Raw genomic sequence first — 280,541 nt, 5'->3', positions numbered from 1 at the left:
CATTTGCTCTCTCAATTGGCTCATTTTAAAATTATTGTCTTTGTTTTCAATTCATTTTATAGCCTTGCCCTTCCCTATTTCTATTATTTCCAGCTGCCCAATCCTCTGAGATATAACATTCTTCCAAGTGTGAACTCTTCATCATCCCTAAACTTAAAATGGTTTCACCATTGGTAGGCCTGCCTTCAGATTCCAGCATTATATCCAGAAATTATCTTTCTAAACCTTTCCATTTCCCTTCCATTTTGTTCCTTTTTTTAAGATATCCTTTCACACCTCTCTATTTTAACCAAGATTTTGATTATCTGCTCTAATGCTTCTGCATGTGCTCATGCTACACCCTATGCACACTCACGTTGCCGGACACAAAGCCATTTTTATGTATGCACCTCCCCACCTTTTCTTTCAACGCCATCTTTTTTCAGCATCTTGCCTGATATTATGCACACCATTAACAGAAGCATTTTAATCTTTCCATTCGAAACAGGCCGTTTCTCCCCTCAATTGGGTAATTTTAAAATTCTCATCTTTGTTTGTTGTTGTTCTTGAGCTGTGCTTGTGATAACTTTCTTTACTCAAAGAATTACATAAATACAGGGTTTTATTCCTTTCCTCCCAACTGCCTGATAACTCTTCTTCAGGATGCTGAGAGATCAGGCACTGCACAGAATGAAGGCATGATAATAGCAGCTCAGGTATGTAGAGCTATCCTGTATGAAGTTGTTTTTGTAATTGCATGCAAGCTGCATATTGGAGCAGAAATCCGTATAATGGATAATACATGTGGCCAATCTGGGAGTGATTCTATTTGTCAATGAATGTATCCCCTTATTGCAAGTGTAATTAATTACACAGTTTGCCAAACATGTCACGTGTCACTTGTTTTATACATTGATGTGCCAATGGTAAGATCCTGCAAATATTCCTTATTAAGGATTTTTGTGACTAGATTTTGATGTTGAAATACCATTCCTGCTTCCTTATCAATGCCTCAACTTCCTACAAGACATTGTACTGTTTTATTATTTTCGCTAGAAAAATCGAAGTATGTTAAGATAAAATTCTAGACTCTATTTAATGTCACACTTAATGAGCTATTAATACACTGATACTTCTCTCTGGGAGTTGCACACACACAGCCTCACACGCTTGGGTTAAATGACGATCAATGGATTGAAGGAAGCTTTCCAACACATTGTCACTTTCAACATGTTTGGCTTCCCACCAAATCCCAAACACATTTGCTAAGCAGACTTCTGATTTGGGCTTTGAGACTAATGGCAAGGTATATTTAAAAATGAATCTGCACAAATCAGTAAAACAGAATTTTTTAAATGGTGAGAGCTTGGATAATGCAGATTTTAGTTTAGTTTAGTTTAGTTTAGAGATACAGAGCAGTCCTTCGGCCCACCGAGTCTGCGCCGACCAGCAATCCCTGTACACAAGCACTATACTACACACTAGGGACAATGTACAATCTTTACCAAAGCCAATTAACCTACAAACCTGTACATCTTTGGAGTGTGGGAGGAAACCGGAGCACCCGGACAAAACCCACGGGGAGAACATACAAACTCCGTACAGACAGTACCCATAGTCAGAATCTAACCCAGGTCTTTGGCGCTGTAAGGCAACAATTCTACCACTGCGCGTCCTTGCCAGATGATCAAAGGGACATAGGAGTTCCTCTGCGTAAGTCACAGAAAACAAACATGCAAATGCAATGTATTTCGGAAGGCAAATGGTCTGTTGATCTTTATTACAAGCATGTTTATCAATGGTTCACTGGTACATACTTGTCACATGTACCTAGGTACAGGGAATTTTTGTTTTTAGCATGCAGTTCAGTAATAATCATATTCCACATAAGCACAATCATACTTAAGTACAAGAGCGTATGAATAGTAGTTTACACTGAGCCTGTGCACAAGAGTCACCACGCTTCCAGCACCATCTTGTACCCTTCAAGTTGCAAAGTTGTTAAAAATGAAATCTTAACTTGGCCATAAAGACCTGTTGTCTTGGCAGTAGCACTGGGTTGGTGTTGCAGCGGTCAGCCTGGCCAGACGATGCTGTTAAAGCAAATTTCACACCATTTCCACAAGAGATTTTTTACACATGTTATTATTTTAGCAAGTTACAAATACTTCCAGTTGGCTGTCAATGAAGTCAATACTGAAGCTCCACCAAAAACTAATATCCACTAACTTTCGTTAAGCACCAGTGTCTCACAGTGGAATAACGATACATAATGCAATTACATGGAATGTACCAGGAGTATGCTGTACAGTTTTGGTCTCCTCATTTATAAAAGGATATTGTTGCCCAAGAGTGAATGCTGCCATAGTGGGAATGCAGCAAAGAATCCTAGACTACACACTAGGGACAATGTACAATCTTTACTGATGATGAATTTGGAGAATGATGAGAAATAGAGTATAGTATACCTGTAGGAAGGAACTGCAGATGCTGGTTCAAACCGAAGATAGACACAAAATGTTGGAGTACCTCAGCGGGACAGGCAGCATCTCTGGAGAGAAGGAATGGGTGACATTTTGGGTCAAGAACCTTCTTCAGTCTGAAGAAGGGTCTCGACCCGAAACGTCATACATTTCTTCTCTCCAGAGACACTGCCTGTCCCACTGAGGTACTCCAGCATTTTGTGTCTATACTATGTAGATCAAACAGTATTGCTGATTTGATCTGTGTCTGGTTTTGCTGCTGACCTGATCCATAATCCATGTCAGGTTTACACACCATCACCTAGTGGCTTGGGGGCAGCCATTTTAGTTAGTCCAACTTACGACTCCGAGCCTACAGTAGGTATGTTACAAAACATACCTTCAGCGGCACTGCAGTTCTGCCACTGGCTGTGTGCGCGACTTTGGCACCTTTGAGAGGGGGGGGGGGGTTTAAATAGCCATTTTCTCCTGCCTGTCGAAGTCGATCTTTGTCAGGCTGTTTAGCTGCTGAAGAATAATCGATCCAACTTGCTTTTATCAAGTTTTTTTAAAACTTCGCTGGATAATTTAATTGTTGGAGTAAAATAAAAATCGATTTCTAGAGCCGTCAATGCGACAACGGGACGGATCTCACGTATGGGACAAAGCAAGGTAAGCCGTTTATTTTACATATAAACGTGCTTCTTAGGATTACTTTAATCCAAATTTTACGTTGCAAAAAGGTGATTTAAGCCCCATACGAACCGGCAGTGTTTTTCCTGCCGATATGGGGTTTAAATTCACCGCAAATGCAACGTTCCAATCGATCGCGATCCCACAAGATCCCACTCGCAAGATGATTTAAATGGCCATTAATTTAAGGGAATTAAACACTAAATTCCTTCCATTTGGCCTATAAATTCATGACAATGAGATTTAAAAATCATGTTATATTGTGAATTCTTGTGTTAATGTTATTTGACTATTTAAGACTATTAAAGACTATTTAAAAATGTTAACCTTTTCTTAAGAAAAGGATAGATGCTGAGACCTAGTAATTGAATTTTGTAATTAGCTACAATTAGGTAACTAACTAATTATATGCTTTAATTTCAGGTCATCCAAGTAAGATTGTTTCATATTTGTTTCAGAATGCTGCAATCTATAATAACTGAAAATTTCATTCAGTTCTCTTAATTTTTAAGAAAGTTATGGGCTTTTGACTGTCCTTGATCATAGCTTTTGAGTTAAGTCAATGGAAAAGCAATAGGGAACAAGATGCTAATTTCCGAGTATGAAAATGGCCACAACTTTTTTAATACTGAAGATATGAAAGAGAATTAAGTGTCAAATTAAACTTTTTTTTATGCTTTATCTGATGGGAAAAATTGCAGACTTGATTTTTAAAATCTCAAAATGTTGTAACATTGCTACCTACAGTACTAATTTTGATGGTCTCTGTATGTATTCTAATTAAAGTACTTGTTCTGATATATAATGACTGTATCAATAGTACTTTGCACATACTATACCTGTGTTCTCTAGAGTTTTGAAAAACAAGAGGACATCTGGTTGAAACTTACAGAGATCCATGAGCTAGATTTCGGGAGGATATTTCCTCTGGCTGTTGTATCTTGAACTAGAGATAACCGCTCAGAATAACAGTTGGTCACTGAGGAATGCGACTGGAACACACGGAGGCTCACTCACTGGCATCACACACACACTAACCACCCCCTTCCAACCACCCCCCTCCTCTACCCCCTACCCTCTCTCCCCTCCTCCCCTCTCCGCCCCTCCCACACATACACACACAGCGGGTCCGATCTAAGCTGTCAATGAATACAGCAATTCTTTTTTTTAAACTGTCTTTGAAATTAAAAGTTAATGTTAAGAATTTGTGATGTTAAGTGATAAATAATTCAATTCAATTCAATTCAATGAAAACCAATGGAATCTACAACCTGGCAGCTGGGGGGCCGGGACAAGCAGACAGGCTGAGGGGGCGGGGCCACCAGGCAGGTTAGGTGGGGCCAGTTGGTCCAGGAGCAAAGGCATTGTGAGGTCAGTGGGCGGGGCCACCAGGCAGGCTGGGGGGGCGGGCGGGGCCAGTTGGGCCAGGTGCCATTGTGATTAGACATCTGTGAGATGGCGCTGTGACTCATGCAGAAGTTAGATTTTAGTAGGACCCTGTGAAGGTTCCAATCTCCCTCACCTGTCCCATTGTGATGGCATATGTAAATGAGATCCATTGTGATTGCACATCTGTGAGGTGGCACTTTGGCTCATGCAGCAGTTTGATTAAAAAAAATTCTGATGTTTTGTGAACAATTTTATTCAAAATCTGGGAAAATCTAGAAGAGTGCATTTATGAAATCGTAAGTTAAATCCCTACCAAAATTGTAAAAATCTCCGCGTTTTTGCGTCCGGTTTTCGAGGAAATACGTTTTACATGCAAAATCACACACACACACACACACACACACACACACACAGTTTTAATAGATACTAGATCAAGTGCAGACCCGTTGGGTCTGTTCCCGCAACGCGCGGTTGCAAGGGGGGGCTGGGGGGGACAGCATGCGGCATCACACACACTAACTACCCCCCGCACAAACGCTAACTATTATATTAATATTATTAATTTGCTCCTTTTACCCCATAACTGCACTATCCACTGACGCATAGCCCCCAACTCGCAGGCGTGTCTAGAGAGGGGGGGGGTAGAGAGGGGGGGGGTAGAGAGTGAGTGCAGAGAGAGAAGGGGGAGGGAGGGGGGGACAGGGAGGGGGGGAAGAGGGAGGGGGGGGAAGAGGGAGGGGGGGAAGAGGGAGGGGGGAGAGGGGGAGGGGGTGGAGAGGGGGAGAGAGAGAGAGGGAGGTGAGGGAGAGAAAGAGAGAGAGGATGGGGAGGGAGAGAGAGAGGAGGGGAGAGAGGGGGGGTCGCAAGGTTTTTATCAAAGGACTTACGAGCGACGCGACTGGCAGCACGTTGGGTTTGCAGCGGGAGGGAGGGGCATGACTTGACTCACTCCCAGATGGAGTAATGGCCACCAGGGCCGCCTTCTCATCGCGTGGCCCGCACGACGATAACGGCCACCATGTTCTACCATCGGGCGAGGGAGACGGAGAGGTTTCATAAGCAAGCCGGTGACCGGCTGTAACCTGCTGTGACCTCCGGTGACCTCCCGATCTGCAGAACGCTCGTTCTTTCCAAAGATCCGATGTGCTGAAGCAAAGCAAGAATTTCATTGTCCTATCAGGGACACATGACAATAAACTCACTTGAACTTGAACAGACTGTTTAAGAAAATATACATTCAAAAGAAAATTCCACATCTGACCACATCTGAATGCAGGTGAGGTTTATATTCATTGTCGGAGAGGAATTTGCTCCAAAGATCCTTGGATCTTTGATTTGCTCGGACTGCTACTCAAAGACCTGATGCCGAAAATCCGTTTTACGTGACTAAAATCGCCTTTGACGCCTTCACCATCACGGATCGCAAGTGCAGGACAAAGCAAAAGGTATGTAGTTTATTTAACCATTTTCCCAGTCCCTACCTGGACGAGGATGTGTCCTTCCTTCGAGCGGCATCTTCGTCCCCTCCTCGCGGCCTACCATTCGGATTGGCGTGGCCTTTCCTGCTGGGACCGGCCAGAGCTTCGAGCTGCAGCTTCAGCACTGAGGTACCATCGTGGAGCGGCCCGCCGAACCTCGCCACCCCACTGGGGCTTACCCACCGGGGCCTACTCACCTCGTCGCCTCACCGTGCCCATCGAACATCGCTGCCGCACCGGGCCCATCGAACATCGCTGCCTCACCAGGCTCATCGAACATCGCTGCCTCACCGGGCCCATCGAACATCGCTGCCTCACCGGGCCCATCGAACATCGCCGATGAACCGGGCCCATCGAACATCGCTGCCTCACCGGGCCCATCGAACATCACTGCCGCACCGGGCCCATCGAACATCGCTGCCTCACCGGGCCCATCGAACATCGCTGACGAACCGGGTCCATCAAACATCGCCGCCGCACCGGGCCTGCCGAACCTCGCCGCCGCACCGGGCCTGCCGAACCTCGCCGCCTCACCGGGTCCACAGAACATCGCCGCCGCACCGGGGCCTACTTACCTCGCCACCTCACCGGGCCCACCGAATGTTGCTGCCCCACCGACCATCCGCCCACCGTCCCCTCCCACTCTTCGCCCGCTGACCCGGACTCCACTCCCTGCGGTCTTCCACCATTGTCTCGATCGACCCTCGCCACTCCACCGCTCTCCAGCACACCGCAGCCGTCGCCTTACCTGAATCCTGGACTCAGCACCGGGCCTGAAGTTTCCACCTGCAAACTCCAACTCCCCTGGGTTTGACTGCACTGGGTCCTAGTGCCAGGCCCCCCAACCCTGGTCACATCAGTGGATGATCAGCCATGATCATATTGAATGGCAGTGCAGGCTCGAAGGGCCGAATGGCCTATTCCTGCACCTATTTTCTATGTTTCCACTGGGTCTTCCCCATCCCCCTCAAACCATGTGGCCCCAGCTCTTCCCCACCCACATTAGTTCTCATACCCCGCTCCCCCCTGACCACCCACCACCCACCCACACCCCCCCCCCCCACCAGACATCGCCTCGGCCTCAGTCCACTCACCTACCTTCCTCCGGCCCCAACCCCCACCCTTGCCATGTGTTCACCATCCCCCCCATGACCTCCCCCTCTCAGATACCGAACAGTCTGTCCTCAGCAGAGGCCTCACCTTTGTCCCCCTCCATCCTCACTTCAGTTTGCGCGCCCGCCACGTTTTTTGGAGCTGTTCTTCCATCGCCTCCGCATCACTGCGTTCTTCCATGGGAAGGAGTCCTCCGCCCCCCATTGATGATCCCTTTTCCTGTCTCCAACGGACCCCCTCCTCTTGGACCCCCCCTCATGGCCATCTTCCGGCTTTAGAGCTTTTTATTTAAAAATGCCGGCGAGACATCAACCGCCTCAACTTCTCCACTCCCCTGTCTCACTCTAACCTCTCTCCACTGAACATACAGACATCCACTCACTCCGCAACAACCCAGACTAGGTTATCAAACCCGCCGACAAGGGAGATGCCATGGTAGTCTGGCCGCTGATCTCTACATGGCTGAGGCCACGCGCCAACTCTCAGACACCTCCTCCTACTTATCCTTGTACCATGACCCCACAGACTTTGAAATGCGTCTACCAATTGAAGAGAGAGGAAGCCCAGATTAATCCCTGTAACGGGTATTGAGACAATATCCGATGCCTTTGAGGTATGCAGTGAAATTTGGGATCACCATCCGACGTCGGAACGGGAGAACATTCTCAGTGGCTTGGACTTCCGAATCGGCCACTTCCTACCGGAGACCACGGCTCCCGAAGTCCACAGGCTGAGCTGGGCGGAGATTCACGCTGGCGGCCGTTAGCAAAGGGATCCCAGAGCTATGCGATGTTGAAAACAGCGCAGCCTGAGGCTGGGAGCTCTGCAAACCACAACTCCATGATGTTGAATCAGCAGGCCCAACACTCCGGAGCTTCAAACAGCGATCCAGGTAAGGCATCGCACGCACCGCGGTGAATCCAATATGTATTTTAAAACCAACTGTTTAATGACAACATACAGTAGGATCTAAAAGTATCGCACTATCACTGTCGGGTAGTCATGGTCCTCTAGTCGTGGGGGTGGGGGATTGGGAGGGGGGGGGGGGGGTGCTCACAAGTGAGATGGCCTAGGGCCTCTCTTCATCTAAATCCAGCCCTGTTGATGCCACCATGGCCCTCTCTTGGAGCAGCCTCATGAGCAGTCCCGTCAATTTGCTCCCCCTGCACCTCCACTCCCACATGATCAGGAAGGAGGAACTGAAGTACAGCCGGAAATTGAAGAGATGCCTCATGAGATAATGGAAGAGAGGAGTGCAACCTTTCGCACTCTGAACTGATGTGCAACATGGATTCCTTTGGGCCATTAAATTTGCAAGCAGCCTGGCAGTGCATGAACCCACTTACAGTTGAATGCAACAGAATCAGTCACTTCACACCCTCCCGGCCAATCTTCCGCGAGGCCGTGGATAATTTGCACTGATGGTCCACCAGTGGGATGGAGTGATGATATAAGAAGCAAAGTAAATTGGTATGAAATATCAAGGAGAATCGTAAGCACATGCGGCGTGTCATGTGTGGTTAAACTTGTTCCTTGGCCGCACATATACTGCACGCCCAAATGTCCTTGATATTTAACAGCGAATTCATATGAAATTGTAGGTTGGTATACATCAAACACTTTGTTATTTTATTTTTTAAATTATTTTTTTATCCCAGTAAATTGGTGGAGCTGTTGTCTGGCGGCTTCTATAACATGTGGGGAAAATAACTTGCACAAGTTTTTCACTGTTTCTTTTAAAGCGCCTTTTTAGTTTTTCTAAAACAAAGTTCCCAGCACAATCACACACTTTGAATCTCTCCGGGTCTTGCCCTATGCACGTCCTCTCGGTGAATCGGACCACCTTAAGGACGATTTGACAGAGTCCCCCACTGGATATTACCTAAATAGCAGTTCAGTGAGATCAGCACCCACCCTCCCACCGTCTGCGTCCGTAACTCTATGTCTCTACAGTTATGCAACAGCCTGTGTGATAATGTGCTGTTTTTCAACCTTACCCGGCACGATCTCAGCGCCCGCCCTCTCCGCGGCTGGGTTACGGCCGCATTGGCCGCTCCCTTGTGCCTAGTGTGGCTGTTCCCTTTCGCTGTGCGGACGAGCTCATTGTCAATCAGGCGCTTCCTTATTTCCCCCCACTCTCTCAGTCTTGGTTGCTCGGCGGCTGACCTACTAACACACATCTCGGGCACCATCAGCAGCAGCAGCAGCAGACGAACGAACGAGCGGCTTTTTTGTGGAGAGGCAAGGCGAGGTTTCAATGGGAAGTGGAAGAGAGAGACAGAGAGCTACAAAGTAAACGCGGGAGGACTTCCACTGCTCTCAGCCAGCTTTGCTTAGACATTTACTGATCGCCTCTGCTGGTGTTTGGCGAGGTAAGGAATAGTTTCGTCTGTTACCTTATGGTGTGGTGTGTATTAACATTGATTTAATCTCCGCCTAAAGGCACAGCGCTCCTGGGGAGGCAACGTTGCACGTCTCGCTGTGACGAGCAGCTTCTATATATAAATTATCTAATTATAATATCTATCCATAGCGGAGACACTATTATGTAACCATGGGAGCGCTGCTAGTGCCGGCAACGAGCGTCTGCATGTTCGGTGGTGTAAGCACAGAATTAGAGAGGGGTCCCACAACACATAAAAGACCGCGGTAGATGAATAATTTTGTAACAAGGAGTTGGGATGCCCTTGGTCTAGATCTTGCGTATGCATTGCCGAACAAACAGGTTGGCGCTGGGCGCTGTGCCCACAGACAAATTAGCCTTAATGTGATGAATTTCCCTTTCTACTGTATATATTTTATGACATTATTACGCTATTATTAATAGATTATTCGCCTGCCGAGCACATCCTGTGACTTGTACTTGGAGGGCTTGTTCCTGGAAACATTGCATAATATAGCCATTATAAAACGCTGGCAGCAGCGAGAAGCTGAATGGACGCTTTTGTAATCCTGCTATTAGGAAATTAAGACGCGGGTGCAATACTGTCTTGTCCTTTTCTTGTAACAAAATGGGAGTATTTTTAAATGGTGAAGCAGATATGTATAATCTGTTGGTTGGAAACGCAAAGGGTTGCCTATTTAATGTAAAAATCCGAGTGTTTCCATCACCTTGTGTTACTCGCATCGCTCAAAGGCAACACGCATTGAGCCGACTGGTTCTCCCGGCCCTTTGAAGAGAGCCTGTTAGAAAATGTTGCACAATCTAATCGGGAGTGGGGGAAACTGAAAGTCGAAAGAGACAATGTTAACCGCGTAACTATTGTAAAGCAGGGAGGTAGTATGACTTGGAAAGGGAACGAGGATTGTTTGGGGCGACCAGGAATTAATTGCTTAAAGTGAAAAACCATTTTAAATTGTTGGAATTTAACGGATCTAAATCCCTTTCCCAGTTCTTTGCTCGAAAAACATGGGTGGAATGTTGGTTTATGTGTAAAGTTTTCAGTCATATGCCGCAGCTTTTGTGTTTTCTTCCCCTCCAGTACAAAGGAGTATGTTGTAGGCGTTGGTATCGGGAACACGTGAAGGGCAGCGGCTGCATTCCTTTGTTCGGGGTGGATTGGAGTGAAGAGTAAGTCGAAGAGCTGAATGAGGATGAATCAGCCGCAGGATCAGCTTGGACGCAGCTTTAGTCACGTATTCTGACTCTCACTGTCGCAATCCAATGAGAGGGAAAAAGAAAACACACACACACACAGAAACACATACAGAGGTACATTATATTGTGAGGCAATCGCTTCTGGACTGACATATCGTTCCAGAACATTTCATCAGTGCAGCGATAAACACATTGAACGTTATCGAGACGTCTAGTGGGAGCAAGAGAGACAGAGTGGTGGTAGGGCATTGGCTGAAGCATACCATATATAAGAGGAAAGCAGCTTATTCAAGACCTTATTTTCGTGGTGGACCTGTTAGTTTAGCAAAAGTTCTCCACTCCAGTCCTCTTTGTGATAGATGGCCTCGATTCACTCGGTATGATGGTTTTATTTCCTAATGATAAATATGTGGGTTTCTTTTTCCATATCTCGTAAATTGTCAATGACTTCAGAGAAACCCCCTAACTTTAGTTTAAAAAAAAAAAGATCTATTTATTTTGTACTATGTTTATAAAAATATTCATTCAAATATTAATGTCCACGGCAGTTGAATCTGTTTAATTCAGTCTTTCGAAACAGACAAACCGATTTTCCCTTTGCATATTAGTTTTCCCAGTCAGGCTATTTTGGTTGCATTCGTTTTGTTGCTTTGTTACATTATAGCGTTTGAAATGTGTGTCACTATTATTGTTGACCTGACAGCAGGAGTCAATTGTGTATATGGCTGGCTAAGTAGGTCATTTGTATAATGGCTTTATTTTCCTGGTTCGTGGTGTTGTCATCAACAGCGTTGGAGTGGACCGCTGAGTTGCAACGCGGGTACTCGTCTCAAGAGGGCGCCACGATTATCTTCATTGCAATACCTGTGATTAAGAGCAGAATCGGGAAGTTTTTGCTCCGCTCTAACGTTTAACGTTGTGAAGAAATTAGGAGGAAAGGCGAATTGAATTATACGTACTAATCGGAACCGTGGACACTCAGACTCAGAGACCAGTGTTTTCTGATGCCAATTAAAATTTCAATTGAGGCGAAGGAGACTGCTAATGCTGGAATCTTGAGCAAAACGCAAAGCGCTTGAATAACTCAGCGGGCCAGGCAGCATCTGTGGTGGAAATAGATAGGCGACCGATCGGTTTGGGACTCTTCAGATAGATTTTGAATTGAAACCAAATTTGAATAGGTTTACCCAGCATGTGGATCAAGGATAGTCATTCTAATCCATGTGACTTTTAATATGGTGGTGCTGGTCTTTTCTCAGTATCCAATCCCTGCTAAATCCTGCCAGCGGAATTCCAGCACTTTATCAGTGTGTATTTTAATCTTAAAGCCCTGAGTTATGATAGTGTCATGATTCCCCACTGCCTATCTATCTATCTCAATGTCCATTTGAGTGAAGATGCTTTAAGGTGTCCAGAGATAGTTTGTGGAACCTCACATGGAGTATCCAGTGTGAAATATCCTCTATAACTGCTACATATATACCTGATATATCATTTATATCCTCTATACCTGCTATAGAGGGAGTGCAGCGAACATTCTCCAGGTTGGTTCCTTGGGTGGCAAGTCTGTGATGTGGAGGTGATTGAGTAGAGTATGCCATTTTATTAAAAGTTCAGAACATTGATTTCACTGTAAAATTGTCACAGAGCTCAGCAGGATAGTTGAAGGAAATACATTTCTCCTTGTTCAGGAATCTAGAGTTAGGATTCACTGTTTGCAAAATAAAATACATTTCAGACTGGAGTAAGGCAAAATTTTGTTCACTTTTGTAATTCTCCATCCATATGAGTGGAATTGAGAGATATACGGACAGTCCAGGAAAATGGTGTTATTGTAAATCAACCAAGGTTTTTTTGAATGTTGGAGCAGCTCAAGGGACTCAATGGTCTATTACTATTCCTTTCTCTTCTGTTGTTATAATCATTGTTACTGATTAAGCAGTTGCTGCACTTTTACTGCCTTTCGGACCAACAGTTCAATCCTATTATATTTCTCATTTGATTTATTGCCAGCAAGCAAACTTCACATCATGAATCTAACGTTAGAATCTTATGTGCATTTTATTGCAAGTAATATTAAATGGAAGTGGATTCTCGGTATACATATCTTCCTTTAGCAAGAAAATTGTTAACGAACCTCAATATTTACAAATATTATCTATTAAGCATTAAGAAAATTGAAGCAACGTATTAACTATAAGTATCTGAATTGTGTCAATTATTCTATTCATATGAATGTGGGGCTTTAACCATTTTCATTCTCAAAACAAACAAAGAAATGAAATGTTTGCTTTATCATCATTTCATCCTATTCTGTAAATAGAAATACAGTCATAGTTACAGTTGAGTAATACAATAAGCACAGTGTCAATGGGTACTTGTAGAACATTTTTTGTTTTTTACCGCAAGGTTTTATAGAATAAAGATAAACAAGGATTATGTTACATATATTGTTTCTAATTATGAATAAACCTTTAAAATGTAAGTCTGCTTGCTTTCTCCTTACAGATATAGAACACTTTTGTGGAAACAGGTTATATCATTGCGACCTAACAATTGTGACATGTATTTTTTATAGTTCAGTAAATGTCATAACTTGAATTTTTTTAATGAAAGTATTTACATTCAATGAATTGGTGTATGAAGAGTTTGGGGAAGTTGGGAATTGAGTTGATATTTCTGGGTGGCATAGTGGTGCAGTTAGTAAATCCTCACAGTGCCAGAGACCCAGGTTTAATCCTGACCCTGGGTTCCGTCTCTGGAGTTTGGCCATGTGGATTTTCTCTGGGTGGTCTGGTTTCCTCCTACATCCTAAAGATGTGCTGGTTGGTAGGCTAATCTTCAATCTGAAATAATGTGAGGAAAACGAAGAGAATGTGGGAGAGAATAAAAGTAAAATTAGATGGCTCATGATTGGTAGGCCAAAGTGCCCATTTCCTTTCTATATCTTTCTCTAACTCGATGATAAATAGTTAAATAAATAAACATTTGAATGCATTACTTAATTAAATTATTTTTAGCACATTTCTGTGGAGAATAAAGACCATCAATTTGTTAGGGAATTGATAATGATGTTAGATATCGGCATGTTTGAAGATAATATATTTCTAAGCTAGTGGACAAGGAATGTTATAGTTATATGTTATTGTTACCCTGACTGCAGCATTAATAAACACATTTGGACAGGATATTATTTCTCAGCCCGTCACTTTCCTTCTGACATTTAAAGTAGTTATTGAAAAACCTTAAAATTCATCATACCATTTACAACAAGAATGGGAAATGTCCCCACATAAATCATAAATTTATCAGGGAATTATTGTTGAATTATTTTTTATTATGTTTTTTTGTTCCCATTTAAGCATCGACCCTGAAGAACTGAGTTGATATTTTCATGTTTTAACAGCTGACTAGTTTATTTATTGTGAAAAGTAACTCATGATTTCAAATAATCAACCGTCTCTGGGGAACTACCTTTGCAGAAATTATTTAACAATAAAAAATAGAGAAGTGCTCTACCAAGTAGTGAAAATCCGCATTAAAATATGCAAAATCATATAGATTTGTTCGGTAAGCTATTGCTTTGAAGTTGAAAGTTAATGATAGATGAAATAGACAATTAATAATATTGTTAAATGGAAAATTGTCTTCCCATGTTAAGAGCGTTTATCCATTAGGATAATCAAGACAGTTATTTTTACATGCATCTGAATTGTAGATTACATTTTTAGAAAAGCAAATGAAGGATCTGTCAGTATCAAATTTATACTCAGCAATACTTTAAAGATGGATTTTGAAAATTGAATAAAATCTGAATCAGTTGGAAATCCTTAACTCCAATTAAATTAATTTTCATAAAGATTCTGTGAAGTTTCCTAGAATCTAGCCATTGAAATATGTGCAATTGATATTTTCTTTGTCTGGAACTGGCCATCTCCACCATGTTCTGCTAGAGGGCAAACAGATTAATAGCCAACATTTATAAATCGCCAGTCCTGTTTTAGATGTTGTAGTAGTTGGAAATGGTTATAGTTCATAAAAATGATTATAATTCTTAAAATTTGTTTTAATTTCAAAAAGCATAGAATTTGGAGAAGGCACATTTGCGCAGAAATAGGACTATCATGTTTAAATATGTATATAAATAAATATTTAATTGGAGATGGGGAAGGGGAATTTACATTGCTTCATATCTTTTCTTAACTCTGATTCATCAGCGTTGTATTTTATCAATAGTGACAGCAACCCATTACCAGGATAAATCCACCTGTTTCAGAGAACAATCAATCATCTGCGTTGCTTTTAATTTAAGAAAAGCAAAAACAATCTTTTAGTTAACCGTCACAAAAGTCAGTGTACACAGAGAACAATTATAATTAGTAAAAGCAGCTCATCTCATGGTTTAAATATTGTTTGATTCATCAGTGATGCAGGACTATTTATTTTATATTAATTAGGTATGATTACTTGGAAAACATTTTAAACAAAAGCAGTGAACCTCCTACTTTTGTTCTATACGGGCCAGTGAAGCTGCACAATACTTCCTCTATTGCGCTGTCATTATTTATAAACTTGCTCTGTTAATATGTAAAAGGTTCAGCAGTCAAATATCACTTTTCATCTGATACTGTATTTGATCATTTTTTTACACAAAGAAGACTGACTGGTTATTCTAAGAATTGCTAGCAATCATTTCCACTAGTAATCACTCCTGGGATTTAACTTGGTGGGATCCAGGCTTACTGAGTAATTTTCCAAGTTATGACTAACAAAAATAATATTTATTGAGTATGTGGTTATTTTCAGCATATATATCTTTCAAGAAACAGACTGGTAAAAATACAAATTAGTCCTTTCAGGCAAACTGACTACAGTACATGATGTAATGTAACAACATTTTTTTATCTTTTTTTAATCAGCAGTGTCGTGTTTGGTGTCCTTGTATTCTTATCTCATCTGTGTTTTGGCCTGAGTTCTTGTTGCTATGTACTTCTGACCTCTCGATATAGAGTTAGAAAGATTGTCAGTGTAATGGTTGCAGCTTCAGTTGTGGTCTATCAGTATCTATTAGTGATACAAATACAAAAAGGGCTTCCCCAATTCCTGGATGCCTTTTGGAATTCATAATCATTCTTTATTAGCCAAGTATGCTTTGCAAATTGAGGGACGGATGCTGTTAAAAAGAAACTGACAAAACCATTTGTTTGAGGAGATGACTGCAATAGAGAAGTAGTCATGCCAAAAATAATGCTGCGGTATTTTGTTTAAGAAAAGGTTTAAGACTATACTTTAAAGAAATTTAGTTCTACTGTTTAGGACGCCATTTAAAGAAATTTACATGCATCTACATAGTGGTTTTAGAATTATTGTCGAAACGAGGAACTGCAGATGCTGGTTTACAAAATAAGGCACAGAGAAGTGGAGTAGTACAGCAAACCAGGTAGCATCTCAAACTGGATCTTGAGTCTGAAGAAGGGTACCAAGCTGAACCATCCCCTATCCATGTTTTTCTGGGATGCTGTCTGATCCGCTGAGCTACTCCAGCACTCTGAGTCTTAAAAAAAATATTGTTCCCAAATAATTGTTAGAGAATATGCATGCATTGATGGAACTTGTATATATTGGGACGTATTGGCTCATATTTCTCCCTGATAATGTGGACTGTGGCACTCACTACCCACCTTGAGGAAAGCTGTCTACAAAGACCCAGCAATCCCTGTGCTGTGAATGTCGCCACTTCTGGTGCTGACAGCTCCCTGGGACCTCTGGTATCACACAACTGTGGTGTCAGCATCTGCAAGCTGGATAAATAGGCCATCTCAGTTTAAAAGAAAACTGAAGTAGAAGCCATTATTGTAATCCACATTTTATCATGAATTCTGGATGGGATGTGGTCTGCTCTTTAACCAAAACGTTTTAGTTAAAAAGCAAGTCACATAATTACAAACATGAAATCAGCTTTTTTAATCAGTAATTATATCTTTAAAATGTCTACCTCTCACAAGAGTGCAATCTTTTAAATATTATTTTTACAGCAAGAGTAGTTTGTAAATACCAGAGGTTCTTATGTTTGTGAACTTGACAATTAGGCTGGAGAAAATTGCAAATCTGCCAGTGAATCACTGTAGCAACCTGAGGATTTTCATTTAAACTCCAGGAGTTGCTGCCTGATTTCTCCCATAATAATAAAGAGCACCAATGGCTCCATGGTGTTTTCTAATTGCAGATTTTAAGTCTTAATAAAGGTGAAATAGGTCTATGAAATTGAAAATTTGATGATAATGTATGCCTGGAACTTCATGCCAGATTGGTAAAGCTAAATGCACTGTATAATTGAGTCTGTCATTGATGTCAGAGTTCTGGAGGCTATCTGTAATACACTCTCGAGAGTTTAGCACTGCCAGCAGAAAATGAAATTCTTGGCAATTCTTTAACGTGGCATTTGTTTCAAAATGATTAATTTGTTTAATTTTCTTTCTTCCAGGATGTCGATAAAATCACAGCGTAATTGAAAGACTTCTTCTATCAAGTCCAACAATAAATCTTGCAGCTGTTTTGAAATCCAACCGGTAATGAAGATCTGGGTGCAATTAAGGTTTCAGATTTCATTTGTGTTGCAAACAGTGAAGGTTTGGAAGTAGAAGCCAACTAATGGAAGAAACATTTTCAATGAGGCATATTCTAGAAAATAGTTAAGAACATTTTTGTCCCATCAGCCATACATACACGTGAGGACAAAGTTGACATAATGGAAGCACAGAGACCAGCTCTCCAGAAATATACAGGATTGGTTGGATCTTGCGTTTCTGGGGAACAAATGATGGTATTAGCTCCTGCTTTTGAAAACAGTGCAGAGACTTTTTCTGCAGATGACAGTATGATGAGTGATGACATGAGCATTGGGTCTCTCAAACAAAAGTCTTCGACTTGTCGCAGAAAGCGGGAATTCATCCCTGATGAGAAGAAAGATGAACTATACTGGGAGAAGAGAAGAAAAAATAACGAAGCGGCCAAAAGGTCACGTGAGAAGCGGCGTTTGAATGATATGGTTTTGGAGAACAAACTTATGGCATTAGGTGAGGAAAATGTAAGACTGAAGTCGGAGCTTTTAGCTTTGAAATTAAAATTCGGATTAATTACTGCGGCATTTTATGCCCAGGAAATACAGAATCTTGGAAATTCTCCAGGGCCATGTTTTCAAGACTATAAACCCTCCAACATAAATTTAGCTGCTTTCCAACCAGAACATGAACATAATTTCCTTGCAAATGGCTGTATTTCTGTCATTAAACACTCTCCACCAAGTTCATTGTCAGATGTTTCGGAAACGTCTTCAAATGCCAGGGAAAGTCCCCTTCTCCAAGTTGCATGCAAAAGCCCAACCAGTACTTTCAATGTTATAAAACAAGAACCTCTGGAATTCAAACTAGATACTGGGACCTGCTTAAGGGAACCCAGTGAGGATAATGGTTCATATATTGCAACTGTGTACAGGAACTACATTGGGAATGCTTTCAATGGAAATTATACCCATTCACCACCTTCTTTACAGATTACTAGATCATCAAGTAATTCCCCAGGAACATCAGAAGCCGATGAAGGCATCCAAGGGAAAAATACATCTGAAGAAGATGGAGAAGATGAACAGCGTGTACCAAAAGGTCCAATACCCTCTCCTGTAGAACCAAAAATTGTGAGCATTGCCACGGTTAAGTTTCACAACTCAAATTCTTCTGCACTGCCTCACAAGCTTCGCATCAAGGCTAGAGCAATGCAGATTAAAGTAGAGAATGCGGAGGCACATTATGCAACGACAGGGAAACAACCCTCTGCCAGCAATATTTCCACTGAAAAATCTTGCTCATTAGACAGTGCGACAATGTTTAAATGCAATTCTTCAAAGCCAGTACACTCTTCTCTTGCTCCTTTGTCTATTCAAGTTGCAAGCATCAATGATTGGTCTCAGAAACCAGAACTCTGGCGTCAAAAGGAGATTGAAGAGAAATTGGAAGGGGCATATAAAAATGTTCAGCCATGCTCTCCAGTTGCACTAACAAACCAATTGGTTAATTCTGGGAAGGACTCTGCTTGCAATGGCATTCACCAAGGGGCACACTTGGAATCTGAGAATTTGTACTTAAAACAAGGAATTGCAAACTTAAGTGCAGAAGTTGCATCATTGAAAAAACTGATAGAAAAGCAGCAGGTTACTGCTTCAGACACTGGCAAATGCACTACCGAGAAAAGACTTGCCAACTAAGATTCTATGAAAGATTCTAAATGAAGTAGAGTAGTACATTTTATATTATGCTAAATTTTCACTGGAACTGTTGTCATTTCACTGTAGTTAAATTGTGATTTCTTGTAAATGCTTATGTACGTTCTGAATTGTACATTATGAAATTTGTCTTTTGTGACTTTGTGATAAACATAGTCTGATGAAAACATTCACTTCTGTACATTCAAATGCCTGATTCAATGCTACAGATGAATCTTTTACCTTTTTGTTTTATCAGACATCAAAAAGCAAAATATCAGGTACAATAATTAAACTGTTGATGAATAATGAGACGCCTGATTTTTGTTGAATATGGGAAATTATGAAAAAATTGTTTGTATTTCAGTTTGCAAATATGAAGGTTCTGTTACATCCAATTGTTTAAATACCATTGCCTGGAACATAGCTGGTTGAACTCGAAATGTAAAAATAATTCCCCTGGATCTTGAGTAATTTAGTATATTTACAAAATTATAATTGAAGATCATCAGCATATTTACAAAATTAAAATTGAAGATCGGCGAATTAAAGTTGCACAACAATATTTTATTGTTAAAGTGCTATTCATGTTGAGTTTAGAGCTACAGAGCGGAAACAGGCCCTTCGGCCTACCGAGTCTGCACCGACCAGCTAATACTATCCTACACACACTCGGGAAAATTTACAATTTTACCAAGCCAATTAGCCTACGTCGTCTGTTCGTCTTTGGCGTGTGGGAGGAAACTGGAGCTCCCGGAGAAAACCCACGCAGGTCACGGGGAGAACGTACAAACTCCTCACAGACAGCACCCATAGTCAGGAATAAACCCAGGTTTATTTCAACTTGAATTTTAAAGGATTTTTTTCTTTCAGAAAATAAAATTTGGTTCCTGTTCCCAAGTGCTGAATTAAATGAGGATTTTATTCAATTTTTATAATCTAGTGTCAGCATAAAAACTTTCACAGGCCAGCTCCACATGTATAAAATCATGTTTAGATGGTAAATAAAACTCTCTTGACAATCTAAAAAATATCTTAGTCCTAGTTTTTATTATTTGCAGGATGTGGGCATTGTGGTTGGCTGACATGCATTTTGTGTTCCTATTGTATTTGAACAGAGTGGGCATTTCATTGTCCTTTTTAAAGGCAACCACAACACAGTTGATCAGCAATCAGGAGTCACTGGATTAGACTGATCACTATCCTTCCTGAAATTATACTAGCATAAGCAAAACTACTTTTTAAAAATAATTTGGGACATCCATGGTCGCCATCACTGTCACTATCTTTATATTCTATTCTGTTTAATCACTCAGATTTAAATTAATAATCTGTGTGGAATTCAGACTGACCTATCTTGGGCTATGAACACCTGACCTATAGGCAGAAACCCGGCTTCGATCCCGACTACGGGTGCTGTCTGTACGGAGTTTGTATGTTCTCCCCGTGACGGCGTAGATTTTCTCTGAGATCTTTGGTTTCCTCCCACACTCCAAAGACACCACAGGTTTGTAGTATAATTGGCTTGGTATAAATGTAAAATTGTCCCTCGTGTGTGTGTGTGTGTGTATAGAATAGTGTTAATGTGCAGGGATCACTGATCGGTGCAGATTCGGTGGGCCGAAGGGACTGTTTCCGTGCTGTATCTCTAAAAAAAAACCCACAAAAGCTGCCTGTTCCTCCAAAGCAGGTCACTTAAGAGAATTTGAAAAATGACAAGCAATCCAGCAATCCTCTTTATTTGCAATGATTCTCTATAAAAATGTAACATCCACTAATACTTAAAGCCTATCAAAACTTGCCATTGATTGTGACATCCTCATCCCCATTCTAACTAGGCAGGGGAAGAAAATAAATGTTCATATTAATTAATCTCCTTCAACATCATTCATTGCAATGCCTTGGAGGTATGGTTACTGTATCGTTATTTGTGTATTTACTGACATGGACAAAATCAATGGAAATAAAAATAGACTGAGGATACCGAAGATAGATACAAAAAGCTGGAGTAACTCAGCGGGACAGGCAGCATCTCTAGTGAGAAGGAATGGGTGTTCAAGATGTTGGTCGAGACCCTTCTTCAGACTAGTCAGGGGAAGGGAAACAAGAGATAAAGACGATGATGTAGAGAGATAATGAACAATCAATGAAATATATGCAAAAAAGTAACAAAGATAAAGGAAACAGGCCACTGTTAGCTGTATGTTGGGCGAAAACGAGAAGCTTGTGTGACTTGGGTGGAGGAGGGATGGAAACAGAGGGAATGCTGGGGTTACTTGAAGTTAGATAAATCAATATTCATACCACTGGGCTGTGAGCTGCCCAAGCAACGCATGAGATGCTGTTCCTCCAATTTGCATTTAGCCTCACTCGGACAATGGAGGAGACATAGGACAGAAAGGTCAGTGTGGGAATGGGAAAGGAAATTAAAGTGTTTAGCAACCGGGAGATTAGGTAGGTCCAGGTGGACTAAGCGAAGGTGTTCAGTGAAACGATCGCCCAATCTACGTATGGCCTCGCCGATGGATAAGAGTCCATATCTTGAACAACGGATACAGTAGATGAGGTTGGAGGAGGTGCAAGTGAACCTCTGCCTAACCTGAAAGGACTGTCGGGGTCCCCGGACAGAGTCGAGGATACCGTGTTCCACTCGTACAGGCCTGACTTCAGGCTACTAACCTGGTACATTAACCACTGTGCGTAGATCTATGATAATTTGATTTTGTGTTGCCTGCACTATTCATTCCAGTGCTTTATTTAATTTAATTGAACTGTAACTAATCTTGCTTGTATACCGATTTCACCCGGAAACTGATTGAAAGGGAAAAATATTTTTACATTCATACCTAGATTCCAGGCTAATGAGATGGAGGTGCAATACAGTCATATTTTAGTGAATTGGCCCAATTGATCAAAAGCCACGTAGTCAGTTGATCATTATGGGCAAGAACATAGATCTGATAATATTTTAACATTTCAGTTAACAGGTGAAATTCGGCTTTTGTGTGTGCTCAGTCGGTTTTGGCAAAGAACATTTGGGTTAGAAAGTTACCACAAGAAAGCCAATTGTGTGGTTAAGTTTCAAGTTTAGTAATATTTAAGGTGGTATGACTACAAGTATGCAGTAACTGCATTACACATTACTCCAGTGCTCCCTGCATTATAGCAATATTACACAAGAGTTGCAAGGAACTAACTGTCCCCTACTCATCCAGGATTGACAAGAAATTGCTGGGTTTCTATGCCTGTGTCTGGCAGGCATGGCGAGTGAGTGTATGCGGTATCATTTCTGGGGAGATGGTAGACAATGATCAAGAGTTCAAGTTCAAGATTATTTAATGACCACACAGTCAAGCTGGTGGAATTCATGTTCAGTACAGGATTTTACACAATAAGCTGATTCCAGTCATGCAGACATACAGTTTGTGGTACAGAAGAACACAGTAAGCAGAACATAACATAACATAAAACACAGACAACATACAGTATACAGTACATGCACGGGGTGGCTTTGTGATATCATAGAGTTCAGAGTTCGAATTGCATATGGGTAGAAACTTTTTGAATCGTGATGTTTTGGCAGGCAGTGAGCTGTAGCGCCTCCCTGAGGGCAGCAGGTGGAAGATGTGGTGAGCTGGGTGGGAGAGATCAGAAATGATTTTCTTCACCCTTGACACGGACCGTTTGAGATTGAGTGATTCTATTGATGGGAGGGGGGGTGCTGATGATTTTGGATGCTTTATTGACAATGCGCTGTAGTTTATTATGGGAGTGAGTGTCCAAACTGCTGTACCAAACTGTTATTGATGAAGTGAGCATGCTTTGCATGATGGCTGTGTAAAACGGATTAGGAGATGTTTCCTCACTCTGAACTTCTTGAGCTGAAGATGAAGATGAATGATGGAAGCAGACATGAGATTTAAACCTAAGCTGCCTGAGTTTTTACCCTATTGCTAAAGGAAACAAGTCCTTCATAGACCTTTTAGAATTTTACATAACTATTAAGTCTTCCATCAGCTTTCTCCACTGCAGAGAAAGCAGCCACAACCTATTTCAAAATTTCTCTATGTTGGAATTTTCAAACCCTGACACCAGCCTGAAAGATTTCCTCTATGTAAATTCCAATAACGTTGTACCCTTCTAATGTGGTGTTGGGGCTGCGAGGTACTTGAAGCTGTGTCCTGACTGGAGTAAACATTTCCAGCATAAGTTCCATGCTGGGTGGGTGAAGAAAGGAAAGCATTGCATAGCCTTTTTAACCAGCTACCTTGTTACTTGGAATCTGTGACCATATACTCCAAGATCCTTCTATTTCTCCACACTCAGTATTGTTCCATTTATTGAGGATCCCCTTGAGGTTGCTTCTCCCCAAATGAACTACCTCACATTTTTTTATTTGAATTCCAGTTGCCAATTTTCTGCTCAAGTGTCTAAATAATCTACATCTTAAGGCAGTCTAAATCTTTTTTTGCCACTGTCAACCACTATGTATTCTTAAAGGATTGGACAGGCTAGATGCAGGAAAAATGTTCCCCATGTTGGGGAGTCCAGAACCAGGGGTCACAGTTTAAGGATAAGGGGTAGGCCATTTAGGACTGAGGAAAAACATTTTCACCCAGAGAGTTGTGAATCTGTTGAACTGTCTGCCACAGAAGGCAGTGGGGGCAATTCACTGGATGTTTTCAAGAGAGAGTTACATTTAGCTCTTAGGGCTAAAGGAATCAAGGGATATGGGGGGAAAAGCAGGAATGGGGTACTGATTTTAGATGATCAGCCATGATCATATTGAATGGCTGGTGCTAGCTTGAAGGGCTGAATGGCCTACTGCTGCACCTATTTTTTTAATGTTTCCATGATTTCTATGTTTAGAGTCATAGAGCAATACAGTGTGGTTACAAGCCCTTCGGCTTCACTGAGCTAGTGCCACTTGCCTGAGCCTGGGCCATATCCCTGCAAACGTTTGCTTTGCTATAAGTGTCTATGTGATTTTTAAAATTTTAATATTATGATTGTACCTGCCTCCTCCACTTCCTCTGGCTGCTTTTTCCATTAACACATTAGAAACAGAAAATAGGTGCAGAGTAGGCCATTCGGCTCTTCGAGCCAGCACCACCATTCAATATGATCATGGCTGATCATCTAAAATCTTTGTGAAAAAAGTGCCCCTTTTTAAATGTTTCCCCAATTAGTTTATAAAGACAAAATCTTGTTTTGTAATCTTAAAAATGTTAAACAAATCTTTTACTTTTTTGTCTGTCAACACCAATTAGTTCACCACATCAAGCATTACAGTGTCAACTTATTAAAACGTTTGTCGTTTCTTTCGCATCTTGATGGGAAATATTCATGGCCTACTGGCTAGATGTTTGCATAATTTTCATTTCAATGTGTGTTTTCTGAATTTGAAATGCATAACACTGTACAGAGAATAAATACTTTGGCCATGATGTGAAAACAAATACAAAAATTCCATTTGGAATTTAATAAGTACATATCCTAAAATTAGAACTTAGAATTTTAACGCTCTCACTTCAAATATTTATATAACCGGTGGAGTATTAAATCAACACTGAAACATTTTTGCAACAAATAAGGAATTCCTCAGAATATTCCAGTACCACACTTAGAAAATACTGTTATTTGAAGAAATTATTTTTACACATTCCTCATCAAAAGAATCACAATTTAATTGATGTATATCGTGAAACTGAGTAACAATTTTAATATCTATTTAGATCCATCAAATGTTTTCTTGGGAGTTAAGATTTATTAAATTCCCAAAAATTCCAATAAATAAAGTTATAAGTTACACTGCATTGAACAAAAGAAGCATTGTGACGAGGATAAGACCAATTTCTAAATACTGAATTGTATACAGCTCAAAACAAAATCCATGAACATCTTGAAATATATTCTGAAATTTATAATTTTGTTTAGAAATATCTCTATTCATGCAGCAAATGCCAAAATTTTGTACTTGAAAGCAGCAAGCATCTCAATGATACCTTCCACAATGTTTTTGTTTTCAAACAAGAGGCTTTATTAGATTAATTGACTGTTTAAAATAAAGTGTTGTATATTTGATCTCTAGGCAAAACAAGCTCAAATAAAACATAACATTTCTATATCAATATCTGCAGCATTGGAATTTTTATTCTTTGATAATCGTTTATTCGTTGCCCATGGAATTGAGGGCTGTTATTGCCGAGCGTACTGAACATGAATCCACTCCTACATTCAACTTCCTCTTTCATAGTACGACCAGAATAAATTATAATGACATTTTAATAGAGAACTCATGTTATTTAATCGGCAATCCTCCAACATAGCAGTTACCCATAATGCAGATTATCCTCTGAAGGAAACCTCTACTTAGTAAACATAATCCTACACTGTTTCCCATGTTAAGTGGCAGGGGTCCATTCCTAACAATAAACATAAAGATAATCAATTGCTTACAACTTTTGGCAGACTCATTTGTATAAACAAGAAACCTGCTTGAACATTAATTATAAAATGGCTGTTCCAGACTGCACTTACTAAACAGAATAAGAGCAGGTGCCAACGGCTATGTATGAATAAGATACATTAATAGATATTAAAATTAATCACTTTATGGAAACATTTAAGGGTTATGAAATATCAACTGAAGTACTTTTTAGTGAATATTGTTTTTTAATTAGTCTACATTGTAATTCCTTTCTATGAAGTTAGTACCTTGTAAGATGCTCTTGCCATGAGTGTATGAACTTGTTTCCATAGGGACTTTATATCCTTTTTAAAAGCTACAGAAGCCTTGCTGAACCTCATATTATCGAATACAGTTGTGGACTAGTGATAGTAAAAATGAATCTTACATTTAGTACAAATTCTGAAATGTATCTTCATGATGTGATATGTGATACATGATAAATTGCTGGGGTCTGACTAACTGTATCCTAGGACATTGTTGGAAGACAGAGGAAATTGCAGGTGCACTTGCAGGGATATTTCATCAAAGTTTTTTCCCCATAACGACCTAACTTCACCCTATCAGAGATATTTGAGATAATCCCTTGTACTATATATCCTTTTCCCAATCTCTCTTAACTTTAAAATTAATAAATTATTTCCCTTTCCCAATTCTGACGGGAAGTCTTTGACGATGCATTACCTCTGTTTCTCTATCCGCAGATACTGTCTGGCCTGCTGAATGTATTTGCATGTTTAATTAAATTATGCCTAGCAATAGACATACTGCAAATAGTTAACAGCTCTCTTCAATCAGGCAATTTCCCAAAAGCCTTGAAAACTGCAGTTATTAAACCTCTTTTAAAAAAGCGGAGCCTAGATGCCTCTATTATTAACAACTATAGACCAATATCAAACCTATCTTTCATAAGTAAAATCATTGAGAAAGTTGTCCTCCAGCAACGTAATCACTTCCTGGCTTCAACTGGCTGCTACGACAACTTCCAGTCAGGATTTCGACCTCTTCATAGCACCGAGACTGCCCTTATTAAAGTTGTAAACGACATCCGTCTTAACACAGACTCTGGCAAAGTTTCAATATTAATGCTATTAGACCTCAGTGCTGCATTCAACACTGTTGATCACTCAATACTTTTGGACAGGTTGGAAAAATGGGTGGGGCTCTCAGGCACAGTCTTAAGTTGGTTCAGGTCATATCTACAAGATAGGAACTATTTTGTTTCCATTGGCGACTTTGTATCAGAACCAACCAACGTGACGTGTGGAGTCCCGCAAGGTTCAATCTTAGGGCCCTCTTTATTCAACATCTACATGCTCCCACTAGGGCAAATCATGCGAAATAATAATATTGACCACCACTGCTATGCCGATGACACTCAAATCTATGTAGCGCTATCACCAAATGACTATTGCCCCATAGATCTGCTGTGCCAGTGCATTGAGCAAGTCAAAGATTGGATGTGCCAAAACTTTCTCCAACTAAATAAGGACAAAACGGAGATAATTGTTTTTGGTGCTAAAAAAGAAAGGCTTAAAGTAACCCAACACCTTCACTCTCTGTCCCTGAAAACTTCAAACTAAGCCAGAAATCTTGGGGTCATTATGGATTCAGATTTAAATTTTGACAGTCTCATCAAATCAGTAACAAAATCGGCCTACTATCACCTCAAAAACGTAGCAAGATTAAGAGGACTCATGTCAGCTCAAGACTTAGAAAAACTTGTACATGCCTTTATTACTAGTAGGCTAGATTATTGTAACGGTCTCCTTGCAGGTCTTCCGAAAAAAAACTGTCAGGCAGCTACAGCTTGTTCAGAACGCTGTTGCTAGAGTTCTAACAAAGACCAAAAAAATTGAACACATTACACCAATTCTTAAATCCTTACATTGGCTCCCTGTATGTCAGAGAATTGATTTTAAAATCCTGCTGCTCACCTATAAATCACTACATGGTTTAGGACCAAAGTATATCATTGACATGCTTCCACTATATAAGCCTTCTAGACCGCTAAGATCTTCTGAAACCAATCTGTTAGTGATTCCCAGAGTAAATACAAAACATTGGAAAGCAGGATTTAGTTACTATGCAACAAATAGCTGGAATAAACTTCCTGAAGATTTAAGACTTGCCTCAACTTTGACCACTTTTAAAACAAGACTGAAAACTTTTATGTTTACTTTAGCTTTCAGCTAAATCTTAACTACATTGCACTTTTAACTTTTACACTTTTTATAATGCATTTTTAATTTTGCTTTTCTTTTCTTTTAGTTCTTCTATTTTATTTCATTTTATTATTTCATTTTATTGTATGACATGTTTTTATGTGAAGCACTTTGAGTCTGCCTCGTGTATGAAATGTGCTATATAAATAAAGTTGCCTTGCCTTGCCTTAAAGTAATTATATGCCAGCACCTTAGCATCAATCCCTTTGGTGGTTTCCAATATGTTCCAGATAGACCATTGTTTGATTTTTTTAATGCTAATTATTTATTTTTCATTAATTGTGCAAGATATAAATATATAGGCTATAATTATATACACACAGTTTCACAACAATAATTTAAGAAAGATCATGATTAGAAAACCATAAAATAACCACCATAACATTTTACATATTTTCAGACCGGGTTGTGACTGCACATAAACTTTAATAGATAATTTGTAAAAAAATGTTAAAATGAAATACTGGTCAACTGGCATTTTTGCTTGTTTATGCATAATCTATATTACTAAAAGTGATATCTTGACTGCTTTTGACTCGCTGTGATGTGATTTCCGATAGAACGCTGCCACTTATGGCTGTCATTTTTGGCCACCTCACTCAGAGCGCCCCTCTGCCGGACTGGACCAGAGGATTTTTCCCATCAATGAAGAATCAGAGAGATATTAATGTTTTAAATTTTTTCGCTATTCTCTCCTGCTGGTGGGAGGGGGGGGGGGGACCATAAAACCCGAAAGTGGTGTGCCTCGCTCAGTCTCTGCAAGATGGAGGAAGCGAGAGGGTCACGTCTCTCTGAATAACACTGAACACATGTCTACTCAACTTTGAGTGTCATTAATGTGGTTTGAAAATGAAAATATGGTTGGGTTGAAGTAAAAAGGCACTGCAAATAGTTGTTTGGGGGTTTTGGGTTGAAGTAAAAGGCATTGCAAATGGTTGTTTGGGGGTTTTGGGTTGAAGTTAAAAGGCACTGCAAATGGTTGTGAGGGGATTTTGGGTTGAAGTGAAAGACAATGCAAATGGTGTTTGTCTAAACTTGACAACTTCCTGGTTGCACTATATTGATTTTAGATAAAACGCTACCACTTACGGCTGTGATTTTTGGCCATCTTACTCAGTCCCCCTTCGCTCATCAAGTGCAGAGGATTCTTCCCATCAATGAAAAATAAAAGTGTTATTAATGTTTAAAAGAATGTTGAGAATCTCTCTCCTGTCATTCACGCCATGAAGGGCACACCTTTTCCAGTGGGAGGGGGAGGGATTATAAAACCCGGAAGGGTGGGTGTGACTCAGTCTCTGCATGATGGGGGAGGTAGAGGTCATGACTGTCTGAGCTGTGAATCAACTGAACACACTGAATGTCTACTGAACTGTGAGTGTGGTGTTTTGTGTGGTTTTATGGTGGTTTCATCCTGCTTGAAATGGTATGAAACTGCATTTGAATGTGGTGGCCTTGCACCCTGCATGAAATGGTATGAAATTGCATTTGAATTCGGTGGCCTTGCACCCTGCTTGAAGTGGTATGAAACTGCACTTGAATTTTGTGGCCTTGCACCCTGCTCTAAGAGGTAAGAAACTGCACTTGAATTTGGTGGTCTTGCACTCTGCTTGAAATGGAATTTCAAGGAATTATCATGAGTCAACTACCAGCCCACCAGCCGTGAGTGAGCTGCCAGCACATCAGGCTTGAGGGACTGAGCTGCCACCCAAAAAGTCCATTTGGCCCACAATATCCATAATATCCTCTTGAGACCAGTCATTCCTGTAGCCAACAACACTCATACCAGCGCTCCAGAACCCCCCCCCCACCCTCCCACTGGCCACCAATGTTGGAATTGGTGGAGAGGTGGAATATTGCTTCGGGGGACCAGCCCTCCCGTGTGAACATGGGACCCAATGGTTCCCACTTAGTCAAGTATTAACTGGATTTATATTTGTGCTTAAAGATCCCCAGTTGATATGAGACTTCGGGATATACACTTTAATATATACTAAATAAACACTTTAATTAGAGAACAGCACTTTAGTTGACGTAGGAAATAAATGAGCGAAATTGGAACAAATGTCCAGAAGATTTATGATTTAGATCCTATAATTTAGATCACAAATTGTCTGTTGTGCAAATGGTCTAACCTCCATTATGTCCTTGACGTCCAACAAAGGTAGTGGAAAGTTGGTGTACAATCTATTGATCATTCAAGTAATTTTTGTAAATGATGTATAGTAAGTGTTATCAGGAATCAGACTGAATTATTAGCATGACCATTATTTCAGTAAAGATTTGATACATAGTTCATTTACCATTAAGTTGCGTGAAATCTGACATACAGTAAATCTCCCCCATGAAATCACCAAAAATGAACCAATCAGCAGGACCAGGCAATGAATGCCATTCTTGCCAACAATGTCCATACATCGTGAAAGGAATAATAATTTAATTCCAAATATGTACTCAAACTAAGCAAGTGAGAGAGAGAAAATGAATATTTCAGGTCAATTACCCTTTGCCAAAGCAGGAAATATTAGGAAAAAGGCATGATTTGATTTGCAGAGAAATGGGAGGGGAGAGATAAAAAAGGAATGACAGGGTGAGGACTAGATAAAGATAAATTCCAATTTAGGTTGGCTGAAAGCGATTGGTGAAAGCTTGTTAATGGCAACCGTGGTGAGGCCTTCATCTTCCACCTCATTTGGTTATTCTGTTATTGCATTTTAATTTTTGTTTGTACTCCCTCAAATTGTACAACAGTCTTTGCACCATTCTGTTGTTCTGCATTTGTTGTATTTGTAATATTTATCATAACCATGCACCATTTCTCTAAGAGCTCTATGCCAACAAGGAAATTCATTGTCCCCTGATGTACTCTATAATAAACTAATCTGAATCTGAATCCAAATCTAATCTATCTGTGGGAAATGCATGTTGAGGGTGTGACAGAACCAAAGAAAAGCAATGCTGGAAACTTGTGATTTTGGGTACAATAGCTGGTAAAAGAGAATGTTTGAAAAGCTCAATGGGTTAGGCAAAATCTATGGAGAGAGGAAAAACTAGATGACCTTACCTCAGAACTGTCCGAAGACGGAAAAGCAGAAAAAGGCACTTACAGGCAACGTGAGAAGAACAATGATAATTCTGGAATCACTCAGTGGGCCAGGCAGCCCATCGAATCATACAGTCACACAATGTGCAAACAGGCCCTTTGGCCCAACTTGCCCACACCAACCAGCGTGTCCCATCTACGCTAGTCTCATTGCTTCTTTAACATTGCAATAGTCCCTGCCTCGCCAACTTCCTCCGACAGCTCATTCCATACACCCACTACCCTTTGCCCCTCAAAGTTACCCCTTGAATTCATATAAAATCTTTCCGACATAGTGAGAGAAACAGAGGCAACAACCCTGCTCATTGAGCTCAGCACGTCCTCCTCCAGAAAGAAAATCTACCCGAAATACTGCCATTAATACCCCATTTCCTGGATGATATTGAGTTTTTTTTAATGTTGCTGGAGTACACTCATCAATGTCGAGCTTGTAGCTGGTGGAATGGCTGCGGAATGTCAGGAAGTGTTACTCATTACAGGACCCCCAGCCTCTAACCTGCTCGTGCAGCCACTGTATGTAAAAGCTTGCTCTGTTGATTTCTGGTGAATCATAATCTCTGGTACATTTTTAGTGGACAACTCAGTAATGGTAAGCCTATTTAAATGTCAATAGGATTGTTGCAGTGTTGCCCAGCAGTTTGAGGTATGAATGATATATGCCACAAATCAGTTTAGTTAATTGACACGTGTACCGAGTAACAGCGAAAACCTTTTGTTGCGTGCTATCCAGTCAGCAGAAAGAGTATATATGATTTCAATCGAGCCATTTACAGTGTATAGATACATGATAAGGGAATACCATTTAGTGCAAGGTAAAGACAGCAAAGTCCGATCAAGGAGAGTCCAAGGGTCATCAAAGAGGTAGATAGTAGTTCAGCACTGCTCTCTGGTTGTGGTTAGATGATTCAGTTGTCTGATAACAGCTGGGAAGAAACTGTTATCAATGTCTGATTATTTTCTGGGTATTGCTGTATGCAGGTATAGAATTTTATTTTCTGAGGAGCAGTGCATAACATTGATTATTGCACAATCACCAAAAAGCACATCAAAAGGTTTCTGACTGTATGAAGAAGAAAAGCTAATTGTTTGGCTGGACATAGGCATTGCCCTGAGGAACCTTTTGAACGACCTGAGCTGCATTGATTAGTTTCTAGCAAATGCTACCAATATACTTTATGAATGGTATGAGTCCAGCCATTGACTACATCCAATTGATGACTCATTAGTCATAAGATCGTAAGATCATAAGTGATAGGAACAGAATTAGGCCATTCGACCCATCAAGTCTACTACACCATTCACTAATGGCTGATCTATCTCTCCCTCCTAACCCATTCTCCTGCCTTCTCCCCGTAACCTCTGACACCTGTACTAATCAAGAATCTATCTATCTCTGCCATTCTCTATCTCTATCTCTCTGCCTATCTCTATCTATCTAATAAATATATCCATTGACTGCCTCCAAGTCTTCTGTGACAAATAATTCCACAGGTTCACCACCTTCTGACTAAATAAATTCTTCTTCATCTCCTTCCTAACAGAACGTCCTTTAATTCTGAGGCTATGACCTCTAATCCTTGACTCTCTCACTGGTGGAAACATTGATTCCAATAGGCTTGAGGTCTCAATTAGTTGAGAGGTATGAAAAAGTCTGGAGCCAAGTAGTCCAATTGATAAGCAAACATAGCATTATTTAACAGGTTATTGGTGAGTAAATGGCACTTGATAGTACTGTTGATGACACCGTTCATCATGTTATTAGCAATCAACAGTGGATATTGGCCTCCAGTTTGGCAAGTTAGATTTGTTCTACTTTTCATGATCAGGGCAAATATGGGCAATTTTCCATTTTGCCAGGTTGATTCCTGGTTTGTCATTCCACTTTGGGAGCTTGGCGAGGTGTGCATCTATTTAGGGAGTAATAGTCTTCAGCACTTTGCGCTATCTACTCTTAGCTGAGGATGTTATCATGTGGAGTGAATGAAGAAATGGCTGAGTTTCAGTGACGGTGAGCATCACAGGAGGAAGCTGAGATCAATTCCACAGAGAAGCATGTAGTTTTCACAGCCCGTGCCATGAAAGAGTGGAGGTGCAATTTGCGAATGCAGTCCCAAAAGTTGCAGCCAAGGTCTTGATGACCTCCAGTGATTTTTGTACCAACTTCACCATTTAATTAAATCATAACTGATCTTATATCTCAGTCACTTTGCTGAAATGGATCCATACCACTTGATTCCTTAATTTCGAAAAAATAAACACCATACTCAATGTTTATTTGAATATTGAGGCCCCTGCAACCCTCGGGTTGAGTATTTAAAAAAAATGTACTACCATTTGGGTACGAAATTTCTTCTGATATTTTTTTGAAATGGATAAGCTTTTATTATAACATAGATTACAGCACAGGAGCAGGCTCTTTGGAATGGAACGGAAGACCTTATTGTCAGATGTGACTAGGCACAGTGAGATTCTTTGCTGCATACCCAATGTATACAAATAGCAGCCACCTACGGCGCTGACAAAGTTACAAAGCACGCCGGCTCTCCCTTTTGTTCTCCCTGCCACCCCCCCTCACACCTTGTCCCCAATTGTCCTTTGTTCTCCCCCCACCTCCCTCACAGCGGTCCCCCCACGACGGGTCCTCCGTTGTTCTTCCCCTCCTCCCTCACGGCAGTCCCCCCACGCATGGCCCACAATTCTGTGCTGAACATGATGCCAAATTAAACTAATACTTTCTGCCGGTACTTGATCTACAGTGCCTTCCATTATGTTTGGACAAAGACCCATTATTTATTTATTTGCCTCTGTATTCCACATTTTGAGATTTGTAATAGAAAAAAATCACGTGGTTAAAGTGCACATTGTCAGATTTTAATAAAGGCAATTTTTATACATTTTGGTTTCACCATGTCGAAATTACAGCAGTGTTTATACATAGTTCCCCCCATTTTAGGACACCATTATGTTTGGGACACATGGCTTCACAGGTGTTTGTAATAGCTGAGACGTGTTCAATTGCCTCCTTAATGCAGGTGTAAGAGAGCTCTCAGCACCTAGTCTTTCCATCATCTTTGGAAACTGTTATTGTTGATTATCAACATGACAAAGTTGTGCCAATGAAAGTCAAAGAAGACATTATGAGTGAGAAACAAGAATAAAACTGTAGAGACATCAGCCAAACCTTAGGCTTACCACAATCAACTGTTTGGAACATCATTAAGAAGAAAGAGAGCACAGGTGAGCTTACTAATCGCAAAGGACTGTAGTAGGTATGTTGCAAAGCCTACCTGAAGCGTCGCTGAAAATCTGTCGCTGCGGGTGTGCGCGATTTTGGCGCCGTTTAGAGGGGGGCGGGTTTAAAACGCGATTTTCTCTAGGCTGTTCAAATCGAAGATGTTCAGCCTAGTTAATTATTAACGAAAAATCGCTGGAAGACCCCGTCGCAAAAGCTATTATTAGTTTTAAAGGCCTCGTATAATAGCTATAGTAGTTTAAAACTCAATCTCTAAACCCGCGACCACCGGCAGCTGTCAGGGTCGCATAGAGCAAAGTATAGAAGGTAGGCTGCTTATTTTTACATTAAAAAGGGCTTCTTAAGATCCCTTTATACAAAGTTTAATATTGCGAGTAGCTCATTTTGGGCCCATTATATCCCGCAGTATTTTTCTGGGCATTTGAGGGTACAAATCCACCGCAATGTGAACGTTCTAAACCAGCGCGTTCACAGGATCCCACTAGAAAGCTGATTTAAAATGGACTTTAATTTACAGCAATTAAACACTAAATTCCTTCCATTTGGCCTATAAATTAATGTAAATGAGATTTAAAAATCATGTTTTATTGTGAATTATTTATGAATATTATTTGGACACTTAGGCTATTTAAAAATGTTAATCATTTATTAAGAAATGGATAGATGTTTAGATCTAGTAATTGAAGTTTGAAATTAGCTACACTTGGGTAACTAACTAATTATATGCTTTATTTCAGGTCATCCAAGTAAGATTATTTTATATTTGTTTCAGAATGGTTCAATCTACGATAACTGAAAATTTCATTCAGTTCTCTTAATTTTTAAGAAGGTTATGGGCTTTTGACTGTCCACGATCACAGCGTTTTTGTTATGTCCATAGAAAATCAATAGGGAACAAGATGCTAATTTCCGAGTATGAAAATGGCCATAACTTTTTAAATACTTGAGATATGAAAGTGAATTAGGTGTCAAATTAAACTTATTTTTATGCTTTATCTGATGGGATAAATTACAGACTTGATTTTTTAAATCTCAAAATTTTGTAACATTGCTACTGGTAGGCCAAGGAAGACCTCCACAGCTGATGACAGAAGAATTTGCTCTATAATAAAGAAATATCCCCAAACACCTGTCTGACAGATCAGAAATACTCTTCAGGAGTCAGGTGTGGATTTGTCAATGAGCACTGACCACAGAAGACTTCATGAACAGAAATACAGAGGCTAAACTGCAAGATGCAAACCACTGGTTAGCCGCAAAAATAGGATGGCCAGGTTACAGTTTGCCAAGAAGTACTTAAAAGAGCAACCACAGTTCTGGAAAACGGTCTTGTGGACAGATGAGACGAAGATTAAGTTATATCAGAGTGATGGCAAGAGCAAAGTATGGAGGAGAGAAGGAACTGCGCAAGATCCAAAGCATACACCTCATCTGTGAAACACGGTGGTGGGGGTCTTATGGCCTGGGCATGTATGGCTGTTGAAGGTACTGGCTCATTTATCTTCATTGATGATGCAACAGCTGATGGTGGTAGCATAATGAATTCTGAAGTGTATAGACACATCCTATCTGCTCAAGTTCAAACAATTGCCTCAAAACCTATTGGCTGGCGGTTCATTCTACATAGAACATAGAAACATAGAAAATAGGTGCAGGAGTAGGCCATTCGGCCCTTCGAGCCTGCACCGCCATTCAATATGATCATGGCTGATCATCCAACTCAGTATCCTGTACCTGCCTTCTCTCCATAACCCCTGATCCCTTTAGCCACAAGGGCCACATCTAACTCCCTCTTAAATATAGCCAATGAACTGGCCTCAACTACCTTCTGTGGCAGCCAGACAATGATCCCAAACATACTGCTAAAGCACCAAAGGAGTTTTTCACAGCTAAAAAATTGTAAATTCTTGAGTGGCCAAGTCAATCACCCGATCTGAACCCAATTGAGTATGCCTTTTATATGCTGAAGAGAAAACTGAAGGGGACTAGCCCCCAAAACAAGCATAAGCTAAAAATGGCTGCAATACAGACCTGGCAGATCATCACCAGAGAAGACACTCAGCAACTGGTGATTTCCATGAATCGCAGACTTCAAGCAGTCATTGCATGCAAAGGATATGCAACAAAATACTAAACATGACTACTTTCATTTACATTACATTGCTGTGTCCCAAACATTATGGTGCTGTGAAATGGGGGGACTATGTATAAACATTGCTGTAATTTCTACATGGTCAAACCAAAATGTATAAAAATGGCCTTTATTAAAATATGATACTTTAACTACATGTGATTTTTTTCTATTACAAATCTCAAATTGTGGAGTACAGAGGTAAATAAATAAATGATGGGTCTTTGTCCCAAACATTATGGAGGGCACTGTATGTCCCTATAGCTATCTGAAAGCCTCTTCAATGCTGCGATTTGCATGGGCTTTCAGAAGTACCAGTGGCACCAAGTTCCAGGCACCTACCACTCTCAGTGTAAAAAAGAACTTGCCCCCAACATCAAACTTTCATTTACTCCTGGCCCTTGTTACCCTGTCATTGAAAACATAATTCCTGCATCCACCCAATAAAAATCCCAATAATTTTGTGTGTTTGTTTTATTTTTAACGAGAGAGTTTATAGACCAAATGGTATTTCTAGTTTAGTATTTCTTCATGGTACAACTCCTATTCCCATAAATTAATTTAGTGAACCCATCTTGTCATAAGCATACATTTCCTTATGTTAAAAATAAATGGCATTATTTTATAACTGTTTTTATCCAGTGGTGAGGTACAAGTTTTGCACTGATGGATTGTATCGTTTGTTTTCAGTGATGATGTTTGCTTCCACTGCCATAAACTATGTACAACTTTTCAAACAAGATTAATATATATATTGCTAGATTATTTTAAGTAATAAACGTTTAATTTGGAATATGCACACCTACAAAGCAAATGAAAACGATTCCAAGGTCGCCTCAGCTCTTGCACCTCTTGAGTTGCACACCAGCCAAGCTTCACTCATTCTGCAGCCGTAGCGCAGAGGCTTCTGGGGAGTGTGGCAAGGAAGGTCGGATGGCCTCTGGCGCCCGGGTCAGAGTTGAGGCACGGTTACTATGGCGGCGCTGACAGTTGTCTGCAGGCCGCTAGCCCTGTGGCGGGTTGCCGGCGCTCTGGTTACTGCCAGCCCGGGGAGGTGCAGCTCGGCAGCCGGGAGCGGCTTCGCTGCGTTTGGGAGCCGAGGCGGGAAGCGTGAGGCAGCGGGGCCGCCTGTCGGGAGAGGTTACAGTGAAAGCGCAACGGAATCCGAGCTGCGAGTGCATCACCTGGAGGTGGAGTCGGCAGGTACGTTCACACTGCTGGGGATGGGGAGGGAGAGATAGCATAGAGTGAGGGAGGGAAAAGATAGCAAGTAAGGATAGGAGGAGAACAAGTACATGGTTGCGAATAGCAGGCACCCAGCCTACTCTAATTTGGATTTGACCTTATTGCTCTGTGGTAGATCAGAATCCAAGGTTGCCCTTGAGCGCGGATTTCATGTGTTTTTCTTAGCTGAATTCCGTATATTTGTGTCGAAGAGTTGCAGTGGATCTTCTACTTTGTTACATCAGTTTGTATTTTTTCCCCTAAGTTGTTACTTTCTACTTCTATGGTTTACTTTACTTTACTCTTGAATTTAAATAGTCAAGAGGCAAGAGTGTTTTACTGTCATGCGTCCCAGATAGAATAATTAAATTCTTATTTGCAGCAGCCCAACAGAATGTGTAAACATAGTACACTGCAAACAATATAATAAATGAGAAAGAAAAGTTCAGTGTGTGTGTATACACACACACGCCTGGGCTAGTACAGGGCTGATGGGTCGAAGGGGTTCTTAAAAATAAATCTGAGTGACATCTCAGTGAAAGGCACTTTTTCTGGACTTTTCCTGGCCTGGCACGGGCCTTTTGGGCAAAATGCTCCTCCTGGGGTAATACGGGCATTTTGGGCAAAAGGGACTGGTTTTTCGGCTAATGGGGGCCTTGTGGGCCGAAATTGTTGGTTTCAGGCAGGCCAAACAACTCATTTAATTTCATTTCCAATTGCATTGCAGTTTCAAGCACAGGGCAGGCCAAATAGCTCATTGCATTTTCATTTCACTTCCATTGCCATTACAGTTTCAAGCACAAGGCAGGCACAAGCCAAACAGCTGATTGCATTTTCACTTCATTTCCATTGCCATTGCACTTTCAAGCACAGGGCAGGCTCAAGCCAAACAGCTGATTGCATTTTCACTTCATTTCCATTGCCATTGCACTTTCAAGCACAGGGCAGGCTCAAGCCCAACAGCTCATCGCATTTTCACTTCATTTCCATTGCCATTGTACTTTCAAGCACAGGGCAGGCCAAACATAGAAACATAGAAAATAGGTGCAGGAGTAGGCCATTTGGCCCTTCGAGCCTGCACCGCCATTCAATATGATCATGGCTGATCATCCAACTCAGTATCCCGTACCTGCCTTCTCTCCATACCCCCTGATCCCTTTAGCCACAAGGGCCACATCTAACTCCCTCTTAAATATAGCCAATGAACTGGCCTCAACTACCTTCTGTGGCAGAGAGTTCCAGAGATTCACCACTCTCTGTGTGAAAAATGTTTTTCTTATCTCGGTCCTAAAGGATTTCCCCTCTATCCTTAAGCTGTGCCCCCTTGTCCTGGAGGGGCTAACAAATCATTTATTCAAGTACATTGTATAATCACAGTGTTCTGTAGTTTCAAGATGGCGCGGCCCGGGGCCAGTCGGGGTCGTGGTAACTCCGCGGAGACTGTGCGTATTTTTAACTTGCATGTTCATTTATAATTTATTTTGAAGTACTAACACTCTAACACTAACAACGTACGACTGGGAAACTCGTGCAAAACTAAACTTTAGCGTAACTGGAGACTTTTTAAACACTGTGCTCACCGATCCAGCGTGGCTGGCAGAGATCAACAGAGCGCGCCGCGGCAACAACAATGGGAGCGCGGCTCCTAGAAAAACCCGGAGAAAACATCGGGGTAAGCGGTGGGGAGATTTGGAATAGGCTGAGAGCCCAAGCCTTCCGTCCACCTCTGCCCAGCATTCTTCCTGCGAACGTCCAATCCCTGGAGAACAAGCTGGATGACCTCAGGGCGAGGATCAGATTCCAGCGGGATATAAGAGACTGCAACATCCTCTGTCTGACCGAGACATGGCTGACCTCGCTGGTGCCGGATCAGGTAATCTGCCCAACAGTCCTTCACTGTTTACCGTGCTGACAGAACAGAAGAATCTGGGAGATCCAAGGGTGGAGGAGTCTGCTTCATGACCAATAATAACTGGTGCAACCCTGGAAATATTAAGACGCTTTCTCGTTCCTGCTCGTCAGACCTGGAACATCTGACGATCTCATGCCGTCCATTCTACCTTCCCCGTGAGTTCAGCTCAGTGATCATCGCAGCCGTCTACATTCCATAGCATGCAGACACAGAAGTGGCACTATCGGCCCTACACGATGTGCTATGTCGACACCAAAACAAGAACCCTGATGTGGCGATGGTGGTGGCTGGAGATTTTAATAAATCAAATCTCAAAAAGGTCATACCTAACTTCTGCCAAAACATCACGTATACCACCAGGGGGGAAAGAACTTTGGTCCGCTGCTATACGCTATTCAGGAAAGGCTACAAGGCCGTTTCCCTCCCTCCTTTTGGAAAATCTGACCACGCTGCCATTTTCTTGCTGCCGGAGTATTAAAAAAATGATATTACGGGAAGCGGCAGTGACGAGGGACGTAAAACGGTGGTCCGACCAGTCAGAGGGCATGCTACAGAATGCACTGACCGATGTCGACAAATATGTTCCAAGCAAGTTTCAGTGAGTTCGCGGAAGCAGTCACGGGCTTCATTGCAACAATAGCCGTTAACATCGTCCCCACAGTAAGTTAAGCATCTTTCCTAATCAAAAACCATGGGTGGACAGGTCCATTCGCATTGCCTTGAATGCTCGCCATGCTGCTTACAACTCTGGCCTGGCATCTGGAAATATGGACGAATACAAGGTAGAGTCCTACCGACTGCGAAGGGCGGTGAAGGACGCAAAAAGGAGGTACAGGAACAGGATGGAGTCGCAGATGGAGCAGCAGGACACCAGACGCCTTTGGCAGGGGCTACGGACTATAACTAATTACCAGAGCAGCCCCCCCTCAACCGGAGCTGCCGGCACCTCCCTGGCTGATGACCTGAACTCTTTCTATGCACGATTCGAGACTGGCAACATCACCCCTAGCTTGCTGGCTAACGACAACACCACCAGCGTGCTGGCTAGCTAGGCTGGAGGGATGTGCTCCGCTGGGGATGTGCACACATTCTCATTGTCCGAGCACGATGTGAGGAGGGGTCTGACACGTGCAAACACAAGGAAAGCTGTAGGCCCAGATGGTATGTCTGGGCGAGTACTTAAGTCTTGTGCTACTCAGCTAGCTTCAGTGCTTACCACAATATTCAACCTCTCCCTGGCCAAGTCCGTGGCCCCTGCCTACTTCAAAAGATCCATCATTGTACCTGTACCAAAGAATGCCTCTCCAGCTTGTTTGAATGACTACCGTCCGGTGGCCCTCACCTTGGTAGTCATGAAATGCTTTGAGAGGCTGGTCAAGAACCACATCTGCGCCTTCCTCCCTCGCAACATGGACCCGCTACAGTTCGTATACCGTCCAAACAGATCCATGGACGATGCGGTTTCCCAGGTTCTACACACTGCTCTCTCTCACCTTGACAGCCAGAAGGGGGGCTATGTGAGGATGCTGTTCATTGTCCAGTTCAGCCTTCAATACGATAGTCCCCACCAGACTTGCTGAGAAGCTGCTGGAACTGGGGCTTAACACTCCCCTGTGTGCCTGGGTCCTGGACTTTCTCACTGCCAGGCCCCAGGTAGTTAAGATGGGAGGAAATACATCAGACACCCTCACCCTGAACACAGGATCCCCCCAGGGTTGCGTCCTCAGCCCCCTACTGTACTCCCTGTACACACACGTGACTGTGTGGCCAGGTTCAGCTCCAACTCTATAATCAAGTTTGCTGATTACACTGTGGTGGTGGGCCTGATCTCTGATTACAATGAGAAGGCCTACCGGGAGGAGGTGGTTGATCTGGCACTCTGGTGTCAGGACAACAGACTCCTCTTGAATGTCATAAAAGCCAAGGAGCTGATTGTGGACTTTAGAAGGGCACAACATCCGTGGACGTATACGCCACTGGAGATAAATGGGGCTACTGTGGACTGGGTGAGATGCCTTAAATGCCTGGGAGTCCACATCACAGAGAATCTGACATGGACATCACACTCTGCCGCACTGGTGAGTAAGGCAAGGCAGCGCCTTTACCACCTCAGGCAGCTGAGGAAATTCAGAGTCTCTCTGAGGATCCTTCAATGCTTCTACTCGGGGGTTGTAGAAAGCATCTTGTCCAGCAACATCACAATCTGGTTTGGGAACTGCTCTACCCAGGACAGGAAGGCTCTGCTGAGAGTAGTGCGTTCGGCCGAATGCACTATGGGAACTACACTCGCCCCCCTGTAGGACCTGTACACCAGGAGGTGCAGATCCAGCAACATAATGAAGGACCCCTACCACCCTAGCAATGGACTGTTCCAGCTGCTATGGTCAGGCAAATGCCTCCGCTGTCATGCTGTGAAAAAAGAGAGGATGAGACGGAGTTTCTTCCCACAGGCCATTAGGACTGTAAACCCTTATCTCACCAGGGACTAATTTACTGCACCAATTTACTGTTGTGTTGTGTCTTTTTAAAATTGCTGTTTTTTTTCTAATATGTAAATACTGATTCTGTTCTATTCTGTTCTGTAGTTTTTTGCAGAAATACGCAGGCATTGCCACTTTCATTGCACATCTTGTATGTGTATGTGGCAAATAAACTTGACTTGACTTTCCCAGCTTAGGCAGAGAGTCGTGACCTCTCCCTCGCCATCCTGCAGACCGAATGAGCCACGCCCACACTTCCGGGTTTTATAGTCCATCCCCCTCCCACTGGAAGGGGCGTGGCTTTCATGGCGGTGATTGACAGGAGAGAGAATCTCAAGATTTTTTAAGTCATTAACTAATAAGTCTTTTACTTTTCATTGATGGGAAAAATCCTCGGGGCCTGCGCAGAGGAGGAGGACTGAGTAAGATGGCCAAAAAATCACAGCCATATGTGGTAGCGTTTTTTCTAAAATCAAAGCACAGTGCAAACAGGAAGTGGTCAAGATGAGAATTTTAATTAATTACTAGACTAAGTGGGACCCGTTGGGTCCCAGCATCACACAGGAGGGCTGGTCATCCAACGCAATATTCCACCTCTCCACCAATTCTAATATTGGTGGCCAGTTGGGGGGGGCTTTCTGGAGCGCTAGTATGGGTGTTGTGGGCTGAAGGGACTGGTTTCCAGAGGGCTAGTATGCAAATTGTGCGCCAAATGGATTCTTGGGCTGGCGTCTCAGTCAATCAAGCCTGTTGTGCTGGCGGTGGGCTGGTAGTTGACTCACGGCTAATCCTTGAAATTCTATTTCAAGCCGGGTATAAGGCCACCAAATTCAAGTGCAGTTTCTTACCACTTCTAGCAGGGTGCAAGGCCACCAAATTCAAGTGCAGTTTCATACCATTTGAAGCAGGGTGCAAAGCCACTAAAGACAGCGAGTCGTGACCTCTCCCTCCTCCATCTTGCAGAGACTGAGCCACGCCCACACTTCTGGGTTTTATAGTCCCTTCCCCCTCAAGGGGCGTGGCCTTCATGGCGTGATTGACAGGAGCGAGAATCTCAACATTATTTTAACACTAATAACTCTTTTATTTTTAATCGATGGGGAAAATCCTCAGCACCTGATGAGCGGAGGGGGACTCTGGGTAAGGTGGCCGAAAAATCACAGACGTACGTGGTAGCGTTTTTTCTAAAATCAATATAAAGCGCAAACAGGAAGTGGTCAAGATTAGACTATTAATTATATAGGAGGCAACTTTAATTAGGCAGGGCAACTTTAATTAGGCAACACAGCTTTAGCATTTCCAAACCAAAGGCAACACAGCTTTAGCATTTCCAAACCAAAAGCAACACAGCTTTACCATTTCCAAATTATATTTTCAAACCACATTAAAGGCACTCACAGTTTAGTAGACATGTGTTCAGTGTTATTCACAGCTCAGACTGAGAGACGTGACCCTCTCGCTCCCCCATCTTGCAGAGACTGACTGAGGCACTCAACACTTCCGGGTTTTATAGTCCCTCCGGAAGGGCGTGGCCTTCAGGAGAGCGAATCTCAACATTTTTAAAACACTAATAACTCTTATATTTTTAATCAATGGGAAAAATCCCCCTGTCCTGCGCAGCGGAGGGTGACTCTGAGTAAGATGGCCAAAAATCACAGCCATAAGTGGCAGCGTTTTTTCTAAAATCAGTATACAGAACAACAGGAAGTGGTCAAGATCGGACTTAGTAATATATATACATACATAGAACATAGAACATAGAAAATAGGTGCAGGAGTAGGCCATTCGGCCCTTCGCGCCTGCACCGCCATTCAATATGATCATGGCTGATCATCCAACTCAGTATCCTGTACCTGCCTTCTCTCGATACCCCCTGAATCCTCTCTGACATGCCAATTTTCCACAATATTCTTTCCAAACACAACATTTCTCCAAAACAATGATACTTAGATTGTTGGAGCAAAAATTTTTATCGGCTTGACTGTTATGTTTTAATTCCATAATATAAATATTTGGTGCCAGCACTTTGGAAGTTAGTTTTTGAAGGCAATTTAAAACAAATTGCCTTATCGCATATAATGTTTAGTTTAGTTATGTTTAGAGATACAGCACGGAATAATAATAAACCACAAATTTTTATTTTGCAGTAAGTGTTTACATGTTCTCTCGCCATTAAACGTGGATCACATTTATGTCTCTTTCAGTGAAAATTATTTGACATTTCTCCAGAAATACAGAGTTAGAACTTCTGTCTCTCAAATAAAATTCAGTTCTAAAGCATGTAAATGAAGAGCAAAGAAGCCAGTTAGTTCCTTTATTGGAGCAATTGATGAAGGATAGTATCTTGTTTTCTATCCCAGGTAGTTTCCAAATAAGCACAGCTTTTCAATACAATCTAATGACTTGAGGATTATGCACATTGACCAAATAAGCAATAAATATTGCAACAAAGTAGTTTGTTTAATAGCCCATGTTTGTTATTCAACATTGTGTTATTTTGCATTTACAATAGTAATCTTCTATTTGTTTCCATTTGAAGCTTAAAACAATCTTTATGTGAACAGGTATCACTTCATGTAATTGATGATAATTGAGACTGATATTCTGAATGAATCACACAAATAACATATTTTATTAAACATTCTTGCAGACCCATTACTTAACTTTTTTTTTTCCAAAGACTAGTTTAATTTCAAATGATTCATTTAATAAACTCTCTAAACATTGATGTATGTTTAACTGTGAGTTTAATGTGAACAGGGCATTTCATTATTCCCTGGTGTATGGCAGTAAACTAATTAGAATCTCATATTTTTTCAGTACTCTTTCCCATATTTGACTTTTTTCATTAACTATTATTACTGCCCATACATACATTATTGTAAGTTAGCAGACTGAATTCTCAGTTAGACTCAGAACCCATCCCAGCAAATACTCATTTTCCCAACACCTTTCATTACCTACTCACTTTCTCCCAACTTTAGAAACTCTTTCTCACCCAAAACATATTACTTTGTTTATTACGCTGATTATCATAATACTTAAAATTGTTCTTTAATGCTAATGGAAATCATACAATCTCCAGGTAGTTTTACTACAACACATGTTTTCATAATGAGAATTGGATATAGTTAACGCGATAGATGAATTTTATATTATTTGGACCATATTGGTTAAAACATTATTTCTATAGGGAACAAGAGAGGTACTTAAAAGTTGCTTTGGAAATTGACAAGGGACAAAGTTTCCATTGCAAAGAAACTATTTCTATCTAACACTCTACCCTTCTCTCGCAGTAATCAAACACTATTGTTTCTTAAGAACACAATCTGTCAGTTTCACTGCAGCTGGCCATTGAAATTGACAAGCTTCACTTCCATTGACACTTAAGTATGCAACAATACTCTAAACAATGCAACATGTAGCCTTCGATATTTTTAGATTGCAGTAACAAAAATAAACTTGATAGAGTGGGTGCCAAAACACAAATCTTACTCTCAACACCAGCAAGACCAAGGAGCTGATTTTTGACTTTAGAAAGGGAAAGTCAAGGATCCATGAACCTGTCTTTATTAATGGATGAGCGGTGAGCGCGTCAACAGCTTCAACTTCCTGTGCATGCATATCTCTGAAGATTTGCCCTGGGCCCAGCACATTAATGCAATCGTTGAGAAAACTCCATTAATGCCTCTACCTTTTTAGAAGATTGAGGAGATGTGGTATGTTGACAGATACAGAATATCTTGCAGGATGTTGGAAGTCAGGCAAATTTCCAGTGCCCCTGAGGACTATACCTGTGGGAAGTACTTCAGCTGCAGCTCCTGACTGACCGCATTGGGAAACGGAGCTGCAGCTGGATGAACTCCGGATGATCCGGAAGGATGAAGGTATCATAGATAAGATTATAGTTTTTCAATTCTCCCACTGCTGTTCTGACTAAATTTAATTGGCTCCACCTTTCTGATTCTACAAAGTCTCCTTTAAGTTTCTCTGATTTTATTGTTACTCTTACCTAACATAAGGACTATTATACTTAATATTTTACTTAACTTTTGTAGAATTCGTAAACTAATAGAATATTATTGATAGTCATAGAGTGATACAATGTGCAAACAGGCCCTTCAGCCCAACTTGCCCACACCGACCAACATGTCCCAGCTACACTAGTCCCACCTGTCTTTGCTTGGTCCATATCCCTCCAAACCTGTCCTATCCATGTACCTGTCTAACTGTTTCTTAAACGTTGGGATAGTCCTAGCCTCAGCCACCTCATCTGGCAGCTTGTTCCATACATCCACCACCCTTTGTGTGAAAAAGTTACCCCTCAGATTCCTATTAAATCTTTTCCCCTTCACCTTGAACCTATGCCCTCTGGTCCTCGATTCCCCTACTCTGGGCAAGAGACTCTGTGCACCTACCCGATCTATTCTTCTCATGATTTTATACACCTCTATAAGATCACCCCTCATCCTGCTGCGCTCCAAGGAATAGAGATCCAGCCTACTCAACCTCTCCCTATAGCTCACATACTCTAGTCCTGGCAACATCCTCGTAAATCTTCTCTGAACCGTTTCAAGCTTGACAATATCTTTCCTATTGATTATTGATAGGGGATGATCAGCCATGATCACATAGAATGGCGGTGCTGGCTCGAAGGGCTGAATGGCCTCCTCCTGCACCTATTTTCTATGTTTCTATGTAACATGATGCCCAGAACTGAGCACAATATTCTAAATGTGGTCTCACCAACGTCTTATACAACTGCAACATGACATCCCAACTTCTATACTCAATAATGTGACTGATAGTTCATTATCTCTCTATTTTTACAGGTATTGTTGTATTTGGAATAAATAGACCACAGTCCAAAAATGCTATCAGCAGGAACCTTGTAGAAATGGTAAGCACAAGCACGTATGTAAATTTGTATTTTATTGGAGAGGCATAATGATACAATTAGGCAGCACAGTGGTTGGGTTGCTGACTTGCCGCGCCAGGTACCCTGGTTTGTTCCTGATTAAGGGTGCTGTCTGTACGGAGTTTGCATATTCTCCCTGTGATCTTTGGTTTTCTCCAGGTGCTATTTCCTCTCTCGAAACAGGCATGCAGGTCTGTCGGTTGTTGCTTCTGTAAATTGTCCCTAGTATGTAGGATAGAACTAGTGTACGGGTGATCGCTGGTCGGCGCGGACAAGGTAGGCTGAAGGGCCTGTTTCAAGGCTGTATCTAAAAACTAGAGAAAAACTATTGCGCATTCATAAGAATATCATTGGAAAATGGATTATGCCCAAGGACTAGGAGATGGATAATGGTATTTCTCTGTTTAAATAGGAGATGGAGAAGTCTAGGTACCTTCAAACTAATTCTTGGGAGAAAATATTATACTAAAATGGAAGAAATCCCAAAAGCTGAAGTATACAGACTAGTCACTTTGGTTTCAAAGCCATGCAGCACCAACCTTGTTCAATCCATTAAAGGTGTGAGGAAGTGTGATAGTTGTGATTTATTTGGATTGCCAAAGGGTTTAGGTGGCATATCAATAATTCATGATTAGATCCTTTGTATGTTCAGTCAGGGTACACACTGAGTAGAAGAATGGATAATTCTGGAAACTGAACAAAATTATGAAAGATAGGATTAACTTTACTTGTTGAGATTCGTGGTAGTTTAGAAATTCTACTTTGCACCATTGTTTATTTCACCATTTATATGTATAATTTGGACTTGGAAACAGAATTACAATTTCAAAATGTGCACATGTCATCGAATCGGTGGACAGTTAAGATTGAGGAGAATTGCAATGCAATACAGTCATAAATACTGTTCCAATGTGGGCATGCAATTTGAAATTTTATTTTTTATGCACATAAACAATTCAAGCTGCAATTGACAGGAGAATATTAAAAAAATATTCATTGTGGGTCAAGGAGGAAGAGGATTTCAGAAGATAAGGGTTGAGGGCAACATATTCAGAAAATTGTTAAAGTTTGATCCTTGGGATTGACTTGGGGATATGGTTTCCATATTGGTTTTCTAAAACGAGGGCCATAAAAATAAAATGAAAGTGGTTAAAGCTTAATGCCATATGGACCAGTTGAGGGCTGATGACCAGGGAGAAGCTGAGTAAATATGTTAAAAAGAAAAAGATCCGAAAGAATGGTGAGGTAGGAGAATGTTCCTTTGTAAGATAAACATGGAGACAAAAGTGCTATATATATATTGATTTGACATTGTTCTTCTGAATCTTAGATTTTATTTTTTCTCTCGTGTATAGATGGCAGCAGCAATAGAAGAAGTGAAACATGATAACAGTGTTCGGACAGTTATATTGCGCAGTGAGGTACCTGGAATATTTTGTGCAGGTGTGTCATTGGTATTACCTTTCAAATAAGTTTAAACAACATGCGTTCAGAATATAATTAATTTGATCAGACTTTCATTTCCAAAAGACAATGTGAAATATTTGCAAACGTTTATTTAGATTGTTGTGAAGTGCTACTTGCTTTGTACATATTCTAATCGGTGCATAAATGTCATTTTACTTGATACTGTTTAAATTTGAAATATGATTTTAAAATACAGATGTTTATTAACAGCCTCTTCAGTTGATAGTGGCATCTTCATGTTGCAATGAATAGTTCAGATGTCTTCTGCACTACACGAAGCGAGGTGTTTATTAATCTGGACCAGGGAGACAATGGTGCCTTGCTCGCCAAAATGTGGAGAATTACAGGAAGATCATCACACAAATTTAACACAGGATTCCAGAAAGAAATATTAATGATCAGAACCTGATTAGAAGACATTTTAAGTTGATTTAAAGGATCAAATAAACTATAGATGCAGAGGTTTATGGGCAGAATTTCAGCACTTTTAGCGATTGAGCTGCCATTGGAATATTGCAACCTTCACGTGGTCCGCCCTGTTTCGACGAACGCAAACAACCCGGCGTGCACAATCAAATAAGATCAAATAGAACAAGTTGTCCTACAACTTTAGGCTGTGCACGCCATACGCAAGTAGAAGAAGAAGAAGCTGCCATTGATGAATCAAAGCAGTTGGTAGAAGTAGAACTACAGAAGGATTTCAATAAGCGAATTCGGTATTACAAATGCTCATGTGTGAGTTTGCCAAGGTCATGGGTCATTCGGATAAACATTCTCGCCAGCTGAGCTACGATCGGTAATTGTTTTGACCTGCGTTTCATACGTATTTTCCAACTTTGCTTCTTCAAGGTAAGAAAATACTGCTTTCAAAACTATTAACTAGGTGTATTTATGGTTAATTTGTACAAAACTATGATGATTTTGGTGGTTTTATTGGCTTTTCCTTGGTCGCTTGCTGGCCTGCTTCGGTGAGTGAGCGAGATCGTGACGATGAATAACATGGGAGGGAATTAAATGAAATGTATGATTTCTATACCTATCAATAGATAATATGAAAAGTATTTGTGGTGTTTTCACCTCTACTCTTCTAGTCCACGGCCACGGGCTGTATGCACGTTTGTTGACTTCTGAATGAGTTTTGCATGTACATGTGTGAGTAAAGTTGTGTAAAGCAACGCAAACCAATGTTGACCAACATGTTGACAATGGACCAGACAAGAAGCGATTACGAGCTTTTGCTGTAGATCATGCTTATATGTACAATTGCAGCTGTCAGGAGAACTGTAATTGCACGAGATGCATCCAAAAACAGAAGGACATAAACCAACTGACCGACAAAGTTGAAATGTTGGAAGGCAAGGTAGAAGAATTGAAACTAAAACTGAAGAATGCTGCAGCTTAAAAGCATTTTTGTAGCAATAGCAAGACCAACAAAAATGTGAGAAGATTGACTTTCTTTGAAGGAAGACTTATGCCACTGTCCCACTTAGGAAATCTGAACGGAAACCTCTGGAGACTTTGCGCCCCACCCAAGGTTTCCGTGCGGTTCCCGGAGGTTGCAGGTAGTGGAAGCAGGTAGGGAGACTGACAAAAACCTCCGGGAACCGCACGGAAACCTTGGGTGGGGCACAAAGTCTCCAGAGGTTTCCGTTCAGGTTTCCTAAGTGGGGCAGAGGCATTAGACAACCTATGCATGTGAAGCATAAAGAAAATGCGATATTGCGCATTTGAAGAAAATGCGATATTGGGAAGGGAAGAAAAAAGTCGTCAGTACTAAAGTACCAAGACCATTTAAACAATTGCCAAAGAAGTCTGGACCTAGCCCAAAACTCAGCATCTAGGATGAAATGGTACTCGTGTTGATGAAACTGCGCCTTGGGCTGTCGATGGTGTTTCTCGCGAGTTTGTATGGACTCAGTGGGGGTACACGTTCTAAAGTATTCAATACTTGGATTAAATTCCTAGCCATCCAACTGAAACCCCTAATTTTCTGGCCAGATCGTGTTTGGTAAGGTCCACGCAGCCGAAACAGTTAATAAATGCCTAGCACTGAGATGCATTCTCGACTGCACAGAGATATTTATAGAACGACCACGGCATCTACAGTTGAGGGCTTTGACATAGTCCCACTATAAGAAATACAACACTGAAACTATTGGTTGGAATTTCCCCAAACGGCATGATCACATTCTTATCAAAATCGATCATCTGATACACACATTGTTGGGAAGAGTGGAATTTTGAACTTAGTTCATCCTGGGGATTGCATAATGGCGGATAGAGGATTTCCCATTCAAGAAGACTTGCTGTTTCGCCTATTTAGAGATTCCCCCTCCCAGCGGTGGTTCCAGAGGAAATGACCAGAGGAAAAAGTACAAAAAAACATTTAGGTCATAAGTTCATAAGTGATAGGAGCAGAATTAGGCCATTCGGCCCATCAAGTCTACTCCACCATTCAACCATGGCTGATCTATCTCTCCCTCCTAACCTAATTCTCCTGCCTTCTCTCCATAACCACTGACACCCGTACTAATCAAGAATCTATCTATCTCTGCCTTGAAATTATCCACTGACTTGGCCTCCACAGCCTTTTGTGGCAAAGAATTCCACAGAAGTGGGAGTTTGGGGTCCAGGAGTTTGGAGATGAGTTTGGCTGGGATTGTGGTGTTGAAGGCAGAGCTGTAGTCGATAAATAGGAGTCTAACAGGATCCTTGTTGTCTAGGTGTTCCAGAGGTGAGTTTAAAGCATGGGGGATGCCATCTGCTGTGGATTGTTACGACCATAGCAAACTACAGTAGATCAAGGCTCGCTAGGAGACTGGAGTTATTGTGCATCATCACCAGTCTTTCAAAGCACTTCCTGATTGTGGATGTCTGAGCCACCAGAAAGGCACTGTGACTTATTTATATGGAAGTGCAAAGGAGTATAGTTGGAATAACATCAAATGGTCTGGAAAATCTGCCAGTCTAGCACCACTGCAGTCAGATTAACACAATTTTACTCTAGTAGCATCATTTGTTGGATAACATCTCAGAAGCAAGATCAATGTCCAATTCTGAAAAGAATGAATAATCTTTATCAGGTATTATAGCGTGGGTCCACAAGACACGAGATTTCACAGAACTTGAATAATGAGTGAAGGTTTGCTTTAAAATTTGTAAGCGTTATCACAATTAATAATCAGTTAGATTTTCCATTCAAGATATGTTTCATAGAAACATAGAAATTAGGTGCAGGAGTAGTCCATTTGGCCCTTCGAGCCTGCACCGCCATTCAATATGATCATGGCTGATCATCCAACTCAGTATCCCGTACCTGCCTTCTCTCCATACCCTCTGATCCCCTTAGCCACAAGGGCCACATCTAACTCCCTTCATGTTGTTTCAAATCTGATGATGTGTTCAGGAGCATCAACAGATGTATTTTTATCAATCACTTTGCTTGCGAAACCAGTGGTGACCAGGAATAGACTGGTTGACAACCAAGAATAGTGTGGTGACGACTGGAGAGACAGTGGACAGCTCAGAAAGACGGCAACCAGGGCAGGGCGGGTTGGCAGCCCAAACCGCATCCTCTGAGAGGAGGAGACCCAAATTACGCTACAGGAAGGAAAACACATGGAAAAATACCCCGGGGGGGGGGGGGGGGGGGAGGATGAGCACCCCAATTTGATGGATCAAAGGCTAACGACTCTAACCACGCCAACATTCCTGCATGCTCACCGCACCTGTCGCCAAAACTGTCCCCATCTGCACCCTCATTCGCGGAGTCTCTGCCTCCCACCCCCACTAACTTTTCTGGTGCGGGAGAGGAGGGATTCGTCCGTACGCGTTCGGGTCGGATTAGTCGACCTGATAGATACGGCGAGTACGTTTAATTACGTGTGTCTAACATCTGTGTGTGTTTAACATTTACTGTTTAAATTTACCTAACAACCTTTTCTCTTTACGGGGAAGGATGTAGATTGGTTCACATGCAATAACCAATCAGAGTAGTGTAGCACCACTAACTCCACCCTACTGTATGCTTTATATTAACACCCATTTCCTACATTAGTCAGTCATGTAAGCGGTAGTGATGGACTAACAACCTACTGTACCGCTTTACTATATAATATGATTAAAGGTGATTAAACTACAGACTTGTGTCAGTTAAGTCATTTACATGGTGTCAGACAGCGTGAAGTGACCCACTGCGTCCGTATATCGGGTTTTATTTCGTTTTATCAGTTTTGTCTATATTACCATGGCTCACTCGTGCCGCAAGTCAGCACAGCTCATCTTTGACTCGGACATCGGGGAGCGATGGAGGCGCTTCGAGATCGACTGCGAACACTATATCAACATCGTCCATCGAAATGACCCAGATGAGGTCAAAGCTTCACTCCTACTAAACCTGGCGGGACCCGAGGCTCTGATGAGAGTGCAAACCTTCGACTTCGCGCAAGCCGTTCTGGACGGTAACGGCCAGGTAGTTGTACCAGCTGAGACTATGCGTAACCCCAATGTCCTGCTGCGTAAATTCCGCGAACTGTGCGACCTGCCCTCTAACCGTATCTTGGAACGAGCCAAGTTATTCGTGCGACATCAGCTTCCTGATGAACCTGTTGAACGATTTATTTCCGATTTAAAATACATGGCTCAGCAATGTCGCCTCGGGGAAATGTCTAACGAGCTAATACGGGACAAACTTGTCAGTGGCATGTCTGACCAAAAGCTCAAGACAGAACTACTACGCAACGCTGACCTGATTCTTGAACAAGCTGTGCATGCATGCCGCACGTCAGAAATCGGGGCCCCTCTGAGCGACCAGTTCGATACTCAGAAAAAGAGTATAAACCTGACAAGCTTTAATAAATGAGCCACACCAACAGCCAACGGGAGATTTATGAATGAACCGCCGCAAAGGTGCCCACAACAAAGGATGACTATTCTGCCCAGCGAACGGTAAGCTGTGCAACTATTGCAAGAAGATGAACCATTTCGCCGTTTGCTGCAGATCCCGTGGGAACAGCAATTCTAGCTCTACTTCTAATATGCACCTGCTGCAACAAGACCAAACATTTTCAGACTCTCAGGACAGGCACGAGTCTGCCTACGAGGATGATACAATTAGCTCATATGAAGAGTACACTGTTCACACCCTCCTCCACACAGCTGGTAAGCTTTTGGAACCCTCTGTGTCTATGCTAATTAATAACTATGTCTGTGAAGGCCAAATTGGATCCCGGGGCGCGCGTGAAAGTAATGTCCCTGAATGTCTACAATGAGATAAGGAATAATGAGACCTTGGCGAGAGACAGCTCTACCTTGCAAGCCTATGGGGGGGAGGTGTTGCATCCACTGGGAAGAACCAGCCTCACATGTGTATTGGAAAATACAACTAAGAATCTGACTTTTTATGTCCTGAAATCAAACTCTGTGACTCTACTTGGCATCCATCCATGCCAGGACCTTGGGCTAGTCTCTTTCGATCGCACCATCCACAAGTTACTTATGTCTGATGACCCGACTCAAAACTACCCTGATCTGTTCGATGACAAGCTGGGCAAGCTGCCTGTGACTTATAAAATTGCCGTTGACCCCACTGTTGACCCAGCTGTCCGTGCCCCCCACCAGGTGCCACACACGCCATGCGTGACAGAATCCAGACTGAACTTAAGAAAATGGTATCCATGGGTATACTCGTGGAGGTTAGTGACCCTACAAACTGGGTCTCCATCATGGTTGTCATGCAAAAGAAAGATAAAAACGAGCTCCGCGTGTGCATCAATCCAAGTAAGTAAGTAAGTAAGTTTTATTTATATAGCACGTTTTAAGTCAGCTCGCATTGACACCAAAGTGCTTTACATAAATTAATTAATAAGTTTCCATACAAACCATAGAAAAAAGGTTAAAAAAAATAAATTAAAAAAAATAAAGAAAATGGACACAACACATTATAGAGTTCAACACAAACATCCCCCCACAGCAGAATCAAAAATTTCCACTGTGGGGAAAGGCACCAGAAAGTTAAGTCCTCTTCCTCTGAAACACCCGAGGTCGGGGCCCATTTGTGGCCTTGCAGCCAGTCCGATAATTTTCAGGGCCCTCTTGCCGTGAAGATGGAACTCCAGCGTCGGGTGAAACAATTCCTCAAGCAGCTGGGAAAGTCTGGAGCGGCTGCCTCCTCCCCGGAGACCGGAGACCGGGGCACTCGTAGCCCTCAGGCCGCGCCGGTTGGAGCTCCGACCCTGGCGAACTCGATCCCAGGCTCCGCGGCGCTCTAAATCCAGCGCCGCCCGCGGCCGGACGCCCGCAGCCACAGCTCCGTGATGTTGGGAGTCGGCGGCCACTGTGCTCCGGAGCTTACCGCACGGCGACCCGGTAAGGCATCGCCTGCTCCGTGGCTCAGCTCCGTGATGGTGTCCTTGCGCTGTGCCGCCGCCGAAGCTGTAGTCCCGGCCGTTCCCGACAGGAAACGCCTCTCCATTCTCGATGGTAGGCCGCGAGGACGGGGCGAAGAAGCAGCTCGGAGGGATGCTGCCCCTCCGATCAGGTAGGTGACTAAGAATTAAAGTTTCCCCCTTCCCCACCCCCACCCACCACATAAAAGACCTCCACTAACATTTTGGACAAGACTTAAAATAAAAAAAAAAGGTGAAGAGACGGACTGCGGGCAGCCTGCCATACACAGATGGTGCCCACTCCTGCACATCCGCCATCTCTAAGGCTTAAACACTGCAATCAAGCGCCCACACTATCCGATGAGAACTGTCGAAGATGTCGCGGCCCAAATCAGTCGCGCAACAGTGTTCTCCGTACTAGACGCAAAAAGCTCATTCTGGCAAATACCTCTAGATGACGATTCCTCAAACCTCACCACGTTCGCCACGCCATTTGGCAGATTCAAATTTCTCAGAATGCCATTTGGTATCAATTCGGCCAGCGAAGTCTTTCAAAGAACCATGGAACATTTGTTCACAGGCTTCCCATGTGCCATCATCGTAGATGACATCCTGGTGTATGGTAAACACACAGCAGAACACGACCACAATCTCAAGCGGATTCTGGACTGGGCACGCGCGATTAACCTCAGGTTCAACCTCAAGAAATGCAAATTCCGCGTCCCTGAGGTCACCTATGTCGGACACTTATTCACTCGCAATGGTCTGAAGCCAGACCCGAAGAAAACTGCAGCCATCCACGAAATGCCAGCCCCTGTCGAAGTGCACAACCTCCAACGATTTCTGGGCATGGTGAACTATCTGGGAAAATTCATACCCAATCTCAGTGAACTCAGTTCACCACTGAGACAGCTCACCTACAAGGATACTGAGTGGACCTGGTACCAGCAACACCAACAGGTATTTGACTTTTTAAAACTACAGCTGACCAGCGCTTCTACCTTGACATACTTCGACCTGAAGCGACCCGTCACAATAACCTGTGATGCCTCGCAATACGGATTGGGCGCAGCCTGTCTGCAAACATCTGACGATGGCACTGTACTATCTGTATCTTATGCCTTGCACTACGACGGACACCGAATAGCGCTATGCCCAAATCGAGAAGGAGCTGCTAGCCGTGGTCTTCGCATGCTCAAAGTTTAAAGATTTCATCTTTGGGAACACTTTCACAGTTGAAACTGACCATCCACCACTTGTAACCATCCTGAACAAACCCATTCACGCAGCGCCTGCACGTTTGCAGCGCATGATGATGCAGCTCCAGCGATTCGACTTGAGAATTGTTTACAAAAAAGGAAAGGACATGCTCATTGTCGACACTCTCTCATGCGTCTTGTGCCTCCAGCGAACGACACCCTTATGAATGTGATGAACTTACTGTTCTGAAGGTCGATTTCGTTTCCACGGAGTGCCTGCATCGCCTGGCTGAACACACCGCCGCTGATGGGACTCTACAGCTCCTCCCGTCCATCATCAAAAGTAGCTGGCCAGAAAAACAGTCCAGCACACCTTTGGAGGTACAACTGTTCTTTCTGGTTCTTGACGAGTTAGTAATACAATACGGTGTCATTGTTAAGGGTCACAAAATAGTGATCCCATCATCCTTACAAGACTAATATTATAAAGAGGCACACAACAGCCACCCAGGCACCGAGGCTACGCTGGCTCATGCACAGAGCATGTTCTACTGGCCTGGGATGTCCAAGTATATACGGGACAGAATAGCATCCTGCCCCATCTGCAACAGTTTGGCACCACACCAACACAAGCAGCTTCTGCTACAACAACCCCCATTCCCACTCCCAGTGTGCACTCTCTGCCTAGCTTATTGTGCCTATATGGCGAGTAATTTGCCAGATTTATCGCCATGTATATAAAATTGACTTTTGGTTTTATGTAGCTGATTCTCAATCGGTGATACTAATAACAAAACATGGCTAAATTGAAGTTCTACTCTATTCTTATAGAGATCTAGACTAGGAGCTTTTGAATATTTTTTAATCAATTTTTTAAATCTTCTAAATCTTCTAAACCCAGGTTAGCCGGGAAGTGGTGTTAGGTAAATTGAATGGATTAAAGGCCGATAAATCCCCAGAGCCAGATAGGCTGCATCCCAGAGTACTTAAGGAAGTAGCCCCAGAAATAGTGGATGCATTAGTGATAATTTTTCAAAACACTTTAGATTCTGGAGTAGTTCCTGAGGATTGGAGGGTAGCTAATGTAACCCCACTTTTTAAAAAGGGAGGGAGAGAGAAAGTGGGGAATTACAGACCAGTTAGTCTAACATCGGTAGTGGGGAAACTGCTAGAGTCAGTTATTAAAGATGGGATAGCAGCACATTTGGAAAGTGGTGAAATCATTGAACAAAGTCAGCATGGATTTATGAAAGGTAAATCATGTCTGACGAATCATAGAATTTTTCGAGGATGTAACTAGTAGAGTGGATAAGGGAGAACCAGTGGATGTGTTATATCTGGACTTTCAGAAGGCAAGGTCCCACATAAGAGATTAGTATACAAACTTAAAGCACACGGTATTGGGGGTTCAGTATTGATGTGGATGGCAGACAGGAAGCAAAGAGTAGGAGTAAACGGGTCCTTTTCAGAATGGCAGGCAGTGACTAGTGGGGTACCGCAAGGCTCAGTGCTGGGACCCCGGCTATTTACAATATATATTAATGATTTGGACGAGGGAATTGAACACAACATCTCCAAGTTTGCGAATGACACGACGCTGGGGGGCAGTGTTAGCTGTGAGGAGGATGCTAGGAGGCTGCAAGGTGACTTGGATAGGCTGGGTGAGTGGGCAAATGCATGGCAGATGCAGTATAATGTGGATAAATGTGAGGTTATCCACTTTGATGGCGAGAACAGGAAAGTAGACTATTATCTGAATGGTGGCCGATTAGGAAAAGGGGAGATGCAACGAGACCTGGGTATCATGGTACACCAGTCATTAAAAGTAGGCATGCAGGTGCAGCACGCAGTGAAGAAAGCGAGTGGTATGTTAGCATTCATAGCAAAGGGATTTGAGTACAGGAGCAGGGAGGTTCTACTGCAGTTGTACAGGGTCTTGGTGAGACCACACCTGGAGTATTGCGTACAGTTTTGGTCTCCTAATCTGAGGAAAGACATTCTTGCCATAGAGGGAGTACAGATAAGGTTCACCAGACTGATTCCTGTGATGTCAGGACTTTCATATGAAGAAAGACTGGATAGACTCGGCTTGTACTCACTAGAATTTAGAAGATTGAGGGGGGAATCTTATAGAAACTTACAAAATTCTTAAGGGGTTGGACAGGCTAGATGCAGGAAGATTGTTCCCGATGTTGGGGAAGTCAAGAACAAGGGGTGACAGTTTAAGGATAAGGGGGAAATCTTTTAGGACCGAGATGTGAAAAACATTTTTCACACAGAGAGTGGTGAATCTCTGGAATTCTCTGCCACAGAAGGTAGTTGAGGCCAGTTCATTGGCTATATTTAAGAGGGAGTTAGATGTGGTCCTTGTGGCTAAAGGTATCAGGGGGTATGGAGAAAAGGTAGGTACAGGATACTGAGTTGGATGATCAGCCATGATCATATTGAATGGCGGTGCAGGCTCGAAGGGCTGAATGGCCTACTCCTGCACCTATTTTCTATGTTTCTATGTTGCTATCTCATCAGCCAATATACATATTTCATTTTGAGTTTGTTTTTTAATCCAGCGGAGTATGAAATAATTTGTCCACGAATATATGCCTTAAAAGCATCCCAGACTACTCCATTGCATATTTCTTCAGTAGAGTTTGTTAAGAAGAAAAAAGCAATCTGATCTTTAATAAAATTAACAAAATTTAGATCTTGAAGCAGAGTAGTATTAAATCGCCATTGTTTAACACTAAACTTGGAATCAGGTAGTTTACAGTGGCATGCAAAAGTATTCATACCCCTTGAACTTTTCCACATTTTGTCACGTTACAACCACAAACGTAAATGTATCTTATTGGGATTTTATGTGATAGACCAACATAAAGTTGCGCATAATTGTGAAGTGGAAGGAAAATGATACATGGTTTTCAAATTTTTTTACAAATAAAAAACTGAAAAGTGTGGCGTGCAAAAGTATTCAGCCTCCTTTACTCTGATACCCCTAAATAAAATCCAGTGCTACCAATTGCCTTCAGAAGTTACCTAATTAGTAAATAGAGTCCACTTGTGTGTAATCTAATCTCAGTATAAATACAGCTGTTCTGTGAAGGCCTCAGAGGTTTGTTAGAGAACATTAGTGAACAAACAGCATCATGAAGCCCAAGGAACACACCAGACAGGTTAGGGATAAAGTTGTGGAGAAGTTTAAAGCAGGGTTAGGTTATAAAAAAATATCCCAAGGTTTGAACATCTCACGGAGCACTGTTCAATCCATCATCCGAAAATGGAAAGAGTATGGCACAACTGCAAACCTACCAAGACATGGCCGTCCACCGAAACTGACAGGCCGGGCAAGGAGAGCATTGATCAGAGAAGCAGCCAACTCTGGAGGAGCTGCAGAGATCCACAGCTCAGGTGGGAGAATCTGTCCACAGGACAACTATTAGTCGTGCACTCCACAAATCGGGCCTTTATGGAAGAGTGGCAAGAAGAAAGCCACTGTTGTAAAAAAGCCATAAGAAGTCCCGTTTGCAGTTTGCCACAAGCCATGTGGGGGACACAGCAAACATGTGGAGGAAGGTGCTCTGGTCAGATGAGACCCAAATTGAAGTTTTTGGCCTAAATACAAAACGCTATGTGTGGCGGGAAACTAACACTGCACATCACCCTGAACACACCATCCCCACTGTGAAACATGGGGGTGGCAGCATCATGCTGTGGGGATGCTTTTCTTCAGCAGGGACAGGGAAGCTGGTCAGAGTTGATGGGGAAAATGGTAGGAGCCAAATACTTGGAAGAAAACCTGTTAGAGTCTGCAAAAGACTTGAGACTGGGGCGGAGGTTCACCTTCCAGCAGGACAACGATCCTAAACATACAGCCAGAGCTACAATGGAATGGTTTAGATCAAAGCATATTCATGTGTTAGAATGGCCCAGTCAAAGTCCAGACCTAAATCCAATTGAGAATCTCTGGCAAGACTTGAAAATTGCTGTTCACAGACGCTCTCCATCCAATCTGACTGAGCTTGAGCTATTTTGCAAAGAAGAATGGGCAAAACCTTCAGTCTCTAGATGTGCAAAGCTGGTAGAGACATACCCCAAAAGACTTGCAGCTGTAATTGCAGCGAAAGGTGGTTCTACAAAGTATTGACTCAGGGGGGCTGAATACTTTTGCACGCCACACTTTTCAGTTTTTTATTTGTAAAAAAATTTGAAAACCATATATCATTTTCCTTCCACTTCACAATTATGCACCACTTTGTGTTGGTCTATCACATAAAATCCCAATAAATAACATTTACGTTTGTGGTTGTAACGTGACAAAATGTGGAAAAGTTCAAGAGGTATGAAAACTTTTGCAAGCCACTGTAATTGATAGTTTCAATGGTGCATGATCAGTAGAGCCAGGATTTTGCCATAAATGCCATGTGCCTTGTCATGCCTATTTTGATGATTTCACCATGATAATGCCTTTTTCACGATCGAGTGCCAAAATCAGCCTTTTTTTTGCCGTTTTGCTCAAAGGTCGTGCTATTTTTTCTAGTTGTACCGTGATTTCTTGGATCTTGGAAACTTTATTGTCATTCAGACCTTTCGGTCTGAACGAAATTTTGTTGCCTCACAGTCATACATATAATAAAGTAACAAAACACACAATAAACACAAATTTAACATCCACCACAGTGAGTTCACCAGGCACCTCCTCACTGTGATGGAAGGCAAAAATCTTAAGTCTTTGTCTCTTCCCTCCTTGTTCTCCCTCTGCGCTGAGGCGATCCAGGCCTCTGATGTTGTGACCCCCACCGGGTGATGGTGCTTTAGTCCCGCGGCTCAACCATGCTTCGCGAACGGGCCGGTTCAATCTCCGCGGCCCGGGGTGGTCGATGCTGCCGCCCTCCAATCCAGCGGAAGAAGCTGTTGCCGCGGGAGCTCCAGAAAAACAGGTCACCAACCTGTGACCTGCGAGCTCCCGACGATGTCGTCTACTGGGCCCGCGGCCGAACCCCCGTAGTCGGGTCGCTGCCGCCATCAATTTCAATTACGTTTTCTATGTTAACACATTAATATTAATGTTATTATTAACGTGTTAACATAGTATAACTTACAAGAACATTTCCACCACCGGGGCGAAACCGGGGGCGCCACCGTCTGTCATTCATTCGTTCCTGCCACTGCCCGCTGGTTCAGCCTTCTCCAAGATTTATTTAAGAAAGAACTGCAGATGCTGGAAAAATCGTAGGTAGACAAAAAATGCTGGAGAAACTCAGCAGGTTAGGCAGCATCTATGGAGAGAAGGAATAGGCGACGTGTCTGGTCGAGACCCTTCTTCAGACTGATGTGGTGGGGGGAGGGGAGTTGGGAAAAAGAAAGGAAGAGGCAGAGACAGTAGGACTAGAAGGAGAGCTGGAAAGGGTGAGAGGGAGGAGGGAGAAGACAATGGCTATCTAAAATTAGAGAAGTCAATGTTGATATCGCTGGGGTGTAGACTACACAAGCGAAATACCCAAGCTTGTCTCCTCATGACATTTACTGATGGCTCCAGTCGCAGATCTGAGTTTTCGAGTGGTCTGCAAGGCATTCATGGATGCTGGAATTCAATTTGGAAATTGGAAAACAAATCTCTCAGAGTTTTTTAGAGAAATACACAGAGGAACATAAACCAAGCGAGTCATAATTACGGAAAAATTATGTTGACATCAACTTCAACATTGTTGTGCAGAAAATTAGAGTTGAAGTTGCATGCAACATAATATGGATCTCAATAGACGAAACAACCGATGTTGTGAGGAGATATGTGGCCAATGTGGTCATCGGGGAAGAGCTGGTCTGGGAATCTTCCCAACTCCCCAGTTTGACAAGGCCATGGGGAAGGAGAGGCGCAGGCTGGTCTAGAAGGAAGGGAGGGCAGCGGTGGAGGAGGAGAGGTCTACCAGAGCGGTTGGCTTGAGGCAGCAGGGGGCCTGGACAAGGTGGGAGCAGGCTATGGACCGAAAAGTCACATAGACTGAGCTCTGGCAGGCTGAACCACAGCGCATCAAGTTCCTGGTCCAGGCAGTGTACGATGTCCTGCCCAGCCCATCGAACCTCTTCATCTGGGGCAAAGCAGAATCTCCAGATTGCCCGCAATGCTCAGGCAAGGGGATGTTGGAACACATCCTGAGCTGCTGCCCAAAGGCTCTTGGGCAGTGCCAGTACACCTGGTTCTTAAATCCATTGCAGAAGCCATCAGCATGGGAATCAGCAGCTGCAGACGAGAACGCCCCACCACCCAGATGATCACCTTCGTGAAGGCCGGAGTGCAGCTGCCAAGAACCACAGCAGCCAGGAATCAGTCAGGAATCCTGGCGACTGTGCAGGACTGGCAACTTTCTGTAGACCTGGTGAAACAGTTGAAGTTCCCACAGCACATTGCCACAACCACCCTGAGGCCAGGCATCCTCCTGGTCTCGGAGGTGACCAAAAACATCGTCTTGTTGGAACTGACAGTGCCCTGGGAGGACTGTCTGGAGGAGGCCCACGAGAGGAAGATGACCAAGTACGAAGAGCTGGTCATAGACTGCCGTAAGCAGGGCTGGAAGGCAAGGTGTATGCCCATTGAGGTTGGCTGTAGAGGTTTTGCAGGGCAATCGCTCTACAAAGTCTTGAGTGCACTGGGCATCAATGGAATGGAGAGGAGAAGAGCCATCAAGAACACCGCAGAGGCAGCAGGGAAGGCCTCGAGATGACTCTGGATCAGGAGAGGAGGTCCCTGGGGAGGAGCGAATGCCACCTGAACACGTAGTGGTCTGATCAACCACGGCTGGGTCGCCTGGGTGAGGGTGTCTGATGTTGAAAGACCCGAAGCACCCAATGACCCCAGGTTACATCACTGATGATGTGTTCAGGAGCATCAATAGATGTATTTTTTATCAATCGCTGTCATGAGTTCATGTGAAAATATTTTTGAAGTTTAAAAAAAAAAATTAGAATCCTTTATACTCGTCAAAGTTGTAATTAACAATAAAGCGGCTTTTTCACGGGGCGACTTGACGCAAGAGTTAACCAGAGTTTAACATCGTGGGAACCTCGTGCGATAACAGTGCGGCATTCATGGACCACCGTGGACCACCGTGGCGCTAACGGCAGGTAATCGTGTAACTTGGTGACTCGGGAGAAAATTCAAGCAAGTTTGAATTTCTCCTAGAGTGACTTGTACACTTGTGGTTGAGCATTGCAACATTATATGAACGTAGTGGCCAGTGCGATATCCGTGCGATATCCGTAATAACTCTTGCGGTTACCGTGGGAACTCCTGCGAACGGTGAACCCGGAAGCTGGACAGAGGGGACAGAAGGTGAGTAAAAATTGTCTTCTGTGGGATTGAATTTAAAAAATAAAGATTTGCATCCGCATATGGACATCAACTTATTCATGAGTTATGTTAATGAGATTCAAGAAAATAACTATAATCTTTAAAAGGGACTTTACTGAAAGATCCCGCATTTTTATGGTCCGTGAGGAATTTTTCACATGTACTTATTTGAGAGATACAGCTCGGAGTCCTCGCCGACTAACGATCGATGCCTTTCCGAAGCAGGGTCCGGAACGCTACCAATCAATGTTCTCCAGAGACCTGTGTAAGGAGTGAACTGCACATGCTGGTTTAAACCGAAGACAGACACAAAAAGCTGGAGTAACTCAGCGAGTCAAGCAGCATCTCTGGAGAAAAATAGCTGATGTTTCGGGACGAGACACATCTTCAGACTCAATTCCGATTAGGCTGTCTGAAGAAGGGTTCCGATTCGAATCGCCACCTATTCCTTTTCTCCAGAGATGCTGCCTGACCCGCTGACTTACTCCAGCATTTTATGTTTTTCTTCCCAGATCTGACTTAACTGCTGAGTTACACCAACATTTTGTGTCCTTTTGTGCGTATTAACCAGCATCTGCAGTTCCTTTAGACATTACCTAACTTCAGATTTTAGAGATATAGCGCGGAAACAGGCCCTTCGGCCCACCGAGTCCGCGCCGACCACCTATTCTTATCCGGCTTCAGAACGGTTCTTCCTTCCATTCGTTTGGGCACTGACCCGACCTACCAACCTACCTCAATGCGGACATTGGACTTTTCCCCCTGGAACTGTCCTGAAAACATATATTCGGAACTCTGGTATTTTCCTCTTCGCTCTACCTGGTGTTCTTGTGCATGTGTCGGAGGGAACAGCAGATGCCGGTTTAAAGAGAATGCTGGAGTAACTCGACGGTTCAAAAAGCTGGAGTAACTCAACGGGACATGCAGCATCTCTAAAGAGAAGGAACGGGTGACGTTTCGGGTCGAGGCCCTTCTTCAGACTGTACGTGGCTTGGTTATATTCATGTATAGCATTATCTGATATGATTGTATAGCACGCAAACAAAAGTTTATTCCCTGCATAGAATCATACAGCGTAGAAACAGGCCCTTCGACCCAACTTGCCCACACCGACCAATATGTCCCATCTACATTAGTCCCACTTGCCCGCGTTTGGCCCATAACCATCTAAACCTATCCTATCCATGCTTCAGTCTAATGCGTCTTAAACATTGCGACAGTACCTGCCTTAACTACCTTAACGGATAGATCATTCCATACACCCACCACCCTGTGCGTAAAATAGTTACCCCTTAGGCTCTCATTAAATCATTCCCCCCGAACCTAAACCTGTATCTGCTGGTTCTCGATATGAGACAATAATAACAAACCAAAGCGAGTTAGGACATCAATGGGGAGATCCTGGATAAACCCAAGGTAGCCACAAAATGGAGGAACTCAGCGCAACAGGCAGCATCTCTGGGGAGAAGGAATGGGTGACATTTCGGGTCGAGACCCTTCTGATATGCTGCCTGTCACGCTGAGCTACATGTTGTGTCTATCTTCGTTTTAATCCAGCATCTGCAGTTCCTTCCTGGCCGAACCCGATTGAAAGATGAGAGGCTGGGCGATAGAGCACTGGGTGTGACAAGGATCAGGCTTCAGTAAGCAAAGTAAAGAGAGGTGGCAACGTTATGGAAATGAAGCGGGTAATCCGAGTGATGGCGAGACGGTATCCTCTAATGTGTCGGAAAGAACTGTAGATGTTGGTTTGCGCCGATGATAGACACAGTAATACTGGAGACAGACATAAAATACTGGACGGGCAGCATCTGGATAAAAGGAATGGGTGACGTTTTGGGACGAGACTCTGAAGAAGGGTCTCGAACCGAAACGTCACACATTCCTTCTCTCCAGAGATGCTGCCCGTCCCGCTGTGTTACTCCAGCATTTCGTGTCTATCTTCCGTATGCTCTGTGATGGTCATCTCGGAGTCAAGTGGCAACTCTGGTCTGTAGACATGAGGAACTGCAGATGCAGGAATCACGAGCAAAACACAGAACGTTGGACGAGCCTGACCCTTTGAGTTCCTCCATCACTTTGTGTTGAAGTCAGGTCTGGACATTGCTTGGCTCAGTCTCAGGCGCCGGCTAACTAGGAAGGTCGAGTCAAAGTTCAGCACTAACACTCAAGAAATAACGTTTGCGGCCTGATGTTCCCAATATTTAATTGAAATCATTAATAAAGTAAATAAATAGATACCGGTCTAATCAGTATCTACGGGATTGGACAGGCTGGATGCAGGAAGAATGTTCCCGATGTTGGGGGAGTCCAGAACCAGGGTCCCAGTTTTACAGTCTACCGTGGGAACTCTAACTCAGTAAAGTAAAGTAAAGTAAAGTAAAGTAGCCTTTATTGTCATATCAGCGCACAGGCAGCAGTTGATTGTTGCTCTATTGTTGCTCTATTCAGTCCCGTCCCGACCAGGGGGTCGGGACGGGACTGGAGTTGGGAGGGAAAGGTGGGGGAGTCGAGGGAGAGGAGGGGGAGACAGATGGGGGTGTCTTCATTTACTGGCGGCGGGTGTCTGTCACTGAAACAGGCAGGTGAGATTTCACATCCACCTTGTGTGTGCCTCTCTCTCTCTCTCCCTCCCTCCCTCTTACACAGGCTGAGAGACTCTGCCTCTGTGAGTGTACGTCTCTTTCTCCCCCTCTCCCACACACAGTAAGACCGAGGTACTGTGCTCAGTCCATCTGTGTCTCCCACATACACAGTAAAACATGTCTCCAAATGAGCCAATTCAACCAAGGGAGGATATTTATAGTGTGTGAAAAAAAAGTGACATCATTTGTGCCACGTGATGATTTAACAACACTTCACAATGTTCATTCAAGATTTAACGGGAAAGCTCGGGAGACGGACAAGTCACTCGCACAAATAACAGAAATGCCGAGTACCGTGGGAAATCTTTATCTACCCCCCGTTATATCGTTTGACATCGTGCTAGACCACGACCACTTCACTCTGGTTACATCTTGCGTCAAGTCGCCCCGTGAAAAAGCCGCATTACAATCCTTCTGCAAATATTTATACAGCTGAATATTTTGTTACTTTGAAAGTAGCAAAGGAAGCTCAACATTCAAAATAATGCATTGCTGATGTACACAGCTCTTTGGATAATTTAATCATGTTTCTTTCTGTATGATCCAGCTGTTTATGCTGGTTAATTGTTTTTAAAGTGTACTCATTGTAATCAGAACTTTCCTAGGAAATCTGCAGTGAAGTGACAGCCAAGCTGTTTCCTGATTCAATGAATTGATATTTGTAACAATGTGACACCAGTTAAGTAGCAATTTCCTGAAAACAAAATTGCAGCAATAAAGATAAACTATTCTGCCGTTTGATTGACTTGCAATTGGCTTGAGGCAGCAGGGGGCCTGGACAACAGTTTCCTTCTTAATCCATGTATGATCTGCCTGTATAGCACTCGAACAACGTTTTTTTGTTGCATCTCTGTACATGTGACAATAATAAATCAATCCCAATCCAAATACCAGTAAGGGGAAAGATTGAGTTGATTAGGTTTGTGTTCATTTGAGTTGAGAAGCATGAGGATATCTCATTGAAGTGTCTAAAATTCCGACAGGGCTTAATGAGCTGAACACGGAGACTATTTCTCCTGGTAGAGGGGACCTAGAACCCTAGGTTCACAGTGGGGTATGACGCTTTGGGTTGGAAGGTACATGGGTACAACTAGTAGAGTTACTGCCTTACAGTTCCAGAGACCTAGGTTTATATCTGACTTGCTTCAATCCTTATCTTGGATTCTGTCCATGTGGAGTTTGCACCTTCTCCCTGTGACTGCTTGAGTTTCCTTGAGGTGCTCTGGTTTCCTCTCGCAACTTGAACATGAGTAGGTTGATAAGTTCATTGTCTGATGTAAATTTATTCCAAGTGTGCAGGTGAGTGGTATATTTTGGGGAGAACTAATGAGAATATGTGAAGAATAGAAAAAAATATGGGATTAATGTAGGATTAGTGCAAAATGGGTGTTTGATTGTCAGCACTGAGCCGAAGGGCCTGTATCGCTCTATGAATGAGATGTGCAGAAATGTCTTTATTCAGAGGGTGGTGCACGTTTAGTTCAATTTAGAGATACAGCACGAAAACATGCCCTTCAGCCCACCCAGTCTGCACAGACAAGCTATTTCTGCACATTAATACTCTCCAACATGCACTAGGGACAATGTTACATTTACACCAAGCCAATTAACAAACCTGCACGTCTTTGGAGTGTGGGAGGAAACCGAAGATCTCAGTAAAAAGTTTCAAGTCACGGGGAGAATGTACAAACTCCGTACAGCCAAGCACCCATAGTTAGGATCGAACCCGGATCCCTGGTGCTGTAAGCAGCAAATCTATCTCTGCGCCACTCTGCACGTGTGGAATCTTTTACCACAGAGGACTAGCTAAATATATTTAAGGAGAGAGAGAAATTGTTAGATATGAGACTTCAAGGGGTATGCAAAGAGTGACAAATATGGTATAGAAGATGAACCATGATGAACCACGAAAGGTCTGAATGACAAATAAAGGATTCAATTCAATTCAATTCAATTCAATCAGATTGAATAGTGGAGCATGCTCTAAAAGACAAAAGGTCAACATCCGTCCTGTTTTCCGGTGTTTCTATTTCTAACCTTGTTTTTTTTCTGGTGAAAGGGCATTGACTTGCTGGGTATTCAAAGTTTTCTGTTTTTAATCGTAGTTCTGTATCTGGTGTATTTAATTTTGCTGTGCTTTTACTATGGTATGACAAAAGAGAGCAGATGTAATTCCACCTTGGACTTGCTAATCAGTAACCAGCTGAGATAATTTCTCCATTATGGAGATTGATAACCTTGTTGAGGCACCAGGTGGTTGTAACTAGTACTACTGAGAGAATGTACTACCTGTTTCATAGTGTCCTCCTTCCCTGCAACAAGAGGGAACATACCATTTTTGCTCCTTCGCCATGTATGTAAAATAGGGTGCTTATGCACCTGGTTCAAGGATCCCAAATGCTTTTTGTTGCAGTATTTATATATTTATTTTTGTTGTTGTTTATTTTATTAGAAGTTAATACAGTACAAAACAATACAGTGGCACCTAATTTTAGGTGCCAACTATGTCATACCGTAATCCATTCTATGTACAACCTCTAGTTTTATGTTATGAGAAGGAAGTAAGCAAGACAAGAAAAAGAAAACAATAGAAAGGGGAAAAAGTGGAAAAATAGATGGTAGAGAGTAGAAAAACGTGAAGTGTGTATATAAAAAAGAAAAAAAAAGAAAAAAGAAAAAGTGGGAAGTAGAAATAGAAGAGAAGGCCCCTTAAAAGAGAATTTTTCAAATCTGTATTCGGAGATATTTTAGATATGGGTGCAGCTGAAATGCATTATGTTTGCAGTTGGTGACATGGGATAGTTGCTCCTGTGAAATATAAATTTGTTAACCCGTTCACTGCCAAGATATTTTTTCACTTGTTTACTCTGACCTGAGTATATTCAGTGGGAGCACTGGACAGATTGAATTCACCCACCCATGGATCCTACCCCCTGCCATATTTACCCGTCACCCATTTCGTGCTGTTTTCCTCTGAAAATTACTTTGATGTTTCCATATTTTATGTTGAATACAAATGATATGGAAATTGGTATATATCCTAAAAATGCTGGAAATACTCTGCAGATCTGTGAAAAGAAACAGAGAAAAAATTTCAAGTCAAAGACTCTTCATCAGAACTAGGAAAAATGGAAAACAAATCATTTTTAAATTGTGAAGTGGAGCGGGTACGGAAGATTGGACAAAAGGAATGCATCTCATATGATGAGGCTAATGTTGCCATGGCGATTAATGGTTGATCTTGTTGATGTTAATGAGAACAGTTGGAGAGGACGTGAGCAAAAGTTATTGAAAGAGGCCAGCTAGAAGATGCAAATATGACAAAGCATGTAGCTGCTCAAGTCAGAGCTCCAGCTCATGCCCAGCAAAAATATGAAAATGGGGACAGATATATTTAGCCAATATGACAGGTGGATGACTCGCAGCAAAACTGGTTAGTCTTGATACAGACAAATAAAGCAAATTACCTAAAGTCAATAATTTGTCATTGAATCTGGAAGGCTAAATTGTGCAGATGAGATGCAGCTTCTCAAGTTCCTGTGGATTGGAGGATCAGTTCCTGTGGATTGGAGGAGAGCTAATGTTATCCCACTTTTCAAGAAAGGAGCGAGGGATAAAACGGGGAATTACAGACCAGTTAGCCTGACTTCGGTGGTGAGAAATATGCTGGAGACAGTTATTAAAGAGGTAATAATAAGGCATTTGGATAGCAGTAAAAGGATTAGTCCAAGTCAACATGGATTTATGAAAGGGAAATCATGTTTGACTAATCTTCTGGAATTTTTTGAGGATGTGACAAGTAAAATGGATGAAGGGGTGCCAGTGGATGTAGTGTATCTAGACTTTCAGAAAGCCTTTGATAAGGTCCCGCACGGGAGACTGGTGACTAAAATTAGAGCACATGGTATTGGGGGTAGGGTGTTGACTTGGATAGAAAATTGGTTGGCAGACCGGAAGCAAAGAGTAGGAGTGAACAGGTCCTTTTCAGAATGGCAGGCAGTGGCGAGTGGAGTGCCGCAAGGCTCGGTGTTGGGGCCGCAACTGTTTACCATATATATTAATGATTTGGAAGAGGGAATTAGGAGCAACATTGGCAAGTTTGCGGATGACACAAAGCTGGGTGGCAGTGTGAACTGTGAAGAGGATGTTAGGAGGTTGCAGGGTGACCTGGACAGGTTAAGTGAGTGGGCAGATGCGTGGCAGATGCAGTATAATATAGATAAATGTGAGGTTATCCACTTTGGCGGCAAAAACAAGGGGGCAGATTATTATCTCAATGGGGTTAGGTTAGGTAACGGGGAGGTGCAGCGAGACCTGGGCGTCCTTGTACACCGGTCACTGAAAGTTGGCTTACAGGTACAGCAGGCAGTGAAGAAAGCTAATGGAATGTTGGCCTTCATAACAAGAGGATTTCAGTATAGGAGTAAATAGGTTCTTCTGCAGTTGTATAGGGCTCTGGTAAGACCACATCTGGAGTACTGTGTACAGTTTTGGTCTCCTAATTTGAGGAAGGACATTCTTGTGATTGAGGCAGTGCAGCGTAGATTCACGAGATTTATCCCTGGGATGGCGGGACTGTCATATGAGGAAAGATTGAAAAGACTAGGCTTGTATTCACTGGAGTTTAGAAGGATGAGGGGGCATCTTATAGAAACATATAAAATTATAAAAGGACTGGACAAGCTAGATGCAGGAAAAATGTTCCCAATGTTGGGCGAGTCCAAAACCAGGGGCCACAGTCTGAGAATAAAGGGGAAGGTACACAAAATGCTGGAGAAACTCAGCGAGTGCAGCCGCATTTATGGAGTGAAGGAAATAGGCAACGTTTCGGGCCGAAACCCTTCTTCAGACTGATGGGGGGGGGGGGGGGGGGGGGGGGGGGGGGCACGGGTTATTGATAGGGGACGATCAGTCATGATCACAAAGAATGGTGGTGCTGGCTCGATGGGCCAAATGGCCTTCTCCTGTACCTATTTTCTATGTTTCTATGATGCTGCTAAGGCTCCTGGGTACTCCCAGCCACCTCCTGAGAAAGCTGCTAACTTTCCTCTCCAATCTCTCTACGATGGATATTGGGACTTCGTAGACAAGCAAGTGTATTTTGGATCTCATTATAACAGTACTGGAAGGATAGGTGAAGCAGATTATGATGGAAGATGTAATACAATCATGTTGGAACTGACAGAAATTACAAAGGGTAATTTATTGAATTTGGAGGCTAGTGGAATGGAAAATGAGGACCCTTGCTCTGTACAAGATTAGAGGAGTTGAGGCTGGAGATGTGGGAAATGGGTGAGAGGTGGACATGTGCTATGATGAAGACTATGGTAGAGTGGAAGGCTTGTATCAGGAAGAAGGAAGACATCACTGAAGCACCTTTGGGAAAAGCCTCAATATTGGAACAAATGCTACGTTGAGTAGGGTGGTTTCAAAGAATGTTCCAAATATCAAAATAAAGCACTTGGCCTTGTGTGAATTCCCATAACCACATCTTTGAACTGATAAAGATGACTGGAGTTGAAGGAGAATTTCAATGCGAGAATGAATTCAGCCATGTCAATGAGCACGATGGTGGAAGGGAACTGCGCCTCAGTTCAAGGAAGAAACAGAGAGCCCTCTAACTATCCTCGTATGGAATGGAGATGCAACAGATTATATGTCCGTGGTAACGATGAGCTATTTGGAGGGCATTAGAGATGTCACGGATGTAAGTGAGAAGTGTCTGGAAGTGGGAAGAAAAGGATAGGGTCAAAATAGGAAGAATACGTTTGGTGGGGCAATAGCATGCTAATATAGTGGGTTTTCTAGATAATTCTTAGGGTGTTGGGCAAAATGAAGAAGCGGTTTCAGAAGGGGCAAGTTAGATGAGGGGAGTGCAAAAATCAAGATGTTCAAGATCATTTAGGCTGGTAGCCATAAATAGATCTATAGATAGCTAGAGGCCAGACTTTGGAGCCAGGTGGATTGGAGATTTGTTTCCTCATTCCCAATTCAGATGGAGGACTGCAACTTGAAATGGAAACTCTCCTTCTCTTTCCACAGATGCTATGTGACCTAGAAACATAAGGGACTGCAAAGTTGGAATCTTGAGGAAAGCAAAGAAGTGCTGAATGAGCTCAGTGGGTCAGGCAGCATCTGTGGAGGGAAATGAATAGATGACGTTTTGTCGTCAGGATCTTTCTTCAGACTGCTGCCTGACTTGCAGTGTGTATGGCCAGTGTTTTCTCTTTAATTCAAATTTCCACTGTGTGCTGTATTTTGATTTTCAGGAATATATCCAGTTTAGGTTCTATAGCAGTAAATCAAAGTGGACAAGTATTTTCCACTGTATCTCTTTTTCTAATGGGAATCATGTGTCAAGTACATTCCAACGGTCACGGATATCCAGAAACTACTGAATAAGCAACAGAATCCTTTTTCTTTGCAATGTCTTTTTAAAAATGCTTCACTATATTTAATGGATGTATTTACTGCAGCCCATTTTAGTAGATGGAGAATGCATAAATGACAGGAGACCCATTACATATTATTTTGTAATAAAACAGATTTTTATCTGATTTCCCAATTCAATACCAATGTTTCAATGTTTTCTGTTCACATGTTACATCTCTCAGTTACAGTACAGCGCCATTCTGATGCAATACTGACATGTCATCTGATTTACGAAATGATAAGTTACCATGATTGCGTCAAAAGTTTTTGTTTCTGAAATGGATTCTGGCCTCACCACAACCATGTTGCAAGGAATAGTAATTTGAAATTCTGTGGGATATAATTTGTTTTTGCAGCCACCAAATGTTGCACAAATGGCAACCGATGTTTGTGATTGGAAAGAATGACTTGGAAGAGGGTTTAACAAAGTTTTGCAAATTATCTTTCACATTTGGGGTGAAATGTAAAAGGCAGATCTGTAATTTTATTAAATTGGATAAAAATTGTGTTAACGGAAAGCTCCAGCAAGCTGCCGGAAGTTGTGTTTGCCATTTGAACATTACAGCTTGGTATGCTTGTATCAGATATTAGATGCTATCTAAGAAAAACAACATAAAAAGGTCACAGTTGAGAAGACAAACATTACTATTACCGGCAACTGCAAAAAAAAATATGTTTTTTATAAACTGCTTGGTGCAGTTAATACAGATTTTTTAGAGGTAGTCTATATTGGTGGTGTGGCAGTTTAATTTTGATTTTAACTTTGTTAATTTACATTGAGGCCACCCCAGACCTTATTTGACAAATTATTAATTTTCTATTTATTTGTCTAAAAGTTTGATCGGCATGCTGTCTTATTTACCAATGATAACAGTTTATATTGTGTCTCTTAATGTAGAAAAGTATCCCCAAGGGCTTATGTTGAATATTCTGATCTGTTTTGACTATTTTTGTTAAAAGGATTCCATGAGGCATGGTGGTGTTTATTTAAAAGGATGCTTCTCCAAGGAGGAGAAAGCAGTAAAAAAATTAAAGAGAGAAGGCCAGAACAATGTCTATAGTGTAGGTATGCTGAACTGGAATATGGATGCACAGGATATTAGAATTAATTATAATTTGGAATGAATTACATGACGGTACTAAATATAGATTCAACAATTAACTTAAAAGTTCATAAGTTGTAGGAACATAATTGGGCCATTTGACCCATCATGTCTATTCCATCATACAATTGTGGCCGATCTATCTCTTCCCCCTCAACCCCATTCTCCTGCCTTCTCCCTATAACCCTTGATGCCCTTCTAGTCAAGAACCTATCAATCTCCACCTTAAACATATCAATTAACAGCCTTCACAGCCTTCTGTGTCAATGAATTCCACAGATTCACCACACTCTCTAACTAAAGACATTCATCCTCCATCTATCTAAAGGAATATCCTTTTATTCTGTGGCTAAGGCATCTGGTCTTAGACTTTCCCACTAGTGAAAACATCCTCTCCACATCCACTAAAGAAAGGCGTTGGATAAATAAGAAGAAAACATTTCAAGGACATCGGTGTTGGGTGTACAAGATGATGGGAAATTGCAAAGTCAGTGGGAAATTGCAAAGAGGAATGGCAAGGCCATCAATTATTTAACAATAAGAGAGAACTTTAAAATTATGGTGTTGGAATACAAAGTCAACAATGGCAAGCAGTGGTGGCATGAAGTAGAATCCAGGAAGAAAAAGGAGGAGATACAAGGTTGAAAGTTCGGTTCATGGTTGAATAGAATGTAGCGGTTAGCAACAATCTTGGTCAGTAGGAGTTGGTAGCTAAAGTTTGCTTCTCGGGAGGGAAAAAGGGGTAGCTTCAGTGTCGCCACTCTTTAACTTTGGAGAGTTTTAATTTGCCAATACTAATCTTGGTCGAGGAATTGCAAGCAATGGGAGAAACAGAGCTGCAGATCATCAACATGTACTTAGACTGATCCCATCTTTTCATGAGTTGTTGTTGCATGCATATAATGATGGAGGAAAATGTAGAACAATGGAACATTACAAAGCCAATGATGCTGTGGTAGAGAAATGCCATGAACTGAATGGTTGATTAAAAAGAAAAAAACATAGTCGGTATAAAAACAGAAAATGATAGAGATACTCATCAATCAGAAAGCACCTGTGGAGAGAGTAAACAGAATCAACAATTCAAGTCGGTGACCTTTAACATGATAAAAACTTTCAACCTGAAATGCTAACTCTGTTTGATTCTCCACAAATGCTGTTGATCTGCTGAGTAGAGTCATAGAGAGAAACAGCATGGAAACAGTATGTAAGAAGGAACTGCAGATGCTGGTTTACACCAAAGATAGACACAAAATGCTGGAGTAATTCAGCGGGTCAGGAAGCATCTCGAGAATAGATGGCGTTTTGGGTCGAAACAGTTCTTCAGACTGAGAGTCAGGGGGGAGGGGAACTTGAGGTATGAAAAGGTTCACAATAAATCAGAGCTGGCACTGATGACCAAGGAAAGGCAGAGCCCACAATGCAGGGCTCGAAATTAGCGGTTGCCCGGGTGCCATTGACTACCCAAAGTGCCGCCGGGCAACCTAAACGCTGAGTCATTTTGCCCGGCTTGGCACGCAAATACTGGTTTATACTGATAGACACAAAAAACTGGAGTAACTCAGCGGGTCAGGCAGCATCTCTGGCGAATAGGAACGTGAAGTTTCGTGTCGGCGACGTGCGGGGCAAAGAAACTAGGAGCGGGGTGACGAAGGGTCGGAGCGAATGATGGGCCGCGAACAGCGGCCGCGACAGCGGCCCCACCGCCTCCCCCTTCCGCACCCCGCCCGGCGGAAGGAGGCCTCCCTCTCCCTCCCTCCTCCCAGCCTCGGCGTGCGAGAGGAGTTGTTTTGAAAGCGCCGTTGGCGGATTTGCAAGCAGCGGCCGCTATCGCCCTGATTACGGCTGCTGCTTGCAAATCCGCCAACGGCGCTTTCAAAACAACCCCTCTCGCATGCCGAGGCCTGGAGGAGGGAGAGGGAGGCGGAGGCCTCCTTCCGCCGTCTGAAGCAGCTGCACCAAAGATCCTATAGCTATAGGATCTTTGAGCTGCACCGTTTGGCCCCGCACCATCCTATCGGCTGGTGGAGGAGGGGAGGCGGTGGCGAGGAGGTCCCAACCGCCACCCCCTTTGGCGGTGGCACTTTGGCGGTGGACAGGAACGGCCAAGGCAGCGGGGCGATGTTGTTCGAGGAGCGCTGACCTTCCTTCCTCCCCACCTCCTCTGCCCCATCCTCCCCCCCTCTCTCCCTCTCTCTCTCTTGTACGCCCCCCTCCACCTCTCTTATCATGGGACCCCCCCTCTCCATCCCGCACTGATCCCCATTCCCTCCTCTATTCAGTCCTCACTGACATCCCCTGTGCTCCCCTCCCGATCTACCCCACCCCCCAATCTATTCATCACCCTACCCACCTCGCATTGATTCTCCTGCCACCCCCATCCTACACTGGTCCCCCAATTCATCCTGTACTGACCCACCCTTCCCATCCATCCTGCACTTCTCCCCCCATTCATACTGCACTGCCACCCATTCATCCCGTACTGACCCACCCTCCATTTACCCTGCACCAATCGCCCCATCTATCCTGTAGTGATCTCACCATTCATCTTTTACTGAGCTCCCATTCATCCTGTACTGATCCCCTCATGCATCCTGTACTGATCCCCTCATTCATCCTATACTGATCCCCTCATTCATCCCGTACTGATCCCCCATTCATCCTGAACTGATCCCCCCCCCCCCATTCATCCTGTACTGATCCCACCATTCAAGAAGAATGGGTGGGAACAGTCAGAAGAAGGGTCTCGACCCGAAACTTTGCCTATTTCCTTCGCTCCATAGATGCTGCCTCACCCGCTGAATTTCTCCAGCATTTTTGCCTACCCCCATCCATCCCGTACTGATCCCCCCATTCAACACCACTGACATCCCCCGTGCTCTCCCCTCACAATTTTACATACTCCAACCAACACGTACTAATTCACCTGCCTCAATCCATCCATTCCGCACCGATTGCCTTCTCAACCCCCCCGCCATCTATCCACCCCGCATTGATTCATACACCCACCCCCCTCCCTGACCCTATTGTGCTTCATAGTCTTCAGAGAGAACATTGACTATGTTTGATAAAGGAATGCAATCAAATGTGTTTTAATTCCCAATGTTATTATTTGTTTTGACACCTTTAAACATATTACTAAAAGACCATTTGCTGCAGTTATGTCCTTTGGCCATCTCTTGTCAGTTAGTGTAATGTTTAACCTGTCAGATGGGTATAGTCGGTTTTAACAGCTATTATCATAAAATGCCATTAGAAATTTCCTTGCAACCTGTATATTTTGTTATGGATAAATTATGTGGGAAGCGAGAGTGTATCTGTACCAATAGCAATAACGACCCATGCTAAGGCCATGTCATGTCAATTTTGATCCTTCACAGAGAACATGCTTGCATCAATCTATAGTGTGCATGGTTAAGCATATATGTTACCATGGTCCAGGATTTATTGACACAAGTTGATCATATGCTGAATAATCCAACCACATTTTTGTTTGGAAGTGGAAAGAACTAATAGAAATTGCATTAATTGCAATGTGTAAAAAGAGTTGAGATATTGTATTATAATTTTGCTGCATGTCATTGTGGTATATATCATGTCTTGATTGGTGAATATGTTTAGTTTGTGAGTTATTTGAAGCAGAAATAATATGTGAATGTAGACAAAAGTGCTGGAGAAACTCAGCGGATGTGGCAGCATTTATGGAGCGAAGGAAATAAGCAACGTTTCGGGTTTCGGTTTGAAACGTTGCCTATTTCCTTCGCTTCATAGATGCTGCCGCACCTGCTGAGTTTCTCCAGTACTTTTGTCTACCTTCGATTTTCCAGCATCTGCAGTTCCTTCTTGAACATAATAATAACAATAATAAATTTTATTTATGGGCGCCTTTCAAGAGTCTCAAGGACACCTTACAAAACTTTAGCAAGTAGAGGAAAAACATGTAAGGGGAATGAAATAAATAGTAGAGACATGACTAGTACACAAATTAAAGACAGAATTCAATTCAAAACACAATATGAGGCAATTCAAGCACAGATGAAAAGGGAGGGGGACGTGGGGATAAGGATAGGCAGAGGTGAAGAGATGGGTCTTGAGGCGGGACTGGAAGATGGTGAGGGACACGGAATTGCGGATCAGTTGGGGGAGGGAGTTCCAGAGCCTGGGAGCTGCCCTGGAGAAGGCTCTGTCCCCAAAACTGCGGAGGTTGGACTTGTGGATGGAGAGGAGACCGGCTGATGTGGATCTGAGGGACCGTGAGGGTTGGTAGGGGGAGAGGAGGTCAGTGAGATATGGGGGGGCCAGATGGTGGAGGGCTTTGTAGGTGAGGACCAGGATTTTGTAGGTGATCCGGTGGGAGATGGGAAGCCAGTGAAGTTGTTTGAGGACTGGAGTGATGTGATGCCAGGATTTGGTGTGGGTGATGAGTCGGGCGGCTGCGTTCTGGACCAGTTGGAGTCGGTTGATGTAGGTGGAGCTGATGCCAAGGAGAAGTGAGTTGCAGTAGTCCAGTCGGGAGATGAAGGCATGGATGAGTCTTTCAGCAGCGGGAGGTGTGAGAAAGGGTCTGAGTTTGGCGATGTTGCGGAGATGAAAGAAGGAGGTTTTAATGACATGGCGGATGTGAGGTTCAAGGGAGAGGGTGGAATCAAAGATCACGCCAAGGTTGCGGGCCTGGGGAGATGGGGAGACAGTGGTGCCGTCGATGGTGAGAGTGGGGTTATTGATTTTGCTGAGTGTGGATTTGGAGCCTATGAGGAGGAATTCTGTCTTATCGCTGTTGAGTTTGAGGAAGTTATGTTGCATCCAGGTTTTTATAGCTGACAAACAGGTGTTGATATGGGAGAGGGAGGGGTTGTGGGGGGATTTGGTGCCGAGGTAGATCTGGGTGTCATCGGCGTAACAGTGGAAGTCCAGGTTGAAGTGGCGGAGTATCTGACCAAGGGGGAGGATGTAGATGATGAAGAGGAAGGGGCCGAGTACGGAGCCTTGGGGAACGCCTTGAGTGACTGTGGCTGTAGCAGAGGTGTGATTATGGAGAGAGATGAAGTGGGATCTGTTGGAAAGGTAGGAACGGAGCCAGCTGAGTGCAGAACCTTCAATGCTGAGGTCTTTGAGTCTGGTGAGCAGGATGTTATGGTTCACTGTATCGAAGGCTGCGCTCAGGTCGAGGAGGATGAGGATGTTGAGGGAACCAGTGTCAGCAGAGGTGAGGAGGTCGTTGAGGACTTTGAGGAGAGCAGTTTCTGTGCTATGGAGGGGGCGAAAGCCAGATTGGAGGGGTTCAGGTAGGTTATACGCAAGGAGGTGGGAATGAAGTTGTGACGCAACGATACGTTCCAGGGTTTTTGAAAGAAAGGGGAGGTTTGAGATTGGGCGGTAGTTAATGAGAGAGGAGGGATCAAGACCAGGTTTCTTTAAGATTGGTGTGACAGCAGCAGTTTTGAAAGCGGAGGGGACAATTCCTTGGGACAATGAGGAGTTGAAGAGATTAGTGATATGTGAACATAATATGTGAATGCTTCATTGAGCATAATTCCGACTGGTAACTACGCACTTCGTCCGATTATTGCACACGTCATGCAAACTGTCTTAAATTACCATCTAAACTGTCATTTGGCAACCTAAAAAGCTGTCAAGGTTGCCCGGCTGGCAACAGGGAAAAAATATTAAGTGAGAGCCCTGCAATGGTCCAATGTAGGCTGTGGAAGAGCTGATAACAAAGGGATATATTGATGCGAACAGTGGAACTAGCAGGACATCTAGGTTGGGGGAGGGTGGAAAGAGAGGAAGTGCAGGGGTTACTTAAAATTTGAGAAATCAACGTTCATACCACTGGGGTGTAGCTGCCCAAGCAAAATATGAGGTGCTGTTCCTCCAACCTGCATGTGACCTCACTCTGACAGTGGAGGAGGCCAAGGTCAGAATGGAAAGGGGAGTTATAATGTTTGGCAACTGGGAGATCGCTTAGGCTGAGGCAGACCATTTGTCTCCAGACCATGCCATTTGTCCACCACTTATTTACATCAATGTCAAATCAATCCCTTTTAAAATATTTTTCCCATGTTCTATTTTTAAATTTTGCTTATAGGCAACTGCCAGTGTATAAATTTAAATGGAGTAAGGACATTTCAGAACCTTTACAGAACTGAAATCTGGTTGGAGTGATACAACATGGACCTGCATAAAAGTTGGGTCTTGATTTGGGAATTGGCATTCCATATAAGAGCCTCAGAGTGGTGACAGTGGCAGGAGTTCGCAAGGATAATAAAAGATAAAGCTGTTAATGGTGACAATTCTGAGAGGAATGAGCATGAAGAAATACTTCACAATTTTGTTTCTGAACATTTAATTGGGGTTTCCCACTTTACCAGTTAAAGGTGCTTTAATTTACATTTGCTATTTGGAAAAAAAACACTTTTAACCTTTCTTTGTATTACTCGTGTACTGCTGGTATCACTTTGCTTCCAAGAATTTAATTGTTCTTTGTAATGTATTGCTTCAGTGACACGTGTAATTCAGGTCACCTTTTCTGAGTATCGAGAATCATTCTGAGAAGATTATAAGCAGTCAGGCATAAACATTGAGACAATATTCAAAGCACAGAAGGCGGAACTCCATAAACATGTATTTAAGTCTTATTCTTTATGCTTGACTGATCACATGGTCTTAAGACTCTGATCAGGAACTTCCAGAGGTCCAGGAGATCATTTGTGTAAGTGGCAGTCTTGACCTGTGGCGATCTGGTGCTGGTCACATGCCTAACATCAAATAGGAAACATTTGTCTGAGAGTCTCATTTAACCCAGCATAAGCCAGCAATAACATGTTAACAAATAACTAGCATTTTATTTGTGTTGTTCTCATTTTCGTTGTGGCAAGATGCTTTGTGGTAACAGGATATTCCATAATGATATTGCATTTGGAAGCATTATTCAATAACTTTTTTTTTAAATAAGCATTTTTTATTAAAAAATATGTTTAACTTTAAAACATGATGTGCCAAGTGTGACTGTTTTGTAGAACTGCCATGATGAACGATGGGAGTTTTCCACAACTTTGGGCTCCTTCGATTCACTTCAGATTTGGGATTTGGGATTTCTCGAAGAATTGTGCAGTATAAAGAAGTATAAAGTAGCAAGTGTGAACATCGGCAATATTGGTGAGAAATTTCTGCAAAATCTGTGCCATCTTAGCATAGTGTGGCTTCCACAGATCCAAGCCTGTGGCAAAAAAAAAGTCTTGGAACTTGTCTTGTATTATTTATGCAACAGCTGCAGTGTTTTCAAGTAGATCATTTTAATTATAAAAAACGAGATTGGCTAGTATCGATGTGAATAATTGCTGTGAACTATAAAATAAGCTAATGGGATCCGAACAGGAGAAGGTAAGTTAATGGTGGAATCAGTGTACCTACAGACAAATTCAGGTTCTGTCTCTGCATGAGGATATACGTACAGATGTAGGGGATTGGTAGCTGAAAGGAAAACATTTGTTTGCTGAATACCATACAACACATTGTGTTCTTGCTGTCTCCTAGCTGAGCAAATCCCGACAGTCCCTTTCCTTCTTTCATTTCACATAGCTTGGCAATATAATTTCACCCATCAACTTTGCTTTGATTCTTGTTGCCACTTATCCACACTTGGGTCATTTATAGTGCCAAATAACTCAGCAGCACACATTTTGGATGTGGGAGGAATCTGGAGTCCCGTAGGGAAACCCATGCCAGCACAAGGAGAGTGTGAAGTCATAGAGTCTCACAGCATGAAAACAGTTGCTTAGGCCCAACTTGCCAATAAAAGCCAAGATGCCCCATTTATACTATTCTCACCTGCCCATGTTTGGCCCATATCCCTGTAAACCTTTCATATCCATGTACCTAGCCAAATGTCTTTTAAATGTTGTTATTGTACCTGCCTCAACTACCTCCTGTGGCAGCTCGTTTCATATACCCACCACCATTTGTCTGGGGAAAAAGTTGCTCCTCGGGTTCCTATTAAATCTTTCCCCTCTCACCTTAAACTTATGTCCTCAGATTATTGATTTCCCTACTCTGGATAAAATATTCTGCATTTATTTATTTAGCGAATGCAAAGTCCTTTAGCCAAGCAGTTGCCTCTTGATCTGCTGTATGAAGGGTGACAAGTCCTCCTTTGAGTCTTTGTTGAGGGCATGCTTCAATGATGTGTTGCATTGTTTGCTGCTCTCCACAAGCACACCATGGGGTTGGACTGCTGCCCCATTTGTGAAGGCTGGCCAAGCAGGGGCCATGTCCAGTCCTGAATCTATTCAGCGTCGTCCACTGCTTCCTTGGGAGATTGGTGCCAGGGACCGGTAGGGTGGGGTCTGACACCAGATGTTTATTTGGGACGTCCTTGGACTCCCATTCCCTTTTCCAAGCTGATTGGATGGTGAAATCAGCTGGTGGTGGGTTCTTCCAAATTGGTCGTCTAGATGGAAGTCGAGCAGTGGGTGGGTTTCTGCATTCATCCCATCTATTCTCATCGTGATCTTATACACCTCAATAAAATCACTACTCTTCTTGTGCTCCAAGGAATACAGTATTAGTCTGCCAAATCTATCCCTATAGCTCAAGCCTTCCGGTCCTGACAACATCCATGTAAATCTTCTCTGCACTCTTTCCAACTTAATAACATCCTTCCAATAACAGAGTGACCAAAACTGAACACAATGCTCCAATTGTAGCCTCACCAACATTTTGTACAGCTGTAACATAACATCCCAGGTTCTGTACTCTGACCGATGAAGGCCAATGTACCGAAAGCTTTCTTGACCACCCTTTCTTGACCACCATTAAAAGCACCTTCTAAGAACTATGTACCTGCACTCCTCGACCCCTGTGCTCTACAACACTCCCCAGGGCCTTGCCATTCACTGTGAAGGTCCTACCCTTGTTTGACTTCCAAAATGCATTACCTTCCAAATCTGCATTAAACTCAATTAACCATTCCCTAGCCCACGCCCAACTGATCAAGATTCTTTTGTAACTTTTGATAACTATCTATGATACTACACACTTTAGTGTCATCTGCAAACTTAAAAATCATGCCTGCATTCTCATCCAAATTGTTGATTATAAACCACAGACACAAATGGGCACCGATCCCCAAGGCAAAGCACTAGTCACAGGCCTCCAGTCTGAAAAGCAACCTTCCACTGTCTTTTCCACTGCTGTCTTTTACCTATGCTTCCTACTATAGCCAATTATCTATCCAGGTTGCTAGCTCTCCCTGTATTCCATGTAAACTAACTTTCTAGAGCCGCTGACCATGTGAAACCTTCTCAAATGCTATGCTGAAGTCCATATAGACAACGTCGATGGCTTTGCCATCATCAATCTTTTTTGTTACAAAGTCAAGCTCAAATCTGGGTCCCCAGAACTATGAGGTAGTAATGTTGCATACCATCTTGATGGAAATGTAGCATATCTTGTTTTGCACCTCAAAGGTTGCTGGAACCAAGTTCAATAAAAAGGGGCTATTTAACGTTTGGATACTTACCAGCATTTGACATAGCAGAAATAGATTATTGGAGGAAGGAAAAAAATGGTGCTAACACTTTGTATTGTATATCTTTATTGTTATTTTCCTGAGTACTCACATACCCAGAGGAAACAAAAAAACGTTACTCAAACCAGTGTCCATTCAGTGTGCAGTAAAAAATAAATAGAAATAAAAATACATATATCATGAACAAGTTTAACACTACTCTCAACTAAACATCAACAGGCGTTCCGATCGGCAGCGGCACGACAGTGGCTCTGTCCAGGTTGGTGGTTGGTGCGCGATACTTTGGCAGGGGGCAAAGTCCGTTTAACAGTTTTATAGCCTGCGGGAAGAAGCTGAGGAGCATCCTGCTGGTTTTGCAGCTAATGCTCCTGTACCTCTTCCCAGATGGCAGGATGGAGAATATGTGATGCGATGGGTGGTAGGGGTCTTTGATGATGGAGATGGCTCTGTTGATACATCTCTTCCTGTATATGTCCAGCAAGAAAGGGAGTGGAGCACCAATAATCCTGCTGGCGGTCTTCACAATCCTGTCAAGTTGGTGCCGTTCGTACGCCTTGCAGCTCCCGAACCAGGAAGTGATGCCGTTGGTTAATGTGCTCTCGATTGTCCCCCTATAAAAAGTTTGTAGATGTGTAGTGGGGAGACCTGCTTTACGTAGTCTTCGGAGAGGGTGTAGTCGCTGCTGGGCTCTCTTGACCAGTGCTGTGGTGTTGGTTGTGGACATCAGGTCATCTGACAGGTGGAGTCCTAGGAACTTCACGCTGCTGACCCTTTCCACATCAGCTCCATCGATGTGCAGAGGTGTATGGTGTTGTTTTCCCGCCCTCCTGAAGTCAACCACCATCTCCTTAGTTTTTCCCACGTTGAGAATGAGGTTGTGGGATTTGCACCATCCTGTGAGCAGCTCCACCTCCATCCTGTACGCCGACTCATCATTGTCACTGATGAGACCCACCACTGTTGTGTCATCAGCGAACTTGTTGATGAAGTTGTTATTGAGTCTAGCAGTACAGTCGTGTGTAAGCAGACTAAACAGCAGGGGGCTTAGGACACAGCCTTGGGGAGAGCCAGTGCTCACGGCTATGGTTTTTGATGTCCTACTGCCCACCCTGACTGTCTGCTGCCGTTGTGATAGAAAGTTCAGGACCCAGTTACATGTGCCAGCATCAACCCCCAATAGCTCCAACTTCTCCACCAGCTGCTGCGGAATGATTGTGTTAAACGCAGAGCTGAAGTCTATGAAGATCCTGGCATAAGTATTTTTCCGATCAAGGCGTGACAGTACGAGGTTCAGTGTTGTTGAGACTGCGTCCTCTGTGGATCGGTTGGCTCTGTAGGCGAACTGCAGTGGGTCTAGGTCGGCAGGTAGACTCTTTTTGATGTGCTGCATAACCAGTCGCACTTAGCCAATAACACTTAGTTGTTATTATTCAGTGAACTGGATAATAAACCAGTGGCTGCAACTGATTTTAGTTCTTCACTAGACCAAGGGGGAACCGTTGGATCCCGTCCCCTCAACACACGGTTGCTAGGAGGGGGGCCTGCGGCGGCGTCGCACACACACACTAACCACCCCCCACACACACGGGGGTGAGGGGGGTGAGGGGGTGAGGGGAGAGGGGGAGGGGGAGAGAGGGGCAGGGGGAGGGGGGGGAGGGGGTGGGGATGTGCGGGGCGGTGAACGCGGGGGGCGCGGCGTGGAGGGGGGAGGTGAGAGGGATTGATGGGGAGAAGGCTGGGGGGATAGCGTTATTTGTTCGTTTATCGCTCTCTTGAGATTGTGAGGATTATCCGTGGGCTTCCCGCTTTTTCTATGTTTTTTAGCTGTGTTTTGTTTTTGCTCTCTTTGTTTCTCTTCCTTTTCTGGTCGTGGGAGAGAGGGACACAGAGAGGAGGACACAGAGAGAGGGACACAGAGAGGGGGACACAGAGGCACAGAGGGGGACAGAGGCACAGAGTGGGAGGGGGGAGGGCGAGGGGGAGTGGGGGGGGAGAGTTTGAGGTGTTGGGGGGGGCGTGTCGTCAGGTGAGGGCTGGTTCTCGAACGCAATAATCACACGCTCCCTCGCTCCCGGCAGCGCGAGCAAGAAGAAAGCGTGTTTTTTTTCAAAGGTCTTGCGAGAGGCGCGGCCGTGCGACATGATTTGCAGTTCATGCAGTTAGCAGCGTGAGGGAGGGGGCGGGGGAGGGGCGTGCCTTCACTCGCTGCACAGGCCGCGAGGAGAAAGTTCTTCAAAAGCAAGCCAGTGAGTTCCGGTGACCTCCGGCGATCTCGGGATCTGCAGAACTTGCTGGTTCTTTCTGCGCCTTTTGAAGAACGGGGGAGGGAGGGAGGAGGGTGGTGACGTAACTCGTGGCAAACAGTGCGCCTGCGCGTTGACAGCAGCTGCTATGATCCAGAGCGGGGGGGGGGGGAGCTAGGCCACGAGCCAGGTGGGCCACGAGTAATGGCATTGTGACATCATCAGCTGGCCAGCTGATTTGGAAAAAAAAGTCAGATTGGTGAACAATTTTAGTGAAAAACTCGGGAAATAATGAACTAAATTTACAGAGTGGATTTTTGAAATAATAAGGTAAATCTCTACCGGAATATGTATAAATGTCACCGTTTCAGCGTCGGGTTTTTGAGGAGATGTGAATCAAAGGCGAAATCTCACACACACACACACACACACACACACACACACACACACACACACACACACACACACACACACACACACACACACACACACACACACACACACACACATTTAATAGTTAGATGATGTCTGTAATGATCATTTGGTTAAAGATTCTCACATTTTGGTGATCACATTGGTTACTCCCCTCATATAGCCATAAACATGCCAAAGATTTGCTCTCTCTATTATGAAAGCCGCTTAATCTGCACATGCAGTGAATTCCTCTGCTCAGTGAGAGTTCTAGTGATTTGATTGATGCTTGGATAATCGATGAGTGTGATTCTGCGATGACTTGTGCGTATTGGAAGTAACTCATGTTTTTTTGAAACATTTGCCTTTCACTCACTTTGTGGATGTAGCAAAATGAAGCAGCAAAAAATTGGATGGTTCCTCCTAGTAATTGTCTGGGTCTTGCAATTGTCATGCAACTTCATTTACAATCTTCGTTTACAATCATTAGGGCCCCAGTTTTTGGTGTAAGTTTGTTGAAATGTTGAGCATTTACCTTTTCTTTCATTTTGCATCCTCTTATTGCTACTTCATGCTGATAAATTGCCATTTAATCTTGTCCTATCTTTGAGTGCATTTACTTGACAGTGTACTGGAGATGGCTGACAATAACCATCCTCTAACATGAAATAACAGTGCCGAGAGAAGGGTACATGGAATGTGGGGATTGCAGAATGGATCTTTCCTGTCCAAGATTGGTATTCCAGTTACTTTGTGCATAGATTCAGCATCCCTTTTGTTCAATTGGAGGACCAATATTTATTGTTGAATATGTAGAAAACCTTAAAATGAAACAACCAATGAGACTGTCAAGAATTTAAACTTAATGGAGTGGGCTATCTGAAAACATTTTAATCTGTAAATTTTAGTTCGCAAAATGTACTGCAGCTGCACCCGATTGGAGGTGATTGGCAAAACAGAATGAGCTGGTGGTTTTTGCTTTCGATGTCAAACCAATGTCATGTCATGTCACTTGTGTTTGGTTTGTGTTGTTATTATATATATGTTTTAAACTTGATAACATTCGTTCATAGCCTCATTTGAAGTTAGCTGTCTTGTTTCCTCCACAAGTGATGTTAAATTAGCTTAAGGATTAAAAAAAATAATTAGAATGTTAGCATAAAATTAAAAATGAGCAGGATAAAATTATTTGTCACAGGATAGGTGGTTGGTGCCAAATAAATTATTCTAATACCTGTATTTGGATGTATGCCTGGAGATTTAATTGCATTATACAGACTCTCCCCGACTTGCGCAATAGGCAATATACGTAGAATTGCACTTACGTAAACAATTGTGTATTCAGTCCCTAGCGCAATCAAGGCAATTTGTAATTTCCACAACTGTACAATCTCTCAAGTTGTAGTTCCTTGTGACTAAACAATTGCAAGAAATGGGGTAGTAATAGCTGGCAATGGCGGCGATGCTTACCCAGAAAGTCGCGCGCCGCAGAAAGTGCCCCAATGGCGAGACGGAACACAAGTTTCCAAGTAACCTGAGAAAAACCCAAAGTGCCTGAGTAACTCAGTGCGCCGGGCAGCATCTCTGGAGGACATGGATGAATATGTGTCTTTTTACAATACTGGAGAGTTTTTGACGATCAGGATTAGTATTCACTTTTTTACACCAATACACTGTTCTTAACAAAAATCTACCCATCATGTGAAACCTCATAAATAGCAGATATAATTTAGATAACTTCAAGACCGAAAGTCAAAAACTTTTTTCATAATAGACGTTTTCATCGTTTTCCCACCATTTTGGACACCAAAAGTGTGATATTAAAAACTCTGCCACATTTAGTCATGAATATTTAATTCATAAATAAACTTCATATGGCCCCATCAAACATATACGTTTTGATAATAGTCGAGGGAAATATCTTCATCTATACTCGGAGAAAAATACAGTAACATAAAGGTAATACAGTACAGTAAAGATCCCGTAACGGTCATTGTACTTGGTGTCCATTGTCACAACGTCCGTTATCAGGGTCGGTACCTCCGTAAGTTAAACCATGGAGGCTCCAAACCTCTAATGCTTTTCAAACACCCAACGAGGTATCCTATGGTAGCTGCGATCTTTGGGTGAGTTAATTATTTTTTCTATTTTGCAATTTAATATATCAAAAACACCGTGGTGTCAAAAACGCAACATCCGTTTACGATATATTTCCTGACTTTTTAAGTTATCAAATTGGTCATCAAAACTAAGAAACTGAGCCAATCTTCAGTTTGGCAGCACACCGTCTTTTGTTTACCTTTTGTACGGACCAAGTCGCTAACTTAATTCCTTCGTGTCAACTTCGGGAAGCTCTGCAACGACCGTTACGGAGACATTTTACTTACAAAAAAATCAGCCCAAATCAAACGATCTGACGAATCATCGGCCATCGATGTTGCTCAGATCCATAAGGTAATGTACCATTTAGATCGCATCGGTGAAAATGCTTGGTTTCTGCTGGGACACCAAAAGAACATTTTTTTTAGTGTCCACGGCAACGTATGTTTGTGTGTATGATGTGTAATGCGTGTTGCGGTGTCCACTCAGATGGATGCAGTATTCTACTACAGGTAAATGAAGTGGAAATGGTGTTTGCAATTTTATTATTCCATGTGGTATTCATAAACATAGAAAGGAATAAGAAATATGTGTACGTACTGTGCCAACCAGGTCACTCGTGAACACCAAGCAACAACCGTTACACAAAATGTATTTGTGTATTCTGATGCCACTTTCAGATACTGCCATCAATATGCTATCTTTTCTTGTATTTGTTGTTGATACTATGTTAGTCATATAAAGTGCTCGTCAACTTTTTTGAAGGAATTTGAAATTTGACCCCATTTGCCACATTGTTGTGTGCAGTATTGTAAAAATACACATATTTCCTCCACAGATGGTGTGGAGAGGTTTTGAATTATTAGTTGCTGCTGAGTTTCAGCTGGATGCTGCTGAGGCAGTGGGCTTTAGCCCAGTAATATTGACTTGCAGTTGAGAGGGAAAGGTAGATCTTGGATGTTTACTTGTGGGGATGTTTGCTTGCTTGAACTTTTTCTTTGATTCACATCTCCTCGAAAACCTGATGTGGTAACTGTGAAATTTTTACATATTCCGGAAGAGATTTATCTCACGATTTCAAAAATCCCCTCATCTGAAAATTTGATTCATTATTTTCCGTGTTTTTTACTAAAATTGTTCACCATTCTGACATCTTTTAAAAATCTAACGTGCTGAAGCGAGCTGGATGACATCACAATGCCTTTGCTCCTCGCACCAAACCGCAGAATTTTCAACGCGCAGGGGCACTGTTTTCCACGAGCTGCAAGTTACGTGGCCCAGCCACCACCCTCCCAGGGCTCTGCATTGAAGCCGTTGAACACGTGATCAAGTAGTGCTACGCGCTCCGCTGGGCTCCTTCAAGTTCTACAACATGGTGGCGGCGGTCGTTATCGCAGTGTGGCCGCAGACAAGCACAGTGGAAAAGTGGCCATGGCGGCCGTCACATGGGACGACATTCTCTCTGTTTCCCCCGCCCGATCGTCTGTCACGCTGGTGAGTGGGCATACCCTCGCGGAAGCCATGATCGGCTGGCCCTCCACTGCTTTTCACCCTTCTCAGATCGCTCCGGGCCTCGCTCTGGTCCACGCCGGCCGCAGCCTAGCTCGGGCCTGGCGCCTGGTGGGGAGGCTTCTGCTCTACGACCTGGGTAGGTGCTGCCTCAACCCCTCCCCCTCCCTCTCTACCCCCTCCCCGGGCAGAGAAAGAGAGAGAGAGGGTGGGGGGAGGGGATGGAGAGGGGGGGAGGAGAGGGGTGGGAAGAGGGGGGTGGGAAGAGGGGGAGGGAAGAGGGGGGGAGAGGGGGAGAAGGAGGGAGAGGAGTGGTGGGAGGGGGCCCTCCCTCTCTGCTCCCCTTCCCTCTCTGCCCCCCCTTCCTCTCTGTCCCTCCGTCCCTCTCTGACCCCTCCCCCGCTTTGCCCCGCCACCCCCCTCTCTGCCCCCCCCCCCTCCCTCTCTGCCCTCCCTCCCTCTCTAGGGAGTGATGAATATTGGGACCTATGGGTGAGTGGTGGAGTATTGCGTTCAGGAACCAGCCCTCCACTGTGACGCCGCCCCCCCACTCCTCAATCTCTACCCCCCCACCCTTCAATTTCTACCCTCCCCTCCCTCTCCCTCTCTATCCCCCCTCTCTAGCCACACCTGCGCAGTTGTAGGTTATGCGTGTGGATAGGACGGGGTAAAAGGAGCAAATGAATAATATTAATATAATATCAAGGGGGGTTAGTGTGTGTGGGGGGTGGTTATTTTGTGTACGTGTGTGTGTGCGCGACACCGAAGGCCGCCCCCCCCCCCCCCCCCCCCCCCCCCGCAAGGTCTCCCTTGTTCTAGTAATTTATAAATTCATGATTTGTCAAGCACGCAGCAAGGGATTTCTGCTGGATTTCAATTAATACGAGTTACTTTAGGCAAGGGATGGAAACCGACACTGAGTCAGTGATTCTGACGGGTAAAATCCGACCTGCGTAAGGGTTCACGGAACGTAACCCTTACTTAGTTGGGGAGTGTTTGTACCTTGTTCAAACAGCCCCACTCCTCACCTGAGAAAAACATATTAATGACTAATTCCAGGTTGTCTTGTGTCACACCAAAAATTTGAACAAGCATTTCCAGGTGCAAGTGATCCCAGAAGTCCCAATCCGGTTTCTGCATCAGGTGCTCATTGGATAACAACAGCAAACTCCCAACCAACTGTCACATTATCATCGTCCCTTTTTCTTTATTAATTCAGACAAATCTCTCCCATTTCCCATGCTATCTGCATTAGTATCCTTACTCCCACAGTCTATGCAATACTGAGATCGCTCTTACTACAATTATCCATCATTGCTCTGCAGCGATATCTTCTCCAACTCCAATCCGAGCAGCCTGAATACAATTGTCACCACATGGACAATATTTGGTCTGTTGTGCCTGAGGTCTTGGTCATCAATTAGGGTGCCCAAAATGTTCTAGTCCATAACACGTATGATTTGATGTATTGCTTTGGAGCTGTTTACTTGACAGTACAAATTTACTTTCAGTTTGACAGTACAAATCTACTTTCACGTTTTGGCTATAAACTTGGAAAACCTAACAAATTAAATAGTCTTTAGGACAATTTCTTCCTGCCTTGAATGGGAAGAAATTTATACTTTAGGACATTATTACCTGAATTTTGGCTGTTGTGAAAATCCACTTTTGAATTTATGCACTTGTTTTTATAACCATATAACCATATAACAATTACAGCACGGAAACAGGCCATCTCGGCCCTACAAGTCCGTGCCGAACAACTTTTTTCCTTTAGTCCCACCTGCCTGCACTCGTACCATAACCCTCCATTCCCTTCTCATCCATATGCCTATCCAATTTATTTTTAAATGATACCAACGAACCTGCCTCCACCACTTCCACTGTAAGATCATTCCACACCGCTACCACTCTCTGAGTAAAGAAGTTCCCCCTCATGTTACCCCTAAACTTCTGTCCCTTAATTCTGAAGTCATGTCCTCTTGTTTGAATCTTCCCTATTCTCAAAGGGAAAAGCTGATCCACATCAACTCTGTCTATCCCTCTCATCATTTTAAAGACCTCTATCAAGTCCCCCCTTAACCTTCTGCGCTCCAGAGAATAAAGACCTAACTTATTCAACCTTTCTCTGTAACTTAATTGTTGAAACCCAGGCAACATTCTAGTAAATCTCCTCTGTACTCTCTCTATTTTGTTGACATCTTCCTATAATTGGGCGACCAAAATTGTACACCATACTCCAGATTTGGTCTCACCAATGCCTTGTACAATTTTAACATTACATCCCAGCTTCTATACTCAATACTCTGATTTATAAAGGCTAGCATACCAAAAGCTTTCTTTACCACCCTATCTATATGAGATTCCACCTTCAAGGAACTATGCACGGTTATTCCCAGATCCCTCTGTTCAACTGTATTCTTCAATTCCCTACCATTTACCATGTACGTCCTATTTTGATTTGTCCTGCCAAGGTGTAGCACCTCACATTTATCAGCATTAAACTCCATCTGCCATCTTTCAGCCCATTCTTCCAAATGGCCTAAATCACTCTGTAGACTTTGGAAATCCTCTTCATTATCCACAACACCCCCTATCTTGGTATCATCTGCATACTTACTAATCCAATTTACCACTCCTTCATCCAGATCATTGATGTACATGACAAACAACAAAGGACCCAACACTGATCCCTGAGGCACCCCACTAGTCACCTGCCTCCAACCCGACAAACAACCATCCACCATTACCCTCTGGCTTCTCCCATTCAGCCACTGTTGAATCCATCTTGCTACTCCTGCATTTATACCCAACAGTTGAACCTTCTTAACCAACCTTCCATGAGGAACCTTGTCAAAGGCCTTACTAAAGTCCATATAGACAACATCCACTGCTTTATCCTCGTCAATTTCCCTAGTAACCTCTTCAAAAAATTCAAGAAGATTAGTCAAACATGACCTTCCAGGCACAAATCCATGCTGACTGTTCCTAATCAGACCCTGTTTATCCAGATGCTTATATATATTATCTCTAAGTATCTTTTCCATTAATTTGCCCACCACTGAAGTCAAACTAACAGGCCTATAATTGCTAGGTTTACTCTTAGAACCCTTTTTAAACAATGGAACAACATGCGCAGTACGCCAATCCTCGGAGACTATTCCCGTTTCTAATGACATTTGAAATATTTCTGTCATAGCCCCGGCTATTTCTACACTAACTTCCCTCAATGTTTTAGGGAATATCCTGTCAGGACCTGGAGACTTATCCACTTTTATATTTTTCAAAAATGTCAGTACTTCTTTTACTTTGAAACTCATAGTATCCATACCTACTCTACTAGTTTCCCTTACCTCACATAATTCAATATCCTTCTCCTTGGTGAATACCGAAGAAAATAAATTGTTCAATATCTCCCCCATCTCTTTTGGCTCTGCAGATAGCTGTCCACTCTGTCTCTCCAATGGACCAATTTTATCCCTCGTTATCCTTTTGCTGTAGAAACCCTTTGGATTTACTTTCACCTTACTTGCCAAAGCAACCTCATGTCTTCTTTTAGCTTTTCTAATTTCTTTCTTAAGATTCTTTTTACATTCCTTATACTCCTCAAGCACCTCATTTACTTCATGCTGCCTATAATTATTGTAAATCTCCCTCTTTTTCCGAACAAGATGTCCAATTTCCCTTGAAAACCAGGGCTCTTTCCAATTTTTACTGTTTCCTTTCAACCGAACAGGAACATAAAGATTCTGTACTCTTAAAATTTCCCCTTTAAATGTCCTCCATTTCTCTTCTACATCCTTCCCATAAAACAAAATGTCCCAGTTCACTCCTTTTAAATCATTTTGCATCTCATCAAAGTTAGCCTTTCTCCAATCAAAAATCTCAACCCTAGGTCCAGTTCTGACCCTCTCCATAATTATATTGAAACTAATGGTATTGTGATCACTGGACCCGAAGTGCTCCCCAACGCATACCTCCGCCACCTGTCCCGTCTCATTTCCTAACAGGAGGTCCAACACTGCCCCTCCTCTAGTAGGTACCTCTATGTACTGCTGCAAAAAACTATCCTGCACACATTTTACAAACTCCAAACCATCCAGCCCATTTACCGAATGTATTTCCCAGTCTATGTGTGGAAAGTTGAAATCTCCCACAATCACTACTTTGTGCTTACTACTAATATCTGCTATCTCCTTACATATTTGCTCTTCCAATTCTCAATCCCCATTTGGCGGTCTATAATACACCCCTATAAGTGTTGCTATCCCTTTCCCATTTCTCAGTTCCACCCAAATAGCCTCCCTAGATGAGCCCTCCAATCTATCCTGCCAAAGCACTGCTGTAATATCTTCCCTGACTAGTAATGCAACACCTCCACCTCTTGCCCCTCCAATTCTATCACACCTGAAGCAACGAAATCCTGGAATATTTAGTTTTCAATCACAGCCCTCCTGCAACCATGTTTCACTGATCGCCACAACATCATACTTCCAGGTGTCTAACCAGACTCTAAGCTCATCCACCTTTCTTACAATGCTCCTAGCATTAAAATATGCACATTTAAGAAACCCCCCGCCTCTTATTCTCTGTTTATTTCCTTTTTTTTCTTTTTTCCTCTTGTGCCCGAGTGCTTCCCTTTTCTGCTTCCTGCCTCCCATTCTGTCTACTAGCTTTCTCTATTTGAGTCCCTCGCCCCAACCATTCTAGTTTAAAGTCTCCCCAGTAGCCTTTGCAAATTTCCCCGCCAGGATATTGGTCCCCCTCGGGTTCAAGTCAACCCATCCTTTCTGTACAGGTCCCACCTTCCCCAAAAGAAGTCCCAATGATCCAGAAACTTGAATCCCTGCCCTCTGCAACAGTCTTTCAGCCACGCATTTATCCTCCACCTCGCTCCATTCCTACTCTCACTGTCGCGTGGCACAGGCAGTAATCCTGATATTGTTACCTTTTTGGTCCTTTTCCTTAACTCTCCTCCCAACTCCCTAAATCCTCCCTTCAGGACCTCTTCCCTTTTTTTACCTATGTCATTGGTACCTATATGTACCACGACCTCAGGCTTTTTCATTACTGATGATCTTTTTTTTAATGTACATATGCAACCAACTAATTCAAGTGTGACAACTGGCTTCTTTTCAAAAAGAGGTTCAATTGCAAAAGAGTACTATGTGACATTTGAAATTATGAGAAATTAGGGAATGTGTTATTTATCACCTTGGCCTTTTGCTGGGTCTGTGGAAATCGACTGTTTTTAATTATTGTTGGCAGTGGATAGACGGAGATAATTAAAAACGTATGTAGAATGTTTAATTCTAGAATGTGTGATTGTATTTTGTTTTATCAGTTGGCTTCCTGAAAAATTGCAGAACTTACAGGTCATTCAAACAAGAGGACATGACTTCAGAATTAAGGGACAGAAGTTTAGGGGTAACATGAGGGGTAACTTCTTTACTCAGAGAGTGGTAGCGGTGTGGAATGAGCTTCCAGTGGACGTGGTGGCGGCAGGTTCGTTGGTATCATTTAAAAATAAATTGGATAGGCATATGGATGAGAAGGGAATGGAGGGTTATGGTATGAGTGCAGGCAGGTGGGACTAAGGGAAAAAAGTTGTTCGGCACGGACTTGTAGGGCCGAGATGGCCTGTTTCCGTACTGTAATTGTTATATGGTTATATGGTTAATTTGTGGAGGCCTCAATAGGCCCGACTCTGGGTGGACAAGAGGATGGGGACTGGACTTTGTGCCTGTGGGGGGATGTTTTTGTGTTTTGGTGTTGAACTTCTTGAATGCTATGTTGTATTTTTATTAGTGTGCTGCAAGGACATCTGAATTTCCCCTGAATAAGGGGATTAATAAAGTAAATCTAATCTAATCTAATTTGCATTTTCAAGAAATACTTTGTGTAGGCGTTATGTAATTGAAATTGTTCATTTAAATTTTTTTAACGTGGTTTCACTTGGGTATTTTCTGAGTAGGCTTAAAGAAAATTCTAACATTTTTATATTTATAATCACTTTTATTTGTTAAGGTACTGCTGTTGTCTATCACTTGCTTGTTTGTAGCCTGCCTAAACTGTAGTTAAGGGGTCAACAAAAGGAACTGCATCTGCTGCTTTACAAGAGAAGACACAAAGTGCTGGAGTAATTCAGCGGGTTAGGCAGTATCTCTGGCGATCAGAGAAATGTCGACTCTCCATATTCTCCAGATGTGCTCCCTGATTAGCTGAGTTACTCCAGCACTTTGACTTTCTCTGTGGTTAAAGAGTTCTGATTTGGGATAGTGATTTGTTTAATTGAACAATAATTGTATTTGTCAAAATGCAATGTTTTGATTCACTATAGTATCTTCAATTCTTTTCACAAAATATTTTTGTTTAAATGAGTCCTTACACTTCTCCGTGGCGATAACACTATATTCTGCACTCTTTTTATCTTCTCTTTTGCACTACGTCTAATACTCGTGTATGGTATGATCTAGTATAATCCAGTATGATTAGAGCAGGCAAAGCATTGCAGGCACTCTGCTGTATATGTTAGTTGGGAGTCACCAAGTTGTAGACATTGTTAAAGTCGAGCTTTCTTCACGGAACTTCAGCATGAATTTTCTGTGGCACAATTTCTGTTGCTGCCATTTTATAGCCAAGATGGATATGACAGACCAAAAGAGACAGTGGTCAGTTTGGCAGTCATTGTGGTGGAGATGTAATTGATATTCCTGTGGTCTCTTGTTTGGATGATGAATAATTTTGCAGGACGTGAATCCTTTGATTGAGGGTACTTTGTGGCCTTATACTTGGGCAATGGTTATAACACAATCATGTTAAAAGCAATTGTTCAGAAGGCGGACTATATTGGAGTTAGCTTTTTCTACAGCTGCTTTGTCCATCCTTTCTAACTCTGGCCTTGAAGTCACCAAGGAAGATTGGTTTGGTCCCTTGGGTCTTTATAAACAGTGATTGCTCAAAGTCAGAGCAGATTTCTTCCATCTCATCCATTGCCACCTAATTTGGGGTGTATCCACTAAAAGGTGAAATATCACAATCACAATAATACTATGTTAGCCAAGTATGTTTTGCAACATACAAGGAATTTAATTTGCCAAGTCAGTCACACAAATAAAAAGCAACAGAACACGCAAAATACATTTTAACATAAACATCCACCCCAGTGACTTCTCCACATTCCTCACTGTGATAGGAGAAAAAAAGTTCAAATCTCTTCCCTTCTATGCTGTCTCGTGGTTGGGGGCCTCGAACCTTCTGTTGATGGGACAATCTTGACTCCTGTAGCCGGCGGTCAGGCCCTCCGCATCGGGGCGATCGGATCCTGCATCGGGGGGATCTCAGCTCCCCCGCGCCGGCGATCGGACCCCGGGTCGGGGCTGGACGAACCTCTGTGCCGTTGGAGCTCTCCCGAGACTGCGAGCCCTTGGTGGTAAGTCAGCAGGCCACGGTTGGAGTGATCCCAGGCAAGGGATTGGCTCTGATGTTAAGTCCACCCCTGCAGTGGGGGACAAAGTTAGTCCAAGGAGGCCTCCAGCTCCATCAATGGTAGGCCGTAGAGCGACTGGAGATGCGATCCGGAAAATAATCGTATCTCCGGCAAGGTAAGAAACTGAAAAAAAGTTTCCCCCTCCCCCCATATAAAACAAACCGGAGAACATTTCCGCATCTTCCATGAAATTAGCTTTCTTAACATGATAGATATCAGATCAGTCTTACGTGGAATATGATTCGGTAAGTTTACAAAATTAGTAACCATCAACATTACACTTTAAATGTAACACGTCTGTAATTGCTCAACTTCGATCCAATTTACTATTGACATCTTCATAACTTATTCAAATCATTCCTCAGAAAATTATTAATCTGCCTGAAACAGTGTGAAAAAAGCGAAATACTTAAATAAGAAAGAGGAACAGAGAATGTTAAATAAATATAGCATCCCAATGCATTATTGCACAAATAGCAAAATATAAATGCATTTGCTAGCACAAAATCTTCATACTTTGGCTTCACAATTTTTAAAACCTCAAAATTTCAAAAATGAAATCTATTAACCAACAATTATGATTGAAACTTTACATCAGTTGTGCAGATTTAATCAACTTATTATAACTTTGTATGTGAAGCCACATTTAAAAGCTGAATTCTATTAACTTGATAGGGAGTGTAAAGGGCCTTCTCACTGTACGAGGTGATTCAAGAGTTCTCCTGAGTTCACCCCTGATTCGAGCTTGTGTAATGTACGTAGCGGGTGCGTAGGAGCTCGTGGATGTCACGTAGCGGCTCGTACGAGTAATGGTAAGTACTCGGGAAATCCGGTAAACTCGTGACGTTTTTTCAACACTGAAAAATGTCCCAGAGTAAAAAAATACCCGTGATGAAAAAAATTGTTACTTTTTACTCGTACGAGCCCCTACGTACCCGCTACGTACATTACACGAGCTCGAATCGGGGAGAACTCGGGAGAACTCTTGAATTACCTCGTACAGCTGTGTTCCACCTACAAAGGTATCTCATTTACATTTAAAAAAAAATCAGTTTTCAAAAAGTGACTGACTGACTTTCAGTTATTTTAAAATCCGCACGCGCAGATAACTGAAACTATCCCCGCGCGTGCGGGATTTGAAATTACTGAGGCTGGAGCGAGGTCTGGGAGCGGAGGTGTCCAGGCCCGTGGGGAGGGAGAGGAGCGGGACCCGGAGCAAGGACTAGACTGCAGCCTCAGCCTCTCCCTCCCCCTCCCCCCTCCCCCGGCTCCAGGCCGCTCGGCCCGTCCACCCGACAACCCCCGCCTCATGTACAGAGCCTGATGGTACATTTCACAAGTTATTCACATTTTAAACTTTACAAAAACCACTTTGACAGAAATCACAGTTAGACAATAATGCTGGAAAGGGGGGGGGGGGGGGGGGGGGGGGGCAGGCTGTGGGAGAGCTGAGAAGGGGAGGAGAATGTTGGGACTACCTGAAATTAGAGAAATCAATGTTCATAACGCTGGGGTGTAAACTGCCCAAGCGAAATATAAGGTGCTGCTCCTCCAATTTACGGTGGTCCTCACTCTGGTCATGGAGGAGACCCAGGACAGAAAGGTCGGACTCAGAATGGGAGTTGAAGTGCTGAGCCACCGGGAGATCAGGTTGGTTATTGCGAACCCAGCGGAGGTGTTCGGCAAAGCGATCGCCAAACCTACGCTTGGTCTCACCGATGTAGAGCAGCTGACATCTAGAGCAGCGGATGCAATAGATGAGGTTGGAGGAGGTGCAGGTGAACCTCTGCCGCACCTGGAAAGACTGCTTGGGTCCTTGAGGGGAGTCAAGGGGGGAGGTAAAGCGACAAGTGTAGCATTTCTTGCGGTTGCAAGTGAAAGTGCTCAGAGAGGGGGTGGTACGGGTGGGAAGGGACTAATTGATCAGGGCGTTCCGGAGGGAGCGGTCTCTGCGGAAAGCAGACAGTGGAGGAGATGGGAAGATGTGGCAAGTGGTGGGATCCCATTGGAGGTGGCAAAAATGTCGGAGGATTATTTGTTGTATGTGACGACTGGTAGGGTGGAAGGTGAGGACAAGGGGGACGGCCCTTGTTGCGAGTGGGGGTATGGGGAGTGAGAGCAGAGTCACGGGGTATAGAAGGGCACTTAGCAGCATGGTGCGCTGACAACAACCTGGCCCTTAACTCCAAGAAGACCAAGGAGCTCAGTGTAGACTTCAGGAAGTCCAGGGGCGGCACGCACACCCCCATCCACATTAACGGGACGGAGGTGGAACGTGTTTCTAGCTTCAGGTTCCTGGGAGTCAACATCTCCGATGACCTCTCTTGGACCCACAATACCTCAACTTTGATCAAGAAGGCTCACCAGCGTCTCTTCTTACTGAGGAGACTGAAGAAGGTCCATCTGTCTCCTCAGATCCTGGTGAACTTCTACCGCTGCACCATTGAGAGCATCCTTACCAACTGCATCACAGTATGGTATGGCAACTGCTCTGTCTCTGACCGGAAGGCATTGCAGAGGGTGGTGAAAATTGCCCAACGCATCACCGGTTCCTCGCTCCACTCCATTGAGTCTGTCCAAAGCAAGCGTTGTCTGCGGAGGGCGCTCAGCATCGCCAAGGACTGCTCTCACCCCAACCATGGACTGTTTACCCTCCTATCATCCGGGAGGCGCTACAGGTCTCACCATTGCCGGACCAGCAGGTCCAGGAACAGCTTCTTCCCGGCGGCTGTCACTCTACTCAACAACGTACCTCGGTGACTGCCAATCACCCCCCCCCCCTCCCCCGGGTCGCTCTTCCAGGGAGATGCTAAATGCATTTCGTTGTCTCTGTACTGTACACTGACAATGACAATTTAAATTGAATCTGAATCTGAATCTGAATCTGAAGAGACCCTGGTGAGAGCCTCATCTATAGTAGAAGAGGGAAACCCCATTCCCTGAAGAATGAAGACATCTCCGATGCCCTGGTGTGGAACACCTCATCCTGGGTGCAGATGCGTCGTTGACGGAGGAATTGGGAGTAGGGGATGGAGTTCTTACAGGAAGTGGGAAGAATTGTAGTCCAGATAGCCATGGGAGTCAGTGGGTTTATAGTGGATGTCGGTCAGTAGTCTATCGCCGATGGGGATAGTGAGGTCTAGAAATGGTAGGGAAATGTCGGAAATGGTCCAGTTGTATTTGAGTGCAGGATGGAAGTTAGTGGTGAACTGGATGAAGTCAGTGAGTTGTGTGGGTGCAGGAGGTAGCACCAATGTAGTCGTCGATGTAGTGGTGGTAGAGTTCGGGGATAGGGCCACGGTACGCCTCGAACAGAGCGGGTGAGCCCTCGCCGGGTGTCGCTGGAGGGGAGCATTCTGTTCACTGGCCCGTGGCAGCCTGAAGCCGCGGTCTGCGGAGCTCCAGCTAGCGCTGCGTCCGGAGCCTGGGATCCCTCGTTGGGGACCCGGGAGGAGAAGAACTCCGACTGCCGGCCCGCGGCCTACATCTACCGCGGGTGCGGCGTGGACTTACCATCAGGTGCGGGGTCCCTCGCCGGGGACCCCTGGAGGGGAGCTCCGACTGCCGGCCCTGCGGTCTATGGTGCTTCTGGCTGTGGCATGGCGGGGACTTTAAATCTTCGACCGCCGGCCTGCGGCCTGCACCAACCTGAAGCCGCGGTACCCGGTGGTGAAGCGCGGATTCTGCACTTACCTGAACTTTTACCTGTCTACTCATCTGGGCGCCCTCAGCGGCGGCTGCGGAGGGTTGAGGTCCAGACCACCGGAGAAAATGGAAAATGGAGGAGGACTGGCCAATTTTTGTGCCTTCCAGCACAGTGATGAATGCTGTGGTGGATTTTGTGTTAAATTTTTATTGTGTTTTTGTGTGTTCTTTTTTCATTGTACCGCTGCTGGCAAATTCATTTCACTTGCACTTTATGTGCAAGTGATGAATAAAACTTATATTGATATTGATATTGATATTGGATGGGGAGGAATCTGCCTACACACAGGAAATGTCACAGCTGGCGTCCTGTTGCCATCGCTCTTAAGACAGTGGAATTGATTGTAGACTTTAGGTGAGCTCCCCCTCCCCTCACCCCACTCACCATCAACAATACCACAGTCACATCTGTGGAGTATTTTAAGTTTCTGGGAACCATAATCTCCAAGGACCTTAAGTGGGGGGCAACCATCAACTCCACAGTCAAAAAGGCACAACAGAGGCAGCTGAGGAAACACAATCTGCCACGGGCAATGATGGTCCAATTCTACACGGCCATTGTAGAGTCTGTTCTCACCTTCTCCATCATGGTCTGGTTTGGCTCAGCCACCAAGCACGACACCTGGAGGCTGCAGCGAATTGTCCGATCAGCTGAGAAGGTTATTGGCTGCAACCTTCCCTCCATTGATGAACTGTACACTGCAAGGGCCAGGAAGCGAGCAGGGCAAGATCATCTCTGACCCCTCTCACCCTGGCCACAAACTCTTTGAATCACTTCCCTCTGGAAGGCGACTCCGGACTGTCAAAGCTGCCACAGCCAGACATGAAAACAGTTTTTATCCACGAGTAGTTGCTCTACTCAATAGCCAAAAATCTGTAGCCTCCCTTTGATCTTGTATTTTGTTGGTTCACATGCTTGATCAATGGTGTTTTATCATTAATGTTTTATGATTATTAATGTCACAATCAGTCACAATCAGTTTTATTCATCACTTGCACATAAAGTGCAAGTTAAATGAATTTGCCAGCAGCGGTACAATGAAAAAGAACACACAAAAACACAATACAAATTTAACATAAACATCCACCACAGCATTCATCACTGTGGTGGAAGGCACAAAATTTGGCCAGTCCTCCTCCATTTTCTCCCGTGGTCGGGACCTCAACCCTCAGCAGCCGCCGCTGCGGGCGTCCAGATGAATAGACAAGGTAAAGTCCAGGTAAGTCCTGAATCGGTACCTCCCCACCGGAGACTGCGGCTTCAGGTTGGTGTGTGCCGCACGCTCGCGGTCGAAGATTTAAAGACCCTGCTACACTGCAGCCGGAAGCACCGCAGACCGCAGGGCCGACAGTCAGAACTTCCCTCCAGGGGTCCCCGGCGAGGGACCCCGCTCCTGATGGTAAGACCTCGCCGCGCCCGCGGTAGAAGTATGCCGCGGGCCGGCGGTCGGAGCTCTTCTCCTCCCGGGTCCCCAACGAGAGATCCCAGGCCCAGGACGCCGCGCCGGTTGAAGTTCTGCAGACCCCGGCTTCAGGCTGCCGCGGGCCAGCGAACGGAGCGCTCCCCTCCAGCGAGGGCTCGCCCGCTCCGCGACGTTTAGTGTTTTCTGAGTCATTCATAACTGTCACTATGTCATGTTGTTACTTGTAGGCGAAGCACCAAGGCAAATTCCTTGTATGTGAATACTTGGCCAATAAACATACTTACTTACTTACTTACATTTTTTTTTTAAGAAGACACAACAGTAATTACGCCCCGGTGAGATCAGAGTTTACAGTCCTGATGGCCTGTGGGAAGAAACTCCATCTCATCCTCTCTGTTTTTGCACCGAGACTGTAGCAGCTGGAATAGTCAGTTGCTGGGGTGGTAGGGGTTCTTCATGATCTTGCTGGCTCCGGATCTGCACCTCCTGGTGTATACATCCTGCAGGGGGGGGAGTGTAGTTCCCAGGTGCGTTCGGCCGAACACACTACTCTCTGCAGAGCCTTCCAGCCCTGGGCAGATCTGTTCCCAAACCAGATCGAGATGTTTCCGGTCAGGATACTTTCTACTGCACCAGAGTAGAAGGATTGAAGGATCCTCAGAGAGACTCTGAATTTCCTCAGCTACCTGTGGTAAAGGCGCTGCCTTGCCTTTCTCACCAGTGCGGCAGTGTGTGTTGTCCATGTCAGATTCTCTGTGATTTGGACTCCCAGGTATTAGCCAAGTATGTTTTGCAACATACGGCAAATTTCATTTGCCATACAGTCAAACCGATAAAAAGCACCCGAACACACAAAATACATTTTAACATAAACATCCACCACGGGTCGGGTACTTTTCGGCACCGCCGTTTCAGCACCGCTGTTTCGGCACCGCTGTTTTTGATTGTCCCCCCGTTTAATATAAATGTAGGTTTCTGTTGTCCCCTATAAATTGTGTCATGAATTTTCCTATGCCCAAAATAAAAATAACCAGCCGGTAACTAATCTTAATTCATCTAAAATGTAATCTTAATTAATCTAAATATATAACAATAAGTATATAACAATAATAAACCTGAAGCTAAACCAGTAGAATGCATTTCGAGACTTTGTAATAATTTACTGTCTACTTTGTTAATGATTGCACTTTAAAAATGATTTGTTTTTACCCTCAATCTTCTGCTCTCTACCTGGTTGTAGTGGTTTTGGGTGTGTTTATTGAGACGTTCTCATGAATCAGCAAAAGATCGGCGCCTCCAAACGGAAGCACTGAAACAGCGGTGCCAAAACGGCGGCGCCAAAACAACGGTGCCGAAACTGCGGCGCCGAATGGTTCCATTCCGTCCACCACAGTGACTCCTCCACATTCCTCATTGTGATGGAAAGCAAAAAAAAGTTTCAATCTCTTCCCTTCTTTGTTCTCCTGTGATCGGGGGCCTTGAGCCTTTCGTTGATGGGGCGATCTTGGCTCCCGTAGCTTGTGCCGTTTGGGCCCGCGTGTCGGGGCGACCAAGCTCCTGCATTGGGGGGGATTCTCAGCTCCCCGGCGCCAGACGATCGGACCCCAGGTCGGGGCTGGCCAAAACCTTCTGCGTCGATTGGAGCTTCCCAGGTGCTCTGAAAGAACTGAAGTCAGTGGGCATCAACAGCAAAATATTCTGATGGTTGGAATTACACAACACACAGAAAGAGGGTGTGAATGTTGGAAGATGATCATCACAACCCAAGGACATCACCACTGGAGTTCTTCAGAGCATTGTCCTAGACCATCCATTGTCAATTGATTCATTAATGATTTCCTATCATATGGCCATAAGTGGGAATGTTCTCTGATGATTGCACTATTTTCAATTCCATTTGCATTCTTATTCACAGTCCATGTCTACAGGCAGCAAGATAATGATATTATTTGGACATTGGATAGTAAATGCTGGACCTATCTGCCGCCTTTGATACAGTGGACCATGGTATCTTAGTACAGGGTATCTCGGTTACAGCACCTAGTGGGCATTTGTGGCAGTGCCTTGGAATGGTTCAGGTCTTATCTGGCAGACAGAACTATGTGTGTAAGCCTTGCTGGTTTTGAATCCTCCTACGCTCCTCTGTCATATGGGGTTCCACAGGGCTTAATTTTAGGGCCCCTGCGTTTCTCACTGTACTTACTTCCTCTGGGTTCCATTCTTAGAAAGCATGGCATCTCTTTTCATTGTTATGCTGATGATAGCCAACTATATATGCCGCTGAGGAAGGAAGATGCTTTCTCTGTCAAATCACTTCTGTTATGTCTTGATGACATTAAATCCTGGATGGCCCTAAACTTTCTAGGTTTTAATGAAAAGAAGACAGGGGTGATAGTGTTTGGTCCCAATGGCTGCCGTGAACCCCCCCCCTGTTGACTTGGGTCCCCTGGCACTGTATGTGAAGCCAACAGTTTTGAACTTGGGTTTTAAGATGGACAGTGATTTTAAATTAGATCATCAAATAGGCGCGGTAGTTAAGTCCAGCTTCTTTCATTTAAGGCAGCTGGCAAAGGTGAAGCCCATTCTTGAGCGGCAGCATTTTGAAACAGTAATCCATGCCTTCATCACGTCTAGGCTGGATTACTGTAACGCACTCTATTTTGGAGTTACTCGATCTTCCCTGGCTCGTCTCCAGTTGGTTCAGAATGCTGCTGCTCGCCTTTTAACTGGAACTCGAAAGAGGGAGCACATAACGCCAATTCTGGCCTCCCTCCACTGGCTGCCGGTGTACTTTCGAGTTCATTTTAAGATTCTTTTATTTGTTTTTAAATCTTTAAATGGTCTCGCCCCACCTTACCTCTCTGAGCTGCTTCATCCCTACGCTCCTGCCCGGTGCCTCAGGCCAGCTGATCAGCTGCTCCTGGAGGTACCGAGGTCTAAGCGGAAGCTCAGAGGGGATAGAGCCTTCTCTGTTGCTGCTCCGACATTATGGAACACTCTGCCGTTGCACATCAGACAGGCCCCCTCACTGTCCATCTTCAAAACCAGTCTTAAAACCCTTTTCTATTCCTTGGCTTTTGATCCTGCATGAGACTTTGCTCCTGTTTTAGTGTTTTTAATGTTTTTTGTATTGTTTTTACTCTCTTTTTTAATGTTTTTATTGTCTTGTAATAATTTTTTTGTTCATGATTTGTCATGTACAGCACTTTGTTGCAACAGTGGTTGTTTTTAAAGTGCTCTATAAATAAAGTTATTATTATTATTATCATTATTATTATTATTATTATTATTATTATTATTATTATTATTATTATAATAATAATTATTATTATTATTATTATTATTATAATGTTTGTGGCAGACAGTGGTCATCGCTGTCAAGCAAAAGTTTAATTACCAATCAATGACATTCAGTGTCATTTCCATCAGCTGACCTCTGTGGTTTCCCCATTGACCAAAAATTCAACCAGGCCCACTATATAAACATGGTGGCTAAAAGAAGTGGTTAATCTGTGGCGACTAATGCACTAGGGACTTTCCACAAGAACGGAACTTGATTCAATGAAGCTTCATTTGACCAGGCAAATAGAGATGCTGAGAATAAATGTTTAGGAAGGTGAAGGGGTACAGATCAAGGCAATTGCTTGGTTATAGAGTCATACAGCGTGGAAACAGGCCCTTTGGTCCAACCTGCCCATACCGACCTACACCAGTCCCACATGCCTGCGTTTGGGCCATATCCCTCCCAACTTCTATCTTCAATACTCTGATTGATGTGTCAGAGTATTGAGTATAGAATCAGAAACTCAACACCTTTCAGGACAAAGCAATTGCCTTGATCAGTATCCCCATCTCCTTCCTAAACATTTATTTCTTCATCACCATTGCACTGTGGATGCAGTGTGTGCTATGTACAATTTTCCAAACTATGACTAGTACTACTAAGAAGGAAAGGGCAAGAGGCTAGTTGGAATACCACCACTTGCAGAATCCCCTCCAGGTTGCACACCGTACTGATTTAGAAATCTATCTCTATTCCTTCATTATCACTCGATCTAAACTATGGATCTGCCTCTTTGAAAGCACTGATGGAAATAGTTTAAATAGAAGCGCTGCATCAAGCAACTGGCAATGGTTTGAAATGTTATTGATTATACTTTGAAGGTAAAATGCACCAAGTAACCTTTAATTAGTGGTAATTGATTAACTCCAGTTTTGTGAAACCTTATTTTATGCAATACCTTTTCTTCTGATACCTTATCAAATAATGTTTGAAATTCCACGATACCCATGGGTTTCCCATTTTTCCACACTGTCAGAGATATGGGTGTTTCCGTAAATAAGGGTCAATGGGTGGCCAAATTTGAAAGTTATTAAATCATAATGAAATACCACAGGATTAAAAATGGGCCTACCTATGATCCTTTTGAGCTAATTTGTGATAAAAATCAACCACAATTTGACCAAAATTTAATACTTTCAAAATTTGAAAAAAAAGAGAAAAAAAATTATTTATAAAATATATAAAACATATGGGACACTTACTGATTTTGAAGTTCCCTTACAAAATGTCAGCATCTAACCCACCACATGGCCTGTAGTTCACGCCAGGGTCATTATAATGGTATTGTTTGAATTTTAAATGCAAAAAAAACTCATTATAGCACTATCAATAGTCTTGACAATGGGAGGGACTACAGAATGAAACATCGCTAAAATAGGTGAGCAAACTAGATTTTCATTTCATGATTTTAAGTTCTATTTATTATTCATTATTAAGTATTTCAATGGAAAGCTTAAACACAAAATATAAACAATAAAAAAAGAAACAATGATTATAAAAACAGTTCACACATGACCAAAGGGGCACCACTACTCATGTTCTGCTGCAAAAACGGGACATCAAAAAACTATTTAATCGGGTGATAAATGATAAAAATCATAAGCATAATCAGAATTTGGCTTATATAGTTATTTAATTGCAAAATTAATATAATCTTTCTGGTATAAATTAATGTAATCTTTCTGGTATAAATTAGAATTTGATGAAATCCTGCTTGAAAAATGTCACAAAAAAAAGGCAAAAAAACCCAGGGACATATCTGATATTTTTCTTTGTAAAAACAAATGTATTTACTTTTGCATCATCTCATTATTGTAGCTATACACCATGATCTATACTACTTAAAATACAGGATTTGAAACAAGGGGAATATTACATAAAAAACAGGAAAATAACCTGGAAGTTTGGAGATCTTCAGTTTCAATACTGAGTGCTGTATTTAAGGAAACACTCATATGTTAAACCACTATTTGATTAAGAGAGCTGCTGGAGGAGCTCCAGCAGGTCAGGCGGCATTTGTGGAGGAAGCTTCTCAGTCCATTTGAAGGGTCTCAACCCGAAATTTGGACTGAACACTTCCTCTTCACACATTTCCCTGCTGATTCTTCCAGCAGCTCTCCCTTTGTTGCAACTGGGTCCTGTTGCAACAAAGTCTATTATCTCTCTATTGGAATTGTCAATTAGAATTCCTCTTCATTAAACCATAGTGTTCTGTTTTATTGTGTTATGATTTTTCCAAATGCTGGTTATCGTGACTTTGGTAATCATTTCAAGAAATTTCCGAACAACTGAGCCAAGTGGAATGAGCTGTCGTTGCCTGTATTTACTCTTCCCTTTGAATAGCAGTATCACATTTATCACCTTCCAATCTGGTGGAATTATTCCTGAAGCAATGTATTTCTGGAAGATGTGTTTCAATACATTCACTTCTCTTTGGACTCCTGGACTCTGATTCATGAATGTTGTCAGTTTTCAGTTTCCGTAATCTCGCCCGTATTTTAATTTCCCAACTCTTTCTTAAAGTATAGTCCTCACTTTTTTTCTGGTACATTTCTTGTTTCCTCTACAGTGAAAACAGATGGTAAATAATTGTTTAATGCCTCATACAATTGTTTACAATATATTTTGCTGCTTTTCCTCTCATAATCTAACATGCCATTTATCAGTTTTTTAATTATTGCATTTTGAATTATTAAGAGTAGTAAACTTGTGGCTTGGTGCACTTATGATCATCATAATGGGCCTGTTCCACTTAGGCGATTTTTCAGCGGACTGCCGGCGACTGTCAAGTTGCCAGCAGTCACCTGAAAAACCGGCAACTGGAACGGCGACTGTCAGAGTGGAACGAACACACGCACACAATGCAGGCAAAAGGGGGAAGCACTGTAAAAAATTCACACGGTGCAAAGCCAAGGTCATACAGACACACACCGCGATGAACAGGAAGGTTGGCGCTGTAATTAAGATGTCTAAAGCACAGTGTACGGTAAGTCCTTTAACAGAGGGGGGGAGGGTGGAGAGAAGGAATGGAGACAACGTTTAATAAGCCAGAGATACATGGCTGTGAAGAGGGGGGGGGGGGGGGGGGTTGAGGGGGGAGGAGGGGAGGGGATGGGAAAGGTGTCCGTTATTACAGATTTCCATTATAACCAAGTAAGGATTTATCATTGTATGTTGTTGAAAAAAGAACTAGAGATGATGGTTAATACACAAAAGGACATGAAGTGCTGGAGTAACATAGCAGGTCAGGCAGCATTGCTGGAGAGCATGGGTTGACAATGTTGGGACCCTTCTTCGGACTAATTCAGTCTGCTGAGGTATTCCAGCACTTTGTGTTGTTCCATCTTAAAATTCGGTGTTGATGCTGCTGGTCTGCACCAACGAGCCCTTCTTGACGAAATACAGCAGGGTCGGGTGAGGGAGTAAAAAAAAGAACACATACACATACACAAAAGAATGTACAAACGCTATTTACTTTTAAAAATATATATTTTTATTAGAAGTACAATAATATACTGCATGAATAACATATTCCATTTCATGTACAACTTCTTATTTTAAATTTAATAGTAGAAAAAAAAGATAAGAAAAGCAAGAAATATATAGAGAGAGAATATTATATAGCTCGAAAAAGAAAAGAAGAAAGTGATGTGCACTAAGCAAAAAGAGAAAGAATAGAGAGAAAAGAGAGAAGAAAAAAGAGAGAAAGAAATTGAAAGGGATATGCCTCCTTCATATCTTTATCCACCTCCCACCCGGTTCTGAAACACTTAATTTCTAAGGTTGTGTTGCACCACATGCTTGTAATAAGTCGATAAATGGATACCAAATCTTTAAGAATTGGTCTGATTTGCCTGATAGGACGAATGTCATATCTTCAAGGTGTAACATTTCCGTCATGTTTGAAATCCACATTTTGAGCGTCGGTGTGGGTGCATTATTCCAGAATTTAAGTATAAGTTTTTTTGCCGTTATTAAGCCATAATTAAGTAGACATTTTTGAAACAAGGTCAACTTACATCCATCTTCCGTTGATCCGAAGATAATCAGTTCTGTGTTGGGGTTCAATTTTATTTTAAATAATTTTGTGAAAATTCCAAAGATTTCATTCCAAAATTTATGAAGTTTTATGCAAGAGACAAAAGAGTGTACTATAGTAGCGTTTTGAGTTAGGCATTTATCACAGATGGGAGAAACATCTGGAGTAATATAATCTATGTAAAATTTTAAATTGAATTAAGTTGTGTCTTACATTAATCGAGCATTTATGTACATATAGCAAGTGTATCTCCCATTTGTCTTTCGGAATTTATATAGATAATTCCTGTTCCCAGTCTCTTTTAAATGCTTCTGTTGATGGTATTTCTGTATTTAAAATTATGTTATACAAATATGATATTAAATTACTTGATTCCGCATTTCTGTTCATTCCTTCATCTAATAGATCTGCGGTTAAGGTTTGATATTCTTGTGTGTGTTTTTTCAGATAATCTCGGATTTGAAGGTATTTGAAATATTGATTACTTTTCAGGTTATATTTTAATTGTAGTTGTTGGAATGATAAAAGATTTCCCATTTCGTACATGTCTCCAAATGTTTTGATTCCTATTCTTTCCCAATGGATAAACGTTTTATCAATAATAGATGGTTTAAATGACGGATTATTTCCTATTAGAGGGAGGAGCGATAGATTTCTTAGTTTGAGAGTTAATTTATTTGTTTCCAAATTCTTATTGTACTATGAATAATTGGATTCTTCTTGTATATTGTGTTGTTCAGTTTTATTGTGAAGAAAAGGATCGCTCCTATGTTAAAAGGGGAGCAATCCTCTTTCTCCATTATTATCCAGTCTATGTGTTGAGCAGAATTGTCCAACCAATGAATTACATTTTTAATATTCACTGCCCAATAGTAGTACAAAACATTGGGGAGTGTCAGTCCGCCAAATTCTTTGGGTTTACATAAGTGTTTTCTTTGAATTCCATGTGATTTATAGTCCCATATGAAATTTGTAATATCGGAGTCAAGTTTTTAAAATAATTTTTTAGGTAAATATATTGGTATTGATTGAAATAAATACAAAATTTGTGGTAGAAAAATCATTTTTATAGCATTTATTCAGCCTATTAAAGACATCGGAAGTGTTTTCCAAAATTTAATCAGTGCATTTAATTTAGTTAGTAAAGGCATATAATTTGCATTAAATAAAGATTTATATTTTCTGGTGATTTGAATACCCAAATATTTAAATTTTTCTGTTGCAATTCTAAAGGGGAATTTTAAAAGGTGTGTCGGCTCATGAGGTTTTATCGTCATAATTTCACTTTTATTCCAATTTATTCTATATCCTGAAAAGGAACCAAATTCCTCTGTTAAATTTAATATATTTGGTATGCTGATTTGTGATTTTGTTATGTATAATAATACGTCATCTGCATATAATGAAATTGTATTATTTGAATTTGGTAATATAACCATGGATATTCGGATGTGTTCTTATATTTTCTGCTAGGGGCTCTATCACAAGAGCAAATAGCAGGGGCGATAATGCGCATCCCTGCCTATTGCCCCTGGATAGTTAGAATTTCGAAGATAGTATGTTATTGGTCAGTATTCTAGCAGTCGGCTTGTCATATAATAATTTTACCCATGAGATAAAATTCTCTCCCATTTGAAATTTTTGCATATACTCTAAAAAGGTATTGCCATTCCACTCAAATGCTTTTTCTGCATCCAATGAAATAATTGATAAGTTTTCTTCTTCAATTTTATGTGAGTGCATTATATTAAACAAACGTCTCAAATTGTTGAATGAGTATCTCTTCGGTATGAACCCCGTTTGATCCGGATTTATTGATTTACTAACATATTTACCCAATCTTCTCGCCATTTACAAAAGCAGTTCACACTATATTTACTTCAAAGACGTCTCTTTGTAATCTACTTTCCCTTTTTCTGACAAAACCTTTTTTTTTGCTCACCAAAAACTAGGTTTCAAAAAATTTACAAGAAAGAATTTACAAGCCACTGTGTTTTATTAGCTCAGGCATTGCTCTGGGAGGACTGAAGTCTTAATTGTGGTTATAAAGTCTTTAAATTGTGAAAGCCTTCTTGTTGAAACGAAAAAATTAAGTTGGAAATAAAACTCGTTACAGCATTTTTTCTTCTACCATAAATCTTCACAATGATAAGCAGCAGGGTAGGATGATCCAATTCCCTGTCAGTCAGGATCCTGGACGCTGTGATTGGACATGATCCAGATTGTGATTGGTCAGATTTCCGGTCACTCAAAGTCTGGCCACACCCACTGAGGTGGTGACCAATCAGACTCCCCTTTTTCAAATTCTGGCCACACCCAATAAGGTCTCAAATTCCACAGACAAAGACCCACATTCTTATTCTAGGCTCAGCAATGCAAGGTCGCCTGCCGATCTGTTGCTCTGTGGCAAAAGTTATTCAAATCTTGATGGCAGGTTTGTTATAACTCTCAATGTTGAATTTAATACTGTTTCTCTTCTTCTTCTGCCTCAGTATATACTCCCTTCCTCTTCTTCAACTGCCTTTAGTCAGGAAATGCTTAATTCTGTCCGAATTTCCCTGCCAATTTCCCTTATTTTGCTTTGTCAGGAAAAGGGATCCCTCCACCTTTTTTCATTTCCTAACCGTTTGGTCAGCTTGTAACTTAATATTCTAAATTTCTTATTATGCGTAGAATTCAAATAACACATATGTTGGACGGGGGTTCCCCCTTCAATGCTCCTTCCAGAGTATTCCCGATAGATAGATAGAGAGAGAGAGAGAAAAAGAGAGAGAAAAAGCAGATTTCTCAATTCTTAAAAAAACACCGTCCCAAATTTCTCAACCAGGCAGACTCGTTAATCGAGACCACAGTTTCTCAACTTGGCAGACGTCTTAATCATTGAGAGAGAGAGAGAGAGAGACCCTTATTTCTCAACCCGACAAATCCTCGGATGTCTCAACAAAGCAGGCACACACCTCGTCCCCTGTTTCTCAACCCGACAAACCACGGGTGTCTCAATAAGGCCGACGAGCCCTTGTAGAGGGAGAGAGGAAAAAAATATAGAGAGAGAGAGAAAGAGAAATAGATAGCTCAATTCCTTCTTAAAATACATACACAATTCCTTCTTAAAAATACATACACAAAATACATACGTAAAAATACATACACAATTCACAATTGGTCTTACATAGAAACATAGAAAATAGGTGCAGGAGTTGGCCATTCGGCCCTTCGAGCCTGCACCGCCATTCAATATGATCATGGCTGATCATCCAACTCAGTATCCTGTACCTGCCTTCTCTCCATACCCCCTGATCCCTTTAGCCACAAGGGTCACATCTAACTCCCTCTTAAATATAGCCAATGAACTGGCCTCAACTACCTTCTGTGGTAGAAAATTCCAGAGATTTACCACTCTCTGTGTGAAAAATGTTTTCCTCATCTCGGTCCTAAAAGATTTCCCCCTTATCCTTAAACTGTGACCCCTTGTTCTGGACTTCCCCAACATCGGGAACAATCTTCCTGCATCTAGCCTGTCCAACCCCTTAAGAATTTTGCAAGTTTCTATAAGATCCCCCCTCAATCTTCTAAATTCTAGCGAGTACAAGCCGAGCCTATCCAGTCTTTCTTCATATGAAAGTCCTGACATCCCAGGAATCAGTCTGGTGAACCTTCTCTGTACTCCCTCTATGGCAAGAATGTCTTTCCTCAGATTAGGAGACCAAAACTGTATGCAATACTCCAGGTGTGGTCTCACCAAGACCCTGTACAACTGCAGTAGAACCTCCCTGCTCCTATACTCAAATCCTTTTGCTATGAATTACCTTTGTCTACCTCTAAGAACCTCAGCTGGGAACAGACCAACTTCTGACAAAGAAACAGAGGTGTTTCCAGGAGTGTCTAGGAGTCGGTTACAATGGACCGATAGAGCTCATATCCCTCCCTTTCCAGTCCTGGTAACCTCTGCTCAGTCATCCGGTGGTGGTCCCAGTGAGACCTGCGCGACTACGCCAATGTAAAAATTCACTTAAAAAGATAGACAAAGTACAAATTCTTATGACCATATAAAGCTTTACTTTAACGTCTGACGGGTGTGGACCTCGAGACCCAGAGGCAACAGTTTTACGTCTGAATCTCCAGCAGCACACACAAAGAAATACCAGAAAACCCGAGTTTATATATGTACAGACATAAAACCAATTGCATGATGTAATGTACAAGAAACCATCATCCACCTCCAAATATGGAGTTGTTTTTCACTCTTTGCCAAAAGCTAGTCATCCCAATGGCATCCTCTGGCCCCTTTTCTTATCTGACTAACCTCTTCAACTTACATAAAAAAACCTTGTAAGAGAGCTGTGAACTATTTAACTTAAATTTAAAAAAAAAACCCTTGTCATGATGGGAGTTGTCCAAATCCCATCATGCATTTCAATTGGCTTTTTACAGCAGGAAAGCTTAAATATGACAACAATCAATTAATAACTAACTCTTTCAAGGGGGCCAAGAGAAAGTGCTGTCTCCTGGTGCTACAATGTGAGCTGCAACAACAGTAGTGTCAACCGGACAATGCGGTTGGTGAAGAAGGGCTAGCTGGTGCATCCTGTGAGCCAAGGGTAGAATCAGAAGCTGCCTCTCCAGTGACTGGGAAGGTGGTACTAACCGGCGGTGGCTTTGGCAGGTCCGTCCCTTTATAATGAAATTAGTTATAAAAGGGTCAGTTAAAATGTGGGTTGACTATCTCAAATTTTTGGGTGGTTATTTATGAATTCTATAAAGGTGAACATCCATTACCCAACTGTAATGTAGAGTGTCTCCTGAAGTCTATGAACCTTCCAACTAGCACATTTTTGGGTTGTGGAAGAAACCTGGGAAACCCATGTTGCCATACTCTACAAACCTGAAAAATTAGTGTAGTCTCGTCATTTAAATGTGGAAAGATCTAACACTCGAGTGTGCAGTTCAGTAAAGTTGTTCTTGACCTGGGAATGAATTACACCCTACATTTGGTGAAAGGTGGAGTGGGGGTGGAGGTGTGGGAGATGAAGCGCAGAAGACTACAGATAATTTAATCACATAGTTTGCAGGTAATGTAAAAACAGAATGTCCTTGCCATACCAACTGCTTTGATCATGGGGCAGTGGGTACTTCCCAAAATTCCTTGTGAAGCCCAAATCCTTGAAAGATGTGGTATATGACGTTATTGGGAGGTGAGGTTGTATTTTTGAAATAAGGGAACTTTACAAATAAATTGCGTCATTTTGTACTATTGAATTTAACTGCGTATCAATAATAGTGTTGAACTCTCTGGAAATGGCAGGAAATGGACAGAAAATATCAGACTGAGACAATAATTCCGATAATAGCCGGAATTGTATTAATTTCTTCTGTTGCTGTCATGCCAGCCTCTACCATAATACTTTGTTATTCTTTATAGTTTGCTTTCTTCTCAAATTCTGTGGAACTTGAGCAATTGTAGTTTCTGGGAAAGACACATTGTTCCAATATAATACTGGCTTGAATGTAAAGTTTGACATAACATTCAGGATAACAGAAGTAACATTTTGAATGCACCATTGTTCAGCTTCAACATTTTTGAAGTAGATGTTGTGTTGGTGAAAATAATGATTCAGAACAAGCTTGCAGATGTTGTATATTAGTCTGTCTGTATAAACTGACTGTTGGCATATACTGTAAATCCATTCCCACTGTAAAATGCTAATATTGTGTGCAATACCCTGTGTCATTGTTCTATTGTAGAGTTACTGTCAATATCATACGGAATACTAGATGTTTAAGTTTTTGGTTGCAGTTACTGTAGATGCAATTGAGCAGAGATGATTGACTTGGGGAGTCTGCATCCTGGTGGCATGAACATTGAATTCTCACAATTCTGTTAACCCTTGCTGTCTCCTCCCCTTCCTACCTCTCCCTCAGCCCTCGGGCTCCTCCTCCTTTTTATTTTCTTCTCCCCGCCTCCCCCCACCCCCTATCAGTCTGAGGAAGGGTTTCGGCCCGAAACATTACCTATCTCCTTCGCTCCATAGATGATGCTGCACCCGCTGAGTTTCTCCAGCATTTTTGTGTACCCCCGATTGATTTTGGTGTTTGTTGATTAGATGTTAAGGTTTTTACATCATCTAGTCTCTCCAAAGTCTAGTTTTTCTACAATTTAAAGTTATTATCTATATTTTTTGGAAACTTCTTTGCTTTCCAATTTTTCTGGTGTAATTTTAATGGAACTGAATGGGGATAAGATAAAAATTAAAGTGGACCTCTTCAGGCAAGTTTGACATATATGTGGTTAAGTCTGTTAGAATCCTCACCAGTCGTTTTCATTGCGATCTGCACTTCTTGTCGTGAAATATGCCAGTGTTATTATGGTATGTGTGAGATAATATATAGAGAGAGTCGTACAGCACAGAAACAGGCCATTCGCCCTAATTTGTCCATGCTGACCAAGATGCCTTGTCTAAGCTAGTCCCATGTGCCTGCGTTTGGCCCACACCCCTCTAAACCTTTCCTGCCCATGCACCTGCCCAAGTATCTTTTAAATGCTACTAGAACAAGTGGGACCCGTTGGATCCCGTCCCCTCAGCGCGCGGTTGCGGGGGCGGGGGCGGGGCGGATGCGGCATCACACACACACACACACACACTAACCATCCCCCACACACACACTAACCCCCCCCCCTTGATATTATATTAATATTATTAATTTGTTTCTTTTCCCACATCCCCCGCCCTATCCATTCAACTGCGCAGGCGCGGCTAGAGAGGGAGAGGGAGGGAGGTAGAGGGGGAAGGGGTAGAGAGGGAGTGTAGAGGGAGGGGGGTAGAGAGGGAGAGGTAGGGGGGTTAGAGAGTGAGGGGTAGGGAGGGGGGACGTTGGCATCACAGGGGAGGGCTGGTCCCCGAACGCAATCACCACTCACTCATAGGTCCCAATACTCTCTAGGGAGTGGTGGTAAAGAGGGAAGGGGGGTAGAGAGGGAGGGGGTAGAGAGAGTGGGGGCAGCGACAGAGGGGGCAGATACAGAGAGTGGGCAGACAGAGAGGGCAGAGTGAGAGAAAGAGTTCAGAGAGAGAGGCAGAGAGAGAGAGAGAGAGAGGCACAGGCAGAGGAGAGAGGCAGGGAGGAGAGAGAGGCAGAGAGGAACGATCAAACTTTATAAAGTGCCGCCGACTCATTATGACTGCCGCCACCAGACAACCCCCCCCCCCCTCCCCCAACATTGCACCCTTCTTCACGGCGGCCCTGTGATGTCTCGGCTCTGACAATTCGAGGGACCTACCCGGTAACAACACTAAGAGCAGTTCCAGGACACCGCGCTCCCCGACTCGAATCGACTCGACGCCTAACGGACACATGCTCCGTCCTGCACTGAGCTTGCTGCGGGCTGGCTGTGACCCGCGGGCCATAGTTTGGAGACCCCTGTCCTGGACGAAGAGCTTCCCGCTGCCGTGACCCAGCATCGTGAAGGTCGACCTGGACTTCGAAGGAGGGGCCTTTCCTCTTGATGTACAGGTCCTTTTCGTGATCCTCCAGGAAGGTGAGTTTCTCCTTCTGGTGTAGTAGGCCACTGCCAGCACATTACCGAGCGAGACGTTTTTAAACCCCACCGTCTGACGGATGTCGTTGTGGTTGGGGATATTGATGCAGGCTGGGATGCCGCTGCCAGCGAAGGTGAGCACATCGAGGGAGGTGAAGTCAGGCTTGAGCAATCGGTCCTTCTCAAAGGGCTAGGCTGTAACCTTCTGAACCTTCTGAATTTTGTAGTCGGCAGGGCAGTACTCTGCATATCGCCAACTTGGACAATTTTACATTTTTATCAAGCCAATTAATCAAGCCAAATAACCTACAAATCTGTACGTCTTTGGAGTGTGGGAGGAAACCGAAGATCTCGGAGAAAACCCACGCAGATAACGGGGAGAACGTACAAACTCCATACAGACAGCACCCGTAGTCGGGATCGAACCCAGGTCTCTGGCGCTGCATTTTGCTGTAAGGCAGCAACTCTAACGCTGTGCCACCATAACTCTCCACGATGGGCCCCTCGTCCTGAATCCAGTGCTCGGAGCCCTCCTTGTGTGCGCGGAGTCGAGCGTGCAGGGCCGAACGGGTGCCAGGTGGCCGAGCGGGTTGGAGTGCTGGAGGGGAAGGGGGTAGAGAGAGAGAGAGGCAGATATGGAGGGGGAGGGAGGGTATAAATGGAGAGGGCGAGGGATTCCAGCTGGGCCGAGCGGGTTGGAATGCTGTAGTGCCCCTCGCGCCCGGAGTGTGCGAATGTATTGTAACGTCAGTTGGCATTTTTTTCCTTCAAAATTAGAACATTGAAAACTTTAATATTTTGAAGCTGCTTTTAAAAGGTTAATAACTTGAGAAATATAGGTTGAAATGCGACAGGAAGATATGTATCCGGTCAGGGGAGAAAATGTGAGTAGCATGTGTGAAAATGGGAAGGCTGTGGCCAAGCGTTTGGAAAAAGATACAAATTAAGGAGAGTGAAAGAAAGCCAACACATTCCTGGCTCACACAGACATTTAGAATGTTGAGAACAAAGGGAAGAGTTTTAGTATAATAGAGACTATAGTACCTGCCTCAACTACTTCTAGCAGCTCGTTCCACATACCCACCACTTTGAGTGAAAAAGTTGCCCCTCAGGCGCCAATTAAATCTTTTCCCTTAAATCTTTGTCCACTGGTTCTTGATTCCCCTATCCTAGGTAAAATATCTGCATTCACCCTATCTATTCCACTAATTACTTTATATACCTCTATCAATTCACCCCGCAACATGCTGCACTTCAAGGAACATAGTCCTAGCTTGCACACCTCTGTCTATTGCTCAGGCCCTCAAATTCTGGCAACATTCTCATAAACATTCTCTTCAATCTTTCCAGTTTAATGATGTCCTTCCTATAGCTGGGTGACCATAAATGAACACAATACTCCAAATGTAACATAGCGTCCAAACCTCTATACTCGGTACCCTGACTGACCACCCTATTTACCTGTGATGCCACTTTCTGGGAACTATGTATTTATACTCCTGGATCCCTCTGCTCTACAACACTCCCTATGGCCCGACCATTTATGGTGAAGGTCCTACCCTGGCCTAGCCTAGCACTCAGGATCTAATCTTGGGAACAAAAGGTATACTGGAATCAACAATAAAAGGAGTACCGTGCGATTATATGTAGACAGGTGCGTTACTGCCAGCAGTTCTGTACTGAGAATCTAGTGCCAATTGCGCCCTCCTGTTGCAGTGAAGAAAGAAGATAAGTGGACAGGGTAGTGAAGAAGGTTTTTGGCATGCTGGCCTTTATTCGTGTAAGGGCACTGAATATAGAAGTTGGGATGTTATAGTTGTACAAGATGTTGGTGAGGCAGCATTTGGAGTGTTTTGTTCTCTTTTCAGGTTTAAGTTTATTATTGTCACACGTACTGAGGACAGTGACCAGCTTGGTTTTGCATACTATCCAAACAGGTCAGAAATATCACACATGGATACAATCAGTTGAAACTCATACAATAGATAGAGCAAAAGAGATGTAGGGTGCAGAATATAGTTCTCAGTATTGTAGCACATCATTTTCTTAGACTAAGTCCAATGTCCTCATTGCAGTAAAGGTGAATTATGGAATGAACATTACGGAGGGGAAGAAGCTGTTTCTGTCTGGTGGTGCGTGTTTTCAAACTTCTGTACCTTCTGCCAGATTTGAGCGGGGAGAAGAAAGAATGGGTGGGACATCTTTAGTTATTTTGGCTGCTTTTCTGGGGCAGTGTGAAATATAGATGGAGTCAATGATGGGAATACTATTAACGCCAAGGAAGCTCTCAACCATCCATTAATGCTGACTAAGTTCTCTATCTCCTTCCTGTCCTGTCTTATCATTATTTGTCATTTGGCCCACCACAGAGGTATCACCTGCAAAACTTGTAGATGGAATTAGAGGCAAATTTGGGCATACAGTTGTGAATGTAAAGGAAGTACAATAGGGGACTGAATGTGCAAAGTTGTAGGGCACCAGTGTTTCCACGTTTCAAGGTCAGTTTATTGTCACATGTACCTGTTAAGGTACAGTGAAATTTGAGTTTTCATACAGCCATACTAAGTGAAAAGCAACAAGACACACAACCACATTAAAGTTAATATAAATATCCATCACAGTGAATTCCACATTCCTCACTGTGATGGAAGGCAATAAAGTTCAATCTTCTCCCTCTTTGTTCTCCCGCAGTCGGGGCAGTCAATCCATCTGCAGTTAGGGCGATCAAGTCCCTGCAGCCGACGATCAAAGACCACATCGAGGTGATCGAAACTCCCGCGTCGGGGCAGTTGAATCACTCTCCGCGGCATGGAGCTCCCAAGTTGACCAGCTTGGTCTTACCAGAGACTGCGGACTTCACTATGTTAAAGTCCACAGTCCCTGCGGTTGGAGCTTCGATTCCCGGCAAAGGGATCGCAAGCTCCGCGATGTTAAAGTCCCGCAGACTCCCATGGCTTGGAGGTCTCCAGGAAAGGCTGCCAACTCCACGATGTTAGGCCGCAGTGGGGACGGAGATACGACATGGAAAACAATTGCATCTCCGTAGAGGTAAGAGATTGGAAAAAAAAGTTTCCCACAAACCCCCCCCCCCCACCCCCACATAAAACAAACCAAGGAACGCTAAAACATACTTTTTAACACATACTAAAAATAACAAAAAGAAGAAAGGACAGACAGACTGTTGGCGAGACAGCCACTGCTGGTGGTGCCACACGGTAAGAGTTATTGTGGAGGAGGTGATGTCACCGATCCTTACTGCTTGAGGTCTATGGGTCAGAAAGTCGAGGATCCAGTGGCAGAGCAGGGAGCTGACTCCTGGGTTCTAGAATCTTGAGATATTTGGGTCACCCCGCTGTAGGAAAGATACCATTAACCTGGAATCAGTGCCGAGAAGATTTATAACAATGTTGCCAAGGCTTGAGTGACGATTACAGGGAAAGGTTGGCAGGTGATCTTTATACCTTGGAGTGTAAGTGACTGAAGTGTGATCTTGTAGAGTGGTATAAAATCATGAAGGGCAGAGACGGGGTTAATGCACACACTTTGATGAATCTAGAATTAGACGGCATATGTTTAAGGGGAGAGGGGGAAAATTTAATAGGAACCTGAGGGGCATTTTTTTTTAACACACAGGGTGGTAGAATGAGCTGACACAGGAAGTAATCGAGGCAGGTACAAAAACAAAATTTAAAATACATTTTGTCAAGTACATGAATAAAAAAGGTCTTGAGGAATATGGGACTAGATTAGATGGGCAGCTTGGATGGCAATAGTGAGTTGGGCTGAAGGGCGTGTTTCCGTGCTGTATGACATTATGAATCTATAAATCTATGACTCCATGACTGTATCTCCATTTTAATTCTAGATGGTGAAACACTGCTTCTTTGTTCATCCTGTTGGGTCCCCTCAGAATCTATCACGTTTCAATGAAATCATCTAATAAACTCCAGCAAGCATAGGCATAGCCTCTTTTCATACACCTTGACCTCTGAATTCTTCCCACCTTCTTCAGAATATTGCATATTCTTTAAATATTTGGTTATGGGATTTAAGCAGGAGGCTGAGAAATAATGAAAGATTACAACCTGAAACATTAAATATGTTTTTCTTGCTACAGATGCTGCCTGTCTTACTGAGTATATCTGGCTTTGTATTGGATTTCTAGTGACCTTTTAATCTATTGGGGCTGTGAACTCTTTTGTTCTTAATTGTTGGGATTTTTTTTGCCCAATTATTTTCTACTGTTCATTTAGAAAATTAATCTAATGGCAGTCTGGGATCCACAGAAGAGTGAAATATTTCTACTATAGCTTCAGGTGTGATAGAATTGGAGGGGCAAGAGGTGGAGGTGTTGCATTGCTTATCAGGGAAGATATTACAGCAGTGCTTTGGCAGGATAGATTAGAGGGCTCGTCTAGGGAGGCTATTTGGGTGGAACTGAGAAATGGGAAAGGTGTAGCAACACTTATAGACCACCAAATGGGGAGCGAGAATTGGAAGAGCAAATATGTAAGGAGATTGCAGATATTAGTAGTAAGCACAAGGTAGTGATTGTGGGAGATTTCAATTTTCCACACATAGACTGGGAAACACATTCTGTAAATGGGCTGGATGGGTTGGAGTTTGTAAAATGTGTGCAGGATAGTTTTTTGCAGCAATACATAGAAGTACCTACTAGAGAAGGGGCGGTGCTGGACCTCCTGTTAGGAAATGAGACGGGTCAGGTGGCAGAGGTATGCGTTGGGGAACAGTTCGGGACCAGTGATCACAATACCATTAGTTTCAATATAATTATGGAGGAGGTCAGAACTGGACCAAGGGTTGAGATTTTTGATTGGAGAAAGGATAACTTTGAGGAGATGCGAAAGGATTTAAAAGGAGTGAATTGGGACATTTTGTTTTATGGGAAGGATGTAGAAGAGAAATGGAGGACATTTAAAGGTGACATTTTAGAGTACAGAATCTTTATGTCCCTGTCCGGTTGAAAGGAAATAGTAAAAATTGGAAAGAGCCATGGTTTTCAAGGGAAATTGGACACTTGGTTCGGAAAAAGAGAGAGATCTACAATAATTATAGGCAGCATGGAGTAAATGAGGTGCTTGAGCAGTATAAAGAATGTAAAAAGAATCTTAAGAAAGAAATTAGAAAAGCTAAAAGAAGATATGAGGTTGCTTTGGTAAGTAAGGTGAAAGTAAATCCAAAGGGTTTCTACAGCTATATTAATAGCAAAAGGATAACGAGGGATAAAATTGGTCCATTAGAGAGTCAGAGTGGACAGCTATCTGCAGAGCCAAAAGAGATGGGGGAGATATTGAACAATTTCTTTTCTTCGGTATTCACCAAGGAGAAGGATATTGAATTATGTGAGGTAAGGGAAACAAGTAGAGTAGCTATGGAAACTATGAGATTCAAAGAAGAGGAAGTACTGACACTTTTGAGAAATATAAAAGTGGATAAGTCTCCAGGACCGGACAGGATATTCCCTAGGACATTGAGGGAAGTTAGTGTAGAAATAGCAGGGGCTATGACAGAAATATTTCAAATGTCATTAGAAACGGGAATAGTGCCGGACGATTGGCGTACTGCGCATGTTGTTCCATTGTTTAAAAAGGGGTCTAAGAGTAAACCTAGCAATTATAGACCTGTTAGTTTGACGTCAGTGGTGGGCAAATTAATGGAAAGGATACTTAGAGATAATATATATAAGCATCTGGATAAACAGGGTCTGATTAGGAACAGTCAACATGGATTTGTGCCTGGAAGGTCATGTTTGACTAATCTTCTTGAATTTTTTGAAGAGGTTACTCGGGAAATTGATGAGGGTAAAGCAGTGGATGTTGTATATATGGACTTCAGTAAGGCCTTTGACAAGCTTGGTTAAGAAGGTTCAATTGTTGGGTATTAATGGTGGAGTAGCAAGATGGATTCAACAGTGGCTGAATGGGAGATGCCAAAGAGTGATGGTGGATGGTTGTTTGTCAGATTGGAGGCCAGTGACTAGTGGGGTGCCACAGGGATCTGTTGGGTCCACTGTTGTTTGTCATGTACATCAATGATCTGGATGATGGTGTGGTAAATTGGATTAGTAAGTATGCAGATGATACTAAGATAGGTGGGGTTGTGGATAATGAAGTAGATTTTCAAAGTCTACAGAGAGATTTATGCCAGTTGGAAGAGTGGGCTGAAAGATGGCAGATGGAGTTTAATGCTGATAAGTGTGAGGTGCTACATCTTGGCAGGACAAATCAAAATAGGACGTACATGGTAAATGGTAGGGAATTGAAGAATGCAGGTGAACAGAGGGATCTGGGAATAACTGTGCACAGTTCAATGAAAGTGGAATCTTATGTAGATAGGGTGGTAAAGAAAGCTTTTGGTGTGCTGGCCTTTATAAATCAGAGCATCGAGTATAGAAGTTGGGATGTAATGTTAAAATTGTACAAGGCATTGGTGAGGCCAATTCTGGAGTATGGTGTACAATTTTGGTCGCCTAATTATAGGAAGGATGTCAACAAAATAGAGAGAGTACAGAGGAGATTTACTAGAATGTTGCCTGGGTTTCGGCAACTAAGTTACAGAGAAAGGTTGAACAAGTTGGGGCTTTATTCTTTGGAGCGCAGAAGGTTAAGGGGGGACTTGATAGAGGTCTTTAAAATGATGAGAGGGATAGACAGAGTTGACGTGGATAAGCTTTTCCCACTGAGAGTAGAGAAGATTCAAACAAGGGGACATAACTTGAGAATTAAGGGACAGAAGTTTAGGGGTAATATGAGGGGGAACTTCTTTACTCAGAGAGTGGTGGCTGTGTGGAATGAGCTTCCAGTGAAGGTGGTGGAGGCAGGTTCTTTTTTATCATTTAAAAATAAATTGGATAGGTATATGGACGGGAAAGAAATGGAGGGCTATGGTCTGAGCGCAGGTATATGGGACTAGGGGAGAATACGTGTTCGGCACGGACTAGAAGGGTCGAGATGGCCTGTTTCCGTGCTGTAATTGTTATATGGTTAAATGGAAGTGTCGGCACTGTGATAAGGCTGCGGCTCGCCTGCAGTCTGTCTGTTTTTACTTTTTTGTGTTGTTTTTTTTGTCTAGTTTAGTAATTGTTTTGGTTATTAGATGGTGTTATGTGTGTGGGGGTAGGGTGAAACAGGGCTTTTTGTCTCTCCCTTCGGGGGAATGCAACTTTTTTATCGTATCCCCCTTCTCTTCCCCCGTCTGCGCTGGCCTAATGGCGGAGCTGGCGGCCTCCAACCTGCGACCGACCTCGAGGGTCCGGAGGTAGAGCCAGCCAGGACTCACCAACGCGAGGCTGGCCGTCTTCGAGCTGTGGCGACGTCCGGGTAGCGGCACGACAGCACTCCGGTGAGGGCGGACGGCGCAGGGCTGAGACACTCCCGTGCGGGCGGCACGGCTACCGGCTGGAAGGCGCTCCCGTGGGGGCAGCCCGGTGCGGGGCTGAGACGCTGCCGTGTGGGTGGCCTGGCTACCGGCTGGAAGGCGCTCCGGTGAGGGCGGACCTGCTCCCGGCTGGAAGGTGCTTCCGTGGGGGCAGCCCGGTGCGGGGCTGAGACGTTGCCGTGTGGGCGGCCCGGTGCGGGGCGGAGACGGTGCTCCGGTGGCTGAGGTGGCGTTCTGGCGGCGGCGACCTGGATCCGGGGCTCGGCCGCGGGCCAGTGGAGGACAATGTCGGGAGCTCGCAGGTCACAGGTTGATGCCTGATTTCCGGAGCACCCGTTGCAACAGCTGCGTCCGCTGGACTGGAGGGCGGCAGCTTCGACCACCCCCGGGCCGCGGAGCTTGAACCGCGGGACTGACTTACCATCGCCCGGTGGGGTAACGCCTCGGCGCAGAGGGAAAAGAGGAGGGAAGAGACAGTAACTCTAAGACTTTTGCCTCCATCACAGTGAGGAGGTGTTTGGTGAACTCACTGTGGTGGATGTTAATTTGTGTTTATTGTGTGTTGTTATTATTACATGTATGGCTGCAGGCAACAGCATTTCGTTCTGACCGAAAGGCTGAATGACAAATAAAGGATTCAATTCAATTCAATGGTTATATGCATTTTGTTTTACTTGCATAATTTATTTAAATACATGTATATAAATCATCTGACTTTGAAAGAAGATATCTTGTTTTTCCACACTGTTTATAGCACTTTTGAGAAATTCAAGATCTTTGTCTCAAGTTAAGAGGACATTCTGTATGAACCAGATTTATTTATTTTGCAGGTGCTGATTTGAAGGAAAGAGCAAAAATGCAGCCCAGCGAAGTTGGTCCGTTTGTTTCCAAGGCCAGAAGTTTAATTAATGAACTCGGTAAGTTGTGATCCAGAGAATTATGAACAGTTGCTGTGAATATAATATTTGGAAATCTATACATAACTATAACTCTGATCTTGTGCTCTTCCAGTTTGCACGTTTTTTCAATTTGCGCAAAAACGGTACGCGATAGAGCTACGATCTTTCGTCAGCTCACGCACCTTTCTTCTGTGCTGCGAGTGCAACAAGTTTTGTTCTGATCGGTAGTATATTGTAAAAGTTAGCGAGGTTTAAAAATTGTAAAATCGTGCACAGATCGATCTCCTCTCCTGCAAGTCAGTGCGGCACAGATTGATCTCTTCTCCTGTCACTCCCCGGGACAGTCTGCCCCTTCCTACGCCATCACCACTTTACTGGAGCTGAGGGATGCTGTGAGTGGCCGACGGAGGTCTCCAACTGGACACAATTTTCGGAGATGTCGCCAAACGGAAAGCTGAGAGTCTGATCCCGGCGGAGAAGAGTGTCCAACGCCCGCTGTGAGTCCCAAACGCACCGCCATCACAATGCCCCGCACCTCCAGCCCCTTTCTCATTGGTCCCCTTCGCTGGCTCCTGCCCCTCTCCCCGTGATACCCAACCCATGGCTGTTCCCCCGTCTTTTCTCCGAGCTCTCCCTCTCTCCCCCCTCCGCCCACACGCCGGCACGGCCGTAGCTGCTGGTGCTTCCCGGCCGATCCGAGGCCTGGCTCTAAGCGTACCTACTTCTCTGGGGCACGCAAGAAGGGAGAGGAGCGGCAACCTCGAGATCCTGGGGAGGTGAGGAGGGAGAGGGGGAGGTGAGGGGATAGAGGGAGAGGAGGGGAGTAGGGAAGGGAGAGGAGTTATGGAGGGAGGGAGGAAGGGAGGGAGTGACTGAGAGTAGGGAAAAGAAGAGGTGAGGGAGGGATTCGGGGAGGGTAGGAGGAGAGGGAAAAGAAGAGGGAGGAGGGAGAGTGATGGAGGAGGGGGAATGGAGGGAGAGGAGGGGGGAGATAGGGAGTGGGGAATAGAGGGGGAGGAGGGCACTGGGGGAGGTGCGGAGGGATAGTGGGGAGGATCGGGGAGGTGAGGAGTGGGGAGGTTGGGGATAGAGGGATAGGAGGAGGTAGGGAGGGGAGAGGAGTTATAGAGGGAGGGAGGGAGTGACTGAGGGTAGGGGAAAGGAGAGGGGGAGAGAGAGGTGAGGGAGGGGGAGGGGAGGAGGAGTGGGGAAAGAAGAGGGAGGATGAAGAGGAGGGGGAGAGAGTGCTAGGGATGAGGGGTAATGAGCTGCGCCTGTGCAATTGCAGCTATGGGTGAGTGGTGGAATATTGTGTTGGGGACCAAGCCTCCTGTGTGACAGTGAACCAACGGGTCCCACAGTCTAGTATGTCTTAAGGCTGATATAAAATATGGAGATTGGCTGGGGGCAATTATGTTTTTGAAATACTTTTACCATGTGTGTTTCTTATGTTTTTGCTTATTGTGATAAACTTTATTAAACTGCTGAAACAATGCCTTATGAAATTACTTCATTTAAAAAATATATTTTGTGTAATGAGAAAAACAGATTATTATTAGCTTACAAACTGGCATTTGTTAGGAATTTAAAACCAAGTTAAAATGGAAGATTAAGTGAATAAACCATTATACATGAATGTCAAATCAGATAATATTCAAATATCCGAAAAATGAGGTAGATTCAGAACAGTTTCAATAACTAATTGGTGTGCACAAGGCCAGAAGGATGTCAGTATCAGCAAAATTGCTTCATACCACAATATCTACTCTTATACCAGTATATTGTACATTCCATTACTATTGACCAGCATATTGTACGTCACATGACCAACCGAAGGTCAACGAAGTATGTGAAAAAGCATGTCAGGAGTAATGTTGATTATTATTGAAACTACGGTACCAACTTGGTCAAGGTACACTGGTGGTTGGGGATCAAAGAAAGGCAGCTTAGAGGGCTCACTTCTGTAGTTCCTATCTGCAATGAGTTCAAAGCAGCATCCACTCTGCATAATCTTTGAAGAGCAATGGCTATGCTTTTGAATCCTGGCGCACTGTATATATTGCAGGGGAAACCTCGTTGATCCAATGTTTAACTCATGGTAGTTTGCCACAGAAACTTTTAGATATTTAATAGAAGGAATCTAGGTAGCTTGTATAACTAATTTATTCTTGGGCAAATCACTTTGCTTAACATATTTCAGGAATGCCTCTGCATACAAGAATGGGGTTTTGGAGAATGCAATCCGCTGCTTAGTTTTCATTCATTTTCTGACATTTCTATAGTGAAAGTCAAGCAGTTTATTGGTACTGCTATTACTGCAGCAAGAAAGCACGTGACACAGCAGAAAGAGGATCTTGGTAGCAGATATAGAGGTTAAACCATTTCTAGACATGCAATCATGGACAATAATATTGTGCAGATTCTTTCAAGGATCACACTCTACAGTTTGCAGCCAGCCCATTCGCATGTACTAGTGATTTGGAACCTGTGGACCTCATTGCTGCTAAACATTTTAATTTGATTTTATCCATGAGCTAATTACTGGTATAGTCATTTTTCTCAAGTTCCATTGAACCTCATGCAGAAGATAGTGAAAGACTTGATTTCTGTATTCATAGAAATATTCTTGGAGAACACCTTGGAGCAAGCTACCAATGGGGAGCTTCTGCATAAGGACACAACATTATCGTACCACCTGTGCAATGATAACCTTCAGAAAGTGTGTCTATACATAACTTTATGACCCTCGTAATTGAAAGAGCTAATGGTCAAATCTAAAATGGAGTCGTTCTTCTACAAAAGCATGATCTAGTAGAACAAAAAGAGAGAGAGAGAGAGATCTGGATCACTGTCCATTCACAGTTCAGACCACTCCTATTTTGAACATTAGCCCACCCACCATCACATCAAACTACTCCCTTTGTTCATTTTAAATTCTCACTCCAACAAGACGACTTTTGCAATTTAAAGGCACTGCAAGCCTTAAACCTTCCCAGTCCCAGTTCACAAAGTCTCCCAGGGGAATTTCTTAAATTGTTAATTCTGCAAATTGGTCCCCACAGAAACAAAGATACTTTTAAACAGAATGGCTTTTGTCAGACAAGGGAGGGGAATGTCTACAGAATGTCTCTAATGTTTTGCACGATTTTTTTGGAAACGAAGGGGCTGCGCCACTCTGGCCCACTACTCTCGGATAAATCTGATGTATGTTTTCCCGTTCTTTTGTACTAGTTTTCTTTCAATATTCGAAGGGTAGTATTTGTTCAAACCCCAAGCTATTTCAAAATATTCTAGGATGTTCTTTCAAGTTGTCACTCATCCAAATTCTGGCTCTTATAAGATTAGACAGATCTTCAATTTCTTTCGCGTTGTCACTCATTCAAGTTCTGTTTCTTATCTAACTAGAAAGCTCACTGTTCTTTTCAAGGCTATGCTGCCAAGATAATGATAGCTCTATCCTACGGTGTTCATTTCTCCCAAAGCATATCGGGATACTTGACATCCAGTCCCAGGCTATAATTATATATCTATACTAGACCAAGTGCAGACCCATTGGGTCTGTTCCCCCAACGTGCGGTTGTGGGGGGGGGGGGGGGGGGGGGCGGCGGCATGCAGTGTCACACACACTAACTATCCCCCCCCCCCGCACTCACGCTAATTACCACCCTTGATATTATATTAATATTATTAATTTGCTCCTGTTACCCCATAACCACCCTATCTACTGACGCATAGCCCCCAACTTGCAGTCACATCTAGAGAGAGGGGGGAGGGGGGTGGGGTTAGTGAGTGAGGGCAGAGAGAGAAGGGGCAGAGACAGAGAGAGGGGCAAGAGGGATGGGGGGTGGAGAGGAGGAGAAGAGGGAGGGTGGGTGAGGGGGGAAAGGTGGGGGAGGAGGGGAGGAGAGAGAGAGGGTGAGAGTGAGGGGGAGAGAGAGGGGGTGCTGAGAGGGTGGTGAGGGGGAGAGGTGGGGAGCAGGGAGGGGGAGGGAGGGTGGAGGGAAGAGGGTAGGGGTGGAGGGGAGGGGGTTTAAGGGAGGGAGGGAGGGTGGGATGGAGGGGAGGAGGGTAGAGAGAGAGGGGGAGAGGGGGGAGATAGGGGGGGGGAGGAGAGAGGGGGGGTGGAGGGGGGAGAGGGGGAGAGAGGGTGTGCTGAGGGGGGTGAGGTGAGGGGAGGGGGAGAGGTAGGGAGCAGGGAGGGTGGAGGGAAGGGGGTAGGGGTGTGTGGAGGGGAGGGGGGTTTAGGGGAGGGACAGTGGGGGAGGGGATGGAGAAAAAGAGGAGAGGGGAGAGGGGAGGGGAGAGGGGGGGGGAGAAGGGGGGGAGAGGAGGGGGGGAGAGTGGAGGGGAGAGGGGGGGGAGAAGGGGGGGAGAGGAGAGGGAGGGTGGGAGAGGAGGGAGGAGAGAGGAGGGGGGGGAGGGGGGGAGAGAGGAGGGGGGGAGAGGAGAGGGGGGGTGATGGGGAGAGTGGGGGAGAGAGAGGAGGAGAGAGAGAGAGAGAAAGGGAGAGAGACAGGGGGGAGAGAGAGAAAGAGAGAGAGAGAGAGGGATAGGGAGAGAGAGAGGTGGGGAGAGAGAGGAGGGGAGAGAGAGAGCGGGTGCCTTTTTTACTTCAACCCAAACAACCATTTGCAGGCAGTGCTTTTTTCCCTCAAACTAACCATATTTTCATTTTCAAACCACATTATGGGTACTCACAGCTGTGGAGACATTTGTTCAGTGTTATTCAGAGCTCTGATTGAGGCACACCACTTGCAGAGACTGATTGAGGCACACCACTTGCAGAGACTGATTGAGGCACACCACTTCCTGGTTTTATAGTCCCTCCCCCTCCCTCCAGCAGGGGCAGCAGAGAGAATGGGGAATTTTGTAAAAACATTAATATCTCTGTCATTTTTCATCGACGGGAAAAATCCTCGGCACACATGCGGCGGAGGGGTATTCTGAGCGAGGTGGCCAAAAATGACGGCCGTAGGTGGCGGCGTTCTCTCGGAAATCGCAGCACAGAAGGCCAAAAGCGGTCAAGAACAGAGATTTAGTAATATAGATAGATATATGACCCTTTTGATGAAATGGTCCGTGTCAGATGCAATGGGATGTCATTGAATGAGCTTGCAATCTATGAAAATTAATTATTTATTCTTTGTTTTCTCTTAACTAAGTTTTTTTTCCTATTTCTTACCTTTTGAATTGAGTTCAAATAGAGACCTGAATTCCACGATGGCCACGTGGCATTCAAGTAGATGTGTTAGATGAGATTGCAAATGCCTTTATCTCAGAACAAAATCTGTTAATTTGAAATTGTAAATTTGGGGAGATAGATTGGAACAATTGGGAATATTTTTTAATTGATTTTTTTAAATAATGATCTATTTTTAAAGGGCCTGCCTTATAGTTAGTTAAATAGTGATCTCACATCCCCCACCACCCGAAGAATTCTGGATTAGTGGAGGGAATGAATAGGACACTAAAGAGTGTGGAAGTTAGATATGACCTACAGGCCCACAGCAATTAAGCACAACCTTGTCAGTCTTGCATTCACAGGGGTTGAAAACGCAGAAGCCACGGCCAGTTGAACACAGACACAGTCCATACTACTGGGATCGGACAAAATTAGGACTATGTTGGAGGGGACTGTACCAGGTGCTACTATGACGACACCAACCGCCGTGAAGATTGAAGATTACTCCCATTGAAGACATCTGATACGATTGACTATAAATGGAAGAGAACCAAGAAAGGACAATGGGGCTATTGACCCTACTTTTTATCCTGAGGTTGGCCCAGATGGGCTGGACTTGGGGAAACACTCCTGCACCAAGACATCCTGAATAAGGCTGACAACTGTCCTTACGTTTATAATACTGACCAAGATGGATCCATTACCACAGGTTCTTGAAGTAACCAGAAAAAGGTGGCAGCTTATCCCGGAGCTACAGAACGAGCTGAAACAAATGAGAAATGTGCTCACCAATGCCCAGTCTGAAAAATGACCATCTCGCTTCCATCACACAGCAGCTGAAGGAGAGCAATCAGATTGTGGAGTTGAAAAGCCTTGATTTTGGAATGCATCTCAGTTACAGAACTGGATTGAGGTAAATCCCAGCTGGGATCATAGTGAGGAGCTGAGTCGGGATGGATCAGACAGCCAGTTGGCATTGATGGAGAAGGAAGAAGAATGCTGGTTTCACACGCTGATGGACAACTTGGGAGAAAGAACGACGCGATTTGTGAAAAGAAACTACATTTGTGATGAATGTAGACAGACTTTCAAACAGCGGAAACAACTGTCAATTCAACAAATGAGCCATACTGGAGCAGTGTGAAGTTTGTGGTTTCCAGTGCAGGCAAAGAGCATCCTTGAAATACCATATGACCAAGCACAAGGCAAAAGCTGAACTTGAATTTGCTTGTGACCAATGTGAGTAGCGGTTCAAGAAGGCTCACAATTTGAATGTTCCCGTGTCCATGGTTCATCCCTTGACCCAAAATACAGATAAAAACAAACCTATTGAAATTGAATCATCAGCTAAGTATAGAAACATTAATTAAGCAGGAACCCAGTTAATAGTTATTCAACAGCTAAATGATGAGTCTAAAGAATCTTGCACCCTTTTTCAGTGTCAGCAAGACACAAAAGATTAACATGAATAAATACAATCAAGCCAGGCTCACCTAAAATAGGTAGAGCAAAGGAAAGGTTAGTGTGGAGAACATAGTTCTGAGCATTATGGCACACCAGTTCCAGAGACAAAGTCCAATGTCTGCAATGGGATAGAGGTGAATCAGGCAGAATCCTAGCAATTGGAAGGACTGTTCAGAACTCCGATAACAGAGGGCCACAGTTACATCCTGGACATGCATTCAAGTCGCAGCGTTGTTTTGAATGAGGGACAGTGCCCATCCAGTAGAAATAAGGACTCAATGGAGGAAGTTCTGGATGGTTCAATAACTCTTTCACCTCGGAATGGAACAGTGACTGAAAATGGTGAAGGTGATAATGTTACGAAGCATCAACCTGTCCCAGTGTTAGCAGACTTTCAGCCTTGTACATACAGTGGAGCCACTTCGCGGTCGATGAATGTGGATAACTTGGAATCCCCATTGAAGAAGGATATGTTCTTGTGCTAAGATCCTGAATATACTGAGTGCTCTTGGGAAAAAGTTCAGGTACAAGATGCAACTCAACCATTCAATGTGAAAAAAACCCAGTTCACTGCAATGAAGCATATTGTTCTATAAGAAATGATGTGATGAATGCTGTGGTGGATGTTTGTGTTACATTTTGTGTGTTCTTTATTATTGTATAGCTGCTGACAACCCAAGTGGTGGGGCGCTACTCTGTGAGCGACTCGCGGCGCGCTGCTCCCGTATGTTTGCATGTTTTCTGAGTTGTTTAGTGTTTTTCTGAGAGTCATTAAGTGCGGTATTTAACGACAGCAAGTATGACTACCACGGTAATCTTTGTACTTGCTTTTGAGATCTGTTCACACTGTGTGTGCTCGCAGAAGTCTGTGTTGTATGACTGCTTGTCAGTACATTGTTCTGTTTGTATGTGGAGCCACGTCAAAGAAGATTTTCTGTTGCGACAGACAATAAAGTTTTCTGAATCTGAATCTGAATGTTGTGGATGGATTGGAGTCCAGTGATCTTTCTGAAAGGTAGTTATCAAGTGAAGATTACAGAGAAATAAAAGTTAGGAATGGTTCTTCAGATGAGGCTTTTCAACCATATTGGAAGAAGAAGAGTAAGTTAACAGTTTAGAAGTACAATATTAAGGATGTGAAGAAACAATCTGGACAAAAACATGGCCGGAAACCAAAGTCAAACTTGGAAAGGAAAGATTTCCCCACCATGTATTAATGTCAGTATAAGGGTTGCTGTGCTGTTTATAGAGGAGTTGACGGACTTAAGAAACGTATAAAAGAGCAGCATGACGAGGTGCATGAAAGACCTTGCCCCCACCCAGGACGTAACAAGGTGTTTCTGATTGATCGCTACCTGCAGCGCCATGTAAAGCTGATCCATACAGAAGAAAGAACATCTTTACAGATCAGGAGGAAGTTCAAAGCATTTGGTCACAACTTCGGAAAGACAAACCACATTTGATCAACAATTTTGAAGCATTTTGAACTCTATCGTATGACCAAGGGTCTAGAAAGAGAAAAGCTGAAGATTTTGAAACAGATGGACCTCTTGAAAGTGATTATGCCTAACCCTATCCAGCAAGACAATGACAGACCTGGTGGGTAATCAGTGTGATGACAATCAGGACATTGATGAGGATGGCAATGATGGTGTTTCTGATGAGAAGGACAATTGCGGTTTTGTTCCCAACCCTGACCAGATCGATGCCGATGGTGACAGCAGAGGAGACACCTGCAAGGACTTTGACAACAACATCCCAGATATCTATGACTTGTGCCCCGAGAACAGCGCCATCAGTGAGACTGACCTGAGGAAATTCCCAAGGGGACGATGCAGATCGTTTCTAACTGGGTAGTGCGCAACAAGGGCAGGGAGTTACTGCAGACCGCCAACTCTGACCCTGGCCTTGCTGTTGGATTTGAGGAGTTCAACGCCATCAACTTCAGTGGCACCTTCTACGTTAACACAAACCACAATCTATGGTGGCTTTGTCTTTGGCTTCCAGTCCAGCAGCCGCTTCTACGTGGTGATGTGGAGGCAGGCCACCCAAACCTACTGGGAGATGCTGTCCAAACCCACGGATACGCATAGCGTCTAGATCAAGGTGATGAACCGCACCACGGGACAAGAGGGGGGGAGCACCTCACCTGTGCAACGATCTACGAATAGACTGGCATCATCCTCGGACAGGTGCAAACTTTATGGCACAACCCCAATATCGGCTGAAAGGATTACACCGCCTACAGGTGTCACCTGATCCATCGACCCTAAACAAGCTTCATCGGGAGTTTGTCAATGAAGAGAGTGAGAACTGGTTGCCATACCATTGGTTTGATGGACTTTGGGGTACTATTGAACTGGTAGCTATACCTTTGGTTTGGTTCACTTTCGGGTACTGTGATACATTATGGCTCTATCATTCTGCTAATCATTGCTCTAATACTTGCGACCATTGTGTGTACCTACCGAAGACTGTGAATGTTATCATGTTTGATAAAAGAAAGAGGGAATGAAAGAGCTAATAGTCAAATCTAATAGTCAAATCTAAAATTGAGTCGTTCTTCTGCAAAAGCATGATCTAGTAGAACAAAAGAATGGCTCTGTGCCAAGTCTGAATGACTTTGTAAATGATATGGACACAATATGGAGGACAGGTTATCTTTTCAATAAAGACATTAAGATGGCAGTCTGCGTAATAACATGTGCTTCATTCAAGGCCATAAAGAAGCCAAGATTGAAAAAAATAGCTGACGCTCCAGAGATAAGTAATAACTTGTTATTGGATTAGCTTGATTTGGACCCAGCTTTCCTTTATTCTGAAAGGCTGCAGAATCTTTCAGTCATGCCATATTCAGACTTGGTAGGAGTGTTTTACTGATAAGAAAAATGTATAATTGTGCTAGCTTTCCTTTGTTCTGTGAGTGGAGCCCGAGAAGCACTGAGCAACGTTTGTGCTCATTGTAATCTTGCCACTCCTGTCTGACGAATCAATTAAAGATTGCCATGGTTTACCTTTAACAGTTTTTGTTGCTATCTGCTTTTTAAGAAACAAACTTTGACAGTAATTATACATTGTTTTAGCAGGAAGATATGCGAAGTATCTTCAAATTGAGTCAGCACCACAGCATATCAGCCTTGACTCATTGAATCTGTGGTTATGGGTATCCTTCACCAAACAACAGCCAATTCATTTATTTCATTATATGTCCTTGATAATCCTAAGTCAGTTGAATTTGTATAGCCTTGGAGGCATCTGACTTGATAGAAACATGGAAAATAGGCGCGGGAGTAGGCCATTTGGCACGTTGAGCCAGCACCACCATTCAATATGATCATGGCTGATCATCCAAAGTCAGTACCCCGTTCCTGCTTTTTCCCCATATGCTTTGATTCCGCTAGCCCTAAGAGCTAAATCTAACTCTCTCTTGAAAACATCCAGTGAATTGGCCTCCACTGCCTTCTGTGGCAGAATTCCACAGATTTACAACTCTCTGGGTGAAAACGTGTTTCCTCATCTCAGTCATAAATGGCCTACCCCATGTTCTTAAACTGTGACCTCTGGTTCAGGACTCCCCCAACATGGGAAACATTTTTCCTGCATCTAACCTGTCCAATCCCTTAAGGTGTGGTTCAAGCAGACAGTGACTTCACTGGAATTCAAATGGAGGGATGCAACACCTAGCATTAAGCCATCGAGAGCAGTTGCTATACAGGAAACACTATCAATTAGCCAAGGTGAGCACTGCAAAGAGGACCACAAATTTGAATAGAAGGCAAATCATTGGAGTCATAGGTAGGTTGACATGACATTTAACTAATGAAGGGCATTGAAGGGAATTCAGAAAGAGATCCTTGCAGTAGAATATGGCAAGGTAATGTTAACCTGATCCATCAGCTGGCCAGAAGATAGACACAAAATGTTGGTATAACAGGCCGCAGCTCTGGATAGAAAGAATGGGTGAGACCCTTCCGGTCGAGACCCTTCTTCAGACTGAGAGTCAGGGGAGAGGGAGACGCAGAGATATGGAAGGGCAAGGTGCGAAAAAGAGACATCGAACGGGACGAAGATCAAGGAAAATGCAGAATAGATTATTGTTAGTTTGGGGAAGTTGACGACAAAGCATACAAAGGTAAAATATAATCAGGAGGACAGTCAGACTGGTCGAAGAACTAGGATGGGGAGGGATGGAGAGGGAGGGAAAGCAAGAGTTACTTGAAGTTGGAGGGGTCAATATTCATGGCAAAGATAGATACAAAATGCTGGAGTATCTCAGTAGGCAGGGTGGGTGACGAAATGGTTGACGTTTTGGGAGAGACCCTTCAGACAACAGTCTCTGTGTCATGGCAGCCTCTCCAGATTAGTTTTACATTCCAGCCCAACGTTGCACTCAATGTCCACGAGGAAATTGGAGAAGGAGCACATAGATTCTTACCTGTTGGGACACGTTCCCTCTGAAACACGGCAGAGGATTGATGCCGCACAGGGCAGGTCCAGGGGACTTTCCCCTGGGACTCGTTGTGCCAGGCCTGAACATTGTTGGTGAACTCATCGTAGTAATATCCCCAGGAATGCCCATGATCAACTCATCCTAATGGAGTAGCTTCTGACTTCAACTTTCCATTGCGAATGCCTGCAGTCTGATAAAGTGGGTATGGAACATAGACAGGGACATGGCTTGAGACACACTGATGGGAGGCAAAGTGCTGAGGCAACCCAAGATGGCGCCTGCCTGCGGCGACTTTTGCGGAGCTCCGGAAAATAAAAGGCTCAACTACAATTTCCAACAACTTACCTGGATCAGAAAAACGGCAGATATCGGTGCCGTTTCGGACAACCTGCTTGAGATCCTCAAGGCTCTCGCAATTTCGCGAACTCCCGCAGCTGCGGGAACCTTGGACTTTAAACTTTCCCACGCTGGCTGTGGAACTCCCGACCCGACTGCGGATCACAGGTACTGTACCTTGAAACCCCGGGATGACCCCCAGAGCCGACGGGCTGGATCTCCCAGCAACAACGGAGCTGGAGCTGCAGCTGCCGACCTTGAGGGAACCCCCGTTCGTTACGGAGCTGGAGCTGCCGTCTGTGAGGGAATCCCCGTTCCAGCGCAGGTCCGCAGAAACAGCAGGTACTGCAAGTACAGCACCTGGAAACAAAGGGGAAGCCTCCATTGTGTCCGGAAACGTGGCCGTCGGGCAGGACTCCAGGTCAGAATGAAGCGCAGGGGACTTCGGCCCCCTCTCCCTACTATCCTACTGGCTAATGTACAGTCCCTTGAAAACAAAGTGGAGGACTTAAGGGCAAGGCTGCTTTATCAAAGGGAGCTGAGGGAATGCTCTGTGTTCTGTTTCACAGAGACATGGCTCACCCCCAGCTCCCCAGACTCAGCGGTCCAGCCTGAAGGGTTCTCCATCCACCGCATGGACCGTACCCTGGCATCTGGGAAAGGGAGAGGAGGGGGCGTCTGCCTCATGGTCAACTCTGCGTGGTGTTCCGACGTGGCAGTCCTGTCCAACTCCTGCTCTCCACACCTCGAACATCTGGCGGTGAAGTGCCGTCCCTTCTACCTCCCGAGAGAATTCACCTCCGTTATCCTGACCGCGGTCTACATCCCACCCCAGGCAGACGTCCGTCTGGCACTGGAGGAGCTGCAGGCCGTGGTCAACAAACACCAGACGTCTTACCCCGAGGCATTTACCACCATTGCTGGGGACTTCAATAAGGCGAACCTCAAGAAATCACTCCCCAACTTCCACCAACATGTCTCCTGCTGCACCAGAGGACCTAACACCCTCGACCACTGCTACACCACCATCAAGAATGCCTATCGTTCTATCCCTCGCCCTCACTTCGGTAAGTCCGACCATACCGCGGTGCTGCTTCTTCCTGCCTACAGGCAGCAATTAAAGAGCGCACCCCCAGAAGTGAGGACAGCACAGAGCTGGTCGGGGGGGGCAGAAGAACAACTCCAGGACTGTTTGGAGTCTGTAGACTGGGCAATGTTCAAGGACTCGGCAACGGACTTGAACGAATACGCCACAGTCGTTACAGACTTCATAAAGAAATGTGTGGAGGACTGCATCCCTACAAAAACCTTCCGAGTGTTTCCCAATCAGAAACCTTGGATGAACTTTGAGATCCGCACTCTCCTGAAGTCCAGGCACAGGGCATTCACTTCCAACGATACAGTGGCCTACATGAAGACCAGATACGACCTTGGTAAGGCCATCAAAAAGGCCAAAAGGGACTTCTGCTCCAAACTGGAGGACGAGACAGATGTTCGGCAGTTGTGGCAGGGTCTGAATGCAATCACCTCCTACAAGGCAAAACCAGGAGGCAGCTCGAATGCCGGTGTAACATCACTCCCTGACGAGCTCAATGCGTTTTACGCACGCTTTGACAGGGAGAATACCGATGTGCCTTCCCGATCCCCCATTCGCTGTGATGGCATTTCAGTCTCAGTTACAGAGGCCGATGTCAGGAAATCCTTCAGAGGGGTGAACCCCCGAAAAGCACCTGGACCTGATGGTATACCCGGCCGTGTTCTAAAAACCTGTGCGGACCAACTGGCGGGAGTTTTTTACGGACATTTTCAACCTCTCACTTCTGAGGTCTGAGGTCCCCACCTGCTTTAAAAGGGCATCAATTATACCGGTGCCCAAGAAGAGTAAGGTGACGTGCCTCAATGACTATCGACCAGTAGCACTAACGCCGGTGGTGATGAAGTGCTTTGAGAGGTTGATCATGGAGCAAATCAACTCCTACATCGACAAAAACCTGGACCCACTGCAGTTCGCGTACCGCCACAACAGATCAACGGTGGATGCGATCTCGCTGGCCCTCCACTCCGCACTGGACCACTTGGACAACAAAAACTCATATGTCAGGCTGTTATTCATTGATTACAGCTCGGCATTTAACACAATCATCCCCTCCAAACTGGTTACCAAACTCGCAGAACTGGGTCTCTGCGCATCCCTCTGCAACTGGATCCTTGACTTCCTCGTCCACAGACCACAGTCTGTTCGTATTGGTGGAAATGTGTCAGCCTCAATAACAATCAGCACGGGAGCACCTCAAGGCTGCGTGCTCAGCCCCCTGCTGTACTCACTCTATACCCATGACTGCGTAGCGAACCACAGTGCGAACTCCATCATCAAGTTCGCTGACGACACCACTATTGTGGGGCGTATCACTGATGGGGATGAGTCAGAGTACAGAAGAGAGATCGAGCAACTGTCCATATGGTGCCAGCGCAATAACCTGGCCCTCAACACCAGCAAAACCAAGGAACTGATTGTGGACTTTGGAAGGAGTAGGAGGGGGACCCACAGCCCCATTTATATCAACGGGTCGATGGTTGAAAGGGTCAAGAGCTTCAAATTCCTGGGCGTGCACATCTCTGAAGATCTTTCCTGGTCCGAGAACACTAATGCAATCATCAAAAAAGCACATCAGCGCCTCTACTTCCTGAGAAGATTACGGAGAGTCGGATTGTCAAGGAAGACTCTCTCTAACTTCTACAGGTGCACAGTCGAGAGCATGCTGACCGGTTGCATCGTGGCTTGGTTCGGCAATTTGAGCGCCCTGGAAAGGAAAAGACTACAAAAAGTTGTAAACACTGCCCAGTCCATCATCGGCTCTGACCTTCCTTCCATCGAGGGGATTTATCGCAGTCGCTGCCTCAAAAAGGCTGGCAGTATCATCAAAGACCCACACCATCCTGGCCACACACTCATCTCCCTGCTACCTTCAGGTAGAAGGTACAGGAGCCTGAAGACTGCAACAACCAGGTTCAGGAATAGTTACTTCCCCTCAGCCATCAGACTATTAAACCTGGCTCGGACAAAACTCTGATTATTACCAACCACTTTCTGTTATTTGCACTATCAGTTTATTTATTCATGTGTGTATATATTTATATCATGGTATATGGACACATTTATCTGTTTTGTAGTAAATGCCTACTATTTTCTGTGTGCTTAAGCAAAGCAAGAATTTCATTGTCCTACACAGGGACACATGACAATAAACTAACTTGAACTTGAACTTGAACTTGATAACTTAGTGGGGATGTTGTGTTCAAGTTCTGTCCTGCCGTTTGGACTCTCATGACATATGCAGCTGTGTTTTGGGCCATATTGCATATAGAAATGTGTCAACCCATTTGCCAAATTCTACACTGTAGCTCCAAGTCAGTTCTGTGTTTGCAAAATGCTGTTTTTTTTGCCATTGGAGAGACATCTATTCTCGTAGCATCTCTGGGTTGTGTGTTCCTGGAGAACCATTAACTGCTCTTGGATGGAACCCTTTTGTTCACTTTTGTCAAGAAACTCCTCCAGGATAACTGAAATACAATTTTTTTTCAGTACCAGCCGAGATAGGACATATCAGCTCCAGAGCATAGCATTCTCCTAGCTTCCCATGGTGTCTTCCACCAGTTTGAAGACTGACTTATATAGCCATCTTATTGTGTCTAGCATGCCAGAAAATGAGCCGTATTTCACTATGAATCTGTCTAATGCCTCACTGTTGTGGTTTTGGAGGGCATCGTGAAATGGGTAATAATGAATGAGATAAAGATAGAAGTTTTTAATATATTTTTATAATGTAATATTGTGGCCAACGTATATATGCAGTAAGTTGATAGTACACAGAATATTTTGCCAAAATCTAGCCTTTGAGGCAGATCCAAAACATTTTGATGGATAATTAAATAAAAATTGTCATTTAATCAGACTCATGCAACACAGAAAATGACTTGCCCTGTCCATGCCAACTATTAAATACCATCCTAATAAATGATAAGATGAGATAGACACTAAGTTATAATAAGAGAGTAGGGAAATGTTAGCATTGGTTACTTTAGTTTAGTGTATATTAGAGATACAACACGGAAGTAGACCCTTCAGCCCTCCGAGTCTGTGCCAACCAGCGATCCGCATACACTTGCACTATTGTACACACTAGGGATTTTTACCAAAGCCAAATTAACCTACAAACTTGTACGTCTTTGGAGTTTGGAAGGAAACCGGAGCACCCGGGGAAAACCCACACGGTCACACGGTCACAATGAGTAGGAGAAATTACTAAAAGAGTGTGATGCAAGGCTGATTTTCTCAGAATCGTCCAGCTTATACATGGGTTTCAATGGCACTATTTTTTGTGTGGTATTGTGTGTTCTCGTAGTTTGCTCAAACTAATGAAAACCTTTAAAACTGAGGGAGTTCTCTCTGTTGGTTTGTTCCTCCATGCCTTGCATAGTCCTGCAGGCAAATGTATAGCTTATGTTTTGCTGGTAAACTTTGTAAGTATAGTTTACTGAACAAGTGGGCAAGCTATATAGTGGAACAAATAAGGTGTTATTTGCTACAATATAGATATTATTTAGCTTGGACACAGTTCTTTGTTGGGTTTTTGGATGTAACATAAGTCAGGGTGCAAAAGAGGGAGAGGAAATCTTTAGTTTCCTGCATTCTTTACTCAATATATTGCTATGTTGGCTAGCTTTATCTTGGCTATCTTTCACAGGCAATTAATCATTTTCCTCATCTGCCTCTATGTCCTCAACATTTTGGAAATGCAATTACCCTGACAGCAATTTCCTGCCAGGTCACCACGTTTCCTCTAAGTAGTTGGCTGGGATGCCAAAAAAGAAATGTTCCATACTGGAGCTAATTTCTTTCTTTCTGGACCTGTTTCTCCCTTTGCTAGTAAACAAAATCTCAAAAATACTTATGGGCAGCTCCAATCCAATATAATCATTATGTGCTCATTTTAATATTTTACTAATCTTATGGAGTTCAAGATATCTCAACGGCTTGCTTATTCTAAGTATTTGATATATTTCATTTGATACGTTGGAATACAATCAATTTTTATTTTCCTGTCATGATTTATGAAATATGCCATTCACATGTACTCTATTTAGCAATATTGTCAAGTTCAAATTTATTTTGACCATGCTTTGTTCACGTTGGGTAGTCAGTGTTAAAGCATTTATATATCTGCTGATAATTGTCAAAAAATATTCAACAGTAAAGCATTGGAGTGCTCTTTCTAACTTAACATTTTTTTGTAAGTAAAATGACCACAGGTTGTATCTCTTGATTTCTCTCACACAATTTTTTTAATGAGACAGAGAACATTGCTTATATTCTAAATCTAGGTTGTTTCTATAAGTTGTATTGCAAAATACATTATTGATTGAAAAGTTGAAATTATAAGTGATATTTATTTCTTGCTCCTGTAGATTCATTGTAATTACGGAGAAGTGACTGGTTGTTTACGTTCAATGCATATGAAGCGGTTTTTGTTGATCGTCTGTATCCAAATACCTAATTTTTGAAAATTGCATTTTGGATGGGGGAATATTCTAGAAGGAAAGGGCCTATAAAACCAACTGCAAAGGTCAATATTATACCAGAAGTTGGGAAGCCTTTGCAGCTTGATCGGGCAGGAGTAATGGAGGCTTGTTAGTATATGGGAGGGCACAAATGTTTTAAATCAGAATTTAAGACTGGAGGATGATGAATTGGTGGTGGAGAGGAACAAGTTGGTTAATTAAAAGGTTATGCAATTTTTAAAATGGGAATTAATGCGCGAGTGGAATAGAGAATAGTATCCATCGGACTTTAAAAAAAATTAGCCTTCCATTAATTTGTCTGCTTTCAACTATTGTTTCAACTGGTATTGTTTGTGTGGAGTTTGCATGTTCTCCTTGCGATCACATGGTTTTCTTCCCACATCCCAAGGATGTGCACATTGGTAGATTCATTGGCAGTATACATTTCCCTTAGGTGAGTGGAGAAATCTGGGAATGTGGCATGAATTTAAAAAATAGGATTATTGTATATGGATCCCTGATGGCTGCTCCAGATTCGGTGAGCTGAACGGCCTGTTTCAACGTTGTGTAATTCCACATGGAACCAGGGTTGTTCTTCTGGGGATGTGCCAATTCATGACTGCCTCTCTCCAATGCCCTTGCCTCTCGAGGTCTAGTTTAATGTCTGATGCATCCAATTCATGCACTTTGTTTTTCAATAGTCATAAGGTGTAGATTTTGTTTTTATTATTAGCTGGGTTGATTTTTGTTTATCAATTAAATCAGACATTTCACAATTCCAGTATTCCTATAATTAATGTTGATTCTCATGTAGTTTGCTCTTGGTTCCTTGCAGCAATATCAGATTAATCTTAATTTGTTGAGATTCCAAGCAACCTTGGAGAATTTTCACTGTTTCCTGCACAACCTAGATTAGCAATGTTACAAAATATTGAGATTTTAAAAATCAAGTCTTTAATTTATCCCATCAGATAAAGCATAAAAAGAAGTTTAATTTGACACCTAATTCACTTTCATATCTTCAGTATTAAAAAAGTTATGGCAATTTTCATACTCGGAAATTGGCATCTTGTTCCCTATTGCTTTTTCATTGACTTAACACAAAAGCTGTGATCGAGAACATTTAAAATCCGATAACTTTCTTAAAATTTAAGAGAACTGAAAGAAATATTCAGTTATTCTAGATTGAAGCATTCTGAAACAAATATGAAACAATCTTACTTAGATGACTTGAAATTAAAGCATATAATTAGTTAGTTACCTAATTGTAGCTAATTACAAAATTCAATTACTAGATCTAAACATCTATCCATTTCTTAAAAATAGATTAACATTTTTAAATAGCCTAAGTGTCCAAATAACATTCACACAAGAATTCAGAATATAACAGTTTTTAAATCTCATTGTCATGGGTTTATAGGCCAAATGGAAGGAATTTAATGTTTAATACCTGTAAATTAATGGCCATTTAAATCAACTTGCGAGTGGGATTTTCTGGAACGGGACCATTTGGAACGCTGAGGTTGCGGTGATTTTAGTCCCCATATCGGCAGCAAATACACTGCCGGTTCGTTCGGGGACTAAATCACCGTTTCGCAACGTATTATGTGAATTAAATACATCTTAAGAAACACTTTTATACATAAAAATAAACTACTTTCTTTTACCTGGTCCTCCATAAAATCCGTCCCCGTTGTCGGCATTGGCGGCTTCAGAAGCTGATTTCAAAATCATTCCAGCGATTAACTTGGGTGAATTTTTTATAAAAACACACAGAACGGCCGTAGGAACGATTCTTTAGCAACATCTTGCACTCTAACTAATATAATTCAGGGCCAGGTCGGAAAAAACCCCGTTTTAACCCCGCCCCCCCCCCCCCCCCCTCAAACTCGCCAAAATCGCGCACACGGCCAGTGGCAGAATTGCAGCGCCGCTGAAGGTAACTTTTGTAACATACCTACCTAGATGTAATCATTCACTGAAATGTGGCAGTTTGCTTTTAAGAATGATTAGGGGATGTGGAAATAAAAATGTTCATCAAATTAATCGAAAATGAGATGGTAGCACAAAGTCAAACTTTTTTTCTGAAATCAATGCACGCCATAGCAAATATTGAATTGATGAGGATGTAGAGAATCATGGGTTTGGTCAGTGAAATTGTGTTAGGGTTATCAGTATAAACACTATTACATGCAGTGGAGCCTAATTTGGAGTATATTGTGTGCAGTTCTGATCACACCATTGCAGGAAAGATGTGGAGACTTTCGGGTATAGAAGATATTAACCAGGATGCTACCTGCATTAGGGAGACGTGCATCGTGTAGATGGTCAGAATCTTTTTCTGAAGGTTAGAAGGGGAAAGTTTAAAGGATATGTACGGGGCAAGTTTAGGGAGGTAGATACCTAGAACTCATGGTGTGGTGATGGTGGAAGTGGATACAATAGTGGAGTTTAATAGTAAGATTAAACAAGAACTTACCAGTTTGAAGTTTGATCTTTATTTTATGAGGAGTTACGTTGAGGGATTACATGAAGAGCCCGCCAGCCCGCATGCGCATCAATCTTCAAAGCAGCGGTGTGAAATCACAGATAAAAGTTGTTGAACTGAATATAGTAAGATTAGAGAAACTAGAATACCAGCTGACCTTTATGATAGAGGATTGGGAGTGGAGGGCACGTAATCCCTCAACGTAACTCCTCATAAAATAAAGATCAAACTTCAAGCTGGTAAGTTCTCGTTTAATCTTACTATTTTACTTCGGAGTCACGTGAGTGACTACGTGAAGATTTCAAAGCTCTGATTTCATGCCGTGGAAACGAGTCTGTGCGTCACACACTGCATCAGTTGACCAAGGATGAGTGAACATTAATAATGCATTCAGACATGACATAGATATAGACATGTTGATGCTTTTTAATGAACAAATTGATAATAGTAACCCCCCTCACCCAGGAGGAAACTATAAAACAGAACCTAAAATAAAGTTGGCAAATACCCCCGGTCTGGCAATGGGTTAGTTCTAAAATGTTTGGAAGATCGTTTGTTTGATCATCCTGCAGCCGCTAGGAAGTGGTCCCGCGAGACGTCCATAACCCTGCCGCTGATGTTGTTGCAGCCCTGGTGGAGTGAGACTTGAAAATGTCAGTGTTCAATCCTGTATAAGCCAGAACCCGTTTTAACCACCTGGAGATGGTCTGTACTGATACCTTCTTATGAGGCTTGATGTAACTAACAAACATTGCTAGTTCAGAGTCTCTCAGGCTCTTAGTGACCTTAACATACTGGTGTAGATGTGTGACCCCACACAACCGAAGGTCCATGGGATATGCCAACAAATCTAGTTTGAGACCTGATGCCCCTGGTCTACTCTGCTTGACTAAGTTATAAACATAAAATGTTATTTTGCCTGCAGATGTAATCATCCTGTCCAGTCACAGCTTATGCAATGACTGGACCTGTTGCACTGAACTCAGCGCCATGAGCATAACCACTTTGTAAGTGAGTTTGACCAAGGACAGGGATGTAGCTGGAGCCCACCGGCGAAGCGGCATACCACAATGTTAACATCCCATATCTCTGCGTACCTGGGCCTGGGAGGTTTCGAGTTGAAGATACCCTTCATAATCTAGATATCAGAGGGTGAGACCCGACAGAGTGGATTCGGCTCCCAGCAGCCAATATGATGAGAAGGCACATTTGGCACAGTTAATGGCACTATAACTTAATGACTGTCAAAGACCCATATAAAACTGAACTTCAAAACGTGAGTCATCGTGCCGATTTATATGTAATATTAGTATTTAAACAAAATACTTTGCAATTCCTTGTGAGGAAATGTACTGCTTATTTGGTGCTATCCCTGCAATCTGCAGTGAGCACGTCCATGGTTTGGTTTGACAACCCGAGCCGCATGAACGGTCTTCTCAGAGTCTGCAAGTCAATGAATTGATTTTATCATGCAGAGGATGGTTTCCCGAGTCACGGCTAAACCAGCAAATTATTGTGTCTAGAAATAACCATATAAGGTTCTATATCATTCCCAACATCAGCGGGAACCATGGCTGTATAGGCCAATCAGGCACTACGAAAATGCCTGAAGCGGGAACTTGCTGAATTTTTTGCAAGACCCGTCTGATGAGGCAAAATGGAGGAAGACATAAAAGAACATTCCTCCCCAGTGTAGCGAGAATGCATCCATCGCCACTGCTATGCCACATATTTTTTGCAACTGGTGATTGAGCCTGGATGCAAACATCTCGAACTTTAGTGTTCCATTGAGCCACAATGTCATTAAATACTTTGTGATCCAACATCCATTTTGTGTTGTCATTGATTTTACATGATGATACACCAGCGCCAAATGAGGTTAGGTAAACTATCACCGGATACTTTGACTTGATTGCACCCATGTGATTAACATTTCCACCACCAAAGTGTATCAACTTGGAGTTGAGCATGCAGATTATGCATATTCGCACAAAACCTTTAACCCACAGAATGCACCTAGTGTCTATAGGTAGTTGATACCATATAACTGAAGAATTGGTAACTCATGCAAGTCCCATCCGTCTCCGTAACTAGATATGGTATTAGTAATTTTCCATCTTTGAGCAATAGCATCAGTTTGTAATTATAGCTGAAGATTTACTGACGAAAAGTTAGTGGAGCAATGCTGACTACTGTTCGTCCACCATAATGACTTTGATAGTTTCAGATGGTAATAGCATAGGTACTTGAGAACTTACTCCTTTGCACGCTGTAAGTGCTAATAATGCAAAGGCCCAAATAGCACAGCTGAAAAGCCAATATATTGCCAATTACACTTGATGAATATAAGGCTGCTTGATAACAAGGTTGTTACAAGCTTCAATTAATTCCAATCTCTTGCCTCAGGGCGGAGTCATAGACAAATTAATAGAGTTAAAGGTAAATCCCAATCATCAATAATTTCAGTTGGTATCAACTTAAATTTAACTGGATGGATGAGAAACCCAATTTCTCAAATATAGTTTTGTGGCTGATACAGCTAATTTAGCAAAATACAGCGTTTTAGAATATCATCCAGATAGGCCATAACAATTGTTTTTTAGCTCTGAGCAGCCGAAGCACTGGTTTTAATAATTTGGTAAATAACCTGGGAGCCGGAGTTAGCCCATTTTGCAACGCTTTTAACTGTTATCATTGCCCCATCCAGCTAAATTTCAATATCTCCGGTGATCCCTGTGAATGGAAACTGATCCCATGGAAATTAGACAGTCACGAAGTTTCCTATTCAGAAATGTCTATACTGCACATGCGATTTGAACCTGTTGACAATGAACAGGCCACGTCTGCCACAAGCCTGCCTTGAAAGGCAACTCCGGCTATATTTCCGAGAACTCTGGCCAATTTCCGTGCTTGTCTCGCTTGTATACTGTGCAGTATAAGCTAATCTCATGTTATCATTAAACAGATCTGAATCTCATGTTATTGTCATTTGTACAAAAAACAAGTGTAAATATTACCAACTTGTAAATGGTCCACATACCCCATGTTTCGGAAAGAACCAGACCCACCTACCTCCATGGTTACCGGTGGTCTTATGGTAAACCCAAAGGCCCCTGATGCGGGCTCTATTTCCATCCTTGATTTGGAGAATAGGACTGCTGGGGTGCGTGGATCCCATATTTTCCCTGAGGACCGGTTTGGGCCTTGGCCTGAAAAACCTGTGCCCAGCTTTCAAGCTGCCACCAGCTTCAGTGAACCGCTTCCTGCCGATGGAGGCGTGGGGTGTGTTGTCGCCGACACAATGAAGCTTTGCTCGTCGTTGGTACCTTGATTAGTCCGACAGCTTTTGTTTCCTCCCGGTCTTACCTGTGAAGAGAAGACTCGGCGGCTGGACTGGACAACACCAGGCCAGTAATCATTAAAATTTGTTGGAGTTTCATTTCCTGGGTTTTCATGCCGCCTCCAATATCACCCCAGATAGCGCTGTTCACTGCCGGCATTTTCAGGAACAATTTAATGATAGCTGCTGTTTCGCGAGGGGAACTCTGGCCCATCCGGATTTTCTGTCAATGGCTGGAAGCGAGCTCTTCCAGCAGGAGCTCCTTCGTTTGTGAGGATATCGCAACCCTTGATGCCATGACAGAAATTTCTGGAACCTCACGCATGTACTCCAGTATGTTCACCGGACATACTTCCGAGTTTGGAGTCAGTTACCAACTGATCCCTCGCACTCACCTTCACAGAGAGGGAGATTTGTAAGCAGCCCTGAAAGAGGTGCTGCCGCAGGCCCTCGAGGAGACCTGCGCTGATATGGCTCCTCCATGGGCCATATCAGGATGGAGCATCACCTTAGTGGGATGAACGCCCTGCGGACGCTATCCATGCTCCATCTGGATAAAAACGTCCGAAGACGTACCCATGTCGGATGGGAACCCTCCTGGCCTGACTCGTCCCAGTCTAGGCCTTTCAGACTCCGTTTGGCTGTACCCCTCTGCAGGCAGCCGAAGTCTGAAGTCGCCGCCGGCTTCACGCACTACCGTGGTCCGTAGCCGTGTCTTCCCATGGTCCCCGTAGCCGGGGATCCCCCGAGCCGGGTTCCCCGCGGTCTTCCCATGGTCCCTGTAGCCAGGTTTTCCCACGGCTTGTGTCTTATCGCGGTCCCCGCAGCCGGGCTTCCCTGAGCCGAGTTTCCCCGCGGTTTCCGCAGCCGGGGTTTCCCCGCGGTCCCTGTAGACGGGATTCCCCGCGATGTCCGTAGTCGGGTTTCCCCGAGCCGGGTTTCCCCGCGGTTTCCGCAGCCGGGCATCCCCCGCGGTCCCTGTAGACGGGATTCCTCGCGATGTCCGTAGTCGGGTTTCCCCGAGCTGGGTTTCCCCGCGATGTCCGCAGTCGGGTTTCCCCGAGCCGGATTTCCCCGTGGAGCCGGGATTTCGACCCATGAACGTTCCCAGCAGGAACACTGTAAAGAGCTTCCTGCAAGGAAAAACAGACCTGGAAATAAGTTGAAAACTTACCTTCAGGCTTGAAACTTACCGCTGGTGGAGCAGCGCGCCTCCAGCCAGTCGTTGCGCTATGCGATAGACGATATGACGTGCATGCGGGCTGGCGGGCTTTTCACATAGTCACTCACGTGACTCAGAAGTAAAATAGACATTTAGATTGGTGCACAGGAATAAAGATAATGTGTGGGCAGAAGGGATTAGTTTAATTTGGCATCATGTTCAGTACAGACATCATGGGTCGAAGGGCCTGGTCCTATGCTGTACCATTTCATGTTCTATGATGGGTGGGCAAATATTCTCAAAGAGAATATTGGAGGAGAATTTGTTTGCAGTGTAGTTATCCAAAATTTGAGGATTCAATGTTCAGATTTTTTGGGGGCAAGGGGACCTTGGAAATCCAACAGAAGATTACCAGGAAAGCCTAGGAATGTCTGCACTTTGAGGACACGTGCCTATCTCTGGTATGTCTTCTTCTGTGAGTTGAAGGATAAATAATCGTATCCTTTCCTTGAGTAACAGTGGTCAGGAGCAGTAGTGTGGAATGAATTTTGAGCCCAGAAAGCTACAAATATTTAAACTGAAATTAGATTATATATCTTAGTGTGGACAAATTTATTTGTGTCTTGTATTTTCAAATAGCATGGTTTCAGGTAAAATTGGGTAGAGACTGAAGAAGAGTCTCGACCCGAAACATTACCTATTCCTTTTCTCCTGAGATGCTGCATGCCCTACTGAGTTACTCCAGTATTTGTGTCTATCTTTAGTATAAGAACAACTTTTTTTTATCATTCTAATAATCTTGTTAAGTTGATAACCTTGTTGCATCATTGGCATCAGCTCCACCTACATCAACCGACTCCAACTGGTCCAGAACGCAGCCGCCCGACTCATCACCCACACCAAACCCTGGCATCACATCACTCCAGTCCTCAAACAACTTCACTGGCTTCCCATCTCCCACCGCATCACCTACAAAATCCTGGTCCTCACCTACAAAGCCCTCCACCATCTGGCCCCCCATATCTCACTGATCTCCTCTCCCCCTACCAACCCTCACGGTCCCTCAGATCCACATCCACCGGTCTCCATCCACAAATCCAACCTCCGCAGTTTTGGGGACAGAGTCTTCTCCAGGGCAGCTGGAACTCCCTCCCCCAACTGATCCGCAATTCCGTGTCCCTCACCATCTTCCAGTCCCGCCTCAAGACCCATCTCTTCACCTCTGCCTATCCTTAGCCGCACGTCCCCCTCCCTTTTCATCTGTGCTTGAATTGCCTCATATTGTGTTTTGAATTGAATTCTGTCTTTAATTTGTGTACTAGTCATGTCTCTACTATTTATTTCATTCCGCTTACATGTTTTTCCTCTACTTGCTAAATTTTTGTAAGGTGTCCTTGAGACTCTTGAAAGGCGCCCATAAATAAAATTTATTATTATTATTATTATTATTATACCATTTCCCATGTTGCTATACTATTGATGGCATTTTGGCGAGTTTGACAATGAATATAGGACTCCATCTACTCACTTGCCCTCATCCGACCCCAACCCCCACCCTTGCCATGTGTTCACCATCCCCCCTGACCAGCATCTGCAGTTCTTTCCTACACAATTAATATAAGTACTTAGAAGAATGAAAATCTTGTTGGTAAATGAGCAAATGAATTTCCAAAAGAGTACAGATATGTGCAAAATTGCTTTATTCTGGATTAAACCAATTTTCAACAGCACAATGCTGTCATTTCTCCCCTAATATGATTGAATACCCAGTGTTTTACAAAACATTACTATTTGAGATATAGATGGTAATATATATTATTTCTTTAATATGATATAGTTGAATATGAAGGAAGATTATATATTTATAAAAATCTATATATTTAAGCGACGCCCAAGTCGGGGCAGCCCGGCCAGAGGGAGAAGCGACGCCCAAGTCGGGGCGGCCCGGCCAGAGGGAGGTTCGGCGCCCATGTCGGGGCGGCCCAGTCCGAGGCTGAAGACGGTACGGTACTCACGTGAGGGTGGCTGGGACGGTGTTCTGGCGGTGGTGGCCTGAGTCCGGGGTTCGGCCGCGGGCCAGCGGCTGCGTCTGCAGGACTGGTGGGCGGCAGCTTCGACCACCCCGGGCCGCGGTGTTTGAGCCGCGGGACTGATTTGTAACATCTCCCGGGGGGTATCGCCTCAGCGCAGAGGGAGAAGAGGAGGAAAGAGACTGCAGACCTAAGACTTTTGCCTCCATCACAGTGAGGAGATGCTGGGTGGACTCACTGTGGTGGATGTTAATATGTGTTTATTGTTGTTTTTATTGTATTGTATGTATGACTGCTGAAATTTCGTTCAGACTTCGGTCTGAATGACAATAAAGGCTATCTATCTATCTCTCTATCTCTCTATCTCTCTATCTCTATCTCTATCTCTATCTCTATCTCTATCTCTATCTCTATCTCTATCTCTATCTCTATCTCTATCTCTATCTCTATCTCTATCTCTATCTCTATCTCGATAAGATATAAATTTCAGTGCAGAGGAGGCTGTTTGGTTCACTGTCATTTTGTTAATCAGCCATAAATGGAACCTATTTAAATATACTTATTTGTGTAAATATCACAGGAAATATAAGCATGATGTTGTCTGATAGAAAAGGATTAACATTTTGGTGTGTTGTTACTTTTGAGGCACTAAACTTACAAGCATAAAAAATGTTCCTCTCCCTCATACTTCCCCTCAATTAACGACAGCTCATGGTAGATTTATAGTTTCATAAATGTACTTTATCATCTGGTCCTGTTAACTCATTAGGAGTTATGGTGACCTGGAGAAGGTATTTGGCTATCGTTGCTGCCTTGGTCAGCACAGGATGTAAACCAAGGGTATGTCTGGAATAAATTATTTAATCTGGCAATAATCTGCTTTTAAATTTTGGTCTGAAAAGCGTGGATGATCATTTATTTGTTTAAGGAAGGATTGCTAAGAATGAATGTGGGGAGGGAAAGACAACATTCCAATTGTCCTAATAATACTTGCATATAGGAATTAATAGGAAGGAATAGAGGCCAGCTATGGATTTTTAATCATGAAAATTAGTTAGAAGGACCAGCGTAATATATTCTCCTTGGGTCTAGATATAGTTCATTCTGATGAAAGCTATAATACAAGAATAGCCATTTGGGACGCAACGGTTGTAGGGAAAAAAGATTGGTGAGGGCAAAGCAATAGACATTGTCTATATGGATTTCGGCATGGCATTTGATAAGGTTCCACATGGTAGGCTGTTTTGGAAGGTTAGATTGCATGGGATCCAGGGAGAGCTAGCTGACTGGATGGAGAACTGGCTTTATGGAAAGAAGCAGAGGGTAATGATAGAAGGATGAGGATGTCTGAAGAAGGATCTGGACCAGAAACGTAATCCATTCCTTCTCTCCTGAGATGCTGCCTGTCACGCTGAGTTAATCCAGCATTTTGTGTCCATCTTTGGTGATGATAGAAGATTGTTTTTCAAACTGGAGGCCTAGGCTACTCGTGTGCTTCAGGAATCGGTGCTGGGCCCATTGCTGTTTGTGGCTATATTAATGATTTTGATGAGAATATAGAAAGCATGATTAGAAAGTTTTCCCATGACACTGAAGTGGGTGGTGTTGTAGATAGCAAAGATGATTATCAACAATCATAGCAGGATCTTGATCAGTTGGGCAAGTGCACTAGGGAATGGTTAATGGAGTTTAATGCAGATAAATGTGAGGCATTGCATTTTGGGAAGTCAAACCAGGGCAGGAACCTCACAGTGAATGGCATGGCCCTGAAGAGTGTTGTCGAGCAGAGGGATCTAAGAGTGCAGATACATAGTTCCTTGAAAGTGGCATCACAGGTTGATAGGGTAGTCAAGACAGCTTTTGGTATCGGCCTTCATCAGTCAGGGTATTGAGTATAGAGCTTGGGATGTTACGTTACAGTTGTACAAGCTGGAAGGGGTGCAGGTCAGATTTATGAGGATGTTGCCAGGACTTGAAGGCCTGAGATATAGGAAGCAATTGGATGGGCTAGGACTTTATTCCTTGGAATGCAGGAGGATGAGTGGTGATCTTATAGAGACTTGGGTCTTAATGGTGAGTCCAGCAATGGAGCTGGTGATCGAAGGTACTGGAATAAGACCCACCATCTACCCTCACTCCTGAGTAGTTTCTGTCTTCCATAATGTAATACACAGATTTCGAAGACGGAGATGAGTTTACCCTTGAAAAGGGCGTTACCAACGGTCTGCTGCAGAACTGCCAGAAAATGGTACATTTCATCTTGGGCATTGATTTTTCCTTTTGTACATGGAAGATCTCAAGCAAGACCAGCATTTATTTCCCATCCCTAATTTCCTTCCAGGGATATCTCAAATGTTATTCTTGTTTGTACATGTCATGGTTCTCATTTCTATCAGGACGATTATCCCCCTACTGAGCATACACTCGAGTACCTCGAGCACGCACCTTTGGGCTCCAGCCATCTTTTGGAATGGTTTGTGGCATATTTCGGGATTCATTTATTTGTGTCAAGTTGTCTTGATGTGGATTTAATTAGAAATAAGTTGGACGACGAGTAAACTGAAAATTGAAGTGATTGCCGTGAACATACAGTATAAGTTTCCAAATACCCAATTGATGAATGGTTTTGTTTGTTCCACTTGCAACTGAAAGATTGTGCAGCAAGATAAAAGAATTGTACATTAAGGTTTGAAGTACTCTACTGAAGATGATGGACATGACAAGAAACAGCTCATGCCTCTTGAGGTGCTGCTTTTGCCATGGGCAATCTCATTATTGCACTTAGTTCAAACAAGTAAAATACTGCCATCAGAAGGAACACTTGAAATATTTAATGATGCATTTATATATGTGCAAGGAAGAATTTTAGAATAAATATAAGATTATTCCCACAAGTAAACATTAGTAATATATTTTGCAGCAATTGTTGGATGTATTCATGAATTGTGACGCTTTCATCTTTTATTGTTTAGTAAGGAATTTGCTAGTTGTTTCTGAATGCAAATTCTTCCTAAAATGAAGTATTGAGAACATAACTAAAGAATGACTTTATTTCATATGCTGCAGTGCCCGACCCAGTTGATAAAAGCATAGCCCAAAAAGAAAAGCTTTTGTGCAACATGTTTAATTCAGTCATTGAACAATTAGTCTCAAACATTTATTTCAGTCATTGTAAACGTCTGTTCAATGAACTTACTTCAGTACCACAAGCATGCAATATGGACGCTTTTCATTCTTCTTCAACCACTATAACCACAGAAGGAATGAAACTGAATGACTGGTGTTTTTAGATACAGGAAAAATAAAATGTAGTGAAAAGTAATGGCAATCTTAAGACAACTTGTTTAGCTATTTCTGAAATATGTGTATGCGTTTGCTAACAGTAAAATTTTGTATGTTTAGGAATGTTAAGACCAATTTAAAATTCACTGCAACAAAGTTCCCTTTATGGAATTATTTTAATACTTCAAAAGGAAAACTATATTTAATTTTGTGTTTTGGGCAATGTGCTTATTAAATTCCACCTATAATTACATTTAGAAATGCACAGACTTTAAATGTTTTTCAGTGATCTTGTTCCAGATTCCGAATGGATATTTGGCATTTTTATATTACCTTTGTACCACCTTGTGCAAATAAAATGTTAAATAATTAAACTAAAATTCCAGAGTTAATATGGCACCTGAATACTTATTTATTAATTTCTTTTTTTTTGAAGGAGTGGCACATCTTAATTGCATCCTGAAACACTGGATAGAATCTAATTGTTAGTGGTTACTTTTCAATGCTCTGGTCTGTCATGGAATCTGAATAAACAGGAAATTGTTGATACTGATTAATGGGCACATTTCTAACTTAATGCAGTATCATTATGGATATCTCCAATGGCATTTAAATTCACAAGAGGGAATAATAGTTTTTTATGGTTTTACCACCAAATGCCTTGACATAGTACAATACTATTATGTGGAGAATGTGAAGGGGTGATCGAAGGAGCACATTTACAATGCATGCAAAGTATGATGTAAACACAAGAGACTGCAGATCCCGGAATCTTGAGTGAAAAATCAACTACTGATGAACTCTGCTTCTGTGGAGGAGAATGGACAGACGATGTTTTGAGTTGGGATCTTCTTCAGGTGATGGAGTAGAAAGGGGATAAATGAGGGAAGATAAAGAGAGGCTAGGGAAAGTGGAATTTTATGATGGAAGAAGTTGGGGAATGAAATGTGGAACCAGAGGAAGGGATGGTGGGATGGTGGAAGGGAAGAGGCAAAGGTAAATGGGGACCTTTTGGGGACCAGGTAAATGGGGAGTAAGGAGGAGAGGGAGATGAGTGGGTGGAGGAGAGGGAATCGGAACAGGGGTGCAGAGGGAGGGGAAGGAAAGGAAAGATGTGTGTAGCAGCGGTGTTGTAGGAGTAGTGGAGGGAGTGGTGTTATCTGAAATTGGAGAAGTAAAGTTCATGCCATTGGGTTTTAGGCCACCCCATGAGGTATATATGACAGTGGTATAGTTCCCTGATGATATTATCTGGCGTTTTTCCTTTGATGGTGGGGAGATTAGTACCTGTGATGGACCGGGCAGAGTCTGCATCCGTTTGTAGTCCCTAAATTCCTGGGCGTTTGAATTGCTGAACCAGGATGTGATGTGACCAGTCAGTATGCTCTCTTCTATACACCTGTAGAACTTCAATGGAGTATTTATTGACATAACTAATCTCCAAAATATTCTAAAGAAGTAGAGGAGTTGATAAGCTTTCTTTGTGATTGCATCGATGTGCTGGGCCCAGGACAGATCTTCAGAGATATGCATGGTCAGGAACTTCAAGTTGTAGATACTGTCCACCTCATTGACCACTTCTGCACTATATTAATATTTATATGGTTTATATTGTTCTTTGATTACCCACATATCCAATGTATAAAATGACAATACATTCTTATCTTATCTGATCATATAGAGGTTGTAGAAAATCATTAGAGGAATAGATGGGATGGACGCAATGAGTCTCTTGCCTTGAATGGGGGAATCGAGAGACAGAGGGCATAGATTTAAGGTGAAGTGGGAAAATAATTTATAGGAATCTGAGGGGTAACTTTTTCATGCAAATGGTGGTGGGTGTACGGAACAATTAGCGGCAATTAGACAGGTACATGGATAGGACAGCTTTAGAGGGATATGGACCAAATGCAGGCGTGGGACTAGTGTAGATGGGACAAGTTGGATGCTGTGGGCAAGTTGGGCTTAAGGGCCTGTTTCCACACTCTATAATTCTATGACTATGTTTAGTTTTGGAGACTGTTGGGTGCTGTGTGTAATCCGGCAGTCATGATAACCTTACCCAAAAGAGTAAAACCTCAGCCATGTATCACTGCCATTTTTAATCTAAAGAATTGTTATATATCGATATAACATTCCAACGACCTATTTGTACACAATATCACATGAACATAATGATAAGTTTGGATGCAGAATGACATTTTGCTCACCTTGCCCTTGCTTATCCTGAAAAATTAAAACCAGTGTTCTCTATTGCAGTGATTACCATATTTTCAGAGTAATTGAAAGACAGTTATGGGTATTGAAGATTTTTGTATCACGAAGATCTCTAATGTATTGTCACTGAAATTGGCTTTTGCCAGTTTGCACCCATGTTGCATTATATTCTTATTGCACTTTGACCTGAAATACTGCCCCAGGATTTATTTTTGCTTTTTCTCAAAGTACTTTAAGAATTTATATATGCCCATTGATGTTCTTTTAAAGCTTGAGTTCAAATTTTTCTTGTCTTTCTTCATGACCTGCACCTTGCCAAGAATGGCCAGACCTCGGTCTTTTTCAATTTCACTTCCTCAAAACTTCATTTATGTCTTAATGGCCAGAGAATAGTTTTCAAATAAAAACCTGACCAGACAGTGTATAGCTCCAGTGTTCCAGCCTAGTGAATTTTCTGCATGCAATTGACTAATCTAGCCTGGCATGTGTTTGCTCTTTTTTAATTGTTGCTCAGAGACGGGCAAGGAAAAGTAATTCTGTTTTTTTTCCTTTTGTAACCACTGGATGTACAATCAACCTCAGAACTAAAAGAATAATTTCCAAGTGTTGGCACAGTAGCCAATTTATGCACAGCAGGGTCTTACAAACCACAGTGAGATAATGACCAGTTAATCTATTTGTGAATAGCGGTGACTGCTGCAATGTCTGTTCAACATAATTCACTAAATACGATCTTTGTTTTCTTCTAGTAAGTATGACCTGTCTTTTAATGTTGTAACTTTTGACTGGTTGTTCTACCAGCTTAAAAATAGGTTCTAGGTCTTTGAATAAGTTTATGAATGAATGAATGAATGAATGAATAAGTTTATTGGCCAAGTATGTACACATACAAGGAATTTACCTTGGTGCTTCGCTCGCAAGTAACAACACGACATACAGTAAACCATTAAGAATAAAACATGAAGACATTAAGAATAAAACATTATAGTTTAAACATGTGAATGAAATAAAGTACCAGAGCAAATGGAGGCGACAGATTTTTGGTTATTGAGTAGAGCTACTGCTCGTGGAAAAAAGCTGATTTATGTCTAGCTGTGACAGCTTTGACAGTCCAGTCGCCTTCCAGAGGGCAGTGCTTCAAACAGTTTGTGGCCAGGGTGAGAGGGGTCAGAGATGATCTTACCCGCTCACTTCCTGGCCCTTGCAGTGTACAGTTCGTCAATGGGGGGAAGATTGCAGCCAATAACCTTCTCAGCTGATCGAATGATTCGCTGCAGCATCCGGATGTCAAGGTGCTGGATGATGAAGTGCAGGCTGAGGTTGGTGGGGAAGGGCCCAATCTTTGCAGACTGGAGTCAGGCTGTGTGTAGGTATGAAATGGGGAGGGAGGGGGAGGGGGTACCAGGGTTATGTTTCTGTTTATCGAACCTACAGTAGAACTCGTTCAGGTCAATAGACAATAGGAGTAGGCCATTAGGCCCTTCGAGCCAGCACCGCCATTCACTGTGATCATGACTGATTATCCACAATCAGTACCCCGTTCCTGCCTTCTCTCCATATCCCTTGACTCCACTATCTTTAAGAGCTCCATCTAACTCTCTCCTGAAAATATCCAAAGAATTGGTTGTTGGTCAGCTGACGATTGTCCAAGATGTGGGGGGGTTTTCCTCTTGTAGCTGGTGATTTCTTGCAAGCCCTTCCAAACTGAAGAAGAGTCATTAGCTGAGAACTTGCTCCTCAACTTCTTAGAGTACCTTTCCTTGGCAGCTCTGATTCCTCTTCTCAGCTTGTACTTGGCCTGCCTGTAGAGGTCTGCATCCCCGCTCCTGGAGGCCTCATCTATAGACTGGCAGAGCTGTCTGAGTTCTGCTGCAAACCAGGGCTTGTTGTTGTTGAACCAGATCCGGGTCCTAGTGGGAATGCAACTGTCGTCACAAAAGCTGACATACAATGTCACAGTGTCTGTTTGTTCATCGAGGCTTGTGGTTGTTTCCCAGAACACATTCCAATCAGTGCAGTCAAAGCAGGACTGTAGGTTTTCAATGCCTTCGCTTGTCTACCTTTTTATTGTTCTGACCACAGGCTTAGCAGATTTAAGTTTCTGCCTGCAGGTCGGAATAAGGTGAACTAGACAATAGAAATGAGACAATAGACAATAGGTGCTGTAGTAGGCCATTCGGCCCTTCGAGCCAGCACCGCCATTTAATGTGATCATGGCTAATCATCCCCAATCAGTACCCCGTTCCTGTCTTCTCCCCATATCCCCTGACTACGCTATTTTTAAGAGGCCTATCTAGCTCTCTCTTGAAAGCATCCAGAGAACCTGCCTCCACCGCCCTCTGAGGCAGACTCACAACTCTCTGTGAGAAAAAGTGTTTCCTCGTCTCCGTTCTAAATGGCTTACTCCTTATTCTTAAGCAGAGGCCCCTGGTTCTGGACTCCCCCAACATCGGGAACATGTTTCCTGCCTCTAGTGTGTCCAAACCCTTAACAATCTTATATGTTTCAATGAGATATCCTCTCATCCTTCTAAACTCCCGAGTGTACAAGCTCCATTCTCTCAGCATATGACAGTCCTGCCATCCCGGGAATCAACCTTGTAAACCTACGCTGAATTCCCTCAATAGCAAGAATGTCCTTCCTCAAATTAGGGGACCAAAACTGCACACAATACTCCAGGTGTGGTCTCACTAGGGCTCTGTACAACTGCAGAAGGACCTCTTTGTTCCTATATTCGACTCCTCTTGTTATAAAGGCCAAAATGTCATTCGCTTTCTTCACTGTCTGCTGTACCTGCATGCTTACTTTCATAGACTGATGAACAAGGACACCCAGATCCCGTTGTACTTCCCCTTTTCCCAACTTGACACCATTTAGATAGTAATCTGCCTTCCTGTTTTTGCTACCAAAGTGGATAACCTCACATTTATCCACAATAAACTTCATCTGCCATGTATCTGCCCACTCCCCCAACCTGTCCAAGTCACCCTGCATTCTCATAGCATCCTCCTCACAGTTCACACTGCCACCCAGCTTTGTGTCATCTGCAAATTTGCTAATGTTACTTTGAATCCCTTCATCCAAATCATTGAAGTATATTGTAAATAGCTGCGGTCCCAGCACCGAGCCTTACGGTACCCCACTAGTCACTGCCTGATGGCACAATGGGCTAAGTGTTCGGCTGGCGACCGGAAGGTAGCCGGTTCGAATCCCGCTTGGAGTGCATACTGTCGCTGTGTCCTTGGGCAAGACACTTCACCCACCTCTGCCTGTGTGTGAATGTGTGTGAGTGATTGGTGGTGGTCGGAGGGGCCGTAGGCGCAGATTAGCAGCCATGCTTCCGTCAGTCTGCCCCAGGGCAGCTGTGGCTACAGAAGTAGCTCACCACCACCGAGTGTGACTGAGGAGTGAATGAATAATGCGATGTAAAGCGCCTTGAGTATCTAGAAAGGCACTATATAAATCCCATCCATTATTATTATTATTATTCTGAAAGGGACCCGTTAATCCCTACTCTTTGTTTCCTGTCTGCCAACCAATGTTCTATCCATGTCAACACTCTACCCCCAATACCATGTGCCCTAATTTTGCCCACTAATCCCCTATGATCAGAGAGAGCAAGACCCACCCTGGGAACAGAGCAATATGTATTCTTGATTGGTGTAACAGTGATCGAGTGTTCTCTCCCCTCTGGTAGGGCAGGTAATATGAAGACTGTACTTTGGAGGCTCTCGTTGTTAAAGTCCCCCAAAACGCCGCATGTACGCAGGCTTGAGGGGGGATGTAAACTCCAGTGAGAATAAAAGGGGTAAATTCCCTCGGAGAATAAAACGGTTTGCAATTTATAAAGAAAGATTCTAGATTGGGAGAACAGAAGCTAGACAGTACCGTGATGTCGCTGACCCAGTCCTAGTTATTATAGAAGCATATTCCACCATCTCTTGATTTTCCAGCTGCCTCTGTTTCGCGGCTGCTCTATGTGGTTGAAAGCCAGCCATTTGCAGTGCATTGTCCCGGGTCGACTCGCACAGCCAGGTCTCGGTGAAGCACAGGGCTTCAAGTCCTTGTTTGTCTGGCTTTTCTGGGATTTTCGAGTTACTTCAGTTGCTTAAAGTATTGATTTTTATTTTTCAATAATTTCTTCATTCTTCTCCAAATTATGCTTGGCTATCCACCGTATTAATCGTGTGGAAGAATCTTTCAAGCAGAACATCAAAATATTCTGGAAATCTGGATAATATATCATGGAATCTTCCAGCATCTGTTTTTATGTCAATTCCTCAAAAAAGGGAGTCATCAGCCTAACTTGATCACTGCATTATACAGCATAACTGGCATTTTTACCATCTTTTCTCTTGAATACGACGACCATTGCATATCTGCCCTATATCACTATCATATCCTGAGGGAAAATAATGAAGGAAAATTATGAATCAATTGTGCATAAAAACAAATGATCCAAACATTATTTAGAACACAAAATCAGCCCATTTCTTTGGGGAGTTGAATGATTTTGGGCAATAACTCAGCTTGATTAGCTTAGCATTAAAGAAGTAATGCTTATTAGAATTTTGGCATGATGGCATTTTAGTTTCCACGTCCTTTCCTTTGGCAGCATCATTCCAAACCCACACATGTACTGATGGCTCTCACCTGCACTGTACCATTTCAGGGGTCCCAACATTGGGTGAGAGTTGGGAGTGAGAAATTGCAAGAGACCAAGCCCGAGGGAGCGTAGGGGGGGGGGGGGGGGGGGGTTGTGGGGTGTGGGAGGAGTGGGGGGGGGGGGGGGGGGGGGGGGGGGGGGGGTGGGGGGGTGGGAGGAGGGGGTGCCCCCCATTCCTCCCCCCCTCCCATTGGTATGGAGCTTATGCATTTTTCAGCTTGAAATTGTGCAAAAAGGTGAATACTGTAGCGAGTCTTTTGACTTACACTTGAATACAATATATATGCTTTAAATTGGATTAGCTGTGAATAAGGTTAGATTAAATTACATTCCTAATTGCATTCCACAGTAGAGTCCAGGCTCTGATCAACACGTGCAGCACATGATCCTAGTATATTCATGTATTGAAATCAGATTATAATCCAACACTTGGCCCATGTTGACCAACCTGGGTCTCACTGCACACCTGGTACTACTCCTGACCCTGACTCCAGTTGCATACTTGCTCTCATTCCTGACCATGAGTCCAGCCTTACACCTGGCCCCCTATTCTACCCTGATCATAGCTGCTTACCTGCTTAGGTTCCCAGTGCTGAACACTCCCATTGTCCCAGCTTTGACTGCACACCTAGTACTATTCCAGACCTTGACTCTGGATGCACACTTGGCCTTGCTCCTAGCCCCTCTGCACTGACAATATATCTGTCCCACACATAAAGCCCCTGGACTTAACCTATTACGTTCAAGTCCACAGGTCCAAGGCCTCTCTATTCTCTCTCTCTTTCTCTCTCTCCCTCTCTCCCTCTCTCCCTCTCTCCCTCTCTCCCTCTCTCCCTCTCTCCATCTCCCCCTCTCCCCCTCTCCCCCTCTCCCCTCCCTCTCCACCCTCTCCCCTCTCTCCTCTCCCTCTCCTCTCCCTCTCTTTCTCTTTCTCTCCCTCTCTCCCCTCTCTTTGTCCCCCTCTCTCTCTCTCTCCACTCTCCCTCCTACCTCACTCTCCCCTCTCTCTCTCTCTCTCCCTCTCCTCTCTCCCCCTCCTCTCTCCCTCTCCTCTCCTCTCTCCCTCTCTCTCCCCCCTCTCCCTCCTCTCTCTCCCCCTCTCTCTCTCCCTCTCCCTCTCTCTCTCTCCCTCTCTCTCTCTCCCCCTCTCTCTCTCTCTACCCCCTCTCTCTCCTCTCTCTCTCTCTCTCTCTCTCTCTCTCCCCTCTCTCCCCTCTCTCCCCCCCCCCTCCTCCTCTCTCTCTCTCTCCTCCCCCCTCTCCCCTCTTCTCTTCCCCTCTCTCTCCTCTCTCTCTTATCTCTCTCTCTTCTCTCTCCCCCCCTCTCCTCTCTCCCTCCCCTCTCTCTCTCCCCCCTCTCCCTCTCCCTCTCCCTCCCTCTCCCTCCTCCCTCTCTCTCCTCCCCTCTCCCCCTTCTCCCCTCCCTCTCCCCTCCCTCTCCCCTCTCCCTTCCCCCCTCTCCCTCCTCTCTCCCCCCCTCTCTCTCTTTCTCCTCTCTCTCTCCTCTTTCTCTTTGCCCCCCCCCCTCTCTCTCTCTTTCCCCCGTTTCTCTCTTTCTCCCCTCTCTCCCTCTTGCCCCTCTCCCTCTTCCTCTCTCTTTTACCACCCCTCTCTCTCCCCCTCCCTCTCCCCTTCTCTCCTACCCTCTCTCCTCCCTCTCACCCGCTCTCTCTTCCCCCTCTCTCCAACCGCACTCTCCCCCTCTCTCTCTCTCCCTCCCCTCGCTCGCAAACACTCGTCAGCCTCGCTCCCGGTATCTGTGCCCGCCGCTGCTTCAGCCCCGGCTCTTCAGCCCCAGCTCTCCAGCCCATGCAGTTTATATGAGTTTTTTAATTTTCGTTGATCGCATAATTTCTCACGACATAGTGTGAGAAATTTGTGATCAGTGTGAGAGCATGAGAATTTGTCCAAATTAGTGATTCTCACGCTCAAAGCGTGAGAGTTGGCAGCCCTGCCATTTTAACTGTCCTTTCATTAAATTGTCAGACTGCATTATCAGCATCCAACAATTTGCTGGAGGAACTTGGAGGATCAGGCAGCATCTGTGGAGTCAAACATTATTGACGTTTTGGGTTGAGAATCTGCATCAGGATTGAGAGCGTAGAGGGAAGAATTACGACATATATATGGATTCTTCAGGTACTTATCATAATCTGTGACAGGCACCAAAAGCTCCACCTGTGACAATTACAATGGTCAAATGACCAATGATGGAGAGACAGCATACCACCTGTGCTTTTCACCCATCAAGGAACTCCTCAATATTGTTCTTCATACACCCTCGCCTCCATCCCACGACAAAATCCAGGTCCATCATCGATTTTCCGGCACCTTTAGTTCCAGCGGCTTTCTGGATTATCCATTTTGCCGGATCAACAGAGGTCACGACCTCCACGAGGAGTCGAACAGTTCCAGAACAGTCTGCCTGGGCCGCTGGGGAACCAGATATCGGCTCGGAAGTCAGCTATGGGAACAGATTTGCCAGTTCCGGTTGAGCTAGAGTTCCAGAGTCCCACCCGCAGGGGGCAAATTCGTCCCACCGATTGGCTGTGGAAGTCGGCTATGGAAACAGATCTGTAGGTTGCAGCGGGGCTGGAGTTCCATAGCCCTGGCCACAAGAGGCAAATTTGACCCACCGATTGTCCTCGATGAAGTCGGCCCACATTTTCAGGGAGACTTCTAGGGAGATTTCAAGTGGCCTCTCATAACTTTGTCTGAATTAAATGATGTGCTGCTGGACCACCAGTTACCAGAAAATCGGTGGTCGACCTGTATCTGGTCCTGCATTGCCTTCATCTTGACTGTCAAAATCTTGTAAAAGGCACACCAACTAAAACGCCACAAAGATCTTGGGAACACTGGTAGCTCTGCTGAATTTCTAATTGTTGGTGAGGAAATTCAGTCACAGCTTGAGAAACTCATCTCTCATCTATGGGGAGAAAAGACACATACGAGGATATCAGGGAAATTGTAATCATGACAATTTAAAAAAAGGAGACATTATTGACCTTTGACACTGTTGTCTGTCAGGAAAAGTAATTGCCAGGGTTCTCCTCATCTCCTTGCTTCTTGAATTGCTGAGTAGATTCCATTCATCTGGTGCTTCAATGGATATGATCTTCACTGTAGGGAGCAGCAACTAACACCTCACACAACCTTTTTTGATCTTTCAAAAGACTTTGATTTTGCCAGTCAAGAAGATTTGTGGTGCTTCTTCAATTTCAGCTGCCGATAGAAACTTCATCTTGCGTTAGCTTTATGATGCATGCAAGCGATGATCCTAAAAAAGACCCCTAACAGATGCAATCTCATTACAGGTTAGCATCAACCAATGTGGAGTGATGGCCTTTAGTTTTTACAATCTTTTTCAGTGCTGCAATACTTCCAGGGAGCTTTCATGACCGGAATTTTTCTCAGATTGTCTGCAGTTTCCATCATATTTCACTGTTATGCTTCATGGATGCTTGGTTATTAGGGGATATCTGACACGTGGTACTTTGGCTGTTCATTCCAATTGAGCACTTATTTGGTCAAGGCCAGATTATATGGCTTTTATGTGTAATTAGCTAGACTATCAAGTTCCTTGAGCCCTCGAGCTAATGGTATGTCTCGTGGATCAGACCAGTGGATTCTCCTTTTAAGTTTAAATATTAATGACCTGCCAACAACTGCCTCACAAAATATGACAATGTTAATGAGTGTGCTTGTGAAGTACTGATCGTCACTTTAAAATGTAAGCTTCTATTGGGTGGGAATGTAAGATTGATATCAGAATGCTGGCAGATACAGCGCCCTCCATAATGTTTGGGACCGATCCATCATTTATTTATTTGCCTCTGTACTCCACAATTTGAGATTTGTAATAGAAATAATCACATGTGGTTAAAGTGCACATTGTCAGATTTTAATAAAGGCCATTTTTATACATTTTGGTTTCACCATGTAGAAATTACAGCAGTGTTTATACATTATAAACACCTGCACACTATCACAAAACATTCCCTGTATTCTCTCCGCTCCTCCATCTCTGTGAAATGTAACCCTTGTTTTCTCACTTTTCCAGTTCTGATGAAGTAATTGATCTGCAGTGATAACTCTACTCTTTACTTCAAAAATTCTTGCCTGGGCTACTGAATATTTCCAATTACAGCTATCAGGCATCCACAGTTTTAACATTTTCAATCAATCATTACCTCCATAACTTTAAATATTCACTTGTTAAAATCAAACATAGTACTGTTGATCTAGCAGTGAAACTATATTTAAGTTCTCCAGTAATATTATGTACAAACTAGCTATTCAAAGTAAAGCAAGGAATAAATTAGTTGCCCTGTGTGCGACTCCAGTTCGGATGGAAAGGCCTCACTGCTAAAGGCTTGTTGCTGACCGATTAAACTAATGGACATCAAGCACATTTTGTACCATTCTACTCCCTCGGCTTCCATTCTTTAGTAACTTTGCTTCCCCCTTATCTCCACTGCATGGATGCTGAAGCAGACTTAATAGCCAGACTCTATGATAACTGGATGATTTAGGAGATTTCCACTAAACAATAGCTTAGCTCATTCAAAATATTCCCTGAACATCCCCAGTTCCAAAACTCTTCACTTTTGGCATGAAGGATCAACAGATGCATCAGTCACTACATCATCTCTGATCTGACCATCAGATTTCAGCTGGGCTTGCCATTATGGAACATATCTAGAACTGCACCATGCAGAATGCGAGACGCATTATTTTTAAAGTAAAAAATTGAAAGTTGTTGGTACTCAGAGGACCTGTCTATCCTTGTACATTAATTGTTGAAGTTTAACATGTTGATTCTACGTGTCTCATACTTATACCAATGGCATCATTGCAACAACCATGAATATCCTTGTGCATAAGGTCAAACTATGCAATACATCTTTGACTCATGCCCATTGACTCTTTGATATTCCTGCTGTAAATAAAAAATTCTCCACGTCTTTATTGAGTGCTACTGTCTTTAAAAAAAACCCATTCAAGATCAGCAGTATACAAGTAATCTTTTGCCTTCCAGAAATGACATCACGTGTACTTCATGTAACACAGGTGCTTCTACAAATTGATTTCCTTACACTTTGAAATTTGCCTTTACAGATAAAAGTAGCTTGATCATCTGATGTTGTCTTTCTCTCTGCACAAGCAGGTTGAAGATGCAGATTAAAGGGCCTGCCCCACTTTCCCGAGTTATTCACGAATTTTCCCGAGTTACTCACGAATTCTCCCGAGTTTTCCCCTTGATTCAAGCTCGCAGAATGTTCGTAGCAGGTCCGTAGGAGTCCGTAGATATATCGTAGCGGCTCCTTTTGCCAACCGTAGGTACTCGGGGCATCCTCCTGACTTTTTTTACTCATGGATATTTTTGTCAGGCTGGAAAAAACGTCCCGACTTACCTGATGAGCAGAGTACCCACGGCTGCCATAACGAGCTGCTACGATATATCTACGGACTCCTACGGACCCGTTGCAAACATTCTGCGAGTTTGAATCAAGGGAAAAACCCGGGAGAATTTGTGAATAACTCGGGAAAGTGGGACGGGCCCTTCAGAAAACTATGTTGAATTAGACATAATCACCTCAAATTGACCTGTCCTATGTGGCCAAAGGCAATCACAGCTGTTGAACAGTCAGTGAGATTTGATGTTGCAATCACTAGGTTGCTCATTGACCTCTAATATCCATACCATCCTTTTATTTACTATGCCGTATTCATGGGAGTGTTTCCATCACACAGATGCAGTAGTGTAAGAAGACGCACCATCAGTCTAGGTCAAATGTGGATGGGCAATAAACCCTGCTCTTTCTTGTGTCACCCATATCCAAGAATGAATCCAAAAATTGTTTTTAAACCATTACAATTGAAAATAATCTATCCATTATGCTTCCCCCCTTCAGTGGTTTTAATGGTAACGTAGCTATTCTGTGGCATGCTGAACTTCTGAACCCAGTAAAATCTTTCTTTAAGTTTGTGAACTTGTTTGAATTCCTATGTCTATGAGTCTTAAATTTTCTTCCCTGCGTTCATAAGCAGACGGGAAGGCTTGCTGAACATCTAAAATTTGACCCTTCATATAAATAAGTTTGTTAGGAACTCATTCAGATCAAAATATTACTTTGAAATCTGTAGAGAAAGAAGTTTAAAGTCCAACATTAGTATTTTTACCGCTTAATTGTGACGCTTATCAGCTTGAAAAAATAGTCAAATAATTCTGAAACTTGTCAGTCTTTGAAATAAAAATGTCGGTCAGTGAATAAAGCAACTGCTAGTTTACAAAAAGGAAAATAATAAATACATTGTGAGAGATAAATCTCTGTACATGGCTGCTTTCATACACCAGCAATTTGGTAAGAATATATAATGGCTTTGATATACTGTATGTAAAGAGGCTTTTAATAAAATTATTTTCATGTAGTTGTTTACTGACATTGCAGTTAGCAGGTTTTAACTTGCCATTGATGTCAAATTTAAAACAAAACAGTTTTTGACGAAAATTTTATTTCTCGCACTACAATTATGGTATAATAGAATTTTATTTTATGTCATTAATAGGTAATCTTCCAATGCCCACAATTGCTGTACTTGATGGAGCTGCCTTGGGAGGAGGTCTAGAAATGGCTCTAGCCTGCGACATACGCGTAGCTGGTAAGATGCTTTACCATTATACCAATGGTAAAATGTATACCGCTCTTAAATGTAAAGTAAAAGTATGTTTTAGTATGCCTTCATCAAAAAAAGTGATTTTATTTTTTAAACTTCTATATGGAGGCATAAAGTTTCAGTTCATAATATAGTGTTCTCTGTGCACCAGATCATTAGAAAAACATGCCAGATAATACTTTTTACTAATTTCCTTTCACATATAAAGGTTTACCTATACTTTGAATTGACTTTAATACAAAGTCATGACAAAATCTATTTATGTCTGATTGCTAATAATGAAATTGCTAAGCTGGGTGTACAAAAGATCACTGTAAATTTTGTTGATAGTCACGTTTCTGTGTTCGTCAATTATCTACATTCTAATCTCATCTGCCTTTTATTAATAGGGCTCCATTTTTTGTTGCAGTTTTTTGTTATATATAACCCTAATATTTGTATCATATTGCCTAATACTTCTGTGGATTATGTGAAGCTATTTTATTGGAAATACTTTGCGATGTGAAAATTGTTTCTAACTGCATACTCCACAGAGTCTGCACTATTTTACTGCTATGAACTGCACATATCTGATACTCTCATGCATGAAGGCATCCAGACATGTTCAGTGGTGCTCAGTGTGCAACTAGATATCATTTGTACGAATTTTGTCTGAGTAGGTCTCAGACCTTCATAACATATGATACCACAATGCGTCTCAGAGGATGTGTTTAACAAATTCCAGATCATTAAGACTATCTTCGGGAAGTAGGTCCTACATGTTTTCCCTTGAATGCTTTGCAATGGCAGATTCTTTTCACAGATGCCAAGCAATTTTGAGATTGTTGCATCTGCGTATTTACTTCCTTAGACGTCTGAGAAGATTAAACATGTTTATGAGGATTTTCTTGAACTTCCACATGATGTACTATAGAAAATATTCTAACGGAATGCATCTCAGCCTGGTAATGGCTCTGTTTTGAATCACCTGAACCTCCAATAATGCCCACAATAGAGTGGTCAACATTGCCCACTCCACCACAGGCTCATTAGAAGAAGAGCTTCTTCCCCACTTCTTTCAGACTCTTGATCCCATTGCCTTATTCACACCTCCTACCCGAAGATGCATAACACTTTTAACATTTTTAACTCTACCTCATCGGTTATTTCATTCTGGCACTTTAATTATATTTTTGCACGACCTGAAATTGCACTACAATGTTTGCACCATTCTGCTGTTTTCAGTTCATCATTGTATTTATTGTTGTATCTGTCATTGCCACATCAACTGTTTCCATTGAAGTTCATGCAAGAAAGACATTTCATTCCACTCTGGTGAATATAACAATAAACAAATCTTAGTTTAGTTTTGGATAAAGCGTGGAAACAGCCCCTTCGGTCCACCGAGTCCATGTCGATCAATGATCAGCCGTATACCAGTTCTATTTTCTAATCTGCATCTGATTGCATAATATTCCGATTTCTATTGTCATTCCTCAATAGTTTTAGTGATATTGAAAGTTAGTCATAACAAACATAGTTAATTTTATTGTTTCACAATGTTGTATGAATCCAGCTGAATTCTTGGTCCTTGCATCAGTTTAGTTTTGTTTTAAACTTATTATTTGCACTTGTAAAAATCAGTTAATTTTGTTTATTGATGATTTTCATCAGCTTTGATCTCTGAATACAACTATTATCAAAATAACATATCCACATTTAAAGTCATGTTAAAAATAATTGTATTTATTGCTTGAGCTCTTGTACATTTTCAAGCCTGCTACTCCTAAAACAGTTAATATTTAAAATGTAATAACACATGCATCTAGATCTAAATATAGAAATGGGTTTACAAATAAATGGAAAAAACTGAAAACAGCAGATCAAGCAACATCTTTCAGAGGAAAATAGAGCTATCATTTCAAGCTGATAACCTCTCATCAGTACTGTCACTCTTTCAAATAATTATTTCAGTTAAAAATTACAATAATTGCTTCATTGTCAAACTTATATTTTCCAAAGTCCAAAGCAAACATAATCTAATCTTGCTCCTCGTTCACTGTGATAATTTTAAATGAATGTTAGTTCCATTGAAATATTTCATATTTAAATGATGCGTTAAATCATCTGTTATTCATTACACATTAAAATGAATCCCTCTTACATTGGAATATAGGATGGTCCATCCTATTTCTAATGCAGGTATAAAAAACTTTGAGAATTTCCTTAACCTGACTCACCATTTTGTGGCCTCTTTTGGCCCTTCTAATTTGTTTGAGTTCTTTCTTCCTTTCTTTGTTTTCCTCAAATACCCTGTCTGCTTCCATCCTCTTAAATCTGCAAGTGCTTCCTTTTTCATTTTGATCAAATTTATGACCTCTTTAGTCATCCACGGTTCCCTTATTTTGCCACCCTTATCCCTCCTCCTCCTCCTCCTCCTCCTCACCGGTTGGGGAAGTTAAAGTCATCCACTAAGACAACTCTGCCTTGGCATCTTTTGGTAATCTGTCTACACATCTGTACCTCTATCTCCTGTTGCATATGACATTATTAATTTCATCCACTCTGACACGAGGATAGTTTAACTTTGAGTGATAATTAGTTAGAATTTAGCTTCATTATAAATCATTCAGTGGTGCAATGTAGACTAGAACAGCATTGTCCACTTATACTCGTTGATTTTAGCTGTAACATTACATTTGAGAGCAAATGCAGCAAGTTGAAGGCCTTATAAGGTGGTAAACCTGTAAACTATAAAGAAAACAATCTGCCAAGATTAATGAACAACATAATTATCTAATGTATTTCTGCACTTGTATTGCTACAGCTTCCTCTGCAAAAATGGGACTTGTTGAAACGAAATTGGCAATTATTCCTGGTGCAGGTATGGTGTTCTATTTTATTGTTAGCTCTTAATGTTGGGGCTTTTTTTCCTAATGTACCACCCTCACCATTCAAATCTGCTGCCCTTTTTCTCAAAAGTTTCATACCTAACCCCTTTGTACCTTTTCATGTACACTTCATTTCAATTTTCTGAGTCTTTTGAAATGGCCGTAGATAAAGTTCTAGATAACTGGAAGACAACAAATATAGTACCTTTATTTAAGAAAGGCAGCAAAGATAAGCCAGGTAATTACAGATTGGTGTGTCTAACATCATTAATCGGGAAATGATTTGAAAAAGTTCTGAAGGACCAGATTTAACTTGTATTTGGAGAAGCAGGAATCAATCAAAGAAAGTCAGTATGGCTTTATTAGGGGGATTTCCCAATGAAGTTATTAATAGACAATAGATAATAGACAATAGGTGCAGGAGTAGGCCATTTGGCCCTTCGAGCCAGCACCGCCATTCAATGTGATCATGGCTGATCATCCACAATCAGTACCCCGTTCCTGCCTTCTCCCCATATCTCCTGACTCCGCTATCTTTAAAAGGAGTATGTCAATGAGAAAGGTGCAACGAGAACGGCCTGCCCCTTTCCATAATTGTTTAAAGCTAATACGGCTGATGTTACTGGTCCCAAATGACTCACCCACTGGCACTTCAGTCAGTTGCCCTGCACAATTCCCTCAGAGTAGATCAATCTTTGCCCTCTCCATTGTACAGTAAGATATCAGTCCTGAACCTCTCCTATACCCTAAAATATCCTAGTTGCACGTACCTACCCACATGCTGTGTTAATCTGTTGTTGGGGCTCCAGCATTGAAATAAGTACAATTTAATCCAAGTCATTCCTCACTCCTTGTCATGCTCCTATTGTGACTATAGAGGTTGCAATTATTGACCTGTACAGATGTCCAGACGCTCACTTGTCTCCCTACTGCATTGTATCCCAACCCCCCGTCAATCTACTTTAAACCCTCCCGAGTAGCACGTGCAAACCTGCCTGCCAGTATATTTGTCCCCCTCCCTTTCAGTTGCAACCCATCCTTGTTCAGGTCACCTCTGTTCCAGAAGAGATTCCAAAGGTCTAAAATTCTGTATCATAGCCCACTGTACCAACTCCTCAGCCACGGATTCACCTGTGCTATCTTCCTTATCCTACCCTCAGTAGCACAACCTTGCATCCAAAATCTGTATCCATTCTTCCTGCAATTCCGCTCTGAGTCCCTCAAGCAGGTTTCCGGTCTTACAATCATATTAAAATGACTATTATCAAAGTCAAAACTGACTATTTTTTTGCAAACATACTCCCATCTTTTGTTCTATAGTCTTCTATTAAATTGTGGACAGCGTTACATCATAGTTGCTGACTTGAGCAAGTCACCATTGTGCTGACTTGTCTATTGTCAGGTTTACTCAAATATCTTATTGATGCCATTTCTCTCTCATCTTTAAAAGCTACTCTGATACACAAGGCAATGTAAGATGAATTGTAGTATTATCCCAGAAAGTATTACAGAATTTTAAATGTCAAGCACAAAGGGGGACAATCATACCCATTCTGACCTTTCTATTTGCATCTCAAGTCATTTTCTGCTTTGATTTTTTCCAACAACACTATCCTCCTGGGCTCCAAGTATGTATCTCCTACTGGAAATTGAGATTTAAAAATTAATCATTCAAAATAAGAAAGTTGTCGGATGTGAATGCATTTAAAAGTATTTTGAGATCATGTATAATTATAATTAATGTAAACTTCAGGAGCACAATGGAATCTTACAGTGCCCTCCATAATGTTTTGGACAAAGACCCTTCATTTATTTATTTGCCGCTGTCTGCCTGAATTTGAGATTTGTAATAGAAAAAAAATCACATGTGGTTGAAGTGCACATTGTCAGATTTTAATAAAGATCTTTTATACATTTTGGTTTCACCATGTAGAAATTACAGCAGTGTTTATACATAGTCCCCCCATTTCAGGGCACCATAATGTTTGGGACACAGCAATGTCATGTAGATGAAAGTAGTCATGTTTAGTATTTTGTTGCATATCCTTTGCATGCAATGAATGCTTGAAATCTGCGATTCATGGACATCACCAGTTGCTGGGTGATGCTCTGCAAGGCCTGTATTGCAGCCATCTTTAGCTTATGGTTGTTTTGGGGGCTAGTCCCCTTCAGTTTTCTCTTAAGCATATAAAAGTCAAGCTCAATTGGATTCAGATCGGGTGATTGACTTGGCCACTCCTTTGTTGCTTAAGCAGTATGTTTGGGACCATTGTCTTGCTATAGAATGAACCGCCTGCCAATGAGTTTTGAGGCATTTGTTTGAACTTGTGCAGATAGGATGTGTCTATATACTTCAGAATTCATTGTGCTACTACCATCAGCAGTTGTATCATCAATGAAGATGTGAGCTAGTACCTTCAGCAGCCATACATGCCCAGGCCATAACACCCCACCATCGTGTTTCACAGATGAGGTGGTACACTTTGGATCTTGGGCAGTTCCTTCTCTCCTTCATACTTTGCTCTTGCCATCATTCTGATACAAGTTAATCTTCGTCTCATCTGCCCTCAAGCCCTTTTTCCAGAACTGTGGTTGCTCTTTTAAGTACTTCTTGGCAAATTGTAACCTGGCCATCCTATTTTTGTGGCTAACCAGTGGTTTGCATCTTACAGTGCAGCCTCTGTATTTCTGTTCATGAAGTCTTCTGTGGACAGTGGTCATTGACAAATTCACGCCTGACTCCTGAAGAGTGTTTCTGATCTGTCGGACAGCTGTTTGTTTGTTTTTTTCCTTATTATAGAGAGAATTCATCAGCTGTGGAGGTCTTCCTTGGCCTGCCAGACCCTTTGCGATTAGTAAGCTCACCAGTGCTCTCTTTCTTCTTAATGATGTTCCAAACAATTGATTTTGGTAAGCCTAAGGTTTGGCTGATGTCTCTAACAGTTTTATTCTTGTTTCTCAGTCTTATAATGGCTTCTTTGAATCATTGGCACAACTCTGGTCCTCATGTTGATAAACAGCAATAACAGTTTCCAAAGATGATGGAAAGACTGGAGGGAAGACTACGTGCTGAGAGCTCTCTTATACCTGCATTAAGGAAGCAATTAATCACACCTGAGCAATTACAAACGCCTGTGAAGCCATGTGTCCCAAACATTATTGTGCCCTGAAATAGGGGCCTATGTAGAAACACAGCTGTAATTTCTATATGGTGAAACCAAAATGTATAAAAATGGCTGTAAAGGTATTTTAGACGTGGTCCTTAGTCCTTCACTAAGTCTTTATTAAGACACTACATCCACACGTCCCAGCACTGACCACAACTGGTCTACACACGTACTGGAACCAAGAGAGGGAGGGTGCATGCAGATACTACAGTTATACTACCTAAGGTGGGAGTGTCAAATGGTAATGAGGTAGCTACATATTTGGTTGCATGCATAACCACCTACATCCTTTCCCGTAGAATAAACAGCAGCAGGGTAATTATACAAGCCTGCAACATAGTAACAGTATCAATTAATCAAACAGCACAATATTAAGCAAAGTCGCCATACCGATCAGGGGGCCGGACAACTCTACCTGAGCGGGTCCGTACAGCACCCTCACCCTCACTCCCCTCCCCCAAAGAGAAAGGCAGAGGCGGAGAACAACGTGGGGACTGCGGATCAGACAGAAAAACAGGAGACTGGCCAGAAACCGGTGGACTGCTAGATGGCGACTGCCGAGGCGGATAAGAAGAAGATGAAGAAGAAGAAGAAGAATCAGTAGGCGAAAGACGTGGAGGAGACGTGCCAGCCGGGGAGGCAAAACTCGGAGACACCGTTAGAGGCACGGTAGGGGCACGAACAACAACAGGACTAGGCGGCACAATCCGAGGAGGAGAGTCGAGCCACGGAGAGGGAGGCTCCGGGAATGGAAACGGAGGCGCAGGCTCCCGGACAGCTAACAGATGTTGGCGACTGCGACGGTACACAGTGCCCTCGTAGTCTACTAAATAGGAACGGGGTGAGTCCGCCACTCCTACTACAGTGGCAAGCTTGGAAAACCCGGTAGGTGACTGCAAACGGACAACCTGACCCGTCGTGAGGGGGGGTAGGGGGCGGCAAGACTTGTCGTGGGACCGGCGCTGGATTTCGTGGCGTTGAGAAATACGGCGGTGGACCGCATCAAGGTGGCGTACCACCGGCACAAGCGACTGCTGAGCGATCGGCATTGGCGGCCGGAGGACACGGGACATGAGCCGCTGAGCAGGTGAACCCAAAACACCGTCTCTAGACACGTTTCGCAGATTTAACAGTCCCTGATAAAAATCGCAGTTTGACAAGCGAGACTGCTCCAGCAACGTCTTCGTGCTGCGCACAGCACGTTCAGCCAGTCCGTTACTCTGAGGGAATTCAGGGCTGCTAGTAAAGTGAGTAAAGTTCCATTTCGTAGCGAAGGCAGCAAATTCGGCGCTAGTAAATTGACGGCCGTTGTCAGTCTGGAGCTTGACCGGGGAACCAAAGACAGCAAAATGACGTCGCAGCTTGCCGATGACCATCTCCGATGTGATGGTGGGAAGAAGGTCCACTTCAAACCAGGATGAATACGAGTCCACCAACACCAGGTAGTGCTTCCCACGCCACTCAAAAATATCTGCAGCCAGTGAAGACCAGGGCATGTCGGGGGCCGGCTGCTGCAACAGGGGCTGCCGCTGCTGGTGAGGGGCCATGGAGTTGCACTCGGAGCACGCCGCCACTCGAGCCTTGATATACTTGGCCATGGCAGGCCAATAGTACTGCCCTTGAGCATGAGCAACGGTAGCGTCAGCGCCCGGATGCCCCAAATGAGCAGCAGAGTAGTAAGCATCATAGAGTGAGGCAGGGATCACCACCTTGTGACCTTTCACGACGATACCCTCCCGAACCACAAGCTCATCCCGAACCAGGAAGAAGGGGCGCACGCCAGCAGGCAGAGAGGCAGACAGCTGTTGCAAGTCAGGGTCGGCAGCAGTGTGCTCGAGCAGGCACCGCAGCTGCTTTGAAGGAACAAAATTCACATTCAGAACATGCAGGTCCTCCTGCTCGTATGGATGCTGGGCACAGGAGGACCGAGGTGCCCTCGACAGAGCATCGGCAACATGCATCTCGGTACCCCTCCTATACACAATGTTGAAATCGAACCGCTATACCTGTAGCATCATCCGCTGCAGACGGGCCGGGGCAGCATGAATAGGTTTGTTTAATATCGTAACCAGCGGCTGGTGGTCTGTTTCCACTGTGAACCAAACCCCAAAGAGAAAGTCCCGGAACTTAGAGCACGCAAACACCACAGCAAGGAGCTCCTTCTCAATTTGGGCATACCTTTGCTCAGTGTCCGTCATGGTACGAGAGGCAAACGAGACAGGCTGCAGAGAATCTCCATCACATAGTTGCATGCAGGCTGCACCGAGACCAAAACGAGAGGCATCGCAGGTCACCACAATTGGTAGTCGGAGATCGAAAAACCGGAGAACCGGAGTGCTGACCAGCATTTTTTTCAAAGTGTCAAACGACTGTTGGTGCTGCGGACTCCACGACCAGGCAACATCCTTCTTTGTCAGGAGGCGCAGCGGCGCACTGAGCTCACTTAGACGCGGAACAAATTTACCCAGATAATTTACCATACCGAGAAACCGCTGCAGGCCAGCAACATCAGCAGGTGCAGGGAACTCGGAGATGGCAGCAGTTTTTGTTGGGTCAGGCTTCAGGCCAGGAGAGGTAAAGATGTGGCCGACATACGACACTTCAGACAACCGGAACCTACACTTGGACGGGTTCAGCTTGAGGTTTATCTGGCGAGCCCGGTCGAGGACCCGTCGGAGATTTCGGTCATGTTCCGTGACATCCCGACCATACACGAGGATATCATCGACAATGATGGAACATGGCAGCCCGACAAACAATTGCTCCATGGAGCGCTGGAAGACTTCGCTCGCCGAGCTTATCCCAAAAGGCATTCTTAAAAACTTGTACCTCCCAAATGGCGTTGCAAAAGCTGTCAAGTCAGTTGACTCCCTGTGCAGTGGAACCTGCCAAAAGGAACTCCTAGCATCGAGAACTGAGAATACGGTGGCTTGACCAACCTGGGCCGCAACATCCTCAACAGTCCGCATAGGGTAGTGGGGCCGCTTAATGGCAGTGTTCAAGTCCTTCGGGTTGATGCAGACCCGTATTTCATTCTTCCCTTTTTTTATAGTGGCAACCATCGTAGACACCCAGCTAGTGGGCTTACTGATAGCTTCTAGCACCCCCAAGTTTACCATTCTGTCCAGCATTGCTTTAACTTTGTCTTTCATCGCGAAAGAGACCCTATGAGGCGGACGGCACACAGGAGTTATGGAGGAATCAGTAGTAATTTTATATACAAGCGGCAGCTTACCGAGCTGATCATTGAAGAGGTCAGGGTATTCAGAGACAGGGTCCAGCACCACCCTCACCTCATGGACTGTGCTGTCGAAAGCAACCAGACCCAGATCCTGGCATGCTTGATTGCTCAGCAGAGGCACACAATCACAATCCAACACAAAAAAAGACAGGTCACGAGATGTCTTCTGTAGCTTGCAGTGGAAAGTTACCCTCCCCACAGGTGTCAGCTCCTCCCCTCCGTATGCTCGGAGCACAGAGCGGTCTGCAGTCAAACTTTCATTAGACCTTATCTTGCGACAAGACAAAGCCATCACTACATACACACTCAAAAAGCAAAATAAAACCCGATATACGAGAGGACAGATTATCCCACTTCTGACACCATGTAAAGGTTTTTTAGACGTGGTCCTTAGTCCTTCACTAAGTCTTTATTAAGACACTACATCCACACGTCCCAGCACTGACCACAACTGGTCTACACACGTACTGGAACCAAGAGAGGGAGGGTGCATGCAGATACTACAGTTATACTACCTAAGGTGGGAGTGTCAAATGGTAATGAGGTAGCTACATGTTTGGTTGCATGCATAACCACCTACAATGGCCTTTACCAAAATCTGACAATGTGCACTTTAACCACATATGATTTGTTCTATTACAAATCTCAAATTGTGGAGTACAGAGGCAAATAAATAAATGATGGGTCTTTGTCCCAAACATTATGGAGGACACTGAATGTGGCTCTTTAACAACAAAATAAGGCCGTAGATTGGAGTAGTCTTAAATTAATGGATAAAAATTATGACATTTCAAGGCTGTATTGCCAGGATATAGGCATCATAGATTCTAAGCATTAACGGTTCGTTTACATTTTGGAAAAAAACAGATAATTAATTTGGAACAACCTAGAAGATTTGTGGGCAAATTATGCTTCACAAGGTTTACTAATTTTCTCTTAAGAAAACACAGATAAGTAGTGAGTTTACCGTCATTTAGATGTTATTTAAGAGGGTTGTTACAAAAATTAGGATAGGAGGTAATTTGATTCCTTATGAGGTTGTGAAATTGATTTACTTGCCAGCTTTTTTCAGCCCTGGGATACTGAAGTATTTGTGGATTTCTCCATGGATCATATGCATATTTTCAATGCAACTCGACATTTGACAAGTTGAAATACGTGTTATGTACATTCTGGGGAAATGCATTGTTGGTATTTAACAATGTCAACCCTTGTTCAAGAAGAAGGCTGCCCTATGGTATGAAGGGCAACTTTGTGCTCTGTCCTTGCTTGCTCTAAGCAAAGCTTCAGAATGAAATTGCAGTCAGCACCTTCCCTTCAAAAGGTGGCTCAGTTGGTTTTAGCTAACTTCAGCTGCCAAAACTCCACCCTGTAGAAATATGCTAATAAATTAGAACTGATTATCTTGACCATGCAGTCATCAGAATATTTGCAACCAACACTGTCAAACTGGCCAGTTTATCTTGATTACAGCACACATTTTCCAGCATTATACAAATTATCTTGTTTAAACACCCAGGTATGTAGAATTTAGTATGTAGAATATTTTAGTCTAGCAGGCTATTGAAAATGTACAATGAAATAATTCAAAGATAATTGGATGTGTACAGTGTAAGGGAAAGAATGAACTGCAAGTTATTTTTAAACTCAATGCATAAATAGCTAGGTATATATATGGGTGTAATTAATATTAGATTAAATGTACCACAATGACGAACTTGGTGTTTATTTCAAATTGCACCCTTAATTAGACATCATGTTGCTTGTAACATGAGCAAATGTGCTTCCTATACTGAGTAGTCTTTTATCTGATGAGACAGAAACATAGAAACGTAGAAAATAGGTGCAGGAGGAGGCCATTCGGCCCTTCGAGCCAGCACCGCCATTCATTGTGATCATGGCTGATCGTCCCCTATCAATAACCCGTGCCTGCCTTCTCCCCATATCCCTTGACTCCATTAGCCCCTAGAGCTCTATCTAACTCTCTCGTAAATCCATCTTGTGACTTGACCTCCAATGCCCTCTGTGGCAGGGGAATTCCATAAATCCACAACTCTCTGGGTGAAAAAGTTTTTTCTCACCTCAGTCTTAAATGACCTCCCCTTTACTCTAAGTGTGGCCCCTGGTTCTGGACTCGCCCAACATTGGGAACATTTTCCTTGCATTTAGCTTGTCCAATCCTTTTATAATTTTATATGTTTCTATAAGATCCCCCCTCAGACACTGTATTCTTTACTTTTATCCCAAAGGAGTATGTTTTTTGTTCAATTTTGATTTTGTTAATTATTAGTTGGATGTTTAGGGAAGAGTTTCACATATCAGGAATTCCTCTCCCAAACCTATTTATACAGCAAATTCTGAATTCCTGAACTATTTAGGCCGTGCTTTATAGGTTGTACCGTTGAACGTTGTATTTAACCATCGTTAGGATATGGGAAAGTTCAAATTACTCATTTATTTCCAAAGTTTGTTTTGGGAGAATGATGCTGATTCTCACACTTGATCTGTCTGCTATAAATCGAGGACTGTTGGCACCAGGTTTTGGAGAAGCAAACAAAGTTGATGTTTCAGGTTGATGAGTCTTTAGCTCTGAAGATTATCTGCACCTTTGGCATAAGTGAGCTCTACGCCATTGTGTGTCTGCCTTGGAACAAGAATCTTTAAGAATTTGATCTACCAGATTGCTGGCAACATTTGCCATTTATCTCACGGCTGGAATTATGCTTTATCAGCTGAGAGAAAACTTGGTTGCACTTGCATTTATAGAGACTTACACATATTTTACGGATTGCAAATTCTTTGAATTTTTAAATATATTGCTACACTTAAAATATGAATATATTAAGAGTTTGAACTTAAAATTGCACAGGCAATGAGCTACCGGGATATATTATAACCTGCACTTGAAATTATACTTGCTATTGTTATACACACTAGAGTTGGGCACAGTCTAGTGTCATGAAGCAATTTGAGCAGCACTTTCAAATCCTGCTTTGATCACAGATGCCTGTACGCCACTAAATTTGATAGCCCTCAAAAAAGAAAAAGGGTCGTATACTTAGCATGCACATTGTTTTTGATGGAGCACGCAGAGTAACTTTGTATGGCATGCATTCAGTGCCACCCACTTTGGTCATTCTCTGCACACTTCAGCGATGGACCCAGTGAGTGGCTTGCCTAAAGTACTTTAAAATGAATTTGATGCAGTTTTGTGGTATTATGGCTGCAGCTGGTCTTGATGTAGCATGTTACAGCTGGAGTCAATCTAGGATACTCTAAAAAATGGTGTAATATGGAAAAAAATAGGTTTATGGTTTATGTTTTGAAGGATAAAGAAAGAGAAATTATTTGTTTGCCATGCCAAGGGATCCTCCAAAAAACTCTGCAAAGGTAATGAAAGGGCAAGCTGTGCTAGACAATACCGTATGCTGTACTCAAAAGCATCTGGATTCAATATTATAAAAACTTAAATGATTTCACACCGACAGTTAAAGTCACTTAACTGTTGTTGAAATGCCACATTCAATTGACTGCCCAGTTGAGCCCCAGACACTGTTCAGCACACCTTTCATCCATCTCTTGTAATCAGTGCTCACATTTAGTTCAGCTTAGTTCATTGTGACGTGTACCGAAAATCTTTGTTGCGTGCTAACCAATCAGCGAAAAGACTATACATGATTACAATCGATCCATCCACAGTGTACAGATACACGATAAAGGGAATAATGTTTCATGCAAGATAAAGTCCAGTAAAGTCCGATTAAAGATTGTACAAGGGTCTACAATGAAGTAGATAGTAGCTCGGGATCACTCTCTAGTTGATAGGATGGTTCAGTTGCCTGATGACAGCTGGGAAGAAACTGTCCCTGAATCTGGAGGTGTGCGTTTTCATACTTCTGTACCTCTTACCTGAGAGGGAGAAGAGGGAATGACCGGGGTGAGACTCGTCTTTGATAATGCTGGTGGCATTGCTGAGGTAGCGTGATGTGTAAATGGAGTTAATGGGAGATTGATTTGTGTCATGTCCACAATTCTCTGCAAATTGTCTAAAATGCATTTAACATTCATAAATTCATTTAACCTTGCTCACTAAGCCCTGCTGCAAGATCCATGCATGTATCACACAGTTTGCACACATACTCCCATATTTATCTATGAAGGACACAACACTCAAATACATTGCACAACCTTCACTCTCTCTCAATGATGATGACTAGAGCAGTCATTACTAAGAGAGTTGTCAGTGCTTAGATGACCCTATGTTTGTATCTAATTGTCCTTCAGTCATTCTATTTGCTCCTAACTCTATGACCTCTTCTGATCTATAGTCTGTAAATTGTGTAAAAACACACATGTACTTTCTCCATATCCTCCCATTCTCCATAAAGCTCACAGCCGCCAGTTCAAATGATGATACCCCACAATTTAGCAGTTAGCACAGAGATAAACACTGGCAGGTGTCAAATCTTTGTGAAGGTGAGGTCCCTCATGAAATCAGCTGTGATGGACTCGAATGAAGACTTTGAGGCAGTCTGCAGATTAATTTAAATGACACACTGAAATGTCATGAGGTTTGGCAGGCCTGGCAGGAAGTTTAACATAGGTATTCTATAGCCCAATAGCATCTCATTTTAGAGTTTTGCACATAACTTGAATTCCATCCTTTCCACCTTAAAAGTGTTGAGCAAATCCAAATACAAACGCAAAATGCGAGCCTAATTATGATATGATATTTGATGGCTGATTTCCCACCTTCCATTGAAGTTCAGGATTTAAACATTTCAAGCAAAAAACAGTCTATGTTTTGGGACTGTAGGGGTTTTAACTAAACTGTTTCCATTAGTACTCTGGAAACCAGTGTGAAAAGGGGCTTGCAGTATCTCATAGCAATTTGGTAATATGATATCCAGTGATTTACAAGGATTACCCCAGGAATGTGGCAGTGAATTTTGTCAGTACAAATGTATCCTCAGACAGCACAATTAATTCTGTAATCCCATCCCTCCTATGTTAACAGTGTTTTTGTTGTTATGTGCCAGCAAAGCAACCGAGATTGCTACCCTACTAGTTTGGGTTTATTTGCAAGTTGTTTGAGCATCCTCTATAATCTTCTATAGTTCTGTCTGCTGAAAATGGGCAACCTTTGTTATATTATTGTCCCCAAAGGCCATGGAAGTGGATTATTTCAATATTTTTAAAACCGAAGTTAAGAAATAATTGCTAAAGAAGGGGGTGAAAGGTTACCACAGATGGGTGGGAATGTGGAGTTACAATCAGTTACCCGTGGTCTCACAATATATCAGAAGGCTTAAAGCCAAGTGGCCTGCTCCTAGTTCTACAAAGGACTGCGGAAGCTGGTTTACAAAGTTTATATGTTCCAAGTTCACTTGTTCCACTAGCAATGCTCAAGATTCCGATGTGTCACACAAAACATGCACAATGCACATATAGAAGGGTAACATGCATTTGGTACTGATCTATAATTTTGACCTGAGATATTTACTTTTTGTTTGCTTTCATTTTTACATGGTGGCCAAGTGAATGCTTTAACTTTCCTCTGCACTCTGGTCCTCGGAACAGGCTTTGGCAGGTAAAGGTTAAGTCTATGTAATTGTATCTTGAAATTTAGTTCAAGTGAACTTGTCAAATCTAGTGACTTTTAAAATGATATCCTTGTAGAGTTGAACTTTTTAGTTGTAGTTACCAGTTTCACTTGAGGTGGTAAACAAGTACCCCAGGGTTGGTGGTGGTGGGGGAGAGAGAGGGTGGTGGAGGGGGTGCTCTGTATTTCTAATTAGGAAGACTGTTATTAAAGAATTCCTTAAAATATTTTAAATTGGGATTAAGTGAAATCAGTGCTGTTTTGAAATTCAAGAAGGATCTCCAAAACCATGGTTGTACACGGTGCTTCTCAGAGTGCAGATTTTGGTAATCAAGGTGCATGGGACAGTCACATTAGCTTTCAGCATGATCACCGTCAACGTGACCTCATCATCAGTCACATCATCCCGTTGGTCCATATGTGGAAAAAGATATGGACAATAATGGCCGTGAAAACTAACTCAGTACAGGATACTGAGTTGGATGATCGGCCATGATCATATTGAATGGTGGTGCAGGCTCGAAGGGCTGAATGGCCTACTCCTGCACCTATTTTCTATGTTTCTATGTTTCTAACTCGGGTTGTGGTAATGATGATGATGATACCACAGAAGGCAGTGGAGGCCAATTCATTGGATTTATTCAAGATAGAGTGAGATATAGCTCTTAGGGCTAATGGAATCTAGGGATATGGGGAAAAAGCCATGATCATATTGAATGGCGGTGCTTCTCCGGCACCTATTTTCTATGTCCCTGCTCTTTTCCACTTTCTGTAGAGAACACACCCCCATAACTCGTTAACACACTCATTCCACGCAAATCGACTCCTTCGAATATACATTCCTCTGCAACTACAGGAGATGTAACACCCATCACTGTACCACCTCCTGCATCATCCTGAGATCCCAGCAGCTGTTCTTGGTGAGACAGAGGTTCACTTGCACCTCTTCAAATATCGTCTTCTGCAGTCGGTGGGCTCTATTTGGCACCTTTTACATTGGCGAAACCTGAGCATCGAGTAGGCGACTTTTTCGCCGAACACTTGCGCTCAGTCCACTTGCCTGTTCTCCCAATTGCTAACTATTTAAATTTGATTCCTACTCTCACACCACTCCCACTGTCCTGAGCCTCCTCCATTGCCAGATTGAGGCCACATGCAAACTTGAGAAACAGCACCCTCATATTCGCCTTGGGTAGCTTCCAACGCAATGTTAAAAACATTGAATTCACCAGTTCTAAGCAACACATTCTCCTTCCCCTTTTCTCTTTGCTGTGCCTCCCACCACCCGCACCCAATTCTCCCACTATCCTGCCCGTCTTTCCCCCTCCCATTGGCTCCTTACACTATATCCCTCCCTCTCCCCTTACATTTCATTCTTCTTCTCTCCTTATTTTGCACCCCTTTGTCTCGTTTTCGTCTCCAGCCTTCATCCACCCATCTGCCAATTACCCCTCACCTGTATCGATCAGTCAATTGCCAGAGCCTGTCCCACCTCTTTTCCAGCTTTCTTCCTCCACTACAATCGGTCTGAAGAAAGGTCCCAAACCAAAACATTGCCTATCCGCAACAAAAAATGTATTTTCCACATGCTGCCTGACTGATTGTGTTACTCCAGCATTTTGTTTTATGCTAGAATCCAGCATCTGCAATTCCTTGTTTTTGCATGGTCACAACTCTTGCACCTAATGTTTTGACTGATGATGACAAGCATGTAAAATGCCTTGTCACCACCCAGTCTACTTATGTCATCACTTTCAGGGAACTATATTTCTATTTCACTCTGTTCTGCAACATTCTCCAGGGCTCTGTCACCTATTGTGGACGTCCTGCCTTCGTTTGACTTCCAAAAATGCAACAACTTGAACTTGCCTGCATTAAACTCCATATCCATTCCTCAGCCTATTCTCCCAGTTGGTGTACATCCTGTTGTAATCTTAGATAAACTTCTTCAATGTCTACCACACCACCAATTTTGGTGTCATTCACAAAGTTACTAATCATGTCACTTTTATTCTCATTCAAATGACGAACAACAAGGGACCCAGCACGATCCCTTTGGTACACCACTGGTCACTGGCCTCCAATCTGAAAAACAATACTCACTACAACCCTCTGACTCTCTGCAAGCTAATTTTGTATTAATTTGGGGGTATCTCACCCTGGATCCCTTGTGGCCTACCATACAGATCTTGTCAAAGGCCTTGCTAAAGTCAATGTAGACATTGTCTACCTCTCTACACTAATCAATCCTCTTTGTGACCTCAATCAAAAACTTTGAGATACTATTTCCCATGTACAAAGTCATGTTGATTATCCCTTATCAGTTACCTGCGCCTCCATCTTGAACCTCATGGCATTTGCCTGCGCCTCCATCTTGTACCTCATGGACTTGCCTGTGTCTCCATCTTGTACCACATGGCATCCAGCTCGTTCTCTACCTCCCAGTTTGGACCCAACCCGGACTATAGATACCGACTGGCTATCTGCCGCCATACATGGCAGTTCTCCTTCCGTGCTCTACGATCTACTCTGGCTGCAATGCTCCGGCACCAGCAGGACCTAGCTTTGACTCTCCCGAAACTGCGGGCCTCACTCGCTCAGACCTGCAACGGACCACAAATCTACTTCATTCAAGGGCAGATCCATGTCTTCAATAATCGATTCCTGGCCCACTTGGACCTTAAACTCGCCCACCTCCAGGCTGCTCCTGCCACCAAAATTAGCCCGCGCCGCTTGCCCGAACACCACCAGGCCGAGTCTCGCAACCCCATCTTGGCCACGAGGAGCAGCGCCAGCACCAGTACTCACCGCCTCCCGGACCGACCTCAGGCCCGGACCACCAAAGACGCCACCGTCACCGACCTCCACGTGGATGCTGCCGCCGACCTTCACCCACCCACCGATGACGTCGATCCTCGCTGCCCCACCGGTAACTCTTTCTATTGCCGCCTCATTGATAATGCCGACCCTCGCTACCTCCTTGATTCCTCCGACTATCACCACCGATCTTCTCCGCCTCACCTCGTCGCCTCACCGGGACCGCCTCACCGAGCCTGCCCAACCTCGCCACCGCACCGGGACCATCTCATCTCGCCGCCTCACCGGGCTCGCCGAACCTCGCCGCCTCAACAGCCATCCGCTGACCGGAACCTCCGACGCTTCGCCTGCTGACCCGGACTCCACTCCCCGCGGGCCTCCACTATCGACTCCACCGACCCTCGCCACACCACCGCTCCCCAGCAGGCCGCAGCCATCACCTTACCTGAGTCCTAGACTCAGCATCGGGCCCGAAGTCTCCACGCTGCAGACTCTGACATCACAGGGTCTAACTCCGCTGGGTCCTAGTGCTCGTCCCCCTAACACAGGGAACCTCAGTGGTTATTCCACTGGGTCTTCCCCTTCCCCCTCAAACCATATGACCCCAGCTCCTCCCCACCCACACTATAGTCCTCATACCCCCCTCCTCCCTGACCACCATCCATCCCCCTACCAGACATCACCTCGGCGTCCGTCCACTCACCTGCCTTCCTCCGGCCCCAACCCCCATTCTTGCCGTGTGTTCACCATCCGCCCTGACCTCCTCCTCTCGGATACCGAATGGTCTGTCCTCAGCAGAGGCCTCAGCTTTGTTCCCCCCATCCCTACCTCAATGAGTTCCGCGCCCACCACGATGTGGAGCTCTTCTTCCGTCGCCTCTACGAGTCTGAGGCCACACACCAACTCTCAGCCACCTCCTCCTACTTATCCTTGGACCATGACCCCACAGACGAGCACCAGGCCATGATCTCTAATAATATCACTGACCATCACTTCCGGCTCCCTGCCCTCCCAAGCCTCCAACCTCATTGTTCCCCAGCCCCGCACAGCCCAATTTTACCTTCTCCCCAAAATCCACAAATCTGACTGTCCTGGCAGACCCATTGTTTCTGCCTGTTCATGTCCGACCGAACTTATTTCCACATACCTCGACTCCATCCTATCCCCCCTTGTTAAATCCCTCCCTACCTATGTTCGAGACACCTCGCACGCTCTTTGTCTACTCCATGACTTATGTTTTCGAGGCCCCCATTCCCTCATCTTCACCATGGATGTCCAGTCACTCTACACCTCCATCCCCACCAGGTGGGTCTTAAAGCCCTCCGTTTCTTCCTCGACCACAGACCCAACCAATCCCCGTCTACTGATACTCTCCTCCGCCTAGCGGAGCTGGTCCTTACCCTTAACAAATTTTCGTTTGACTCCTCCCATTTCCTCCAAATACAAGGCGTAGCAATTGGCACGCGCATGGACCCAAGCTATGCCTGCCTCTTTGTAGGGTACGTCGAACCATCTTTGTTCGAGGCGTACCATGGCCCTATCCCCGAACTCTACCTCCGCTACATCGACGACTGTATTGGTGCTACCTCCTGCACCCATTCACAACTCACTGACTTCATCCATTTCACCACCAACTTCCATCCGGCACTCAAATACACCTGGACCATTTCCAACATTTCTCTACCATTTCTAGACCTCACTATATCCATCGCAGGTGATAGACTACTGACCGACATCCACTATAAACCCACTGACTCCCATGGCTATCTGGACTACACTTCTTCCCACCCTGCTTCCTGTAAGGACTCCATCCCCTATTCCCAATTCCTCTGTCCACGCGGCATCTGCACCCAGAATAAGGTGTTCTACGCCAGGGCATCGGAGAAGTCCTCATTCTTCAGGGAACGGGGATTCCCCTCTTCTACTATAGATGAGGCTCTCACCAGGGTCTCTTCTATACCCCATAACTCTGTCCGCACTTCGCACCCCCCCCATTCGTAATAAGGGCAGAGTCCCCCTCGTCCTCACCCTACCAGCCGTCACATACAACAAATAATCCTCCTACATTTTCGCCACCTCCAACGGGATCCCACCACTGGCCACATCTTCCCATCTCCTCTCCTGTCTGCTTTCCGCAGAGACCACTCCCTCCTTAACATCTGGTCAATTTGTCTCTTCCCACCCAAACCACCCCCTCTCCTGGCACTTTCCTTTGTACCCTCGTCGCTTTACCTCACTCCTTGATTCTATTCAAGGACCCAAGCAGTCTTTCCAGGTACGGAAGAGGTTCACCTGCACCTCCTCCAAACTCATCTGATTGCATCCGCTGCTCTAGGTGTCAACTGCTCTACATTGGTGAGACCAAGCGTAGGCTTGGCGATCGCTTCGCCCAACACCTCCGTTCGGTTCGCAATAACCAACCTGATCTCCCGGTGGCTCAGCACTTCAACTCCCCCTTCCATTCCGAATACGACCTTTCTGTCCTGGGCCTCCTCCATGGCCAGAGTGAGGCCCACCGTAAATTGGAGGAGCAGCACTTCATATTTCGCTTGGGCAGTTTACACCCCAGCGGTATGAACATTGACTTCTCCAATTTCAGGTAGTCCCTGCTTTCTCCTCCCCTTCCCAGCTCTCCCTCAGCCCACTGTCTCCACCTCTTCCTTTCTTCTTCTTGCCCCCCCCACCCTCACATCAGTCTGAAGAAGGGTCTCGACCCGAAACGTCGCCTATTTCCTTCGCTCCATAGATGCGGCCTCACCCGCTGAGTTTCTCCAGCATTTTTGTCTACCTTTGGTTTTCCAGCATCTGCAGTTCTTTCTTAAACATCCCTTATCAGTTCATGCCTTTCCAAATGCAGATAGATCCTGTGTCTCTGAATCCCCTCCCGAATTTCCCATCACTGATTTTAAGCTCACTAGCCTATAGTTCCGTGCCTTTTCTTTGCAGACCTTCTTAAGTAAAGGTACATTAGCCACCCTCCATTCTTCCGGAACCTCACCAGTGGCGAACGATAATACTAATATCTCTGCCAGGGCCCAACAATGTCTTTCCTGGTTTATTCACTGTTTTCATAGATAATTTTTTTCATTAAATCTAACAAGATTTATAAACTTAATCAGCTTTGCTGATTGCAAACTCGAGTATGTATAGTGTAATGGTCATGGATATACTGTCCTCCTTTAAATAAATGTTAATAAATAGATAAATAAATAGTCTGAAGATGGGTCTGGATCCGAAACGTTACCCATTCCTTCTCTCCAGAGATGCTGCCTGTCCCGCTGAGTTACTCCAGCATTTTGTGTCTTCTTTTAATAAATAGATATTACTCTGAGAATGGCAAAACTGGTCAGGGTATGAAATCCCAACAAAATTGCCTAATAAATAAAATATAGTAGATGCTATCAAATAGAACTGATTAATGTTAGGCCGCATTTTACATAAAATATTTGAGTTTTCATTTGTTAACCAGCTTGGATGTTTTCTACATATGTATCTTTATTAGATGAATTAGCCCCATTTGTTTTGTTCATGAAATTTAAGAGAAGCAATGCAGTTCCTTTGTTGATTTGCAAATTTTTTACTTTCAATTCCTTTGTGTATCATAATATTGCATTGTATAGCAAGGGAGGGTCGTGACGCAAAAGGGTTTAATAATAAAACTGAAAAGAAGAATAGGTACATTTTACAGGTGTCAAACCTAGATTATACCACACAGGGTACTATGTAACATTCTGGTCTCCACACGGTGAAGGGATTTGGGACACTGGAGAGGGTCGAGAAAAGAATGACGTGAAAATATTAGAGTGTGCACATCAGGGAAAGTGAACGGACCCTTATGAAGAAACAAAGAAATATTAGGACCTATTATTAAACACAGTTGTTAATAGTGATTCTAAAATAGTTGTTTAATAGAGGTCTTCAACATTATGAAGTCATAATAGCAATTATCCAGAAAGATTGTACCCACGTGAAAAAGAGCATAACTAGAAACCTCCAATATATAATCAAGTAATCTAATTGTGAATTCAGAGAAAACAAAGATTACTGAGGATACAGTATTCTCTACCGCAGGGAATGGTGGATGCAAACTATATAGATGCATTTTATGGGAGGTTGGATAAGCATGAAGGAGAAGGGAATAGAAGATTTAGTTTAGTTTAGTTTAGTTTAGAGATTCAGCGCGGAAACAGGCCCTTCGGCCCACCGTGTCCGCGCAGAGCAGCGAACCCTGCACATGAACACTATCCTACACACACCAGCGACAATTTACACACACATCAAGCCAATTAACCTACCTACCTGTACGTATTTGGATTGTGGGAGGAAACTGAAGATCTCGGAAAAAAACGAAGCGGTCACGGGGAGAACATACAAACTCGGTACAGACTGCACCAGTCATTGGGATTAAACTGTAGGCGCTGTAAGGCAGCAACTCTACCGCTGCGCCACCACGGCACCCACTTTTGGATATTTAGATAAAGGATCTTGGGAGGAAGATTGTGCAGAGCATAAACAGAGGCAAGACCTATCTGGGCGAATGGTCAGTTGCTATACCATATAATGGCATTGATGGTACTATGTAAATGCCCAGATGCAGAAATACAGTGCCTTCCATAATGTTTGGGACAAAGACCCATCATTTATTTATTTGCCTCTGTACTCCACAATTTGCGATTTGTAATAGAAAAAAAATCACATGTGATTAAAGTGCACATTGTCATATTTTAATAATGGATATTTTTATACATTTTGGTTTCACCATGTAGAAATTACATCTGTATTTCTACATAGTCCCCCCATTTCAGGGCACCATAATGTTTGGGACACATGGCTTCAGAGGCGTTTGTAAATAAAAGTAGTCATGTTTAGTACTTTGCTGCATATCCTTTGCATGCAATGACTGCTTGAAGTCTGTGATTCATGGACATCGCCAGTTGCTGGGTATCTTCTCTGGTGATGCTCTGTCAGGCCTGTTTGCAATCATCTTTCGCTTATGCTTGTTTTGGGGGCTGGTCCCCTTCAGCATATAAAAGGCAGGCTCAATTAGGTTCAGATCGGGTGATTGACTTGGCCACTCAAGAATTGACCATTTTTTAGCTTTGTTGCTTTAACAGTATGTTTGGGATCATTGTCTTGCTGTAGAATGAACCGCCAGACAATATTTTGAGACATTTGTTTGAACAAGCAGATAGGATGCGTCTATGCACTTCAGAACTAATTATGCAACTACCAATTGTATCATCAATGAAGATAAGTGAGCCAGTACCTTCAGCAGCTATACATGCCCACGCCATAACACCCCTACCACCGTGTTTCACAGATGAGGTGGTATGCTTATGATCTTGGGCAGTGTGGAAGAAAAATTAATATCCTTCCTTACTTAATTTTGATTGGAATTGAACGAGGTAACAAAAGGGTGTTTTGGATGTGACAATTGGCTGCTCTCCCTTGACCAGGTGCAGAAGAGGTACGTGGGAATCGGCAAAGTAAGATTAGACGTATTACCTCTTGTCTGGGAATGTGTTGAAGGGTGGATGGTGAATGTAAACATGAAATAGTAGAGGAGATCGCAAAGCTTGTTTTCCCTTCTGTGAGGAGTTACGGTAGATCACCCGGGCCCCCTACCGATAGTACTTCTTGGCAAACTGTAACCTGGCCATCCTATTTATGCGGCTAACCAGTGGTTTGCATCTTGCAGTGTCGCCTCTGAGCTTCTGTTCATGAAGTCTTCTGCAGACAGTGGTCATTTACAAATCCAAACCTGACTCCTGAAGAGTGTTTCTGATCTGTCCGACAGGTGTTTGGGGATTTTTCTTTATTATAGAGAGAATTCTTCTGCCATCAGCTGTGGAGGTGCTTCTTTTACTTCCATTGGCACAACTTTGATCCTCATGTTGATAAACAGCAATAAACATTTCCAAAGATGATGGAAAGTCTGGAGGAAAGACTAGGTGCAGAGAGACCTGCGAAGCCATGTGTCCCAAACATTATGGTGCCCTGAAATGGGGGGGACTATGTATAAACAGCGCTGTAAATTCTACATGGTGAAACTAAAAGGTATAAAAATGCCCTTTAATAAAATCTGACAATGTGCACTTTAACCACATGTGTTTTTTTTAATTACAAATCTCAAATTGTGGAGTACAGAGGCAAATAAATAAATGATGGGTCTTTGTCCCAAACATTATGGAGGGCACTGTACGGCATGTGTTTTGAAGAAAGTATTGCAGAAGCTGGTTGAAACAGTAGAAAATCTAGTTCTGCACAATGCTTAGAAAATAGATAAACGTTCAATGATTAGGAATCAGTTTGTAAAGTGCTGAATACAATGTTGGTTTGAAAGCACAAAAATACCACAGACATGCACAAATCTGCTGACATAGTAGAGTGCCCATTAATATCTGCAGCATTTACAAACGTGTCTCCAAGTTTATGTAAAAATAATTTAACATTACATTTTCATAAAATGAAAATAGTTGAAAGTGCATTCGTGGATGCATTAAATTTAGCTAGAATTTGAGCAGTTCCAAAAATTTAGATTCTTTCACTAGATGAGATTATATCAAGGAAATAAAACATTGAATGTTTCTCCTTAAATTATGATTCTTCTCTCCTTACTATTCCAACCTTTTCACCCCCACCCTTGTGAAGAAATATGGGTTGTTTTAAAATACAAAAAAATGGGTCAACAGATGTTTTTCTTGTCTGTGAATTTAGTAAAGTGATACTGAGTAAAGTAAAGAATCTTTCCACCATGTGTGATTCTGGTCAGTTAATTCTCCTAGTTCCCTTGAGGAATACCAGTCCACAGCATTTTCAGTGGTTGTAGAACTTATAAGTATGCTTTGAAGTCGATCAGCAACTGTTTCAAAAATAAATATCTATGTGGGCTACTGAGACAAGTTAATATTAACTCTAATGCTATTATTAATTCCCATTTATATCCTTCAATTTATATTTTAATTTTATTTTATATTTATTAAAATAATTGTTTCTCATGTTGGAGAATGGCATTTGCATGCTTAACTTCCAGGGTCATGATAAAAGAAAATTAAAAAAACTGCATGTGACAATTAAACACTTGACCAGACGAAATAAAACAAGGAAATTATGGAAATATTTAAGGCAAGCCATGCCATAAAATGAGAGCAGGGATTATGATATGAAATTGTTAATCTTGTTATTGAGTTTAGAAGATTGTAAACGCTTACTTAAAAATTGATAGTAATGCCTTTATAGTAGAGTTTCATTGGAACAGCGTATTGGGCAAAAAACAAAGAGCTTGGATTCGGAGTGAGATTGGAAAAAATCAAGCTTAAATTGGAATATCCACTCCCTAATCACTCACAATGAGCACACCCCAGTCCTTGGCTGGTTCTTGTGCAAACAAGAGATCCAATAGTTATTCTTCCCCACCTCTTCTCACTTATTCATTCCCTTTGATAAAAACACAATTTCTATTTAAATTCTCTAACTTTCAATCAAATCATTCTATCTTCAACTTACTATTTTAGTGAATCTCATCAATAAATCAAGCTGCAGCACTCAGTTATACTTATTTTTCTGAAGAATTAGTGACCAAATGCTGTTCATATGTGAATCCATTCTGTCGAAAGGAACAGGCACACACTGCACGCGGACCTTCTCTGCAGGAAGTCACTACCTTGTGCTGGACCTGGTTGGGATTCCTGTGGTGGAATTGGACGGTGAGATACTCTGGCTCTTCTCAGGATTTCATATTTAACCAGCACAGAGTAATGCTGAGCCTCGAACGGATATCAGGAAGATCAATTCGGACAAGGAAATGTCAAATTCCCCGAAACCGTCTCTATTCATGAGCCTGTCCAAATGTCTTTTAAACATTTAAAAGTTTTGTAGATCTTTAAATGTTAAAAGAAATGTAGATCTTTAAATGTTAAAATTCCCCTCACTATCACTTTTTCTGGTTCTGATGCTATTTATTCCACCCAATCCGCCTTGCACTATGCAGGAGGAAATATGCGGCAGGTCAGACTGCATCCAATTCTGTTTGACCTGCTAATTATTTCTAGCATTTTCTGTTTTTATTTCAGATTTCCAGTGTCTGATTTTTTTTCTTCAGATTTTTCAAATACTAAAATAGTGTCTGAAATATAGGTCACTTGCTACTGCATCATTTCCAGTTTGTGGAAACCTATTGAACAAACAATGTTTAGAAATCATACTGTGATGTCAGCAAGACCTTATCATTTTCAGAAGCTGACTTGAATTAGTCTGAAATAAGTCAATTTGCTGACCTGATAAAAAGTTGTCTGGCACAGAGAGTGGGGGGGAGGGAGGGGGTGGGGTGGGGGGAGGGGGTGGGGTGGGGTGGGGTGGGGTGGGGGGGTCATCTTGAACTGTGTTCTTTTGAAAGAAGTGAATTCATCAAGTAAATGTTATTATTATGACCCATTTTAAAAAACACTTTTATATCTTTTAACACGAGTTGGAGGACTTCATGGTTTTTGGAGCATTGGAGGGATGGAAGAATCTACACATTTAGGGAAGCTATGAAGAGTAGATACATTTGAACTTATTTTCAAATAAAAGGGAACTTTTACTCATAAGGAATTTTTTTTCTGACCATATTAAATGATAGAAGTGGTTGTTACAATTAGTAGAAATTATTTATTATTAGAAACTGGCAATTTATTAAATTTCTAAGTCATTAGGTAACCAGAAAAAAATGTGTTTTTTTAAGACGTCCTATTTTGTATTTTTCAGACAAAGATCAGTTGTTTACCAAGAAGATAAATTAATTTGACAATATAGCAGTTAATTCAACTATTCTGAACAGCATTTACCAACAGATGGATCTTGGGGTCCAAGTCTAGAGCTCCCTGAAAGAAGCAACACAAAGTAGATAGTGGCAAAGAAAACCTATTGAATTCTTGTCTTCAATGGTTGGGGCATTGGATATAAGAGTCAGGAAGTCATGCATTTTCATAAGACTTTGGTTAGTCTCCCTTTGGAGACGTTTTGGACTCCCATTACAGGAAGGATGTGGAGGCTTTGGAGAGGGTACAAAAAAGGATAACCAGAATACTGCCTGGATTAGAAAGTATTGGCAACAAGGAAAGATTGGACAACTTGAATTGATTCTCTGGAACAGTAGAAGTTGAGAAGAGAACCGACAGAAATATATAAAATTATGAGAGGCATAAGTAGGGTAGACAGTCAGAATCTTTTTCCCAGAGTGGAAATGTCAAAGACTAAAGGGCATAGTTTAGTTTAGTTTAGAGAAACAGCGTGGAAACAGGCCCTTCGGAACACCGAGTCTGTCGAGCATCGATCCCCGCATATTAACACTATCCTACACACACTAGGAACAATTTACGCTTATACCATGCCAATTAACCTACAAATCTGTACGTCTTTGGAGTGTGGGCGGAAACCAAAGTTCTCGTAGAAAACCCATGCGGTCACGGGGAGAACATACAAACTCCATACAAACTTTCCACAAACACGGACTACAAACAAGTTTTTAAACAACTCTCTCACACTTTAATCAGATATCTTATGTCTTCCCTCACCTCACTGCAGCCATTTCTGTCAAAGTACTGTGGTTGCCAAGGGGAGAGATCGTTGAACATTGACCAATCTCAAGCGCAGCATTGAAAAACTCACTGCAAAATCTGCACACAGGTCATCTTTTTGCGCATGTATTAGTGTGCAAAATGTTTTTTTATAACATTCTTATTGCCAGACTTTGTGAAATTGGGGGGGGATTGTCGTTTGCTTGTGGGTGTCAGCAATGTAAGGCACTGTCAGCACTGTAAGGGAACTCAATGTAAAGGTAAAGGAACCATTAGGAGGGAGCGACCACAACATGACAAAGGTTCACCTGTATCTCCTCCAACCTCATCTACTGCATCCGCTGCTCTAGATGTCAGCTGATTTACATCGGTGAGACCAAGCGTAGGTTGGGCGATCGTTTCGCCGAACACCTCCGCTCAGTCCGCAATAACCTACCTGACCTCCCGGTGGCTCAGCACTTTAACTCCCCCTCCCATTCCCAATCCAACCTCTCTGTCCTGGGTATCCTCCATTGCCAGAGTGAGCAACAGCGGAAATTGGAGGAACAGCACCTCATATTCCGTCTGGGGACCTTGCGTCCTTATGGCATTAACATTGAATTCTCCCAATTTGGCTAGCCCTTGCTGTCTCCTCCCCTTCCTTAACCCTCTAGCTGTCTCCTCCCACCCTCCCATCCGCCCGCCCTCGGGCTCCTCCTCCTCCTCCCCTTTTCCTTCTTTCTTTCCCCCCCCCACCCCCCATCAGTCTGAAGAAGGGTTTCGGCCCGAAACGCCGCCTATTTCCTTCGCTCCATAGATGCTGCTGCACCCGCTGAGTTTCCCCAGCAATTTTGTGTACCTATGATAATATATAGGCCGGTTAGTCTGACTTTGGTGGTTGGTAAGATAGTCCACTAGACTAAGTGCAGCGTTGGATCTGCTATCCCAACTTAATACTCGACCACTCATCCGTCCCTCATCATAACACGTTCCCCCAATGCAATATTGCACCACGTGCATAGCTCCCAACTGCGCAGGTGCGGCTCATTTCTCCTCATCCCCCAGCTCTCCCTCCTCCTCTTCTTCACCCTCCCTCTTCAATCCCTAGAGAGGGAGAGGGAGTGGGGTGGAGACAAAGGGGGGTAGAGGGGGAGTAGAGAGGGTGGGAGTGAGGGTAGATAGGGAGGTGGTAGAGAGGGGGAGGGAGGGTAGAGAGGGTGGAGGCAAGAGAGGGAGTGTAGGCGTAGAAACCATCCTCACTTCCCCCTCTCTCTCAATCCCCCCACACTTCCTCCCCAGGATCTTTCCCCTCTCCTCCCCCAATCCCTCCTTCACCTCTCTTTCCCTCTCCTTTCCCCATCATCGCGAGGCCTCACCGCTGCGTTCTCGATATCTCCTTCACCGACACGGTCTCAATGCCTCCTTGATAGCCACGAAAAACCCCAGCCGTGGCGTTGCAGGTAGAAGCCCTGGTCAGAAAAAGCAGAACGTTAATTTAAATGCGGCCCTCCCCCTGACATCATTAGAAGTTGATGGCAGCCCAATCCCCCTTTGCGATGTCACTTGAAGCGGGTTGAAGGAGGTTTACAATACAATACAATACAATACAATACAATTTATTTGTCATTTGGACCCCTTGAGGTCCAAACGAAATGACGTTTCTGCAGCCATACATTACAAAACAAAAAGACCCGAGACAACACAATTTACACAAACATCCATCACATCGCTGTGATGGAAGGCAAAAAAACTTATCTCTCCACTGCCCACCCCCCCCCCCCCCCCCGATGTCAGAGTCAAAGTCAAAGCCCCCGGCTGCCGATGGCGATTGTCCCGCAGCCATTAAAGCCATGCCGGGTGATGCAAGGTCGCACACCGGGTCTTGTTGTTAGAGCCCCCGGCGTGCGCTCGCAAAGTCCCGCAGCCATTCCAAGCCGCGCGGGGCGGTGCTGTAAGGCCCCGCTCCAGGTGCTCTTCAACCCCACAATTTTCAGGAAGCCTTTGATAAGGTGCCACATGTAAGGCAGTTAAGGAAGATGAGAGCCCATGGTATCAAAGGGCAGATACTAGCATGGATAGCACGTTGGCTGGATGGCGGAAGACAAAGAGTGGCAAAAATGGGGCCTTTTTCTGGTTGGCTGCCAGTGACTAGCGGAGTTCTGTAGGTGTCCGTGCTGGGGCCGCTACTCTTCACGTTGTATATTAATGATTTGGGGATTAAAGGCTTTATGGCTAAGTTTACAGATGATACGAAAATAGGTGGATGGGCAGGTAGTGGAGAGAAAGCAGGGATGGGGAGAGTGGGCAGAGAAGCGGCAGATGGTATAGATATAGTAAAGTGTACAGTCTTGCATTTTGGTAGTAGGAATAAAGGCGTAAACTATATTCTAAATTGGGAGAGAATCCAGAAATCGAAGGTTGAATGGAACTTGGGAGTGCTGATGCAGGATTCCCAAAGAGTTAATCTGCAAGTCGAATCAGTAGTAAAGAAAGCAAACTCAGTTCTAGCATTTATTTCAAGAGGGCATGTATACAAAAACAGGGATGCAATGTTGAGGCTCTATAAGGTGCTGGTAAGGCCGCATTTGGAATATTGTGAGCAATTTTAGGCACCAGATCTGAGGAAGGATGTGCTGGCTCTGGAGAGGGTGCAGAGGAGGTTTATAAGAATGATCCCAGGAATGAGTAAGTTAACCTATGATGAGCATTTGTTGGCACTGGGCCTGTACTCATATAACATATAACATATAACAATTACAGCACGGAAACAGGCCATCTCGACCCCTCTAGTCCGTGCCGAACACATAGTCTCCCCTAGTCCCATATACCTGCGCTCAGACCATAACCCTCCATTCCTTTCCCATCCATATAACTATCCAATTTATTTTTAAATGATAAAAACGAACCTGCCTCCACCACCTTCACTGGAAGCTCATTCCACACAGCTACCACTCTCTGCGTAAAGAAGTTCCCCCTCATGTTACCCCTAAACTTCAGTCCCTTAATTCTCAAGTCATGTCCCCTTGTTTGAATCTTCCCTACTCTCAGTGGGAAAAGCTTTTCCACGTCAACTCTGTCTATCCCTCTCATCATTTTAAAAACCTCTATCAAGTCCCCCCTTAACCTTCTGCGCTCCAAAGAATAAAGCCCTAACTTGTTCAACCTTTCTCTGTAACTTAGTTGCTGAAACCCAGGCAACATTCTAGTAAATCTCCTCTGTACTCTCTCTATTTTGTTGACATCCTTCCTATAATTAGGCGACCAAAATTGTACACCATACTCCAGAATTGGCCTCACCAATGCCTTGTACAATTTTAACATTACATCCCAACTTCTATACTCAATGCTCTGATTTATAAAGGCCAGCACACCAAAAGCTTTCTTTACCACCCTATCTACATGAGATTCCACTTTCATGGAACTGTGCACAGTTATTCCCAGATCCCTCTGTTCACCTACATTCTTCAATTCCCTACCATTTACCATGTACGTCCTATTTTGATTTGTCCTGCCAAGATGTAGCACCTCACACTTATCAGCATTAAACTCCATCTGCCATCTTTCAGCCCACTCTTCCAACTGGCATAAATCTCTCTGTAGACTTTGAAACTCTTCTTCATTACCCGCAACCCCACCTATCTTAGTATCATCTGCATACTTACTAATCCAATTTACCACACCATCGTCCAGATCATTGATGTGCATGACAAACAACAGTGGACCCAACACAGATCCCTGTGGCACCCCACTCGTCACTGGCCTCCAACCTGACAAACAACCATCCACCATTACTCTCTGGCATCTCCCATTCAGCCACTGTTGAATCCATCTTGCTACTCCACCATTAATACCCAACCATTGAACCTTCTTAACCAACCTTCCATGAGGAACCTTGTCAAAGGCCTTACTGAAGTCCATATACACAACATCCACTGCTTTACCCTCATCAATTTCCCGAGTAACATCTTCAAAAAATTCAAGAAGATTAGTTAAACATGACCTTCCAGGCACAAATCCATGTTGACTGTTCCTAATCAGACCCTGTTTATCCAGATGCTTATATATATTATCTCTAAGTATTCTTTCCATTAATTTGCCCACCACTGACGTCAAACTAATAGGTCTATAATTGCTAGGTTTACTCTTAGACCCCTTTTTAAACAATGGAACAACATGCGCAGTACGCCAATCCTCCGGCACTATTCCCGTTTCTAATGACATTTGAAATATTTCTGCCATAGCCCCTGCTATTTCTACACTAACTTCCCTCAATGTCCTAGGGAATATCCTGTCCAGACCTGGAGACTTATCCACTTTTATATTTCTCAAAAGTGTCAGTACTTCCTCTTCTTTGATCCTCATAGTTTCCATAGCTACTCTACTTGTTTCCCTTACCTCACTCGCTGGAGTTTAGAAGAATGAGGACCTCATTGAAACATATAGAATAGTGAAAGACTTGGATAGAGTGGATGTGGAGAGGATGTTTCCATTAGTGGGTGAGTCTAGGACTGGGGTTCATGACTTCAGAATTAAAGGATGTTCTTATAGGAAGGAGATGATTAGACATTTCTTTAGTCAGAGGGTGGTAAATCTGTGGAATTGTTACCACAGAACGATGCAGAGGCCAAAAAAGTGGATATTTTTAAGGCAGAGATAGATTTTTGATCAGTACAGGTGTCAGAGGTTATGGGGAGAAGGCAGAAGAATGGGGTTAGGAGGGAGAGATAGATCAGCCATGTTTGAATGGCGGAGTAGACTTGATTGACAATAGACAATAGGTGCAGGAGTAGACCATTTGGCCCTTCGAGCCAGCACTGCCATTTAATGTGATCATGGCTGATCATCCCCAATCTGTACCCTGTTCCTGCCTCCTCCCCATATCCCTCTATTTTCCTCTATTTTTAAGAGCCCTATCTAGCTCGCTCTTGAAAGCATCCAGAGAACCTGCCTCCACCGCCCTCTGAGGCAGAGAATTCCACACTCACCACTCTCTGTGAGAAAAAGTGTTTCCTCGTCTACGTTCTAAATGGCTCACTCCTTATTCTTAAACTGTGGCCCCTGGTTCTGGACTCCCCCAACATCGGGAACATAGAAACATAGAAACATAGAAAATAGGTGCAGGAGTAGGCCATTCGGCCCTTCGAGCCTGCACCGCCATTCAATATGATCATGGCTGATCATCCAACTCAGTATCCCGTACCTGCCTTCTCTCCATACACCCTGATCCCTTTCCTGCCTCTAGCGTGTCCAAGCCCTTAACAATCACATATGTTTCAATGAGATATCCTCTCATCCTTCTAAACTCCAGAGTGTACAAGCCCAGCTTCTCCATTCTCTCAGCATATGACAGTCCCGCCATACCGGGAATTAACCTTGTAAACCTACGTTGCACTCCCTCAATAGCATGAATGTCCTTCCTCAAATTAGGGGACCAAAACTGCACACAATACTCCAGGTGTGGTCTCACTAGGGCTCTGTACAACGGGTTGCGTTGAGGGACCAGGCCTTCTGTGGGGGCTATGGGTGAATGATCGAATATTGCGTTAAAAATTAGCCGACCTGCAAAGTTGGGGGCTATGGATGAGTGGTGGAATATTGCATTGGGGGAACGGGTTGCATTGGGGGAATGGATGAGTGGTGGAATCTTATGTTGGGGAAGGGGTTGCGTTGGGGGACCAGGTCTCTCATGTGGGAGGGAACCCAACGGGTGAGTGGTGGAATCTTACGTTGGGGAACGGGTTGCGTTGTTGGACCAGGCCTCTCGTGGGGGCTATGGGTGAGTGGTGGAATATTGCGTTGGGGAATGTGTTACGTTGGGGGAATGGGTGAGTGGTGGAAACGGGTTCAGTTGGGGAACGGGTGAGTGGTGGATTATTGCATTGGGGGACGCTAAAACGCTACACATAGCGCAAACATTTTTTGCAGAACCTTACTCAGTTTTTTCCCGTCGTTGATCTTGTCAAGTTTCCTTCAGATTTTATGTTATATTTCACGTAATTTATATTTACGTTTAAAAAAGGCAACTTTGAGAAGAATAACTGTGACTCTGCTCTGGCAGTTGCAGCTATGTAATCACAATGGAATCTCCCAGTCCTCCGACATTTGCACAATGTTGCCATCATAGAACACTTAGTCATGGTCCTGGCAGCACAGGAGGGGGAGGGGCCAGGGGAAGTGGAATTGGAATGGAAGTGCTGGGGGAGGCAAGGGAAGTGCAATTGGAATTTCTTTTAAAGTCCAGTGCTGGGGGAGGCAGCGAAGTGGTGAAATCTTACGTTGGGGAGGGGGTTGCGTTGGGGGACCAGGCCTCCCGTGGGGGCTATGAGTGAATGGTGGAATATTGCGTTGGGGGAACAGGTTGTGTTGGGGGACCAGGCCTCCCGTCTGACAGGGACCCAACGGGCCCCACATGGTCTCGTTTTCAATAAAATTGCTTTCAAAAGAAATATTACTCATTGGAAATTCATCTTTGCACTTGTAGAATAGTTGGAAATGTTCTGACCTACAATGCCCTCCATAATGTTTGTGAACAAAGGCCCATCATTTATTTATTTGCCTCTGTCCTCCACAATTTGAGATTTGTAATATAAAAAAAAATTACATGTGGTCAAAGTGTACATTGTTAGATTTTAATAAAGGCCATTTTTATACATTTTGGTTTCACCATGTAGAAATTAGAGCTGTGTTTATACATAGTCCCCCCAGTTCAGGGCACCATAATGTTTAGGACACAGGGTTTCACAGGTGTTTGTAAGTGCTCAGGTGTGTTTAAATGCCTCCTTAATGCAGGTGTAAGAGAGGCCTCGGCACCTAGTTTCATCACCTTTGGAAACTTTTATTGCTGTTTATCAACATGAGGACCAGCGTTGTGCCAACGAAGGTCAAAGAAGCCATTATGAGATTGAGAAACAAGAATAAAACTAGTCTTACCTAAAACCTAAAACCTTAGGCTTACAAAATCAACTGTTTGGAACATCATTAAGAAGAACGAGAGCACTGGTGAGCTTACTAATCGCAAAGGGACTGGCAGGCCAAGGAAGACCTCCACAGCTGATGACATAAGAATTCTCTCTATAATAAAGACAAATCTCCAAACACCTGTCCGACAGATCACAAATACTCCTCAGGAGTCAGGTGTGGGCTTGTCAATGAGTACTGTCTGTGGAAGACTTCATGAACAGAAATACAGAGGCTACATTGTAAGATGCAAACCACTGGTTAACTGCAAAAATAGTGTGGCCAGGTTACAGTTTGCCAAGAAGTACTTAAAAGAGCAACCACAGTTCTGGAAAAAGACCTTTTGGGCAGATGAGATGAAGATTAACTTATATCAGAGTGATGGCAAGAGCAAAGTATGGAGGAGAGAAGGAACTGCCCAAGATCCAAAGCATACCACCTCATCTGTGAAACACAGTGGTGGGGGTGTTATGGCCTGGGCATGTATGGTTGCTGAAGGTACTGGCTCACTTATCTTCATTGATGATTCAACTGCTGATGGTAGTAGCATAATGAATTCTGAAGTATATAGACACTTCCTATCTGCTCAAATTCAAACAAATGCCTCAAAATTCATTGGCTGGCGGTTCATTCTACAGCAAGACAATGATCCCAAACATACTGCTAAAGCAACAAAGGAGTTTTTCAAAGCTAAAAAATTGTAAATTCTTGAGTGGCCAAGTCAATCACCAGATCTGAACCCAATTGAGCATGCCTTTTGTATGCTGAAGAGTAAACCGAAGGGGACTAGCCCTCAAAACGAGCATAAGCTAAAGATGGCTGCAATACAGGCCTGGCAAAGCATCACCAGAGAAGACATCCAGCAACTGGTGATGTCCATGAATTGTAGACTTCAAGCAGTCATTGCATGTAAAGGATATGCAACAAAATACTAAATATGACTACTTTCATTTATGTGACATTGCTGTGTCCCAAACATAATGGTGCCGTGAAATGGGGTGAACTATGCCTAAACACTGCTGTAATTTCTAATAAGGCGAAACCAAAATGTATGTAAAATGGCCTTTATTAAAATCTGACAATGTGCACTTTAACCATGTGATTTTTTCTATTACATATCTCAAATTGTGGAGTACAGAGGCAAATAAATAAATAAACATTATAAACCCCCCAAACATTATGGAGGACACAGCCTCAGCCGTCAGAATAATCCAGAGACCGCCAGCGTTGTCTCTTTAAGTCGAAAGCTGAGTTGCCAGGATAAACCTGAGATTGCCAGCACCTCCTCTCAAGGCAAGGATGAAATGCAGGGAGAAACCTGAGATTCCCACGCAGCCTCCTTGAAGACCAAGATGGAGCTGCTGGGACAACCCCGAGATTGCCAGCATCACCGCACATGCACCATGATGGCGAAGGACACCGCTCCCATGTGGTCTTGAACTTTATACTGCCCATATTTGCCCCCCGTGGTCCTGGACTTGATATTTGGACACTGTAAATAAAACATATCACGTGGGTTCACTCTACTGTGAGTGTCGGTGTGGTCACTGTTGAACCCAGCATCATCCCTGATGCCACAGTAGTCATTAGAATGTGACATTCTTTACCAAGGGTAAAGTATATAAAACATACAATATCCTTTTACTAGGAGGTGAATAGTATATAAAAAGAGCAATGAGGATTGGGAGGAATAAATAGCATCCGAACAAGAAAAAGTGGTAGCGGTGGGAACTATAACATTTAAAGTTCTAAATGTTAAAACTTTAGCAGTTTAAACATTTTAAAACTTAAATATTTAAAAGACATTTGGACATGCTCATGGATAGAGAAGGTTTCGAGTAATATGGGCCGAAGGCGGGCAAATGGGACTAGCTCAGGATGGCACCTTAGTCGGCATGGACGTTGGATCAAATGGCATGTTTCCATTCAGAATAATTACCAATAATAGATGTATTGAAGGGCAAGCCAGATAAAAACTAGTGGGACAAAGGAATAGAAAGTTATTCCAGCAGGCTTATTTAAAATTAGGTTAATATTGAATTGAATTGAATGCCTATATTGTCAGAGATTAGCATAGATGAGTTAAATGGCTTTTGCTGTGCAGTCTATTCTGACGTATGCAGTGCTGTACAGTTTGGCCAGAAGCAACAGTTAATGATAATTATATGCTTTATAGCTTTATACAGTATTGTTATACAGACGTCAAAACAATGGCCATGTGATTCAAAGAGATAGTGATCCACTTATTCATGTGGTTCAAATAAACCCGGCAACCCTCAAGGGATGGCTGAAAATTAAAATTAAAGTCAATGCATTGGAAGTGGCAGAGTAAGATTATCATGAGAGGTAGCTGAGGACAACCAGAATCTTGTGATGCATATCTTGTGACATTTGTGTCAGTTTGGGGTAAAGAGTTCAGAAAACAGATCATAAGATTTATAGTCTGTGTTTTTTCCTTCATGATTTTTACTTTGTAACTTTCCTTTCATTTTACCTTTGGGATTAAATATATACTCACAATTGTAATTCCACACATTGACTTTCTCCCCTTCTCTCTCCCCCCCCCCCCCCCCCCCCCCCCCTTCTCCGCGCTCTCTGAAGGACTTACCATACACTGCTGTGCAGCCGTCTTTTACCTTCCTATTCATCGTGGGTGTGAATTTCAGACAGCGCTCATCCGCTTTCCTTGGCCCCCTCCTTTGCGATGTGTGTGTGTGTGTGTGTGTGTGTGTGTGTGTGTGTGTGTGTGTGTGTGTGTGTGTGTGTGTGCGTGCGTGCGTGCGTGCGTGCGTGCGTGCGTGTGTGTGTCCAGCTCGCGCTTTCATCGCTGACGGTCGATCCAGCTCGAGGTTTTCCATGCGAGTGCCCTCGAGCTTGAAGGTTTAAGACATTCTTCTTAACTCGCGGATTAGATCGCCGCAGTGGGACAGCCCCTTAAACAGTCAGTGTGTTGCAACAACATTATAAATAATTGTTTCTTCTAGGTCAGTTGCTGTCTAAATTCTTTTTTAATTAGTCACTACTCAGGCTATGAAAATTTGCATGGTTTGTGCCTTCCAGAAATTAACTTCAAAAATCATTGCCTTGTTTGTGAATAAGAATGCCAGTTTGGTGATGTTTGGAGGCCCATGTCCATTTGAAACTGGACTGTGCTACACCACTTAAAACTTTTATCGCTGATAGTCTTTCTGCCAGACCAGGAACCATCCAGGACATGTCCTCCTTGTTGCTACCCATCAGGCAGGAGATACAGAAGTTTGAAGTCCCATACCACATTCAGGAACTGCTGCTGTCCTGCTATCATGAATCTATTGAACTGATCTACACAACCCTAATTCTATCTCAGCAGTGGAATACCTCTTGCACTACCAAGAACTTATTTTCTAATTGTATTTTCGACTAATGTCTAGCTTTTGCACAGCTTCTTGCCAGATGGGAGAAGGGAGAAGAGGAAGTGACCAGGATGAGACGAGTCCTTGATTATGCAGGTGGTTTTACTGAGGCAGCATGAAGTGTAGACAGAGTCAATGGACGGAAGGTTGGTTTACGTGATGGTCTGGGATACATCCATAACTCTGCAATTTCTTGCGGTCTTGGATGGAGCTGTTCCCAAACCATGCTGGGATGCATTCCAATAAAATGTTTTCTACAACGCATCTGTAGAAGTTGGTGAGGGTTGTTGGGGACATTCCAACCACCCTAACCATCTAAGGAAGTAGAAGCGTTGGTGTGCTTTCTTGGCCAATTGGTTTAATAATAATAATAATAATTTTATTTATAGAGCACTTTAAAAACAATCATAGTTGCAACAAAGTGCTGTACATCACTAATCATTGACAAAAAAGTTAATACACACCAATAATAACAATTAAAAGTTTGATGTGGTTAGTCCAGGATAAATTGCTAGTGATATTTATTCCTAAGAATTTGAAGCTTTTGACCATCCCTACTTCGGCACCATCAATGTATACCAGGGTGTGCGTATTGTTTTACTTCCTGAAGTCAATCACAAACTCCTTTGTCTTGCTGACATTGAGGGTGAGGTTGTTGTCCTGACACCAGGTTATGAAGTTCTCAATCTCCTTCCTTGGTGATTCTTCAATAAGTGTCTACTTTGGTGTCCCGCAACTTTGATGCTGTATATAAGGAAAATGCGCAATTCTTTCCCATTTCTTCTTTTTCTATATTGTTAATAAATATCATCCTCATAAATAAAGGTTAAACCCTAAGTGAATAAAGTGTTATTTTTTAATTTTTTTCCCGATGTTCAATATGTCCAAACGATATGGCCAGGCATGGCCTTTCTGCGAGGCCACCCTGGGCTGAAGGCTTGGGCCATCATACCCGTCACGGCCACCCCAAACTCCATCTAGCTCCAGCTCCATCTCCAGCCGGACACAACGGCCTGTTACAGCCGTCGCCTCTTCAGCCCTTGTCCTGTCCATACCCTACCCCACCAGGGAACAAGTGCTGAAGAAGGCCGGGCGTGGAGAGGGACATTGGGTCACGGGAAGAGGCGACGGCTGCAATGGGCCTTTGTGTCCGACTGGAGCTGGTGCTGGTTGTAAAGGCCTGTTGCAGCCGTCGCCTCTTCCCGTGATCCGATAGTCTGAAGTAATCACATTGTTGCACAGGTTAGTGTGATAAGAGGAGATACACTGACTGCTCATGAGAATCACAGGATTTATAATCTCCTCACTTTGCCCTTTGATGACTAACTTCAGGTAGCATTGTAAAAAAAAATGGTTACTTCATTATCATAAGGGCTCCATTTTATTTTACAAATTACTTCTGAAGTTGTTATAATATATTTACTTACATTACTTTCTCTGTTTTCACTATGTGAATGGTATTTAATGATCTTACAAGGGTTAAATTATGTGGACCAGTTTCTTACTTTTGATGTTGTGAAATGACTAAGTCAGGAATAAAATGATAAATTGACTTAAGAAGATAAAAGGTGAGAAACTATTTTCTCTATTTGAATAATCCAGGACATGTAAGAAAAATCTTTAAGGGCCTGTCCCACTTGGCGATTTTTTTTGGCGATTGCCGGCATTATTGACTGACGTATCAGGTCATCGAAAGATTTGCGGTGTGACGCGGTGCGATGACGTATGACGCGCGGTGTTTTTTCAAGTGTTGCAACATTTTTTTGTTGCCACTGGATTTTGAAATGTTCAACAATTTTTGGCGATACTGATATGACGCTGGCAGTTGCCAAAAAAATCGCCGTGGGACAGGTCCTTTAAATTCGAGCTAGCGTATTAATGAAGGTCTTGTATCCGAGATTTAAAATTATGAAAATCTTTGCACGCACAGGTCTTGTGGTATCGGACTCTCAGATTTTCCAGACTATTGGATGGTATTCCTATTAATAGCCCAACACATCCTTAATTCACATTTTTAGATGTGAAATGATACTATATTAAATATTTTAGTGAAGCAAGTGAGTTTAAAAGAAGTGTGGGAATGGGACCCTGGTGAATGTAAGAGTGTGAATGGAGCCCCAGTGGGTTTAAAGGGAGTGCGGAAAAGGTGACCTAGTGACTATGGGGCTGTGTTTAAGGTTATAAATGAAATGAATGTTTTAACAAATTATAATGCAATCTTATGCAAAGACACAATTAGCAGTAATGCGGTTTCAGAATTTTCTGAAATAAACATTAGGCTGCTTCTCTGAAATTGCTTCATAATGTTTCCTCATGGTTCATTGCAAAATCAGCAGATGATTTAATTTGCACATTAATATATTATGGCTTGCTAATTTCGACATTTAAAGTTGTAGCACGGATGGGAATTGTATGCGTATTGCTTTCAATGGGATTTCTTGCCAAGTGTTTTACAAACCATGGAAGAAAGTGAATCACTGTATCCCTGAAAGCAATAATTTTTATTAGTGTTTTTAGAAATCTTAAAATGAAAGAAGAACTGATAGCGTAGCTTTGCGTTTATTGGTGCCAGTGTGTCAGCTTCTGTCCGACTCTAATTGGATCAGCTGACTTTAAAGTATTACAAAGTTTCATTCTTCCCGTGAGAGTGAAAGATGAACTGTGTTTTGTTCAACATAGTTTGGTGCATACATGTGATGGGAAATTATAGTTTCATAATTTAAGCTGTAAATATGTTCTGGCATAATATATGATTAATTAGTGGCAGAGCGCCTTTGAACTTTTAGATGAGAAACTACATTTGAAATATTGAAAATTACCTCTATCAAATTCAAAACTAAATGAGTGTTTGATAAAGCCATACAGCACGGAAACAGGATCTTCAGCCTAATTTCGATCAAGATGCCCCACCCAAGCCACTCCCATTTGCCTGGATTTGGTCTATATCCCTCAAAACCCTTCTTAGCCATGTCCAGATGGTCCAGTGTCTTTTAAATGTTGTCAGGGCCAGCCTTAGGAGGTGCGGGGCCCTTATGGAACAATTTTCTTAGAAATATAAATATATAATTACAAACTAGTCATATTCAGGCATGTGCCGTGAGTAATTACTCAGGGTAGGCAGTTAGTCGACTTTTAAAAAATCTTAATCTGCGCATGCGCAGATTGTTCTCCTCTCCGTAAAAATAAAAAATAAAAATAAAGAAAGTAACAATTCAATTTGCCCAAGGCTTCCAAATCTCCTTCTTTCTGAATTGCTGAATAGGTGGGGGGTGGAGGGTGATGGCAGGTGGAGAGATGGTTGGAAAAACGGGAGCACACCGGGACGTTGAATCAGTTGTGATCTTATTGAATGACAATACTAGTTCAAAGGACCAATTGGAGGGAGAGTTCCTTTCGCAGCGTGTGGGGAGTCTGGCCAGAGGTAAAGTTGCGGGGAGGGCAGCAGCGTTGGAAAGGATGGGGTCGGGGATCATGCCAGTAACCCACTCACTCACCGCTGCCGCGGCGCTCCGGGCGTGGAACCACCGCATTGTGGCCGGGGATGGAAGCAGCTCACGTGGCTACGAGTGGCGCCGGGACCTCAGCGCCTTCTGCCGGCCCGCTCACCTCTGGCAGTGCTCTCTGTGACGTGCTGTTTCCGAACTGTGAGCGGACCAGCTCAAGAGCAAAGATCATAGAGCGGAGTGGGTCAGCGGGTGATGGATAACAGGACAGCGGGCAGTGGAGCTTACTCCTGTGTCAGCGCGAACAAGGGACCAATTAAGGTTACATATGGAGTAAGCTCCACCGCCCGCTGTCCAGTTATCCAACGCCCGCTGACCTGCTCTTGACCTGAATGCATGCATGATCCCCGACCCCCTTCTTCTCAACGCTCCTGCCCTCCCCGCAACTTTACCCCTGGCCAGACTCCCCACACTCTGTGAAAGGAACTCCCCCCCCACCCCCAGCGGCGCTGTCCTTTTACAGCCGCTTTCCACTTTACAGCCGCTTCCCATCAGCTGCTAGCTATGAGGGACAGACTTGGCTATCCCTCAGTACAGCAACATCGTTCTTGACCTATCTTTCTTGGCTATCGAACCACATTCCACAGTAAATGTAATTGTGTTTTGACCAAGTATTAATGATGCCGCGTTCCTTTGAATTTTATTAATGATGCCGCGTTCCTTTGAATTTTATTCAAAGGAACGCGGCGTCATTAATACTTGGTCAAAACACAATTACATTTACTGAGGAATGTGGATCGATGCATTGATAACACATTGTATAACTACGTGTTAACTACTGGCTGTCAACAAGTCAACAATTGCTAACAGTGGTAGTTAACAAATCGTTTTTGTCTGATGGCCGGTGCAGTGGTTTTTATCCATGTTTTTATCCCTGAATGTTGTTATTATACCTACCTCAACTACCTCCTATGGAAGCTCATTTCATATACCCACCACCCACTGAGTGTAAAAGTTGCCCATCAGGTTTGTATTAAATCATGCTTTCTCACCTTAACCCTATGTCCGCTGGTTCTTGATTCCCCTACACTGTCTAAAAGACTGTGCATTCACCCTATCTATCCCCACATGATTTTATACATCTCTATAAGATCATCCCTCAACCTTCTGCACTCCATGGAATAAAGTCCTAACCTGCCCAACCTCTCTCTGCAGCTCAGCTATCAAATCCTGGCAAGTGAAAACTAATGTAAATGTGCATTTGAAAGGCAAGAAATATTAATAGGTTTATATTGTTTTTTTTAATGTTGTTTTCTTCTGGAGAATATTGCTGTAAGTTTGCGTGTAAAATGAAAATGCTTATTCAAGACAGTTAAATCATCATGAAAGGGTGATTAAAAACACTAACATTTTCTCATTACGAGAAAAAAAAGTAGAGTTATTAAAATATATCAAGTTCTGGAAGTTAGTTTTATGAATGAAAGAAAAACATCTCCTAGTCTTTCTGCAACAAGGATAGTAGTTAGCAGTGTATAATTATTTCTATCTCCATGGCATCGGTGCAGGTGGTAATCTGTAATTTGCACCGTGCAGTAAAAATTCAAAGAAATGATTGGTTAGAAACATGAAAAAGCTCATTGGCCATGATGAAAAATAACCTATATTAACAGATTCAGCTGTATGATGTCACGTGCATGATGATGTGAAAGCAAGTATGGAAGGCTCTGTTTATTGGTGAGTGGGTGCTCAACAAAATGCAACTCTTGCAACCCCAAAGCATGTACACTGCATCATGCAAGGCTGTCAGCATCGTCAATATCTTATATTTCAATATCCCATGTTCCCCCCGGATGTTCACATTTCAGAATGGAAATAACAAAAAACTCCAACTTAAAGATATTTATATTTGGAGGAACATGTTTGTATTTACAATAATGAGTTGACATCGGTTTAACATTCAATCACTGTGTAAATCATACATTAGTATTATAAAATATGTGAGGATCATTTCCTTGGAGGTGTGAATAGATGGAAACACAATTCACATATTAGGCTTGCATACATTTTAAGCATCCATATATTTGACACCTCTGCCAAAATTCAGAGAGTAAGAGAGATTAAGTATGAATTTGGAAAAGCGGGAATTTGGAAAATGCAATTAAGAAGGTTTGCTAGAGAGTAAGAAAACTATAATGGTATAAAAACAGCAAATGTTGGAAACATTCAGCAGATCAGGCAACATTTGTGGATAGAGAAACAAAGTGAACATTTTACAATTGGAATTGGGAGAGAGGTAAAGCCACAGTTGAAGGTATACAAAAGTTCTGGAGAAACTCAGCTGGTGCAGCAGCATCTATGGAGCGAAAGAAATAGGCAACGTTCCGGGCCGAAACCCTTCTTCAGACTGATGTAGGGTGGGGGGAGGGGGGGGGGGGCGGTGAGGAGAAAGGAAGAGGAGGAGCCCGAGGGCTGAGGGAGAGCTGAGAAGGGGAGGAGACAGCAAGGGCTACCGGAAATTGGAGAAGTCAATGTTTATGCTGCTAGGGTGCAAACTGCCCAAGCGGAATATGAGGTGCTGCTCCTCCAATTTCCGGTGGTGCTCACTCTGGCCATGGAGGAGGCCCAGGACAGAAAGGTTGGATTCGGAATGGGAGGGGTAGTTGAAGTGCTGAGCCACCGGGAGATCAGGTTGGTTAACGCGGACCGAGCGGAGGTGTTCGGCGAAACGATTGCCAAGCCTACGCTTGGTCTCACCAATGTAGATCAGCTGCCATCTAGAGCAGCGGTTGCAATAGATGAGGTTGGAGGAGATGCAGGTGAACCTCTGTCGCACCTGGAACGACTGCTTGGGTCCTTGAATGGAGTCGAAGGGGGAGGTAAAACGCCGTTGCAAGGGAAAGTGCCCAGGGAGGTGGTGGTGCGGGAGGGAAATGTTCAGTTCTATACTGAGATACTAAATATTCAAAATTATAACATCTATCATGCATGCATACATTTTAATGATAATTATCCTTTAGTCCGTTAGATGAGACATTAAACTGATTTGTGCTCTTGGGTGGGCATAAACGATCCGTGGCACTATTTAAAAGAGTTGGGAATTATCCAAGAATTCAACTTAATATTTATATCTCAACCAACGTTACTGAAACAGATGTGCTGGTTATTATCATTGCATTTGCTGGAGTCTGTTATGTCCAAGTTGGTTGCGACAACCTATTGATTAATGGAATGTGGACATTGCTGACGAAGTCAGCACTTTATGCCTTATCCTTAAATAGCAGCCAGTCATTTGACTGATTTGGAATAAAACATCATATACACTCCTCAAGAAACATACATTGACATTTACATATTTATAATGCTGATGTATTATTTGCAGAGTGTTGATATGATAAACTGAGTTATTTGTGTCTATGAACCATCACAGTCCTTTTGGTCAAAGGATTCCTGTCATGTTAAGTCAGGAATTTGTGATTTTGACGTTGATAATGAAGGGTTGGCAGTATATCTCCAATTATGTATGACTTGAAGGGGATGACCTGCCATACTTTGTCCTGCCCCTCCACTCTTCTAGCTTTCTTTCCCCCCCAACCCTACATTCAGTCAAAAGAAGGGTCCTGACCCAAAACATCACCTATCCATGTTCTCCGGTGATGCTGTCTGATCTGCTGAGTTACTCCAGCATTTTGAGTGTTTTCTTTGTAAACCAACATCTGCAGTTTTTACGTTTTGACTTGAAGAGGAACTTAGAGGAGTGGCATTCCCATGCAAAAACTAACCTTGTATTTTTAGTATGGTACTTAGTCCATGCTGTCAAAGAAATTTCAATGAATTGCTGATGTGCACCTTGGAGATTGCAACAATGGAGTACCTGTGCTTTTGATTTTGCAACAGTGATTACATGTTTAAAGTATGCTTGGAAGTATAGAACAGACAGCCAGAACTGTTTTGAAGATATCAAATACAGAGGGCATAGCGTTAAGATGAGAGGGGCAATGTTTAAAGGAGATGGGAGGGGCAATTTTTTCTTTTACACAGAGGGTGGTATATACCTGGAATGCACAGCCAATGGTGTTGGTGGATGCAGGTACAATTGTGGCATTTAAGAGTCTTTTGGATAGGCATATGGATTATACGGGGAAAGGAGGAATATGGATTATGTACAGGCAGATAAGAGTTGACCTTGGCATTATGTTCAGCACAGGCATTGTGAGCCGATGGGCCTGTTCCTCTGCTGTACTGTTCTATTATATTTCTATGTTAAATATCTAAAAGGGAATATTAAAGTCACTCTATAAAATCAAATTTATTTTAAATGTACATAATGCCTGTTTTCCATAGGCTTTTGTCTCTGAGTACTCCTATGTACCCTGAGCCCAGTTACTGTTGGAATATATCACCATGGAAACTTTAATGTAAAAATGAAGTGCTTTGGTCTAATTTCTCATTCAACAGTTGGAACCTCTAATATTGTAGAACTTTGCTGGTGTTGCAATAAATTGTTTGCTTGGAACTTGGTTGTGCTTATATCTTGGTAGGGAACTCGTTTCTCTATCCTAGGTCAATGTCAAGAATTCTACCAATTTACTGTAATTGAAACTATTAAAAGTAGAATATGTTTGCACGTGAAAGAGGGTGTTCAGTGAGGTTGCATTAAGAAGTAATACGTACAAGGATATTGTCATCTTCTTTTTTTTATATTTTATTTTATTAGAAGTAAGTAGTCATATGGCACCAAAGTGCCTAATATATATTTTCATAATACATTTTATGTACAACTTCTTTTTTTTTTTTTTTTTTTTTTTATAAAACATAATCTAATTCAATTTAAAATTGTACATAGATTATATTATTCAAAAACAAGATTGAACAAATTTTATCCGAATATATCTGCCACTTGTGATAAATGTCTAGCCCAAAAGGCAACTATAACACACTCCTTAGTTTCCTGCATAAAACTTTATAGATTTTGGAATGATATTTTTGAAATATTTACAAAATTATTCAAGACAAGAATGGAACCTAATACTGAAACGATTATATTTGGTGTAATGGAAGATGGGAATAAATTGAACACATCTCAAAATCTATTCCTTAACTATGGTTTAATAATAGCAAAAAAATTAATTCTTAAATTTTGGAAGGGTACATCAATACCAACGCTCATCTTGAGGAAATGCGATTCCTCCTAATGGATAAATCAGACCAATTCATAACGAGTTGGTCTCCATTCGTCGTTTTTTTGGAATCATATGGTGCAACACAATTGTAAAAGAACTGTTTCAGGATTGGACGAGGGTTGGTCAAGATTATAAATAATTATCTCCTTTTCTTTTTTATTTTATTTTATTTTCTCTATTTTCTCTCTCAACTTTCTTCATTTACTCGTTTTCTTTTTTCACACACTATATATTTCACATCTTTCTATTCTTTACTATCTAACTTCTTTTTCTTATTCTAATCTTTTTTCAATGTAAAAAAAAAAAAAAAAAAAGAAATTGTCATCTTCTATAGTTCCTTGGGGAGGCTTTTAGAAAAGGCCAGCTCCATCTCATCTATTGATATAAATGCATGGAAGTGTGCCCCTTGCACTGTTTTTCCTGATTACATCCAGCTCGCTTTTGTAGAAGATGACGCACAACAAAGAGGTTTATAAGTGAGCATCATAGTGATGTTTATATATTCCATCATAGAGAATTCCATCATAGTGATGGAATTCTCTGCCCCAGAAGGTAGTTGAGGCCAGTTCATTGGCTATAAATAAGAGGGAGTTAGATGTGGCCCTTGTGGCTAAAGGGATCAGGGGGTATGGAGAGAAGGCAGGTACAGGATACTGAGTTGGATGATCAGCCATGATCATATTGAATGGCGGTGCAGGCTCGAAGGGCCGAATGGCCGACTCCTGCACCCAATTTCTATGTTTCTATGTTTAGATAATGCTGTAGTTAAGCTACTGGCATTTTGCTGAAGGTGTGAGGTGCAGCAACAATCCTAAGTATGGGTGAGTGTGCACAATCATTTGAATGTTAGCTAAGAGTTCTGATGAGCAGTGCATTTGGTGGAGAATGGCATTTGAGGCTACATTTATTTATGACCCTAAAACTTGTGACACTGCAGCTGGATTCTTGTTATTTTACTCTATTTAAAGAAACTCTTTGTATAGACACATCTGAGATGCTTCAATGTACATCTGCAAGTTGTTATTCAGATGGTGTACTCTGTAGGTGGTAGTCATGGTTGATTGTACAGACAGCTGTCAATCATATGTCAGTCTGGTTATTTCTGTGACTTAATACTGATCTAAGCACAACAGTCAGGAGTCCCTTCTGCTGAATCACTGGTAATGTATCACTTTGTGATATGACCACTGACAAATGTACAAGGCATTGGTATTTGTTTATTATGGTCACAAGTACTGAACTTTGTTTTGTCATACTGTAGAGTCATAGAATCACACAGTGTAGAAACAGGCCCTTCGGCCCAACGTCCTGCTAATCCCACCTGCCTGCATTTGGCCCATAGCCCTCTAAGCCTATCCAATCAAAGTGCCTGTCTTAATGTTTCTTAAACGTTGCCATTGTACCTGTCTCAACCATCTCCTCCAGCAGCTTGCTCCATAAACCCACCACACTTTGTGTGAGAAAGTTGCCCCTTAGTTCCTATTAAATATTTCCCCCCTCACCTTAAATCTATGTCCTCTGGGTCTCGATTCCGCTATTCTGAGCAAGAGAAAGAGGAATTCCCAGGGAATGGGTGATCCTTGATTATGTTGGCAATGCATTCAAGGTAACAATGGTGGGGTGGGGTTTGTGAAAAAGCAGTACGAGTGGGAGGCTAGTTTTTCTGATGGACTGGGCTACATCCACAACTCTACAATTTCTTAAGGTCTTACCAATCCAAGCTGTGATGCATCTTGGTAGGATGTTTTCTATGATGCATTTCATGTCATAAGGTCATGTGATAGGAGTGGAATTAGACCATTCGGCCCATCAAGTCTATTCTGCCATTCAATCATGGCTGATCTATCTCTCCCTCCTAACCCTATTCTCCTGCCTTCTCCCCATAACCCATGACACCCGCCTGTAGAAATTGGTAAAGAATCATTACATCTCCTATGCCTGTCCGTGATATGCCATTATTTATGATTATCTCCTGATGATCATTTGCCTGAGCACGGAACATTGTGCCCTTTTCTATTATCCTCTGAAAGTTTTCTTTAAGCAGGTTCCCGCCTGACCCGCTGAATTACACCAGCAATTTGTGTTTTGGTCAAGCCTGCTTTGACAGCTTTGGGTTTTAAACCATGATAGATTAAAAGCAGTGCCCTAACTATGTAGGAGTTGTACTAAGGTGTATTGTCTGTGGTCTCAACAACAATTGGCACTGAAATATAAAACAGCAAATGCTGGGAAAATAGCAAGTCAGCTGTTATGACACTGCATCTAGATTAGCCACAGAGACACACAGCACAGAAACAGCCATTTCGACCCAACTTGCCCACGCCAACCAAGAATCCCCATCTACACTAGTCTCGCCATATCCCTCTAAACCTTTCCTATCTACGTACCTGTCCATATGCCTTTTAAACAGGAGGTACACAAAAATGCTGGAGAAACTCAGCGGGTGCAGCAGCATCTATGGAGCGAAGGAAATAGGTGACGTTTCGGGCCGAAACCCTTCTTCAGACTGATGGGGGGTGGGGGGGAGAAGGAAGGAAAAAGTGAGGAGGAGGAGCCCGAGGGCAGGGGGATGGGAGGAGACAGCTCGAGGGTTAAGGAAAGGGAGGAGACAGCAAGGGCTAGCAAAACTGGGAGAATTCAACGTTCATGCCATCCGGACGCAAGCAACCCAGGCGGAATATGAGGTGCTGTTCCTCCAATTTCCGGTGTTGCTCACTCTGGCAATGGAGGAGACCCAGGACAGAGAGGTCGGATTGGGAATGGGAGGGGGAGTTGAAGTGCTGAGCCACCGGGAGTTCAGGTAGGTTATTGCGGACTGAGCGGAGGTGTTCGGCGAAACGATCGCCCAACCTCCACTTAGTCTCCCCGATGTAAATCAGCTGACATCTAGAGCAGCGGATGCAATAGATGAGGTTGGAGGAGATACAGGTGAACCTTTGTCGCACCTGGAACGACTGCTTGGGTGCTTGAATGGAGTCGAGGGGGGAGGTGAAGGGACAGGTGTTGCATTTCTTGCGGTTGCAACGGAAAGTGCCCGGGGAGGGGGTGGTATGGGAGGGAAGGGAAGAGTTGACAAGGGAGTTGAGGAGGGAGCGGTCTTTGCGGAAGGCAGACATAGGGGGAGATGGGAAGATGTGGCGAGTGGTGGGGTCACGTTGGAGGTGGCGGAAATGGCGGAGGATTATTTGTTGTATCTGCCGGCTGGTGGGGTGAAAGGTGAGGACTAGGGGGACTCTGCCCTTGCTGCGAGTGCGGGGATGGGGAGAGAGAGCAGTGTTGCGGGGTATGGATGAGACCCTGGTGCGAGCCTCATCTATGGTGGCGGAGGGGAATCCCCGTTCCCTGAAGAACGAGGACATTTCTGATGCCCTGGTGTGGAACGTCTCATCCTGGGAGCAGATGCGGCGTAGGCGGAGGAATTGGGAGTAGGGGATGGAATCTTTACAGGGGGCAGGGTGGGAAGACGTGTAGTCCAGATAGCCATGTGAGTCAGTTGGTTTGTAGTGTATGTCGGTCAGAAGTCTGTCCCCTGCGTTGGAGATGGTGAGGTCAAGGAATGGTAGGGAAGTGTCGGAAATGGTCCAGGTGTATTGGAGTGCCGGATGGAAGTTGGTGGTGAAGTGGATGAAGTCAGTCAGTTGTGTGTGGGTGCAGGAGGTGGCCCCAAAGCAGTCGTCAATGTAACGGAGGTAGAGGTCGGGGATGGGGCCCTGGTACGTATTGAACAAGGATTGTTCAACGAACCCGACAAAGAGGCAGGCGTAGCTGGGGCCCATGCGTGTGCCCATAGCTATGCCTTGTGTTTGGAGGAAATGGGAGGAGTCAAACGTAAAGTTGTTGAGGGTGAAGACCAACTCCGCTAGGCGGAGAAGGGTGTCAGTGGCTGGGTATAGGTTGCTCCTCTGGTCGAGGAAGAACTGGAGGGCTTTGAGGCCATCCTGGTGGGGGATGGAGGTGTAGAGTGACTGGACATCCATGGTGAAGATGAGGGGGTGAGGGCCTAGAGAGTGGAATGCGCAGAGGCGGCGGAGAGTGTCTGAGGTGTCTAGAACATAGGTGGTAAGGGATTTGACCAAGGGGGATAGTATGGAGTCAAGGTATGTGGAGATGAGTTCGGTGGGGCACGAACAAGCAGAGACAATGGGTCTTCCGGGAGAGCCGGGTTTGTGGATTTTGGGGAGAAGGTAAAAACGGGCCGTGCAGGGCTGGGGAACAATGAGGTTGGAAGCTTGGTCGGGCAGGGCGTGGGAATTGATGAAGTCGATGATGGTGCTAGATATGGTGGCCTGGTGCTCGTCAGTGGGGTCATGGTCCAAGGGTAAGTAGGAGGAGGTGTCCGAGAGTTGGCGCGTGGTCTCAGCTTTGTAGAGATCGACGCGCCAGACTACCACAGCACCTCCCTTGTCGGCTGGTTTGATAACCCAATCTGGGTTTTTGCGGAGTGAACAGTGTTATATAACCTGCTTCAACTACCTACAGTTCCGTACACCGACCAACCTCTGTGAAAAGGTTGTCCCTAAGGTTTCTATTAAAAATAGTGTGTTGTTCCTTGAACTTGCATTGGACACTGCTGTAACAGTGCAGGACGCCACAGAGAGAGATCAGACTAGATGAGGAATGGAGAGTTAAGGAGGCAGGCAACCAGAAGCTTGGGTCTCTCCTGCTGACTGAGCACAGGTGAAACAATTGCCCAATCTGCATTTGGCTTCTCCAATGTAGGGGGGACACATTGTGAATCGCTAATCAGGCCCGTATGAAGCTTTTCAAAAAGGAGTGTGGCATGACAGGATTACAAAAAGTTTATGTGCGCAGCGCACATCATGAGCGCGAAGCCCCTCGCGGCCAGGGTCCAGGGCCCGCTTAAGCTCTGGGGTTTTAGATACTCTGGTGCATTCTGAGCCTTATTTTGGAGCATTTTTGCACTAAATATATGACCAATATTTCAGAAATCATTTTGGTTGAGTCAAGAGTAATGAGTGGGTGGAATGGGATGATTGGGATCATTGTTGTATACATTTTTTTAAATCAAGAATTGAAGTTTTAATAATCAAGTTGTACTGTTACAAAATGTTATGTAAAATGTTATAAAGGTGCATGCAAAAACTGCAAATAAAGCAGTAAAGAAAACCTTTTTTTAGAAAATGTTTTGTGTGTTGATTTGATTGCCTGTTAGACTGTGTTAGTGTGTGCAGTGCACCCTTCATGGTCCTCCTGACCCAACAACTTCACATCACATCAATTTCAACATGGAATAGTGATGTGATTACAGCATTTAGTTCGACTTCTATTTCCATCATGGAAATTGAAGTCAAACTAAATGGTGCATTTACATAACTATGATCGTTTTTGTAATGTATATAAGGTAAATGGTGTTACCTGCCTCCAAGTAAAAGGGGGAGCAGTGTAATGTATATAATGTAATTAGCATATGTTATGTCTTGTGCGAGGGGACGCATGCGCTAGAGGAGACTCATGGTGGCGTCCTGCAATAAAGAAGCTTGTTAGTTTACTCCTGTATCTGAGAGTTCTTTTGAGTCAGTTCCAAGTACCCAAAATACACTACAATTGGCGACGAGGATGGGATAGAGTTTGTGAACTCACCCACAGGACTGTTTTGCAACACGTAGGATTGTTTAACAGTTTAAACTGTAGATACGGAGTTGTGTCGCAGTTGTTTGCGAGCGGGACAAGAGAGGCCTGCAGATCCCTCTATGCCGGGGACTGCATTTAAAACATCAGCTGTACAAGTCGGCGAGTTTTGTCAGGCTATCTCTATGTTGTGTCTACGTGGCAAGATATCGTCCTTCGGATTGTTACTCATTTTAGACTGAGTTTTCCTTTTGTCAAATTCCTCAAGCTGAATAGTCTTTGTATAAGTTTTAGGTGAATTGTTACACCAAAACACACAACAACAGCACGACGAGGATAAAAGAACAGAAAAGGAAAGAAGAAGGACTGTCAGAAAAAAAAAAGGTTGTGTTTGGAAACAAAGTGGAACGGCACCAAGCCAAAAGATTTGGCGCCAAATGGTTTTGAATTGGCGCCAAAGAAAAGAAAGGTCGGAACAGGAAGCAAGGAAAACAAGTGGGCAGTAGGTAAGTGTCACCGAAGAAAGCAGCCAAAAGCTGGAAGCCTAACCAGCAGGACGGCGACGGTGTCAACTTACCTGGAACATTTTCCAGGGCTGTGCAGCCAAGGCAAAGGGGCAGAAGAGACCCAGCAGCCACCACCGACTTCGTACATTTTCCAGGGCTGTGTAGCCCACAGCCAGGCCCAGGAGCAGCCAACGACGTCGAGTGAGGGCCTAGTACCGGGTACGTCACGGTCAGGTCCAGTGAAGCCACCGACGAAACGGAGTCAGCCCAGCTGGGAGAAGAGTCAACCTGGTCGAGGGAGAAAGCCGGCCGCGTGAGAAGCGGACCAGCAGCGGAAAAAAAAAGCCCGGTTGGGAGTAGAGTCAGCCCGACCGTGAGCAGAAAAGAGGGTCCGGCTGCGCAAGAGAAGCGGACCGGCCGAGGGGGAAAGCCCGGACGTGAGAGGAAATCCAGCCCCGAGCAAAGAGTGGGTCCGCACGAGAGAAGCAGGACAGCACTCAAGCACTTCAGCCCGGTCGGGAGTAGAGTCAGCCCGGTCGTGAGGGCTGTGGAGCCAGCGGGCAGGCAAGTCAGCAGAGCAGCGGAGTCGACTTGGCAGCGAGCCAGCAGCAGCAAAAGTAACGGTGAAGCCCGGAGGAGCCAGCAAAAGCAGCAAAAGTGGAGGTCTGGCGAGGCCAGCAGCAAAAGTACCGGTGGGGACAGCTCGAGAGGTCCAGAAGGCACCGGAGTCCATAGGCCGACAAGCTGGACCGGTGAAATTCTTCAAAGTAAAAGCAGGACTGTTCAATGTAATGCGTTGGTCACTGTTCCTTCACAGTAAAAGCGGGACTGTTTGGATGTAATGCATTGGTCACTGTTATTAATAGTAAATCTGTGTGCATAGCAGGAATATGGTTAAAATGTTCTCAATGTCTATTAACATGAAATGTTGGTTAATAGTATTAATCTATTATTATAAGAATTAGTAATAGTCAGTGGGCTGGATCACTTCTTAGTGTGTAGAAGGATTAAGTCTAGTGCAGAATACACAGTGAGAGAAAAGAAGATAGTGCACCTGAATATAGGTATGTTGCAAAGCCTACCTGAAGCGTCGTTGAAGATCTGCTGCTGAGGGTGTGCGCGATTTTGGCGCCGTTTAGAGGGGGCGGGTTTAAAACGCGATTTTCTCTAAGCTGTTCCAATCAAAAATGTTCAGCCTAGTTAATTATTAACGAAAAATCGCTGGAAGACCCCGTCGCAAAAGCTATTATTAGGTTTAAAGGCCTTGAATAATAGTTATAGTAGTTTAAAAATCAATCTCTAAACCCGTGACCACCAGCAACCGCAGGGTCTCATAAAGCAAATAGCAGAAGTTAGGTTGTATATTTTTACATTAAAAAGGGCTTCTAAAGATCCCTTTATACTAAGTTTAATATTGCGAGTAGCTCAATTTGGGCCCATTATATCGCGCAGTATTTTTCTCGGCATTTGGGGGCACAAATCTACCGCAATGTGAACGTTCTAAACCAGCGCGTTCCACAGGGACCCACTGGAAAGCTGATTTAAATGGGCATTTATTTACAGCAATTAAACACTAAATTCCTTCCATTTGGCCTATAAATTAATGTAAATGAGATTTAAAAATCATGTTTTATTGTGAATTATTTGTGAATATTATTTGGACATTTAGGCTATTTAAAAATGTTAATCATTTATTAAGAAATGGATAGATGTTTAGATCTAGTAATTGAAGTCTGAAATTAGCTACAATTAGGTAACTAACTAATTATATGCTTTAATTTCAGGTCATCCAAGTAAGATTATTTTATATTTGTTTCAGAATGCTTCAATCTATGATAACTGAAAATTTCATTCAGTTCTCTTAATTTTTAAGAAAGTTATGGGCTTTTGACTGTTCACGATCACAGCTTTTTTGTTATGTCCATAGAAAATCAATAGGGAACAAGATGCTCATTTCCCAGTATGAAAATGGCCATAACTTTTTTAATACTTGAGATATGAAAGTGAATTAGGTGTCAAATTAAACTTATTTTTATGCTTTATCTGATGGGATAAATTACAGACTTGATTTTTAAAATCTCAAAATTTTGTAACATTGCTACTGAATAGCAACAGATAGCATGGCTTTTCAAATTGTAGGAAACCCAGTAAGATTATGGGTGTAATTTTGAGAAATGGACCAAAGTCTTGGAGGCTTGTTTCATTTCCAATGATATTGCTGCAGAGGAGAAGAAGAGAGCATGGTTCATATTAGGCTTAGGAAGAGAGGGTTATCAAACCTTACGTATGTTACTGCTGCCAGCAAAGCCCACAGATAAAATGTATGAGGAGTGTAAGGAGGCTTTAATGGCTCATTTCTCACCAAAACCTCCAAGGGTATCCAGAGGCAAGGAGCCTGAACTAAAGAGGGCAGAGTCTCTCAAAGGACCAAGGTCAAGTGCAAAAGGACAAAGGTCAAGTGCAAAAGGACAAAGGTCAAGTGCAAAAGGACAAAGGTCAAGTGCAAAAGGACAAAGGTCAAGTGCAAAAGGACAAAGGTCAAGTGCAAAAGGACAAAGGTCAAGTGCAAAAGGACAATGGTCAAGTGCAAAAGGACCAAGGTCAAGTGCAAAGGGACACAAGTCAAGTGTAAAATGACACAGGTCAAGTGCTAAGGGACAAAGGGCAAATGCAAAGTGGCAGAAGTCAAAGGAAAAAAGAAATTGCCATCCAAAGGGCAACCCTAGCTATTCAAGCTGCATTCAGGGGTATGAATGTACGGAGAGAGATCCGGAACAAACAGAAGGCAGCAACGGTAATACAAGCCGCATTTAGAAGGCACAGAGTATACCGTCAATACAAGGCAATGAGATTGGCAGCTATAATAGTACAAACCCATTATAGGGCACACCTTCAAATGGAAAGTGATCGCAAAACTTACATGAAGGAACGCAGAAGCGTTGTACTGCTTCAGGCAGCCTACCGTGGAATGCTTGTTCGAAGGCAACTGCGGGGCATGCATAAATCTGTCAAGGTCATACAGACTTATCAGATGTATAAACAGCGTCAGTATTTTAAGAAACTACGCTGGTCTGCCATTGCGGTACAGCAACGATACAGAGCATGCCAGATAAGAGATGTCCAAGTGAGACAGTATAAGAGTTTGAGAGAAGCAGTGGTGTGTATTCAGGCCTTGTACCGCGGGATCAAAGCCAGAGTATTGGTAGAGAAAACCAAGGTAGCACGCTGTATTAAGTCATTCATAAGAATGTGCATTACAAGAAACCATTTCTTGATGCAAAAGACGGCTGTAGTCACTCTGCAAGCTGCATACCGTGGTTACCGATTAAGGGTACGGTACAGAGCTATGCGACAAGCAGTCATTTCGATCCAGAGATGGTACAAAGCATTCAAAATAGGGCATTCCCAGTTTGTGCAATATCAGTCAATGAGGGATGCAACTATTACCATTCAAACTGCCTACAATAATATGGTGGTTAGGCAGTGGGTTAAGCAAAAGAGAGCTACTGTAAAAGTGCAGTCAGTTCTCCGTATGAGTTGGTATAGGAAAGACCTAAGGAGACAAATAGATGCACAACAGAAAAGGCTGAAACGATACAAAAGGCTTAAACGATATAGGAAAGACTTCCTCCGATGTATACAGCAGTTGTAGTGCAGTATCACTACCGTGCTTATGTAGTAAGAGAAATATACAGAGCGCAAATCAAAGCCACTGCTGTATTGCAAGGACAGTATAGATCCTACTTCTTGATGAATAACCAGAAAGGTGATTTAAGAAGACAAATAGACGAACAGCAATAAAGGCTTAAACGTTGCAAAGAACAGTTAAATAAATGTGTGACGATGAGCAAAAAGCTGTTAACAGAAAAGTCTAAAGAAGAGAGGCTGGTCGGTCGAGACAAAAGTATGCAGGACCGATTGCGATTAGGACACTTCAGTATAGTCCAGCATGGAGCTTCCTTCACTGAGCAATGGACAAATGTTTATGCATTGCAGAATGTCATTATACAACAAGAGCAGATAAATATGCAGCGCCAGGAAATTGAGCGACTGAAAAACGAAAACCTGCAGTCATGTGTCAGATCCCACCTACAAATAAAGAACAGAAACGGAGGAAATGTTAACTTTAGCAGAATATCAAGAACAGGAAGAAATCTGCAAATTAGTTTAGGATATTTAAAAAGGGAAGAGGCAGAGATACAGGTAGAGCTAGAGTGATTAGAAAGATGAGTGGAATGAACCATTATAAGTGCTAAGTTTAGATACAGTTTACAGTTATGAGGATGTAATGTCAGATGACTGTAATAATATAATTTTGCAACTGTGTGTTAATCAATTATATTTAATGTAGTAGAAATGGTGTTATTCGCCTCCAAGCTAAAGGGGGAGCAGTGTAATGTATATAATGTAAATGGTGTTACCTGCCTCCAAGTTAAAGGGTGAGCAGTGTAATGTATATAATGTAATTAGCATATGTTATGTCTTGTGCGAGGGGACGCATGCGCTGGAGGAGACTCATGGTGGTGTCCTGCAATAAAGAAGCTTGTGAGTTTACTCCTGTATCTGAGAGTTCTTTTGAGTCAGTCCAAGTACCCAAAATACACTACAGCTTTCATACTAACCTATTTTACTGCCATACTATTATAACAAATTCTAGTTCCATAATGACTCATAAACAAGATCATAAATCACAGTTCGAATTCTCAAACACAATGTGATTGTGAATAATTGCAGAGCAGCCACGTTTCACCGATCGTTTCCGTATTTTGGCTGAAAATCAGTATTTTGGGTGGGTAATCGGTATTTCTCACATAAATGCAATAGAACGTACTACACAGAAACTGGATTTTTGAATGCATCCTCATGTATTCTCAAATATCAGTATGGAATACTGAAAATCAGTACTACTGAATTGTGAAACCATTTTTGAAATGTGAATTTATAATTCTTGATTTTGATTCAATCATATCATATCTCTATAATTATAAAACTCTTATCTTGGATGTGTGTGTGTGTGTGTGTGTATCTAATCACATCTGCTCGACGCTTTAACGGTAAAACTTTTACATATTCGTCTTCCCCGAAAAATTCCTGCTTTATTTCTCGAGTTATTAATCAAAATGTTCAAAAATCTGAAAGAACTTAGAAAAAAAAAATGCCTTGCTTTGGCTGATGACGTGATGACATCACAATGGATCTGCTTCGCACGGCCTGCGCTATGTTCCACGTGCTGAGAGTGACGTCACTCCCCCCCCCCCCCCGTACTCGGGCCCTGGAGTCTGAAGCGGGAGCCGCCAGCCGGGAGAGAGGGAGTATAGCGTTCGGGAACAAGCCCTCCCCTATGACGACCCCTCCCCCCCCCCAGGCTCTGGATTGAAGCCGCTGAACACACAGTCCTTTGGATGACATGTGCCCCACTGCCCACTCCCTTCCTCCTCTTCCCCCCACTTCTCTGCTCCCCCCCTCATCCTCTCCTCCCTCCTCCTCCTCTCCCCCAAGAGTGCCAAGATTGAGCCGTCGCGGCACAGCAGCAGCGATAGCGGCCAAGAGCCGCACCGGGGAAAGAATAAGCACCCGCCCACTGCCCTCTCGGTCATCGAACGCAACGCACCACCCCCCCCCCCCCCCCCCACTTCGGATGGCCATGCTAATGCAGTACACTAGATTGGAAAAGATGTAGGTGAATCACTGCCTTAGCTGGAAAGGCTTTTGGGTTCCTGGTCAAACGTAACAGGCGAAAGAACAAGGATTGCTTCTACTTGCTCTCAGACAGAGCAGGAAGAGTTCCATGTGTCTTTACCTTACGCCTCAACAGCCTCGCATTCAACAGCACATCCTTTGCATGTGCAAGCCCAATGCATGTCAAGACACAACGCCTTCCTTTCATCAAGGACTTGTTTATTTTTGCAATAGGATTGGCGTTATTAATTTATTGAATTTATGTTTATTATATATTTATTATATCTCCCTGTGACCTCCTGGGTTCATTTCAATTGTACCCAGATGTTAAATAGCGAATGTTAGAGCTATATTGAAATCTAACCTATGTTATGTAAATTATTTTTTATTATAATTCATTCGTGGTGTATGGATTCTGGTGAGCACAGTTAACATTAATTGCCCATCCCTAATTGCTGATAATCTCTGTGGCTTGCTCGATCCTTTAATAAGGCAGGTAACAGCTAACTAATGTAGATGTTAGCATGTGGGTCACATTAGGTAATGATGGCAAATTATTTCCCAAATTGCTCTTTTACAACATCTTTATGGTTCTAAACGACCTAAAAACGCCCCGACATACTTGGTGCTACGAATACCTACGACTAGCATCACAACCTACCTACGATCTCCTACGACCTTGTGACGACCATGCTGCGAGTATGAGTCAAGGGCAAACTCGGCAGAGATTGTGAATTAGGTCGTAGGACCTAATTCATCTAGGCATGTTGCTCAACCTATTATATAGACAGAAGAGCTTAACAGCCCCTTAATGGCTACATGTTTCCCCCTATCACAGAAATTCCCTTTGTTCCACCAGGAAACCAAGAACCCATTGCCCCATCTCACCTATTCTGCTACCTGGACTAATATGTTTGCTCCATTTCTCAGTTCTGATGAACGAGCTTCGATTTGAAACATTAACTGTTTTCTTTCCATTGGCCTCTTGAGGATTTCCAGCACTTTGTTTTTAATTCAGTTTTAATCAACACTTTTAGTTTTGGTAGTTACTGCCGATCTTGCTCCCATCCCAGTAACCAAGTACTGACGACCATACATTGCCTTGGTCATGGAGTCACAAGTGTATTCAGCAAGGTACAGCTGTTGTAGTTCTTTATTAGCAAAGAAACCTAGAAAGTGATGTATCAAATAAACTATTGGGAAATTAAATCTTAAATTACCTGCTACTATTTCATAAAGCATCTCTCATTTCATCATATGTAACTTACCTCATTATCTTTCTACCATAAACTAAAAATCACATAATCAATATCTGAAGCAATGATTGATTCAACTATGGGTCTTGAAGCGTAGTGCCATCTTGTTAGAATATTTGAAGAACCTCACTGTCTTTTCTGTAAATGTAGCAGTCATGTAGTTAAAGTAGTCATGTATATGAATGGAATTATTATGTGGGCATAATGGATACATTTGGAAATTGTGTTTTCATTAAACTAACAGCACTTATATACAACTAATCTATGGGAACATTATCATAATAACATATTCTGTCTTCTATAAGATTAGCAATTTCCAGTATTTCTTTCTTGTAATTTGCTGAATAGGCTGCTCATATGCTGTCATTAGCTATGTCTGAAATAACCTGTTGCTTTTCCCACTTCAGACCTTGCTCACAGCATTTTGTCCTTTAAATATAAGCAGTGTGATTTTAATTAGGGCAGTCTCAAGAGCCACCTGGCAATACATTCATCAATGTGACTGTCGGAGCATTTGCTTTCTTTCATTTATATTGCTTAAAAATAACACTTGTTCTATTTGTGTCCTTGACAACCATGTTAAAGGCTGGTTACAGTGCCCTCCATAATGTTTGGGACAAAGACCCATCATGTATTTATTTGCGTCTGTACACCACAATTTGAGAATTTTAATATAAAAAAAAAAATCACATGTGGTTAAAGTGCACATTGTTAGATTTTAATAAAGGCCATTTTTATACATTTTGGTTTCACCATGTAGAAATTACAGCAGTGTTTATACATAGTCCCCCCCCCCCCCCCCATTTCAGGGCAACATAATGTTTGAGACACAAAATGTCATGTAAATGAAAGTAGTCATGTTTAGTATTTTGTTGCATATCCTTTGCATGCAATGACTGCTTGAAGTCTGCGATTCATGCTGGGTGTCTTCTCTGGTGATGCTGTGCCAGGCCCGTATTGCAACCGTCTTTAGCTTATGCTTATTTTGGGGGCTAGTCCCCTTCAGTTTTCTCTTCAGCATATAAAAGGCATGCTTAATTGGGTTCAGATCAGGTGATTGACTTGGCCACTCAAGAATTGACCATTTTTTACTTTGAAAAACTCCTTTGTTGCTTTAGCAGTATGTTTGGGATCATTGTCTTGCTGTAGAATGAACCGCCAGTCAATGTGTTTTGAGGCATTTGTTTGAACTTGAGCAGATAGGATGTGTCTATACACTTCAGAATTCATTATGCTACTACCATCAGCAGATGTATCATCAATAAAGATAAGTGAGCCAATACCTTCAGCAGCCATACATGCCCAGGCCATAACACTCCCACCACCATGTTTCAGATGAGGTGGTATGCTTTGGATCTTCGGCAGGTCCTTCTCTCCAATCTTTGCTCTTGCCATCACTCTGATATAAATTAATCTTCATCTCATCTGTCCACAAGACCTTTTTCCAGAAATGTGGTTGCTCTTTTAAGTACTTCTTGGCAAACTGTAACCTGGCCTTCCTATTTATGCGGCTAACCAGTGGTTTGCATCTTGCAGCGTAGCCTCTGCATTTCTGTTCATGAAGACTTCTGCGGACAATGGTCATTGACCTGTCAGACAGGTATTAGGGGATTTTTCTTTATTATAGAGAGAATTATTCTGTCATCAGCTGTGGAGATCTTCCTTGGCCTGCCAGACCCTTTGCGATTAGTAAGCTCACCAGTGCTCTCTTTCTTCTTAATGATGTTCCAAACAGTTGATTTTGGTAAGCCGAAGGTTTGGCTGATGTCTCTAACAATTTTATTCTTGTTTCTCAGTCTTATAATGGCTTATTTGACTTTCATTGGCACAACATAGAAACATAGAAACATAGAAATTAGGTGCAGGAGTAGGCCATTCGGCCCTTCGAGCCTGCACCGCCATTCAATATGATCATGGCTGATCATCCAACTCAGTATCCCGTACCTGCCTTCTCTCCATACCCTCTGATCCCCTTAGCCACAAGGGCCACATCTAACTCCCTCTTAAATCTAGCCAATGAACTGGCCTCGGACAACTTTGGTCCTCATGTTGATAAACAGCAATAAAAGTTTCCAAAGATGATGGAAAGACTGGAGGAAAGACTAGGTGCTGTGAGCTCTCATATTCAGATTCAGATTCAGATTCAGATTCAGATTCAACTTTAATTGTCATTGTCCGTGTACAGTACAGAGACAACGAAATGCATTTAGCATCTCCCTGGAAATGCGACATAGCATATGATTTGAATAAATATTTACATTAGCATATATACAGACATAGTGTTTTTCCCGTGGGAGGAGTGTCCGGGGGGGGGGGTGATTGGCAGTCACCGAGGTACGTTGTTGAGTAGAGTGACAGCCGCCGGGAAGAAGCTGTTCCTGGACCTGCTGGTCCGGCAAAGGAGAGACCTGTAGCGCCTCCCGGATGGTAGGAGGGTAAACAGTCCATGGTTGGGGTGAGAGCAGTCCTTGGCGATGCTGAGCGCCCTCCGCAGACAACGCTTGCTTTGGACAGACTCAATGGAGGGGAGCGAGGAACCGGTGATGAGTTGGGCAATTTTCACCACCCTCTGCAATGCCTTCCGGTCGGAGACAGAGCAGTTGCCATACCATACTGTGATACAGTTGGTAAGGATGCTCTCGATGGTGCAGCGGTAGAAGCTCACCAGGATCTGAGGAGACAGATGGACCTTCTTCAGTCTCCTCAGGAAGAAGAGACGCTGGTGAGCCTTCTTGATCAGAGTTGAGGTATTGTGGGTCCAAGAGAGGTCATCGGAGATGTTAACACCCAGGAACCTGAAGCTAGAAACACGTTCCACCTCCGTCCCGTTAATGTGGATGGGGGTGTGCGTGCCGCCCCTGGACTTCCTGAAGTCTACAATGAGCTCCTTGGTCTTCTTGGAGTTAAGGGCCAGGTTGTTGTCAGCGCACCATGCTGCTAAGTGCTGGACCTCCTCCCTGTAGGCCGACTCATCGTTGTTGCTGATGAGGCCAATCACCGTTGTATCATCTGCATACTTGATGATGGTGTTAGTACCATGTACAGGTGTGTAGTCATAGGTGAAGAGGGAGTAGAGGAGGGGGCTCAGCACACAGCCCTGTGGAATGCCGGTGTTCAGGGTGAGGGTTGAAGAGGTGTGCTTGTCTAACCTAACAGACTGTGGTCTGTTGGTTAGAAAGTCCAGTATCCAGTTGCAGAGGGAGGGATCGATGCCCAGGTTACCGAGTTTGGTGATCAGTTTAGATGGTATAATGGTGTTGAATGCTGAGCTGTAATCGATGAACAGCATTCTTACGTAAGTGTCTCTGTTGTCGAGGTGGGAGAGGGCGGAGTGAAGTGCCGTTGAGATGGCATCCTCCGTACTCCTGTTCTTGCGGTAGGCAAACTGATAGGGATCCAGTGTGGGGGGTAGGCAGCTTTTGAGGTGTGCCAGGACCAGCCTCTCGAAGCACTTGGTGATGATGGAGGTAAGTGCAACTGGGCGGAAGTCGTTGAGGCTTGCCGCAGTGGAGTGTTTTGGCACTGGCACGATGGAGGTGGTTTTAAGGCACGTGGGGACAACTGCTTGGGCAAGTGACAGGTTGAAGATGTCAGTCCAGACGTCTGTCAGCTGCGCAGCACAGGCCCTGAGCACGCGCCCGGGGATGCCGTCAGGGCCAGCAGCCTTACGTGCATTAGTCCTACTCAGTGCCACGTATACGTCATAGGGGGTGAGTGTGAGGGGTTGGTGATCGGCAGGGAGCACAGCCTTGATGGCTGTCTCTAGATTGTCCCTGTCGAAGCGGCCATAGAAGTGATTAAGCTCCTCAAGGAAGGAGGCGTCGCTGGATGTGGGGGTGGTGTTGGAGGGTCTATAGTCTGTGATGGCCTGGATGCCTTGCCACATGCGTCGGGGGTCGGAGTTGTTGTTGAAGTGCTCCTCAATCCTGAGCTTATGGCAGTGCTTGGCCTTCTTGATGCCCCTCTTCAGGTTAGCCCTGGATGAGCTGTAGGCTCGAGCATCGCCTGACCTGAAAGCGGTGTCCCGTGCTTTCAGCAGTAGCCTGACCTGCATTATCTGCATTAAGGAGGCAATTAAATACACCTGAGCAATTACAAACACCTGTGAAGCCATGTGTCCCAAACATTATGGTGCCCTGAAATGTGGGGACTATGTATAAACACAGCTGTATTTTCTACATGGTGAAACCAAAATGTATTAAAATGCCCTTTAATAAAATCTGACAATGTGCACTTTAACCACTTTCTATTCTATTCTTTCTATTACAAATCTCAAATTGTGGAGTACAGAGGCAAATAAATAAATGACGGGTCTGTCCCAAACATGGCAATACATTCATCAATGTGACTGTCGGAGCATTTGCTTTCTTTCATTTATATTGCTTAAAAATAACACTTCAAAGCATGTTCTATTTGTGGCCTTGACAACCATGTTAAAGCCTGGTTATGTTTATTATTTACCTTGGTGCTTTTTTTTCCAGTCATTAAACTTCTTGCAGTTAACCTCCAGGGTGTTTCAACTGACTTCAGATGGCCAATTTAGTGAATTATTGTTGTACTTTCCAAGTCTGAAAAGTTTTCTTATACTGGTGTTGCCTCACCAGAAGTTTTTTATGAACAATAAAGATTGGGATGCCATGTTGTGTGAAGCAAGTGTGTAGTAAAATATGAGCATCAATTTTGTTCATCTGTTTCAATCAAATAATGCTTAATGCCAGGCAGTAAAGACATTAGCCTATCCCATGTCCTCTTCACTTCATCAATAATCTGCACTTGACTGAGAATGCAGGTAAAAATGCAGGTCATTCGTGAATAACCAATGGTGAACCCTTGCCACGCACAGTTCAAATTCCATGAATTTAGTAGAAATATCAGTATATTCAATTTTATTTTGCTATTTTCTTCAAGATGTTTACCCTGTAACTTGATAATAGCAAATAAAAATACTTAAAGTCTAAAAAAATAGGAAATAGTATCATAACTTTGAAAAACTTGCCATTATCATTTTGTATATTACAGGAGTAGCTGACAGGGTCAATATTCCCTGTGCTTCATCGTCAATATTTATGAGTAAAGACTAATATTAAAACATCCGAAACAAAAAGAGAAAATGCTGGAATACTCAGCAGGTTAGGTCACATCTGTGGGAATAGTGCTAGAGTTTTGGGTTGGAGGCCCTGAGTCAGCACTAAGCCATCCAGATCATTCCAGGTGTTAAATAGCGAATGTAAGAGCTCAAACTATATTGAAATCTAACCTATGCTATGTAAATTATTCATGGTGTTTGGATTCTGGTGAGCAAAGTTAACATTAATTGCCCATCCCTAATTGTAGCAATGTTACAACATTTTGAGATTTAAAAAATCAAGTCTGCAATTTATCCCATCAGATAAAGCACAAAAATAAGTTTAATTTGACACCAAATTCACTTTCATATCTTCAGTACTAAAAAAGTAATGGCCATTTTCATACTCGGAAATTAGCATCTTGTTCCCTATTGATTTTCCATTGACTTAACACAAAAGCTGTGATCGAGGACAGTGAAATGGCCATAACTTTCTTAAAAATTAAGAGAACTTAAATTAAATAAGAGAATTAAGACCCCATTCGCTGTGATGGCATTTCAGTCTCAGTCACAGAGGCCGACATCAGGAAATCCTTCAGAGGGGTGAACCCCCGAAAAGCACTTGGTCCTGATTGTATACCCGGTCGTGTTCTAAAAACCTGTGCGGACCAACTGGCGGGAGTTTTTACGGACATTTTCAACCTCTCACCTCTGAGGTCTGAGGTCCCCACCTGCTTTAAAAGGGCATCAATTATACCAGTGCCCAAGAAGAGTAAGGTGACGTGCCTCAATGACTATCGACCAGTGGCACTAACGCCGGTGGTGATGAAGTGCTTTGAGAGGCTGATCATGGAGCAAATGAACTCCTACGTCGACAAAAACCTGGACCCACTGCAGTTCGCTTACCGCCACAACAGATCAACGGTGGATCCGATCTCGCTGGCCCTCCACTCCGCACTGGACCACTTGGACAACAAAAACTCATATGTCAGGCTGTTATTCATCGATTACAGCTCGGCATTCAACACAATCATCCCCTCCAAACTGGTTACCAAACTCGCAGAACTGGGTCTCTGCACATCCCTCTGCAACTGGATCCTCGACTTCCTCATCCACAGACCACAGCCTGTTCGTATTGGTGGAAATGTGTCAGCCTCGATAACAATCAGTATGGGAGCACCTCAAGGCTGCGTGCTCAGCCCCCTGCTGTACTCACTCTATACCCATGACTGAGTAGCCAACCACAGTGCGAACTCCATCATCAAGTTCGCTGACGACACCACTGTTGTGGGACGTATCACTGATGGGGATGAGTCAGAGTACAGAAGAGAGATCGAGCAACTGTCCATATGGTGCCAGCGCAATAACCTGGCCCTCAACACCAGCAAAACCAAGGAACTGATTGTGGACTTTGGAAGGAGTAGGAGGGGGACCCACAGCCCCATTTATATCAACGGGTCGATGGTTGAAAGGGTCAAAAACTTCAAATTCCTGGGCGTGCACATCTCTGAAGATCTTTCCTGGTCCGAGAACACTAACGCAATTGTCAAAAAAGCTCATCAGCGCCTCTACTTCCTGAGAAGATTACGGAGATTCGGTTTGTCAAGGAAGACTCTCTCTAACTTCTACAGGTGCACAGTAGAGAGCATGCTGACCGGTTGCATCGTGGCTTGGTTCGGCAATTTGAGCGCCCTGGAGAGGAAAAGACTACAAAAAGTAGTAAACACTGCCCAGTCCATCATCGGCTCTGACCATCCTTCCATCGAGGGGATTTATCGCAGTCGCTGCCTCAAAAAGGCTGGCAGTATCATCAAAGACCCACACCATCCTGGCCACACACTCTTCTCCCTGCTACTTTCAGGTAGAAGGTACAGGAGCCTGAAGACTGCAACAACCAGGTTCAAGAATAGCTACTTCCCCACAGCCATCAGTCTATTAAACCTGGCTCGGACAAAACTCTGATTATTAATAACCACTTTCTGCTATTTGCACTTTATCAGTTTATTTATTCATGTGTGTATATATTTATATCATGGTATATGGACACATTTATCTGTTTTGTAGTAAATGCCTACTATTTTCTGTGTGCTTAAGCAAAGCAAGAATTTCATTGTCCTATACAGGGACACATGACAATAAACTCACTTGAACTTGAACTTGAACTTGAACTGAAAGACATTTTCAGTTATTATAGATTCAAGCATTCTGAAACAAATATGAAACAATCTTACTTGGATGACCTGAAATTTAAGCAAATAATTAGTTAGTTACCCAATTGTGGCTAATTCCAAACTTCAATTACTAGATCTAAACATCTATCCATTTCTTAAGAAAAGATTAACATTTTTAAATAGCCAAAGTGTCCAAATAACATTCACAAAGAATTCACAATTTTAAATCTCATTTACATTAATTTATAGGCCAAATGGAAGGAATTTAGTGTTCAATTGCTGTAAATTAATGGCCATGGTAAATTAATCAGCTTTCGAGTGGGATCCTGTGGAACTCTGGAACGCGCTGGTTTGGAACGTTCCCATTGCGGTAGATTTGTACCCCATATGCCCAGAAAAAGACTGCGGGATTTAATGGGGCCCCAAATTAGCTACTCGCAACATAAAACTTTGTATAAAGGGATCTTAAGAAACATACCTACTAATTGCTGTTAATCTCTGTGGCTTGCTAGATCCTTCGATAAAGCAGGTAACAGATAATTAATGTCGATGTTAGCATGTGGGTCACATTAGGTAATGATGGCAAATTTATTTCCCAAATTGCTCTTTTACAACATCTTTATGGTTCTAAACGACGCAGGATTAAAATTTGTACCCATACCATGTGGAAAATGTTTCTACTGTTGTAACCATAATATATAATGCAGACTCCAACGGTAGATTACTGATACTAATTTTCTAATTCCAGATTTCTTAGTTTAGTTTAGAGATACAGCACGGAAACAGGCCCTTTGGCACACTGAGTCCGCGCCGATCTGCAATCCCCATCCACTAACACTATCCTAAGCACTAGGGACAATCTACAATTTTTACCGAAGCTAACCTACAAACCTGTACATCTTTGGAGTGTGGGAGGAAACCGGAGCACCGGAGAAAACCCAGAGGTAACTGGGAAAACATACAAACTCTATACAGACAGCACCCATGGTCAGGATCGAACTCAGGTCTCTGGCGCTGTAAGGCAGCAACTCTACCGCTGCGCTATCATTCCGCCCTTAATTTCCTTCTTACTTAATTTAACTTAATATCCAGCACAGTAGCTGGAAATTTATCATAATTTTGGGTGGCTTAACAGAACATTATTAACCAATTGATGGCCAACAGGCAGCCAACTGGCTGAGGATAGAGCTCATTTAAATGTCACATTGAATTTTGGATCCATAGTAAAACTGTAAATGTACATGGTGCCACCTGACCAAGGAAAGCAAACTGTTTTAAATATAGTATTTTCTTCTATTAAAAAGATGGTGGAATATTTCATGACAATTAAGTATGTAGCATGATTGACGCAAGATTTACTGTGATAAAAATAGTTTCATATGTTGTCGTATTCAAACATACTTTTTTTGCTTGTTATAACATGGATTGTATTATTTTAGTCTGAGAGATAGGACTAGCAGTATTTTTTTTACATCATTGCATCATGGCAGGAGATTGCTGAAGCAGTTTTGTACCTTATTGTTTTAAACAGGTGGCACACAACGCCTCCCTCGCACTGTAGGAGTATCCATGGCAAAGGAACTTATCTTTTCTGGACGAGTGGTTGATGGCACTGAAGCGAAAACAATTGGTCTGGTCAGTCACGTTGTGGAACAGAATGAAGCTGGAGATGCAGCCTATCACCGAGCATTATCCCTTGCAAAAGAATTTTTACCTCAGGTACATAAATCCTTTTAATATTTTTCTTGTTAAGATTGTTCAGTACATTTTCCTAAAACTTACTATTATATTTTAAAGAATTTATAACACCAAACAAAACTACGTTACTAGCAACAGGATGGCTAGGACATGGACTTAACCGCAAATTACCAGCTCACCGCAAAGTACTTCTGTGAAGTTCATAGATCAATTGAAAACGCCTCTGACAGTGCAGCAGTTCTTCAATACTCTGCAGAACTGACAACCTATTTTTTTGTGCTCAAGATTCTGAGCTTGCTAATAAACGTGGGGCTCAGTATTAACATTAACCTTAGTAACACCTCCACAATAGCCACTGCAGGGTTACTTACAAATGTGGACAATGAACTTGAGGTAAATGTGCTCTTGACTTTCTTTTTAGCAGTCTTTAATGGGTCATCCAATGTCCCTGTGTGGTTTTGAGGCACTTGCATGGTGTTACACACAGTTTATTGCACTGAAGAAAGGCATTCAGCCTGATTTGCTCATCTTGGTGTTTGCGCTTCCATAATCCTCCTCTCATCCTCTTTTATTTCACCTCATCAATATATTTTCCATTTCTTTCTCCCTCACAGTAATCTATCTTACTTTATACGCATCTGTGCAAATGACCTGAAATACTTCTTGCAATGATGTATGTTACATTTCAACCACTTTCTAGGCAAACAAATTTCAAATTAATCACTTATAAGTGAGTTCTATTTTTGACGGGTTCTGGATCTCCTTCAATAGGAACTATTGGTGTGTCTAAATGTAAAAAATAAACTCCACTGTCCATTCTTTGTTGATGAAGGTTATTACAGTTTTGGATTTGATTCGGTAAATCTTATTTGCCCCTTCTTCAGTAACTTTGTATTCTTTCAGTAATATGGAGACAAACCTTTCAGTCCTTCAAGTAAGTCCATTATGGTCTGTGCATGATGAATGTAACTTGCTAATTAGAATACAAAGTAACTCAGCGGGTCAGGCAACAACTCAGGAGGACATCGATAGGCAATGTTTTGGGTCAGGCTGCTTCTTCAAACTGATTGTAGTGGGGGGGAAAGCTGGAAAAGAGGCGGGGACAGTGCAGAGCCTGGCAAGTGATAAGTTTGTACTTGTTAATTTTTCATATTTTCATATTTTTCATGGAGTAGTAGCTCTACTCAATAATCAAAAATCTGTAGCCTCCTTTTGCTCTGGTATTTTATTTAATTCCCATGTTTAATCGATAATGTTTTATTATTAATGTTTAATGTTTTATGTGTCATTCCTAACTGTCACTGTATGTCATGTTGTCACTTGTGGGCAAATTCCTTGTATGTGAATGCTTGGCCAATAAATAAACATTCATTCATTCATTCATTCATTCATATCTGTCTCTCGAAAATGAACCCTGAGCTGTGTTTACTTTTAATATGACCAAATCTGCATCCAGCATCTGCAGTTCTTTCTTTAAAATTAGCTTACAATGCTGTTTCTAGGTCACCCCCATTAATACACTAATTTTCCATGGAGATATGAGATTTTATACTTAGCAAAATATTGAAATTATACCTCTAATTCCAAACTATAAGCTAATCATACAACAGGTGTCCCAGTATTAAATCTTTGAACATTCTGGACATTCATAGTTTTAAACTGATTTATCACCTTTAACTAATACACTCAGATTTCCATTTCATAGATGCGTTGCTTACACTTGTCCACTTGTTTGTTGACTCCGCAATACTTTTAATAATTACCATTATTTAAAGAAGGCTCCTGGAGTGAAAATAAGAAGCTTGCTTTATAGTTATTATTGTTGTGAGGTATTCTCAGCTGTGGGAGATAGTTGGAACCTGCCAGCACAACCAGGTAAGTGCCTCTTTTAATCATTGAAAGATGCAGCACAGGATCAGTGCCTTTAGCTCAACGGGTCTGCACCGACCATCAACTACGCTAAAATTCTTGCCTACTTGCTTTACACCAGTCAATTAACTATTCAATTGGGATGTGCAGGGCAACTAGAGAACTTTTGGAAACTCAAGAGACTGCAAATGCTGTAATCTTGAACAAAAACAGACTACTGGAGGAATTCAGTGGATCATCCAGCATCTTCAGTCATGCCTCGAAATGTTGTCTGTCTGTTTCCCTCCAAAGATGCTGCCTGCCCAGCTGAGTTCCACTAGCAGTCTGTTATTTTTTTGCCTATTGGGGATTCCATGAAGTTTTAATGGTGCTGCTAAGAACAAAGACTTACTTTCTGGAAAACATGCAAGGTCAAATATCCCTCCGGTTACTTCCTGGTATTGTAGAGTACAACATAATTCATATGGTGTATGGGAGAAGAGTTTTTGGCCTGTTAGAAAATTCATTTTAAAATTAAAGTGCAGTAATTCAAGTTCAAGTGAGTTTATTGTCATGTGTCCCTGATAGAACAATGAAATTCTTGCTTGCTTCAGCACACAGAATTTAGTAGGCATTTACTACAAAACAGATCAGTGTGTCCATATACCGTAATATAAATATATACACAAATGAATAAATAAACTGTAATAAAGTGCAAATAACAGATAATTGGTTATTAATAATCAGTTTTGTCCGAGCCAGGTTTAATGGGTATGCTTGCCCCTTACTGATCAAATGTGTTTCAAGACAAATAATCCAACGAGAAACAGCTGCTCCCAATTATATGATTTGCACTCTTTGAATTGATAAGGACAATGCTTTGTACATATTTGATTAATTAATATGTTTGTTTATCATGTGTGTTCTAAGATTCTTGAGTTAAATAAATCTGTGTTAATAATTTCTTGTATTTTTAAGGGACCTATTGCAGTGAGATTAGCAAAACTAGCCATCAACCAAGGCATGGAGGTAAATTCTGTTTGTCTATGCTTGACTATTATTTGTCTTATCAACTATGGATCAACTACGGATTCCATAGGAACTGTTATTTTAAATAGGCTATTCTCAGTCCTGTACAAGCACTGCCCATCCTATTCAGAACTAAATTTAACAATGATAAACTCTCAACTATAGTTTTAGGGGATGCATCAGGAATTGGTTTACATGTCAGTATTGCTACTTGTTATTTCATTTATGGGTTGCACAAATGATGTGAGAAGTTTATTTACAAATTAATTCTGATGGAAATAGACTGGAGTTACAAAGCCTACATCTGATTCACAAAGTGCCATTGTCATATTCATTTAATCCGGTCATTCTGTTGTTTTATTCCCAAGGGTTTCTAGAATAGTTTCGGTAAAGGGATTCTAAAATGTATTAGTCCGAAAATTCTCTTTTAGTTAAGGAAGAGGTTTCTAGGATTTAAATTCTCATTTTTAAGTCCTAGTATCATCCTCATCATTTGTTATCTGTCCTTCAGGCAGGCAAGACTACTTTTGTAGGTCAGGCAAAAATGTACTTTGGGCATTCTAAGTTTGAGCAAGCCATACAATATACCATAGCAGAGCCACTTTAATATAACATGCACGCGTATTTTTTTCAAATAGATCCAAGTTTTAAGGTTTTTTTGATAATCTTTCAAAAGCACTTTTTTATTTCTCTAATCTTCCCTATTCCATTAATGTGTCAAACACTGCATTCTCTTGAATCTGACATTCTTGCACATACTGTAGCAATTCTTGAATGTTTATGTTGGGATGACATAGTGAAAGTTTTACACTTCATTGGTTTGTGTTTTGCTACCGTTTGGTACTAAAGGTGGAGAAACATTCCTTTCTCCAAAGAATGCTGCAAATACTTAAAGATTCTAATGTTGGATTCAGATGATAAACTGGTCACAGTGTCCCAGCTTTCCTTTTATAAAAAGCTAACCAAGCTTTCCTTTTATAAAAAGAAAAATAAATATCACCAACTGAATAAAATCTCATGGAATGTGCAGCACAAGCAGGCAGTCAGCCCACTGGTGCACATCGTTGATACCTCCTTCAGCTAACTAGTTCAGTTTATGTTTCTATTGCTTTCTTCACCTTGCTTTTATTTACCTTCTCCTTAAACACACATTTACTGATCTATTCTGCCATTGCTTCTGCCAGTGAGATTTCATGTCTGAGCCAGAACTACCAAAAACAGAATGTTAACGACATGGAGAAATATTCAACCATTATTAAAGATCTATTCATACAGTTAAAGACAGTTTTTTATTCATTTTACAATGTTGAAAATCCGGCACTAAAATACACTCAAATATTTAAACTTTGATTTCAAGCCTTATGATGTAGCTTCACTGTTTGCATTCTTCCCCATTTGTGAGCCAGAAATAGTCTTGCACAGTTTGTGCAAATTCCCCATTTCGAGTGATACAGAATTATTGTAGCTGCAGACTCTTTACTGATTCTGTAAACCAGACCTTCCTGGCAAGAGGCTGTTGAAGCCTTCCTCGGTGACAGGTCCACTTTCACTAAGTTTCCTGCACACGAGACGTGTTAATTAGTTAGTTAGGAGAGCAGAATGGAGATTATGTGGTTGCAACCAAGACTCTAGGATGGTGTGTTCTAGAAGGAACTGCAAATGCTGGAAGATCGAAGGTACACAAAAATGCTGGAGAAACTCCGCGGGTGCAGCAGCATCTATGGAGCGAAGGAAATAGGCGACGTTTCGGGCCGAAACCCTTCTTCAGACTGATGGGGGGGAGAAGGAAGGAAAAAGGGAGGAGGAGGAGCCCGAGGGCGGGGGGATGGGAGGAGACAGCTCAAGGGTTAAGGAAGGGGAGGAGACAGCAAGGGCTAGCAAAACTGGGAGAATTCAGCGTTCATGCCATCTGGACGCAAGCAACCCAGGCGGAATATGAGGTGCTGTTCCTCCAATTTCCGGTGTTGCTCACTCTGGCAATGGAGGAGACCCAGGACAGAGAGGTCGGATTGTGAATGGGAGGGGGAGTTGAAGTGCTGAGCCACCGGGAGTTCAGGTAGGTTATTGAGGACTGAGCGGAGGTGTTCGGCGAAACGATCGCCCAACCTCCGCTTAGTCTCCCCGATGTAAATCAGCTGACATCTAGAGCAGCGGATGCAGTAGATGAGGTTGGAGGAGATACAGGTGAACCTTTGTCGCACCTGGAACGACTGCTTGGATCCTTTAATGGAGTCGAGGGGGGAGGTGAAGGGACAGGTGTTGCATTTCTTGCGGTTGCAACGGAAAGTGCCCGGGGAGGGGGTGGTACGGGAGGGAAGGGAAGAATTGACAAGGGAGTTGCGGAGGGAGCGGTCTTTGCGGAAGGTAGACATAGGGGGAGATGGGAAGATGTGGCGAGTGGTGGGGTCAAGTTGGAGGTGGCGGAAATGGCGGAGGATTATTTGTTGTATTTGCCGGCTGGTGGGGTGAAAGGTGAGGACTAGGGGGACTCTGCCCTTGTTGCGAGTGCGGGGATGGGGAGAGAGAGCAGTGTTGCGGGGTATGGATGAGACCCTGGTGCGAGCCTCATCTATGGTGGCGGAGGGGAATCCCCGTTCCCTGAAGTACTGGTGATCCAGGATGTCTCCAAGGACATTCTCAAGGGGGAGGGGGAGCAGCCAGGTCATCATGCACATTGGCACAAATGATGGGTAGGAAAAGTGATGAGAGTGAATGCAGGGAGTTAGATAAAAGGTTAAAATGCAAGACCTCAACGGTAATAATATTAGGTCATGTGATAGGAACAGAATTAGGCCATTCGGCCCATCAAATCTACTCCGCCATTCAATCATGGCTGATCTATTTCTCCCTCCTAACCCCATTCTCCTGCTTTCTCCCCATAACCCTGACACCCATACTAATTAAGAACATATCTCTTCCTTAAAAATATCCATTGACTTGGCCTCCACACCCCTTTGTGGCAAAGAATTCCACAGATACAGATAATTTTCAGATTATTTGCAGTGCCTTGTGCTAATGAGGGTTGGAATAGGAAGATAGGACAGTTAAATGTGTGGCTGAGGACTTGATGGGGGGGGGGGGGGGGGGGTGATGCATTCAGATTTTTGTACTATTGCGATCTCTAATGCAGCAGAAAAGACTGTACAAGAAGGACAGGTTGCACCTTAACTGGAGGGGGACCAATACACTTGCATGGAAGTTTATTAGTGCAACTCAGGAGGGTTTAGACTAGTGTGGCAGGGGATGAAAACCAGAGTACAAGGTTAGCAAATTGGAAGTACTGGTGGCAAGGTAGATATTATGACCAGTAAGACTCAAAGGGAAGACAGGCATGTAGAGGTTAAGGAATATCGTGAAACAGATGGTGTGTTTATTTCAACATATTTCAACACCATGCGTAAAGCCAATGAACTTAGAGCCTCGATCAGTGTTAGCAAAAATGACATTGTGGCAATTTGGTTATGAGAGGGACCAGACTGGCAGCTCAATGTTTCAAACATGATAGAAAGGTAGGCAAGAGGTGGAAGAGTTGCTCTACTAATCAGGGAGAATGTCACGGCAGCACTCAGAGAGGATATTATGAATTCGTCCACTGAGGCAATTATGGATTGAGCTCAAAAATACGATTGGTGTTTTCACTGATGGGATTATACTATAGGCCCAAAAGCCAGCTGAAGGTAGAGAAACAAATGTGTAGACACAGGCCCATACGAAGCTTTTCAAAAAGGGGGGTGGCATGACAGGATTACAAAAAACATAATGTGTGCGCTGCACACATCACGAGCGAGAAGCGTGAAGTCCCTTGATGCCAGGGTCCAGGGCCTGCTTAAGGGCCCTGGAAGCTCAGGGGTTTTAGATGCTCTCTGATCCATTCTGAGCCTTGTTTTGGAGCATTTTTGCACCAAATTTATGACCAATATTTCAGAAATTAACAGGAATCTGAGGTAGATTTTTCACACAAAGGGTGCTGGGTGTATGTAACGAGCTGCCAGAGGAGGTAGTTAAGACTGGGACTATCCTAATGTTTAAGAGACATTTGGACACGTACACGGATAGGACAGATTTAGATGGATATGGGCCAAACGTGTATGAGTGGGACTAGTGTAGATGGGACATGTCGGTCGGTGTGGGCAAGTTGGGCTGAAGGGCCTGTTTTCACACTGCATCATTCTATGACTAAAAAGTGAAGAAGAAAAATGCATGTAGATAAGTAGAGCAGATTTGAAAGAGGAGTGAAATGTAAAGGCAGAGAGAGGTTTATGGGTGGAAAGGAACATAGGAAAGGAGGGGGGAGAGTGGGCTTGGGCAGATGGGTGAAGCGAAAATAGTCACAAAGTGCTGGAGTAACTCAGTGGGTCAGGCAGCATCTGCGGAGAATATGAATAGGCGACATTTCACTGAATGCTGGAGTAACTCAGCGAGTCAGGCAGCATCTGTTGAGAACATGGATACGTGACATATCACAGAGTGCTGGAGTAACTCAGTGAGTCAGGCAGCATCTGTGGAGAACATGGATAGGTGACATGTCACAGAGTGCTGGAGTAACTCAGTGGGTCAGGCAGCATCTCTGGAGAAAAGGTATGGATTATAGCTCGGGTCAAGACCGTTCTTTAGTAATATTCATGATGTGCCATGCATAGACATTCCTGAATGTTACCCAAACCATCGTGAGCTACTTTGTTACGGTGCTTGCCCTCTCCTATAACGTCTCCGCTGCCTTGGGTGATGCAGGACAGGACACAAGCTTTGGGACATGGTGTGAAGCTGTTGCCGTCTGTCCCAGCCTGGTAAAAACCTGGATGGAGTGGATTTGGAGAGGATGTTTCCACTAGTGGGAGAGTCTAGGACCAGTGGCCACAGCCTCAGAATTAAAAGATATTCCTTTAGGAAGGAGATGAGCAGGAATTTCTTAAGTCAGAGGGTGGTGAACTGTGGAATTAATTGCCACAGACAGCTGTGGAGGTCAAGTCACAGGACATTTTTCAGGAGGAGATTGATAGATTCTTGATTGATAGGGGTGTCAGAGGTAATGGGGAGAAGGCAGAAGAATGGGTTTGAGAGGGAAAAATAAAGTAATAGGGTGATACAGTGTGGAAACAGGCCCTTCGGCCCAGCATGTCCCATCTGCACTAGTCCCACCTGCCCACGTTTGATCCATATCCCTCCGAACCTGTCCTATCCATGTACCTGTGTAACTGTCCCTACCACAACTATCTCCTCTGGCAGCTTGTTCCATACACCTACCACCCTTTGTGTGAAAAACATACCCCTCAGAATCCTATTAAATCTTTTGCCCTTCACCTTAAACTTATGTCCTCTGCTCCTCGATTCACTTACTCTGGGCAAAAGACTCAACCATATCTATTCAAATCATGATTTTATACACATCTATTAGATCATCCCTCATCCTCCTGTGCTCCATGAAATAGAGTCCCAGCCTACTCAACCTCGCCCTATAACTCTGGCCCTCTAGTCCTGGCAACATCCTCATAAATTTTCACTGTACCCTTTCCAGTTTGATGACATCTTTCCTATAACATGGTGCCCAGAACTGAACACAATACTCTGAATGTGGCCTCACCAACTTCTTATGCAACTGCAACATGACCTCCCAACTTTTATACTCACCCGACCCGCTGAGTTACCCCCGCACTCTGAAACGTCACAGAACACGGCAAGATTAGCAAGTTTACTGATGATCCAGAAGTGAGTGGTTTTGCAGATAGTGAAGATGGTTGTGAAAGATTGCAGCAGGATCTGGATCAATTAGCCAGGTGGGCAGAGGAATGGTTGATGGTTGCATCGTTCCTTGAAGGTCGTGTCGCAGGTATATCAGGTGGTCAAAAAGTATTTTGGCACTTTGGTCCTCATCAGTCAGAGTATTGAGTATAGAAGTTGGGATGTCATGTTGCAGTTGTATAAGACGTTGGTGAGACCGCATTTAGAATATTGTGTTCAGTTCTGGGCACCATGTTATAGGAAAGATGTCAAACTGAAAAGAGTACAGAGATCCCCATCCTGGATCAGTCCAATCAGGGTTTTGTCATCCACGGGTACACAAGTTAGAGAGGAGGTTGTAAAACTGTCTTTGGGGTAAAGAAGATCACAGCATGTTTAGGCATGAGTTAGGGAGGGTAGATTCAAGCAGTGTTATTGGTAAGTTCACATCTGATGTGTGGGAGTTGTTTAAAGGCCAACTGATCAAAGTTCAGAACTGGCATGTTCCAGTAAGAAGAAAGGAAGATAAGGGATTCTTCGATGACCAAAGATGTTGTAAATTTGGTCAAGAAGAAAAAGGGAGCATATAGGAAGGTTTAGAAAGATGAAATTAGACAGGGGCTATGAGGAATGTAAAACACACAGGAAAGAACTCAAGTAGACAATTCGAAGGGGCAAAAGGGGCCTGGAAATGTAATTGGCGAGTTGTTTTAACAGAAAATCCCAAGGCTTTTTATACGTACATTTTAAAAAAAAAGTGTAACCAGGAAGAAGGTAGGGTTGCTTATTCCTCTGCCTAGTGTCAGAGGATATAGGTGAGGTACTAAATGAGTACTTTGCATCTGTATTCACCTAGGAGAAGAACATTGACGACAGTAAGATCAGCGTAGAGAATACTAATATGCTCGGGCAGTTTGAGATCAAGATGGTGGTGCTGTTGGGGTTCTTGAAGTGCATGAAGATGGATAAATCCCTGAGGATTGGATCGATCCCAGGTTATTGATAGAGGCAAGAGATATGTAGACACAATTTTGCAAATATGCAAAAGTACCAGAGTTGTCATAGTACTTCTTCTTCTTATCGAGTCCACACACAAGATTAGAAGTTGTTCAGCCAGAGCTGAACACACTTCTCGGCATCTGCACAATGGTGTCTGTCTTGCGCTTCTTGTGCTTCTTGTGCGTGGTGGTGGGAAGATTGGTTGAAACAGGGCCGCGACGTGAACGCTCTTTCCTTGGCCCCGTCATAGTACTATTTAACTATAATAGGGCTATTACTATTTAAATATAATAGGGCTTCTGTTTTTTCCAGCCTTGTCAACAGTGAACTTCAAATAAAATGTAGACTTCCAATAAATTGCCAGTGGATTGCTACGTAAAAGTAAATACCATTGGCCTGCAATGACCTGCAACTACATTTAGCAGCTTTGGCTGTACCCACTTTCCTGAAAATTATTTTTTTCAAAGAAAATAAGGCCACACTAACAACATTTAATTCTTATTTAGGTCAGTAAATAGAGGACCACACATGGTGTTCAGCTAACTCATCCAGTAGCCTAACTATTTTAAGCATTTAAAAAAAAAAGCAATACCTGGGAAATATTTGGTTTTGTACATTGTTTATTTTTAAATGTCACAAAAGTCGTGATGAATTTGGTATTTAAAAAAAATAAGAACACTTGTACTGGTAATCACATTTTTTGACATTTTGTGATCTACTGTAACAGTTGTATCTGTATGTTGTCTATTTGTATATGGACATCCGGTGGTGCTGTTACTGGCTGCCTTCGCGTTCAGTCCGGTATCTTTTTTATATTTTGTTAGTTTGAAGTATGTTTTTTTTTTAATGTGGGGGGAAGAGGGTACGCTAAGGGGGAAACCGCCCTTCAGTCGCTTCCTGGAGAGGATGTGACTATTATTCGAGTTGCGTCCTCGCCCCCCCCCCCCCCCGCGACCTACCTACTGGATTGGCGCGGCCTTTCCTGCCGGGACCGACCAGAGCTCCAGCAGCGGCCGCGCAGCGCTGGATAAATCGCGGAGCGGGCGATGCCTCATCTGGGATCGCCGTTTGGAGCTCCGGAGTGCTGGGCCTGCTGCATCGACATCACGGAGTTGTGGTTCGCGGAGATCCCAACGTGGGCGGCGCTGACCAACATCGCGGAGTCCTGCGACCCTTTGTCGGGAGTCGCCAGCGTGAATCTCCGCCCAGCTCGGCCTGTGGACTTCGGGAGCCGCGGACTCCGGTGGGAGGTGGCCGATTTAGAGGTCCGGGCCGCTGAGGAGTGGACTTCGGGAGGCCCTGACCATGGGTGAACATCTGGGAAGATCAGCGAGGAGGCTGACTGGACTTTGGTTCCTTCCCTCACAGTGGGGAACTTTGGTGCTGCTGTGGGGATGTTGTGTCGTGGACTTCTGTGTTTTGTGCATTTTTTTAAATGTATTTGTATGACTGTAAGGTAAATGGCATTCCGTTGTCTCTTAATTGAGATAATGACAATAAATTGAATCCAATCCAATCCAATCCAATCTGTAGTTGCCAGTTCAAATAGTATTGCATGCTTCAATTGAGCGGGTTCAATAAGGGGACTACCTATGCAGCTGCAACTCTATCTGGAAACTATTGGTACCAGGGGAACTGTAGTAATGAATTCCTTTGCATGTTCTTTGAAACAAGTTCTCCTCTAATATCTCCCTGCAGCAGAACAAATCAGCCTTCTACCATATTTTGTAGAATGGTAAGAATCAAGAAGAAATGTAGAGTGGTTGGCTATGGAGTAGAAAGTCACCTCTGTGTCATATTGCAAAATAGACAATAGACAATAGGTGCAGGAGTAGGCCATTCGGCCCTTCGAGCCAGCACTGCCATTCAATGTGATCATAGCTGATCATCCCCTATCAGTACCCCGTTCCTGCCTTCTCCCCATATCCCCTGACTCCGCTATTTTTAAGAGCCATACCTAGCTCTCTCTTGAAAGCATCCAGAGAACCTGTCTCCATTGCCCTCTGAGGTGGAGAATTCCACAGACTCACCACTCTCTGTGAGAATAAGTGTTTCCTTGTCTCCGTTCTAAATGGCTTACTCCTTATACTTAAACTGTGGCCCCTGGTTCTGGTCTCCCCCAACATCGGGAACATGTTTCCTGCCTCTAGCGTGTCCAAGCCATTAACAATCTTATATGTTTCAATGAGATCCCCTCTCATCCTAAACTCCAGGGTGTACAAGCGCAGCTGCTCCATTCTCTCATCATATGACAGTCCCGCCATCCCACAAATGAACCTTGTAAAAATGTTAGTTTCTTAGTTGTTCTGTAAAGGATTCCCTGACAAATTAGTTTAAGAAGGAACTGCAGATGCTGGAAAATCAAAGGTAAACAAAAGTTCTGGAGAAACTAAGCGGGTGCAGCAGCATCTATGGAACGAAAGAAATAGGCATAGTTTCGGGCCGAAACCCTTCTTCAGACTGATGTAGGGTGAGAGGGGGGTGGGAGAAGAAAGGAGAAAGAAAGAGGAGGAGCCCGAGGGCTGAGGGAGAGCTGAGAAGGGGAGGAGAGAGCAAGGGCTACCGAAAATTGGAGAAGTCAATGTTTATGCCGCTAGGATGCAAACTGCCCATATGAGGTGCTGCTCCTCCAATTTCCGGTGGTGCTCACTCTGGCCATGAGGGAGGCCCAGGACAGAAAGGTCAGATTTGGAATGGGATGGGGAGTTTAATTGCTGAGCCACTGGGAGATCAGGTTGGTTAACGCGGACCGAGCGGAGGTGTTCGGTGAAACGATTGCCAACCCTACGCTTGGACTCACCGATGTAGATCAGCTAACATCTAGAGCAGCGGGTGCAATAGATGAGGTTGGATGAGATGCAGGTGAACCTCTGTAGCACCTGGAACGACTGCTTGGGTCCTTGAATGGAGTTGAGGGGGGAGGTAAAGCGACAAGTGTAGCATCTCTTGCGGTTGCAAAGGAAAGTACCCGTGGAGGGGGTGGTGCGGGTGGGAAGGGAAGAATTGACCAAGAAGTTGCGGAGGGAGCGGTCTTCGCGGAAAGCAGACGGGGGGAGATGGGAAGATGTGGCGAGTGGTGGGGTCACGTTGGAGGTGGCAAAAATGACGGAGGACTATTTGATGTATGTGACGGCTAGTGGGGTGAAAGGTGAGGACTAGAGGGACCCTGCCATTGTTACGAGTGGGGGGATGGGGAGAGAGCAGTGTTACGGGGTATTGAAGAGACCCTGGTGAGAGCCTCATCGATAGGAGGGGACATTTCCGATGCCCTGGTGTGGAACACCTCATCCTGGGAGCAGATGCGGTGTAGACAGAGGAATTGGGATTGGGGATGGAGTCCTTACAGGTAGCAGGGTGGGAAGAAGTGTAGTCTAGATAGCCATGGGAGTCAGTGGGTTTATAGTGGAACACCGAACATCTCCGCTCGGTCCGTTTCATCTGAACACCTCCGCTCGGTCCGCATTAACCAACCTGATCTCCCGGTGGCTCAGTACTTCAACTCATCCTCCCATTCCAAATCCGACCTTTCTGTCCTGGGCCTCCTCTATGGCCAGAGTGAGCACCAACGGAAATTGGAGGAGCAGCACCTCATATTCTGCTTGGGCAGTTTGCACCCTAGCGGGATAAACATTGACCTCCAATTTCCGGTAGCCCTTGCTGTCACCTCCCCTTCTCAGCTCTCCCTTAGCCCTCGGGCTCCTCCTCTTCCTTTCTCCTTTCTTCTCCCTGCCCCCCCCAACCCTTCATCAGTCTGAAGAAGGGTTTCAGCCCGAAACGTTACCTATTTCCTTTGCTCCATAGATGCTGCTGCACCCGCTGAGTTTCTCCAGCACTTTTGTCTACCCTGACAAATTAGGTTTGTTTTGTGTTAAGTGGTATCACAATTCTTTCCATCATGTTGTGCAACCAATGAAACTAAAAGGAGGCAGGCAACAACTGGGGTTGTTAATTAATCTATTATCTCAAGCACCTTACATTTATATTATTGTAAAAAACTTTTCATAGGTATGCAGGATGGGGTGCCTCGTGGTGGCTGTTGAGGGGTAAAGTTGATCATTTTATTGCTGGGTTTGGTCAATGCAAATAGACTAAACAGATGAACAAGAAGATGAACTGAATGGTGGGCTGAATGGAATGAACTGAATGGAATGCAGAGCAAAGAGATCTAGGAGTGCAGATGCATGGTTCCTTGAAGGTCGAGTCGCAGGTAAATACTGTACAGTGGTTAAAAAGGCTTTTGGCACATTGGCCTTCATCGGTCAGAATATTGAGTATAGAAGTTGGGAGGTCATGTTGCAGTTGTATACGATGTTGGAGAGACCACATTTAGAATATTGTGTTCTGTTCTTGGCACCATGTTATAGGAAATATATTGTCAAGCTTGAAAGAGTTCAGAGAAGAATTACGAGGATGTTGCCAGGACTAGAGGGTGTGAGCTATGGGGAAAGATTGAGTAGGCTGGGTCTCTGTTCCTTGGAGCGCAGGAGGATGAGGGGTGATCTTATAGAGGTGTACAAAATCATTAAAGGAATAGGGTAGATGCAGAGTCTCTTGTCCAGAGTAAGGGAATTGAGGACCAGAAGACATAGGTTCTGAAATGAAAGTAAGACGGGAGGTGAAAGGGAAAAGATTTAATAGGAATCTGAGGGGTAACTTTTTCCCACAAAGGGTGGTGGGTGTATGGAACAAGTTGCCAGATGAGGTAGTTGAGGCTGGGACGTTTAAGAAACAGTTAGACAGGTACATGGATAGGACATGTTTGGAGGGACATGTTTGGAGGGATATGGACCAAGCGCAGGCAGGTGGGACCAGTGTAGCTGTGACATGTTGGCCAATGTAGGCAAGTTGGGCCGAAAAGCCTGTTTCCACACTGTATAACTCTGTGACTCTCAGAAAGAGAGCCTGCAGATGCTGGAATGTTGAGTACAAATGCTGAAGGAACTCAGAGTCAGGCGGCATATGTGGAGGGCATTGAACAAGTTATGTTTTGGGTCAAGACCCTTCTTCTAACAGCAATCTTCCCTCGCCTCCTTCAAACTGAAGGAGGCGAGGTGTGGAATTATATATGGGTCTAGGTAACGAGGGGATAATTAGTAAATTACCATGGTGGAGGTAAAGAAGGTAAGAAAAGGGTGCAAATGACACAATCTGATAAGAAAGTAAGACGGGAGGTGAAATGTAGAACCAGAGGGAGGGATGGGGGGTGTTGAGAGAAGTTAAATTAGGGATCTGGAATAGGGGTGGGTGATGATTGGATAGAGGAGAGGAAAGAAAAGAAAAGTGCATTCACGGGTGTGGAGGAGTCGTTTTAACTGAAATTGGAGAATACAATATTCATGTCATTTTGATTGTAGGCTACCTAGGTGGAATGTGAAGGTGTTCTTCCCGTTTACGCATGGCCTTATCCTGGCAATGAAGGGAGTCAAGGAAAGATAGTATAGGAATTGGAAGGTGAATTAATATGGCCACCTACGGCAGTCTCCAGCTGGCCCAGTGATCAGAGAGCAAGCGTTTGGCGATGTTGCTGCCAAGCCTACGCTTTGCAAAGATTATTCATGCCCAAATAGGATAGAATAAGCATTCATTAATAATGCAAGCAAGGCTTGCGTATATATTCATAAGAGGAAGATATTTAGTTTAGTTTATTGTCACATGTACTGAGGTACAGTGAAAAGCTTTTGTTACATGCTATCCAGTCAGCGGAAAGACAATACATGATTACAATGATTACAGTGAATAACGTTTAGTGCAAGGTAAAGCCAGCAAAGCCCAATGAAGGATTGTCCGAGGGTCACCAAAGAGGTAGATAGTAGTTCAGCATTGCTCTCTGGTTGTGGTAGGGTGATTCAGTTGCCTAATAACAGCTGGGAAGAAACTCTCTGAATCTGAAGGTGTGCGTTTTCACCCTTCTATACCTTTTGCCTGATTGGCGAGGGGAGAAGAGGGAGTGGCCAGGTTGCGACTCATCCTTGATTATGCTGCTGGCCTTGCCGAGGCAGTGTGAGGTATAAATCAAGTCCAATAAAGGGAGGTTGGTTTGTGTGATGGTCTGGGCTGCGTCCACAATTCGCTGCAATTTCTTGCGCTCTTGGATGAAGCTCTGATGCATCCTGTTAAAATGCTTTCTATGGTGCATCTATAGAAGTGGGTGAGAGTTGTAGGAACATGCCAAACGTCCTAAGCCTTCTAAGGAAGTAGAGGCGTTGGTGTGCTTCCTTGATCGTTGCTTCAATATGGGTGGTCCGGGAGATGTTGTTGGTGATTTTGACTGCAAGGAATTTTACGTTTTCAACCATCTCTACTTCCGCAGCGTCAATGCAAACTGGGGTATGTGTACCGCTTTGCTTCCTGAAGTCTATCACAATCTCACTTTTCCTTGCATCCTTGCAGAGCATTTCAATAAGGTCAATGGCATCAGAAGATGAACTAATAGAATATAGAATAAAATGAGTAATTACGACAAATTTTAACTGTCATGTCAAATAATAAAACTGCAAGTACAGGTGAGAACTTGGGTTGTATTTCAGATTTTTGCAATGGGAGCCGTTGGGAGGATTACTTCAAAGAGAAGCTTCAGTTTATTTTTCCAAGTCATTCTTTTCTCTACTATCATTCTCCCTTCATCCCTCTTTCTTTAATTTTTCTTCCACTTATTAATACTTATTTCTTTTTCAGGTTGATTTGAAAACAGGGTTAGAAATAGAAGAAGCTTGTTACGCTCAGGTATATGCTTAATGTTGTCAGTTTACTCTGTTTTAGCTGCGTATTCTTAAATGGCATTATCCCCTAAGTATTTGTATCTTATTGTCAGGTTTACTGAGATATATGACACACATTGTTATGCTTGCTATCCTGGCAATTCATACCATACAAGTACATCAGGAAGTTAAAAAAGAAAATAAACAGTGTCACAGCTAAACTCTCCGACATTTACTCTCAATTTCTGACCATGTCAACATTTCAAGTCACACTCGAGATTAGAGTACAGTGGGTACACTGACTGCCAAAGTGTAAACTTTCTCGTCAATGCGGTGAGGTTTTGAAGAGTTATTTGTTGTCCTGCCAACATATCCTGCATGTGCAATTAACTTCTCCTTCTCCAAAGCACAGGCAGACTTTACTCAGAGCTCCCGTGGATTTTGAAGCAACAGCTACAAAGAGAAGCAGGAGAAAGCACTGATTTGCTCTAGCCCGAGTGCGTGGAGAACTAGAAGTGAGTCAGAGAGGGGAAAACAGTTTAAAACTGAGGAATTTGGTTTGTAAATTGGTTAATTAGGCAATTTATCAGTCAATATAAGCAGGATGGCTCTTAAGGAGCGGCAGTGAGGGAAGTGCCCTGTGAGAAAAGTGCGAGTCTTTGGCTCGTGCCCTGTGAGAAAAGTGCGAGTCTTTGGCTTGTGAGTCTTCGGCGAGGAGGCTGAGGAGAGGAGGCTACGCAAAACGCTGGAGAGGGAGAGACGAAAGAAGGAGATGTCAGGCAAGCTGATTCAGTGTGATGCTTGCAGTATGTGGGAGGTCAAGGACACTGCTGGTGCCTCTGGCTGCTACAAATGTGAGAAGTGCATCCAGGTACAGCTCCTGAAGGACCGTGTTGGGGAACTGGAGAAGCAAGTGGATGACCTCAGGTTCGTCCGAGAAACTGAGTCGTTCCTCGACAAGTCCTGCAGTAAGATTGTTACACCTAAGGTACTGGAAGTGAGAAGGTGGGTGACGGTGAGAAAGGGAGGGAAACATGGAATGCAAAGGTCCCCAGTTGTTGTACCTCTTGTGAACAGGTTCACCCACTTAGAAGCTGTCTGGACAGAAGACGTTATCACACTGAGCAGCGGACTGGCTTGCGAAGCAAAAAGGGCTGTTGAGCCAAAACCAAAAAGGCCAACGTTAGGCAATGCCATTGTAGTTGGAGACTCCATTGTGAGAGGTACGGACAGGGGTTTCTGCAGGAACAGACGGGATTCGAGGATGGTGTGCTGCCTTCCTGGTGCCAGGATCCAGGATGTCGCGGACAGAGTGCAGAAAATCCTCAAGGGTGAAGTGGTAGTGCATGTCGGCACAAACGATGTCAGAAAGAAGGGGATGAATATTCTGCGTGACTTTAGAGAGCTCGGAAAAATGCTGAAAAACAGGACCTCCAGGGTTGTTATCTCCGGTTTGCTTCCAGTTCCTCGTGCTGGCGAAAGCAGTAACAGGGAGATACGGGACCTGAATGTGTGGCTGAGGAACTGGTGCAGGGGGCAGGGATTTAGATTCTTAGATCACTGGGATCTGTTTTGGAGTAAGGGGGAACAGTACAAAAGGGACCAGCATTCAGGCAGGCAGGTTTGCCACTGCTACACGGGTGGTTTTAAACTGAATAAGGGTGGTGGGGTGTCAAATGGGATAGTCGATGATGGAGTTAAAGGGAAAGAGAGTAAAGGGATGGTTAATGACCCCAAAATTAACGGGAAAGGAAGCTCACAAAGGGATAGGAGAGTATGGCCAAGTGTAATAGGGATTGATGTGAAAGGTGAGATGTGTAAGGAATTAAAAGTGTTGTATATGAATGTGCGAAGTATAAGAAGTAAAGTAGATGAGCTGGAGGCTCAGTTAGAGGTTGGTAGATATGACATTGTGGGGATTACTGAGACGTGGCTGCAGGAGGATCGGGCCTGGGAACTTAATATTCAGGGTTATACATCCTATAGAAAGGACAGGCAGGTGGGCAGAGGAGGGGGGGTAGTTCTGCTGGTGAGGGATGCAATTCAGTCCCTTGCGAGGGAAGACAAAGGGACTGACGAGGTAGAGTCACTGTGGATTGAGTTGAGGAATTGTAAAGGCAAGAAGACACTAATTGGTGTTATCTACAGACACCCAAATAGTAGCCCGGATGTAGGGTGTAAGTTGCAGCAGGAGTTAAAACTGGCATGTAACAAAGGTAATGCCACTGTGGTGACGGGGGATTTCAATATGCAGGTAGACTGGGACCCCAAGAAAGAGAGTTTGTAGAATGCCTCCGAGATGGATTCTGAGAGCAGCTTATAATGGAGCCGACCAGAGAAAAGGCAATTCTGAATTTGGTGTTGTCCAATGAACCTGATATGATAAGAGAACTCGAGTTAAAGGAACCGCTTGGAGGTAGTGAACATAATATGATTAGTTTTAATCTGCAATTTGAGAAGGAGAACATTAAATCTCAGTGTCAGTGATGCAGTTGAACAAAGGGGACTATGAAGGCATGAGAGGGGAGCTGGCCAAGATAGACTGGAAAGGGATCCTGGCAGGAATGACGGTGGAACAGCAATGGCAGGAATTTCTGGGCATAATCCGGAAGACGCAGGATCATTTTATTCCAAAAAGGAAGAAAGATTCTAAGGGGAGTAGGAGGCAACCGTGGCTAACAAGAGAGGTTAGGGATAGAATAAAACTAAAAGAAAAGATGTATAACACAGCAAAGAGTAGCCGGAAGCCAGAGGATTGGGAAACTTTCATAGGACAACAGAAGGAAACAAAACGGGCAATATGGGCTGAAAAGATGAAGTACGAAGGGAAGCTGGCCAGGAATATAAAGAAGGACAGTAAAAGCATCTTTAGATATGTTAAGGGGAAAAAGAGTAGAAAAGTCAAATGTGGGTCCCTTGAAGGCAGACATGGGTGAAATTATTATGGGTAACAAGAAAATGGCAGAGGAGTTGAACAGGCACTTCGGATCTGTCTTCACTAAGGAAGACACAAACAATCTCCCAGATGTACTGGCGGACAGAGGATCTAAGGGGTAGAGGAACTGAAAGAAATTTTCATTAGCAAAGAAATTGTATTGGGTATGCTAATGGGACTGAAGGATGATAAATCCCCTGGACCTGATGGTCTGCATCCCAGGGTCCTCAGGGAGGTGGCTCTAGAAATAGTGGACGCATTGGTGATCATTTTCCAATGTTCAATAGATTCAGGATCAGTTCCTGTGAATTGGAGGATAGCTAATATTATCCCACTTTTCAAGAAAGGAGCGAGAGAGAAAACGGGGAATTACAGACCAGTTAACCTGACTTTGGTGGTGGGAAAGATGCTGGAGTCAATTATTAAAGAGGTAATAATGGGGCATTTGGATAGCAGTAAAAGGATTAGTCTAAGTCAACATGGATTTATGAAAGGGAAAGTTTGCGGATGACACAAAGCTGGGTGGCAGTGTGAACTGTGAAGAGGATGTTAGGAGGGTGCAGGGTGACCTGGACAGGTTGAGTGAGTGGGCAGATGTGTGGCAGGTGCAGTATAATACAGATAAATGTGAGGTTATCCACTTTGGTGGCAAAAACAAGGGGGCAGATTATTATCTCAATGGGGTTAGGTTAGGTAAGGGGGAGGTGCAGCGAGACCTGGGCGTCCTTGTACACCGGTCACTGAAAGTTGACTTACAGGTACAGCAGGCAGTGAAGAAAGCTAATGGAATGTTGGCCTTCATAACAAGAGGATTTCAGTATAGGAGTAAAGAGGTTCTTCTGCAGTTGTATAGGGCTCTGGTGAGACCACATCTGGAGTATTGTGTACAGTTTTGGTCTCCTAATTTGAAGAAGGACATCCTTGTGATTGAGGCAGTGCAGCGTAGGTTCACGAGATTGATCCCTGGGATAGTGGACTGTCATATGAGGAAAGAATGAAAAGACTAGGCTTGTATTCACTAGAGTTTAGAAGGATGAGGGGGTATCTTATAGAAACATATAAAATTATAAAAGGACTTGCCACGCTAGTTGCAGGAAAAATGTTCCCAATGTTGGGCGAGTTCAGAACCAGGGGCCACAAGTCTTAGAATAAAGGGGAGGTCATTTAAGACTGAGGTGAGAAAAAACTTTTTCACCCAGAGAGTTGTGAATTTATGGAATTCCCTGCCACAGAGTGCAGTGGAGGCCAAGTCACTGGATGGATTTAAGAGAGAGTTAGATAGAGCTCTAGGGGCTAGTGGAGTCAAGGGATATGGGGAGAAGGCAGGCACGGGTTATTGATAGGGGACGATCAGCCATGATCACAATGAATGGCGGTGCTGGCTCGATGGGCCGAATGGCCTCCTCCTGCACCTATTTTCTATGTTTCTATGTTTCTAAACGCTGCTACTTTTTACGTCAAGCTCACCTATTGCAACAAAACTTTATGGAGTAGGGAAAAGCAACCAGAATATTCAAGATTCAAGAGAGTTTATTGTCATGTGTCCCTGATAGAACAATTAAATTCTTGCTTTGCTTCAGCACAACAGAATATTGTAGGCATAAATAAATACAGAACAGATCAGTGTGTCCATATACCATTGAATATATATATATATATATATATACACATAAATAAGCATATAAAGTGCAATAGTGCACTTCATAATTGTGAATACAGTTTACAATTCCTGACCATTTATTCTATGCAATGTATATTAGTTTCCAAGAAGTTGGCTGGATCATTATTGTTTTGACAAGTAATTTCAAAAATTATAGGATTATAGAATAATAGATCATGGAAACTGAGCCCTTTGGCGCAACATTTCCATGCTGATCGGGTTTTATCTATTACTTATCCCTCCTGAAGTTTAGCAATATTTATCCATTGAATAGACAAAGCTGTGTCCTGTAGTTGTTTTCATCATTGCTGTCTGCTTTGTCATTGCAAGCTCTATAAACATACAGGATATCTAATTAGCGAGTCTGTATAAAAATGAGCTGCAGCACACATTCAGGCAATTTTTTGTGGGGAGGAAATAGATTAAAGATGTTCTGATTGCTTTTGAAGCTGAGTTCAGCAACAGTGTTTTTGATAAATTCTTTCCTAGAAAGTCAGCAGCAAGAGGAAATTGCATCAGGAGTGATCACATCATAATGGAATTGTTCTTAGTCATTAGTTAATAAGAATGGAAACGCCAAGGAAGATGTTTGAAAGCCAAACACTGATTTACAGTGGCTTGCAAAAGTATTCATACCCCTTGAACTTTTCCACATTTTGTCACGTTACAACCACAAACGTAAATGTATTTTATTGGGATTTTATGTGATAGACAAACACAAAGTGGTGCATAATTATGAAGTGGAAGGAAAATGATACATGGTTTTCAAATTTTTTTACAAATAAAAAACTGAAAAGTGTGGCGTGCAAAAGTATTCAGCCCCCCTGAGTCAATACTTCGTAGAACCACCTTTTGCTGCAATTACAGCTGCAAGTCTTTTGGGGTATGTCTCTACCAGCTTTGCACATCTAGAGACTGAAATTTTTGCACATTCTTCTTTGCAAAATAGCTCAAGCTCAGTCAGATTGGATGGAGAGCGTCTGTGAACAGCAATTTTCAAGTCTTGCCAGAGATTCTCAATTGGATTTAGGTCTGGACTTTGACTGGGCCATTCTAACACATGAATATGCTTTGATCTAAACCATTCCATTGTAGCTCTGGCTGTATGTTTAGGGTCGTTGTCCTGCTGGAAGGTGAACCTCCGCCCCAGTCTCAAGTCTTTTGCAGACTCTAACAGGTTTTCTTCCAAGATTGCCCTGTATTTGGCTCCATCCATTTTCCCATCAACTCTGACCAGCTTCCCTGTCCCTGCTGAAGAAAAGCATCCCCACAGCATGATGCTGCCACCACCATGTTTCACAGTGGGGATGGTGTGTTCAGGGTGATGTGCAGTGTTAGTTTTCCGCCACACATAGCGTTTTGCATTTAGGCCAAAAACTTCAATTTTGGTCTCATCTGACCAGAGCACCTTCCACCACATGTTTGCTGTGTCCCCCACATGGCTTGTGGCAAACTGCAAACGGGACTTCTTATGGCTTTTTTTCAACAATGGCTTTCTTCTTGCCACTCTTCCATAAAGGCCCGATTTGTGGAGTGCACGACTATTAGTTGTCCTGTGGACAGATTCTCCCACCTGAGCTGTGGATCTCTGCAGCTCCTCCAGAGTTACCATGGGCCTCTTGGCTGCTTCTCTGATCAATGCTCACAAGTAGGTTACACACAAGTGGACTCTATTTACTAATTAGGTGACTTCTGAAGGCAATTGGTTGCACTGGATTTTATTTAGGGGTATCAGAGTAAAGGGGGCTGAATACCTTTGCATGCCACACTTTTCAGTTTTTTATTTGTAAAAAAATTTGAAAACCATGTATCATTTTCCTTCCACTTCACAATTATGCGCCACTTTGTGTTGGTCTATCACATAAAATCCCAATAAAATACGTTTACGTTTGTGGTTGTAACGTGACAAAATGTGGAAAAGTTCAAGGGGTATGAATACTTTTGCAAGTCACTGTAGGAGTCGAGATGTATAGAATTTTTACAGAGATAAATTCCAGAATTTTCACGATAATTATTGCATTTAACATTATTAGGCTGCAAGAAAAGAAAAAGCTTTATGGAGACTAGAAATTGCAGATTTTTTAGTTTAGTTTTAAGATACAGCACGGAAACAGGCCCTTCAGCCCACCGAATCCACACCGACCAGCGATCCCTGCATATTAACACTATCCCACACACACTTGGGACAATTTTACATTTATACCAAGCCAATTAACCTGCAAACCTGTACGTCTTTGGAGGTAGACACAAAATGCTGCAGTAACTCAGCGGGACAGGCAGCATCTCTGGAGAGAAGGAATGCGTGAAGTTTCGTGTCGAGACCCTTTTTCACATGTCTTTGGAGTGTGGGAGGGAAGCAAAGATCAGGGAGAAAACCCATGCAGGTCACAGGGAGAGCGTACAAACTCCGTACAGACAAGCACCCATAGTCAGGATCGAACCCAGGACTCTGGCGCTGTAAGGCAGAAGGTCTACCGCAACACCACTGTGCCGTCACCAGATGCTGGAACCTTGAGCAAAAGACAATGCTGGAGGAAGTAGAGTCTTGACCCAAAACTCTGTCTGTCCATTCCCTCCACACATATTGCCTGAACCACCAGGAATGAGTAGGTTAACCTATGATGAGCATTTGGCAGCACCGGGCCTGTACTCGCTGGAGTTTAGAAGAATGAGGAGGGACCTCATTGACACATGCAGAATAGTGAAATGCTTGGATAGAGTGGATGGGGACAGGATGTTTCCATCAGTCTAGGACTAGAGGTCTAGAATTAGAGGCCTCAGAATTAAAGGACGTTCTTTTAGGAAGGACATGAGGAGAAATGTATTTAATCAGGGGGGAATTTTTTGCCACAGAAGGCTGTGGAGGCCAAGTCAGTGGATATTTTTAAGGCAGAGATAGATTTTTGTTCAGTACAGGGGTCATAACCTCTATGGGGAGAAGGCAGGAGAATGGGGTTAGGAGGGAGAGATGGATCAGCCATGATTGAATGGTGGAGTAGACTTGATGGGCCGAATGGCCTAATTCTACTTCTATCACCTATGACCTAATTCGATCACTGTTTTGTTCAAAATCTTGTGTGGGTGTGTTCATATATTTGACTATAAGCAATACAGAAATTATGACGAGAGCAGTTTTTAAAGTTTCCGGAAACTTCTTCATTCTTAATATGGTTCTTTACTTACCTAGTTTTGCAGCGAGTCTGAAGTCAGAATCTCAACCTATTTTTTAAAAATTGCAGGTGATTCCAACAAAGGACCGAATTGAAGGAATTACCGCTTTCAAAGAAAAACGACTACCCCGCTACACTGGGGAGTAAAGGTACACATCAGAAGCAGCATGTACAACGGGAAGAAAATATTACTATTTATGGTGTTTTCTATCTACGGTATTCAGATGCTACGATGAAATACTGTTCAACAGCCATAAGCGTATTATCTCAAGAAAAATGTGCAGACCTACTGTACATTTTACTGCATATTAAACATTTGCTGTTATACAAATTCTTTGGGAGTCATATATGCCCTATTTTATGAAGCATAAATATTGCAACAGAAATCTATTTCTCCTCATGATTCAGAAATAATTTTAAACAGTTGCAAATGTGAAGAATGTAAGAATAAGAATTGGCATATTTAGACCTTGAATATGTGTCAATAGGATTGTAGCTGGTTTATATTCCAACCCCATATAAACATGTTGTGATGATATTTGCACCTTGTTTTGAATGAAGGGGCATGAACGATTTATCACCCTGTGTATCATTAATGTAGCTTTGTTAAAATGTTAATCAGGTTTTACAAGAGTATTGATTTCATAGATCAAAACATTTTAAACATATTTCCTTAAAATCTGATTGTTATGGATAAACATATAATTCAGAATGTCTAAACAAACTTTTTAAAATTTGAAAATGGAGCAGAGTTGTCAACATTGATAGGAAGAAATGTGATTTTATATGACAATACAATAAATAACTTTTATGCAAAGTACATTATTTGTTACATTTCTGTTCTCTTGCCATCGTGGAGCAGATGGTATAAATTAGTTGGTTTGTTAACTCTTCTTCTTCTTCTGTCGTGTGTCTTTTAGACCTGCAGCTCCGTTGAGGCGAGCCAGGCCAACCTGTCATCGTCCAGGTCAATCAGACCTCGTTCACCATTTGGTGGACAGTGTTTGGGGCAACTGGTGACGATGTGCTCCACTCTCTGTATTGGGTCCCCACACTCGCAGGAGGTGCGGTCCACGAGGCCCCACCTCTTCATCGCTACTCCATAGCGTCCAACGCCTGTCCTCAAGCTGTAGACTGCTTTTGGGGCAGGTCCTGGCCAGGGATGTCCATGGGGTCATTGATGTAATGGTGTAGCCTAGATGGTTCTGCTGACTTCCACTGGTCTCTCCATCTCGTCTTGACCCAGGCGGCCATGGAAGTGTCAGCCGGTGTTGTGCAGAGCAGCTCTTGGGCTTGCGTGGCAAAGGGGTGCCGTGACTTGAGGCGCACTCGTCGTGGTGTCTCTGTGACGATCTGATGGAGGAGGTGGGATTCACTGGTCTGTGCCTTTTGAGAGAAGGCCAGCGTGGAGCAGCATCCAGCTTCTTGGCGTGAGGGCTACGGCACCAGACCGGGGAGCAGTACTCGGCGGCTGAGAATGCCAGGACCACTGTGGACATGCGCAGTGTCTTCATCGTGGCTTCCCATGTGGTGCCGGCTAGGCGGCGTATCAGTGCGGCACGGGCGCTTGTCTTTGCCTTGGCACCTACCAGGTGTTGTTTGAATGACAATGTTCTGTCGAGCTTCACACCGAGGTACGTGGGGACGGGCTGGGACCGTAACCGGGCGTTATCTCAAAGTTATTACATAAGAGCTGCAAGATTTAGAGATATTCCGCCAAAACAGTATCTGCTGCACCAAAAAATGATACTTGATAAGTGTCATTCAGCACAGAAAATGGCCCCTCAGCTCAAATCACCCATGCCAATCAAGCTTGTCGCATTTGCCTGCTTTTGGGCATATCCCTCTAAACCTTTCTTATCCATATATCAATCAATCAATCAATCAATCAACCTTTATTGTCATCTTGCAAGCAACAGTTGTACAGTGCAAAATGAAAAGACGTTTCCCAGGGAATAGCGGAGCATCGCACATGAAATTTAAAACATTTCACACATAATAACACTAAAAACAATCCAGTCCCTGATGGAACAGTATAAATAGTTAAAAGCAGGTAAAACACAACGTTAAAATACAATAAACCAATCATAAAAATGTCCGGGGCAGCTGATTTGAGTGGCCAGTGCCAGTTATTAAAGTGGCCAGTGCCAGTTATTAAAGTGTCCGTGCCAGCCGCAGAATCAAGTGACTGTGAGTACAGAGTGACTGTTTAGCAGCCTCACAGCCTGTGGTAGGAAGCTGTTTAGCAGTCTTGTAGTCCGGGCTTTGATGCTTCGATATCTCTTGCCTGATGGCAGGAGATCCAGGTGTATGTGGAGGGGGTGCAGTTTGTCCTTAGCAATTCTCTGAGCTTTTTTCAGACAGCGGCTCTGGAACAGTTCTTGTACCGAGGGTAGGGAGACGCCAATGATCCTCTCTGCTCCCCTCACTACCCTCTGCAGAGCCTTCCTGTCCGAGCAGTTGCAGGTGGAGTACCACGTATTTATGCAGTACGTGAGTACAGACTCCACCGTACCCCTGTAGAAAGTCCTGAGGATGTTGTTGGTTGGTACCCGACCAAGTGTCTTTTAAATGTTGCTATTGTACCTGTCCCAACTACTTCCTCTGGCAGTTTGTTCCATCTACCCACTACCACGTTGAAACTTGAAAAAGTTGCCCTCAGTTTCCTATTCATTCTTTCCCCTCTCACCTTAAACCTGCCCTCTAGTTTTTGATTCTCTTACCCTGGGGAAAAAGACTATGCATTCAGCCCATCAATGTTCTCCAGAGATGCTGCCTGATCTGCCAAGTCACTCCAGCACTTTTGCCATTTTGCCTATCCATTCTCTAAGATCACCTACCATATTTGTATGCTCTGACAAAATAAATTCTCCCTTTCTCAAGGTCTCCCTTTTGCCCAGGACCTCAAGTCCTGGCAACATCCTCAAATCCTCTGTGCATTCTTTCCAGAGAATGTATCATCTTTCCTATAGCAGGGCGATGAAAACTGAGCACAATACTCAAAGTGCGGCCAATGTTTTGTACAACTGCAACATGATGTCCCAGCAATAGGCCCAGCACCGATGCCTGAGACACACCACTAGCCATAGGTCTTCAGTCTGACGAACAACCGTCCACAATCACTGTTTTCTACATTGAGGCCAATTCTGCATCCAGTTAGATGTACCAGCATCTGCAATTCCTTGTGTCTAAATGTGTACAGAATCAGCTTCATGGTAGGATACAGACTGAAGGGTCCAGACTGGAAATGTCACCTATCTGTTCTCCAGAGATGCTGCTTGACTCACTGAGTTACTCCAGCACTTTGTGTTTTTTTCTGTATGTCAGCCAACTCTCCCTGAAACCTGTGCAATCTAACCTTCCTGAGCAGCCTACCACGTGAAACCTTAAAGACCATGGTGACGTCCATATAGACCATATCTACGGCCTTGTACTCATTAGCTTCTTGGTTACTTCTTCAAAAAACTTTAAATTCGTGAGACACTATCTTCCACACACAAAACCGTGCCAACTATTCCTAATCAACCCGTCTTTCCAAATGCATGTATATCTTAGGATCCGCTCCAGTAATGCATTTTTGTATTAACAATGATGAAGTGATGCATTAATTATTAAGATTTTCTCCCTCCATGTCTGAAGCTCTTCAAAAACGATTGAGCATCAACCTTGAAAAGAATGGTTGTAGTTTTTAAAGTGGGTGAGAAAGAACTTGAGATGTTACACATTGTATGCCTAATCGGGTGGTGGGTATATGGAACAAGCTGCCAGAGGAGGTAGTATAACATTTAGACATTTGGACAGGTGCATGGATAGGAGATATTTAGAGGGATCAAATACAGGCAGGTGGGACTAGTTTAGATGGGGCATCTTGGTCAACATGGACAAATTCGGGCCTGTTTCTGTGCTGTATGACCACGACCTGGATCTGCCAATCTGTTGCCAGCTACTGCACCACCCCTTTCCCTCACCTCTGTTTAGCACCGTTTCCCCTCAACTCCATCAGTCAGAAGAAGGGTCTCCACCCGAAACATCATCCAGCCAATTACCTCCACAGATACTGTCCAACCAGCTGAGTTCTTCCAGCTGTTTATTTTTCACACCAGCGACTGTTCTGTAGATCTAATATGAGCCGACAGTTAAAATGAATTACTTCATAGTGTTGTTCAATTGTCTTTCTGTTCCCCAAGCAATCTCTGAGTAAGTTACGCTGGAAACAAATAATTTTTATTGGTTATATTTGCAGCTTTCAATATTTTCCACTAAATTTTGAAATTAATGTCAACATCTATTATATCTTGAAGCCTAATTCGTCAGTGTTTCATTGGATCTATAGAACCTTTTGTCTTTTTAGGTATATATCTGCACAGACAGGCCTTACTTCAGCAGAATATGGATGGATGGCTTATTCAATGACAGAATCCAAAGTGTAAATACATATGAAATAGGACTAATCAATGCCAAGGTTGTTTTGTTGGACCAGCAGACAAAATGATATACTTCATGAGCATTGCTATTTCCAAAAGAAATAAAAGCTGTCTAAACAGTACCAGTAATGTGTGGATAGTAGGAATTGTATGCAAAATTGTTATTTTAGGCATGTTAAGAATGTAGTTTGATCTTCTGACACCTAAATCAATAATCCTCTGCAGCAGCTAGTTGAAAACTACACCACAAGAACATGTTATTGCATAGTTCTAAATTTGTGAATTTGTCAGCATCCAGGACTTGTAAAGTTTAGCAGCAAGTATTTTGGTCGCTTCGATGCTGCACATCATGTTATTAAACACGTGCAATAATTTTCTTGTCACTTCAAAAGACTCCTACTGTTTGATTACTTTCTAATCTCCACGGGCAAATTTTAACAGTGAATCAGAATCTGCAATTGAGCTCAACTGAGGTATGTAGGTACTGTTGGATTGTTGATTTCCTGATCAATCTCCAAGAATTCACCAACGTTTACTTTGGTTACAAGATAAGTAATCAAGAAAAGTAAAATTAGTCTAGTTTACTTCACTACCTGCACATAATCCACACAACGCGAATCCACATCATGGAAATTAGCAGAATCCAAAAGTACAGGTTCAGAATAATTAAAGTTGTGTTTATGCAGACGCTATGCTGTCTGCACACAGCCACGAGTAGACATAAAACAAACTCATTAGATAGTGAAAAAGAAAAAATTGGATTCTTTTTAAAGTCTTTTATCCCTGCATTTTACCTTTGACGATAGAAATTTAAAGTCCATGCCAAGTCATGGAACCCATGGTTTCTTCACCACATAGAATGTGTAACATTTAAGCACCATACCATGTCAACATAGACTATTTTTCATATTTCTATGAACTTCAAATAATATTATTTAAACAAACTTTAATTGAATGTTTTAAATATTGACTAAATTATAGACTATCTTCCAGACAAATATTTGGAAAATTCTTCAAAATTTGAGTAAATAATGCACATCTGAAAGGCAGTAATATTAGTCGGGCTTGAATTTTTAGAGTTTTACCAATGAAACCAACATAACAATCCCCAAAGGCATATTTGGAAAATATATATATATTTCCATTGCCAACACTCTGCTGAAATAAATGTCAACCATCCAAAATTCCCATTTGCTGTTTGTATACAACCAGTGACATCAAAACTTGCAGCTTCACTACAGATAGATCCCTTTTTTGGGGGGTGTGATTTGCTGCCAATGGTGTGATGATGGTGAAAAACATAGACAGAAAGAGAGCATGCAACCAATGGTGTGTCGTTAGTTATATGAAAGAAAAAAGGGTATTTTATCGACGTAATAGTTAAAGCCTGAACTAGTCAGAATACCAAAGACTCGTTACTTCTGCTAACGTAAGCCACCCCACCTGTCAGCTTTCAGATCACCCGAATAGTACATCACAAAATATAATAAAATATCAAAAAATCCATACTCGTGTTCCAGTTCACTACTTAGCTCTTTGACAGAAATTGTAACTCAAAGGAAAAATGAATATGTCATTCATTAAGGTGTTAGAACAATGTGCAATTACTTAATGGACCCCAAACTGCTGTTTCTCAAAAGAACCCCTTGCAGTGGGAATTCCTTCATATCCCCACCAGCTTCTCAGCAAATATTTATTTGCAAAGTTATTTGCAAATAGTTATTTGCAAATAGTTATTTGCAATGCAGTGAGAGCATGGAAAGTAAACCAATAAATATTATTCTCTAGGGATCTGACAATAAACATGCTGTCTATACTCTGACCGGTTGACACAAACATTGAGGAATTGCTCACAATTTAAGGTTAAGAGGTTGAATAGTAGATATTTACAACAAAAGACCATTACACCAAGTCAATTCGACCCGTTCTTCAGTCACTCCACTTCCCAGAGCTCTGTCCTTAGCCTTGGAGGTTGCAACTCTCTGAGCGGTGATGCATAAACAAGGTAAATTAGCTACTTATAACCAAGTAAAATACCCAAATTATTTGCAGGTTAGCCAAGTTTGTGCGCGCACACTTTGATAACAAATGAAACCAGATGTTTATTGAGGAGAAAATTAGAACCCATTTAAAGGTACCCATTATATTTGGAATGGAGAGTGGGAAACAATGGTTACGACGTTTCATATCTTCACTATTCCCCACAATAGCCACACTAAACTGAGGAGGAGACCAGCAAAACAGCTATTTCATAGCATTGTCCATTGGTGCCAGTGCTGATTATTTGACAAAATGGATGCACATCAAATTGTTAACATTTTACCTTTCTTTGGCAATGGATTAATTCTGCGGGCAAGGTTAATCTGAGATTCCAAAATTGGACATGGAACTTCAGACGTCAACCAGCAATGTGTGATCTCTGAGCTGAGCAGTTTGACTACTAGATGATTGCAAATGGTTGAACGATGTTTAGAGTTATAAGTGTGCTAAGATTTATGTTCAATTCCCTTCAGGTACCCTACAAATTAAATGGGTTAAAATGTAGAATGGTTCTCACTGGGTGAAAGTGAAACAACTGACAATTGAAGAATTTGAAGTCTGCTTTTTAAATAAAATGAAATAATTGCATTGAACTACTATATTTTATCTTTATGGACAGACAAAGGTGGATAGTATCTTGTAGACATTAAGTCATCATAGTGGGCAATGAGAAGCTTATGCCTGAATGGATTTCTCTGTAATTTGATAAGCTTCATCAGGTGATATCTTGCCATGAATGTCAAATTCATGACTGATGCTTGGAAAATTTTACTTGGGCAACCGTGAAGTACATTAGGGACTTTCCAAAAACCTGACTGAGATGAAGAACAAAATATGTGGAAGGTTCTCATAATTTAAAAATAGATAATTGAATTGAATTGAATGCCTTTATTATCATTCAGACCTTACGGTCTGAACGAAATTTCGTGCCTGCAGTCATACATACATCATACAATAATAACAATAACAATACAATAATAATAATACAACAATTTAATAACATTGCCAATGTTATTAAATTATCCACATATTCTCTGTTCTTTGACCTTTATTCCAGCTGGAGTTTATTGCCTATGTTGCTGTTTTCTGTCTGACAATAACAGTTCTAGAAAACATGATTAGACAGATAGTGTTTTAATCTCTAGAATTTTGCTCCGTTTGATATTTTAGTTTCTGCATTCAATTGAAGTTTTCTGTGCATCGTACATACCATTTAACCACATCCTTCTAATATGTCGGTGAACTTGTGCCCCATATTAATGCCTATTTATGCTTTGTCAAAAACAAAGTATGTCATTGTAATTGCATTCTTTTATAATTCTTCTAATCCTATTTGAAAGCAATTTACTTGTCCACAAAAATAATCAAGTTAGCCCTGGTGCATAGTCATCATGTTAAAACTTGTCCATGCCATGACACCTCAAAGTCAGGTGCAGAGTCAAACACAACAATGGATCTGTTGAATTTCTACCTTTCCAAAAACGACATGAAAATTACAAGCTGCGACTTGCTGCCTGGTGCGGCCTTGTTGCTGGGTTTGGCCTGCCTTTATTCCTATGTGGCAGGTCAGACTTTTGAATGATTAACAAAAGAATGGCACCTTTCCTTGTACTGATTGCAGTTTCAGGTATTTTAGGGGAAAAGAGAACGTGTATATTAGCCAAGCTCGGAATTCAACAGGGAGAGTTAGCTTGGAAAGCACCAACCTTCCAAATCCTTCTCTTATTAAGGTACACAGTAATGCAGTTACTATTTACACATTACTATATGACTGTAAACCCAGTCAGGTGTAGTATCAGATTCAACGGAAGTGCCAGGAATGGCGAAAAATGATCAATTAATGTGGAGGTTTATGAGTAGAAGAGGAAATCGCTATTGGTGTTCTGAGACGAAGGAAAGGATGTGAAAACAGAATTGTGTGAAATGAAACAAGCATCAGTGAGAGACCCGATATACAGAATGAAATAAATCATTGGGTGACAAAAAGGAATCAAAGTGTGATTTGCCCCAACAGGCTTGGATGTCTCCCTTCCACTTCCTGCAGTATTCCAAAAGGTACACTCATCCCCACCTTCCTATGCACATTTAGAAGATGCAACAGCTGTCAGCTTACTTCCAAAGGGTTCTGTTCATTTTGCAAGTGGGAGCATTTATTTCAAGAGGGCTAGAATACAAAAACAGGGATGTAATGCTGAGGCACATACGCATTTGGAATATTGTGACCAATTTTGGGCACCATATCTGAGGAAGGATGTGCAGGCTCAGGAGAGATTCCAGAGAGGGTTTACAGGAATGATCCCAGGAATGAGTGGGTTAACATATGATGAGCGTTTGACGGCACTGGGCCTGTACTCGCTGTAGTTTAGGATTGGGGGGGACCTCATTGAAACTTATCGAATGGTAAAAGGCTTGGATAGAGTGTATGTGGGGAGGATGGGATAGTCTTGGACCAGAGGTCATAGCCTCAGAATTAAAGGACATTCTGTTAGGAAGGAGTGAGGAGGAATTTCTTTAGAGGGTGGTGAATCTGTGGAATTCATTGCCATAGAAGGCTGTGAAGGCCATCAATGGGTATTTTTAGGGTAGAGACAGATTCTTGATTAGTACGGGTGTCAAAGATTATAGAGAATGAGGTAGATCAGACATGATTGAACGGCGGAGTAGACTTGATGGGCCGAATGGCCTAATTCTACTCCAATCACTCATGAACTTATATCATTATGACCATCCGACTGCTTGTCTATCACCAACTCCATTACTTCTGCTCTAGGGTTTTTATGTTGTTACAGTGAAACAATGCCAAAGCGTGAGGAAAATCACCTCATTTTTCAATGTGGCACTTTACAGCCATCCTGATGTAACACTGAGTGTAATAATTTCAGATTATGATTTACTGATTCTCTAGAGCTATATTTTATTTATATATCTGACTTCTAACTCGTTTTTTCCTTACATCTTCATTTCTTTCTCCACTTTCCAGGTAAGTATCTTACCTTCCTTCCTCTTTCCCCACCTTTTTTTTACATTTGATAAAATAATATATCCCTAATTTTCTACAAAGATGAAGAATCATTGATATGAAATATTGACACTGTTTCTCACGACATAGATACAACCTGAACTGCTGGGATATTTCCAATATTTCCATTTTATTGTGCCCACAGGATTAGTTTACAAACTGATTCCTATCGTTTTGCATTTTCTCTCTAATAGTTAGTTGGTTGGGCAAAGATTGTTCACATACAATCACCTATTCAAGCTGTGGGATAAATTGAGGTTTTTTTCATTTTTATACAAAATTTATCTTAACCCTGAATAATTAACTAGGTCCACTTTACATAATACTCTCAATCCAGAGGTTTATTTCCCACTCAAAACAAAAGGAGAATGTCAGAAATAAAACTTTCAGATTATATATTATAAAACAGTAAAGATGTCAGTATTAACATTATTAAGGGATAAATCACTCAGCAACTTCTGGTTCCCATTCATAAAAAGTTCATATTTATTCTCCCCTGTTTTCTTTCACATTTCTATGGTTTTTGATAGGAACAAGAGGCAGTTTTTTGTCCTTTCATTTTGCTGGCTTTACTTATCCTAACAGTGGCTAACTGTTTCAGTTTTTACAAATATTCTCAATCCTAGTGACTGAAGAGACACTGGTCCATAAATTCTACTATGCAGCCCAACATAGTTGAAGCTGTACAATACAATACAATTCAATTTATTGTATGAAAAATAATTTGTGAAAAAGTAAATTGGGGAGTTGCTGTGCTTATCAAAAGAGCACAATTTTCTCTCCAGGTCTTCACAGCCTCTAACTAAATAATGCAAAGAGGCCTAGAGATGTTCAGTGGCAAGAAATTACATGAGTTTTTTCATGCGTACATTCAATGGCAGGCACAAGGACTGCTATAATGCAACAACTGTAGAATCAGGCCCAAATTACAGAGTCTTGAACTGGGAGCAAACTCAAGACACTTCCTCCAAGTTAAAGACAAATCCCTCGCATTCTCTGCACCCCACTCTTGAAAAGATTTCAATTTTTATATTCGATTTTCTTTTGTTTCATAAAATGTAGGAAGTCAACGGCAAACCTCTGCTACTGTGTCCAAAGATTCTTGAAACTGTGTCCAAAGATACTGAAAATAACACATCGTAACCTGTCGCAGTGACATCTATAGACAACAGCACAAAATGGCAATATCATGTAGTGACTCGCTTTAACAATCACACTGGCTATTGTTACTTATATCTTTCATTAAAATGTAAGGCTTTCGACTGCTACGGGCTGTTTAAATGAAAATATCCATGCAAAATGAGGACTGCATTATGTAAGAAAGTTAATTATGCACCATATACACATAATGAATCAAAGACCTATCTATGTAAACAATATTGCGTAACATTGTTTGGCCAGCATTTTGTGTAATCAGAGTACAGCCCCGCTTTTGTTATTTTGTCTTGTATAAGTCAATTCCTGTAACAGGAACAAATACACGCAATACAAACAGAAAATCTGAAAACGGTCCAGAAAAGCAACAACCAGGAGAAGGGAAACATAATTAATATTATTGGATGATCTTGTCACCAGAACAGGTTGGTGTGTTGAAAGTTTTTTAAAGTAGAGAATATAATATTTCAAGAAAAAGGAAGTGGTGGGTTTGTGGGTGTGGTTTGGAGAAGGAGGAGAGAACAAATGCCAAGACCTGATTAATTTCTGGGATAAACATGTTGCCCTATGAAGAGAGAGTGGTTAGAATGGCCCTGTGCTTTCTAGAGTTTTGAAGAATAAAAAACTATTTCATTAAGATGGATAAAATTTGTGTTTGTATTTGGGTATTAAGCATAGCATTAAATATCAGGATCCAGATGGGAAAAAGTGAAAGAATGATATTTAATCCATACATCCTTCATAGTTTTGCTGTTTTTCCTACTGCTGCTATTTTACATGCTAAATGCAAAAGATTTTGGATGAAATGAATTGAAATGAATTCCACTAGGTCCTGGGCCCCAACCATTACAACAAATGATGCAGTGAGAGTATGCACATAAAGCCCTTGTACTACCCACCAGTACGGTTTGGGTTTAACTTAGTCTTAACCTTTTCCAGAAGCTAGCTGCACTGTAAATATGTTCTTTGCTTGCAATAAAAGTCTTGATGATGCATATTGGTACCGTTAAAAATAAAGTGAAGTTGCAGAATTGATTCTTTCACTGTGCATTCTCTGCACCCCACTCTTGATGTTGAATTTAATGCATTTCTCTTCCAAACCGCTGACAATGACCTTGAAGTACTTTTGTTCTTTCTAACTGCATATATCCTTGTCTCAGAGCTGCCCACGTTTATATGTTTGCGACTACAGATGCTACGTGGCCTGCTGGGTGTTTCCAAAATTTCAATTTTTATATTCGATTTTTCTTTTGTTTCATAAAATGTAGGAAGTCAACGGCAAACCTCTGCTACTGTGTCCAAAGATTCTTGAAAATAATCTTTTCAAGAGTGGGGTGCAGAGAATGCACAGTGAAGGAATCAATTCTGCAACTTCACTTTATTTTTTCACGGTACCAATATGCACCATCAAGACTTTTATTGCAAGCAAAGAACATATTTACAGTGCAGCTAGCTTCTGGAAAAGGTTAAGACTAAGTTAAACCCAAACCGTACTGGTGGGTAGTACAAGGGCTTTATGTGCATACTCTAACTGCATCATTTGTTGTAATGGTTGGGGCCCAGGACCTAGTGGAATTCATTTCAATTCATTTCATCCAAAATCTTTTGCATTTAGCATGTAAAATAGCAGCAGTAGGAAAAACAGCAAAACTATGAAGGATGTATGGATTAAATATAATTCTTTCACTTTTTCCCATCTGGATCCTGATATTTAATGCTATGCTTAATACCCAAATACAAACACAAATTTTATCCATCTTAATGAAATAGTTTTTTATTCTTCAAAACTCTAGAAAGCATAGGGCCATTCTAACCACTCTCTCTTCATAGGGCAACATGTTTATCCCAGAAATTAATCAGGTCTTGGCATTTGTTCTCTCCTCCTTCTCCAAACCACACCCACAAACCCACCACTTCCTTTTTCTTGAAATATTATATTCTCTACTTTAAAAAACTTTCAACACACCAACCTGTTCTGGTGACAAGATCATCCAATAATATTAATTATGTTTCCCTTCTCCTGGTTGTTGCTTTTCTGGACCGTTTTCAGATTTTCTGTTTGTATTGCGTGTATTTGTTCCTGTTACAGGAATTGACTTATACAAGACAAAATAACAAAAGCGGGGCTGTACTCTGATTATACAAAATGCTGGCCAAACAATGTTACGCAATATTGTTTACATAGATAGGTCTTTGATTCATTATGTGTATACGGTGCATAATTAACTTTCTTACATAATGCAGTCCTCATTTTGCATGGATATTTTCATTTAAACAGCCCGTAGCAGTCGAAAGCCTTACATTTTAATGAAAGATATGTAACAATAGCCAGTGTGAATGTTAAAGCGAGTCACTACATGATATTGCCATTTTGTGCTGTTGTCTATAGATGTCACTGCGACAGGTTACGATGTGTTACCTGAGCTGAATAAAAGCGGCAGACCATAAGTCTGCAGCTTTAAATATTTAAAATAAAAAGCAAAGTTAATGTTGAAAAAAGGCTGATCTTAAACCATATTTATGGGAGTTAAAAAAAATCCTTCAATGTTCCTGACACACTAAAATTAGTGGTGGAAAATCACAGGCTGAGTGGCAAAAGAATATCTATTTTAGTTGTGATATTGTACAAATGTACACATACCCAAGATCATAGCAATGCCCTTTCAATCCCTTAATGGATTCAATTACTTTTTTTTCAGCATGAATATCAGCATGCCAATGACTTCTAGTTGCTCAAGAGCAAAAGAGGTTGACATTATTTTCTTTCCCATTTCATGACACACGAAACTTGGGCAGTGACAATTTGAGTCCAGCAAGCACTTACAAATAGTGAAGTAATCTAATGCCAGTTGAGTGATTAATATTGTCTGGGATCCATAAGGCATTACTTCTAATAGCTTGTAATTAGGTTTGGCAGGATTCAATTTTTTTAATCAATAAGTCAATAAAGACCAATTTCACCCCATGTCACATGATGAGGAAAAATATATTTCTGATTTATCAAGATAATCAGAATTCTTTGTTGGGATTTATAAGCATTTTTCAATCTTTTTCTCTATGAATGCCACATTACTGACAAATGAACATAATGATGTCTTAGTTTCGGGGTTATCACTGTTTCACTTGTTCGACTAAAAGTAGGCATGCCAGAATATGATTCATCAGGTATTATTTATTCAGCAGGTTTGATTTATTTATGCTTTTTTTAAAAATATATTGACTTTTAATGATGTATCATCGTTGACAAATTATATGGCACCACATCCTGAATTATGCAAACCTGAACAATTAAGCTAATTACAAATAAAACATGTAAATTACCTAAAAATAACTCACGTTCTTTGTTAAAATTACTTAAAAATATATTTTTTAAAGTTAAACTCGGGCAGGCTTAGTTTTAGTGCGATACTAATGATATCGCAGTAACTAACATGCAATTGTAACTAAAGTGTGTCATATGTCTAATTGCATTTTTCGTATATCATTTAATGATATTTCAATGCTTAATGCATGCAATTATGCTTGTAACAGAGTAAAAGCTGGCGAATAATATCAGCATGCCACGGGTTTCCGATTTATTATGGGAATTATACTTTCTCCCCAACTTCTGCCAGAAGAGACCTGAGCAATGAACCAGCTCCAAGTGACCCAAACTCTGTCAGATTTCTATATTCAGGTTATTCATATAAATGAGGACCCTAAGTGGAGAATCTGGAACTATAACATAAGCAAATTGAGTTTTCCAGACTTTCAGTCTGAAGAAGGGTCCCTACCCAAAACGTCACCCATCATTTTTTCTCCAGAGATGCTGCCTGACCCGCTGAGTTACTCCAGCACTTTGTGTCTTTTCTTTACTCAGTTGCACTATATGTTTATAAAATCAAAATCTGCAGCATCTTTTATTAAAATACAAAACCTATGCATGTAGTTAAACTATGTCTTCAAATCAATAAACCTTAACAAAGGCCTGATTGCAAAACCTGACTGTGTTACGCCTTTATAAACAACAAGGTAACCTGTTTAGTAAGGTTAACTGAGGAATTAATATTGCCAGGTGAACAATATTCCCAGGGGAATCCTCCTCCTATTCAGTGAAAATACTAAGTAATATTTTACACTTACCCAAGGGATCACAAAAGGCCTTGTTTAACAGTTCAGTGTGTTTCTATCTTTTCAGTATTTCAGTGAGTCTGTGGGAATCACATTGTTAGTCTCTCTTTGTGGAAGTAGCCTCTTCACTGAGAAAGATACAGAACGAGTGATAGATCCCATTGCAAAATATATTACAGAATGATTCAACACTGGAGGATTCTTGTAAAAAGTTACACAGATAATTTCATTCACCTGCACCTTCCTTTGCTGAAATGCACTCTTGAATCTCCTTCCAGTTTCTCTGGTTTGAAAATTTAAATGATATTCACTGATAATAGATATGCTTTTGTGCCCCCTTGACGGTAAGTGGATTGTCATTTTATGTGGAGAATGTAGCACTGGCATTGCAGTTCAATGATAGTTTGATTTTTTTTTTCATTGATTTAAAGAAAACGTGACAATATTTTATTACTTGGTGACTGTCAAGGATACTGGTTCTATAGCCAGGTGGCAAGTTAAAGATGCAACCACATATCTCATTGTTGTATCTACCTTGGGAATTGCAGACTCATCACTATTCATATTTCTGTTTCCTTGGCAGCAGTGCTAATATATTTCACAGCCAATCAACATTTGCCTGACAGGTAGGGGTTTGTCCAACATAAGATGTATTTTAGAAAGTAATCGTGTATGGAAATTTAACTTGCAAGACAAATTGTATCGTGAAATTTCCTGGATATGTTGATATACTTAGCACAGACTTTAGTGAATCCTAACAATACAGCACTGTGATGTATCACAGTCAAGCGGTAACGTTTTAGAGAAGACTATTATAATGCTGGTACCAAGAGCTGTGATTTATCACAGATGCACAATGACATTCACAATTAACAAATCTGTTGTACTGCAGAAACAAGGAACTGCAGATGCTGGTTTACCAAGGAAAGACACAAAATGCTGGAGCAACTCAATGGATCAGACATTTAGAGTCCATTATAAAGATTTAGACAAGGCAATTAAATGTGACATCTCCAAGTTTGCGGATGGCACAAAGCTGGGTGGCAGTGTGAGCTGCGATGAGGATGCTATTAGGCTGCAGGGTGACTTGGATAAGTTGGGCGAGTGGGCAGATGCATGGCAGATGCAGTATATTGTGAATAAATGTGAGGTTATACACTTTGGTGGCAAGAACAGGAAGGCAGATTATTATCTGAATGGTGTCAGATTAGGAAAAGGGGATGTAAGATATTACGGCTTCAGCATGTAGGTATAAGCATTCAGTACACACTGTTGCCAGTGTGGGTCTTTATTTTGCAAAAGTACACTGCGCATACTCACACATATTCACGAGACTGATAAGATATTGAATATATCACATGACACAAATCATACCATTCTAGTACTTAGTTCTTAAAGTTACAGTTACCATTATATACACTACACTGTTCTCCCCTTAGAAAATGAAATAACTTGTAAATTAGACAAACAAGAATAATTTTATAAAGTTAATCTGATGACTGATTTACGCACTCTTTCTGATCTCCTGAATGGTTTAGGGGGAGTGTCAGGTTGTGGTTCCAAAGGAGTCAAGTTCAGGATCATTTACCTTTGTCTCTACTTTCTTTGGAGATTCTGAATTTACATCTGAACTTGAAAGTCTGACAGATCTTTCAATAGCATTTGTCTATGCTTTTCTCTTGTTCATCCCTTGCTGGAATCATATGGTTTATGTGCACACTTCTAACACGTCCTCCAATTTCTACCAAGTACATCCTGGTACCGCACACACTTCAACTACTGTTCCCACCTCCATTTGATTGCTTTGTAAAGGGGGGCTGAGAACACAAACCTGATCATGTGCATTGATCCTATGTTCTTTTTGACTTCCACCTTAATGACGTTTCTGATCAGATTGTTTGCGTTCTCACTTTTTCTCACAGAGAGTTGTGAGTCTGTGGAATTCTCTGCCTCAGAGGGCGGTGGAGGCAGGTTCTCTGGATACTTTCAAGGGAGAGCTAGACAGGGCTCTTAAATATAGAGGAGTCAGGGGATATGGGGAGAAGGCAGGAACGGGGTACTGATTGGGGATGATCAGCCATGATCACATTGAATGGCGGTGCTGGCTCGAAGGGCCAAATGGCCTACTCCTGCACCTATTTGTGGGACGACAGATGGCACAATGGGCTAAGTGTTCGGCTGGCGACCAGAAGGTAGCCGGTTCGAATCCCGCTTGGAGTGCATACTGTCGTTGTGTCCTTGGGCAAGACACTTCACCCACCTTTGCCTGTGTGTGAATGTGTGTGAATGATTGGTGGTGGTCGGAGGGGCCGTAGGCGCAGATTGTCAGCCACGCTTCCGTCAGTCTGCCCCAGGGCAGCTGTGGCTACAGAAGTAGCTTACCACCACCGAGTGTGACTGAGGAGTGAATGAATAATGCGATGTAAAGCGCCTTGAGTATTAGAAAGGCGCTATATAAATCCAATCCATTATTATTATTATTATTGTCTATTGTTTATTGTTAGGTAGAACCAAAGTCAGTCTAGTTCTGAGTCTGCTTTTCATGAGAGGTTCAGCTGGCGTATATCATGTGGTAGATTGTGGCGTGGTATGATATTTCAGTAATGATATTTCAGCATTTCAGTAAGAAACTAGCCGCTGTGACATACAGAATTTTGAATTCTCTTCAAGAACTTGTTTCTTGAGAGCTCCTTTGACTACCCTGACGGACCTTTCGGCTGTGCCGTTAGATGCCGAATGGTAAGTTGGCACTAAGGCATGCTAGATACCATTTAGCTTCATGAAAGTTTGGAACAGTGCAGCACGAAATTGGTGGCCGTTGTCAGAGACAAGCTCTTCAGGTAATCCATGACAAGCAAAGATAGACCGCAATGCGTTTATTGTTCTTTCTGTTGTTGTGTTTGTACCCATATGTACCAACTCAATCCACTTTGAGAGGCTATCTACCAAAACAAGAACATTATTATTGAAGAAGGGTTTCAGCCCGAAACGTTGCCTATTTCCTTCGCTCCATAGATGCTGCTGCACCCGCTGAGTTTCTCCAGCTTTTTTGTGTACCTTCGATTTTCCAGCATCTGCAGTTCCTTCTTAAACAAGAACATTATTATTCCCTTGTTCACAAAAATCCACATGAACCCTCTGAAAAGGTCTAGTAGGCCAAGACCATGTTTGCAAAGGGGTTGGGACAGGCCAACTTCTACAACTCTGACAGGTGCTACATTTGCTTGCCATTGCTTCTATGTCATTGTCCAATCCGGGCCAATACATGCAACCTCTGGCTGTAGACTTCATCCCCACAATACCTGTGTGTTCACTATGGAGTTCTTTAAGTAATCTTTGTCTTAAACAATTGGGTACTATTACTCTGCGACCCCAATTAATACACCCTTGCTCACATGACAGTTCATGTCGTCTAATGTGATAAGATTTTACTTCATTAGTACATGGTTTTATTTCTGACCATTCACACAAAGTCTGTTTGTATACTTGTTTTAGCACTGTGTCCTTTTGAGTTTCAGCAACAATTTCAGCAACTGTGACTGGAAAGTCATTGTCCACTGCTTCTGTGACGTAGATAGAAACATAGAAACATAGAAAATAGGTGCAGGAATAGGCCATTCGGCCCTTCGAGCCTGCACCGCCATTCAATATGATCATGGCTGATCATCCAACTCAATATCCTGTACCTGCCTTCTCTCCATACCCCCTGATCCCTTTAGCCACAAGGGCCACATCTAACTCCCTCTTAAATATAGCCAATGAACTGGCCTCAACTACCTTCTGTGGCAGAGAGTTCCAGAGATTCACCACTCTCTGTGTGAAAAATGTTTTTCTCATCTCGGTCCTAAAAGATTTCCCCCTTATCCTTAAACTGTGACCCCTTGTTCTGGACTTCCCCAACATCGGGAACAATCTTCCTGCATCTAGCCTGTCCAACCCCTTAAGAATGTTGTAAGTTTCTATAAGATCCCCCCTCAATCTTCTAAATTCTAGCGAGTACAAGCCGAGTCTATCCAGTCTTTCTTCATATGAAAGTCCTGACATCCCAGGAATCAGTCTGGTGAAATAGCACCTTCAGTGCCCACATCTGATTCTTCATGAGGCAAATGCGACAATGCATCAGCGATGGCATTTTCTTTTGAGCTGCGGTACTCAATGCTGTAATCATACTATGACAGGAGAACTGCCCAGTGCTGCTTCCTCGAGGCTGCCATTGTATGTATTGCTGACCGAGGACTAAGAATAGCGAGGTGGCTTATGATCAGTAACCAGGGTGAATTTCCTACCCAACAGATACGGATGGAATTTCTTGATCCAAAAAATGATACCAAGGGCTTCTTTCTCGATTTGTGCATAATTACGCTCATTCTTGGTAAGTGTGTGTGATGCAAATGCTAAAGGCTTTTCTTGTCCATGTTCCATTACATGTGAAATCACAGCTCCTACCCCACAACTAGACGCATCACAAGATAACTTAAACTCGTGATTTGTATTGTAGTAAACAAGTAATGCATTACTGGTCAAGCTCTTCTTACATGCATCATAAGCATTCTGTTGCTCTTTGAACCATTCCCGTTTTTTATCCTTTTTCAACAACTTGTGAAGAGGAGCTAGCTTTGTTGCTAACTCGGGTAAGAAGCGTGAGTAATACTGTAGCATACCCAGGAAGGAGCAGAGTTGAGACACATTCTGTGATGTTGGCGCGTTTGCTGGAGCTTCAATCTTTTCCTTCACTGGTTGTAGTCCATGTTGATCCACTTTCAAACCAAGCCACACTACTTTGGTCTGTAAGATTGCACATTTGCTTCTTTTCAACCTTGTATTGTGATCATCAAGACATTTCAACACTTCACTGGGTATCTCCAGATTTTCCTCAGTAACAGTCACAATCAGCAAGTCATCTTGATTGCTCAAACACTGTGATGTTCCTTGCACAATCTTGTCCATTGTAGCTTGGAAGCTTTTGGTGCTGACTTCACACCATAGGGTAGTTTTGTGTATGAATACAGCATGATCATATTGAATGGTGGTGCTGGCTCGAAGGGCCGAAAGGCCTACTCCTGCACCCATTTTTCTATGTTTCTATGAGGTTACGGAGTACTTACAAGGTTTGTGGAATGCTTTGCCACAGAAAGCTGTAGAGGCCCTCAGTGGATATTTTTTAAGGCAGAGATAGATAGATTCTTGATTAGTCCAGGTGTCAGAGGTTATGGGGAGAAGGCAGGAGAATGGGGTTGGGAGGGAGATAAACCAGCCATGATTGAATGGCAGAGTAGACTTGATGGGCCGAATGGCCTAATTCTGCTCCTATTCCTTATGACCTTATGCGACAGCATCACTGGAGAACACGAATAGGTGCCATTTTGGGTCATGACACAAACCGAAACGACACATCCATATTTTCCAGAGATGTTGCCAGACCAGCTGAATTACTCCAGCATTTTGTGTCTTTTCTTTACTCAGTTGCACTAATTGTTATAAAATCAAAATCTGCAACATCTTATTTTAAAATACAAAGCCAATGCATATAGTTAAGCTATGTCTTCAAATCAATAAACCTTAACAAAAACCTGACTGCAAATACAGAATACGGGTTTAAATTAATGGATCCAGAGAATGTTACTAATAGAAAAATCCATGAAGGAGTTTTTAAATAAAGCCTCGAAAGTAAAATCGATTCCAACTGGGAGGAAAGTATTGAACAAATGTCTCTCGATATGAGGTGTAACTTTGAGACCTATCAGGGCAGGTTACTTGGCTGCACAAGCATATTGATATTTTACTGTATAGCAATATAGGAAAGCTTAATAGCAAAGATACCAAACAAAACTGG

At 43.0% G+C, this 280,541-nt stretch overlaps 2 protein-coding genes across 7 annotated transcripts; both read left to right on the top strand.

The window, feature by feature from the left end:
- Positions 1 to 9,133: 9,133 nt before the first annotated feature.
- nfil3 (nuclear factor, interleukin 3 regulated) lies at positions 9,134 to 19,278 on the top strand. Of its 5 annotated transcripts, none has more exons than XM_033017754.1 (3): positions 9,134 to 9,486; positions 10,597 to 10,685; positions 17,197 to 19,278. In XM_033017754.1, exon 3 carries the CDS (start codon positions 17,461 to 17,463, stop codon positions 18,970 to 18,972), a length of 1,512 nt encoding a protein of 503 aa, XP_032873645.1. In that variant the 5' UTR covers positions 9,134 to 9,486; positions 10,597 to 10,685; positions 17,197 to 17,460; the 3' UTR covers positions 18,973 to 19,278. The 5 variants fall into 5 exon arrangements, with proteins under 5 accessions (XP_032873645.1, XP_032873643.1, XP_032873642.1 ...); XM_033017752.1 differs by having other exon boundaries at positions 10,597 to 10,826; XM_033017751.1 differs by having other exon boundaries at positions 10,597 to 11,089.
- Positions 19,279 to 37,068: 17,790 nt separating this feature from the next.
- Positions 37,069 to 260,780, top strand: auh (AU RNA binding methylglutaconyl-CoA hydratase). 2 transcript variants are annotated; one of them, XM_033017748.1, is made up of 10 exons: positions 37,070 to 37,350; positions 46,596 to 46,663; positions 48,037 to 48,124; positions 124,810 to 124,896; positions 167,627 to 167,719; positions 170,541 to 170,597; positions 235,737 to 235,924; positions 238,730 to 238,780; positions 252,173 to 252,220; positions 260,030 to 260,780. In XM_033017748.1, the coding sequence occupies exons 1-10, from the start codon at positions 37,122 to 37,124 to the stop codon at positions 260,105 to 260,107; spliced, it is 987 nt and encodes a 328-aa protein (XP_032873639.1). In that variant the 5' UTR covers positions 37,070 to 37,121; the 3' UTR covers positions 260,108 to 260,780. The 2 variants fall into 2 exon arrangements, with proteins under 2 accessions (XP_032873640.1, XP_032873639.1); XM_033017749.1 differs by lacking the exon at positions 170,541 to 170,597 and having other exon boundaries at positions 37,069 to 37,350.
- Positions 260,781 to 280,541: the final 19,761 nt, after the last annotated feature.

The sequence above is a fragment of the Amblyraja radiata genome, chromosome 3 (genome assembly GCF_010909765.2).
Source record: "Amblyraja radiata isolate CabotCenter1 chromosome 3, sAmbRad1.1.pri, whole genome shotgun sequence".
NCBI classification, from domain to species: domain Eukaryota; kingdom Metazoa; phylum Chordata; class Chondrichthyes; order Rajiformes; family Rajidae; genus Amblyraja; species Amblyraja radiata.
Note: the sequence above shows the minus strand (reverse complement) of the source record. Positions and strands in the feature narration are given on the sequence as shown.

Excerpts from the sequence above, each read along its gene's own strand:
- nfil3 (XM_033017750.1), top strand. The coding sequence starts at position 17,461 with ATGGAAGCACAGAGACCAGCTCTCCAGAAATATACAGGATTGGTTGGA.
- auh (XM_033017748.1), top strand. The coding sequence starts at position 37,122 with ATGGCGGCGCTGACAGTTGTCTGCAGGCCGCTAGCCCTGTGGCGGGTT. Across the intron at positions 167,720-170,540 it reads CTGCGACATACGCGTAGCTG|CTTCCTCTGCAAAAATGGGA; the intron begins GTAAGATGCTTT and ends GTATTGCTACAG. Across the intron at positions 238,781-252,172 it reads CCATCAACCAAGGCATGGAG|GTTGATTTGAAAACAGGGTT; the intron begins GTAAATTCTGTT and ends TTTCTTTTTCAG.